The sequence below is a fragment of the Rattus norvegicus genome, chromosome 1 (assembly GCF_021556685.1).
Source record: "Rattus norvegicus strain SHRSP/BbbUtx chromosome 1, alternate assembly SHRSP_T2T, whole genome shotgun sequence".
Taxonomy (NCBI): Eukaryota; Metazoa; Chordata; class Mammalia; order Rodentia; family Muridae; genus Rattus; species Rattus norvegicus.
In genome coordinates, this window is record NC_141534.1 from 265,474,134 (window position 1) to 265,728,425 (window position 254,292).

General features: G+C 44.8%; 2 protein-coding genes and 1 long non-coding RNA gene across 23 annotated transcripts; 1 reads left to right on the top strand and 2 right to left on the bottom strand.

Annotated features, from left to right (window-relative positions):
- Positions 1–8,990: 8,990 nt before the first annotated feature.
- On the bottom strand, positions 8,991–97,803 carry LOC108349045 (uncharacterized). 3 transcript variants are annotated; one of them, XR_015653552.1, is made up of 6 exons: positions 97,665–97,803; positions 94,263–94,463; positions 60,436–60,548; positions 59,471–59,639; positions 58,133–58,242; positions 55,921–57,138 (listed from the first exon to the last, which is right to left on the bottom strand). XR_015653552.1 is itself a non-coding variant. In XM_087609865.1 (5 exons), the coding sequence occupies exons 2-5, from the start codon at positions 94,302–94,304 to the stop codon at positions 9,115–9,117; spliced, it is 330 nt and encodes a 109-aa protein (XP_087465991.1). In that variant the 5' UTR covers positions 94,305–94,463; positions 97,665–97,803; the 3' UTR covers positions 8,991–9,114. The 3 variants fall into 3 exon arrangements, 2 of the variants coding, with proteins under 2 accessions (XP_087465991.1, XP_087465990.1); XM_087609865.1 differs by lacking the exons at positions 55,921–57,138; positions 58,133–58,242 and adding an exon at positions 8,991–9,120; XM_087609864.1 differs by lacking the exons at positions 55,921–57,138; positions 58,133–58,242 and adding an exon at positions 30,264–30,693.
- Add3 (adducin 3) lies at positions 96,048–203,653 on the top strand. Of its 19 annotated transcripts, none has more exons than XM_087627843.1 (16): positions 96,089–96,246; positions 102,254–102,294; positions 172,709–172,920; positions 182,474–182,612; positions 186,174–186,325; positions 187,174–187,254; positions 188,068–188,217; positions 188,695–188,838; positions 188,945–189,043; positions 190,089–190,271; positions 192,730–192,987; positions 194,309–194,428; positions 195,390–195,476; positions 198,962–199,085; positions 200,771–200,866; positions 201,521–203,635. In XM_087627843.1, exons 3-16 carry the CDS (start codon positions 172,726–172,728, stop codon positions 201,808–201,810), a joined length of 2,118 nt encoding a protein of 705 aa, XP_087483969.1. In that variant the 5' UTR covers positions 96,089–96,246; positions 102,254–102,294; positions 172,709–172,725; the 3' UTR covers positions 201,811–203,635.
- Positions 203,654–235,220: 31,567 nt separating this feature from the next.
- On the bottom strand, positions 235,221–244,227 carry LOC148007927 (uncharacterized). The gene is made up of 4 exons (XR_015653572.1): positions 244,128–244,227; positions 243,937–244,006; positions 243,594–243,769; positions 235,221–236,511 (listed from the first exon to the last, which is right to left on the bottom strand). It is a non-coding gene; the product is annotated as an uncharacterized LOC148007927 (long non-coding RNA).
- Positions 244,228–254,292: the final 10,065 nt, after the last annotated feature.

Genomic DNA, 254,292 nt, shown 5'->3' on the forward strand with positions numbered 1-254,292 from the left:
TTGGTCCGCAGTTCTCTTCCCACCCTGCATTTAAGGAGGAGGACCGGAGTTTTGCCAACTAAGGAAGCTGCATGCTTCTCTGGTTTGTTCCAGCTTTTAGGTCAGCTAAGACGGGAAAGTCGTGGTCAGCTCTGCAAGATCCTATTTTAGGGTCCTGGAGACATTGACTGGATCAGGATACAACTTGCTGAGACCTTAGAGGTGTCCCCCAAATGACTTTTCCAAACAGCTTCAAAACCGGCTACTCACTTCACTTGGGCAACTACCAGGCGTTAAAGCGTTCAAACCTAGCTCCTTAAAAAAACAATCTTCACATGGGGCTTTTTCATCTCAATCGGTGGCTATTCCATGTTTTAAGGGCAAAAATCTTGAAGCAATCTCTGCCTTCTTCCCAGTCCATGCCCCATCTGCCCAAGTTGCGCTTGGCCCTGTCTTCAAAGTAGCCCCACCCAGTTCCGTCATCTCCACCGTCACCGGACTAGGGTACGTCACTTCCACCTCACCTTTGTGACGCTTGCACCGTAGCCAGACCAAACTTAACCGAGGTGTCCTGTGGTGTTTACTGCTCTCAATTTGACCACTCTAGAGTCGCCTGAGAGAACAGCCTATGGGCCTATCTGAAGGATGTCTTGTGTTATTTTATACGGGCAGAACCACTCCCTAGGCAGAGGATCCTAGGCCGTCTAAATCGGTGGGAATGAGTAGAGGACTAACATGAATACATTATTCTCTCCTCTTGACTACCGATGTAAGGACTGGTTCCCTGCCTCGGTGAACTATAACCTGGAACTGTAAGCCAACGAAACCCTTTACCCCTCAAATTCCTTTTGTCAGAATGTTGTATCACAACAATGGGAAAAGAAACTAAGACAGCCCCCATTTCATGCAGGGTGAGACTTCTTAATCACAGCTCAAGGGTCACTTCACTCCACCTAAGCTGGCCTTCACTATCTTTGACACTCACAGTCCTGTCAAGTGTCACCTCCTCAATGAAACCTTCCTTAAAAGCTGTAAACCCCTCGGACACACCCGGGCCCCCTGAGCCTGCTCTTTTTCCCACAGCTTCTACCGTTGTTCACATGAGTTTATCTTCTGAGGACAGTCTGCCCACTTTATCTCTACCCTACACACATACTACAGTGCTGTCAGTGCAGGAGTTGTTTCTGTTGCTTAAAAATGGGCAGTAGCTGACAGCCATCCTCACGTGTTTGCTGCAGAAATAAATGTCCCCAGATTGCACACTTCTCCGGCACAGTGGCTCTCTTGTTCATTGTTATGTCCCTAGTCCTTAGAACAACACCTGGCACTAAATGAAAATGAGCACCCTGTTCTAAAGGCCGGTCTGTGTCCCACCCCACATTGACCTTGGTGAAGTCCTAGTACACTTGTGTCAAATGTGTCCTGGAGGACTGAAAGTCCCAGTTAGTATTAGGCTAGCACCTAGACCAGCCAGAAAAGAATGTGTGTGATAGATACAACCTGTCTGTTCATTTCCTCAAGCTTATGGAGTCAGAGGGAGACTGTAAACAAAGGGACTGGCTCCTGCCCACGCCCAAAAGAATAACAAGAGGAAAATCTGGCATTACCGGCAGAGTTATAAGTGAGATCAAAGGCAGTAAGCAATTCATGGTCGTAATTGCCAAGGAGAAAAGAGCTGCCTCAGAATTTGAGTCATTGCTTTTAGAGGAAAGAGAAAGAAGCACTGAGTAGTCCCCGGAACTAGGCAGCAAAGCAACCTTCATGGTCTTCGAGTTCTTTTGGGAAGTCCCAGGAAGGAGACTCCAAAAACATTGCAGAGGTGAGAACAGGAAGGGTTAAGTACGATTTTTCAGGCTCCGTATAGACACACTGACACAGACTGAACCCAGTCTGTCTAACCCATGACAACCCAATGGACCAAGCAACTATTTGTGTCATTTTACTGGTTGCAAAGATTGGGCTTTTCAGCAGTCAAGTTCATTGCCCGTGGGGTTCGGAGCCATGGGACTGGAGGGGGTCTTGTCCTGAGATTCTGAGATTGACAATTGCTCCCCTCCTGCCCCAAGACACACAGGCCCAGGGTAGTCCCAAGCCCTACATTTGATTCCCCCACTTCCCCATCCCCCACCCCAAGGTCAGGTAGCCTGGTAGCCATGTTAAGCTTCCTCTCTCTCCTGATAACACCATGCCCCGCATCACCAGGAATTCCAGCTTATGCACAGTGATTTCCATCGTGGATGAGGTGGATGACTTTAGGCAACTGCCTTCCTGGCTCCGCTTCCGGAGCGTACGATTAATTAAAATGGCATCATATCAGAACAGAAAGGTTCCTACTCTGATATGACTAACGTCCTTATTTAAAAAAAAAAAAAATAAGGATCTGGACACATGGTACAAACAGGGAGAATGCCATGTGATGATGAAAGGAGAAATCAGAGCCACTCACCTGCAAGCCAAGCACAACCGTTGCCAGCAAGTCACAGATCCAAGAGAAAAGTATGAAGATTACCCCTCAAGGAAAAAATAAAAATTTGACCTTGTAGATACTTTGATCTTGTAAGTCCAGACTCCAAAACTTTAGGACAGTAACTTTTGGGGTTTTTAGCCTCCAGTTTATGACCGTTTGCTAGGAAAGTTCTAGGAAACAAACCATGAAGCATGTTCTAAAAGTGCATGCTTTGTTGCCTGTGGTTTTGGACACCCACCATTTATTTATTCTGAAAGCCAAGCTATCCTTGGAGCTCAATGTCACTCCTGCCCCACCCCTCCCCACCCCCCGACCCTACCCCCACCCCTGCTCCTCCATTTTCAGTCTGTGTGGTCCAGGTGATATTTGAATCCCAAGGAGTACTGTGTGGCCCAGACACAAAGCCACAATAATGGTTCAGAGATTGCTAAGGGACCGACACAGCACAGTAAGGTCCCCATGATAAGGCTGGAATGGGACCTTGCTCTCGTCTGCCAGGCAACAGCAATGCTCCTGAGCTGCTGGCTCTGTGCGCAACCTTCCAGTGGTACCACGGCAGCAGAGGGAAGCAAGGGCAAAAGGAAGAAACAGAGCTCTTGACAGCACCTGAGCCCTGGGCCTGCTGGGCCTTGGACCACATCTCCCATTACACTTCAGATATCAGCCAAAATTTTCCTTTGGTTCTTAAGTCATTTTGACATGGGTTTTCCGTCACTTGCAATCAAAAGTGCTCCTTCTGAATCATTTAAGTACTCACCTGCACAGTTGAATTTTATGCATGAGTCATTACAGCTTTATTAGTAAGGTTTGAAGGAATAAATGAAAAAAAAATATAAAACAACATAAAGTCCCATTTTCACAATAACATGGACATAGATTTAGATACAAACTGTTACAGTGTAAATGCTTTTTCAGCATAAAAGCAAAATGATCTCTACAGTGTCTCGGAATGTGTATGTTGGACTGGCAGAAACGAAACAGTTTCATTTTCCCTCTTTATTTTCTTTTTTGTTTCTTTTCTTTTTGTTGTTGTCTCGCTGCTGTTTCTCATTTCCTCATTTTTTTTTTCTTATGTGGGGGTTTAAGGAAATAAAACCCAAGGAAAAAATCAAGCACTGGTGGTGCACGCCTTTAATCCCACCACTCAGAAGGCAGAGGCAGGCAGATCTCTGAGTTCAAGGCCAGCCTGGTCTACAGAGTGAGTTCCATTCCAGTACAGTTGGGGACACACAGAAATTCTGTCTTGAAAACCCAACTAAAAAAACAAACAACAAAAAATGATAGCTAGACAGACAGACAGAGGTCTGGCTAGAGAGAGAGTTCTCAAAGACGTATCCCTCAAAGACAACCTGAGTTTGACCGCAGGGACCAGCTTGATGGAAGGAGAAAATGAACCTTTCTAAGTTGTTCTCTTGACCTCCACACACACCCATTGACATATGCACGTGCACACACACATACATAAACTGTTTTTATAAGCAAAGGGCTGGAAATTTAGCTGGGTGGTAGAGTATTTGCCTTCCACGCACAAGGCCCTGAGCTCAATCTCCATTGGTGCCCACCCCCACCCCCCAAAAATGTAAGCACCCCTTCCTCTGCTTTTCTCTTTGGGAGGCAGAATGAGGGAATTTTGCATCTCCCCAATCTCAGCATTCTCAGCATAATTAGTGATTCTTCAGGATCCAAGTTGATAACAGGTTAGTATCCTGTCCATGTACTGAGATGGGGGCTATGACAAATAAACTCCCACGTGAAGAGATTTTGAAAATGAAATGTCTGCAGTAGGCCAAATTAAAATACAGCTTCCGGGGATTTCTTTAAAGTTTTCCAAAGGTTTCTAAGTTTTCTAATAAAATTGATGGTTATAGGAGCAACGATGGGTGAGGGCCTCACAAATTAATATAATATGATCTTTTTTTTTTTTTTTTTGTAAACGTAACTAAAAGATAGGCTTATGGTTACACCCGAGAGAGGAATTGGGGAAGAAAGCCAACTTTCAGGATTGTAGAGTCTGCCAAAACAATGTACTGTAAATTAAGGGTGGGAGAAACTGAGCGCTTGGCTCAGTTCACGATCTGCTCACCCTTTGTCTTCAGTGAAAACTGAACTCAGACCGTTGGATATCTGAGTTCCATTTGCTCTTGGCAAAGTTCAGCCCTCTGGTTCGAATAATAAAAAAATTTTTTAAACCTTATGAGGCTCCCAGGGTTTCTTGGACATCAGATGTTTGAGTAAACAGCATATCGGTGAGGTAAGTGTGAGCGAATCCCAAACACACAGATGAAGTGTGTTCTGGGGAAACAAACCCTCCAGAGCTGCTGGGGGCGGTGAGTGTATTTTCTCTTCCTCTGGGGAGCATCTTTCTCTCTCCTCTTCTCAAGAAGCCTGGCGTGGGGGAGGGAGGACCTTGGCCAAACATGAGGGAGGGAAGAGAACACATCCAGCTGTTCGCAGTCCCTTCCTGGTGACATTTGAACACATGGCTATGGACAGAGGTAACAAGAGATCAAGAGACAATCTCTAGCCCTTGTTCGGCCACTAAATGGAAAGCTTACTTTAGAGCTGTCAACAGAGCTTCTCTTCCGCGATAGCCTAAGGGTCTGCTCCTTGAACCCTTCCAGACCTTTGGTGCCGCTGTTAAGACGGATTCGGAGAATCCGAAGTTGGAGCTATGCTGTGTGCCGTCCTCACTGGATTCTTTCATAACAGCGTTATTGAGGAAATAGTCACATACCACACAATCGCCCCATTTACATTGTGCAGCCCGGTGGGTTTGCGACATTCACAGCCATCCCCGCAGTCGAATTCAGGCAATTTTCTTCATAATCCGTACCCTTTGCATTTATTTCCCACCCCCCCCCCCCGTCCCCATCTTCCGCACTAACGTAACTACTAATCCTTCTGTATAAGTTTGCCTCATCCGTGCATCAGACATAAATGATATTGGATAATGTGAGAGTTTTTCAACTGGCCCTTTTCATTTAGTATGTAATTTTAAATTTTTGGTTTGTTTCTCATTACTTGTACTGTGAGTGTCTGTGTTGGGGTGTGTATCCGTGAGTGGAAATTCTTTTAAAGGCCAGAAGAGGGCGTTTTACCCATGTTGCAGCACATACCAGTTTTTATTTTCAAATGTGATAAATAATAGCCCATAGAATGGGGGATGATCTTTCACCAGTGGGCGAACGTTTTTTTGAAGTCCCCAGTTTGGGGTATATAAATGTAAAGGTACCCATGTCTGAATGATCTGGAATCCAATAGTTTGGTTAGGTTTAAGAGGTATGGCCATGACGGGGAAAGGCTTTAAGCTTCACACCATTCCCAGTGCCCAAGCTCTGATTCCTGCTGGCAGATGTGAGCTCTCAGCTTACTGCCATTCGGGCCTCGATGCCTACCTCGTCCCTGCCATGACGGGCTCTGATCCATCTGATACCCTCAGCCTAAAGAAGCCCTTCCTTCTCTTCACTCATTGCTTGGTCATGGCACTCTGTCAGAGCAATAGAAAAGTTAACACCGCTAGTATTAAACTTCATTTATGGCATTTTATTTGCACACATATTTTAATCGTCTTAAGTAGATAGCTGGGAGGTAAAGTATTAATCACGTGGCCCTGCCATTTAACTCTTTGAGGAAACGTTACTCTGTTTTCAAGGATGGCTAGATCACTTCACATCTCCAGCACCACCATGAGAGCTCCAGTCTCCACCCATCCTCTCCAACACTCATTATTGTCTTTCTTTCTAGCCATCCCCGTGGCTATGAAGTAGTATCTCACTGTGCTTCTGACTTCTGTTTTCGTGATGCTAATGATATGTAGCATTTCTTCATAAGCTTATTGATCACATGTGTATCTCCACAGGAAGACGCATCTGACCCAACTCTATTCCAGCTTCAAATTCAGGTTGCTCACCATGGTCGCTGTCTTGTGATTGTCAGAACTCTTGAATTATAAGCATTCTTTGTATATTCTAGATGCAAATCTATCAAGTACAAAACTTGCAAATAGTGTGTTCCCATATATTGCTGTAGGCCATTGCATTTCAAATTCTAAAGGGGCTGGAGATGACTCGGTGGTTAAGAGCACTTGCTACTCTTGCAGAGAACCTGGCTTTGGTTCCTAGCACCCACTTGAAATGGCTCACATTGTGAGAACCCTGTCAGAAATAGCAGGCCACCACCCTGCCTGGGGTGGGGGTGGGGTGGGGAGGACAGATAAGGAAATGGCCTAAACAGGGAACTACCCTGCCTAAGGTGAGGACGGAGAGGGAAGTGACTCGGAGAAAAGATGAATACCACAAATTCCACAAGATGGGCAGGACAGGGCCAAAGGAAGGAGACAACCTTCCCATTCGAGTCGGCCAATAATTTTAAACGTTGCTCAGGGTAACCAATCGCAGTCGTCCAACTCAGGCGACCACTGAATTTCCTGCCAAAATGTTTATAAAAAGTGTGTGCTTTGTGAACTCAGGGTCTCCTCTTGCCTTCGTGCTGGGGGAACCCCAACGAACGTTGGAACAATAAACCTCTTGGGGATTGCAGCAATTCTGGTCTCTGTGGTCTTATTGAGTGGGGGGTCTTCCAACAAACTCTTACAACATCTACCTGTGACTCCAGTTCCATGGGTTCTAACCTTCTGGCTTCCACAGACACCAACATGCACATGAAACACACACACACACACACACACACACACACACACAAAATAAAATTAATCAACAAATCTTTAAATTCTGATCAAACAGCAACACTTTAAAAGGATGTTTTCAGTGTCTTAAACCGATTGTGTTTGGCTTCCTTTGAAATCTCAGGTTGGTCGGGTGACACTGCCCTTCCTCTGTTCAGTAACAGGCAGCACAGAGGGAGCAGCCCCTCCCCCACAGATGAGGCAGCCCGCCCTCAGGCTGCTAAGTGGGCTGCTATTCTTTACCTGCCCAAGCTTTGCCCAACATCTGATTTGTGACCCCCCCCCCCCCCCCCCGAGAATCTAACAAAACATGCCCTGGGTTTCAACTCTGCTGAAACTGTCCTTGCAGTTGAATTAAACAACTTCTTCAGAATGCTGTCACCATTGGCTCTTGAACAAACTCCCTCCCAACTTAACACCAACTAGCAAGTCCCCCATTCTTCTTATTTTGCAACTTAGGGTTTTCAAGTGCTGGGGCAAGTCACTGAGACTTGGCAGAACTTTGGCAGAACTGTTAGGTCTGATGTCATGGGTGTCCCTTGCCATATGCAATCTCATTACTAACTCAAACCAGCCAAACAAACAAACGGAGCCGAAAAACAGACCAACGGGCTGCTTGAGCCTCAAAACACCGCGTTAAAATACTCAGAGAAAAATAAAACAGCTTAGTGCTTAGGCCCACATCCAAGAGTGAAAAAAATCACCATTTCTCATTGTTAACTATCACTTGCCCTCCTCAATTTCCCTGGTAAAATAAACTGGGTGCCCCTAAAATATATATTAATATTAATGACATAGTCACGAGAGTGTGTGGTGTGTGAGCACGTGGGAGAGGTCATGGGGGAGAAGGATAAGCACTTGGGGGGAGGGGTACACACACATACACATGGAAGCCAGAGAAGGATGTTGGGTGTCCTGTTCTACCTCTCTCCACCTTAGTCCCTTGAGACAGAGTCTCACTGAACCCAGAGCTAACCAGGCTGGCTAGCAGACCCAGATGATCCTGCTGTCTCTGTTCCTCACACTGCTGCCTCCTTATGTGGGCCCTGGGGATTTGAACTTCGAGCTCATTCCTGACCCGTGTGCCCGCTCCTTATGTGTAACACTCGTTCCTCTTCCTCACTAGCCTTTTTCTTTTAATGTCTCTCTTGCTTCTCTTAGATATTCTCTTTCATCCTTGCGTTTCTTTTTATTGGGATACAGTGCAGTCACTGTATGAGGGGTTTGTGTGTTTGCAGAGTTGCACAATCATCACCACAGTCCACTTCAGAGATTTTTTTTTTTTTTTTTTTTTTTTTTTTTTACCGAGGAACAGTGCTATTTGGCCATAACGCATTCTAAAAACAATGTTTCACTAGGGAGGGAATTGCTGGATCGTGTCATGATCCTGTGCTTAATATTTTGAGAAACCGACACAATGTTCTGAAGTGATTGTGAGAGTTTGCATTCGTAGCAGTCGATGACAAGCTGGGTCTTGTCATTCTTTGCTGATATGAATCTCACCCTTCCATCCACTCTCCCCGGATCGCAGATGAAATTCCTGGCGGTACTTGCCACTGGGAATCACAGTGGCATTTTATTTTAGGGTGACCCTTGTTTAGCCTCTCCTTCTAGGAAACGTACTGGGGGGAAAGCAGCCTTCAGAGATTTCCTTACAGTTTACAAACCATTAAGTTTCCACAGGATGGAGTAAGCCTGCAATCTGAGTGCCCAGTCCGGATAAGTCAAATGCAAACAAAATAGAGCTAAATTTAAGCCATAAACGTGGAATTTTGGAAGTAGAAGTCCTAAGGATTCATTCTCCATCGGCTTCCTTTCATAGATTTTTTTTTTTAAATCAGAACAAGACTGAGACCTGACCTGATCTGTTCACACTGAAGTCCCAGACAGCTCTGCTCAGAAAACACAGAAGCAGCAACCACTTCCAGAGCAAGGACGACATACATGCACGAGAAGATTCCGAAACGTTCAGGTGTAATGCATTCTAAAACTGAAACAGAAAGCTGGTAGCTGATTCTAGACAATTTTCAAAAGTGTGTTACTTTTATATAAAAAAAAAACTTAGATTTTGCCTAAGGAATAGAAAGCTGGTTGAACTTTTAGTAGCACTTAACCATTCTTGTAGAGGACCTGAGTTCAATTTCCAACAACCATGTGTCTGCAAACCAGTCTATAACATCAGCTCCTGGGGAAACATCGCCCTCTTCTGGCCTCCTCAGGTACTGCACTCACACACACATACAGAAAACTCACGTGCACATAATTTAAAAGTCAATCTTTAAAAGAACTTTGCTTAGATAGTTGTTGCTATGGTTTGGGGTACGATTTGTTCCCCTAGAGGTTTATAAATACTAAGAAATTGTGTGTCCTTTAAGAAGGAGAACCTAATAGCAATTCAGTAAATTATTTGGTACATCGATGTTGGTGAGGATTAAGGGTTCTGAGACCCGGGAAGTTCTTGTAAGAACCAGTCGCTACGAAAGAGAACCTGACTCCCCCTACTTTCTTGCTTCCTGTCTCACCACACGATTCTGACTTGCACACTGTCCTGCTGATGTGAGATGTCTACCTACAGGCCTTCAAGACAGGCCAGCAAAGGTCGGCATGTACTGAGCGTCCGTAAGTAAAAGGAAAATAAAAAAATCTTCAACACACAACACAGTCTCTTGTAGTTTCTTATAAAAATGGAAATTTGACTAATACGGCTTGCCAATTCATAAAACAAAGAGATTTGACGAACCTCATGTAAAATGGATATCCAAAATATCCACCGATACCAGGCCTAGTGTGGTGGTGCATTTCTGTACTCGTATCCCTCGGAGGATGGAGGCAGGAGGTTCAAGACTTCAAGGTCATCCTCAGCTACACAGTGAATCTGAGGCTAATCTGGGCTATGCGAGACTCTGTTTCAAAACACCCATGTGCGAACGCACATGCACATGAACACACACACACACACACACACACACACACACTTTTAAAATTACAATAAAATCATCTAGAGTAGAGTGACACAGTCCAATGTTGGCCCAGTAGGCTTGTGTGTTGTCCTACATGCCTCCCTATTCCCTGGAAGGATCTAAATTTAGGACATCTCCCCAGATAACAGGACTGATGTGAGGTGAGACATCCACTGACTTCAGAATTCTCATCATACAGAGATCTAGGAGAGAAGGAGAGAGAGAGAGAGAGAGAGAGAGAGAGAGAGAGAGAGAGAGAGAGAGAGAGAGAGAGGAGATACCAGACAAATGAACACCACAGCCAACAAATCTTTGCCTGTTTGCAGGCCTGTCAGAGAAACAGCAGCTTAAGGGCGGGCTCTGTGGGGCCTCCCTTTGGCCTACATTTACAAAATGAGCAGCAGATCCAGCAAGACTTCTGCAGAGAAAGAAAGACAGCATGGTGCCCAAGTTCCCTCATGGGAAGGTCTGGGAACAGTGTGCATTCTTTGACCCGAAACCCTTCACCTTCTCTCCTGCGAGAAGCTGGCTGTGTTTCCAGAAAGTGCTCTACAGTGCCGCACATCAGCCCTCGTCACCATCACTAACGGAGGGACGCCCAGGCCTGGCAGCCCCACAACTCCAGTGTACTCCAAACCCTGCCCCAGTGCGGCTTCTCTCAAAGCAAAGACTGCTGCCGCCTGCCCGTCCCGCACAGTCATGTAGGGGGTGTGAAAGGACACTGCCCATCCTCAGCTTCCTTTTGATCCTCGGAAGTGGCCAGAACTCTGCCTTCTGTAGGGTCATAGGAGCTGAGAGGAGTTCTGAATGCCGGATGCCTGGTTGATTCTTACTGGCTGTGGATGCTTTGGTAACGCGTTTCCTCAGTGGCGCGAGGGAAGGAATGACCAAAACTCCGAAGACCAAAGAAAAGAAACAAGAAAAGCACGTTTTACTCTCTGGTGTACAGAAAGAACTCTGTTCCCACGAGGCATTTTAAAAGACCTCAAGTCTCTACATCTAGGTAAATCATACGCTGTCACAGCAGGCGTCATCTTTGGAGGCCATCTATTTGACTGAACTTATGAGACAAGCAGTTTGCTCTCCCCGCGACATGAGGTGATTGCCCCGACCAGCATGCGGTCCCATCCGTCTAAGGTTCCGTCAATGCCCTCATTGTAGGAAGCAAGGCTCGCACACCTGCACATGCCAGAGTCCATTCGCCCCTCACCCCAGGGGCGGGAGGCCTTGCTGTTATGCTAAACAGTCACCTTTCCCGGATTCTTGGCTCGCTTTTCAAACCAGCTTCAGAGGCCCCTGGGTGAGGTTGGGAGGCACTTGAGCTCAGAAAACGCGTGGGAGAGGAAGATCTACACTCGATACTCCCTCTCTTGGCCTGCAAGCTGAGTGTACCCGGAGTGGGATGGACAGCTCAGGGGTTAGAGCGCGGCGCAGCTGTGAAAACAACCTGTCCCAGCTCCGTCACAAAGAGGCTCCAGCAGCTTTGCGACAGGGAGGAGGTCCCAGCCTAAACGGAGGAGCCAAACAAAAATCTGCTCTTGTGTGACCTCAGCACAAGGAGGTCACCGTCCTTCCTTTGAAGTTCAATGTGGGAGAGGGATCATGTGGGTGTAAATTCATGGAGGAAAGTAACGATTAAAAAAAAAAAAAAAAAACAGGGTTGGGGATTTAGCTCAGTGGTAGAGCGCTTGCCTAGCAAGCGCAAGGCCCTGGGTTCGGTCCCCAGCTCCGAAAAAAAGAAAAGAAAAAAAAAAAAAAAACAAGAAAAGACTCTAAAGATTTTTCTTGGGGTGGGTAGATGGCTCAGTGGATAAAGCTTTTGCTGAGAAAGCCTGAAGACCAAATTCAGATTCCCCAGGACCCACATAACAGCCAGGTAGGCATGGTGACACACTTACAATTGCCGTGCTCTAGAGAGTGACAAGGGGTCCCTGTCACTAGTTAGTTAGCCAGACCATCCTACAGATGCGTTCCGGGTCCAAATGAGAGCCTCGGACTCAGTAAGATCAGAGTGACCGTGGAAGACTCTGCGTTAGCACCCTCCTCCACACAAGAGGAGCATCCGTGGGTGACCAGGCACGTGTCCATGCACGCATACACATGGGGAAAAAATATGTCCTCATATACTTGGCAGGTGAAAATGGGCTTAACCTTTAGAACTAAGCTAAGGACATACTGGCAAATGGCAAGATAAAATAAAATAAATTGTGGCACTATGTACAAATAACAGTATAATGTCATTTTAGTCTTCTTTTTTTAATTTTTAAAAATTATGTATTTATTTATCTTATATATGTGAGTACGCTGTCGCTGTCTTCAGACACACCAGAAGAAGGCATCGGATCCCATTACAGATGGCTGTGAGCCACCATGTGGTTGCTTGGAATTCAACTCAGGACCTCTGGAAGAGCAGTCAGTGCTCTTATCCACTGAGCCATCTCTCCAGCCCCCAGCCCATGCACTCTTATTCCTGCTCTGTCCCTATAGCCAAAGAAGAAGTAAAAACCCACCCAACTGCCCCCACAAGGTATTTGCACAGTATCCAAAATGCCCGGTGAAGATGACTCTGATGGAGAAGGATTTGTTTCAGCTGGCGGTTTTGGAAGACTCCATTCATGAACACTTGTGAAGCCCAGCTGCGTGGCAGTGGAATCAGATGGCCAAGAAGCAGCTTCACATTGTGGTAGAGCAGGACATAGAGAAGCGGGACAGGATACACCCAAGAATACACCCCAGTGACCCACTTCTTCTACCCAGCCTAGCTTGCTCCTCGAGTTTACAGAGTGTCCCAAAATGGTACCACAAACCAGAGAGCTAGGCTTCAACCCACGGGCTCGAGGCAAACATTTCCTGTTCAAACTTTGACTATAGAATGAATGAGTGCACTGCTGTGGGTCCACAGGGCTAAGAAACGGAAACCCTTAAGAATGAAAAAAACACACTCCCACATCCTCACTCCTGGACACGGTGAAAGAGTCTGAGAGATAGGCCCTGGGACTAAAGAGAGCCTGGGCCCCTGAAGCATTCCCTCCCTCCTCCTCCTCCTCCTCTCTCTCTCTCTCTCTCTCTCTCTCTCTCTCTCTCTCTCTCTCTCAAATATTTTTTCACACAATATATTCTAATTATGTTCCCCTCCCTGGCTCCTCCAGTTCTTCTCCCATTCCTACCAAGATATTATAAATAAAAACAAATCAGAATATGACAAAAACAAACCAAAAAAGAGCCAAAGAAAAAGCACAAGAAACACATATAGACATAGACATGCATTTGCACACAGAGATGCAGAAATAACAAAAAACAAAAACAAAAACAAAAACAAAAGCCATAATATACATGCAAAGGATCTGTAGTGTGTGTGTGTGTGTGTGTGTGTGTGTGTGTGTGTGTGGTGTGTGTGTGTGTGTGTGTGTGTGTGTGTGTGTGTGTATACTTTTTTAATGTCCTAATTCAACAGCCAAAGATGTTGACTTTCATTTGTTTTGGCCATCCACTGCTGGGCATGAGGACTGCCCTTAAGAGTGGTTTGTGTCCCCAGTGAAACTCTCTTTGGAGAAAGCTAACTTTTCCTTTGCAATGGCTATGAACTGGTGATAGCATCTAGGTTAGAGACTGGGGTTGTCCCCACCTCTCCTTTCAGCTCCAGGATCTCACCGGGCACGGACTCATGAAGGTCCTGTGCATGCCGCCTCATTCTCTCTGAGTTCGGATACACACCAGTCCTATTGTGTCTAGAAGGCCTTGATTACTTAGTGTCCTCCATGCCCTATAGCTCTTAGACTTTCTGCCTTCTCACGTACAGAGTTCTCTGAGCCCTGAGGAGAGGGATTTGGTGGAGACATCCCTTTCAGGGCCGAGTCTCCCAAGTTCTCTTGTTTTGCATCATGTCTGGAGTGGATCTCTGTACTCCTTCCCCTCTGCGGCAGGAGGAGGTTTCTCGGATGATGGATGAACAAAGCACACATCTGTGAGTGTAGCAGAATGCTGTTAGAAGTCATTTTATTGCTATGTTCCTTTAGAAGAACAGTAGTACTGGGGTTTACCCTATGCCCCTGGCCTATCTAGTCTCAGGTCTGTGCCCCTCAAGCAGTGCCGAATATGGGTTTCATATCGTGGAGTAGACTTTAACTCAAATCAGACATTGGTTGGTTCCTTCCAAAAGCCTTGTGTCATAGCTGCACCAGCGTATCCTGCAAGCAGGTCACTCTTGTAAACCAAAGGATTTTTAGCTAAATTGGTGGCTACTTTCTTTCCTTTGGTAGCATGCAGAGCCCTTCCCAGGATCAAGAGCACTGGCAGGGGTGTAGGGTCCACCTTGACGACTCTGCATTCAATGAATTGTGTCGTGTGCTCTTCATCAACGGAGGCCCACCATCAGCTTATACGGAGCAACCAGTAGTCATGGCGAGAGCCTGGGCTGTTTGGGGTTCCCATGGGACCCCTTTGACCAACAACTCAATTATATGTAACCCATTCCCAGGACTGGAAGCTTCATTTGGCAGCAAGAGTACCAATTGGGGTTCTGCCTCTGTTATTTGGCATTTCATTCAGATCCCTTTGAGATTATATATATGTATGTATGTATATGCAACATCTATTGCACAAGATTTCCAAACAACACCTCAAATGGCCCTTAGTTTTAGCTGTCCACCCTCCTGTATTCTCTCCTCACTCCTCTCTTCACTTTTCCTCACTTGATCCTCCCATCCCAGTCCCCAGTCCCTCATCCATCCATAATTACCTATCCTCCCTTCTTAGGGAGCTCCATCCCCTGGCCACCTCTATCTCTTACTGTCAGCCTAACCTCGATGGTTATACAGATTGTAGCTTGCTTATCAATGACCTAACAGCTGACATCCACGTACAGGATAATACATTGCACATTTGTCATTCTGAGTCTAGGCTACCTCTCCAGGATGCTGTTTTCCAGTTCCATCCAGTTCGTAATACCCCACTGTGTAAATGGATCACTTTTTAAATCCATCCGTCCATGAATGGACATCTAGGTTGTTCCCAGTTCTGGCTATTATGAATAGAGCAGCATTGAACCTGACTGACCCAGTGTCTTTGCAGTAAGATGAAGCCTCCTTGGGGCATATGCTCAAGAGTAGCTGGAACTTGAGATAGATAGATAGATAGATAGATAGATAGATAGATAGATAGATAGATAGATAGATTCTCATCTTCCTGGGGAACCACAACATCGATTTCCACACAGGCTGTATAACTTTGCACTCCCACCAACGATGGATGTGTCCCCTTACTCCACAGCCTTGCCAGGAAGAGCTGTCATTCGCCTAATGGATCTTGGCCATTCTGATCTAAGTAAGATGAAGTCTCAAAGTAGTTTTGATTGGAATTTCCCAGACGATGAAGGACGTTGTGCATTTCCTTAGGTGTGCCTCAGACATTTGAGATTTCCTCTGCTGTGAACCTTCTGTTCACATCGATGCCCCATTTTTAACCCGGATTATTTGTTTTCTTGATTTCCAGTGTTTTAAAAGTATATTTTGGATATTAGCTCACTATCAGATGTAGAATAGGTTTTAAAAAAAATGTCTGTTCTGCGGGCTGGTGATTGTCCCACTGGCAGGTCCTTCCTTAGCTGCAAAAGCTCCTCATGTTCACGAGGTCCCGTTTGTTAACTGTTGATCCAAATGCCTGTTATCAGTGTTCTGTTCAGAAGGCCTTCTCCTGCCAGTGAGTTCAAGGCTGCTTCCCCCACTTTCTCTTCTTTCAGGGCCAGTGTATCTGCTTTTATGTTGAGAGCTTTGACCCACTTACATTGAGTTTTGCGCAGGACGGTAAGGATGAATCTATTTGCATTCTTCTACATACAGTCATCTAATTTGACCACCGCCATTTGCTAAAGATGTTGTCTTTTTTTTTCTAATGCATATTACTAACTTCTTTACCAAAATCCAGGTGCCCATAGGTGTGTGGATTTATGTCTGGGTCTTCAATTTGATTCCATCAATCTGCTTTTGTGACAGTACCATGCTGGTCTCACTACTACAGCTCTGTAGCACAATTTGAGATCAAAGATATCTCTAGACGTTCTTTTCTCATTCGGGAATGTGTTGCTACACAAAGCTAAACATTGTCCTTTCAATTTCTGTGAAGAGCTGCGTTGGGATTTTGATGAGGACTGTATTGAGTCTGTAGATTGCAGACGTGGTGGGGTAGCCCTTTTTACTATATTAAGCCTCCCAATCCATAAGGGTTCCTGACTTCTAATGACATTCTTTCTTGAACGAGTCTTGTTTCACAGATATATTAATTAGGTAAAAACTCATAGCCCATGCACTTTTCTGTAGATATATTTCAAGGGACAAGTGCTTTAAGATGCTTTTAGAAGAAAACACGGGATCCTACAGACTGACTTTCTTTCTTTCTCTCCCTCCTCCCCCTTTTCATTTTTGTTTTTCCTTTTAGGGAATGCTGGGGATTAAGTGAACATTGCATCTTGCATACACTAAGCACGAGTTCTACCACTGAGCTACATCCAATGATTTCATTTTTCATTTTTATTTTTGACACAGGGTAGCCCTACATTGCCCAGGATGCCTTGAATTGGGAATTCTCCCCCCTCCCCTTAATCTCCTAACTTGATGGGATTACAGCCTCCACCACTGGGCCCACTTTAAAATAGTGTTGGATCTGGGCCCGAGATATAGCTCAGTTGGAAGAAGCATGTTTGGCAAGCATAAGGCACTAGGTTTGATTTTCAGTACCAATAAGCCAAGGGTGGTAACACATGTCCGTAATCTTAACACTTGAGGGGTAAGAAAAAAAAAAAGATCGGTTGGGGATTTAGCTCAGTGGTAGAATGCTTGCCTAGGAAGCGCAAGGCCCTGGGTTCGGTCCCCTGCTCCAAAAAAAAAGAACCCCCCCCAAAAAAAAGAAAAGAAAAAAATATCTTTTTAATTTCTTATATTAGATCCATAAAGTGTGTGTGTGTGTGTGTGTGTGTGTGTGTGTGTGTGTGTGTGTGTGTGTGTGTGTGGTTTTTGAGACAGGGTTTCTCTGTGTAACAACCTTGGCTGTCCTAGAACTCACTAGACCGGGCTGACCTGGAACTCACAGAGATCCATCTGCCTCTGCCTACTTAGTGCTGGGGATTAAAAGCAAGCACCACCATGCCCAGCCAAAATATATATTCTTTTTTTTAAAAGATATTCATTTATCATATATAAGTACACTGTAGCTGTCTTCAGATACACCAGAAGAGAGCATCAGATCTCTTTACAGATGGTTGTGAGCCACCATGTGGTTGCTGGGAATTGAACTCAGGACCTCTGGAAGAGTAGTCGGGTGCTCTTAACCGCTGAGCCATCTCTCCAGCCCCAAAATATATATTCTTTAAAAAAAAAGTTTGATGAATTCAATTGCACAAAAAATATCTTAAATTAAGGAATCAGAAACAGCGACAGCGAAAATGCTGTAAACAGTATATAAGAAATTGCATCATAAAGTCGGAGTGTTCATTTTGCCAGGATCTGAGACATTCCTTTGCAAGTGGTATTCCTTGGATCCTTGTAACCGCCTCTCAAGGACAATGCTGTGATCATCCCTATTCGAAACTAATATTTGAAGACACTCAGGCACTTCCCTACAGTCATTTTACTGCAGGAAGTAAGAGTCAAGTTTAAGAAGCAGTTGAACTCAGGAGGGTCTGGCATGTAGGCGTGTAGGCGTTTGTCAACCAGGTATACGGAAGGTTAGGGGTCTGAATTGAGGGCTAAGATTGGGGTCCAACTTCCTATCTCCACAGCGTTTTCAGATAGAGTGAGTAACTACGGTTATGGTGCCCAGTAAGCTTAGACCAATGGTGTCACAGCATTGGTCTTGCACTCTGCATCCTGGTCTCTGGAAGGCAGCCCAACCCCTGAGCACAGCTCCTCCCACCTAAGGATCTACCTTTCTCTTTAATTAGGTCCAAGGTGGATCATACCTCCGAAGACAGTGTGTCTTCCCTAGGCTGTCCTGCGAAACTTTCCCCAGAGTGACTGTTCATTTTGCCCTGTCCAGCGTGGCGACCACTGAGTCATAGATGACTCTTCTACACCTGCAGTGAGAGGCGTGACTAAAAGCTTCTGCCTGTGGCTAGCAGCTACCACACGGGACAGTACAACCTTAGGCTTCACTGACGTTGTTTTGATTAGATTTCTTCCAGAGCTGAGTACAGCGGTTGATTGGTTTTCTGTGAATCCTGTCTTTGGATGTGATCCATTAGCATAAGAAAAGAATTAAAAACAAGGAAAGTCTACTTGTGTGGCCCAAGGATCAGTGCCGAGCCCCAGAAGAGAATCATCACAATGAATTCCTATTAACAACAGTTTCTGGCTCAAAATAACAGAAGGAGAAAACACAGCCCCGGGCACTTGGATACTAAGCAGCAGATGTTCCCGTTTCAAGGTCCAGGTAGAACTCGGATTCCAGGAAGGAGCTAATAGCTTTATTGCGGTACAAGTCCTCACTTAGGGCCCAGCTGAGGGCAGACATAAGTCCTGGCCAAGTATTCAGAGCCCTCTGAGGCCTCTCTGTCATTCCCTATAATCCTCCTGCAGCTCAGCCTGCCGCTCAACGTTCCACAGTGCAGGTCCCAACCGGAATCTGGAGAGGTGACGTGTTCCTCCAGTCAGGGGGAGGGGAGATGCCTGGGGAGCTAACTAAAGGCACTGAGGAGGACATTCCTGAAGGCCTTGAGCTCTGCTTTCCCTTAGGTAGGCCCTTAACACCGTTGCTGAGACTTCCTCTGAACAGATCGCAGACTAGCAGAAGGTGAGAGAGCAGGAGCTGAGCGGAGACACCTCTGACACCGGTGCAATCACCAAAGCTTGTCCCTTAGGGCCTGTAGAGAAGTTTCTGTGAGACAGCGTTCGGAATAGGGCAGTGCCAACTGGGGCACGATCACCATTAGACAAAGGAAGCTCTAGGGGCCCTTGACAAGAAGCAGGAAAGGGCTAAGAGGACTATTAAAGAAAGGTTTCCTCTCATATCCCGGATCTAATGGTGACGTTTAGACAGATGACAGTGATGTTTCAAAACAAAGACAGGAGTGACCTAGAGACTGAGGGGTGCAGGCACCATGCCTCCGTGGTCTGTCTGCACATTAGGTAGTCCAGGAAGTATTCTGTAGGGTATGGAGAGGCACTGGCCCATTTCTTTAGGTTAAGGTGAAAGGTAAAAGATAAGGAGAGAGCGAGCCTTTATCACACAGGATGCCCCAGCTGCCCCCTGAAGATGTCCCTAGGCTGGATCCTAGGGAACAGCAAAAGCAGGAACTTAGCGGATGACTGAGCACATTACAGAAGACACCTTGATGTGCTGTCAGTCCTTCCTGCTCCAGGAAGAGGAAGTGGATGGGGTTCTTATGCTGCATCCAGCCTGTGAAGTAGATCCCATGTCTGCCTCCCCCAACACGCACGCACACCTAGCCAAAGACAGGAGGTAAAAGGTTCTGATTTTTTTTTTTTTTAGATTTATTCATTTATTATATATAAGTGCACTGTAGCTGTCTTCAGACGCACCAGAAGAGGGCATCAGATCCCATTACAGATGGTTGTGAGCCACCATGTGGTTGCTGGGAATTGAACTCAGGATCTCTGGAAGAGCAGTCGGGTGCTCTTAACCACTGAGCCATCTCTCCAGCCCAAATGTTCTGATTTTTAAAAAAGGCACTTGCCATCTCTCTGTGAAGCTCTTTTCAGGAGACAACAGGACGTACCCTCCTTCCTCCTGCCCTCTTTCTCCTTCACCTCCAGGCTCTGCCTCAGCAGTGGTCCCCACTGGTCCCCACTGACTCCTCTCCTTCATCAATTACTCTACAGATGCTAGCGACCTGTTGACACTGAATGGCACAGAACCAGCTAAGGCTCCATCTCTGTGATGTCCTTCTCTCTTTCAGGGACTTCTTTTCTCATGAAGCTTTCCTGGGACACTTTCAGACAATTCCGAGTCGCCGCTTCTCCCTCCCGTCCTTGTAGGGATCAGGCTCCCTTCTCACTCAGCACGTGCATACACTACCCCGGGCTCTCATCATGTTCCCACTCACCTCCCCCATTCTCAACTTCCACATTGGTATCTCCAACCCAAATCCAATTTTCTGAGTCCTGGTTCCTGAAACCTGAACGGCGTGGCCCAAACACTCAGCAGGCTTTACGAACACAATAGACACAAAACACAGATTGTCTTCCCTCCCCCTGAAATGCCATTTTCTTCCCGTGCTTTCAGATGTTAGGTATCAGTCTACTCATTAACAAAACACAACCCCTAAGCAAAAGCACATCTCTCTGTCTGTCTGTCTGTCTGCCTGTCTCTGTCTCTGTCTCTCTCTGTCTCTCTCTCTTTCTCTCTCTCTCTCTACACACACACACACCCCATGTACCTCTCTCTGATACCAGGCATGGCTATCAACACACCGCCTCCCTTGGCCAAGAAGTTTGTTTTACGGTAGGTAGACATTCATCCTCCCACCATCCCTGACATAGCCCGTGAGAGGCGATACTCACTGAGAAAGAACCGCTTCACTTGTATAAACCCCTGGGAAGCTACATCATCACCCTCTGTGTGAACAGGATGAGAAAATTCTGGACACCATTGAACAACGAGAAGCCATTCTATGATCAATGGGCAGCAGATAAGACAAGACAAAGCAGGGACCCTGGAAATCCAAGAACAAGAGAAAAGCTGTCTCTGGTAGCACTGGTTGAACTACTCCATCAAGCCTTGCCTGGCAGACATGACCACTGGGGTTGTTAATAAATTCTTTGGAGGGGAGGTCTGAGGTGTAATTTAGTGGTAGACCACTTGCTTGGGTTGAATCCCTAGTGACACTAAATAAATATATAACTATGTAAATAAAAAATGAATAAGGGGCTGGAGAGATGGCTCAGTGGTTAAGAGCACCAACTGCTCTTCCAGAGGTCCTGAGTTCAATTCCCAGCAACCACATGGTGGCTCACAACCATCTGTAATGGGATCCGATGCTCTCTTCTGGTGCGTCTGAAGACAGTGACAGTGTATGCATATACATAAAATCAATAAATGAGTCTTTAAAAAAATGAATACACCCCTTTCGGTTTTAATAAGGTAGGAATTGAAGCTAGTACTTGCGACCAAAGTCTCCCTTATTAGATCCTTCGTAACCGTTGAAGTGAACTCAGCCCTGAAAGGTCATGAGCTCTGCATTCGCTTCTGAATAACAAAGCTCCGTGGTGTAGCTAAACTGTGTTTCCTCATGAAGTTCCCCAGTGTCGTAGCTACACGTCTTAGAGGCCTGCAGGAATCAATCGCGGGCCTCGTGAAGCGTCTGAAATCGATAGGACTTAGCTGAGTCCTTATTTCAGTTTCCCTGTCTCTACATCCAGGTGATAAAACATGCTCCCTTCTCCCAGCCCTGTGATCACTAGTCATAAAGAGCATTCAACTTTGTGTGGGTTTGTTTTCCACCATCAAGAAGCACAGGCTGTGAGCCTCTGCAAAGCCTCCTCACCTGCTGAGGGGCAGCATCTCATGAGACACTTGGGAGAAGCCTCTGTGTCGGTAACATTGAGATGATCTCTACTGAGGTGTCAAAATCAGAGGTCAAACTCCCACTCTTCACTCCCAAAACGAACTCATGAGGCAACAGTAATGCCTTGGAAATGAGAGTGTGGAATTGGATCGAGAACTTTTAGCCACGTGGTTCTAACATTGGCAAAATGCGGCCCACTGGGAAGTGTGTCATGTGTGTCTCACTCACCATCCACACACCCGGTTTACTGAAATGGCTTACTCTGTCTGTTTTGTCTCCTTAGATTCCATAATAGACCTAGAAAACGACCCACTTGGTTTCTGCCCCATATGTGATCATTTAGTCACCAGATAAAAAACACATATAACCTTATATTTACGAAAAGCCTTAAACAGTACAAGAGCTGTACGTAGCCTCTATGCTATTAGAATCTACTTTCCTATCAATAATCCCGAATTATTGAATTATTACTTATTGCTTACGATATGTTGGAGATGGATTCTAATGCCTTGATTCAATCGGGAATCTGCATATCCAAACATTGAAGGTTCTTGTCCCCAGTTGGTTTTTTGATCAATCAATAAAGATGCCAGCAGCTAACGGCTAGACAAAGGAGATGCGGGACCATTAGAGTTGCGTGGACTAGGGCACAGGGTGGAGGAGACAGAGATCACCATGATGTGATCGGAGAAGGAAGAGATTTAGAGCTGCAGAGGAAAGATCATCTGAAATGTAGGTGAGAAGAGAAAATGGCCCCAGAACAGCTGCCCCTGGGCAGCAAAGACCACTGGGCCCCACAAAAGGTAACGGGCAGCAGAGTTAAAGGTCGATTTAGAAGGTGTTGAGCCAGGAGTACCAGAGGGAAAAGTATGTTAGCAGAGGGAGGATTAGCACTGCCCAGCCTTTGAGTAGCCAAGACATTTCAAAAATAAGCTTGTGTGTGTGTGTGTGTGTGTGTGTGTGTGTGTGTGTGTGTGTGTGTGTGTTTCATTAAAGAATTGAGAGTTCCTAGGGAGGTAGCTGGAAGTGGGCAACCCGAGGCAGCACAGAGTGGTGTAGCATAAAATTCACTGACACAACTTTGGTCTTAAGTCCAATTGGCCAGCCCTTAGGGCCACATTCTTCCTGAGGCACCTAACCCATGACCCATGGTGACTTCTCCTTCCTCCTCCTGTACCTTCTTCCCAAGTTCATGTAACTAACCCCCCTATGCCTCTTCTACCCAGCTATTGGCTGTTGGCATCTTTATTTACCAATCAGAAATAACTTGGGGGCAGGGTCATTCAGCATCTTACCTTTGGACTCTCCTGTCTCTGGGCAACCAGTGGAGGCGGGGCAATCAGCATTAGAATACAAGCACCTACAGGCCAACCCACTACACAGAGCACTTAGCATGGCTGCTGTTCCTCAGACCTGAGCTTGGTTGCCAGCACCAATGTCAGGAGCCTCACAATCGCCTGTAACCGCCTGTACCTCGGCTCCAGGCAGTCTAACAGCTCCGCAGGCACCCACACACCCCGGCCTAGTCCAGCCACCCCTACCTACACCTCAACCTACCTCTAGGATCCTGCCAAGCCCCCCTCTGCCTAACCGCCAGCCCACTGACCCCTACCATGCCACATCCAACCTCTCCACCCAGAAAAATCTCACCTACACTCCAGGCTTGTACAAGGACGCACATCCTGTACACCAGACCAGGCCACCAGATTTCACTGTACCTAAGCCATTTCTGACTTCTAGTCTCAACTCTCTCTCTTCCCCCCCCCCCCCTCTCTCTCTCTTTCTTTCTCTCCCCCCCCCCTCTCAGACTCAGAACTAACAAAAGAGGTCTACATGCCTAGATCTTATGGGAAACACACATACGATCAAACCAGGATGTCTCCTCCAACCCAGTCCTGTAGAAATGTCTGCCAATGAGAATTACCTGGATGGACCCCAGGGAATAGAATTTAAAGCAACAACCATAGACGTCATCGAAGAACTGCAGGAGTTTGAGGATGACATGAGGAAACAGCTCAAAGCAATGAAGGAGAAAGGACTTAAGGAGGATGACTGCTCCAGTGATGCTAAAAAAAAACCCCACAAACCAGGCTGATGGAAACGAAAATAACAATCCAAGGCTTAAAAATGGAATTTAACAAAGAGAAGGAAACACCGAAGGGGCCTCAAGCTGAATGAAGACGAAATTGAAACCCTCCCCCCCCCAAAAAAAAACACTACTAGAAAACTCAAAGAAAAGCTTCACAGGTAGAAAGAGTCAAGCAGAAGAGAGGACAGGTCTCAAAGATAAGGAAGATGATGTAGACCAAATAAGCAAGGAGTATGAAAATTAAAGAAAGATTAAGGGCTGGAGAGATGGCTCAGTGGTTAAGAGCACTGACTGCTCTTCCAGAGGTCCTGAGTTCAATTCCAGCAACCACATGGTGGCTCACAGCCATCTGTAATGGGATCTGATGCCTTCTTCTGGTGTGTCTGAAGACAGTGACAGTGTACTCATCTAAATAAAATAAATAAATCTTTAAAAAAAAAAGAAAGATTAAATCTTCAATTCCATTCTTAACCACTGAGCCATCTCTCCAGCCTCCCTATTTTCTCACAACAATCTTCCCATTCTCCTTTAGAGACTATCCACACCTACCCTCTGTCCATGTGGCTCAAATGAGCCTGAACCTACTTCAAACCCTAATCCCTGTCTTAGAGAAAGTAATAGAGAAAAGGTTCAGCCCTGGTTAATCCAAAATCCTTTGCCTGGAAACAGTGTCCCTCCAGCAGGGATTCCAAATTCAGTCCAAGGAGTCTTGGTCCTGGGACTTATGTTGAAGTCATTAAGGAAAGAAAACTGTTTTCACGGAAGGTGCTAAGATTTGAAAGCTCAAGCCTACGGCTGCCAGGCGCCATTTATCACTCACCGAGAGACTCAACTTGTCAATGTCAATACGAGAAAAGAACAGATGTTAGGGATGGATGGAGTCTAAGTCCTGACGAATCCATCTGACAGAAGCCTGCACTCCTGCCTACCCGTTAATTCCACAAATCAATGTCACCCTCAAGGCAGTTTCGGTCAGCATTTTGTTACATATGTGAACAAATACAAATTCAAAGTCTGAATTAGCACAAAATAAGTTGGAAACGAAATTGCTCTCACTATAACACATCTCTCCCTTGCGTGCGATCTACGTTTGTGAGTGAAAGTGGAGAGTAAGCCAACACCAGCAATGGCTCGGTCTCCACATCTCTAGAAGTGGGGAACTAACATCTGAGCCTGCTAATGTGTCTTGTCCATACACGAGTCATCTGTCTTCACAGAGTAAAGATTGATTAAAAAGATTTTTTTTTCTTCTGAGACAGGGTCTCCTGTAGGCCAGGTTTGCCTCAAACTCTCCATGTAGCAGAAAGTGAGCCTGAACTTCTGATCCTTCTTCAGAGTTGGGGATTGCAGGCGTGAACCACCACACCCGGTCGATACGATCACCTCTTTACTGGGCACCTCTATGTTCCTTCCATCTCTGCAACGTCTAGGGTGTGTAAACGTCTGTTACCATTGCAGCCTGTTCCTTTCACAACCTCTCTGTTTCCCAAAGCACCCTGCCCTGTTTACATCCATACAACCCTGAACAGCCAGAGATGAATACAGCACTGTTTTACAAAACCTGAAAGTCCGCCCTGAACCAGATCAGGGAAACCAGCTCCCTACCCTCCTCTTGGGAGGGCAAAATGGGATCAGAAACAGGAAAGTCCTTGGGAAGGGAAGAAAGTCTATTGATGCCAGATGTATTATTACAAAGCCAAACCTAAGCACACAGTGACCTTGCTATCACCCCCAGAGATGAGATACTTAAACATCAGTCCTGCTCCATCTCTCTGCCCGGAGGAAAGTATGTGGGGGCTTTTCCAGCAAGGTTAAGCCTTGCATGTGTCTGACATCACATCACCTTTTCCAGAAGGGACCCATCAGGAACAGAAGAATGACATCTCCTTTATTCTTTAAGAACAGCACCCTCCGATTACATTCAACCCAGGCCAATCCAAACGTCAGAGGATAATTGTAGAGCTGTCAGAATTCAAAATTTATAGGCCGTGTGGACATATGTGATGGTTTGCTGAGGGAAATGGATTCATCGTGTGTGCAATCTATGGCAGCAGATAAAACATCCTGACAATATTACACACTTGGGGGTGCAGGGGCTGAGCGTACAATTTTGAAGGCATGCTGTTATGACATTTTGGAAATTCCAGAATCTGTACTGAGCAGAAGCAGAGGTTACAGCAGGGCTCCTCCGTTCTGCAGCTGTGCAGGACCACAGAGAACCCATCCGTTCCACAACACGCACTGCATGTTCTCTTTTCTCTCTGTCAAGTCATGGAGTTCGTTAAAGGGGTGTTTCATAAAAATTCGATTGTGGTTTAAGACAAGTTCGTGTGACAATAATAGTGATCCTTTCCGAGGTTCTTAAAACAATGCAAATAACTCTATTTAGTTTTAAATTCCAAAACTGTGGAAATTGTAAGCCGAAAGCCAAACAAAAGGTCTGCTTACTTCTCTCCAGCTGCCAGTATAAATGCCTGCTCTGTGTGTGTGTGTGTGTGTGTGTGTGTGTGTGTGCACATGCGTGTATGTGCATGTGTGCACGCAAGTGTGTGTGTGCACGTGTGTGTTCTCACTTGAGACTTCTGTACATTCATGCATGCATGGATGTGTGCATGTATGCATATGTGTGTGTGTAGAAACCACAAGAGGAGAACATCTGGTGCTCTTTACATCCATGTCTTTCCTTCTGTCTTACTCTCTTGAAACAGTTCCTCACTCTCTGCATTCTGCAGCATGTAATTTTTTATTTTTATGCTTTTGTTAGTCTGGTGACCCACAACCCCCAGCAGTCCACCCCCGCACTAGAGTTACCGTCGAGTGTGGCCACATCTGATTTTATTTTTTAAATGTGAGTGGCCCTGGGGATCTGAACTCAGGTCCTCGTGATTATACAACAAGTGCTGTTACCCGCCGAGCTATTTCCCCGGCCCCTAATGTCTGGCCTTTCTGTCAGGAAGAACCTTGTATTCTAACATGCATTTGATTTCTAGTTGGAAGAGGTTAGCGCGTGAAACTCTCACAGAAAGTGCAGCTTCCTCCTCCTCAATGCACTTCAGATCTCTGAGGGCTTCTTCTGTAGAGACTTTCACACATCTGCTATTTTAAACCTCACAACAGCTCAAACAGAGGATTAACCATCACACCCTCATTTACAGAAGAGAAAACGGAGGCCTTGAAATGCTTGCCCGGTTTCCAAGCAGGTGGTTTTGGCGTTTGAATTCAGAGGTTTCCACCAACACCACAGGCATCCAACCTGACATAGGCAGGGGGCACTTAACGCATTATTCACTGGTCTCCGAGCATGTACTAGTCCCTGTGCCCAGCACTAGTTTGATGTCATGGCCGGTATTTTTTCAAAGGTAGGTAGTGGCACATGACACAGGCCCAAAGCTCCAAGTTGGGATCAGAATGTGTTGGCATTTGAAGTTTTTTTTTTTTGGTTCTTTTTTTCGGAGCTGGGGACCGAACCCAGGGCCTTGCGCTTCCTAGGTAAGCACTCTAACCACTGAGCTAAATCCCCAGCCCCAGCATTTGAAGTTTTGCTTCATGCTAAAATATGGATGTGAGGAAAACTCCCTTCCCTCATGGGGATTGACCAGAACAAGCAGACGGGGAGGTCTGTCTTTCTCAGTGAGGTTAACTTGATCCCAGAAATGGTGGTGGTTCACTCTAAGCACAGAAACAGAAAGAAGGAAGGTCAGCCAAGGAGGCAGATCTCTCTATGAACCAAGGAAAAGCAAAAACAACCAGAATGGTCCAGCTGGGTTTTAAAGAGCTTGGGTCTTGGTGTGGGAATGGGACTGCTGTGTGTGGATCATTTCCAGGGGCGGGCTAGCTCTGGACTCTCGTAACTAGGGCTCACAGGTCTCTGGTGTCTGGCCATTGCCAGGGCTTAGCAACCTCCCCGCCTACCCATAATGCCCCTGTTGCCACTAAGCGGCCCTCACTACCTTCTCCTCACCAAAGCTACTTTTCAGGTCCTCTGCTGAACCACGAGCTCACCTTTCTGTCTCTTGCTCTCTATGTGTCTTTTGGCTTCTATTCTACTGACTAATTCTCTCACATGATGAGTTCGGACTTTTGAGACAAAACATCTGGTTGGCTGCTCTCATCACGGTTGGCTTTTCATGTAGAACTTTTGCACCGGACTCCCTGATAGGCTGTGAGCTGACCTGCGTACTAGCTGTCCTGCCTGCTCAAAGGCTCGTCCGAGTGCTCATTGGCTATAACTCTGGAGCTGGAGCTGGAGATAGGTACGGTCCTATGGAGCAGAGCAAGACCACACCTACCTGTGCGTAAAGAAGAGCCAAACAGGCTGCGGCCTTAGCTCTGTGGCAGAGTGCTTTCCCTTACAGGAGGCCTTGTGTTCTATCCTCAGTGATGCAAAACTGACTAATAAAGATTTAAAACCTTAAGTCCGAGCCTGTCTCCGCCTCTCCTCCCCAAGATTGGGTTTTTCTGCGTAACGTTGGCTGGCTTAAAACTCTACACGGACCAGACTGACCTCAAACTCGTGAACATATTCTTGCCTCTGCCTCCAAGGGTTATAAATATAATGAAGATATAAATGAAATGTATATGAAATATATAAATTGTTTATAAGTGAAATAAATGTATAAATATAAACGTGCTGGGATTATTAATATAATAAATACATATGAAATATATAAATCATTTACAAAGGAAATAAATATGTAAACATATAAATAAATATATAACTACTAATGTGCCAGGATTATAAATATATATACCACCCAGCCGGGACCTTAAGTCTATTATTCCATCAAAGAACAAGAGGGTTTTCAGATAAATTTCAAGATCCTCGGTTAAATCTGAATTTACTTTTCAAAATTTTACTTTATTTTATGTGCATTAGTGTTTTGCTTGCATGTGTATCTGTGCATGGGTATCAGATCCCTCTGGAACTGGAGTTTCAGTTGTGAGATGCTATGTAGGTGCTGGGAATTGAACCCTGGCTCTTTGGAAGAGTAGTTAGTGTTCTTAACCACTGAACCATCTCGCCGACACTTAAATCTGAATTCTGATAAAATGTTCTAACAGCGGTGCATGCCAAAACAGTGCATGGGGCATGCAAACATTATTTACTGCTTATCTAGGTTTATGGCGTACCCCGCATTGACCTGTTAAATACAGACATGCTCTATGAGGGGGCCAGGAGGGTTCTTAGGATGACAGCCCAGGCATTGGAATTTAGAAAAACATAGCTCAACAAATGCCAGGGCTTGGCAAGTAACTCAGCTGGGAAAAGCACTTGCCATGTGATCCGAGCTGGAGCCAAAGAACCTAAAAACAGCCAGATGTAGTGAAACACATCTGTAATCCCAGCATTCCCACGGCCAGAAGGGACGCAGAGACAGGGGCATCCAACTAGCTAGGAGTGCACAGAGCGGCAGAAACAGAGAGAGCCTGCCTTCCCAAGAGGAAGAAGAGAACAGCCTCCTGAAAGTCATCCTCTGACCTCTGGAGAACTGCTGTGGCACAGGTGTGCTGTAACACATATGTGCGCATGCGCGCTCGCGCACACACACACACACACACACACACACACACACACACACACACCCCACAAGTATAACAGCAATACAATAAATAAACTTTTATATAAAATAAAAAAAATTTAAAATTGATGTAATCCCTCACCTGAAACATAAAAGGGACTGTTAAGATGTGGCACGTTAGTGGCAGCTGGCCATCATGACGTGGACCCTCCAAATAACTTCCATGATCTTTGCCATAGAAATTGTCAAGGAATTTATGAGGGGGACTTCAGCCTGGCCTGATTAAACTGACCCGGTTGGAGAGACTGAGAGTCCTTGTTGTGACACCAGCATAGCACCCATTTCAAACTTGACAGCCTGCTGTGGGTCCATAGCCTGGTTCCGGGTCAGCAGCAGCGTCTCTGGCATTAGCACTGACTGGACTTTGACTCCTTGTCTTAGGTATATGGCCTCTCTCCTGTTTTCTAAATCTCTGCTAGCAAATATGACTATTGAGAGGATGGTGAATGGTCTGGGTACTGCAGATGCTATGGATTAAGATAAGCATGAAGGGCTGGGTGGTGGCTTCATCGATTAAGTGCCTGCCACGTGAGCACAAGGACTGAGTTCAGGTGCTCAGCACCCACGCAAGGAACTCCGTGAGCAATGCTTTGCATCTACAACCTTAGCATGTGGGGAGGGGAAGGCAGATGCAGGACTTTACTGGGTAGCCAGTCTAGCCACTCAGGGAGCTAGGGAGCTAGCTAGAGTGTGCGCATGCACACACACACACACACACACACACACACACACACACACTCACACCTCAAAGGGAAAATGATAAAAATGGAATGAGGAATGTGTGTTGCAGCCACCAAGTGAAATTGTGATGAAATGGATGTAGCTTATGGCTCTACTGATGCGTAACAGATTCTGATCGTGGAAAGACTCAAACACGTTGGTCTCTGCCAATGGCTTGCTTATGACTCTAACTGCCTTTAGAGTTCAGGGTGCTGTGTGTCCAAAGAAGATAGAATGGATCTTTAGCAAACGGAGTCCTTAGTAAACAGTTGCAGGTTTATTACACTCTTCTGGACACGAATAGCCCACCACCCCCCTTCCCTCTGTTAGAAGGCTACCACATCCGTTCTGTCTCTCAGAAGACAGTCTGCAGTGCTCCCTCCCAGTTCTCACGTCTCGCTCAACGTCCAGGACGCCAGGCCACGAGGATGCAAGCGCTTACTCAGTTTTACATGTAGCTCCTCCTGGCTCAGCACTATATTGTCTAAAAATCCAGTTAAAATTACTTTAGTTGATACTTTATCACTGTCATTTTTGTTACTGTTATCAACCGTAATGTAAATATCCATGTTTTGCGGTGGCCTTGGGTCTTAGGTTGGTTGACCCACAAGGCTTGGGGACCCACAGGATGAGAACTTCTGCTCTAACATCTCCACTGCCCAAGGGTGGAAGAAAAACTTGATAATAGCCATTAAGACATCTGTTATACAAAGAAAAAACAAACAGGAAATGCATAGTTTTTACGTTAACAGTGAGCACTGTATATAAAGATTCTCTCTGGCAGGCTAAGCCCCTTGCTATCTATCTGTCCCTTGTCTTACTCTCCGGTGGGGCTTCCTTGTCTAGTTTTCCTTAGTGTCTCCTACTGTACTCTCTTAGTGATCCCTCCTCACTCATTATAGGTGGGACGTTGTCAATGGGTCACTTCTGGAGTGACCCTCAGGAAGACCGTCCAGCCTCCAGAACCTACTTCCTGCTCAGAGGAATTTAGAACAGGAGGTAAAGGTTTGACTAACCAGAGATTATTCATCTGAGTTGGGATCTCTGTAACACAATCCCCTCAATAACAATAACCTTCCCATTTCTTTGCTTCCAGTAAATTCCAGACTCCAGGGACCACACCCAAAGTCTTTTCCTAGCGCGAGCTCTGAAGTCTAAGTTATTTGCTTTCTTGTCTCAGTAGCTTTCTTTGGACCTAGCAGCAGCTACCTTTAGAACCATCAGAACAATCAGGTTGGGTGGAAAGGCTCTGACCTTAACTTGAACTTTGCTGTAGGGGTGAGCTGCAATATTTAATTCTTAATGGTCTTTCTCCTCTCGTGTGTGTGTGTGTGTGTGTGTGTGTGTGTGTGTGTGTGTGTGTGTGTGTGTGTGTTTTCCCGTTTTAATCCCCATTTGGGATCCAGAATCAACAAGCTTTTCTAAATCTTGGGACTCTTTTTATCTTCTATTTTTCTTCTTTTACAGTTTATACTGGTAACTTCTTGCCAAAGATAATCATTTTTTTAAAGTAATAATTTGTCACAAGCAGCAAGGAGTTGAACTCAAGCACTTGAAAATTCTGAGATCCTGTCTCTTTATAAGGGCTTCCTCTAGAAATGTAGATACCTGACACACCTGGTTAGATTGACGTGTGATGGCGGATAGCCCGGTTAAGACAGACTGCCCCTGCCACCGCACACTGCGTGCGGAACCCTGTTTTTTTTCAGCCTACGAATTTTTTTCCATCTCCCGTTTTGTCACCACCTGTTTTGGGCTTTTCACATATTTTTTTTTTATCTTCACACATTTTCATTCCTGTCGAGAGACCAGTTTCTGTACTGCTCCGATAGCTAATCGGATGTTAGAAAGAGATCCACACTATATAATGATTTAGAGACAATAGAAATCTGTTTCCTATTTGCATAACGGGCAGTTAAGTTATGCTTGCTCTACATAGTAATTCAGGCATAAGACTCCTTTTCCTGTCTCTCTGGAACCAAGTGCCCCATAGAACCGTTAAACCCTGTTTGGAGAAGTGTGTGTGTGTGGGGGGGGGGGGGGTAATTAGAATGAGTTTTAGATAACCCACCCAAGGCCTGGCTCGCACAAAGGAGAGGAAAGGAACGAGGGCTGACACATTCCATCTATTCAGAGAACACCCAAAATAGTCACATAAACAAAAGACTAGACAACAGGTACAGGATGCCAGAGACCATGAGCCCAGGACTCCGAAGAAGCCACACAGAGAAGGAAGACCTATGGGTGCAGAAAGCTGTTTCCTAAGCTAGGTTTTAAGTGATCTCCATGGAAACAGGGGAGCCTGAGGGAGGGAACCCTGGAAGTCAAGCCTGCATGTCTTCATTATTAGACACTCAAGGCACTTAACCAAAGTCTGACAACAGAGAAGGGGAGGTAGAGGATGGTGTCTAGAACAAAAGCCTTTACGATTTAGGTAGGTACTGGACTCCTGCAAAGATCACAGAACAGACACCTTACTTAAATAGCAGCCCACGTGCTCAGTCTTCCTGAGAACTGCTCTCTGCTTCCCTCTCCCCAACGGGCTCCCCAAGGAAAGTCACAGTGTGGATCCCTGTGTCTATAATAAGATGTCTCCAACTCAAGCATATCTGATTGGACAGGAGTGGAAAACTGACCCCAAGCAGATGACCAAATGTTTTCCCCCAGGAACGTGGAATTGGGGCAGTGAGAGGCAGTTAGTGAGATGGTGGGAAAAGCCTAGAAAGGCCTAGAACATATGTTCATGTAGGTTGGGGACTATAGAACTTTTGTGGATTTCCAGATACATAGCCTGTAATGTAAATGTGACTTCTAGAGTCACATAACATACAATTTAGACAACTGAATTTGACAACCCTGCCGGAGCTGTAAGTCTAAAATAGCCACATTTGATTATGTACTTGTAAATATATAAATATAGATATAAATATAGATATATATCATACACATTTTATAAAGTTATGCTATTAACAGCTCGAAACAGGATGCATGTGAGGGATGGAGTTTGCTTTCTATGGAAAAGTACCTTGATGATCTATTCAGAGTTTTTCAGAAGCAAATGTGTATTGGTCCCATGACATCAGAAGTGGGGAAGTCACTCCGCTTGAGGCAAAGGAAAAACATCCAAGATTTCTAATTTTCTCCTGAAACAGGGAGAAAACTATTTGAACAACACTGTTTTAGATGAAAGCTGAAAGTCCTCTCCCTGGAATATCAGTCTTAACACAGGAGTGGAAGCTATTGGGGGTAACAGAAAATGTCACTGGAAATGTGAAGGAAATGGAAAATGTTGACTTTCCAAAACAACTCAGACAAAGAGATAGATATTTGTAGGGAATCCTTCAATAAGCCTCACTGTGGGCAGATAAGCCCCATGGGACGTGAATGCATAAAAACAGAGTTGCTTTTGAATTAACAGCTTCAGCAGACTCTCCTCAACCAATGGAAGAACTCAAGCCTAGAAGTGAACACATCTAGGGCCAACTGCTTTTCAACAAAGTATTAAAAGTTAGAAAACCTGCACACTCTTCAATACATGATGCTGTGGATTGGACACACACACACACACACACACACACACACACACACACACACACACACGAAAGCAGATCCAATACCTCTCCAGTTCCAAGAAATCAACACCAGTTCTCTTAAAACTGTGTGAGTGGGTACAGGTGTGGGAATGGGTGTAGGTTTGTGCACGTGAGTGCAGTGTCTGTGGAGGCCAGAAGAGGGTGCTAGATCCCCTGGAACAGGAGTTACAGGTTGTAGTGGGCTGCCTTATGTGGGTGCTTGGAACAAACCTAGGTCCTTTGGGAGAGCAGTATTTGGTAAGTTGCTGAGCCATCTCTCTATCCCAGATTGGAGATTTAAATATAAAACCTAACAAGGAAAAGTGAGGCTGACATACAGACCAGCCGGCAGTGTGGTTGTGCTAAGTAGACCCTGCCATGTCAACAAGTATACAAAATGTTACAATTGCTCAAAACTAAGAGCTCATGAGGTGGTGGGTGACTACAAAATGACAGTGCTTTCCAGACACATCAGGGTAGCTTCACATAGAACTCACTGTGAGGACAACATGCACAAGACCTATGCAAGCTCAGGCAGGACAAGTTCTACCTCCAGCCAAGGAGCTATTAAAAATCAATGGCTATTGGAAGAGGGGGAGTCAGAGTTCTTTAAGGGTGCAACCTCTGGTAGGGTGTAACCAGGTGCCTGTGTAATACAAATTGGACTTGATAGTCTTAAAAGGAGATCAGGTAATGGGTGGAGAGATGGCTCAGCAGTTAAGAGCACTGACTGTTCTTCCAGAGGACCTGAGTTCAATTCCCAGCATCCACATGGTGGCTCACAACCATCTGTAACTCCAGTTCTAGGGGATCCAATGGGTGCTTCCTCTGGCCCCCAAGGGCACTAGGCACACAAGTGGTACACAGACATAAATGCAGACAAAACACCCATACACATATAATGCATTTTAAAATGATTTTTTTAAACAAGAGAAGACATAAAATTGGATGAGTAGGGAAGTGGGGGTGGATTGGTGAGAAGTCAGAGGAGGAAGGGTGAATGGGATGGAAATATATTGTGTTAAATTCTTAAAGAATAAGTTTTAAAAAGAGCATAAAAGTGGGGGGGGAGGTTATGTTTTACTTACACAGCAGTCAAAAGATAATCTTCCTCTGAGTAATGACTCAGAGCCCAGGGACTGCATGCTGGGGCTGCACTGTCCCCTAGGACCCAGAGTGTGATCTTTATTAATACTCAACCAGCAGAAGACTTAGATCAAGGTGGAACACATCAGCTTCTTGGCCTGAAAATGACTTCCACCATAGTCACTTGGATGTTCTCGGCTAAAGTTCACACATATAGCAGGGTCTAAGTGAAGAATAAGGCAAACTGTTCATCCTGAGGTACGCCATTTTATAGAGAGAGCAACAATGTGTTACTCAGCGCTACAGAGTAGCAGTTTGCTGAGGTGCTCTATTTTGAACACAAGTGCTAAACAGAATCATTTGGCCTTGTCTGTCTAAGTAAATAACAGACTTTGATACACACAAATATGGAGAAGAACCACTCTCTGAATGGAACAGTTACAGGGCACAGAATGATGAATAATACCATGCTAATAAAACATGACCTGTGAACTTGTTGAATTAAACCAGAGTTTCATAGCTGTAGGAACTTACCGGACCATATCAGAGAGACGGAGCACATGACACTAGTACAGGGTCCTGTAGAGGTGGCTGCGCTGGTAACATGCTTGCTACACAAGAACGTGACTTCAATTCCACAGAAAAACAATTTAAAAGCCAAGCACCAGGGAGGCAGACACGGACACATGCCCACAGAGATACCATGTCACCATGTCCCCCTGAGGAGTGACCCCTGGAGGTTGTCCTCTGGTTTCCACACAATGTGTACACACACTTGCACCTGCACACACATTTGAAGCAACAACAGTGCAGTGCTGCTGGTCTTCCTCTAGAAGCAGAAGGAAGGAGGAGCGTGTTATCCCGTGGATCAGTTCTGGAGGGGTGCTCATGAACACTGTCCAGCCTGCGTAGATCATTTCCTGCTCAGAGGAGTTTAAGACGAGAGGAAAAGGCTAGACCGATCAGAGAGCACTCATCTGAGCTTGGGAATCTCTGTAATACAATCCCCTTGGTAACAATAACCTTCCCATTTCTTTGCTTCCAGTAAGTCCCAAATGCCAGTGACCACACCTAAAGTCCTTTCCTAGAGCTAGTTCTGATGTCTCAAGTATCTGCTTTTCTTGTCTCAGTATCCAGTGACAGCCACCATTAGACCATTGGAACAATTGGTTTGCGTAGGACTCCACCCTTAATGTGATCTTCGCAGAGCAGAGTTAGTAAACCATCTTCTCTCTGAGAGAGAGAGAGAGAGAGAGAGAGAGAGAGAGAGTGTGTGTGTGTGTGTTTCTGTGTGTGTTTCAGTCTTATTCCCAAGTGGAGATCCAGAATCCACAAGATTTTTCCAACTGGGAGACTGTCTCCTTTAATCTTTGCCGTTTATTACTAAGGATCATGTTTCTCTTGTCTACAATAAGCAGGGAGGGACTCAACTCAAACACACACACACACACACACACACACACACAGAGAGAGAGAGAGAGAGAGAGAGAGAGAGAGAGAGAGAGAGAGAGAGAGAGAGATTTCTTTTAAAAGGCTTTTCCTAGAGCTATAGTCCCAGTAAATGTTTGGCTGTACTTTCAGATTTTGGTAGTCAACAATCTTAAGAACTATTTTGCACCATTTTTACGCCTACTCTGGGGTTGTTTCTTCTCTCGTTGTACAAGTACTGAGTGCCCTTCGGGGGGTGTCTTATACACTCTGACTCCCTTTCACACACATGTTTTTACATTACTTAAGGTAGAAAAGCTGTGCAGTGACTCAGACACAACACAGATCTATTTGCCAGTTGCCCAACAGTGTGCTGCAAATGCTTCGGTCATTTGGCAGCTCAACTCCAAGCAGTAAAGACTCCCGTCCTGGGGAAAGTTTGTTGTCGTTTTATCCACCTTCAGGAGGTAAAGAGACTGTAAAGAAGTAAGTGTATTTGTCCACTGCAACTTCTGGCCCCCAAAACGTCCACATAACTTCCACTAGTGTCCCACTGGCATTATCTCAGTCACGTGACCTCTCCCGATTATGAGAGAAGCCAAGAAAATTAGTCCCTGACTGAGTAGACTTTTTCCAACAACAATTCTGTAGTTCCAGAGGTCAGGCGGTATCTGGCCCGCTGCCTGTTTTTTGTAAATAAAAATGTCTTGAGACATAGCCATGCTCGTTCATTTACGCATGATCTATGGTTGCTTTTACGCTATTACAGTGGAACTAAGAAGTTGCAACAGAAGCCGTATGATCCTCAAATCCTAAACTATTTCCTATTTGGCACCTTAACGCAAAACAAACATTGTCCACCTCTTGGCTGTAGTTTGGATCTTGACTGTCCTCCAAAGGCCTGTATGTTACAGGAACCAGTCTCTGGTACTCTTGGGAGGTAGTGACGCTCTTAAGAGATGGAGCCTAGTATAACGAAGCTACGCTGGGAGGCTCGAAGGAGATATTGAGAGCCTTACCTTCCCCTTCACTTCCTAGCAGGGGTGAAATAGGCAGCTCTTCCATCATGAGTCCCCGCCCAGCATGAGTCCCCACCCAGCATGAGTCCCCGCCCAGCATGAGTCCCCACCCATCATGAGTCTCCACCCATCATGAGTCCCCACCCATCATGAGTCCCCGCCCAGCATGAGTCCCCACCCATCATGAGTCCCCGCCCATCATGAGTCCCCACCCATCACGAGTTCCCGCCCATCATGAGTCCCCACCGCACGTACTTGTGCTACATCGGTCCCCCGTGGAGGCCAAGAGACCAGGAATTGAAATCGCTATAGCCATGAGCCAAAAGCGCCCTTTCCTCTTCAAAATTGACTTGTCACAAGTTGCCCTCACAGAAAGCTGCCCACCATACGTTCTTTTCCCTATGAAGTCTGAAACTTCTGTGACAGTCCCATACCATGCTAGGGCCCACCACCTGGACACCAAAAATAAAGCCAACCTCACAGAAGGCAAAGAGAAAAAATGAAGAGAAGCCTGGTGACCTCATTTGAACCTGAAGCCAGCTAGCCTCAAGCTTCTCATTTAGTTGATACAATATGTCTTTTTTCTCCATTTAAACTGGGGTTTCCTGTCTTGTCACAAAGGGCTCTCTACATGATAACCCCTCTCTCTAGCAACAGCAGGGGATGTAAGAAACAGAGTCTCCTTATGATTAAGACATAGAGATGAAACCAGCCCGATTTAATACTGAAATGGGTCTGGCATGAACCATGGCCAAGTCTACAGAGACAGGCGACCAACACGTGACACCTGCCTGGGTTAACCCTGCAAGCTTTTCGAGACATGGATGGCAGAGAGCCACCTCTAAATATTTCACGTCTCTGTCTGAGTCAATCAGATTTCCCAAAGCAGGTGAGGCGAGAGTAAAAGATACAGGTTCAGAGAGGCAGCTGCTTGGTGATCCCGGAGCCCCAGGAGAAAACTTGGCCAGGAAACAAAGGAGGAGAATTTTAGTCCAGCCTGTCCTGGAAAGGCTCTGTCACCTCACGCAATGAAACCTAATAAGCAGTCTCTCTTCTAGGCCAAGCCCTGGGAGCTCTCTGCAGGTGTACTGGCAGGGTATGGCGGGCTGGCAGAGGCCAGATGGCTTTGTTCCCCTGGTGCCTCCTCCTTAGAAGTTGCTCATTACTGCAGGAGCTGGTGGTATTATATAACAGAAGCTCAGCCTGATTCCACTAGAGTGAACAAGAGAGAGGAAAATACCCAAATAGCTTAAACATACCACAGACTGGGAGACCATATATAGAACCCTTTAGATTTCAACAGACAGCGCATTGAAGTCCTTGTGTGCTCTAGGCACTCTATGAGGTACTCCTTAGAAAGGCAAACACTCTTCCATGATAAGATCCTTTTAGAGTAGGGCCAACAATAGTGATGTCTGCGTTTCTAATAATTCCTGGCATTAGCCAAGTAACTTCCTTTCATGAATCTCTAAGAGCTTAGCAAACATTTTCTGTGAAAAAACTTCACCCCTACCCTGTCCACACACACACACACACACACACACACACACACACACACACACACCCTCATAGAGAGAGAGAGACAGAGACAGAGATGGAGAGAGACAGAGAGACAGAGACAGAGACAGACAGAGACAGAGAGACAGACAGACAGACACACACACACACACACACAGAGAGAGAGAGAGAGAGAGAGAGAGAGAGAGAGTCTGTGCTTATATTTAAAGATTTAAAGATTGCCCCCTGAATAAGCAAAGGGAGATCACACACACTCCCTTTTAATTAACAAACATATCCACCTGTAATTAAATGTCCCCTGAGGCATGAATAAGAGATTCAAAACCCAGGAGATAGCTATGAATTCAGCTGGTTTTTAACCCTTTGTAAAAGCATGAGAACACTGTGGGAAGAATGTAGTTTCTGCACTAAGGTATGTAGGGCAAGAATGCTCTAAGAGATTGAAGCCCAGAAGCGCAGAGGCTCGAGTGAGTGGATGTCTGTGTCGACGCTTGCAGGAAACTCATCAGACCCATCAAAGCCCCTCTGGGTCAACACATGGGGCCTCAGGTTAGAGGCACAACAGAGGAAGTTTTATTTGGGAAAATAAATAGCATCTAGAGGCAAAGAGAAAACTTAAATTATAATCCTCTATGACTAAACACAAGGCTGAATTGAGCTGAGGGGTGAGGCAAGTTTAGGAAAACAAGTCAAACACCGAGAAGGTCAGGCAGGCGGAATGTTCAAGTACAGGGTAAATGAAGCAAATGCTTCTGGGACAGAGTCATTCTTCTTGTTTGTAGCTATAGGCCTGGCAGATCTGGAATACTCAAGGCAGGCCAGCAAGCTGCGAACTTCTAAGTAAGTAAGAGTAAAAAAGCAAGAGCTGGTGTTTCTGGCTTCGGTATGAAACTGGTGGAGTTAACTAGCCAATCAGATTTTTAACTCCGGCAGTTTCTCAAGTGGTAAAACAGAATTTCTTCCTTTCCAGGAAATCTTAGTCCTTTGCTCTAAAGGACTTCAGCTAACTGGGTGAAAATAATAATAATAATAATAATAATAATAATAATAATAATAATAATAGATCAAATTAAATTAAAATTTAAAAGATCACCAATAAAAGCAAACTGCTTTATTTAAAGTCAATGAATCTAAATTTAAAGTCAATGAACCAGGGCTGGGGATTTAGCTCAGTGGTAGAGCACTTACCTAGGAAGCGCAAGGCCCTGGGTTCGGTCCCCAGCTCCGAAAAAAAGAACCAAAAAAAAAAAATAAATAAATAAATAAAGTCAATGAACCGTATCTACAAAGCGCCTTTGACAGCAGGATTTAAACAAGTATGACCACAACTCAGCCCAGTCCAGATGACTGACGGGAAAACTAAGTATCTGCTGGGTGGCATTTAAATGATTACTAAGTTACTGATTTACAAAGACTTGGAGCTAGAAGGTACTCTGTAGATGGGAAATTTAACACTGAACAATGGCAAGAAGTAACAGTAGGTCCAGAGACAGAGCTCCAATTGCCAACTCCCAGGAGGTTTCTCCGCCTGCCTTTCAAGGAGTACCAGTTAGATGACATTCTCATCATTCCGATATTTATTTCTTCAATAGCCTCATGAGAACATTAGGGATAGCAGAGGGCTAAACGCAACAACAAAACTCAAAGGCTTCCAGCCGACTGGGAAGCAGATGTGGATCCAGAGCCTTGCCCGTTGTGTTATTTCGGAACCAGCTACATCCACCCAGCAATTGCTTTGGGAATTCTCATTTGTGTTTCTGTCCATCTATTCTAAAAACTAGGTGGCACCAAGACAGAGCTGTGTATCAAGACGGGGATGGTCACTCTTCCATTCCTTGGGCCCCAAATCGTGGACTCAGCTTATTTCCGATTTTCTGTGAATGAAATAACAGTGTTTGCCCTGCAGAGCCATCTGGCCGTGCACAGCATTCATTGTTTGTCTCCACCCCACCCCCAACTCCCAGCATCCCTCTGAAGTCAGAATTCCCCTGTGGCTGGGGTGGTTCCAGGATACGCTTAGAGGAACACAAAACTTGGCAAAATAATAATAATGATAATTACTATTATTATTATTAATAATAATTCATAAGAGCATCATCAATGCAAACACTCTTTCCACAAGAGGACAACTGCCAGTCTAGTGCCTTTCAGTGGAAGCCAGGGTGTAGTTGAAGAGATCACCAGAGACTAAGGTGCAAAGAGACAATGGATGCTGTCCCCCAGCCCCCACTTTGCTTACTGCTCTAAAAACCACGCTTTGCCGTGTGTAGTTGTTACTGCACGGTTCTCACCACGGACAGAACAACAACCAGGGAAACCTCTACCCTCAGTTGAGCAGGCGTCTGTGGAGTTGACTGGGGTGCAGTGAGTAGCTGACTGAATACTTATGTGCTGCGTGCAGAACGTTTAGGGTGTTTTGCATGAATGAACTCACTGAATCATCACGACGGCTCTACGATTATTACCAGTTTTTAAATGGAGGATGAAGGGAGGTTAAGCCAGAAATTCAGTTCCCTACGCAAATGCCATAGTCTATACAAGTGAAGACGAATCTTTACCTTCCGGTCTTGACATCTTTTTGCTGTCGTTGTTTTTCGAGACAGGGTTTCTCTGTGTATCCCTGGCTGTCCTGGAACTCAATTTGTAGATCAGGCTGGCCTTGATCTCAGAGATCTGCCTGCCTCTGCTGAAACTAAAGGCTAGGGCCACTGTGCCCAGCAGATTTTAATGTCTTTGAAATTGGGAGATGCCCTACAGTTGATGGTATACTACCATTATGTCATCCTTAACCATGAATCTTTATGTCTTCCTTATTGATGCACCTTATAGCCAATGGTCTCTTATGCTTGACACCTGATGTATGATAAGGAGGGGACCAGAAATTCTGGCTCTGAGCTTTGTATTCTCAGGCGCCTGCAAGGGAATTCCCACCTGCCCTGGTGAGAAATGTTGGGAATAGAGGCTTTGATTTTAGAGATTAGAGAGCACACCACATAGGACTTTTAAGACGTCCTCACAACTTCCCTCTCTCTACAATTAATCATTATTAAGCCTAATAGACAGCTCAGGGGATATGGGCATTTGACAAACAAGCATAAGGACCTAAGTTCAAATCCCCAGAACCCACATAAAAAGCCAGGTGTGGCTATGTGATCACCTGTAACCCCAGCACGGTGGCAGACAGAGGCAGGAGGATTACTGGAGTTTTCTGGGCCAGCCTAGCTTCAGGTTGCAGACTCTGATCAAGAGACTGAGGCAGCACTGAGGATACTGGCCATCCTCCTCTGGCTTGGCACGTGCATGCTCGAATCCCAAAGTCCAATAAGGTAAAAACAAACACTGTGTTCAGCCAGTGCGGAAACTCAGTAGAGCCAAGACAGCCTAAGGCAGTTTCTGAGCCTTTTACTCTTTAACCCTAACTGCTTTGCGTAAACGAAGATTTCATGCTAGTTCCAGGTCCACTACTTATATGTGCTACCCTACTTATCCCTACTCAGGAGAAGACTATCAGCCCAAAACTGCCCCAAATTTTCCTACACTGTGTACAGCTAGGAAAGGGGCTTCCTTACTTATTTATTTTGTTTGTTTATTGCTGACCAGTCTTGCAATATAGGTCAGGCTGGCCTTGAACTCACCTCAGTGTCCAGAATGACCTCCATCCTTTTGCTTCAGCCTTCTGAGCACTAGAATAGGTGTGTGTGTGTGTGTGTGTGTGTGTGTGTGTATGTGTGTATGTGTATGTATGTGTGTATGTGTGTGTATATGTGCGTCTGTGTGTCTGTATGTGTGTATATGTGTGTGCATGTGTTATGTGTGTATATGTATGTGTGTATGTATGTGTATATGTGTGTATGTGTGTCTGTATGTGTGTGTATATGTGTGTGCATGTGTGTGTATGTGTGTATATGTGTGTCTGTGTGTGTATGTATGTGTGTATGTGTATATGTGTGTATGTGTATATGTGTATATGTGTATATGCATGTGTATGTATGTATGTGTATATATATGTGTGTATGTATGAGTGTATATGTGTGTATGTGTGTCTGTATGTGTATGTATGTGTATATGTGTGTATGTGTGTATGTGTGTCTGTGTGTGTGTATATGTGTGTATGTGTATGTGTGTGTATGTGTGTATGCATGTGTGTGTATGTGTGTGTATATGTGTGTATGTGTGTGTATATGTGTGTATGTGTGTATGTGTGTCTGTGTGTGTATATGTGTGTGCATGTGTGTATGTGTGTGTATATGTGTGTATGTGTGTATGTGTATGTGTGTGTATGTGTGTGTATGTCTGTGTGTGTGCATGTGTGTATGTATATGTGTGTGTGCATGTGTGTGTTTGTGTGTGTGTATGTGTGTGCATGTGTGTGTGTGTGTGTATGTGTGTGTATGTCACACCCACCCCCCAGGGATGACTCACCCTTCTCTAATCTTCTCAAGAGTAACAATGTTTACACAGCAGTAAATGTAAAGCCAGGGCAAGTCAGAGGCCGGAGAAGGAGAATCAGTTTTAATGTGTGTGTTGTTTAGAATTGTTTTGTTTCATATTGGGGTTGGTAAGGAACTCTACTTTGAAAAAAAAAGAGAAAATGTGCAATTTTAGCCAATTTCTTATTCCTGGTTTTTCTATCAACAGCACATTGATTTTGTTGCCCGGGAAACTGATGGGAGTTTCTGGAGAACTAATCACTTCCTTCCAAACCAAGCGGTCACTGCACTCTGTGTTTTCAACTCTATTTTTATGGGCAACAAAGGCCATTCCTTGTAGCTCACCTGAGTCTCCCTGGAGTCTGAAACCTGAACCCCTACTCATTCCGGGATTTCGCGCTTCCTGCCGCAAACCATATGTGAGCCATGAGGGGAAAACCCTGTAGTTGATGCTGGGAGGGGAGAGGGAGGAGAATGAGGTCACAAATCCCTGCAGGACGCAATCGCAGCTCCATCCCAAGGCTGCTGGAAAAACACAGTCCAATAAATTAAATGGCTTGTTTTTCCAGCCCTTTGACTTCACTCTTTAGCTCTTGGTGGTTGAGTCCCCTCTTCCCACTCCTTCCAGCTTCTGCAGATGCTAGGGGCCCCGCAGTGTAGCTCATCTGGATTTTGTTCTCTGCACCTGGAAAGTTCTTTTAATTATATGCATTTTTCTCTATCACACACACACACCCTTCTTTGATAGAGACACCAGTTGCCGGGGAGAGATGGATCCTCAAAAGCCACTAGCCCAGACCCAACAGAGCAGAGCATGTTAGAGACTTGTGTGGTGGTCCTATAAGGTTTTTGAAGGAAAGATACTTGGAGAGTGGGGGAGGGGTGCCTTCCCAAGGACCTTAGAGTGGTGTGGGGAAATATAAATGCTCAACGGCATGTCCCAGCACGCCCCTCCCCCCTCCCGCCCCTACTGGAATGAAGGCTGGAAATCCACTAGTAGAGAGAGCCGGTGATCATCACTAGCTCTCGAACAGATGATGACAAATCTCCTTTTAAAAAAATGCCAGCTAGCAGAACCAGGCATGCTGTCACATGTCTTTAATCCCAGCACTGGGAAGGCAGAGGCAGGAGAATTCACTGTAAGCTTGAGGACTGCCTGGTCTACATACAGAGTCTCTGGTTAGTCAGAGCTCTATGGAAACTCTGTTTCAAAATCTAAACAAAACATGGCGGGCAGAGCAGAAGAGAGATGGAGTGAGACTTGAAATCTCACAGACCTGGATCCGATTCCCGGCCTCCAGCTTGCCAGCCGGGCAACCTACTGTGAGTGACCAAAGTAGACGCCGTTTTCTCTTAGATGACTAGAATCGCCATGCAAAAATACGAACACTGTGAGAATTAAGACACGGCAGGTACACTCGGTGCTTAAAACCTAGAGGCACGGAGAGATGCCCTGCTCGGTGCCAGGACAGTGGCAGAGCAGAGTGGAAAAGCAGCGCCCTCGTCCTGAGGCAGCCTCTCTCGAGACCCGCTATAGACTTGTTTTCTTCCCTACAACAAACACTCAAACATTTCTAATTGCTCTGCGCACCTCAGCAGCACAGCTTGTCCACTTCTCTGGAAGTTACAGCTGCTTGTATTCTATGTGGAGACAGAGAGTACAGAATCCTTTCAGGAATTGGGCTACTTAAGCCAATGCAGGCTAACGCTAGGAACCGTTCACACGGTTTTCCTATCCTTCTGCAACAGACTTAAAGAGGTTTCATTCCTTTGTCTCAGCTCTGTCTTGTGACATTGTTTCTACTCTAAGGACCCCGTAGACTTCATTGGCTCTGTCTCTGCTCCCATCAGTCCTTGCAGGTGCCGAGACACCTTTAGAAGGACCACTCATCCTTGTACATCTGTGCCAGAGCTGTCTCCTAGCCTCTTTGAAACTCTGATTGCCCAGTTCCCTATGTCCTCCCTGCTCAGAACTGCGGCTATGCTGACAATGGCCACCCTAAGGCTTCACAGGGGACTTAGCTGCCCTTGCTCTCCTGTTTGCTAAGTCTCTACTTAGACTAAGGCTATGGATAGAGCACAGGGTGACCTGTCAAATTGGAATCTCGGACAAACAACCAAAAACCTGTGTCTCAAGAGTCACATCTCATGTTGATTTTGATTCATCTGCAGCACGAAGGCCAGACTCCCACCCAGGCTTCTGCACCTGAGATACACAGCACGCAGGTGAAGTCAGTTCTGGACGATACCATCCATGAAATCTGACCACAGCAACAGCAATAACGGCTGAGATGCCCAAAGCAGCTACCAGGATAAACACTTCACACCAATTAGGTCAAAGTTAAAGCAGGTAAAGGTATCACAACCATGCCTCAGGCAACGCAAGACAGGACAAGTCGCTTTTTAAAGATTTGTTTTATTTTTTTATCTGTGTGTATGTGTGTTTCTCTATGTGAGTATATCTTAAAAGTATGCAGGTGCCCGGGGAGGCCAGAAGAGGGTGCTGGGTCCCTGGAAATAGAGTTATAGGTGGTTTTGATCCAGCCGTTGTGGGTGCTAGGAACAGAACTGGAGTCCTCTGAAGAGCAAGTGTTCCTAACCCCTGGGAAATCTCTCCAAGACCAGAATACAGTTCTTTTATTTTTTCGAAGTAATACAGTTTAAGGTCAGAGTGTGGCGCTTTGTGGCATGCGGTCCAGCAATGTCACTGACTATCCCTATGACCGTGGGGTTTTTGTTCGGCTGGTATTTTGATTTGGTGGGGGAGGGTTGTTGGTTGGTTGGTTTTGGCTCCATGTCTGTTTGTAGCTATGTACACGTGAGTGTAAGCAGAGGCATTGGATTCCCATGGAACTGGAGTTACAGACAACTGTGAGACATCTGATATGGGTATTAGGAAGTGAACTCAGACCCTCCGAAAGGTAGCATATACTCTTAACCACTGAGCCATCTCTCCAGCCCGGACATTGGGTTTCACATGATCTCTCCTAATTTATAAAATGACGGCCATAATAGCTCTTTCCTCCTGGAATGATGGCTAAAGATTAAATGTGGGAGCGTATTCAGGGCCTGTCGTGGTGTTCAGCACACACTAAGTCCTCGGGCAATGGTAGTGATGGTGGTGTTAACAGTACAGAGGACAATGCCCTTATGAGAACCGAGACAGCCTCTTTGGCTGAGTAGTTAGTACAGCCGTCAAAGGCTGACAAGCTTGTCAGTCAGGGGATGTCTTAGCTAATTCTCTGGTTGCTATGACCAAACACCTGATAAGAAGTAATACCAGGAAGGAAACGTTAATTTTGTCTTACACTTTGCAGGATACAGTCCGTCACAGCAGGGGAGGTGTGGCGGCAGATTCAAGGCAGCTGGTGAGATTGTCTCCACCGTCAATCGGCAAGCAGAGAGTAGACAGGAAACACAGCCAGGCCATAAAACCTTCATGCCTTCCATGGTTACCCTCTTTCTCCAGAGGAGCTCTACTTCCTAAAGGCTACACAAGCTTCCAGAAGAGTGCCACCAGTGGGGCAGGCACCAGTTGTTCAAACATGAGCCTGCGGGGGACATTGAACGTCCAAGCACACGGGAGATTGCTAGGAAGAAGAAAGCAGCGTGTGTTCTGCAGGTATGGTGAATACACTGTAGTTTGTGGCTTCTATCTGCACTGGATTAACTCAAAGTCTTCACCATCAAAATTCAAATAAAACCTTCAGTTCTCAGAGATTCCTTTTGGGGTGTTTGTTTGTTTGTTTGCTCGATTTTGTTGTTGCAATCTTGACTAAAGCAATTTCAGGTCTCAAGATACAAACTGAAATTTCAGCGATCGAGTTGACAGACAAAAAGAAGGAACAAAAGGGAGATACTGGATATAGTCTGGCATTTGTTATCTGTGGCTGTGGGTTAATTTCAAACTCACCACAAGATGCATTTACCAGGACACTGAGATACTGAGAATCGGTCTATCCATCAAATAAAATGTTGGTATTAAAACCTCGAGGAACCTCTCCAAAAGTCCCTCCCACTTCCTCCCCGCCCCCACCTGCCCCCCCAAGGACAAGGGCACTGAACCAGGGACATGGTCCTTGGGGGCTTTTAGCCGCATCTGAGTTTCTGCTGAGGTTTCTGCCCAGAGCTATGACTGTGGGAATGAAACCAGAGAGGGTGCCAGATGGCAGGGTGTGGGAAGCCCCAGGCTGGAATAGGATGGCCAAGATAAACAATCGACTGGAGGTCTGACAAACGCATGGGTAAACACCCAGACCAAAGTCAACAGAGATGGCGGAGCCAACCCATCTCCAAAACCAGGAGGTTTTGACACATGAGTTCAGCCCCAAGCGCTTGAAAGGACTTGTGCGGATCTGGTTCTGAGCCCCCTCCGCCCCCCACCTTTGAAGGAAGCTCAGGAGGGAAGAGGGGTGCACGGCTCGTGTAACACCACAGAGAAGGTTGGGTTTTGCCGTCAGAGCCCTCTGTAAGATTAAAATTCCACAAATGGCTGCAAGCCGGCTTACGCTGAAAAAGTAATTTTAACTGTACGTGCGATAGTAGTCAGGTGTTTATGGTTTTTAAAACCCACTTGTGTTAGAGCTGTGAGGTGAGGGTGTGGGGGTATCAGATCCTCTGGGAGTGGAGCTACAGGCTCTTCTAAGCCACCTGACATGTGTGCTGGGATCCAGGCTCGGGTCCTCTAGGAGAGTAGCCGATACGCCTAATTGCTCTGACCCATATCTTGGCTCCTAGAATGGAATCTACATAGATAAATCTAAGCCTCACGTTAGTGAGCAGGGTGTGCGGATGGTTAGTAATTATGATGCCCATTCCCGGTGATCTAAGCTTTACCAGTATGTCAGAAATAGGTGGCTGAAATCCCAGAGTACTGCCAGCTACGCAGGGGCACCCCTTTATCCTGGCTAAGGAGGCAGGGGCAGTTGGATCTCTATTAGCTTGAGGACAGTCAGGTCTACATAGCAAACATTGTATAGTTAGACCCTGTCTCAAAAATACTAAAACAGAAACAAAATCCAAAGTCTCTCCAAAACACCCGAGGTCTCAACTGTAGTTTCTTGTAAAAATCAAACAAACAAACAAACAAACAAAAAAAAAAAACCAACAAGTTAAATACTTTCTTACTCCATTAAGCTCTGAAAACTCAATGGCTTTCCCAGTCCAAAGTTCTTCCATCATTCTCCCCAAACATGCCACAGTCCTCCCCAAACATGCCACGGTCCTCCCTAAACATGCCACAGTCTTCCCTAAATATGCAACTGTCCTCCCCAAACATGCCACGGTCTTCCCTAAACACAGTGGGTCTGTCACAGCTACACCCCAACTTCTGGTACCAATTTCTGTTGGATTTTCTATTGCTGTGATAAAACACTATGACCATAAGAACTGGGAGAAGAAAGACTTTCTCTTATGCTTCCACAACACAGTCCATCTTCCAGGGGAGCCAGAGCAAGAACTCCAGCAGGGCAGGAGCCTGGAGGCAGGATGATGAGAGACTGTTGCTTACTGGTATGTTCCTCTTGGCTTGCTCAGCCTAGTTTCTTATTCCATCCAGGATCACCTACTCAGAGGTGTCACCATCCACTGTGGGATGGACCCATCCACATCCGTGTCAATCAAGAAAATGCACCATGAACTGGGCATGGTGGCACACACCTTTAATCCCAGCTCTTGGGAGGCACAGGCATGTGGATCCTACGAGTTCAGTGCAGCTAGGTCTTCACAGTGAGTTCTAATCTAGCCAAGACTACATTACAAGACTCTCTCTCCCCTGTCTCAGAAGTTTGCTCACAGGACATTTTCTCAACTGAGAAACGGCCCTAGCTTGGGTCAGGCTGATACAAAGCTAGCTAGCACACAGGAACTGAACAGCGGCCTTGTCCGGCAGCTCCATTTCTACCCACTGAGTCATCTCACGAACCCCTCAGTTATTTTTTAAGGCGTGAGAGATACCAGTTCCGGGTCTGCCAAGAACACCAAGACAGAAAACACACGCAAGACAAAACCAGTTGGAGCCAAGCAATAACTTATTCCACAGCTGAGTATTTCGTGACAAGACATCAGTGTTTTCCTGGAAACTCAAAAGCGATTGATGTGGGTGACCCAGCTGGTTCGGTACTCTCGCTGCTCTGGATAGCGAGATTGTGAGGACTGCGCTCAGCAAACGTTAGGTTCGGGAGAAGAGCTGATGGTGTGAGGCTAAAAGCTGTTTCAGCAAACCAGTTCGTGCGGGTTGGCTGATGACCCCCCTTGCTAGTCAGCGCGGCGTCGACTCAGCCAACGCAACAGTAGTAAAGCGTCCAGCACGCTGTCCCAGAAGCCTCTCTGCAGCCAGTCCTCACTGGCTTCATCTACTTCCTCTCCGCTTTCTCGGAAGATTGGGGTTTTCTTGTTTATTTGGTTTGTCTTCTCGATCCCTGATAAATTTGAATTAAAGCCGCTCTATGGTGTGTGCAAAGTGTTTAAAAATCCTTGTTTAAACTAGAATAAGTGATTCAACTTTGAAAGTAATACACAGTCAACATTTTCTGACCGGCAAAAGACCCCAGAGCCCGTGTGACCAAAGCCAGTGTTTATATAACAACAACAAAAAGCCTGGTGTGTATTTGCTCTCGTTGGGGGCTGGGTAGAAATGCCCGACCATCCCTCTACTGTGCAGTTGTCACGATCCGATCACCACTGCACAACCTCCCTTAGGTTAGCATGTGTGATGTCGCGTTGTTTTTAAAGCCTGAAGAGTCCGATGATGCCGTACAGCTTGCTCAGAGCGGGGAGGCGGGGTGTGGGCCCGGCTGCTCTGCTTTCTGGGCCCAAATCAATTATGCTCTAATCAGGACTGTTTCCGGAACTCGGCTGACTGAGGTTCAGAATGAAAAGGAAAAATTGCTATTTCTCCCCCAGATCTTGTTTGCATTAGCAGACTCCATCGGAGACACATCCTGTTTGACCCCTGGTGTGTCCGGGGAGGGGACTGCTCTGTTTGACTTGACTGTCACTGATCTGAGGCCCTTTTTCTTCTTTTTCAGGAAAGGCTCACAAGATCCTTAAAACTTAGTCATCATCCTCATTCTGGAAGAGCATGCTGGGCAAGCTATTCATGTTTCTCAAAGAGTAGTTCCTGGTGCAGCAGAACCCCCGGGACATTTGTTCAAGACTCCGATTTTGGCACAGTCCTCAAAAGATGCTAGCCTGATGAACTACCCAGATAATTCTGAACTGCAGCCAAGCCAGAGAGCATCCATCAGGGTGAGGACTGCCCAGCCCCAGGTCTTCCTTTTTCTACCAGTCCCAGGCAGGCCAGGCTTCCCTGTTTGTGGTCTACTGCTGCAGAAATGTTTTTTCTTTTTCTTTTTCTTTTTCTTTTTCTTTTTCTTTTTCTTTTTCTTCTTTTTCTCTTTCTTCCTTCCTTCTTCCTTCATTCCGTCCTTCCTCCCTCCCTCCCCCCTCTCTTTCTTTCCTTCTTCTTCTCCCCCGCACCCCTGGTTTTCAAGACAGGGTTTCTCTGTGTAACCCAGGCTGCCCTTGAACCCACTCTGTAGACCAGGCTGTCCTCCAACTGTCAGCCTGCCTCTACCTCCCAAGAGCTGGGATTAAAGTCACATTTGGCACCGTTACATCTTTTTTTTTTTTTTTTTTTTTTTGGTTCTTTTTTTCGGAGCTGGGGACCGAACCCAGGGCCTTGCGCTTCCTAGGCAAGCGCTCTACCACTGAGCTAAATCCCCAACCCCACATCTTTTTTTTTTTTTTACTTATTTATTTTTTATAAGTACACTGTTATGGTCTTCAGGCACACCAGAAGAGGGAATCAGATCTCATTATAGATGGTTGTGAGCCACCATGTGGTTGCTGGGATTTGAACTCAGGACCTCTGGAGGAGCAGTCAGTGCTCTTAACCACTGAGCCATCTCTCCAGCCCCAGTTACATCTTTCTAAAGGTATCATGTGCTGTTTGTTAGAGAGTTATTGCTCAATGTATTTACTTTAGAATTTTAATATGTAATATTCCCTGTACAAAATTCAAGACATACATTAACTCCTTCATCGACCATGGGGAAAGTCTCTCCCACCTAACTAACAGTTCTTTTCCCCATGTTCTGTTACTGATATCTAAGTCTTTAATCAAACCTCTAGGAGTGTACAGGCAGATAAATTAAAAAAAAATCCACTCTTTATGTAGGAGGTAGCATTTCACTTTAGAACATTTTATTTTTGCCTGTTTGGCTAGAAGGTGTGTGTGATGGGCCAATTCACATTACAAACAGTACAATCTTTATCAGCCAACGTCTCTGTTCATAGCTCTTACAGCTTTGCTCAGGAATACCCTTATGGCACCTGCTTGGGTCTCTGAGGCCTGACTGCAGTATTCATTCATTCATTCATTCATTCATTCATTCAGGAAGAGACCAAAAGAAGCACTACACTGCAAGATCCCTACCTGAACTCCCTGTGTAGATCAGGCTGGCCTGGAATTCACAGATATTCTCCTGCTTCTACCCTCAGAATGCAGACATTAAAGATGTGTGCCACCAAGCAGGGTTTACTTGAGACAGAATCAAAGAGCAGTAAGGAAGGGAGGATCTATTGGCTTGTGTGATGGTTTGCATTTGCTCAGTCAAGGGAGTAGGTGTGGCCTTGTTGGGGAAATGTGTCACTGAGGGGATGGGCTTAGAGACCCTCCTCCAAGCTGCCTGAGGACGCCCAGTCTGTTCCTGGCTTCCTTCAGATGAAGATGTAGAACTCTCAGCTCCTCCTGCACCATGCCTGCCTGGATGCTGCCATGCTCCCGCCTACTGGACTGAACCTCTGAACCTGTAAGCCAGCCCTAGTTAAACGTTGTCCTTTATAAGAGTTGCCTTGGAAAAGGGGAGGGGAATGGAATAGGGGCCTTATGGATGGGAAACCAGGGAAGTGAATAACATTTGAAATGTAAATAAAAAATGTCCAATAAAATAAAAGAGTTGCCTTGGTCATGGTGTCTGTTCACTGCAATCAAACCCTAACAAAGACAGCTTTAAGAAAGAGTGTTTTGAAGATACTGGAGGAGGAACTTCAGTGAGAATCACAGGAGCAGCATCTCAAGCATAGAATAAGTTTTAAATTGCCGTTCAGAAGATTAGGGCAGAGTCTTAAGCGACGCCGCTCTGTCTTCCCCTGCCCAGGAAGGGAACCACTCATTTGTCCAGCATGATCCATATTGCATGGTGTGTTCATATCATGGAGAGAGGGAAAGAGAGTATGTGAGAGAGCGATCACACAATTACAGTACAACCCATCTGCTATTGTTAGTTGTTTTTTTTTTTTTTTTTCCCTTCGGAGCTGGGGACCGAACCCAGGGCCTTGTGCTTGCTAGGCAAGCGCTCTACCACTGAGCTAAATCCCCAACCCTGCTATTGTTAGTTTTATTGAAACTCTCTTGTGCATTCTAAATGATGGCAACATTACCATTGGTTTGCATGTGTGGGGAAACAATGTCTACAGGGCCCAGTAGCTCCCTTTCCTTCAGACATCTACTACAAGTCTTGGACTACTACTGTTTATGAGAAAGAAATAGGGCTTAAGAGAATATAGCTGAGCTCTTTATGTATAGTGTTCAGAAATTACACAGAAAGGATTCAAAAGAATCTTTCACACAACTTTCGTTTGGGGCATTCACCAGAGAAGACTTCTTGAGCATGGGTTTAAGCCAATCGAAAGTCTTTATTAGCCAGCCAGCAACTGCCCTGAGTGTTTGGTATCCTGGTGTAACACTGACCCTTTCTAGGGTGAGCTTTTAAGCAGAAAAACCATTGTTATGAAACATAGTGTGGCCAGGACGGTGTCCTTAGTGGGGCCAGGACGAGATATGCAACTGAGGAATTATACCATGCAACAGATCTGGTGTGATATTGGGGTTATTAGGGGGAGGGAGAGGAGTGAGGACCTGGGGAGGGATAGATGCAAACAAGTGGGCATGTAGTCGGACAGACAGACAGATGGGAGCAGAGGCATGAGGGGATGAGGGGAGCAGAAAGAAAGAGGAGTGCAGGGGCAGTGAGGACAACAGGAAGGGTTGGGCAGGGGAGAGAGAGAGAGAGAGAGAGAGAGAGAGAGAGAGAGAGAGAGAGAGAGAGAGAGAACGCTGCTGAGTGACAGGCAGGTCCTTTTATATGCAGTACTCACGGGTCATGTCTTAAGCAATTGCTAGGTCCTTGAGGGCAAGCCAGTTGAATGCCTGTATACTGCCCCTGATTTGACAGAATTCAGTTAACAAGAACAGTTAGCCAGAAGCAGAACTGCAGAAGCCAATAGGCAAGGTTAGTACATTCAGAGACTTTCCCGTAACTATGGGCCTTGATGGATTAGGCCTTTGTTTTAGTTTTGACAGGCTGTGCTGTCGAGTGCTGAGTTTTACAGCCTGAATGATGCTTCCACCTTTTAAGACTTTTTTGTAAAGGAAGGATGATGAGAAGGAGAAGATTTACTTTTCTTTTGTGGGTGTTTTGCCTGCATGTATGCATGTGTAGCCCTGTGTTGGTCAGAAGAGGGTGTCAGGTTCCCTGAAACTGGAGTTACAGGTGGTTGTGAGCTGAGCTGCCATGTGGGTGTTAGGAATTGAACTCGGGTCCTTGCAAGAGCAGCCAATGCTCTTAACAGCTGAGCCATTGCTTTAGCTCCAGAAGATCTCTTCCTCCTCCTCCACTTCTTCCTCCTTCACTTCCTCCTCCTTCACTTCCTCCTCCTCCTCTTCCTCCTCCTCCTCCTTTGCTTGCCCAACAGGTTTTGTCACTAAGAATCTCTGCTCGCTTTGGTATTGGAGCACACAGTACCTAGTTTCAAGAAAGCTTCAAGGTCTGTATGTAGGTGGGTGACTAGAGTTTTGTTTAACATGCGTGAGGCCCTGCTTTTGTTGTGGGGTCCCTCCAGGGTTCACCACCAGCAGAGAACAAACCACAAAGGGGTGAGAATGAAAACTGGACACAGCCTGACTCGGTCGGTCAGACTGGATCAAAACCTCTAGAGAGTCTGAGCCGTGGTTTATCCTTCTTACACATTTAAGCACTGTAAAGCTTTGGGAAACCTTTTCCACTTGATAATCCTCACAACCAAGGTTTGCGGGTAGCCACATGGAAACTTCCAAGCAAGGACGCAAAGCACCTGTGACCTTTGCGATGAGAATGAATTCTTTTTTTTTTTTTTTTTTGGTTCTTTTTTTCGGAGCTGGGGACCGAACCCAGGGCCTTGCGCTTCCTAGGTAAGCGCTCTACCACTGAGCTAAATCCCCAGCCCCGAGAATGAATTCTATTGGCTGATAAACAGAGCTGAGATCTAGAGAAAGGATTTGTCATAAGCAGTGGATAGATTCTATTACTGGAGGATGAAAGTACACGGGGCCTTTTTTTTTTTTTAAATAGGGATGAGTTCTGTTCAGTGAGAGGCAAAGCCCAGGATTAGGTCTAAACAATTCTCCAGATTTGGGGGGCATTCAGGTGGAGGCTGGCTCCTAATAGAACAGCACGAGATCACCGGGTGTTTTACCTTGACCTTCCAGGTGCCCAGACATCATTTCTTTCATGAAGGCCTGTGTGCTTATCAGTCCTGGTTTCTTCATTTGACTCTCCAGCATGACATAAACCAAGCATGGCGGCATGTGCCCGTAATCACAATATTTTGGAGGTAGGGGCAGGAGGATTATAAGTCCAAGACTGTATTTGGCTACAAGAAAAAAGTTCGAGGCCATCCTAACCTTTGCAGGACTGTAATGGCCAGTTTTATGTCAATCTGACAAAAGCTAGAGTTATCTAAAAGGCAAAAACCTCAACTGGCATTTTCTTTCTTTCTTTCTTTTTAATTGCATATTTTTTATTTACATTTCAAATGATATTCCCTTTCCCAGTTTCCCAGACATAAGCCCCCTAGCCCATCCCGCTCCCCTTCTTCTGTAAGGATGTATCCCCTCCCTGACCACACCCCTTCTCACCTCCCTCCCCAGACATTCCCCTACACTGGGGGTCCAGCATTGGCAGGACCAAGGATTTCTCCTCCCATTGGTGCCCAACAAGGCCATCCTCGGCTACACATGCAGCTGGAGCCCTGGGTCTGCTCATGTGTACTCTTTGGGTAGTGGTTTAGTCCCTGGGAGCTCTGGTTGGTTGGCATTGTTGTCCTTATGGGGTTACAGCTGGTTGTGAACCATCTGATGAAGATGCTGGAAACTAAACCCATATCTTAGAAGAGCAGCAAGTTCTTTTTTTTTTCCAAGACAGGGCTTACTCTACAGCCATGGCTATTTTGTCACTATGTAGACAGACTGGACTGCTCTTGGACTTACAGAGATCCTCCTACCTCCCCAGTGCCACAGCGCTCAGCTCCAGTAAGTGCCACTACTCAGTGAGGAACCTCTCTAACTCCTCCTCTTCTTTTAACTTTTTTTTTCTTTTCTTTCTTTCTTTCTTTCTTTTTTTTTCTTTTTTTTTTTTTTGAGATAGTGTCACTGTCCCAGTTAGGGTTTCTACTGCTGTGATGAAACGCCATGACCAAACAGCACATTGGAGAGGAAAGGGTTTATTTGGCTTACACTTCTATGTCACTGTTCATCACTGAAGGAAATCAGGATGGGAGCTCAAACAGGGCAGAAAACTCGGACACAGGAGCTGAAGCAGACGTCATGGAGGGATGCTGCTTACTGGTTTGCTCCCCTCAGCTTGGTCAGCCTGCTTTCTTATAGAAACCAGGATCGCCTGGCTGGGATAGCACCACCCACAGTGGACTGGGTTCTCTCACTTCAATCACTAATTAAGAAAATGCCAGAATCAACAAATGGCATCTCATAACACTGCAAAGCTTCTGTAAGGCAAAGGACACTGTCATTAGGACAAAATGGCAACCAACAGAGTGGGAAAAGATCTTTATCAATCCTACACCTGATAGAGGGCTAATATCCAATATATACAAAGACTCTAGAGAGCCAAATAACCCTATTAAAAATGGGGTACAGAGCTAAACAAAGAATTCTCAGCTGAGGAATGCTTAATGGCTGAGAAGCACCTAAAGACATGTTCAACATCCTTAGTCATCAGAGAAGTGCAAATTAAAACAACCCTGAGATTCCACCTCACATCAGTCAGAATGGCTAAGATCAAACACTCAGGTGACAGCAGATGCTGGCGAGGATGTGGAGACATGTATTATTCAGATTTCATAGACTGGAAAAAATTAAATCCCTTTCAGGGTTCTGGTTTGCAGCTACCCAATATGTGTGTATTTGTGTGATCGTGTGATTGTGTGTGTGTGTGTCCACACTCTTCAGGTTATTAGAAATTATCTAAATATTATCACTATCACTTAGTGTGTCTTCAAATCCCCAAGTGCCCTGATACAGAAGTCCCATAACTGCCGTATAATTCCATCTGCAGATGGAGGTGACTTTCTGGACTCTGAGCCAATGTCCCATGCTTGCCCCATGATGCAGTGCGCTACTCGTAACGAGTAAGCTCTTGAGGGGAGAGCCCACTGGGTGGTGCTGAGCAAGATTGGTCATCAGACCTAACACCCAAGCTGAGCAGTTAGCACACGATGGGTGAAGAGGACAGGAGCCCAGGAGAATGGCCTGTGGCTGAGAGCTTGAAGTGCGCCACTCTCTTCGGAAGGAGAGCTCTCTCTGTCCTTCTGTCTCTTTCTCCTCTTCCTCTTCAAGGTTCATCTTTAGTTTGAGTTATGTATTATGTTGGACATGTACACATGAGTTCAGGAGCCTATGGAGGCAAGACGTCAGATCCTCTGGTGCTGGAGTTAAGACACAAGCGCTGGGAATCCAACTCAGGTCTCTACAAGAGCAGCCAGTGCTCCCAACCACTGAGCCCTCTCTCTAGCTCACGCAAACAGTCCAGTTCTCACGGCTCATCGATTCCGCTGAAAGTCGGGTGTCGATCTGAGCGAGCGAAGCTCCCCACCAAAAGAAATGAAGGCTCAGAGAGGCAAGGCAGACAGTGACTGGGGGAGCCCTGAGCGCCCAGGCTCTGAGGTGAGACAGTCCCTGTCAGGTCTGCCTCTGGCAGCTCGCATCAGTGCATCTGTGGACGAGTCGCTTAGTCGCACGGAGCCACGGTGAGAACTGCGAAGATAATGGTTATGAAGATAATAGCCATGCCTACTTTCTATCCTATTGTGACACACGTGTAGGGCAATTGTGCCAACAGGAGTCTCAGGCAATAAACAGCTTCAATTGTCACTCGGGGTTCTGAGAGAACTTGACCTTAGAAAGGTGTGAGAATTATTTCAATAAGCCTTTTTTATTGTCATTTTAGAATGATTTTAATCTACAGAAAGTTACAAAGGGGGTTGGGGATTTAGCTCAGTGGTAGAGCGATTGCCTAGGAAGCGCAAGGCCCTGGGTTCAGTCCACAGCTCCGAAAAAAAAGAACCAAAAAAAAAAAAAGTTACAAAGGTAACAGAGTTCCCCATATGACCTTTTTTTTAAATGTTGACATGTTAACACTAACATGGTTTATCTGTCATGACAAAAAGTCAACCTTGGTACTATCATTGACTAAACTCATTTTATTCAGGATGCAATCTAAATTATCACATTTCATATGAAAGAATTTTTTGAGTTAACCCAACAAACAGCGTCATTAATCCATTAGTGTTCTTGTTGATAAGATCCTCATATACCTTTCAGAAGCACTTGAGGGTTCCTGAAAACCATTTATTCTCTCAAGAAGCTTTTAAAAAATTACACACACACATGCACACACACACACATACACACACATTTACATACACACACATGCACACACATACACATACACACACATACACACATGCACACACACACTTACATACACACACATGCACACACACACTTACATACACACACATGCACACACACATACACACATACACACACATGCACACACACATACACACACATGCACACACACATATACACACATACACACACACTTACATACACACACATACACACACTTAAATACACACACACACTTACATACACACACGCATACACACACACTTACATACACACACACATGCACACACACACACACACACACACACACACACACAGGGCTAGAGAGATGGCTCACCAATTAGAGCTCCTGCTGCTCTTACAGTTCCCAATGTCCACATGGTGAGTCACGACCATCCTTAACTCAAGTTCCAGGGAATCTTATGCCCTCTTCTGACCTCCATGGGCCTCAAAAATAAAAAATTAAATGAAAGAAAAAAGTGTTGGTCTCTTAATTGGCACAACAAATCCTTCTTTCACAGCTAATGAAATTGATACCAGTCACCATCTGCTTGAATTATCACGGCATTAATTTAGTCAGATTTGGCCCAGCAAAAATGCCTTAGCAGGTTAAAGCACTTGCTCCCACTCTGGAGTGCTATCCCCAAGTCCCACAGGGTGGAGGGAGAGAAGCAACTCCCAGAAGTCTTCCTCTGAGTGCTACACACAAGTACACACACACACACGCATGCACACACACGCACGCACACACACTAGATGATAGATAGATAGATAGATAGATAGATAGATAGATAGATAGATAGATAATGGATAGATAGATGGATGGATAGATAGATAATAGATGGATAGATGGATGGATGAATAGATAGATAGATAGATAGATAATGGATAGATGGATGGATGGATAGATAGATGATAGATGGATAGATGGATGGATGGATGGATAGATAGATAGATGATGGATAGATGGATGGATGGATAGATAGGTGATAGATGGATGATAGATAGATAGATGATAGATGGATAGATAGATGGATAGATGGATAGATGTAATTGTGGCAGTTTGAATGATAAATGCTCTCCCATTGGCTTATATATTTGATCACTTGGCCTCCGACCGGTGCTCTTTGGGAAGGTAATGGAACCTTTAAGATGTGAGCCTTGCTGGAGGAATTGTAGCACTGAGGTCAGGCTTAGAACTGTATAATCGCACCCCACCTCCTGCTTCCTGTGCTCTCTCTCTCTCTCTCTCTCTCCCTCTCTCTCTCTCTCTCTCTCTTTCTCTCTCTCCCCTCTTCCCCCCTCCCTCCCTCCTTCCTGCTCCTGCTACCATGCCATGCCCTCCCCACCATGAAAATTCTCTCCCTCTGGAGCCATAAGCTAAAATGAAGCTTTTCTTTCTTCAGCTGCTTTTGCTCGTGATATTTTATCCCAGCAACAGAAGAGTAAAAAATACGGCAATTTAAAAAATGAAGGTAATGCGGTTTGACTTTGCATAATCTTCTCCTCCAAGGTGGCACAGTGTCTGACACAGAGTAGATACGTGCAAAGTGTGCATTGCACAGCCGAGCGTGCTAGTGCATTTGTGTCCCCTCCTGGCTTGATCTGCTCACGCGCAGCGGCCGTTCCCACGGAGTCGGCCTTGTTTTGAAAACGACCTCTCTTTAGAGCTTACCTTTGCCTCCACACATAGAGCCTGTTTGTACAAGACTAGACGGAATCCGAGCAAATAAGATTTCCCGTTCGGCAAGCCACTCATCTCACCGCTGTCTTTCATGCAGCAAGGCTCATCCCCGAGAGGGAGATTGATTGCGATGTTGAAAATAAATGTTTTACTCTCCTCTCTGAAGAAAAAAGAAATATCCGTGTGCACAAATTCAGTTTCTGGGGAGCTACAGCAGTTCTTGTTTTTAATAAAAAAAAAAAAACGTATTAAACACAGATGCTGAGAGTCACCAGGGCCACTGTGCCCACCAGAAAGAGACTGGTAGGAAGTTCTAGCTTACCAAGAGCTTCCTGGCGTGACCATGTAGATCTCCATCAGCCCTGATGGGCCTCGGGGCTAACTTATCATAGCACAGATATGGCCTTCTCTTCCTGTACTGAACTCGGCACCACAGTAAGTCATTAGGTAACCATTTATTCTCCTCAGAGCACATATTACATTACAGCCATAAACTATCTACTAGACCACTGTTGCTGAAAGCGCTCCCGTGGAAAACTTAGCTTATTAGGACTAAAGAACTGGGGGTGGGGGGAGGCAGAGACCATAGCTCAGTTGGTAAAATGCTTGCCTAGAGTGCACAAAGCCCTGGGTTCAATGCCCAGTGTCGTATAAAACCAGATGTGGTGATGCACACCTGTGGGAACGGGAGGATCAGAAGTCCAACATCATCCTTGCCTACATAGTGAACTAGAATCCAGTCTGGGGTCCAGGAGACTGCCTTAGAGACACACGCATGCGCGCGCGCGCACACACACACACACACACACACACACACACACACACACACCACACACACACACACACACACACACACACACACCACAGAAATCATTACAGACAGTCTCTAATCCGTCAGTCCTAGTGCCTGCTGCCTCTTCCTCAGAGAAACTGAGATAATAAAAATAGCGACTTGCCTCCAGTAGTTGCTGAGGTACTCAAGTGTTTCTGATGGCCGCTGACCGGTTGGTTGTACGTCACTAGCCCTCTTATACTGGTTGCTAAAAACACGTCTCAGTGGCCGAGGATTCTGAAGGGCAGAGCGTCAGACACAATATAAGCTGAAATCAGTTGCTATAGAAGAAGCGACATAAGCAAACCCTTGAGTAACCCATAAGGACACAGATACCAAGTACATCTGAGAGCTCCAAGTCTTGGTTCCTCTTGCTCCCGGATCCCATGCAATCCCTGTTTGAATGTCACTGAGGTCAAGAGAGTCTCTAAGACGGTGAATCGCTTACACAGCTTTCTGATGATGAAGGAAATGAAATGTAAATTTGAACATAGGAGTGCCTTTAAAAACTTGAAGTCGGTTGCATATTCAAAACTGCTAAAGGTTTTCTAAATATGCAGAGGAACCCAGCGACTCCAGGATCAAGCCCTCGACACAGCTGTGCCAACAGACGTCGTGCTCATAGAGCTGAGGGCAAAGGTCACCTTTAAAATGTTTGTTTGGTTACGAGTTGGCCCAGATTTCCAAAATTTCAGGCTCATTTTGTTGCTGAGTCTTATTTTATTGATTTTAATTTAAATTTTTTTTTTTTTACTTTTTGATGAACTTTTGACCCAAATTGCTTTCGCAATGTTCCATCATTTAGTGCAAGGCCATTAACAACTGGTTGAAAATGCACACGTGTGCACATACACTCCATATATTACATTTCCAAGCCAATTGAATTACAGAAGGAACCAATTTGGAAAGTTATTAAATTAAAACCCTAGAAGAGAGAGATGGGTTTTCATTGCTAATGGTTGGCATGACAACTTGGTGTGCTGGTGAGTGAGATGTGCTGAGGCCTCCTGGTTGGAGACTTTGACAAGCTCAAGGCCAGGGCTCTGCCTCTAAATCTTGTTGCCAAGGTAATACAGCATAGGCCTGGATCCGCTGAAAGGGATGCCTCAGCCATCTCGTGCCAGCAGGAGCTATCTGATTAGAAGAGAGCTTTCAAAAGGAAGAGAAACAGTACTTTTGCAGAACCCAGAGGAGAATGCAAAGGTGAGATATTGGGGACATGACCAGCAGGGAATCTGAAAGGGAAGCAGCCAGTGGTGCCACTCAGCTGCTTCATGAGCAGAAGGCCGGTGGTGTGTGAGGGCCCTCGGGCAAGAATTCCAGCCTGCCAGGCCTTTGTGACTGTGACAGGACACTGTCCTAATTTGACTCCATGGCTCAGGTTCAACAGAATAATCTCGAGAGCCCTAGGCACTGTCCCACCCCATCTGTCCATGGTGGACTTTAATTCGACAGGTCTTCTTCTCCGATAATACACTCAGGAAAATGGGTCCTAAGGGACTTTATAGGTTACACATATTTTAGGATTCAAACCCACAGGTGATCTGAATGCCTTAGAGCATCTAAGCGGCCTTCGGACATTCATCTTACTCACGCCTTGGTGCTTTGTGTTACAGGATAGTAGCCATTGATTCGTGGTCCAATGGGAGCCTCAATTCCCCAGTTGCATATGCCAGTTTATCTTGATGTTACTCACGATGAAACTATGGTCCTTAAAGGTTCTTTTGCTCTCAGAATGAGTGACAAGTCTTCAAATACATGACCCCACAGGGGTCTGATCCGGGCTCCGGAAGAAACCCCCTATAATTCCCAGGACTTGATAGCAATACTCAGTCAGGAGCGATGCATGGACCGAAGGATAGCGGGTAGACTCTGAGAGGAGTTCAGAATCCCCAACCAGTAGTTCCGATCTAACGCTCCTTGCTATTTAGCCACACTATTATTTCATAAACAATACGGAGGAAGAAATCCACAATATTTATCTTGGCCTGTACAAATAATTTGCACTCTATAAACTGTAATGGAAAGACTATTACCCTTGTAGTCACAGCTGTCCCTGGCTATCGGCAAGGGATGCCCTCCGGTTCCAAGGTCCACAGGTACGCAAGCCCTGTGCAGATGATTGTGTAATATTTGCATATGAACTACACACATCTTCCATTCATTTTACATCATTTTTGGATCGGCCATCATAGCTAATACAATACAATCAATTGAGTATACTGCATCCTTTAAGGAATGGTGACAAGAAATCTGCCTGTGTTCTGTGCAATTTGGTTGTTTTGGGGTTTTTTTTGGGGGGGGTTGTTTTGTTCTTCTAAGTGTACCAAGTCAAATTCCAACTCCTTCCTCTGCAAGTGATTTGCTAAATGAATTTGGCCAAGTTATTTGACATGATTGGTCCCTGATTCTTAAGAGTTTTGTGTGTGGTGGTGGTGGTGGTTAGGGTTGTTTGTTTTGAAGACACGGTTTCCGTGTTTCACAGGCTGGCCTCAAAACTACTTACTGCACTACACTAACTTTTCTGCCTCAGCCCCCTAAATAGCTGGGACTACAAACACGCACTGTGCCCAACTGATTTTACACATCTTTGGAACAGGTCAGCGATAGTAGCTTTTATCTGAAGGGGCCACTTCTCTTCCTACAGTGTACAGCCAAAGCACGAAGGGAACTTCAAACAGATCCTCTGGCCTCCCTAATCTCTTACCAAGCCAGCGGTGTGCTTTCCAAAGGCTGTACATGTGATTCCGGTTTGCAGTTTTGTTTAAGAATCACCGGAGAGTAAGGATAACTTATAAAGATGATCTGGCTTATATATGTGAGTTGTCATTGGCTCACTAATCAATCAAAATGGGGTACAGTTAAGCCCATTATATATAATTTCTTCAGTTTTATCTTCACATGTGAATAGGACAAAGCTCCTTGGAATGTAGAGAGAGGCTGGCGTTGCACAAAGCAGTTACATTTCCCCCATCACCATTTCACATCTTTAGAGATATCCGAGCTTTAAATGAAAAGCTCTTTGAAGTTCGTGGTTTGCAATATTCCCTTCAGTCTTTATTGATCCGAACAGAAGGATAATGACATTTATCTAATGCTCACGGGCACTTACTGTAAGAGCTCTATAAGGGTTAGTTCATTTGATCTTACTTCCTGGAATAAATGCACTGTGGAGCGGTTACATGAACTGTCTAAGACTCCAGGAGAAGAGGTGGAGGTGAGCTTTGAACCTGCGAGCTCCACTCTTAGTCACTCAACCGCTTGGTGAATTGGGTGCTCCCAGTGAATAGACAGGCAATCTCTTGTCCTTAGTTTGTTTATTCTATTCATGATTTGTATACACACTCGTGGGGGCCAGAGTTTGATGCCGGGGTCTTCCTCAACCATTTTTTCTGTCTTATTGTCTGAGACAGGATGTCTCACTGGACTTCACTAATTCTGCTGGAATGGCTGGCCAGCAAGTCCCCAGAGTCCTAGCTCCATCTCCCCAAACCAGGATTCCAGGGGCTGATGCTGTACTCGGTGTCTGTTTGCTTAAGACAGACAGGGGCTCACTGGAACTTACTATGTGGACCAGGTTGGCCACGAACTCACAGAGATCCTCCTGCCTCTGCCTCTCCCTCCAAATGGTGATACGTCTACACTCCATGATATCTCTTTTTAAAAATAATTTCTTCCGTTTTTGAGACTATAATTACATTATTTTCTCCTTCCCTTTACTCCCTCCAATCCAAACCCTCGCATATAACCCTCTTTGCTCTCTCAAACTCATAGCGTCTTTATTCATTGATTGGTGGCAGTGCTGTGTGTGTGTGTGTGTGTGTGTGTGTGTGTGTGTGTGTCCCTATATTTTCCTAACTACATATGTACATATGTACAACCTGCTCTGACTACCTAAACATGAGCTGAACAACACCAGCAGACATGCTAACTGCGATGCGGGCAGCTCTGGAAGACTCATCTACGCAAAGAACTGCAGGCCCCCGAGAAGTGCTGAGTAGAGAAATAGTCTTCCAGAGATCACACCAATGGCTTATCCAATACTACGTGCTCATTCCAGATAATATATACATACCGCTGGCTTCTTACGTTGGTGCTAGGAATCCGAACTCCAGTCTCTATGTTTGCGTGACAAGAAATTCACTAAGTTACCTTCCTAGTCCATGTCATCATTTCTTAACATGTATGCCTGGAGTGTACCCAGACCACTCCCACTAGAATCCCAAGGAACAAGTGGGCACCAGGGAAAGACGTTTAGAAATACACTCATCAGGTGACTTGGGTTTAAGAACCACTGGCCTGGATCGTTGTTTGTAGGTCACTAGCACTGAGAGTTCTGATGGTGTTAAGAGCTGTGGGAGTTAAAGTTGTTTGCCAGAATCCATCCTCAGGTACAGGCCCAGGGGCAGAGAATCAGCCCATAAGTCCCTAACTGGGCCAGCTGTACAAAGTACAGGCTCTACTCAGGAGGGCTACTCTCTCGCACACAGACAGCATGACTTTGCAGGGTCCAGATCCCATTGCCCAACTCGAGGGCAGAGCTCATGCTGACAAGAGGAAGGGCTAGTACTGGCCTGGAACTTTGATGCTGTTCTTTTTCACCATCCAAATACCACAGAGGCTCTGTGTCCCTGTCCCAGAAGGGCAGAGGCAGAGCAGGCTGTTTGGAATGCAGTTGGCTACCCCAACCTCCCACCCCCACCTCCCCATCCCCCACCCCACCCCCCCCCACCCCTACCTTCCTACCCCCCTTCCCCTGAGGCCTTGTACTGAGCTGATCTTGCAGACTCTCCCAGAGTTCACCGGGTGTCTGTTTCAGATGGGAGTTGAAAAAGAGGCCAAGAAGGTAACCTGGAAGGGTTATGTCTTCAGGAGTTTGAAAATGTCTTACAAAGCTTATGGGGATGTAGGTTGGTTTATACAGCAAGCCTCACTTTTTAAAAATATACAATTCCATAATTTTTAAATGATTTGTTTCTATTATATGCGTATGAATATTTTGCTTGTATGCGTGTCTTGTATCACATGTACTCCTGGTGTTCAGGGAGGGCTATAAGAGGGGGTTGGGTCCAATAAACTAGAGTCATGGACCGTTGTCAACTGTCAGGTAGGAACAAAACCCTGTCCTCAGCAAAAGCAGCCAATACTCGTAGCTACTGAGCTGCCTCTCTAGCCCCTCCGTGAGTTTCCGAAGGCGGTTTTACTTATTGTCATACTGATTTTATGAGTTCTGAGTACTATGCATAGTCAGGTGCTGGGCATTGGGTAAGATACAGAACTCTTGCAGGCCCTTGGAAAACTTCCAATGTAGTCAGTCCTGTTCCCTTTGGCCCTGAGCCCTTGGCCGGCAATGATCTGTTTATTAATTCATTGATTGGTAGCTGGCATTTGAGCTATTTCCAATTTGGGCAAGACGCTGAAATTTCAGTAAGCGGGCATTCATTGAGCCTGCCTACCAAGAGACTCTAGAAGATGAGAAAATAGTTTATGTTTTCAGCTTCTTATAAAATATGATCGCTCCTGGAATTCAAACTAATAGCCAACAAAGGAAGATGGTACTTGGGCTGACGAGATGGTTCAGAGAGAGAAGGCATTTGTGGCCAAGCCTGAAGTTCAGTCCCTGGGACCCATACGATGGAACGAGAGAACCAACTCCTACAAGTTTATTCTGACGACTCCACGGGTACACATACTTATACATACACTATAAAGATAGATGATAGATAGATAGATAGATAGATAGATAGATAGATAGATAGATAGATAGATAGATAATTTTTTTAAATAAAAGAGCTTCGTGTATGCTTCTAAAATCAAACGTGAACGAGATGGAGCAGGCTCCCGGATAGTATTGGATTGCCATCCAGAAAAAGGAAGTGATCTTTGCTGGTGGACTCCTGATGTGAAGGTGTTGAAACACATGGGGGCGCTCTAACCAACCAGCGCTACAAGCCCACCCCACCTCCACCCCATTTTTAATTCCTGTTCTTACACAGGTTGTTTGTTTTTTGTTTTTTGGTTTTTGTTTTTCTTAGTCTATTGAAATGCTTCTATGAAAATCCTGATGAATTCTCACAACTCTTACCCTTGGTCTCTTTGGCCACTCCTGGATGTCTGGAAACAGTTTGGCGTCAGTGACCGACCCTGTGTTTAACTAGATGTCAGGGGAGGGGGTGGGGAGAGGAGGTTGGGGGGAGGGGGTAGTGGACCCAACCAGGGTTTTACGCAGGCTCCAGTCGGTTTCCTTGCTTAATTCACATGGAGAGGTCCCCAAAGCGTCTCATAAATTACAAAGAGAACTGGGATTGTCCCTAAAGTTCCTCTGTCATTACTTCTCAAGTCTTCCCAGAATGTCTTCAAAAATAATTGCTGGGCAGTGTTTCAGGAAGACTGGTAACTGCCTTGCTGGTGGGTCGGCACCTTGGCTGTTTCAGCAGCTCAGGCCCTTCGAAGGAACCACAGGGATCTTAGCAGAGAAAGGTTAAGTAAGAGCTTAGCTCTCACTGGCTTTTTGGCTTTTGAGTGGCTGTTCAAAGCAAATAACAAAAAGAAAAGAAAAATGTTCTGGATGCGTTTAAATTTTTTTTTGAGAATCGATGACTCATTTAGTAACAAAGCACAAAATAAAAGACACTTCATAAAAATTGCACTGGCACAGAGCAGCGGAGCTCAGAGTGAACTCTGTGGTGAGGGTGCATGATTTTGGAGCAAGACCAGGTGGGGCTAGGGGTCCCCCCTATCTTTGGAAAAGCATTTGATCCATTACAAGCAAGGGAGTCTTTGCACTAACAGAAGAAACTGCTCACTTGAGAGAAGACTTTTACTCTGCCAAAAGGACCCAATCTAAAATATGACTAATTGTTTTAAACAGAAATTTATCTCTGGCTGTTATATGCAAATTGTGCAATATCACTGTCTTAAAATTAGGGAGATCGTGAGGAGATGCCAAGGACAGGGTGTGACCATCATATGACTTTTTAGGCCATTTTACTCCTATCTCCTATGCTGGGCTTTGCCCATAGGGACCATCCTAGTATGTTCTCTTTTCCTTGTTTGCTTGGCTTAAGATCTGAACCATTACAAGAGTTGGGAGGGACCTTCACTCTCCACACTCCTTCAAACGCATTTTTCCCACTGAGCCTTCTTCAGAGGGCTCAGAGTACAATGATGTTGTGTTAAAAGCATAGGCCGTAGTTAGGAATGTAGCTCAGCGGTAGACGGTTGCCTTTCATACCTAAGACCCCAAGTTCAATTCCCAGCATAACAAAAGATTAATTAATCACATATAACGAATCATTGCTGCTTATGTATATACAAGTAAGTTCCTTAACGTCTCAGTCTCAATTCCCCTTCAGTGTAAACCGCCAATGAAAAATCTTGATTAAGTTATTATCTATAGTTATAGATTATTGTAATCCATTGATGGAAACTGTCCAAATGTCAATGATAACATAGAAACAGTATCATAATACTACGCATCTGAAGTTGTTGAGATTAAATAAGATAACACATATAAAATAATTAAGGCTCTAACACGTGGATAAGCCCTCAGTGCAGACCAACATTATTTTTATATGTACATGCACATGCTTCGGTATGGTGTATGTGTGGGGCATATGTCAATGTATGTATGTGGGGTGTGAGCTTCTGCATGGAGGCCACAGGAACACATCAGGTGTCCTGTCTTATCATTCTCCACTCTATTCCCTTGGGATAGAGTTTCTCACTAAATCTAGACCGAGGCTAGCAGACAGCAAGCTCCAGAGATTCTGGTTATAGGTGCACAACCACACCTGGCTTTTAATGTAGGCCCTGGGGATTTGAACTCACAGCCTCATGCTTGCACAGCAATTACACAGTTGAGTCGTCTTCCCACCCAACTGACATTCTTCGCATTATTAGCATTAGCGTATTCACAGAAAATACACAGTCAGCACTAAGGACAATGTCTCCCCCTTCCCATTAGAGCTGTGCTGAGACACCAGGAGCAACAGTCGTTAGCCAGCTGTCGATTCCTATGGATTTTCCTTAACCCAGGCCCACACTATTGCGTTCTGAATCCCTGCACGAGTCGTCCATCCAGGGCAGAAATGAGATGTCAGGAGCGCGCTCTGTCCATTGACAGCCTTCTGCCGGTAAACGGGAGGGAAAGAACAAATGTGAACAGAAAGGTGCCCTGTCTGTTTAATATCATCTTAACGATGTCACCGAGTCGAGGCAAAAGCTGACAATTACAGTTCTGTTTGGCAGGAGAAGTGTAGCAGAGGACAGGAAAACCCCAAAATCCCGGTTTTTCAAAATTGATTCAAGTCCTGCAAAGGATAAACAGACGAAGGGAAGTGCCTCAGAACTAGATGTGTTAACATTTCTTTGGATAATAAAGGGAGGTGCTTTATAGATAATCAGATCTTACAGACAGGTTGTATCTTTAAAAACTTTCTTTTTGCAATATCAGGGATCAAACCCAGGACCCTTCTCATGCTAAGCAAACTACACACCACACACACACACACACACACACACACACACACACACACACACACACACACACACTATTGAGTTCTAGCTAATACAGGAGTGGTCTGTCTGCATGTATACCTACATGCCAGAAGAGGACATCAGATCCCTTTATAGATGGATGTGAGCCACCAAGTGGTTGCTGGGAATTGAACTCAGAACCTCTGGAAGAGCAGCCAGTGCTCTTGCCCATTGAGCCTGTTAACCCTCTCCTTACTTTTTGTTTTGAGACAATGCCTCACTAAGTTTCCCAGGCCAACATGGAACTTGCGATCCTCCTGCCTCAACCCCCTGAACATTGAGGATTGCCGGTCAGTGTGACCAAGGCCACACGGATAAATTTTCTTATCGTGGGTTTCCTGCTTCAGCGTGTGGATTCTGTCCGTAATTGGGTTTCTAAGCCTAGTTTGCCTGTGTGTCAAATGGAGATTCAACATTATCCCACTCGTTGGGTTTTCATTAGAATAAAATCAGGCGGATTGTTTGTATCAACAAGTGGAACCAGTGGAAATGGGACTGGGGGGAGGGGCAAAGGAAGAAAAAAATGAAGTAAAACTAAACAGAGAGAGACATCAATCTGGCAATGACAGACAGATGCTCAGACAAAGAGTGGGGTTGGCCCACTGCCTTGCCTTCCTTGTAAGTCTAAGCTAAGCAGTGGAGGAGGCTCCGAGGGCCCATAACCTTGCTAATGTGTTTGCCCGTTGGCATCTTTTGGTCCGTTCTCCACTGGGTCCTATTTGGTGAGCTTGCTGGATCGCCAAGTTTCAGAGAAAACGAACACTAAACAAAAAGTGGCCAAAATAATCACAGAAAAGTCATCTGCAAATGAAGAAGGCTTGGGGACTCTGAGTCGCCTCTGGGCCCGAAGGGGTTAAGTGCCTCTTCAGTCACACAGCTAGGAAGGCAGCCAGCCAAGCAAGAGTGGACTCTAAAGGCAGTGTGGGGTCCTCCCTGGTACATGAGGCTTCTTAGGGAGGAGGGCAGATATAATAACAATGCTGTTTTATTTCATATCTGATGCCCAAGACAAAAATGAAAGCAGAGTACTTCTAGAAGAATCTTTTAAAGTTCCACTCACAATAGGCCTCACACTTTAAAAATGGGTCACTCCCCATCACCATGGCGATTCTCCCAAGATCTCCTGGAGCCAGCAGCCGCTCTCAAACGAGGACACTCCCCACAACTGGCAACTCTAAACAGATAAATATTTCCCAGTAGAAAATACTTAGTTCCTTCGTAGGTAGCGTAGTCAGTAATCTGTTCAGGAAAGCCGCCTGAGGCCCGCTCCTTGCATTTGCTTTCCTTAAGTTCGTTAAGCCCCTTGATTACACCCACAGCAAGGTTACTACTTCCTTGGGGTGTGTGAGATTTACGTACTGGATATCAGCCACCTTCTTGCCTTCCATTTTTCTAACTGAACATAATAGCATGATTGAGAGGCCCTGGAAGAGTTCAGTGGCACTTCCAAAGGTCGAAACCATACAAAAACTACCCTGTGATTCAGCAGTTCACCTTCTGGGGACTCACCTCGATGGGTGGGAAGCAGGATTGCGCATGCTCATTAACAGAACTATTTGCAACAGCCAAGAGGTAGAAGAAACCTAATACTGTTTAATTGAATGAATATGTTGATAAAAATATAGCAGATGGGGTCTAGAGAGATGACCTAGCACCCGAGAACACTTGCAGAGAACCTGACTTCCAGCACCACATGTCAGCTCTCAGTCCTCAGTAACTCCGGCTCCCGGGAACCGGACACCATCGTCTGGCATCTGCCGGCACTAGGCACGCAGGTGGTGCATATCCATGCGCACGCAGGCATACACTCGTGCATGTCAAAGGAAAGCAACGAATGTTAACGTAGCAAATACAGAAAGAAAAATATAGAGAATGAGGCATACATTCTCCGATAGAATGAACCTTGAGGACGTTAAGCTAAGTAAACCACGTCTCGAACAAAAAGACAGATGCTGGGTAACTCCACTTAATGAGAGAACCCAGGCAGTCGCATTCACAGAAACAGAAGAAGGCAGAATGAATGTCAGCAAGGGGTGGGAGACGTGGAGCTGGGGGGTTGTTTTAAAATGTGTAAAGTTTGGGTTTCATGAGAAGAGAAGCATGAATATAACTGATAACACCTAGAAAGATCTAGGGGATAGATTTTGTACTGTGTATATATGACCATAGGTAACTTTTAGAAAAGATTTATTTCATTTATGTGTGCGTGCCCGTCTCTCTGTGTGTGCATGTGTATGTGTGTGTTCGCATGTGCCTGTGTGCACACAGAGGCCAGTAAAGGGTGTCAGATCTGTCATGGCTGGAGTAACAGGCACTTGAGAAGGCCCAACTTGTCGTGTGGTGCCTGGGACTCGAATCATCATCGTCGTTGTCAAGACAGCATCTCGCCATTAGCACCGACTGTCCTGTCTCACTCACTATATAAACCAGGTTAACCTCAGGCTCACGGAGATCTGCCTGCCTCTACCTCCCAAGTGCTGAGATTAAAGGTATGTGCCACTATGCCCAGTGGTGATTATTATTCAATTTTTAAGAAATAAACACTAAAGATGGAGACATAGAGATACATAGACACTAAGTCCTATATGGTTTTTACAAGCATATGTGCGAGTAAGTAATTTATTAGTTTTGTGGTATTAAGAATTTAACCCAGGGCCTCATACCTGCCAGGCAAACACTCTACCACAGAACTATGGCCCAGCCTGTACGGCTCTTCTAAGTAATTTATATGTAATCTAAGAAGACACTGTTCTGCATTTTGCTTTCCTTCGATTAGCATGTCCTCTTAGTCTCATTACTAGCCATAGTCGCAAAGTTTCACCGTAGACACCTCTGGGCGTGAAGTCTGCTGTAAGCGTGAGCTTAAAGTCACATAAGTAAGCCAGTCAGTGTCTGAGGTGGCAGAGGCAGCGGCAGCAGCAGTGGTGGTGACAAGCCCAGCACTTGGTAGGGAGAGACAGGTGGATCTCTGTGAGTTCGGGGCCAACCTGGTCTACAGAGTGAGTTCCAGGACAACGGAGATACACAGAAAAACCCTGTCTCAACAAAACAAGCAAACAAAAGGTAAAAACAACAATTAAAAAATAAACAATGACAGTGAATGAAAGAACAGCCAAGCCCAGCTCCTCCGGTTTCTTCTGGGGCCACATTGACCTCTGCCATCAGATAAAGAGAGCTGTTCTAGAAGCTCTAGAGTAACAGCATGTGCTGTTCTTCCAGAGGACCCAGGTCTGATTCTGACAACCATCTGTAAGTCCAGTCCCAGGGAATCTGACACATGGGACATAGACATGTGTGGGCAAAACACCCATACACATAAAATAAAGGGAAAAATTTAAAGGATGGCTGTATGAGTCCTTTAAATATTATTAGTTTTATATAAACATTACATATTTATATAATTTATATAAGTATTTTAAAATATCACTAGAATTCCTTTTTTTATATAAGTTATGAGTTTAACCAAGGCCCAGAAATTAGTCTAGTGAATTTACAATTTTTTTTAATTGTCTAAAAAAGAACCAAACAAAATTCTTGGGACATAGTTCACAAAACAAAATTAATGAGATTATTTATATGAGATTTCTATGTAGAAATTCTGACCCCCATTTTAGAATGTAACCTCTTGGAAACAGGAGATGTTGCCCAAATATAATTAATTAAAAGGAGGTCAGATGGTAACAGTCTCCCATTCAGTCTGACTCATGTCCTTATAAAAGGTGGTGTTTGGATTTAACTACATAAGAAGGATATCTTGTGACACGAAGTCAGAGATCTACAGAGCAAGGAACACAAGCTCTCAGCAGTCGGTGGGGGAAGAACAGAACATACTCTTCTCACCTCCTGGAGAAGAAAACCAGGCCTGCTGACATCTTGGAATCGAAGTCGTCAGAATCACAAGACCAGTACATTTCTATTGTTCCAGCCCCAAAGCAAAGCCCAAGGTTTTCGTTCATATCACAGTTCATGCTTCTCTTGGTCCTCTCGCCTCTTGCCCTAGCTTGAGTATGTGTGGTGGAGAAACATGGAACTGAGGATGGACTTGAACTTCTGACCCTCCTGCCTCCACCACCTAAGTGCTGAGACTACAGGCAGGACACCACAATGACTGGCTCTTGCTCTCCCCACCCCACTCACCCCATTTCTTTGCTTCAAACTTTCCCTGTCCCTTGCGGCTCTCATCAAGTGTACCATAACGTATCATGATACACCTGGACTTTATTTTATGTAATTAAATCAATTATGTTTGCTTTTGTTACAAAGTAATAAGTATCTATTATTTTAAAATGTATTTTGGTGGGGGACTGTGGAGGTGGCTCGGTAGGAGAAGCACTTTCTGTACAAGCACGAGTACCTGAGGTCGGCTGCCCAGAACCTGTGCAGAGAGGTTGGACTTTGTGAAGTCCACCTGTAGCCGGGACCTTCAGAAGCAGAGACAGGAGCGTCTCAGGGACTCTCAAATCAGCCAGTCTAGCCAATCAGTGAGAGACCGTGTGTGTGTGTGTGTGTGTGTGTGTGTCTGTGTGAGAGAGAGAGGGGGGGGGGAAGAAAAGGGAGAGAGAGGGAGGGAGGGGGAGAGGGAACGGAAGGGGGAGGGAGAGGGAGAGGAGGAGGGGAAGGGGAGAGCACCTGACCTACAATCATGTGAAAAATGAACCCCATAGACTCTTGTATTTGAATGTTTAGTCACAGGGAAGAAACACTGTCTGAAAGGATTAGAAGGATTTAGGAGAAATGGCCTTGTTGGAAGAAATGTATGAGGAAGTGGGCTTTGAGGTTTCAAAAGCCTATGCCAAGCCTAGAGTCTCTTTTTCAACCTAGAGATTAGGATGTAGCTCTCGGCTACTGAATCAGAGACTGCATTCACGGCACCATAATTTCCACCATGATGATAATGGGCAGAACCTCTGAAGCTCTAAGCAAGCCCCTATCCTCAGATATTCTCCATGGACCTTCGTGGCTCACGAGGATGGCGCTGCAACTGTACTCTGACAATTACTAGCCGTGTTGCTTCAAAAAAAGTTATCTGGAGGTCAGGCATGATGCCCAGGCACGATCCTAGCACTCAGGAGGCAGAGGTAGACTGGTCTCTGAGTTTGAAACCAGCCTGGTCTAGTTCCAGGCCAAGAAGGGCTTCAGAGTGAAACTCTGAAACTCTTCTGGTGAGAGTCTAGCATACCCACACACAAAAGTGACAACCTCAGTTTCCTCAGCTATAAAATGGGTATAATCTAGTTTGTCTCAGAGTTGTCCATAGATCAACAAAACAACAGTTCACACACATTTGTCCCTTTTTTTTTTAATCATTCATATCCGGTTCCCTAACTTCTATTTTAGATTTTGCAACGATTTGGCAGAGATACTGTTCCATGTCAACGAATATTTATAGAGCTCTAGTCTGCAGGGTTTAACAGTAGCTGAAGGGACTCTGTTTCTTTGTTTTGTTTTGTTTTCTGAAGGTGCACATTTTCTGTTTCGGAGTTTTCAGTATGGAACAGGAGAGGACTCTCTGGATTCTAGTCTAAGATCGTCCCAAGGATGTGGTGTTGAGACAGTAGCAGCACGAAGTCTCAAAAGAGCAGCAAGGTGGTCCAGCAGTGTGGGAGTGAGGGAGAGAGAATTCATTACACGGTGCCTCTCCTTTCCCCTAGTGGAAGGGAGACACTGGAGCAGAAGACCAAAGCGTGTGGCTGGAAATGAGCTGAAGTCTTGTGTTTGCTCTTGACGCTTCTCACACAGTTGGCATTCTACTCCCGCCCAAATCGATAGCTTTCAGATAAACGGCATCTCTTTCCCTGTTCCCAGGGGCACACAGATGTCCCCAGGTGCACCATGTTTAGTCCCAAGGCTGTCCTTTCTTCTGGAGCAGTTTCAGAGATGTTAATATTGTCATCTGAGAAATGAGATTAAACTTGATTCTGGTGAACTCTCACTTCTGCTTTCATCTGGGCGTGTTACACACCCAGCTCACTTCCTCCTCCTTCCTTTCTGCTAAAATTCTTCCTAACCCCTACTGTCTTCTCCATCCCAGTTTTGTCTTAGCTACCCTAAATTTCATACTGAAACTCTACTACTCAAGACATTCTTAGAGAAAATAACTGCAAAACCCTTCCAATAACATTTAAGGCCGCCACAGTCCCAGAGGGAAAACTTTTTTTTTGTCCACATTGTACTGGCTTCTTGGCCTGTTTCATTTCCACTGTCTACGACAATAAACTCTTGGAGGTTTGTAACTTTGTTTCGTTTAAATCTTGAAAAGCGCTCAAACTAACGCTCTGGTCAATCACGCAGCCTAGAGTCTAGGAATTCACACAGCTCTTTGTGTTAGAAAGAGGTTGAAGACCGAACATATGTTTTGAGTTGCTTCTCTAGAGCTGACTTGTCCACTTCTTACGTATCCAGGCCCTCGTGTTCTTCCACGCAGATGATTTCCCTACCTCCCTTCATAAGTCTCTCTTTCCACTCTGCACTCCTTAAAGCTGAGATTGGCTTTTCTAACAAGCAGTTTGGACATGCCCCTCACCCTCTTCTGACTTAAACGGCAACAACCCATAAGTAAACACAACAAATCATGCTCTGCTTGCTTACACAAGTGAGAGAAGATGCCTACCAAAAATAAGTAAATTAATTTAAAAAGAATAGATATTAAATGAAACACAAACCCTGCAAAATCAAACAATTGTATAACACAGTGCCTAATCTTTGCAGAGAACCTGGCCCACATGGCAGCTCATAACCTCTCTAGTTCCAGTTCTAGGGGACCTGAACCCCTCTTCGGACCTCTCCAGGCACTAGGCACATACGTGGCACACTCTCATACATTCAGGCAAAAACATTCTTCCTAAAATTAAATAAATCTGTTTTGAAAAATAAAGCACCTTGGTTTCTAACCCCAGAAACTTATTTTTAAAGGTTTGCTCTTAAACTTGTTATCAGTTGGATTCTGTAGTGTGTTCCCTTGTGTCTAGTTTCTTTGTTCAACCTTACGGTTGAGATTCACCCATGTTTCTGAATGTAACGATTGTCTATTCAGTCTCATCTCTGAGCGAGGTCTCATTGTATCAACCCAGCTCTGCTGATCTCTTCATTCTCCTTGTTTTCTGCGTCTGCTCTGTTGAATAGGGCTGTTATGAACATCCACATGCATGTAGCACATGTCCAAACATATTCCAGAGGATTTCTGGATGTCTAAAATAATATAAGTGTATCACCAAAGTCTCAAATTTAGTCTTCAAAATAAAAGGCAAGATTTGAGATATAGCTGTGTCTGAGCTTCTCTATTAATCAAATTCCTAGATATAGTGGTGGGTCTAAAAATAAATATGTATTTCAAAATAATAATGTGCATAAGTGAAATTTCAAAATTCCAGTCAAGCTACAACTTGCTATGAAAGTATGATTTCAATTAGTTATGGAGTCATATACACTAGAACACTTTTGTGATGATTGAATACAAACATAATTGATGGAAGGTTACATTGTAATTACAGAGGATTTTATCTTGTTGCTTTCTTTGTTCGCTTCATTGTGGTTTTGGTAATTCTGGTTTTTGAGACAGGCCTTCTTCACTATGTAGCTAGGAATTGCCTCAAACTCACCAAGGTCAAGAGACCTTCCTTGGTCTTCTTGAGGGCTAGGATTACATTCAGAGGCCCCACCCCACCTCCCTTTTTGTTTAGGCTCTTGCTATATAACACAGGTGGCCTCAGCTCATTCTTCTCCTTCCTTAGTCTTCAGAGTGCTAGGTTTCTAGGCATATTCCTCCCTAGACAGAGGCTACTGAAAAATAATCATTTCCTCCCTCCTTCATCCAAGTTCAAGAAGTCCCATAATTCTATTACATTGAGAAATTTGATCTACATTTAAGCTCCTTAAAAGCAGAGAATCTAGTCTAAACAATTTATCTTACCTATTTTTCTGTTGCTATGATAAAATGTTATGACCGGGGCAACTCATAAAAGAAAAACTGCTTAATTTAGCTTACCGTTTCAGATGGTTAGAGTCCATGACACAAGAGTGAAAGAACAGCTGAGAGCTGTTGATCCACAACCATGCGGCAAGAGGAAGGGCTGGGAATCACAGGAGTCTTTTGATATTACCCCCTCCAACAGGCCACGCCTTCTAATCCTTCCCAAATGGTTCCACCAACTGGGGACCAAGTTTTCAAGTATGGGAGCATATGAGGGCCATTTTTTTTCTTCTCTTTTTTTCGGAGCTGGGGACCAAACCCAGGGCCTTGCGCTTCCTAGGCAAGTGCTCTACCACTGAGCTAAATCCCCAACCCCATGAGGGCCATTTTTTTTCTTCTTCTTCTTCTTTCTTTTTTTTCGGAGCTGGGGACCGAACCCAGGGCCTTGTGCTTGCTAGGCAAATGCTCTACCACTGAGCTAAATCCCCAACCCCATGAGGGCCATTCTTTTTTTTTTTTTTTTTTTTTTTTTGGTCTTTTTTTTTTTCGGAGCTGGGGACCGAACCCAGGGCCTTGTGCTTCCTAGGCAAGCGCTCTACCACTGAGCTAAATCCCCAGCCCCCATGAGGGCCATTCTTATTCGAACCATCATAATACTACAATTCAGAATTCGACATAAAATTTGATATACCATCCCCAACTTTGTGCAACAATTCATATGCATATGCTCAAAAAACTTTGTGTGTGTTCATTCAGGCACACTGATCCCTGTGTACACAGATGCACATGTGCATAAATATGCACACACATGGAGTCCAAAACACAGACTTCCATGTTCTTCCAGGGGTGCCATCCAGCCTTTACAGGCTGGCCTCAGGAATCCTCCTGTCTGGGCATCTAGCCCTGAGTTACAAGCTTGCATTGGTACCATGCCTGGCGTTTTTACTTGCTCGAACCCAGGTCCCCGTGCAGCAAGTGCTTCAGTGACTGAACCTCACTCACTAAATAAATATTTTTGAATGATAAACTCATTAAGTGGCAATAGTTTTATTGAGCTTGTCATATGTGCCAAGTACCGTGCTGTTTTAAAATTTTTGCTTTTTTTTTCTCTTGGATTTTTATTGCTTGTTTGTTTGTTGGTTGGTTTTATGACAGGATCTATGTGGTTCTGGCTTTCCTGGAACTCTCTATGTAAACCAAGCTGACATGGAACTCAGATTTCTCTTGCCTCCACCTCCCAAGTGCTGAGTTAAAGGCAAGCAAGTTTGTTTGCTTGCTTGCTTGTTGGTTTTAGACAGGATCTCACTGCCTCTGGATGGCCTTGAACTCATAAATAAATGTCTGCCTGCCTCTATTTCCCAAGAGCTAGGAAAAAGTAACCTAACTACTTTAAATAGCGAGTGTCAATGTCTTAAAATCTTCTTTGCAAATTGTTTATCACTGTCAGCAGTTTATTGGTGAGGAATCAGAGACTTGGGTAGGTTATATAACTTGTCGAGATCTTGGAGACAGTAAATGTTTGGGTAGAAATTCAAACACACACATTTCTGATTCCTTAACCTTTCACAGACGACTAACTTCCATGCCTTATGGCTGGCAGTTGAATGAAATGGTTAATGTAGACATGAAGGAAAGAATGAGTGAGTTTAACAAACTGTATTCTACCACTAACAAAACAAATTTCAAGACATAGTTGACTGGAGTTCGTGACCCAGGGTGGTCACTGAAGGATGTTTCTTCATATAAGGCAGTTTCCCCCTTTGAAAAAGGCTACACCCAGGTACTCATTATCTACTGCTCTTTAATCAGCTGACCAAGTATCTAGCATATGATAGATGGCGTGCGTCCACGGTGCCAGGATGAAATGGGTGACTCCTGGGCCACAGAGGAGGCAGTGCTTAGCCTCAGGTGCGTACAGGCTGTTTGTGGGGAACTATCTGCTGCCCAATCTTACCTCCCTCAAGGACAACACTCATAGGAGTCATACTCCAGTCCTGACATTTTATTTTATTCGTGATGCAGAGGAAGCAGTGCAAAGGTAGGGAGGAGCCTCGGGGCTCAGGAATTCCAGATAAATCTCTTCTCCTGCAGGCTTGGATAGCGGTTTGTTTTTACAGAGGGCTAAACCAGACTGTTTTTCAGATCTGAGATTCTTCTTATTCAAAGGAAATAGACTAAGTCTGCTCCCTTTAAAAAGGTTTTCTCAGGCCAGCAAGATGGCTCAGCGGGGATGGGGATGAGCCATTGCCTTTGTGAAGCTAGGTGACTTGAGTTCGTCTCTGGAATCTGAGGTGGAGAGAGAGTCCCAACTCTCCCAAGTTGTTCTCTGAACTCCACAGGGCTCAGGTTGCAGCACGAGAACGCACCCCTCAGTTAATTAATCAAATAAATGTGGGGGGGAGAAATTAAGCTAAGAGAGGATGAAACAACCAAACGTTTCAACGTATTTCTGAATTTAGCTATTCTCATCTCATCATTTAAAAAATATGCAAAGACTATTCACATTTATTTAAATATATCAGTATTTAAAGTAGGGCTGGAAAAGGGAAGCTAGGCATGGTGGCACTTGCTTTCAATCCCAGCACTTGGGAAACAGAGGCAGGTGGATTTCTGTGAGTTTGAGGCCAACCTGGTCTCCACAGCAAGCTCCAGGACAACCAGGATTAGGTAGAAAGATCCTGTCAAACAAAACCAACAAAAACAAAACAAACAAACAAACAAAAAAAAACAAAACAAAAAAATTAAAAAGGGAAGAAAATTACCATTACCGTCACATCACTCTCCAGATTTTTTTAGTTTCCAAAGCTTTTGTGAATCCATCCACCATATAACTGAATCCATTTGTGCATGTAAGCCCATAGAAGCAGAGTCAGTCAGACAGGCAGGTGCAGGATCTTCCCAAACCGTTTCCGTTTTTCCTTGTGAGTATGTCATGGATACCACACTGATCTGTACCATATAGTCTACGGAGTTCCCTCTGGGGAGTCCATTCTGGTCGCTTTCCACTATTCTCTGACTAAAAGCTTCATCCGGTTTCATTAGTTTGCTCTTGGACACCACTAGGCAGCAAACAGCCTGGTGACTGTCTTGTGAAAATGGTCATCGTGGGTGGTTTGAATAGGTCTGGCCCCCATAGACTCGAGTGCCTGAACGCTTGGCCCACGGGGAGTGGCACTATTAGGTATGGCTTTGTGGGAGCGGCTGTGGCCTTGTTGGAGGAAGTGTGTCACTGGGCGGCCGGGCTTGAGGTCTCCTATGCTCAAGCTATGCCCAGTGTGGCACAGTCTCCTTCTGATGCCTTCGGATCAAGACGTAGAACTCTCAGCTCCTTCAGTGCTTTGTCTGTCTACACCCTGATGCCAAGCTTCCTGTCCTGACAATAACGGACTGAACCTCAGAAACTGTAAGCCAGACCCAAATTAAATGTTTTCTTTTTTAAGAGTTGCCGTGGTCATGGTGTCTCTTCACAGCGACGGAAACCTGGACTAAGACGCGCATGTTTGGATCTCTGTATCATAGCTCCTTTTACATGGATTTACTAGGTCAAAAAGCCATGTTTAGATGGTCAGGAGTTATGGACAGATTCCAGAGCAGCCATTTTGAAGCTTTTTTCCTGAGGAAATTTCGGCTGAGATTCATAGTTCTGAATTATCACACTCCCCACACTCACAAAATCCCTCTCCAGAAAATTTGACACCTTTCTCCTTCAGGGGATATTTTAGCTTCTGCTCAAACCATCCCTTATTTCAGAAGGGTGTTATTTATTTGCAGGAAAACTTGAAAATCCACTAATGCCCTCCTAGTAAAAAATAAGCCAGCACCTCCACTGCACATGTTTTGTCCTTGGCCAAGGCACACACGCACATAACTTCACTGAGCTCAAGTCCAAGTTGCCGTCAGACCGTTCTCAACTGTACAAACAAAAGTGGCCTGTGGATTGAAAGGGAAGGGAACACTAGGAAATGTATAGGAAGTGATTATTTGTTTAAGACTGGTACAAGGGAAGAGTTGCTGAATTGCAGAAGAAACAGCTGAAGCAAGAACCTGAAACATCCGTGTGGTGGTGCAAACCTTAAATCCCAGCTCTGTAGAAGCAGAGACAGGCAAATCTCTAGAGTTCGAGGCCAGCCTGGTCTATATAATCGTGAGTTCCAGGACAGCCAGAGCTACACAGTGAGACCCTGTCTTAATAAAGCAAAACAAAACAAACAAAATATCTGAGACCATGCCATCCATTTCAACTTTCACAAACATTGATTTTGTGGAATGCTAAGAAAAAGAATCTTCTTCATAAGTTTATCAAGCACCCTTATGTCAAGACATTTTTGTAGAAATTACTTCTAACAAAATTTCTAGATAGTTTGCAATACCTCTATTGGACAGACAAGCAGATAGGCTCAGAAAAGTCATGCAATTCACTCAAGGTTTTGCAGCCAACGAAGGGCTTGAGTTGATTCAAGATCACCTGATTTCCTTTCCTGTAACTGAATTGTCTGTTTTACCACCCAAATAATTGACTGAGACCTTCGTGCAAATGGTCGTGCTGAGAGACAGACGTGCTGAGAGACAGACGTGCTGAGAGATGCAGAGTTTGCCTCAGTCACAGGGAGGTACTGAGATAAGTGATTTTTTTTCCTGTGGGAAAGTGGTTAACAGGTCACCTGTCAAAGCACATTGTAAACGATGTGCTAAGGACGTAGCACGGTTGGTAGACCCCTTGCCTGGCATGCAGAAAGGCCTGGGTTCTATTCCCAGCACGTCATAAAACTAGATATGGTGGTACATGTAATCCCAGAGCTTGGGAAGTGGATCAGAAGTTCAGGGTCATCCCCAACTAACTTGGGGTTCAACACCAAGCTGGCTTTCATGAGATTTTTATGGGGGGGGAGCCAAAAACAAACTATCAAAGAACTAAAAGCAGGGCAAGTTAAAAAAATGAATATTATAGGTGAAATTCTGCAGCTGACCCTGGATCAACAAACTTTCACTTTCAGACCCTCTTCCTTCTGTTCCATTTTTTTTCTTTTTTTTTTTTTCGGAGCTGGGGACCGAACCCAGGGCCTTGCGCTTGCTAGGCAAGCGCTCTACCACTGAGCTAAATCCCCCAACCCCCTGTTCCATTTTATACAGAAAGAAAGAAACATATAAATTAATGAAGAGATTTTTTTCAAGCCCGCAGCTGACTGGCACAGAACTGTGGTGACTCTCGGACTTACCTATCTACTAGCAAACCCAGGCCTCCAAATTTATAGGCACAGTTTTTAATACACACACACACACACACACACACACACACACACACACACACACGCAAAACCACCCATATATATATATATACATACATATATTTATATATAACTATAAAAATGCTGGTTCTTTCATTCGTTTATTTGTAACTGGCTGTCCTGGGCTGCATACGTTTCTTCTGCTTCTGTCTTTCACAGAAATAAGAGCACAAGAAAGGATCTAAGACAAGACCATCTTGTATCGTCCTACTTTTTCAGTGTTCTGGATTTCACTCCATCACAGTAGCACAAGTCTTGATACGCTTAAGGCTGCAGCATAGGGAATGAGGAGAGCTGGAGAATTTCCAGGAAATACAAAAGCCAACCCCAACCAACGCACACCCTGTAAGAATTCTGCTGGTCTCCTGAGAAGCACTCTTGGACGGAACAATTGCACGAGTCCCTTGGAGAAGGAGACAAGACTAAGAAAGGTCTTTAAGAAAACCTGACGCTCTGGTTAGACGGCTGGGGGCAGAATGAACAGGGTCAGCCTATGCCTTTAATCCCAGCACTCAGGAGACAGAGGCAGGCAGATCTCTGAGTTCAAGGCCAGCCTGGTCTACAGAACGAGTTCTAGAGCAGCCAGCGCTACACAAAGAAACCCTGTCTTGAAATACCAGAAAAGGAGAGAGAGAGAGAGAGAGAGAGAGAGAAAGTAAAGAAAGTAAAGAAATCACCATGGGGTTGCAGCATGTTATGCCATGGGCAGACTTCTAGGAAACTGGCCCAGAAGAGCCATCCTTCCCCTGAAGTGGCCCTGTGTGTTCGAAAGTAGGCTGCTTACTGTGGGCACCACCCTTTATTCCTTCCCAGAAACGCTCCGTTATGAGGGGCCCCTCTGGTCTCAGAATTACCTTCCTGAAAGAGAAATTAAACCACCCCTCAGGAAAAAAAAAGAACCCACCATTTGGGGGGAAAAATGCACCCATCTCCTTATCCCAAAATCCTTGTAACAAGAGATAAATTGAATTTGGAAACTGAGGGCCCTGTTCTTGAGTCTGGAGCCTTGACTTAGATCAGACACTTACATTCTCACTATGTAACTTAGTGTGAAACCCGGGCGAGCACGTAGCTATAAAGGCTGTGGTTAAAGCCCTGCAGTTCAGTTAACCATTAACATCCAAGCACTCCGAACCCCAGAAAGTCCACTTAGTCGACTACCTAGTTCAGGGAGGTTTTTTTTTTTTTTTTTTTTTTTTTAATGTAGCTTTAAATAGTCAGAGAGAACCTCGAGGATAGGTACATGGGAAGGCTAGGTTCTGACTCACTCAACTGCCAAGCTGTGTTAAAAGGTGGAATAAAAAGGGGTTGAGGTTCAGGGTTCTGGGGCCACTGCGTTGCAGGGATTCAAAATCCAACATCTGCTACTCCCTGGCTCTTTGATCTCAGGCGAACTGCTCATTCCCACCCTCACCCCCATCCCCCATCCCGGCCCGTTGTTTCCAAGTAGGTATAACAGGGTAATGTCTGATGGAGAGGTAAGGGTTAAATGAGTAATAAAATAAGAAGCTCACAATAGCCCCCATGCAAAGCAAGTCCTCCGCAAAGGTTAGTGACAGCCTCCACGTTTTCATGGTGATCACCTCCCTCTGCCCGCCTCTGAAATGAGACAACAGGCCCTACAGGATCCGTTTTATATCGAGTTTCATATCTGGGTGTTATTGTTGTGTTTGGTCTTCACAAACAGCGACCACTCCTAAAAAAAAAAAAAGCATAAAATAAAAAGTTCATTAGAGTGGCTTTAACAGCCGATCTCTGCAAACAGGGGGGTGCAAGCGATCTGGGAGTGATTAGCCCTCGGTTTTATTACTCCTGTTAAACTGTAACATGCTTGTTATCTCTCCCTGGGTGTGGTTTACACTCACAATGCTGCTGGCTTTGCTCCGCATCCCATTTCAGTCAGCACGGTGAGTGAGACGGTGAGAAAGTTGCCTCGTTCTCCTGTTACCCACTCCTTAACAGTTATTAATTTCTTAGAGTCTCCAAGTTACAGGTCCTTAAAAGATATGGGGAGGAGGTCATCGAACGACGAGGCTTTAACCAAATGATTAAAGGGGCAGGATGTTCTATTTTCCCTTGGGGGCCACTGAAGGAAACGAGAACTAAATTTGACGTTATGAGTTCTCATGCTCACAAGTTGATGTCTTAGGTTACGCCCTGCTTTGGATGAACCTGTAACATGTAACCTTGAACATATAACCCAAAGGTAGAGACTCTGGAGTTCAGACAGCCGCATAGAAACTGTAAGTGTTGAGAGTGTCCAGGGAGGTTTCTGTCTGATGTGTAAACACAGGGCAATTGTGAAATGGGATCCAGGGACTAAACCACAGCCCTTCTTTTCCTTCCTCCTTTAGCCGTGTGACTGTTGTCAGCCCATAGAGCTACGGGTTGTCAGTCCACAGGGCTGTCAGTCTCTGCCTGACTCTCGAACCTTTACACTTGGGTGAAACTTGAGGTGTGTCAGCTCCCAGGAAGGACTTGTGAAATCTCTGTCTCTAACTGCAAATTGCAAGATTTACATCACTAAGTCAGAGCTTAGAGGACAAGCAAGTGAGACCACTTTAACATAAGTAGGGCCAGAGTTTACTGCAAGAGTAAGACTGGCTGCCTATCCTGAGGAAAACACTGTATAATCTGGCCTGGGAAGGACAGGGTGCCAAGTGAGTTCTGGGAGATCTTTGAAGTCTTATCTAATCCCATTCTCTACAGGGACCTCCCTTGAGCAGGGCTCTGATCTTAAATCTTCTTATCACTCTCCTCCAGTTTCACATGCTGCAGAAGGAACATCTGGTTGGTCCAGCTCAGGAGCCATGACAGAAAAGGACAGGATGCCAGCCCCATAGCAATGGGGTACAAAGGGGTTCCTTGAAGGATCTCGGGGCACTCTTCCCAGAACAGGAATGGATGCTGTGCAAACAAAAATACACTGGCTGCAACTACCAAGGGAATTTCACAGGCCCGTATATACAAAGTCATTTTAGATGCTCCAGCAGCTAGGCAACCGTACTTCACGTGGCAGCCCCTTCGAAATGACCCTATTCTTGTCTCCAAGGTCTCATATAAGTCAAGTGAAATAGAACAGACTTCAGGATTCTTTCACCGTTTTTTTTTTCCTTCTCAAGAGCTTTAATCAATATAACTGCGCGTGCACACACACACACACACACACACACACACACACACACACAATTAGGTTGGTCTTGAACTCATGATCTTTCCACCTAAGGGGCCTTCAGAATTTGGGTTCCAGGTATCACCAAGAATTCAAGTATTTTTGGGATGCCACTGAAATGTGGTTTCTGAAGTGAACATTTTGCGAAACATCAAAATAGCTCAACTCCTGGGTTAGCTTGCAGTTCACAGTCACATAAAGCGCTGGTCCTACAATTTACTAAGTGCAGCCCCAGACTCATAAAAGCAGAGTTTTGTAGGGATGGGTTAAGGTAAGGGCTGTTTTGAAGTATTAAGTAAGCTGACCAGATTTTGATGTCCCTTAGCTTTGAGAACTACTGACCCAGATTAAAAAGGAATTTCCAAGTGTTTACTGAGCTCGCTTCAGTGGGTGCGGACTCAAAGGCCACAACAAGACACAAGATAAACTAAGCGCCTTCTCTGACTTAAGGGGAGGAAGTGACTTATAAATAGTGTTTTAAAAGCAATGAGATAATTATAGGATGGAGTAAGGTTCTCAGGAAGAGAGAAAAGGGAAATCTCACTCCTAAGAGAGTGTTCACTTTGGCTTGTCAAACCGTTACCTCGCAAGTATTCTCCGTATCAGATATTGGTGCCACCATATCTTGAAGGTACTCAGGCCAAAGTCCTCCATAGAGCCTCAATCTCTCATCCCTCTTCCTTCTCTCATCCCACTCCCCACTCCCGTACATGACATCAGCAAGTCACGTGAGCACAGCAATGCCGGGCCTGTCTACCTCTGCTCTTAATCACAGCTATCCGTACCACCAGACCCCAGTTCGTCTTGTGCTTGTGACTTTAATAGCTTCCTGACTGGCTTTACAATGTCCAGCCACATCTATGCAGCCTTCATTCTCTGTACAGCAGCCAGATTGAGATTTCGAGTAGAAACGAGACTCTTCCTTGGCCTGAAGCCTTCTGGGGTCAAACATGTCTCTCATGGGATCTATCCAGTTTACGCGATCCAGCCCCTGAGCAGCCTCATGGCAGCCGCCTCCCCCACAGCACTCAGGAACCCCACCCTCCCTCCCTTCTTCCTCCAGCTCACCAAGCTGATCCAGCTTGATGAACTCTGAACTAACTTGTCCCTCCAGCTTCCTGACCACAGACCATTTGGGTCTCATCTCGCACTAACAAGAGTAGAGCCCGCCCAGCCTATTCACCATCCAGAAGTGCATCTCATCCCATCCGGTCTGTATCCGTAGGGCTCCTCCCTTTTAGCGTTACTGCCACTCTAACGTCTGTGCTTTCTGAACACCGCACGAATGGTACAGCCAGTGAAGAGACCGTTATCTTGTTCACTGCTCTGTCCCTAGGACCAGAAAAGGAGTTGGCATGTCACAGCAGGTCAACCGATACGGTCACCTTGGGGAGTAGAGATACTGAGATAGATTGACAGAACATACAGGAGATGGGCAGCTTAGGCTGTCAGCAAAGGAAGCCTCTTTGGGATTCCATGGTTAATGCTTCTGGGCCTTTTGGCTAAGATCAAGGGCAGGGTTATGGGTTATAGGATATGTAAATTCCCACTTCACTCTGCACTAAGTCTACACTCCAGACAGATGCCTTGCTGTTCTACAAACCTACCTCCTTCCTCTCTCTTCCCCCGGGAGCAAGGACCTGATTCGTGCGTTCCCCATGCATACATTCCTGGGCATAATTCTGGGGGGACCTGACCTACAGAGTACATGCACCCCTGTGATCTATTTTCTCCACCATGGAAAGACCATTACTGAAACAGACGTTTACATCTTAGTGAAAATTTAGGTCAGGGTGTTACTGCTCCCAGGAAGGACTTGTTTCGAAAACGTTCTCTCTTACTGTAGACTGCAGATGTTCACATCACCCTGGCTACTCTTCCTACACAGAGACCCCTTCCTGTTTTCCCTAGCACAATTGATAGTTCCTCTCTGCAGACCCTTGGGGGTTGACCTTAGGGCCTGTGAATGCAAGCAAATACTCGACTGCTGGATTATTTTATTTACCCCCTGGAAGGTGTTTTATCTGGGGACAGAATCTCACAATGTTGTGCAGGACAGCCTTGAACTCACACTCTACCTCAGGATGGCCTTGAACTTGTCGACCTCTTGCCTCGGTTTTCTCATGCAAACAAGAGGATTCATGATACAGACTTAGCAGAATTGCTGTCATGACTAGACATACACAGAACTCCCAGCCCAATGTTCATCTCAGATTCACTCATTATGTGGTAGCAACAGAAGTTATTGCTTTTCCTGTTGTTAATAAAACTATAGCTGGATCGTAGCAATTATTAATAGGAAATATTTCCCGTAACTTGACAGCGCTTTACCTCATGTTTATCACTTGCTAGAAGGTTCACTTTTATTATCTCAGAGGGGGTGATTTTGCAATCTAGTTACTTCATACATTCGTGTTGTGTTTCCCAACCAGACAGGCTGTGTGTGCCAGACGAATATATTGCTCATAACAAGGACGCACGAACTATTTGTAATTATGTGTAAAGGCTCTGAGATTTAGAGATTTGAATTATGTCAGAGCACAAGCTGATTTGAAAAAAAAAAAAACAGACCACTTGGTCTGCAAGTTTCGTTTAAAAGCATGGGTTTGGTTATACTTGATGCCAAGGTAGTGTGCTGGTTCAAGCCCGGCCTTCCACTCATTCAAAACACGCACGTGTGTTAAGCTGTGCTACAGGTAACTAGTGTGATCTTCAAACGTTAGGAAATGCAAGGGTCCGAAGGCAAAGCCCAGTGGTAAAACATGTGCCTAGCGTGCGTGAGGCCCAGGGTACAGTTTTCTGCCTTCCCCTCTCAAATCAGACGAATAAAGAAGGGAATTATGGCATTAAGTTGTCAGCATTTCTGGCATGTTTATAAACAATACTTTTGCTGTTTCCTTCTCCCAGGAGATGGGCTTCTTTGTTGGACTCTAAGTGCTTAAAGGGCACACAGAACATGCAGCTCAATGGACAGTAGGTCCTGGAGTCAGAAAACCTAGGTCTGAATCCCAGCTCTGTTAACTATTTACTTTGAGGCCCAGGGATCGTTGCAGAGGTCACACCGAGGCTCTTACCTCAGTTTCTTCAGCTACAAACAAAACCACTAGTACCGAGCTTTAATGCTTATTTGGAGCATGAAATTGAGCATAGAAAACACTCGGTACTGGCACGCTTTATTTTGTTAAGAGAGGGAGACTGAACCTCGGGGTCTGGTGCATGCTAAGCAGCTGCCCTAGCTGGGATTGGCATGGTTTGAAAACTCAAAAATACAAGCTAGAGAGACGGTTTGACTACTAAGAGCATCTCCAGAGAACCAGGTTTGGTGCCCAGCTTTCGCATGGCTGCTAACAACTGTCTGGCTCCAGTTCCAAGAGGACCTGATACCCTCTTCTGGCTTCTGCAGGCACCAGGCACGCATGTGGTTCACAGGCATACATGCAGCCCAGATACACGTATACATAAAATAAATCTTTTTTTTTTCTTTTTTTCGGAGCTGGGGACCGAACCCAGGGCCTTGCGCTTTGCTAGGCAAGCGCTCTACCACTGAGCTAAATCCCCAACCCCACATAAAATAAATCTTAAAAAGAAGCTCAAAATGTCAGTTATCCTTCCATTGCCAGCTTATGTTTACAACGTACAAACAACAGGGCAGGGAACAAAGAGACTGCAAACACAACACTCTTCCTCTGGGCATGGAGGAAGAAAACAGACACACGCCCCAGTTACAGTGTGTCAGACATCGGAATAGAGGCTCTCCATAAGTTGAATCATTAAATTCAACTAATGAATAGAGTTAATTCAATTCACCTGCCAATCGGGTAGCATCTTAAGGCCGAAGGTACCAAAGCTCAGAGAGGGGCAGAATGTTGGACAAGTTAATATAATATTAATAATAATAATTAATAATATTATTATAAAGGCTATCTGGATCCTTTTCACCTAACGGAGAAAGAGCTGGGCAGCCTCGTGGGTGTGAGTTTTAACCTAATCATGTCTCTGAGACACCATACACACAGCATAGATTCCACAGGGGCTGCCGTGCTCAAACTGGGGTCCGATAAGTGGGAAACTCCTTTGGGGTGATTCGATCTACAGCACAAAGGTTAAAAATTCTAATTCAGCATATTTTCGGTAGAGCCTAGGGACCAGGGACTGGTGGTGTGTGATCCCATCCTACACAAACAGTCATGGGCTGTCGAGTGATCTCAGATGATAAAGGTCCCATTTGATGAGCTTGGGGACCCCAGGTCAGTCAGAGAAGATGCACCTAACCCTCAAGAGACTGGAGGCCCCAGGGAGTTTAGAGGTCTGGTGGGGTGGGTGTGGTGGGGACATCCTTGTGGAGACAGGGGGGAGGGGAGGTGGTATAGGATGTGGAACTGTGGCTGGGTGGCGTGCCGGGAGGGGAATAAAATCTGGAGTGTAAAAATTAATTAATTAGTTAGTTTAAAAAAGGAGAGAAGCCACTCCTGAAAATTGTCCCCTGACATCCACATGCATAAGGGGACAAGTGTGCACTCATACCCAAAAACCAGCCAAAGACAACGAAGGACAGGGCTGTCAAGACGGCTCACTTTCACAGATGTGCTGAAGATTGACAGCTGACGCGCTAAGACCGTACGTATGATGGGACGTCTGCCCAACGGATGGACTTTAGGTTTTACACAACGGCCGCCTCCCTTGCATTCACTCACCAGCTTCTCTGAACATGAGCTGGTGGCTTTTTCATTCTTCCTTTCTTTTTCTTAAATGGAAGTGAGGTCTTCACATGTTTCCTAAATAATAAAAATAAAATGGCAGAGTAGGTTGTTCCAAGGACTCGGGCAGATACCAAATCTAAATCCTCATCTGATTCCTCTGTCTTTTCCTTGGCTTCAACCTTAGCAGGGACTGCAGCAGTAGCAGCAAAGACAGCAGTGATGCCACTTGCTACAGTGGTGGCTGTTGCAAATGCCGATGGACATCTTTGAGCTTTTCAGTACATGGGAAGGTAGACTCAGACTCCACAGGCAAAGCCAGGACCCACCTGTACCCTTTGATGATGCGGTCTGGAATGTGACATTTAGACAAACGTCTGTAGGTAAAACATGAGTAACATTGTGGTTGCACACACACACACACACACACACACACACACACACACACACACCAAAGGAACTGCAGTTTTCCCTATGATGTCAAGCCCTCTGTTGTCAAACACCTGAGGAATGATCACCCCAAAAAAAGCAGGGGGCACGCCGTTCCACGTCTTTCATGGTGACGTTGTGCTGATCCCCTCTATCCACAGTCCTCTGCACACCATCAGAATGTTGGACACTCCTCTGAGGAGTTCAGTGGCGAGGCTCAAAGCCTGGAAGAAGGAGGTCTTCTTGGGCTCCAGTCCAGTGTACGGGGTTGGCACAGTGACGTCATGAGAGGCAATAGCCTTAACCCCAGATGCACCTGATCGGCCAGCAGCGAGCTTTTGATCTCAGCGAAGTCCTCCTTGGTGAAGACCACATGCCCTGCATATGTGGCAATGGCTTCTCCAGAGTCAGCTTGCATCCCAGATGCCTTGGAATGGCCTTGAATGTCACTGTGTTCTTGCCCGTCAACACCACAGCCTCCCTTCCAGGGGACACGCAGTTCTGTTGTATTTACTTGGGGGCCTACATTGTCTGAACTCACAAGGAAATGTTTTTGGAGAATCCTCAGAAGATTGATGATCATGTGGAAGTCCTGGGGTTTCCAAGTCACCCCATCTTCCCCGGGCATCACAGTGGTGAGTGTACCAGGGATTGTCACACAAGATTTAAAGATGATGCCACTCTCATGAGAATGTCTGATGTCTCTTTCTTTTTAAACCTATGGTTCTCAATCTTCCTAACACTATGACCCTTTAATAGAGCTCATGTTGCAGTGACCCCATAACCATAAAATTATTTTGTTGCTATTCCCTAACTATAATTTTCCTTCTGTAATGAATCATAATGCAAATATCTGATATTTGATATGGGACCCCCCCCCCCGCAAAAGTGTCGTTTGACCCATAGGTCTGACTCATAGGCTGAGATACTGTTTAAAACATGATGTTCTTTATTCAAAATGTTTACTGCAAGGTATATATATGTGTGTGTGTGTGTGTGTGTGTGTGTGTGTGTGTGTGTGTAAACATGAAAATGAAAAGCATCAGTTTATGAACAGGGAAGCTGGCATGTAAACGCAGATATAATAATTATTTTAAATACATGTATTTAAGACCATTAACAGCACTAACCTGGGCACCTTCAATCGAATCACGTCCCCCTCATGTTTCCTTCACACCCCCTTCCCCTTGACCACCAGAGGACTTTAAGAGCCCGTGGGTGGCCAGAGCAGTCCCCACCCAGAACTTCCCACCTTTCTGGCATTTTCCAGGGAAGAGGAGAGGTCTCAGCCAGGCACAGGGCTGGACTGGATGACTCTTAAATTGAGTTCATGTGAATTTGTGTGTGCTACCCATGAGTGGGCTTCTCAGTAGAGGACTCTTATTTTTACCGGTTGCTTGCTTCCTTGGTTGACAGAGATGCTTTTAACCCACCGAATAGTAAATATAAATACTTTAAAAAGAAGAGGAGGACCTTGAGAGTGTGAGCTAAACCTCAGAGATTTAATCAAGCCCGATTACTTAGACTGCTGTCTGTCAGATATTAGCTAAGGTAGATCATTGGAAATCAACCATATAGGTCACACGGCGCTAATGAAATGTTCCGAGGGATCTTTGAGTGCCCTGATTACCTCTCCTAGGGGATGGAAAACTCATTAGCATGAACTCCTTGCCAGTCCTTGGTCCTCAATTGCTCTCCAGACGGGTTTGGCATAAAGGGGTGATCGGAATGTACACAGAATGATCAAGTTGCAAGCGAATGGCTCTTTCACCCCTCCGATTGCACACACGACATCACATAGTACGGGAAGGTTGCTATGCTTCTTCAAGTTTACCTTTCTGTTTGAGTACTTTAAAAAAAATTAAATTTGGACGGCTGGGCTATGGAGAGAGCTCTCGATGCATGTTTAGCACTTCATAGTCAACTGCAGATCATATTTCCCAACCCAGGGGAACATTGTCAAAGCTGAGAAATTGTTAAATTGGAAACAGCAGGGGTATGTGCGTGCGTGCGTGCGTGCGTGCGTGTGTGTGTAGGTGCATACGTGTGTGTACGTTCCTGTGTGAGTATGTGCATATGTATATGTGCATGCATGTTCATGTGTGCATGTGTGTGTTCGTGCGTGCATGTGTTGGCATATGTGTCTGCACGTGTGTGTGTTTGAGGGTGCTATTTTCTTTCTGAAGCAGTAAGTATCAGAACAGATCATTTAGGGAAAGTCTCTTGAACTAGATAGTTGATGCAAAACGCACCCTCCTATAATAACCCCTTACATTTTTATAGTGCTTTGGGAAGTTCAAAGCATTTCCACATTTATATATTTCATTTGAACTTGCCTATAAAGCAGTCAGTGTGAGCGCTTCAAGCCACCTCCACCACTTGGCTCACCCGTGAGGCCCGGGGTATCAAGAAACTTGCTTGAGGTCGTATAACCAGTTGGTGTCACAAAACCAGAACACCAAGGTTTGGAAACGAAGGCCTATGTTGTCTTGGCAGAGAGCGTCTCTGTCACAGCTTGATCTGCCCAGAGCTCGTGTGGAGGTTTGCAGCTACCATTTAATTGGAGAATACAAATCAGGCATCTTAAAGCACTCTGCAGAAAGAAAGCTGCATCTCTTAGATCGCGACTGTGTCAGGAAAGGGGAACAGAGAACAGACTCAGTTCTTTCGGACAATGCAAATTAAAACACAAACAAAACACTCTGTGATCAGTTCCAGGGCATTTGAGGGGCGATTCATTCACTAAATTGTGCACTCATTTTTGTTTGTTTGTTTTGTTTGTTTTTTTAAAAGAATCTATTAAGTACCTTTCTATAAGATACTGTGCTCAGCATTCTGGGGAGATACAAAGAGAAAGTATTTAATTTGGGGTTTTGTGTATGCTTTGAATTATGCAGATAACTGCTGTTGTATTCATTGCTCACTACCAACTCATAGATGAAAAGACTTCCAGGCAGAAAATAAGTATAAACCAAAACAGATGATGGGAGAGACTGGGAAAATGAATTTCCTTCGATTCTGTTCTGGTAAGAGAATGTTGTTGTTGTTGTTGTTGTTGTATCAATGTGATCGAAACTCTTTTCCTAGGGACACAGAGGGCCAAAGTCTCCGTGTCATCTAACAAAGTATATTACATCACTAACGCTTCCTTGAAACATAGGGGCCTGGGCTTAGATGGGTGTCAGATTCTCCACCGGGAATACTGGTTCAAGATTGGAGAAAATATACTAGTCTTCTGCCCAAGGCCTTCAGTATTCCTAAAGCTTCTCCAAAAACCAGAAAAACATTTATATAAGGCTTTCATTTCCATGGCTCCTAAAAAAAAAAAAAAATCTTTCCCTTGTGGCAGGCATGTTTGAGGATGCAAACCAAAGCCAAGGCACCAGTGCGCCCAAGGAAACGATGGCTACTGGAAGGTTCTATAAGATAAATAAGAGTTTGCTAATGGGAGGTTGGGGTGTCCCCCCTTGTTGACTTTTTTACTTTTTTATTTTTTAACACTTCTCTTGACAACTTTTTTCTCTTTCTGGTGTAAACATGTTCAAACCTGAAGGTCAAATTTGTGTTGATACTATGTTATATAAATGCTGGTTCGTATATTTCTTTAGGGTACCCTAGGTGCGCACAGACGGTGATTTTGAATGTAGCTACTTTGTTTTTGTTGACAAGCCTTGTTAAGCCCCCAAGGTGGATATACAAAACTCGACCAATTTCAGGTGTATCCCTTACCCCCCTTGCTTGCGGGTGAAGAATGGGCATGTGGCATTTACTCCAGCTCTGTCCATAATGGATTTCCACGCTTCCCATCTCTGAAATCCACAGGTGCGCTCTACAATCTGTTCTAACTCACCAGATGATGCGCCAGCCTTTAAATAAAAGCCAGGTCCAGAGAGCATGACTGCAGAGTGAAGTGGTACTCACCTCTAAGCCCAGCTCCCAGCGATGCTGAGGCAGGAGGACCATCTAGCAAGACTCCGGGTTTAGTAGTGCTTTCAGCGAGAGCATGCTCCCCTAAAGTCAGTGCTCAGCACACGGAAGAAGTTATTCATAGTGATTGAGATCACATAGGAGCACCAAGAAGAACCAGCTGTAACATGTGTGACAGTGCGCCATCATCAGGACCTGTAACAGAAGGGCTGGGCTTCAGGACAACTGATCGTCAGTGGGCAATTGGTCATGGGTGGGCTATTGGTTGTCGGTGGGCAATTGGTCGTCTGGGCATACAATTCTAATTCATTTGCACTTGCTTATTCACTTTACAGAGCAATTACGTGACTAGCAAAAATAATTTCGGGTTAGCAAATCAATTCCGATCGCATTGAAAATGAAAACTTACCACCCCTCCTTCCCGGCCTGGGGATCGAGCCCAGGATTTTGTGCTCGTTATTCCAGCACTCTACCAGCCCCTCTCAAGCTTTAGCTCAACTCACACTTGAAGGAACTCAGTGCGCCAGACGACAGAAACACAGGAATGCCACAAAGCCATCTTTACTCGGCCGGAATTGGAAATGGCACTTTTAGTGTTCATTCTCTTCGTGGAAATTTCAGCCCAGATCCCACATTTTACAAAATGGAGGCCTAAGGGCCAAATGTAGCTGGCTACTTGCTCAATACCGTATAGGTCATCCACTAAAGCCATGGGAAGAAAAACCAATGGCAGAATATTTTCTGTGTTTTTATCTACTCTTATTTGGAGACCATGCCTCCACACTCTGTATAATGGAAAAGGTAATCGAAGCTCAGTGCTTAAATGAAGGAACATTACAAACAGAATATGAGGCTATCATGCAGACTTCTGATGGGCAGAGCACATTTTAATGATCTTAATAGTAGATTTAGAAACACTGAAACAAAGCCACTTGAATTTCCTGTTTTCTAATTTGTGAATTTTCACTCAATAGACTAGTATACCCTGTTATAATTTTCTAAAATTAATTTAGATACATTTTAATCTGGATATAATAGATTTTATTGAAATCTATCAATAATATATTTTCTGATTCTAAATGCCAACGTCAAAAAATATATTAGAACCGGTACAGCGGTACACACCTGTACTAATAGAAGTTGGGAAGCAGAGGCAGGCAGAGTTCTCTGCGTTCGAGGCCAGCCTGCGCCACATAACTATTTCTAGGCCAGCCGAGGCTACATGGCAAGACCCTGTCTCAAAAAATACATACCTCCCAGATTATATATAATTAATGTAACATATTACAGATATAATATGCAATATAAATATGTGTATAAATAGACGAATGTAAATATAGACATATTAGAAGTTTCAGCTATATTTATAGGCGTTAGCACTCACATGAGGTTTATATAATTATTCCTTTCATACTTCCTTTAGTAAATACTAAATAGCCTCTCTTTCTATGGTTATTTAATACAGTGGTTGGAAATTAAAGATTAGCACACGTTGTTGATCCGTTTCGAGGCACACAGTTTTACTTTGGCAATTAACCCCAATATTAGTAGAGAGGGCTCTTTAAAATTAGTGCTTCGAGCATTTCTCATTGACTCGCTCCCTTCACCCAGTTAATTTTAACCTTGACCTCCCACAGCTGAACTGCTTTGCTCAGTCTAAAAAAAATTTCCTGATTCCACCCCCCCACCCCCCCCCGCCCGCCCCTTTACATCTGATGAAGCAACAGTGGAGAGGAAAAACCAAACCCATTCCTTTAAGAAAGATTCCGCCTCCTCTCTTCCAAGCCAGCGCCTCACGGCAACCGTGGAGTCTCTAAGTCACACACTTTACAACTCAGCATTGGGAGAAGCAGCCGCCGCTGCCGCTGCTCCGCGGCTGCAGTGGGTTTCAGTGCAGCATTGCAGAATCCACACCTAGCCGGGAAGACGGACACGCGTCGGCTCCCCTGCACGCAAAGCAGCTTTGGATCGCCTGCAGGTAAGCACAGCTCTTCCCCATTTTGTTCAGAACGCGTGGGAAAGGCAATGCTCTCGGAATGCACTCCTCATCAGCCATGCTTAAAACGTTATGTGAATCTGTCGTCCTTTGGAGATGGCTTGGGGTCTACAGTTCTGTCTGGCACACACACACGTCCTGGGTAGGAGAGACAATTATATGATACGTGCTCCTAGCGTACTTTTTTTTTTTTTTTTTGCTATGCGTAAAAAGGCTAACCTTGATGCATGCGAAGCATTTTTTTTCTTTTTAAATGCAGAAAACACAGCCACTCCCAATCTCGCTCTCAAACACTGCAGATATTTTTAAATGGCAAATAAAATGACGGACTGAGCGCTTCCTAGATATCGTTTTCTCCTTAAGGCGTAGCAAGACTTCCCCCACGATCCTTGAGGAGTGTTTAAAAATAAGAAGGCATGGTCTTTTATTTTTTTTGAGCAAATGGGTGATAGTGGTAGACTAAAATTTCTGTAGCTTTAGTCCAGTGGAGAGAGGAGGATAAATGAATTGCACTGTGTGCCAAGAACGCTATTCATTTGCCACACTTCATATGTGGGAAGAGGAAACTACATTTTAATTAGCACGTTTTTAGGGAAAGGGGGATGAAGATGAGAGGGCTGGCGCGAAGTATTTGAGGGGGAAGAGAGCCTGCAGATGAGGAAGGAAATGAAGTGGCCTGTCGCCAGTGCCTTGGAAAGGACGGGAGATAAGGGTGGGGAATGAAGTTTGCTGTGTGTGTTAGGGTGGGGTTAACCCCAGGGACCATGAATCACTAGAATGGCGCTGGGAGGAGTGTGCTTGAGGGTGAATTCGTGCAGTGGAGAGGGCATGTGTGCCGGAGCGGTGTGCAAGCCGTGGGTGGCGGAGGAGAGCAGCGTGCGCCTGGAGGTCTATTTCGAGAATAGGTTGGGGTGAGAAACACGTCTGGGAGGCGGGGGTGGGCAGCCCAGTGTCACCTGTGGAGGGATCCCCGACTCTGCAAATGAGTGCTGCAAAGTTTGCCTGGCCTTAGACTGATTTTGAAGGCTGCTGGCGGAGCCTAGACTTTTCATCTCCCAAGAGGTCAGCTCTCAGAAGGTTTAAGAGGCAATTAGCCAAAGTAGGAGTGCAGAGTTTGGGCTGGTCCAAATGTATATAAAGGCCCTTGCCTCGTCCCTCTGTGGTAGCGAGTGAAGGCGGGAGGCTCCCCCAAACGCAAATGAGCTGGGAAGAAAATCGAGGCCCCTCCTGTGGGGGCCGTGCCGAAGTCCAACTGTTGTGGCCTCTCCCCCCAAAAGCCCAGCAGCCTCAGTGGGCCGCAGAAGCTCGATCCGAAAGCAGCGGTTCAGCTCAGATTCACTGGGTGGGGGAAGACCGTTGGGACTGGGGAGGCAGATGTTTCCGTGGCGTCAACCTCCCACCTTCAGTCGGGTTTCTCTCAGGGTCGTTTCCTTCTCCCGCAGCGGATCGGAGCTGCACCGAGGGAGGAAGACCTTGCAGAGGCGCCAGGCAGGCGGCCTGCAACAGGCCCTCCGCCTGCGGAGCACGTAGGCCCCCACTGCCGCAGCTGCACAGATACTGAGCTTGCAGCTCCAAGGGGGCCTCGAGGGGCGGGGCTAGAGATCTTAAGGGGCAGCAGAGGCGGGGCCTGGACTGTGAGAGCCTGTTGGGGGCGTGGCCTATTGGGACGAGCAAGAACGCTGGCCCCGCGAAGGGCGGAGCCAGGGGCACGCTCTTGAGCTACGAGGGCCCGGCCCGTACTGGGCGGAGTGAAGGGCGCAGGAGCGTGGCCTGTAAGAGGCGGGGCCAGAGCTCTCGGGCCATGTGGGGCGGAGCACTGAAGCTGGGGTGCTGGAAGGGTCAAGCCTGCAGGGGGCGGAGTCAAGGCGTGGGCTATGGTGGGAGGAGCTAAGGCTCTCCCGCCTGTGGGGCGGGGCCTTCGGGGTATTAAAAGGGACTAAGCTTGTAGGGGCGGAGTCATGGGCCCTGTGGAGGCGGGGCCCAAGGGGGCGGGGTAGAGGACGTTCGTGGGTAGTTCGGCTGGTCCCGCCAGAGCGCGAGGCGCCCGCCGGTAACGGTCGTCGGGGCGCGGGGCTGCAGCGAGAGGAAAGGGCTTTAAATGATGTTTTGAGGCAGCGAGAGCTAGACGCGTCGCAGACTAGGTGTCGCCGCTTCCTGCTGCCGCGGTCTCGGCGTCCAGGTCCCTCGTCTCCACGCCCCCTCCCTTCCCGGCCCTCTCCCCCCCGGAGCCGAGAGACGTTAAGAGGCGGCTGCGGCGGACCGGGCGGCCGCTGCAGCCCGGCGGTGGCGAGGAGGGGGGCACAAAGCTGGCTGCGCTGCGAGGTAATCCTGCGGGAGCGGAGGGCCGGGGGGTCCCGCCGCGCTTCCCACGCGAGGGGACTTCTGACTGGCTGGCCGCGCGGCCTCAGGTGAACCGTGCCTGGGGCGGGAACGCGAGCCCCACGGGGCGGAGGAGAGCAGACCTGGGGGCGAGGAGTCCGGGTGCGGCGGCGCGAGGTCGGGTCTCGGGCGCCGCAGAGTGGGCCGCGACTCACCGGGGTGTCCCCGCTCCCCCCGCGAGGGAGTGGGGTTGCAAAATCCTGTTCTGCCCGGAGCCTTGCTGACCCCAAAGGTGCGCGCCGGGACGGTAGGAGGTTCCCGCGCTTGGAGAAGGTGGAAGAAGACCGTCTTGATTTGTTGTTGTTCCCCCCTCCCCCCGCGTCCCCCTTCGTGGCTTAAGAAACTTCAGTCACAAGTTGAAATTGTTCACTTTATCTAATCGGTGTGACCCTCCCCAGCACACACACTAAAAGCGCACACACACACACACACACACACACACACACACACACACACACACACACTATACCCCTTCAAGCATTCCTGCTACTTTATTCTTCTTTGCGGGGTGACAGCCCAGTTGGCAGCAGGTTTGGTTTGCTGGTGTTTGGGACACTTCCAACCTCTTTGGAGGTATGTAATAGCTGAGGCAAGGCCACTATTAAGCCAGGCCTCTATTAAAATGACAAGAATGGCCTCAGGTGAACTTTTTTGTTGCAGAGATTTAATTGTAAGTAGATGCCCGTTTAAAGTGGGAGTGTAAGGAAAACCACTAAATATCCTTGGCACATGTGCTCTTGGAATTGACTTTGCTAGAGTGGTGTGGGATTTAGCTCAGCCCAGAGGCTTTGAGTGAGGATTAGGAGCAAGGCTCAGGAAGGAATTGATAAGACTCTGGGGCTGGGGATGAGCTACATAAACATGTGTGAGTTCTTCACTGTGAATTATTACAAAATTATAGAAATTTTAGAGTTAGCAATATGAAATGATTGCCTTTCTTAGAATGGACTCCATCCTTAGTGTGCTGAACATGTATGTACTGCTTGGGTTTTAGCAAATCTCTAGTAAGAGTATAGTGTAATGTGTCCTTTTAAAATGAAGTTACCTGGCCAATAGAATGACTCGTATATTTAAAGTACAAGGCTGACTCAGTGATAGAATTGTTTCTTTTTGAGCACCTCTGGAAGATGTTATAGCTAAATCCCCTTCCCCTCGTATTAACTTGCAGGGTAACTTTTCTTTTTTACTAAAATTGATCTGATTAACTTTAGTGATGAATAGTGGTGGGACACTTTTCTACAGTTTTCCCACCTCGTTAAAGATAGAATTTAATCTTTGCTAACTTAAAATTAATTGACCCAGGAGTGTCAGCATGTTGGTAATACTTGCTTTAAAGGAAAAACACCCCAGCAATTTATTACCTAATGCTAACCATAGTTTAAGGAGCTCTTCAGGTAGTTGGTTAAGAGACGTTAATAAAACAATGAAGCATTTCTGCATATGGGATATCAGGAAGTGTGTGATAGTTTGGGCATATGACAGATGATCACATGACCCCTGAGAATATTCTGCCTGACGTTCAGAATATAATATGTAGTCAGTGGTTAAGAAGTGGCCGAGAAGTTATGCTGTACACCTTACTCTTGCTTACCTTGTTACCAGTTATGTTTTTCTGGACTGAATGTTTTTGTTCAGTGATGTGCAGTGCTTCACCAGTATGGTTGATAACAAGTTACGTGATAGCAAAAAGTCGTTATAAATTAGGAGCTCCTCAAAGCTGTGCTTCTGAGTGTCATAGATAGCCGGGTGCCCCTTTCTGACAACTGAGTGTGGCGTAGTTAGGGAGAAATGCTAAAACAGATACATCAAGTCAAGGAAGAGGTCTGTCTGGAAGACATGTACTAGTTGCTATTTCTTACCTTAAACATTTTTGCTATAATTAATATTTAGTGCTAGCTAGTTCACGTTCCTTTGGAAAAGTTAGCCATGTAGAATAAAATAGGAAAACTTAGCATGTCTAATGGACAGTGCTATCTTTCCCTTTAAGCATAAGCTTATGTGAAATTGTTCAAGTCCAGTTTGACAGTTGCTGAACAATCACAGATCAAGCCAGGTAACTGAGATTCAAAGTTAACGCTTCAGTGCTTTATTTCATATCTCTCGTGTTAATGTGCTCTCCTCTGAACTTGGGGTCCATGCCAAATCTTTATAGCTGCAATTGTTAGGAGATATTTGGGGTTTTGTCATTGGTTTGATTCCCTTGGCTGAAAGCCAAGACAGTTTCAGATTTATTGTAATGGCTGCCTGTGTTGAATCATCTCTGAAGAACACAAGTTAGAATACTCTGTCTGTGCTGTGGCAGGAGAAAGCTGTTTCCTACTGGATGCATAGAGAATAGTCCTCAGTTATTTGCACTCCTGCTTTGCAGAATTTTAGTGGCTGTTGGTCAGATACAGTTAAGAAAATTAAATGGAAAAATCCCAGAAATAAGCAATTCATGAGTTTTAAGTAAGTTTATACCGGTATATTATATGTTTTCTCAGTCATTGTATTCCTGCTGTGCCTAATTTATAAAGTATTATCAAAACATAACCACAGAATACATATACAGTGATTTCAGACTTTTACTGGAGTCTTGAAATGTATCCCTCTAGACTAGGAAAGATCCTAGTAATTATTTCTTTTAGAGATGGCGAATTATAGGGGTGTGTGTGTTCATATGTGTATGTTATGTTTGTATGGGGTTCTTTTATTTTCAGGTAAAATTAATGTATTTGCCTGGTTTTCATTCATTAAATGTTTACTGAGTCCAAAAAATTTAAAAGTACTAAGCAAAAAGGGTTTATTTTGTTTACTTCATGTGTGAGACTGGGAGTCTTGTCTCCTTCAGCTGTTTTGATTGAAGATCTCAGTGAGAAAGCCCTTTCATCCTTCTAGGACATCTCTTACCACACTTATAGAGGAACACCCTACAAGTCTTGAAGAATGATTCTGGCTTTCAGAGTGGTCTGAGAATTCCAAACAACCATAATCAATAACAAGTATAAAATGGACAAAATTTAATCTTTTTGAGACACAGTCTCATGAAGCCCTGGCTTGCCTTAAATCCACTATGTAGCTGAGGGTGACGTTCTTGAACATAAGATTCTCCTGCCTCCACCTCTGGAGTGCTGGGATCAGAGGTGCACACCACCACACCCAGTTTTGTGGTGCTGGTTTTCATACCCAAGGGCTGTGATTATTAGGCAAGCGCTCCCCAAGTGCGGAACATGGCTAGCCCTAATCTTTTACTTTAAAAAGTGTTTGAAAGTTTGTATCTTAAAAAGGTAACATAGATTAGTCTTAGCTGTGCTAAAATAAAAATGACTGGGCTCAGCATATAGCCTCAGATAGAGGCTAGGTTTAGATCGAGCCATTCAAAAGGACCCACACCATTACCTTATACTTTTGCACCTTCTTCAAGGTCGGCTTTGGTTAAAGCTTAGCTGGAAGTGTGAAGACTTACTGATAGAAGATGGACTTTGAATTCTGGGTTTCAGATTCTCTGAACTGGTAGTGAGGATACTGGTGTAGGAAACACATCAGCTAACATTTAAGAGGGATACTTCCTCCTGCAAGGAAAAGGCTTGAATATCAGGTTATAAAGCTCTTTTTTTTTTTTTTTTTGAAGGGACAGTGGACATACCTGATATTTCCCGTAACCAGCTGAAGGTAAAAATATAGTTGAGAAATGTAAGGCAGTAACGTAATGTCATTAAAACCAGTGTCTCAAGTGTGCGCATGTATATGTGTGTGTTGACAACTTATTTTACTTTTGTGTGCATGTGTGTTTTGAGTGTGCACACATGCTCTGAATCAGGGTTTGGGTGCACATACATGTGTGTGGAGATCAGAGGGCAACCTTGGATGTCATTTCTCAGGAGCTATCCACCTTGTTTTGTTTGTTTTTTCTTTCTTTCTTGAGTGTTTGTTTTGAGCCAAGCCTCAGTGTGTAGCCCTGGCTAGAACTTCCTAAGTTGATTAGGCTGATCAGAGATTGGACAGTCCTTTGCCTCTTAAGTGCTGAATGTAAAGGTATGTGCTGCCATACCTGGCCTCATCTTGTTCTGTGACCATCTCTGACTGAGACTTGAGGCTGCTCGCCTTTAGTTAAGCTGGCTGGCCACCAGCCTAGGTCACAATCTTTCACCACCATGCCAGCACTGTGATTCCAGGCACATGGCTTCATTCTTGGCTTTTTCTTTTTCAATTTACTTTTTAAAATCACACATATTTGCTTGTATGCACTGGTGCAGTCATGCACATTGTGTCATGGAGTATGATGTGGAAATCAGAGGGCAGCTCGAGGTTGTTAGCCTTCTCTTTCCACCGCATGGGTCCCCACCAGGGATCAATCTCCCGTTGCCAGGCTTGGAGGCAGGTGCCCTTACCCACTGAGTCCTCTTGCTGGCTTCTTACGCAGTGCTAAGGATCAAACTCAGGTTCTTATGCTTGATGGCAGACACTTTACTCAGTGATCTCCTTAGCCCCTACATAATAATTATAATTATTACATTATGCATTAAGGCAGGTAGCTATCAAGCATTGAATCACAAACAGAACTTACTTCTGCGTAATATGCATAAACTCATTTTATTATTTTAGCCATCCCTTTGAGATTTAGTTTGTGATATTTTATTATATGTCTCTCACTAAGAACTGTCCTTAGGTGAAAGTGGAAAGGGACCCAGAGATCTGAGTCAGCCCTTTGAGCTCAACTTTCAAGGCTCGCACTTAGAGTGACTGGTCACCTGCTATTAAGCTTTCCAGCTGACATAAGCTTTAAACTGATGTTTCTGAGATCTTGGGGATTTGGTTATGTCTTTTATTTGTCATTGTCCCCAGTATTAGTGTGGCATTCTCCCACAGTAGGTCCACTCATTCTGTGCAAGGATAGCATTTCTTTCTTTCTCTCCCACACAGCACTCTCATCTTTTGTTCTGTTGGAATGACGGGGGATATAGTTACTTGATATGCCATAGAACTCCCCACACTATAGAACGTTGAAAACACTACTTACAATTCTCTGGAAATGAGCCCACCAACTGTTAGCTGCACAACTTTTCTGCTTTCACTTTCTATGTGGAAAAGGACACTAGGGTCAGTCTTGTAAGAGCTGAGGAGGTACCTGGAAGACATTAGTGGAGTTGTGATTGGGCATTAGACCTTGATACCTGGGACTTCACTGCTGCTTATGGGTCTGGGATAGATGCTGGTAGAAAGGGAAGGAGCTGGCCATGATGTCAGCACACTGCTTTTCTGCCACAGTCTCTTTCCTTTTCTTAAGCATGGACTAGTGTGTTGCCCCATCTTGCCATTTGCTTCTAACTTTTATTGTCAGGATAACATTCATTCTCTCTCCTGGGAAAGCTGGCTCTTTTCTCAGGTTGATTCCTGTGTCACTGCTGAAAATTCACTTTTTGGAAGAGAAGATACTGGAAGGAGTTTCTCCCATTTCCACAGTTGACTTGCTTTTTAAGATCTCTGAAGACAGAAGTGGGAAAACCACACACCCACATGTGTGTACACAGCACGTTCACATACCTGTGGGCCCCAGGGATCTTCTCCTCTCCATCTTCTGGGGCTGGGGGTGTAAGTTTGCACCCCCAGGGTACCTTTCCTCTGCATACTGGGGATTGAGCTCAGACCCTCTGCTCTGTAGCAGCTTTGCCTATTGCACCATCCTAGCCCAGGGGTCATTCTTTTGTTTTAATGGTCCTTACTATTTTATGTATACGAGTGACACATCTGTGCACCACATCTGGCACCCTAGGAAGTGGTAAGCCCTCATGTGGGTGCTGGGAATTAAACCACTGAGCCAACTCTCCGGCCCCAGCCATTCTTGAGTAGAGTAACATACATATCAGCAGTGAATGAGAAGTCCTCATTGCTTTAAACACATTATTTTTATAAAGCTAGATCTGCCATGGTTTTGTGTCAGAGTGTTTGATCTATTTAAGTAGATACTGAAACTTGTTTTCTTTCTTTTAAAAAGATGATTTATTTCTTTTCTGTGCATTGGTGTTTTGCTGGCATGTGTATCTGTGGGAGGATGTTGGATCCCCTGGGAGTGCAGTTACAGACAGTTGTGAGTTGCCATGTGGGTGCTGAATTGAATCCAGGTCCCCTGGAAGAGCAGCCAGTGCTCTTAGGAGTCATCTTTCTCCAGTCCTCACAGCCCCTCCAGCTTATTTCCAATTAGTGCTGAAACTAGTGTATGTGTCCTGATGAAAGGTGATGAGGATGGCATCATAGTTCTCCAAACACTCTGCAACCATTAGTTGTTTCCCTAATGAAAAATGCATCCCAGACAAGGACATAGTCAGCAGCATGTGAATATTGTCATGGTTATCACGAAATGCCATGAGGGGGCATTTTATGCCTGAATAAGAAACTTATTCTTGCTTGCCAGGGTAAAGGCTCTGAGAAACTGGTTACTTGGCAGTCAGTTGAGTTACTGGTTACATGGCGGTCAGTGAGTTACTGGTTACATGTTGCATTTGATGTATGTAATAATCTCAGCTTCTCTGGGCTTTTTCACAGGCAAGGACCCAAACACCAGGCTTTTCAGAGGGTAGGAAGTACCCGTGGGCTATTTTAAGGTTTCTGGTTTGAGCCATCTGCTTTGATGAAAGCATTCCTGGAGGAATTTGATTATCAGTTGAGTACTTTGAAGGAGTCCCTGCTCTGCGTCTGTCACACCTGACTGTCACAACAGGACTTCCTAGAGCCCCAAAGAGAAGAGTGCCATCTACTGAATGGCCAGCATCAGGTTGAGCAGTGTCTAAGTTTTCCTCCAGACTCAGGCAGTTTCTGAGGAACCAGGCCTTGACTCATTGGGAGGATCTGAAAGGCTCTTAGAGTGGAGCTGTTGCCTGCCCAACTTTAATTACAATTCCCAGCAGGAGGCCGGACTGACTGCCCTGAAGAGCCAGTTCAGCACCGGTCGGAGTGCCTGGCAAAGGAGAAACCTTAAGAAGTTGTTGGATTGATATTAAAAACAGTCAGGCCATGATGAAATTAATAAACTAGGTGGTAAACAAAATTGTTTTGAGGTATTTTTATCCCTAGGTCTGGTTATTGATGGCCCCAGCAAACAGGAATGAACTTTCCCCTCCTTGTGCTTTTTCTCTTGTCTCACTGAGTGGACACTGATTCATAGTGGGCTTGCTTTTGTTTTTGATGTATCCTAGCTATCTTCTAGGTTTTGGTTTTGTTTTCCTGTCTTCCTAAAACTGTAGAAGCAGGAGTAGATACAGCTGGAGTTAGTAAAAACTGTTAGAGGTCAGTAGAGGCCACTGGAACAAACCTGTCATAGCCAGATGAGAAGAAACTTCGGCAGGAAGAACTGAAAAGAGAAATTGTTACTCTAAGGCTCCCCTTGGCGGTTCCACATTCGTTATATAACTAATTGTTACTGTGCGAATGCCCTTGATTGTTGTACGTTCGTTACATAACTAATTAGGTAGCCATTCTTATTAGCCCTTAGTAAGAATGCCAGAGTCATGTTAAAGTATTGCATTTGTCTGCTTTAGTGAGACTTTCAGATGAGCACACAGTCAGGAGTTTATTCTAATGATTCAAAGTTATTTCTAAGTACCGTGCTGGGATGTTCACAGGTTTATGCATTTCCTTGTTGATGACTGCACAGAAGGTTTGAACCAAGATTAGAATATTTTTATCTTCGTTGTAAATTATTTTCTTTTAGATGGGTGAGCAGATGGGTAAATAGGATTGAAATTTCACTAGACTAAAGAAATATTCATGACAGATTTTTTAAGTATTCAATATTTGCTTTTTCTGTATTGTTTGTTTGTTCCTTTTGTTTTCTATTAGTTCAAGCCAGCATGAGGAGTTTATGTACCATAAAGTAAGTTATTTCCCATGCTGTAGCCATTGTTCCTAAAATATATGGCTTCCTGGGTAGGTGGGTGAGTTAACCTTACAGGTCTCTCCTGGCTCAGTTATGGTGGGGAACAGAGAGATGTTTGTTAGTTGTTTTTATTTTTATGTATCATTCATTCTAGTTGTTAGGGTGTGTGTGTGTGTGTGTGTGTGTGTGTGTGTGTGTGTGTGCATCTGTCCATCCATCTGTGTGATATGGTGGTTGCCGATGGGAGCACTGGAAGTTGCATTGGGGTCCTCTGTAACAACAGCGTTGTCCTCTTAGATGCTGAGCTGTCTCTCCAGCTCCGTGTTTTACCTAAATAGTTTTAAATGGTAGGACTTGCTGTGTGGGGCCCTGATAGCCCATACGATAGCCCACGTCCATAGCACAACAGAATCCAACCACGTACCCCTCAGATCCTGAGGGAAACCTCAACGTCATGTGCACACCAAGTGTGCTCTATACTCCACGAAGCATGATGTATCGTGCACATCTATAGCAGTACTTTATTGAATTCATGGAGCCATTCAATTAAGAGATTTATAATTGTGTGTGTGGTGCCTCACACCTGGAACACCAGCACTTGGGTAGTTGAGATTTTGAAAGAGGAGAATTGTGACCAGTTCAAGAATACCCTGGTCTACGTCTATAGTTACTGGCTACAACATAGGCTCCTGTTTCAAAACAAAACAAAACAAAACAAATGGACAAATGACTTGCTTACTCTTGTGTACTGTTCTTATTTACGTTATATAATTTACCCTTAATAGATGTCCTTATTAGAAAGCTAAAGGTCATTGTTTTGATATAACTAAAAGCTTCCTTTTTTAAAAAAAAATTCTATTTATGTGTTTGTGTGTGGATTTGTGCATGTCCATGTAGTACCTACAGATGCCAGATCCTATGGATGTCAGATCCTCTGGAGCTGAAATTATAGGCAGTTTTGAGCTGTCTTATGTGGGCTCTGGGAACTGAACCCAGGTCCTCTGCAAGATCAGTACATACTTTGAACCACTGAGCTGTTTGTCCAGCTCCTAATGGAAAGTTTCTGACCCGTAGTTCAGCAACAGCCAGCAAACATTTGTTTTCATAGTAAGGAGATGACACTCATCCAGTCCCTACGAATCCCATAGATTATGAAGAGCATAGTTCCTCAGGGTCTCACTCTGCCTTTAGAGCTAGGAAAGGTCAGCAGTACAAAGACATTAATTGCCAGTATGTGTTGAATGTCAGATGACAGGCTCAGAATACAGATTCCGTAGAAAAAAATACTGCATGGAGTATTTAGACAGAGGGAAAAGAGTAGGTCTAAAGGGAAGGTAGGATTTTACTAGTTTGAAAGGACAGAAAGAATGTGTGGGGGCTGGAGGGATGGCTCAGCAGTTAAGGGCACTGACTGCTCTTCCAGAGGTTCTGAGTTCAATTCCCAGCAACCACATGGTGGCTCACAGCCATCTGTAATGGTATCTGATGCCCTCTTCTGGTGTGTCTGAAGACAGCGACAGTTACTCACATACACAAAATAAATAAACAAAACCTTAAATATATATAAAAAAAAAAAGAATGTGCGGAAGAGATTTCTGTCCGTGATGTGGTTTTTCTATAGCATGATGGAGGTTATTTTGGGGAGTGGCTCACAGGCTCTTCTTTTCATTATTTGTTCTAGAATGTTTCAGTTGTGAATTCGGACTTGGTCATGCTTACAGTTTACTCCTTGTAAAAGAATATGACTGACGAAGGAACATTTGGTGTCCTTGTGTGTTAAAATATGAAGAGTTGTGGTACATCCTCTTAAGAGGCTCGAGATGCTTGTCAGTGCAAAGAACACGAACCTCTCTGATTAGTGGTTTGGGTTACAAAGTAGCTAAGACACCTCTGGTGGTATGGTGTGGAGATCCCGGGAATGGGTTTCATAGAAGGCACATGCCATGCACGTCCTTGTCCGTGAATGTCTGTGTCAGCTCAGAGGGTAGATCGCATCACTCTAGGGGCGTGTTACCTCTGGAGTTTGAATTCTTCTGAAGCCGGGGCCTTTGGCAGCAGCAGGTCCTTTCCAATAAGCAGGGCACCTTTCCTAAAGCACACTGTACAAACATTGTCGGGTGTTTTTCCAGAAATGGCGAGTTCAGCTCTCATCCTGATCGTATTGTGCTTAGGACTGCTGTTTCCTCGTACGTGTTTCTATGGCCTCCGTTTAGATTTCCTCCTTTTGAGCAGCTTGATGCTTCTTCCTTCCCTTTGTTCCTTTATTCATTCAGCAAACATTTATTATGCAGTTAGTGGTGCACTGGCTCTGTTGTAACTACGGAGGAGTTAATAAGCAGAACACACACTCTTCTGATCAATGGAGTTGGTGTTTGAGAGAATAGATATAAATAAATGAATATATTACATGCCATGTCATGCAGAAATATAGAACAGGAGAGAAAATAAACAGAACTTTGGGGGTTAGATATCAGTTTAAATAGAATGACTGAGCAGGTGGCATGTGAACAGAGAGGCGAGACAGGGAAGGGTTCTGTGTGAATATATGAGGAAAACATTGCAGGCACAGGAAACAAGCCCAGAGCCCTCCATGCTCACATAGCTGATGGAGCAGAATGGGGGAAGAGGAAACAGGAAGCCCAGGGTGGTTTGGACAAAGATATGGCAGTCTGACATGTATTCCTTTCCTTTCTGTTAATTCTTCTTTCATATATATTTCATTTGGATTGCAGTTTCCCCTCTCTCTCTCTCCCTCCCCTTCCCTTCCAGTCTCTTCTCTCACCATTTCCCCTCTTCCCCTGGATCCACCCCCCCACCCAGAAAAGAACAGGCCTTCCAGGGTCTTCAACCAAGTACATTAAATGACAGTAAGACCAGGCCCATATTCTTACACCAAGCCTGGGTGAGGCAACTCAGTAGGAGGAACAGGGTCCCAAAGGCAGGCAAAAGAGTCACATCGACCTCTGCTCCCACAGTTAGGAATTCCATAAGAACACGAGCCGCACAACCGTAGCATACGCTAACGTGTATTTCTTAAGGATGCTTTGGGCTGTGTTTTGAGAGTAGCACATAGCAGGCAAATGTGCCTAAGAGGGTCATTCAGTGACCTAGATGAGGAATAATAAATACATCAGCTCAAGAGGTGAGTCTGGGTTGAATGCTGGGCCAACAGGATTTTATAACTGGTTTGTGGGACATAACTGAGAGAACTAAGCTTGATCTAAACGTTCAGTCCCAAGGAGAAGTCTGCACAAGTTCAGAGAAAGGGAGATGACTAATCTGAGGCTCATTCGGTTGGTTGGAAGCTGCTGTGAGAGGGGTGAGGGCTTAGGATAAGCCTGAGGGTTGTCATCTCCCATCTCTGTTTGAAGGAAGGCATACTCAATCCCTTTAATGACCAGAAGAGAACTTGTGCTGTAAGGGCCTGAAATGGTAGCGTGCATCCCTAATGGTTTCAAGGCTTTTCGTTTATTTTACTCAAACCAGACATTTATTTTAAGTTCCAGTGACACTTAGTACCCAAAGAAATCCTTTTTGTAGAATAATTTACTTTTAACTAAAATGTAAAAACAGACATGAGCGTTATTGTCATTTAAGAATGCAGGAGACTGTAAATGGAGTAGCCTGGCTGTTTCTTAGTTCACATGGTTAAAGATAGTAGCTAGCAGTTATCATCGTCCCGAGGGCTCTGCCAGCTGTGTGTTCAAGAGAACACAGGCATGCCTCCACAGAGACGCTGTCCCGCATGCCTCCACAGAGACGCTGTCCGGCAGTCTTCAGAGATGCCGTGTGCATCATAGCCCAAAAGTGGCAGCTGAGTATGTCTTAAGGTGGAATGAAGTGCTCAGACAGACAGACAGACAGACCTGTGCAACTGAAGAAGCGGGTGTGGAAGGATTCATGCCACCCTTTCACTCACAGGGTGATTTAGCAGACAGGTGTGGAGAGATGGGAGCGATGAGCAGGGCTGCAAGCGGCTGCAGAGGAAGGTTTCCTTTCAGAGCGAAGAGGAGGTTTGGGAAGTATGGAGTGGTGGGGACTATTTACAAGGCCACTGAAATAGTTTGAAAGAATAAACTTAATGCAACAGGGGTCATACCTTAGTTTATAAGAAGGCACCAGGGAAATATGTCTTGTGTGCATTTATCTATCCATAAGAAGCAGCTATGGAAGAGGGTAGGATGCTTAGCTCCTACAGACAGTAACCCAGAGGTGGTGTTGGGAAGTCCTGAGTGAGTCTCTTGAACACCTGAAGAACTTCCTCCAGGATGGCCTAGATGAGCAAAAGAAGGCTCTGTATGGTTATCAGGGAGCAGAGCCAGCTTGTAAATAAGTTTGTGAGGTCTTAAGTCAATAAAGGTGAGCCTATAAGTAAAGAGTCTGCAGCACTCAGTTCACAGTTCTTTTGGCAAGGCCAAGATGATAGTTACCTACTGAAGTGTATTACCGTTGCAGCTTACCTGCTCAGGAAGTGCATGGAAGGTGCTTTAGTTGAGTTGTCACGGACTGTCACCTTAGCAGTAGTAATACTATTACTACCGCAACGACTACTACTATTTCTGGTTCTTTTAGCATGTCACAGAGTTGACACAGGTTGGCCCCCAACTTATTATTTAGTTGAATTTCTTATCCCCCCTCTAGATTAAAGGGGTGCACTGCCACACACAGTTCTATGTGGTGCTGGGGACTGAACCTGGGGATTCAGTGTTAATGGAGTTACAATCTCAGTGCTCCCCCGCCCCATTATTATGAGTACAGATGTGTGCCATCTAACATTCTTTATTTTTTTGCCAAGATATAATTTATGTAGCATAAAATTAACTCCCTAAATTTATTTTAGAAAAAAATCTTTATTAGAATGAGCTTTTCTAGAAAAGAGGGATAATTGATTTGATGGCTGTGACTCCAAGTCCACACCAAGTGTGAAGAAAGTGCATCCTAGCACGATGGCTTACGCCTGTCATTCCAGTACTTGGGATGCTGAGGCAGGGGGACTGCTACAAGTTACAGGCTATCTGGCTATGTAGTGAGTTCCAGGCCAGCCTGAGTTACAGTGTCATATCCAAGTAAAGGAAAGAAGGCAGGGGGTGGCAGGAGAGGGGATGTTTATCCTGGTCAGTCAGGGAGGATGTGGTACTTGATTTGGACCTAGTCGTTCCATTAGGTTTTAGCTACTAAGGAGGAAGGTGAATTTTCAGCCACGGTAATGGAATCCCAAAGCCATTGGGGAGGGTGTGGTAGGAGAGGAGAAGTATGAACAGTAAGGGCGAGGGCACTTTTGTGTGACCCTGGGTGGTATTTCAAGACGTTCACATTTTATTCTGTGGTACCTGTTTTAGTTGATGAAAGCCATAATCGGATGTGTCAGAGACTTGGCATTAAAATACCATGGTAGAGAAGGGCATGAGTGCTGGCAGGGTCAGGGTTGAGGCTTTTAGAGATAAGTGAGTGAACCTAAGACCTGGCTTTGGGACAGGAAAGGGAGGGCTAAGTTGTCTGGCTTCCCCCAATCATATTGACAGTATCTTAAATATGGTATTGTTTTGATGGGCTTTTGGGTGAGGTCCACAAGAGTGGGTTACTACTACCTTACAAACGGGACCTAAGGGAACTCCCTTACCGCTCCTACATGGGATGTAGCAGTTAATCAGATATGAACAAAACATCTGACCCTTACCAAACACCAAATCTTTCAACTTCTGGATATAGATTTCTCAAAGTCTCCAGAAGTATGAGAAATAAAAGTGTATAAACATCTTGCTGAAGATCCCTGTGGATGGAAAGTTAATGACTGTATTCTACTACTATCGCGCGATCCCAGCTCTCCTCTTGGAAATTCAGAAGACTTAGCAAGTCTTCACAATGGTCTTCCCTCCAAGACATACTTCAGAAACGTGACTACTCATTAATCTACTTGACTACTTCTCAGCTATTCTCACTGACAGTCTTTGAGACTGTTTTCATTTGGGTGTTTAGAAACAAGTGAGTAGTCAGAATTTTGGCCAAGGACGAATCTTTTTTTCCCCCAAGGGAAATTGCATCTCCACATTATGCTTTTGTACTACTATTTAAACTTTTGTGAAGTGAAATAACAAGAAGGAAATCATTGAGGGCATAGGGTGTTGCAATACCATGTCTGTCATGTCTGAGCTGTACGAAGTCATGATGTCATTTGTAAGATTCTCTTTGACTACAGTTAGTGGTTCCTCTTGGAAGCTTCAGAGTAGCCAAGTGTGGGTTACTTGAGAAGCTAAGTAAGAGATTGTGTAAGAGGCTAAGTAGGGACATCAATAATCACCTGCCGGGTCACTCTTGTTTTGTAAATTGAGTGGAGGCTCCAATCCAGCAAACCTCACAATCTGTGAAGTGACACAGTTAGCATAGGCTATGTCTCTGATGTTCCTGATAATTCTGTTAAAGGTGTGATTGGGCATTGGTATGCATGTTTATGATAAGACGTGTAGAAAACATGTATCATAGGACACTGATTTTACAACTCTTAAAAACCTACCGAATTCACAAAATTAACTTGTACATTATTTTTAAAGCTTGCTTTAGTGTTTGAAAGTATTTGGTTTCTCAAGATATGGTTTCTCTGTGGGTAGCCCTGGCTGTCCTGGAACTTGCTCTGTAGACCAGGCTGGCCTAGAACTCACAGAGATCTGCCTGCCTTTGCTGGGATTAAAGGTGTGAACCACAAGCCCAGCTAAAAGTTAAATATTAAATAATGTTCGGGAAGGGGGTGCTCAACAGATGGTTCAATGGAAGAGCACTTGCAGGAGGCCTGAGTTCAATTCCTGTCACCCACATGTCCCTCAAATCATGTTTGTTACTCCAGTTCCAAGGGATCTGATGCCTTCTTCTGGCCTCCATAGGCACATGTGGTACATAAATTTACTTGCAGGCAAAATACTCACATATATAAAATAAATCTAAAAAAATAACTTGTTTATCTAAAAAACATTCTTCATAAAATATAAGATGTTTTATGAGCATAAAATATAATGAAAATAAGCCAGAAGTATAAAAGGTACCCCGAGTATTTCAAAACTAAGATTTATTTAAGTTTATATTAGACTTAGTATCTTAACCAAATTTTTGTAAAATATCACTTTGAAATATTTAAGATTGTTTTTGAGTAAGAAATAGGACAAAGTCTATAAGGCACAGAGTTTAACATGGAAAATTATTTCATCATTCAATGGCTCAAATATCCCTTGTACATTTTTCTACAATGTGTTTATTTTAGGGTTTCTGAAACAAGACTTTTCCTGCCTACACCTGTCCACTATATTGCTACATAAGAAGTAAAGCTAAATTTAGTTGAGAACAGCCTGGGGCGGTCTCAGTGTGGTGCCCCAGCCCTCCTGTCTCTGTTGGCATTCTCTGTCCCTCCTGCCTTACCTTCCTCTCAAGGCAGAGGTGAGGTTTGCACTCACTCTAAATACTAACCCACATTCATTGATTCCAAGAAATGTGTTTTTAAGAGTAAGGTCTATGTTTTGCAACAATAATTAGGTTTAAATCTTCAAGCTTCTGGAGTTAAGACAGGGTCACAGACCTCTGGCCATTATTTTAAAGTGAGGAATCATGACTTCAGAATTGGAGGGGGCCCTGCTCCCAAGTTGGCAGATGCTTTGGTAGGGACAAGGAGTCTTTAGAGGTGCTGGCCGGTTGATGTCTGCCTCCAGGGTCTTTCTGGGTGGCCGGTGTTTTACCTTTTACTTGGGTTTTATAGTGACAGGAGCAGGAATTGAAACTTTCAAAGTTGGAGAAGAAAAGGAGAGTCTAGAGTCCTCTGTTTCTGACAGAGGCCCAGATTCTGAAGGGACACTTGAGGCCGTGTGCCTGTTGCAGTGCTAGCTCACTGCTGGAATCCAGCACTCTGCTCTACCTCAGGGAGTCCCTCAGTGCAGTTGTGTGCAGGAGAATTCATCTAGAACTCCACTCAACCTTCCCTCTCTAGAGCAGGCTTTGCACGGGTGCCAGGCCTCAGGTGCTTGGGATTCGTCTTCTCTCTCTCTCTCTCTCTCTCTCTCTCTCTCTCTCTCTCTCTCTTTCTCTCTCTGGAAATAGTGCTTAGCGTTCTTTTCATTTTTTAAATCTTTCATTGAATTGGAGACTTTTTTAAACAAATGTGGACCATGTCATGAACTTTGTTGTTTTAGCAGAAAGCCGTGCTGATCTTCTGTGTATTGTTTCAATTTAGTGTGTTCACCACTGAACCGAGTCATGGATGTATATGGTAAACGTTTCTGACATGTTTAGGAACATTATATTGAAAATTCAAACTGGATGATTTGGCTGCCTTGACTCTTTTTTTTCATATTTAGCATATTTAAATGAGAAACACTTGCACTTTTCCAAAGCACAGGAAAGGTTTAGAACATTTGTTTGAGTGAAATAGATTACAGAACTTTAGACCCCAATTTTCCATTATTTTCTGCTAAGTGAGCTATTACATAAGGCATAGTAAAGAAAGAAATCTGTCGCATTAGAAATGTTAGCATTTTGGGGCTGGGGATTTAGCTCAGTGGTAGAGCGCTTACCTAGGAAGCGCAAGGCCCTGGGTTCGGTCCCCAGCTCCGAAAAAAAGAACCAAAAAAAAAAAAAAAAAGAAATGTTAGCATTTTAAAATCTAGTTCTGTAGTTAAGCTTATTTATCAGAAAGAATTTTAGTTATTAAAATCTATTTTGAGACTAGGAGATGGCTCAGTCTGTGAAGTGCTTTCCCTGTAGGCATGGTCACCTAGGAGTAGACGCTGGCACCCGTGCTTTCAGACAGGGCCCACTGTGCAGCTCAGGCAGGCAGGGGGCCTCCTTGAGCTTCCTGGGTGCTGGGATGCAGGTGTGAGCTGTCACGTCTGGCTAAAGGACAGCTGTTGACACTAGATCTAACGTCATTGCTGCTGGCCTTTGGTAAGATACCTGTGAGCCTTCCCATCATCTTCAGATGGAGAACTGGGATAAAGAAAATGTCTCACCTTGCTTTGAAGGGGACATAACATGACATTAATAACGTATGTCATAAGTAGAGTTTCAGTACATAGTTGATTAATAAATATGCATTGACTAAATGTTTCCTGCCTGCTATGTACAATCCCTGGTGAGAAAGGAAGGAGGAGGCAGCAAGTGTGAAATGAGGGTAGGGTATTTATATTTACCAAGATTGACCCATTCCCAAACTGATTGGGTATCAGTGACCAGAAGAAGAAAGTAAGCCTTGTGGTTAACTGAGGTGACTTTGTTTGTTTGATAGATACAGGGTCTCAAAGAGTAGCTCTGGCTCCCTGGAATTTACTATATGAACTCACAGAGCTTTGCCTGCCACTGTCTCCAGTGTTGGGTTTAAAGGTGTGTACACCACACCTGGCTCACTTATAGTCAGAACTATAAAAGGGCAGTTTACAAAGAAGTTACGTGAAATTGTTCATACTCTGCTTTGCATATAGTAAGAAACTGATTTTAACTTAATTTCAGTGCATTTATCCCGTAAAGCAATAACATCTGTTTGTTCCTAAATTTGTTCCAAGTGTTGACAGCAAAAATATCAGTTTCCAAACTTTTCATTTTTTTCTTAGCTAGGATACAGGTGCATTGCGTTCTTCAAAAGAGTTCAGAGAGTACTAGATTGTTGTGATGATTTAAATCCGTGCAGTAATTTGAACAGAGGAGAGCTTCTCTAAGAGGAGGAGAAGCTCCACTTGATAACTTTAGTCAACCTAGATGCAGTGTTTGGTCTTCATCAACTTTAACATCAGCGCATCCCTAGGTCGCTGGCTTTTATGACCGTAGCTGTGTGATGTGTTCTGGGTCTGTGAGGAGGGCGTCTTCGACTGCTTGTACTTGTGATTTGCTGTGTGCTTTGGGAAATTTACTTAAAAATCCAAAATAGTGAAATGTGGGTAAGTTTGGAGAGTTCCACATAGATGATTGTTGAATTAACTGTGAACTCTTCAAAACTTCCCTCATCTCTGGTATTGTTCCTGGTGATCAGTCATGTTTGAAAATCCAGCTGTTTGCCAACACCATCTGGTTATACTTTACATACTTTGAACATATTCTTTAAGAAAAGCAAGCCATATGGACAGAGTTTTCTTTACTGATGCAAAGCTGTTCAGTGTTCTTTTAGATTTGTAGAATTTAGGGTAAACACGAATGGAATGGGTTCCACTGGTGGAATCAAGAAGAGGGTTGATTGATGTGATTGGTCAACATCTCTTCATTTTTTAGGCTCCAGCAACTGTTGTCAATGCTCTGGCTCTCTCTCTCTTTCTTTCTCTCTCTCTTTCTCCCCGTGTGTGTGTGTGTGTGTGTGTGTGTGTGTGTGGTATTGCTGACTGTGTCGCTTTTTGATATACTGTTGTTCCATTATCGTACTAAAGGTAATAGAGTCTTTTCGTAACATAAAGAGGGCTATGAAATGATTATAAATTCCTAGAAGCTGGTCTAACCAGAACTTACTAGGTAGGAGAAATTTCTTGGAGTAGGCCCAGGCTTGCTGCCAAATCCCAGCACCCCACTGTTCAGAATGCATCCTCTAGTCACATACATGAGACCATTGCCACCTGAAATGTTTAAGTGTACAAAAGATTTTAAAGACTACAGAAAAACGATGTAAAAATCCTCAATTTTTAATATTGGTTATATGTTGAAGTGAACTTTTCAGTGTTTCCTTAAACAAAATATATTAAAATTAGGTTGTGAGCTTGAAATCCCAGTCCTGGGGAGGGAGAGCAATGGTAGAGACAGACAGACAGTTCCCAGAGTCTCATCCAGCCAGTCGAAGCAAAGCAGTGAGTTCTGGGTTCAGTGAGAGCCTCCAAAAATAATTACATAAGTAAGGTGGAGAAGCCACTGAGGAAGGACATCCTCATATTAACCTCTGGCCCCTACATGCCTCACTGTGCAGGCACATACCTCACATATTGCACCCCAAACCTCATGTAAACTAAGCAATTGCTTTTGCTTTTTTAAAAATCTATATATCACAGATTAGCCTTGAACTTATGTTACTCCTACCTCCCAAGTGCCAGGGTTATAAGCACACATCACTTTGCACCGCAGGTCTTCCTGTTCACTTTTGATATTCCTACTGGAAAACTTAGAAGTGTATATATGCCTCTGTGACTCACATCATATTTCTGTTGAACAATGCTACCATAAAGGAAAGTGTTCATGCTGTGCTTCTTACAGGTGGGGAAGGAAAGCTTCCTCAGTTGCAAGGACTCTAGCCTTCGTACGTGTTTACTGACTTGTGTAACAAGTGTTGTTTCTGTTTGGAGGAGTTTGACTTGCTGCTACTGCCACTGTTCCGTAGCCTTCCCAGGGTAAAGTTAGACAGGAAGTGGTTGTTCTATTCTAATGGGTGCTTGCTGACTCTTGACCAGCCTTCTCGAAGACAGGTAGCAAAAATAATTTTTTTCCTACTGTCTTAGTTCCTATTGCTACAACAAACACCATCACCAAAAAACAAGTTGAGGAGGAAAGGGTTTCTTTGGTTCACATGTCCATATCCCTGTTCATCATCAAAGGAAGTCAGGACAGGAACTCAAGCAGGGCAGGAACCTGGAGGCTGGAGCTGACGCAGAGGCCACGGAGGGGTGCTGCTTACTGGCTTGCTCCCCATGGTTTGCTCAGGTTGCTTTCTTACAGAGCCCAGGACCACCAGCCAGGGATGGCACTACCCAACATGGGCTGGGTCCTCTGCCATCAGTCGCTAGTTAGGAAATGCCCTGCAGCCAGACATTATGGAGTCATTTTCTTTTGAGGTTCCCTCCTTTCAGATAACTCTAGCTCGTGTTGAGTTGACGAAAGACTGCCCAGCACAGCTAATGTTCTCTGGGCACCTGTCATGTGCAGACATTGCATAAAACCTTCCACCTAGTGTTGGCTGAGCTAGTATTGTATTGTACACACTATGTTTTAATATTCTATGTGCTTTAGCATGAAGCGCAGTGCAGTACGTAAAGGAGTCTCTTGCTCAAAGATCCTGACCGATTGCCACTTTGGATCCTTGTATTGTTTTCCTCCAGGCTACCCTCTACCCCACGGGTACTGGTGAGTAGCTCAAACATCAGTGAAGTTTTCTTTTAAAAATTTAATGGAAGAAACTTATGTTACCATTACAGCATATTCTAAAATAGTATTGCAGAGCGGCTAAATTAGCTATTTACATGTGACTTGCCAAGTTGACACACCTTTTTCAAAATTATTCTTTATTTTTATTTTATTTCTTGAGATGGAGTCTCACTATATAGCCCTGGCTGACCTGGAACTAGCTCTGTAGACCAGGCTGGCCTCGAACTCCTCGATCCTTTTGCCTCTGTCTCCCAAGTGCTGGGACTAAAGGCGTGTGCCACCACCACCACCCAGCTGTATGCTTACTTTTTGTGGTAAGAACACTACAGTCTACTTCCTCAGATGTTTTCAAGAGACTTCAGGTTACTGACATCCTTTTGAGCAGTGTGGAACATCAGAAGCTCGTGAAAGAATGGCCTTCTCATGTTGGAACTCATCACCAAAATTTCCAGAAGCTCTCAGGAAAAGTTGCTGGAAGAGTCTCTTCTAAATGCCAGGAATCTCAAATCCTAAGCTTCAGAGACCACGCATATAAGAAAGAGCCTTTTTACAGACAGAATGTTGAAGTAAAACAAAGGGATAAAATAAGTGTACTGAGCTGGATCAGCCTTGCGTAATCCTAGGCCATGTCTTAATGGCTGTGTCCTTGACACTGCTGCACTGAGAATGAGCAAGCAGAAATGTGCTGGCTGCTGAGTGTTAGCTGCTGACTTAGCCTGGCTGTGACTAGGGTCTGAGTGCTGTGCAGGGCTGGATGCCACCTTTGCTCACCCACTGCTACCTTCTCTCAGGTTCAAGTATCTGTTACTGACTTTGGAAAGACAAAGGAAGAATAGAAATATTTAAAAAAGCAAAACTGGAGAGGGAGAGCAATGATGATATCGGAGCGCTTTTGAAGAACAGAGAGCACAGCCAGGCAGACTGCTGGACATCTACAGTCTCAGCACATAGCAGCTGAGGCAGGAGGATTTAGGATTCATGGCCTGTGTGGGTTTCAGATTGAGTTTGAAGAGAGAGATGGGGCGGGAAGCCCAAACTGGAGCAAGTACAAAGCATGAAAGTGCATGTCTGACAGGATAGTGAGAACTCCGTTTCCTACCTGGGACAGGCTCGCGCCTGTGCAGCCTAGGGGTGGGGTTGTAGCATCTGAGATGCTCAGTTCCACAGTTGTCCTCCCCACTCTGCCTTCCCTTCATGACTCAGATCACGGCAGGTTAAATGCATGTTGTGCATGCTCACACGCTACATGTGTTGTTGTTTTTATATTGTTCATTATTTATCCAAAGTACCATCTACCTGAAATTCCATCCAGAGGAAAGGAATATGCACCAAAGAACATGCTTATTGTGATTGAGAGACCTGAGAGTTAAACTGGACGGACAAATTAACTAGGACTAATTTGGCTCGCATCCCTAGGCTTTACAAGAGACAGTGGCTGCCTTGTGGGTGAGGGAGTTTGAGCCTAATGACTTACCTAATTCAATCACTCATCCCCTTAACCCCTGTAAAATTGATTTGTTTTCGTAGGTCAATTATATAATGTTTGAGTGCATGGCATGGTGTTATTCCGAGTGAAAAGCTCTGTTGAATGACTATTTTGGAAGAAAAGATTTGGGTATATTCATAGTAAAAATCTCGGTTTGCATTTCTGGGTGACTCCTGATCTTTAGCTTCTCACTAAGTTACTGAAGGGTTGCTATAACTACCAGACGGCAGGCTTCCTAACCAGTGCTAGATGCCAACAGGCTAATAACAGAATGGATATCTGCAGAGTTAAGGTGCAGTGCACAGGATTGGAGTACCATTTCCAGCTTGGACTGCACACTGAGAGGTGGTGCAAATGCAGTTCTGTGGGACGCAGTTGTTTAGTAGGCAGGACAGTCTTGGCATGCATTTGCAATGTGTGTTCCGTGCAAAGTGCTGTGTGTCTAAGGGGTATCTTGCCAAGTGCTGGATCCATCCAGCTGGCTGGTCAGATGTGCTCGGTTCTGGAGAATGGGATTCATAGTGGAAGCAGTGTTCATGCAGTATAATTACTTTAAAATTAGTTGGTTTATAATTTTAAAAATTCTCAAATGCTATATTAAAAGATACACAGTACAGACATTAAATATCTAGCAGAACTATTTCATGCTCATGCTGTATTCTCACTGTTAGAAGCTTACAGAAAAGCACAGGGGATAAATCATGAGCTACCCTTAGTTGATTTTAATGTCTGCTTTGAGGTCCTAGGATAACCACTGGCTTCTGTGAATCTCTATGAACAAGACAAGTGCTGCAGTGCAGACACTTAAACCTAGAACGTAGTACAAGGAGTGCTTTCCTGTGTAGAGAAAGTCGTAGTCGTGTTCTTTAAGGGAAGCAGGTAGTTACGCACCTGATGTCCCTTGGTACAGGTGAAACTGATCTCCGATGAAGACTGGAACGTCACTGCTGTGGGCTTCTACACCGTGAGGTGAGCCCTGCAGAGGTCCAGGAGTACACTGCCACTTTTCTGTTTTAAGCCCAGAGGATCATTTCCTACCGAATGTTCTGCACCTCAGCAGTTTAAAGACTTCTCAGCAGACTAGTTCCAAGCCTGTTAGGAAAACTACTTTCTTGCCCTTTCTTTGAAAGCTCACAGTGTACCTTAGCGTAGTATGGGCTGAGAAGCGAGCTTGTGGTGGCCGTCTGTCGAAAGGCAGTGCCTTCTTCAGTGACTACAGCATAAAAATCAAAGTCTCCAAAAAAATCAGTCTCTATAGGGAGCTCTTATTTTTGGAACATGTGTTGGGGAAGCAGGCTGTTCGACTTCCAGGTTTCCAGGTTTCAGGATTTGTTTTTGTGATTACTCTTCCTTGGAAATTCATATAAAAGATATAGCTGTTATATCAGTATTTCTAAGGCCATTTTACATACAAATATTAATTTATTTTCTGTAGATTCTACAGAGAATGCCTTTGAATTACTATATATATTATACATATAATTGTATGTAATGTATATCCTTATTTGAGTGTATTTTGATGCTTTTTATAATTATAGTTTTCCTTTTGCTTAAGAATAACATTTACTTCTGATCATGTAATTTTCTTAACAAACTATTTCACAAAATTATGTATATCATAGGATAAAATATAGCTATTTGAAATTTAACAATTACATTAAGGCATGGTAATGCTTTTTAAACTAGACTGTTTTTGTTTTTTTTTTTCTTCTTTTTTTCGGAGCTGGGGACTGAACCCAGGGCCTTGCGCTTGCTAGGCAAGTGCTCTACCACTGAGCTAAATCCCCAACCCCAACTGTTTTATTTTTTATTGGTTATTTTATTTATTTACATTTCAAATGTCATCCCCTTTCCAGGTTTCCCCTCTGTGTTGATTGTTTTATTTTGAATTGAAAAGGAAAAGTAAAGACTTCAGTGTTCCAAACACTGTTTTACAATCAATTATACTAATGGGGGTTTTGAGGTTCTTTCTGGACAATGGACTCTAAAGGATGTTTGAATTGCATATACATACCAAAGCTTTTGATTTGGAGTCTCTAACCTGAGTATATACATCAAAGATTTTAAGCATTCTGGTTTCCATGAATTTCCATGAATTAAGAGTGATATATGAAGGTTTTTTGTTGGTCGGTTGGTTTTAATTTAACAGCTAAATTTGGATCCTGAATCATTTCAGGGTTGAAACTTGTGTCATTTTGTGAGTAATAGAAAATCCGAAGTATAGATAAACTAAGTGTAAGCTAGTGCATAAAGTAAGCAGGTTAAACAGAAAGACCGTCAGCTTTTGAGACGTGTGGTTTATAACTGACTTCCTACCAGAAAAGATTATTCACCACACAAACACTGAGACGATGAGGTCTTATATTCATTGTACTTAGGAAAGTGTGTGTTTGGCTTTGGCTTACACTTCTGACTAACTAACAACGGTGTTTACTACAAGGCAGCACGGAGGGCTAAGCCCTCAGACACTGAGTGGAGTGTTGAGGACAGGGACCTTTCTTACGGAGATGTTAGGTCTCTCTGTGGTTATTGTGGTCATTGTCCACACTGTCTCACTTCACTCCACACTTCATTAAGACCGACTCCCATCTGAGTCTCTTACCCGTGTGTGTGTGTGTGTGTGTGTGTGTGTGTGTGTGTGTGTGAGTGTGTGTGTGTGTGTGTGTGTGTCTTGAGAATTGTCTCTTTAGGTCTGGTACACACCCCCTCCCTTTAATGCTAAATTATTTGTCTTTATGGATTCTGCCTATTCAAGTCCTATCACATTACAAGTTTCTCACCCCCTCACCCCCATGCTGGGAAATGACTGCTTTTTGTGCCAGAGCTTTTAGTGTGCTTATTTTTGCTTTGCTCCTGGGTTTTTGGGTCTTCCCCTTCTCCTTCTGTTTACCACAAAGAAAAAATAGTGTTTTTTTTTTTTTTATGTTTTCTTATAGTAGTTTTATAGTTTTCGTTCTTAGAGTCTTTAATCCATTTTTAGTTGATTGTTTTGTTTTTAAGTCGTTAAAGCAAAGTCCGGGTTTCATTCCTTCTGCGCTCAAAGAGTCATTAAGACGCAGCTTCTGTCTTTTCTTGGAGCAACTGGAGGGATGCAGAAAGAATGGGATCCATGGGGATTTCTCTACTAACCCGTACTGCACACTTCAACCATGTGCTGTCCTTGATGGGGATGTGTGAAAAGACTACACAGACCATGACTAGAGAGAGTGGAACACTGGGGCCACCTTAGAACTTCCTGACTTCAAACCCTGATGGCTGTCACTGGTGTTAATCTTCACTGTCAATCAGATGGGGCTCAGAATCACCATAGAGACATACTTGAGTGTGTCTATGAAGGTGTTTCTAGGAGGGGATCCCATGCTGGTCAGCATCATCTTAGGGACACGGTCTCAGACTAAGAAACATAGGAAAGTGATCTGAACACCATGTTATCTTCACTGCTCCATCACTGTGGACAGGAGGGACCGGCTGGCTCATGCTCTGTTGCCACCCTTTTCCCACACGCCACATCTCCAGCTGATCCCAGAGGCGCCTTTCACCCTGCAGTCACTTTGCTGAGTCACAAAAGCGAGGAACATGATCGTATACTGCCTTTCAGTAAATCAGTAGGGAAGTTAATTTTCTCTACAGATAGCCACATTCTGTCACATTAAGAAAAGCTTGTTAGACATGGCTACCCTGAGTGAGGTGGGTGAGAACACAGAGAGTATTCAGTGGGAAGTGTGAAGTTTTCTTCCCAACCTAGTGACGACATTGTATAAACTTGTTTGTTTGTCTGTCTGTCTTAGCATGCATCTCTGACTGGCTTGGAGCTTGCTGTGTAGACCAGGCTAGCCTAGAAGTCACACAAATCTGTTTGTCTTTGCTTCCTGAGTTACTGGGATTAAAGAGGTGCACCTCCACTTCCAGCTCGATGTTGTAAAACTTGTCAAAAAGAAAAAAAGTCGGGGGCTGGAGAGATGCTCAGAGGTTAAGAGCACTGACTGCTCTTCCAGAGGTCCTGAGTTCAAGTCCCAGCAACCACATGGTGGCTCACAACCATCTGTAATAAAGTCTTAAAAAAATTAAAAAAAAAATGGAAAAAAAAAGGTCATTTACTGGGTTAGTTTCTTTGAAGCATCAGTGAACAAATGGATGGTGTCAGGATCACACAGCATCCATCTAGTAGAATCTGTTAATTTATGTGTAATTGAACAGCAAATTTTTATGATTGTCACCTACTATATAAGGACTACTTAATTCCATATTTAACTATGCACTGTCCTATTATAATATAAAACAGATAATAGATTTATAGCAAAGATTATGTCAGTGAAACATTTATATGCTGTGTTCTTTGGACTATATTCTATGTGAAATGGGAAGGCATTGAAAGATTTATAGGAAGTGGGGTAATGTGGTCAGGTTTGTGTTTTTAATATCTTATTTTGGCAGTGGTATTGAGAGTAGCTGGAGAGGTTTAAGGGAAAATGTAAAAAGATCACTGTAGTATTCCAGAGAGAAAGAATTAAGGCATGAAATAAATTGAGCACGGGTAAGAAAAACTAGCTTAAGAGGGAAAATGGTAAAGTCAGAAGAATGTGGAAGGGGAAGGGCAGTTAAAGAGGTTCAGGCATGGAGAAAGACTACTGGGGCAGACATTCAGACGTGTCCTTCTCTCTCCCATCCTCATCCCGCTTCCCTCCCTGTCTGCCCTCCCACCTCCACTCCATGGACAACTAACTGTACCAGTTTGGCTGTTTAGCATGAAGGTCAAGACACTGGGGCAGGCATAGGAACTAAACCAGGCAGCTAGAGGTGCAGGTGTGTCAGACCTTGGCAGGAGAAACGGTAGTAGAGGTTGTGGCTGACAAATATGGCTGTCCAGGTGAGTGCAGAGCGACATCAAGAATGGAGCTCTGACACCTAACGCTGTATAGAATCATCCTTTCTTAATAGCCACAGCCCAGACTAAGCCCGACTGAGTTGTAGAAATGAGGTCTGTCCCTAGGCTCATCTTTCTTGTCTATAGCATGCAGGGAGGGAGTTAAAGCTACTGGTTCTGATGCATTTTCTGCTGGAGTAATTTAGTATAAGATATTCATGGTGCATGGCACATATCCACAGGTGCCTTCATTAAGTGTGGGCAGTTCCTGCAGTTGTGGCATCTGTCATTTAAGATCATTAGCAAATAAGGGTGTTGTTCTCAAAGATAACCCTGCAGCTGTTTTTTGTTGTTTTGTTTTTTTGTTTTTTTTTCCCGGAGCTGGGGACCGAACCCGGGGCCTTGCTCTTGCTCGGCAAGCTCTCTACCACTGAGCTAAATCCCCAAACCCAAGCAGCTGTTTTACATACTTCAAAAAGCAGGTACTCACAAATAAGTACTCAGGTCACCAGCAAGTTCCTTAGCCCTGATCCTGCCCATCTGGAAGGCCCAGACTAGTGAGATTGTTAGGTGAGCATTTAAAAGTTCTTTCGCAGTTGGACATGATGGTGCACACCTTTGATCCCAGCACTCCAGAGGCAGGGACAAGAGGCAGTTGAGGCCAACCTGGTCTACAAAGTGAGCCCAGGACAGCCAGGACTCTGTTATACAGAGAAACCCAATCTTGACACCCCTGCCCCAACAAAGTTCTTTAAGAGTTTTATGCCTGTATGTATAATGTATTTAGTAATTAGGTGCACTCCATGCACCTCTCCCAGCCATCCCTCCAAATAAAACCTTTCCTCCCAAGTCTCCCTCCTTTTATGTCTTCTTTTTATGTGTGACCCACTGAGTCTACTTAGAATTGTTTGCACAAGGGTAGGGAGGGGGAATACTAGAACAGGGACAACTAATCAGTGCCTACGCCAGGAAGAAAATGACACCTCTCCCTTTAGCAACTATTAACTGCAAATTAATGTAGTCCTTTGGGGAAGAGTGGGTCCTAGAGGGTCCCTCCCCTATTCATGCTATTCAGTCTTAGCATGTTACCACACGGTGAGTTCATGAGTACAACAGCTATTTCGTGTCTGCTGGAAGACTCTTCTTGCTACACATCTCCCATCCTGTGGTCTTTAAATTCTTTCTGCCCCCTCTTCAACATTATTCCCTGGCTGTGTAGTAGTTGTATACATGTCTGTCAGGACCCAGCACACCATCCAACTCTGCTCAGTCCCTCCAGCTGACTTCTTGAACTCTTGGGATCACAGATGGCCTTTGAGAATTGATGAAAGCTATGGATACTCCCCAGAAAAATTCATGGATAATTTCCAACCTCTCTTTGAGAGAATTCAAATTGAATTTTCTGAAGTCTATCCATGGAATTTTGGGGCTCCCGTGGATGCTATATGAAGAAATTCCTTATTCCCATCAGTAGTTGCAAACATCTTTACTTGAAGCCCTTGGGAGGCTAAAACAGAAAGATCGTGAGTTCAAAGATGCCCTGGGCAATACAGCAAGACCTTGTCTCAAAAAATTGAAAGCACAGCCCTGGAGATGAGGATCAGAACTCTGGCTGCTTTCCAGCATGCATACGGTGGCTCACAGCCACTTGTGACTCTAGGTCCAGGGCTTCTAGTCCCTGTTCTAGCCTCTGAGGAGAGCAGACACACATGTAGAACAAACTCATACGTACATACGGGTAAATTATGCACACACATAAAATAATAGTAAAATCTTTTTTAAAAATGGAAAACAAAATCTTAAATATAGATAAGCCCACTTCTTTTAAAACTTTGTGACTTTATTTGTTGTAAAAGAAGTTTTGAAATAGACTTTGTGACTTGATTATTAAAAATGTATAATAAGTATATACCAGATGGCTGAGAGTGTTTAGATCATAGCAGAAGAAGGAAAAGTAACCCTAGCAATTTACCATAGTGATTATTCTACACTCTTTACATTTCTTTTTTTTTTTTTTTTTTTTTTTTTTTCCGGAGCTGAGGACCGAACCCAGGGCCTTGAGCTTGCTAGGCATGCGCTCTACCACTGAGCTAAATCCCCAACCCCTACTCTTTACATTTCAATAATAAAAAGAATGGTCTTGATATACTTTCTGGTTTCTGCTTGTTTACAGAATACATACATTCCTTTTTGTGACAGATGGTAATGAAGTAGCTTTGCACTTTTTAGCATGCAGTTATTACTATTAGACTTGTCTATCTGGATTCTACAAGGTCATTTAGGTGTTAAGTAAATTTTATATTTGTATTTCTAGACACACTCTAGTAGACTATACATGCTCTCATACCCTACTGTTTTTATGTATAAGGTTAAAATAGTAAAATTGGTATTATACTGTTGCCCTGGTCAGTGTCCCATTGTTGTGGAAAGACACGATGACCATAACAAATCTGATAAAGCTTTAATTGGGGCTAGCTATAGTTTCAGAGGTTTAGTCCATTGTCATTATGGCAAGGGAGCACTGGGACAGCAGGCAGGCAGGCAGCAGGCAGGCATGGTGCTGGACAAGTAGCTGAGAGTTCTATATCTGGATCCTCAGGCAGCAGGAAGAGAGAGAGAGAGAGCCTAGCTTGGCTTTCAAGACCTCAAATACCACCCCCCAGTGACACACATTCCTCGACAGGGCCACACCTATTCCAACAAGGTTACACCTCCTAATTCTTCTCAAGTAGGGCCACTCCCTGATGACTAACTATTCATATATATGAGCCTATAGGAGCTGTTCCTATTCAATTGTTTTAATCAATGTGCCCAAAATAAGAACAAGTGAAATAACCCAGAACAGATGTTAAAATGAAGCTTTAATTCTAATGTATGTGTTTTTACAAATTTGACTGTCACATAAGGCAGTTTGTCAGTATTTATCAGTTAGTTAAATACTCCTAACACCTGCTTCATCAATTGCATTTATAGGAATTTGCTTTACATTTTATATATATTAAAAACAAGCTGGCCAAGTTGTCTGTACAGAGACGTGTGTTAGAGCCGAGTTGGTAACGCCGTCATTAGCCATGTGCTGTAAGCACTGAAGAAGGAGCTCACTTTGCACACACTGACTTAGAAAATGTCCACTGTATATGACTAATTTTGAAATTTAAGTTGTAGACTGCACAATGTACTACATGGTGCTTTTGGCTTTTTTTCTCATTTTGGGGGTGAGGGTGGAGGATGGGGGGTGGGGCAGGGTATTCTTTTTGAAATGTGAATAAGAATGTTTCTGTTTGTGTTTACTAAAAGAGTACCAGACAAATGATTAAAGCTTACTTTGGGGTGATGGTTGTAAGTAGTAAGTATTAAAGCTTACTTTGGGGTGATGGTTGTAAGTAGTAAGTATTAAAGCTTACTTTGGGGTGATGGTTGTAAGTAGTAAGTATTAAAGCTTACTTTGGGGTGATGGTTGTAAGTAGTAAGTATTGTGTTTGTGATTCACTAACGCTTTCAGGAGTCAAAAGCATCGCATAGAGCTTGGATCCTTAATCACGTGTCGGAATGGAATTAGGTGGAGTCGCTGTTGTGTGTGTGGTAGGTGGAGCACGCAGCTGAGTTAGAGCTGCATGCACAGTGTGGGACTGTTGCTTAGCTGGCTTGAGGGAAAGCCAGCGCTCTGGAGAAATTCACTAGAGTGCTTTCACAGGTCTTAGCATCTAGTAGGTGCCTGACAGCATTAGCTGTTATTGTGCTTCTGAAATCTTTTGGCTGACATGACGTCAAACTGGAAACTATTTCAGCATGAAAAATAGGAATAAGACATCCAGGCAGATGTTTTCACAATGCTTGATTGAATTATTGAACTTTCTGCCCAGGGGTTCTGAATTATGCTATGTACACATAGAATATAGTGGTAAACTAAGGCCTTCCATTATCTTAATCTCAGAAATGCTGTATATTTTCCAAATATTAGTCAGCTTCAAAATACATATATTTGGACTAAGTATACAGTTCTGTACTTGGCAGAGTTGATAGAAAGATGAACTGCCAAATTCTACAGACTAAGTTGCTAGAGAGGTAGTAGTTTCTAAGGTTGAAAACCATTGATGACCTTGACAGTTTAGTGACTTGTCTTTTCCTTGAGTCTTCATATTTATAATGTAGAAATCCATAGATAATCTTAGTCCCTGAATGTGCTGTTCATAGGTGAAATAAAAGATACAAAAGACACTGAGGCTCCGTGCAGATTGGATGAGCCATGTAACCTTTGCCTTTAGACTTTCTCTGCATCGTAGGTTTTCTCTCGTTGGAAGACACAGACACCCGTTATATCAATTTCTTAAAGGGAAGAGACAGTAATGGTAACAATGAAATTTTTTGTAAATCTATTCTAGCCACTGTATAGTATTTTGGCTTAGCTAAGGAAGCATACTGATATATAATGTTTGTGCTAACATACATATGAGTTTATAACCAAAAGGCTATTCAATTGCAGCCTGATCCCAGCCTGCCTTGTTTAGTGAGAAGGGGTCTGTCTATGTAGACTAGGCTGGGCTCAAACTCAAGAAATGCACAAATATTGGGATTGAAGGTGTTGCAGGCCACCAAAGACATCAGTGCAAAATCACCTCACAGTCGCCAGTGTCATTACTACTGAGATGATGGCTGCTTCACTGCAGCGTCCTCCTCAGGTCCAAAGTGCAGGGAATCCTTATACTCCTGCCAGCACAGTCCACAAAGGTTTTAACATCCACAGCACGCACGTCTTTATTTCTGCGAGTGCATTGCATATGGGTTGCTCACTTCAGTCTGTATGTGCAAACATTTTTGTCTCTGCATTGAATAGTGTGTCTTCCTGCAAAGCTTTGGGATCAACTTGACTAGGAGAATGGAGACTGAAGAAACAAAACACACACACACACACACACACACACACACACACACACACACACACGGGGTGGGGGGAGAGAGGGAGGAGAGGGATGGTGGGGATGGGGTCAAGGACAATGTGTTAGCTAATCTCAGTAGGCTCTCTCTAGGGGCAGCCCAGACGAATTTCCAGTGCAGAGGCTGTGGCTGGTCCTCTGTACATGTGTAATCACCATCTGTACTAGGACCACGGAAAGGCCTATGGGCTGAGGTAGTGGGGCCCTTGACATGGCTGTGCTTATGACAGCAATATACATGACCTGAACTTCATCCACTCCCACAGAATGGCCTGTTTCCTAATAAGTTGATTTCTTGTTTGAACATTTTTGGATGCGACCACTAATACTTAGAAAAATAAGTGAAGTGTGAGAACCAGCAAGGATGGAAAATTGACAGTGCTGTGGAATAGTATTAGACATTCTCGCTGCAGCAGTAAGAGGTAAGATAGGATATTAGCGCCACAGTACTGAAGGGCAAAGGTAGGACATGAACACTACAGTATTAGAGAGTAATATAGCCATTAGTAGTATGTAGAGATGACTGCCCAGCTATGTCCCAGGCGACAGTGGATATACAGTTTAGAAGCAAATGAATATCTTTACTTATGCTTGAGGATGAAATTGATTTTTTTGCAAAATGGTCAAAGAATTTGGAATGGAATGTAAAGTTAGTCAGGAAACATATACTTCAGGTACTTTGGAACAACACTAGTAAATTTTGAGACTGTGGAGTTTGAAACCATTTACAGGATTTTACACTCAAGATCCAAAGGCCAGCCTCTGTTAAGACAAGACAGTGTTCTTTGTAGCTGGTCTTCCTCAGTGTCTTCGCCATGTTACCCAGAGTTGGAAGGGAACTTGGGCTCTTTTTTCAAGGCGTATTTAAACAATGATCATTCTGGTGCAGAGATGGCATTCTAGCAATCTGATTCTTTCCAGACTTGTGGTTTTACGACAGTTATTGGGTTCCAGTGGTCAGTGGTGTAAGAAAACACTAGGCTACTACTTTCCCCAAGAGTTCTTAGGTCGAGTACATCTTCTGATACCTTTGTGATGGAGGTGGAGTGATACGTAGTGATTGTTTCCTCTGCTTATGACGTGCACTCCTTCTGAGTCTCAGTATTCCCCTCAGCCCATTCTATAGCCCACAGCACACTCTGCTAGTTGGATATTCTGTAGCAGGTAACCTGTATGCACACGCAATACATTATACTGTTGGAATAATTGCTAGTGATTTCCTCAATATTTGCTCTAGAAAATTTTCTTTTTAAAACAATGGGAGAAAGTAATTTTACTACTGAAGAGGTACTTTTGTTTTTCCTACCAGATTTTCTATCCCTGGGTTCATAGGTTAGATAAATATATTCATCAAACTTAAAACAAGTGTCTTTGTAAATGAGTTGAATATATATATATATACATACGTATATGTATATATATTATTAAGACTTGAAGCATATTGTTTGGTTAGCAGTATACTCTAATGAAGACTCTCAGGTATCTTAGAATTGGAGATTTTGTAGGTTATTTTTACATATAATGTTAACCTTTCTTTTAAACGGTTGGTTTTTCTTAAATTAAAAAAAAATGCATCTATGTGTTCTGTATCTGCATCAGTCCCCCCTCCCTTCAACTCATTGGTCCTGCTCCCCCACTCCCTCCTAAATTCACGGCTTTATTTTATTACATGTATATGAATAAATACATCCTACTGAGCCCATTTAGTGTCTCTCCTTAGGTTGTTTTCTACAATTTCATTTTTTTAATTGGATGTTTTTTATTTACATTTAAAATGTTATCCCCTTTTCTGGTTTCTCATCCATAAACCCCTATCCCATCCCCCCCTCCGCCTGCTTCTATGAGAGTGTGCCCCTACCTACCCACCTACCCCTTCCCACCTCCCCACCCTGACATTCCCCTACCCTGGGGCATCAATCCTTGGCAGGATCAAGGGCCTCTCCTCATACTGATGCCCAACAAGGCCAGTCTCTGCTACATATGCGGCTAGAGCCACTGGTCAGTCCATGTATAGTCTTGGGATAGTAGTTTAGTTCCTGGGAGCTCTGGTTGGTTGGTATTGTTGTTCTTACCGGGTTGCAAGCCCCTTCATCTCCTTCAACCCTTTCTCTAACTCCTCCAATGGGGACCCCGTTCTCAGTTCATTGGTTGGCTATGAGCATTCTCCTCTGTATTTGTCTCTGGCAGAGCCTCTCAGGAGACAGCTATATCAGGCTCCTGTCAGCATGCACTTCTTGGCATCCAAAATATTGTCTGGGTTTGGTGGCTATACGTGTATGGGCTAGATCCCTAAGTGGAGCACTTTCTGAATGACCTTTCCTTCAGTCTCTGCTCCAAATTGTCTCTGTATTTCCTTCTATGAATATTTTTGTTCCCTCTTTTAAGAAGGACTGAAGCATCCACACTTTGGTCGTCCTTCTTCTCATTGAGTTTCATGTGATCTATGGATTGTATCTTGGGTAATCTGAGCTTTTGGGCGAATATCCACTGATCAGTGAGTGTATACCATGTGTGTTCTTTTGTGACTGACTGGTTACCTCACTCAGGATGATATTTTCTAGCTCCATCCATTTGCCAATGAATTTCATGAAATCATTGTTTTTAATAGCTGAGTATTACTCCATTGTGTAAGTGTACCACATTTTCTGTATCTTTTTTAAATTTATTCATTTATTTTATGTATATGAGTACACTGTAGGTGTCTTCAGACACACCAGAAGAGGGTATCAGATGTATTACAGGTGGTTGTGAGCCACCATGTGGTTGCTTGGAGTTGAACTCAGGATCTCTGGAAGAGCGGTCGGTGCTCTTAACCTCTGAGCCATCTCTCTGCCCCACCAGTTAGATTCTTTAGACATGTACATGAGGGATAAAGTATTTTGGCTATTCTCTAACAAACAATGCATACTGGAAACAGTCTGATGACTATTAGCATGCATGGTGTAAGTGTTTGTCATCGCTCTGAGGTAGAGCGTGGTGACACTAGCAGGGCTGGCAGTGACCTCTCACGGGCGCAGCCTAAGCACAGGCTCCATGAGCCATCGAGGGGCTGGCTCCCTAGGAGACTCATTGGACTTCAGGTTTGTCTGACACAGCAGCCTCTAGAGTTGTGTGAATTAGCTTTATTTAAATGAGATACTCTTGACTTGGCAGTTAAGAGCCCTGGCTGCTCTTTGAAAGGACCAGGGTTCATTTCCCAGCACCCACATGGTAGCTCACAACTGTCTATAACTCCAATTCAGGCGATCTGAACCTCTTTTTTTTGGCTTCCTTTTAAATCAGGTGTGTATGTGGTGCACAGACATACATGTAGGCAAAACAACCACACAAATAAAATAATAATAAATTTAAATTGCATTTTAAACATCTATGGAAATAGAGAATTTAAGAGGATAATTTTGCCTTATGAAATACTTTTTTTTGGTTTCGTACCCTTCAATTTTAATATCATTACTACCGTCTACTTCACTGAAAGGTTCCTAATGACTTAGAAAGACATTAGCAGTGTGGTTATGTTTGCATTGCATGTGCCATGGACTGACATAGGCACCTGCTTACCACAGTGCCTGTGTGGACCACAACTTGAGGTCTCTCCACCCTTCGGGCCCTGGGGAGTAGACAGAAGTCTTTGGGTTGCTAACCCCTATTCTTGCCTGCATTCTTCCCACTACAACAAAACAGTTGATTTGTGTTTGATTTTTTTATTCCTACCTGAGGCTAAAAATGGTGCAGGTTATTTGCTCACACTGTGAGTCCTGAGACTGTGTTCTATATGGAAAAAACCTGCTTCTTGTAGCATGGCTCAGCCTTAGCACACACCTTTAATCTCTCTGGCTGGAATATAGAGACACCTCAGTGCACACCTTTAATCCCAAACAATAAAGGTAAAGTTAGTTTGTAGAAGGAAGCAGCCATGTTTGAAAGTGATGTCTAATTGAGGGGCAGACAAAGTGAAGAGTCAGAGACAGATCTGTGAGAAGCCCAACTCTCACAGGAGAGGAAAGGGAAGCTACTTAAGAGAGTAGTGCCCAGAGAGAGAGGACATAGGAGGCAATTCTTCTGGGAGAGTTACAAAGACAGGCTGGAGAGAGAACACACTGGACACAGGTGAACGGGCCAGAGAATAAGGAACCAGACAATTAGAACAGATTGCCAGAGTTCTTTGAGGACAAACAGCAAAAAGGTCAGCGGCTGAGGGAGAAGCGGATTGAGCCAGTGAACTTGGAGAGGAGGCCGAGCCGTAACAGTGAGTTGAAGCAGTCAGCCCGAGCTCAGAAAGAGCTAGGAAGGGTGGGGTTACTCAGCAGCAGGTCTCAGAGGCTGAGCATGGCAGGTCTAGGTGCCATGGTACAGAGTCAGACGCTTCCAGGATGAAGCCTAGGTTAGCAGACAGGCAGTAAGCGTCGGGGGCAATTTCATATGGGCAGATACAAGTTACTTTTACGTACAATGTAGTTTTAATGAGCAGGATTTTAAAACTTGTTATGTCCTAATGTCTACATTACGAAGTACCCTTATATACTTCATGTGTGCCAACCTATCCCAAATGAGTATTCCGTCCTCCCTTTGAGTGCACCAGACGCTGCAGGCAGAATGCAGAAAGGGGAAGCTTCCTGGCCCTCCACAGAGGATGTGCTTGAGCCACAGCAGGGGAAGAAGGTTGCTGTTGTGACTAGCAGGTGACTCACCAACACTCAGAACACTGTCCTGTATCAATGAACCTCTTTCCTTTTGTTTGTGAGATCAGGGGAATGGAGAGGATGTTTTAATTATGTTTCCTGAAATTGGACACTGTGCTCTGGGGCTCAGCATGAGTTCTGTGGCATATCCAGAAGCTTAAAACACTGACACATGCATTTAGTCCCAGCACTTGGAAGGCAGAGGCAGATGGATCTATGAGTTTGAGGCCAGCCTGGTCTACAGAGTGAGTTCCAGGACAGCTGGGGCTACAGAGAAACCTTTATCTTGAAAAACCAAAAATAAAAATAAGTAAAAACTGAGACTGCAATCTGTGTACACCCCAAGACTTTATTTGAATGGTGGCTACAGCAGTGGAATTTTTGTTTTTATCGTTGGGGATTTAGCTCAGTGGTAGAGCACTTGCCTAGCAAGCGCGCAAGGCCCTGGGTTCGGTCCCCAGCTCCGAAAAAAAAAAAAAAAAAAAAAGGTGTATGCCGCCAACACCTAGCTACAAAAAAATGTTATCTGCATTTTCATCAAAGTTTGGAAGCTGCTCTGAGGAGTCAAACAAAGTGGTGACGTGAAGGAGAACAGACTCATGTCTAAGCTCTGAAGGCAGAGGACTTGGTCCCCAGTAGGCCTCTAGCACAAAATGGGATTACTGGCATTCAAAAGAAAATTGACAGGGTAAACATACTTGCTAAAATGAATAATTTAAATTGTTTTTAAAATCTGAACTAAGGCTAAAGTAGTGATGAAATGTATGTATGCATGTGTAGAAAATTTGACCTATATAATCATTTTCAAAAGGTATAGATTTGGGCTGGAAAGACACCTCATCTAAGAGCACGTTGGCCTCATCTTCAAGATCTGGGCTCAATTTCCAGCACCTACACAGCAGCAAACAGCTACTTGTAGAATCCTAGCTTCCTGGGCACCAGGCACACATGGGACACAGCCATACACAAAGTTAAAGCACCCATACAGATTAAGTAGAATGTAAAAAATAGAGTTTCATGTTTCAGGAAAGAGATGGAGTAGGGGGGAGCTAAGAGGACTGTAGGGATTGTGTGTGATTAAAAGAACATCATGGACATTGTCTCGGTCAGGGTTCCTAGTCCTGCACAAGCATCACGACCACGAAGCAAGCTGGGGAGGAAAGGGTTTACTCAGCTTGCACTCCCACATTGCTGCTCATCACCAAAGGAAGTCAGGACTGGAACTCAAGCAGGTCAGGAGGCAGGAGCTGATGCAGAGGCCATGGAGGGATGTTACTCACTGGTTTGCTTCCCCTGGCTTGCTCAGCTTGCTCTCTTATAGAACCCAAGACCACCAGCCCAGGGACAGCACCACCCACAATGGGCTGGGCCCTCCCACTTGATCATTGAGAAAATGCCTTACAGCTGGGTCTCATGGAGGCATTTCCTCAAGGGAGGCTCCTTTCTCTGAGATAACTCCAGCTTGTGTCAGGTTAACATACAAAACCAGCCAATACATACATGTATGAAATGATCAAAGACTTTTAAAAATACATAAAGGTCCTTGCATGAGTATAAAGTGGAATTAATGGTATCGTTCCCTTTAAGTGTATTTGTACTTGAGATAGAGAGCCCACTGAGATGAAATGATCTTCCCACTCAGACAAGCTCAGTTAACTCTGTTACCTCCTGAAGAGACTTCCTGCTTGTTTGGTGTGTGTGTGTGTGTGTGTGTGTGTGTGTGTGTGTGTGTGTGCGTGTGTGTGCGTGTGTGATGTTTTGTTTAAAGTCTGTGCTGTCTCCTTCAGGAAACTGTATTTTATACAATGTCTTTTTTTCTTTTGTCATTTCCACTTTGATATGAATTACGAAGTTATCACTTTTCTATGAAAAGTAAATTTCCCAGCAGTCCTGGCACTTGCTGTGAGAGGGGAACTTGGAGCAGTTCCTTCTCCCTGCCATATATCCCATGCTCCTTCATGCATGAGTGTTGTCTGGGTCGGCAGCTTCCTGCTCAGAGCCAGCTGTTTGTGTATCAGACTCATGCTGGCGCTTCCTGTGAGGACTCACGCAATACTGGTCTGCTGCCCTCCGAGATAAAAAGGGAGTTGGGGAGAACACATTGAAAGAAGAAAAAAAGTACTAATTTAAAAGTAATTCTATGGCATTTTGTTTAAAAATGTCTGCAATTCTGTCTTGTAAGCATGCCCATTTGAGCATATAGCTGTCTCCATTGTTGGGAGTTTGTCTTGTTTGTTTATGTTTAATCACATGCTCATGCGTGCACCTTGGGTCTTTACGCATCCAGGCAGACTGTTTCCAATATTCTAAATTCACTCCTAAGTGGGGTTGGGGGAGTACCCTCCCATATTACTGTTAGTTATCTTAGTCCGAAGTCGCCGCTTTTTGTGCGTGTTGCTCTGGTGCCTAGAACATTGTGTCAGTGTTTCTTTGCTTGACTGACTTCTCTTTTTAATTATCAGTTTTAAGGACATGTGAGTTACAAAGCATTTTAATTCCATATACTCTCTTTTGGCTTCCATTGCCTGGGACCTGGATTAAGTCCTTGTCTGTGAGTTACATCATGTTCTGTGAAGGGCAAAAGGAAAATTCGGATTTCTAAGTTATACTTGTTGCCATGGAAACAGCTTTCAGAAGAGGCAGGCTATGCAGTGTGTGTAGAGGCTCGCATTCAGGAGGTAAGGCTGGTTGGCCGCGCTTGCTTCAGCCTGTTTATTCTAACAGTGCAGCAGACCCTTGGGGTTCTGTATTTTGGAACATGGTAACTAAAGGCTACCTATGGACTCCCCAAAATATTGTCATTCATAGACTTGCTGACACTTCCTCAGCGAGGCTTGCATGGGTCTCTGCACAGGCCCAGGTCAGAGGTGAGTGTGCGCTGGGAGTAGGAAGTGAGGACAGTGGAGCTGGAACTGGGGACATTTGTGTTTTCTGATTGCTGCTTCCTGTTCAGCTGAGGAGAAAGTCCTGTAACCTCGCTGTTAGCCAGAGAGGCCTGCAAGCTTGACAGACCACAGCTGTATCCTGTGCTTGGTGTGAAAAGGCGTTTGCTTCCCCCTGTTCATTTAGTTTTTCTGATTTCCTAATACATTAAAGCTTACTCCAGTATTTGATGAAGCAAGAGGCTGATATGTGCCGAGAGAGATGCCAGTGTGAACACCAGCTAAACACTAGAGTGTAGGCACGCAGCGAATTAAATGGAGTGTGTGTGTGCGTGTGTGTGTGTGTGCGTGTGTGTGTGTGTGTGTGTGTGTGGTGTTGGTTTTAGTTTTCTCTGTGTAGTCCTCACTGTCCTGAAACTTAATATGTAGACCAAGCTGACCTGGATCTCAGAAATCCACCTGCTTCTGCTTCCTGAGTACTGGAATTAAAGATTAGTTCCATGGCTAGTCTGAAAAAATTAATTTACATATCATATTTCTAAGCGTGTGCGTGTTTTTCCTGTGTGTATAGCTGAGCACCACATGGATGATGTTCCAGTGGAGACCGGAGAGGGCATTAGAGTTTCTGCACCTGGAGTTGTAGATGGTTGTGAGTGGATGCTGTGAACTAAATCTGGGTCCTCTGTCAGAGCAGCCAGTGCTCTTAACTTCTGAGCCATCTCTACTGAGTTTCCCTTTTTCTTTTTCAAGAAAAGGTTTCTCTGTGTAGCCCTGGCTATCTTGGAACTTGCTCTGTAGACCAGGTTAGCCTCAAATTCGGAGATCTAGGTAGATCTGCTTCTGAGGTATGAATGCCCCCACCTCAATACAGGGTCTCACTATGTAGATCAGGCTAGCCTTGAACTCAGAGACCTGCCTATCTCTGTCTCCTAAGTAAAGGGATTAAAGGTATGAGCCACCACTTCAGTCTTAGAATAAAGTTTTAAAACTAAGTCTGACATAGATGCTTTAGGTCAGGCTACTACACACATGGACCCCCATGCCTACATCATTTCTCTTTTACGTCGTTTTGTTTTGCATGCTTGTGTGTTTTGCCCGCATTGTATATCTGTATCACATTTGTGCCTGGTACCCAGAGAGGACAAAAGAGGGTCTTAGATTCCCTGGAACCGAAGTTACAAACAGTTGTGAGCTGCCATGTGTGTGCTGGGAAATGAACGCAGGTCCTCTGTCAGAGCGGCCAGTGGCCTTAACTGCTGAGCCGTCATCTCTCCAGACCTTTCATGACTGCGTATTTAACACTTTATTTGCTCATGATCTCAGCTCTCTTCCTCACTGTTACTTCTTCTCCATTCACCAGATTGTTATGTGGATATAGTTCTAAACTGACAATTCTCACAGAAATTGGCAGTTTTTGTTATACGTCTAGTCTTATTTTGAAGTCTGCTACAAGTGTACCAGTCAGTTGTAGGTGAGATGTGCCTCCCAGCTTCTAATTTGTTCCCAGCCACCTTTTCCTTGAATCTGGCTTCTCTCTTATCCCTTCTGTTAGTTTTTTTTGGAGTTAACACTCTCTATTTCATATTCTGTTTAGTTCTTCCCTTGTTTGTAGTTCTTGGAGAGGAGGGCAATGTTTTGCTGTTTCTCCTGAGTTTTGTTTATTCATCCTTGTGTGCTTTGTCGTTCTGAGTTCTGAAGTTGACAGGGTTCTAGCTATGGGAATTCTTAAGCCATCAATCTATTTGTTATTAATTATCAATTTTCATTACTGAAGAAGGAACCCAAGGCCACCCATCTGCTAAGCAAATGGTCTGCCCCTGATCCAGTTTGGACCAGCTGATTTGAGCACAGCACTCTTCTAGAAAGGAGACTGCTTCCCCTTTCGCAGAGTGTGTTAGTTTGCCATGGGCTACCTGAGACATTGTATCCTTCTCTCAGCCTAGACTTTCCGACTGTCTGGTCTGTAAATTCCAGATAGAAAGCTGAAAAAGTCCTTGTGAGAGAAAGAGACCTTTTCAAGGGTCATAGAAAGATTCTCCATTTTCCACTTACCATTCTGGGGAAAACAGAAAGCAGAACACTTTAAACACTCAAACTTCATTTGGGTTTGAGTGTTTAAAGTGTTCTAAGTTTTACCAGTCTAACCCTGATGTCTTTTGCCTCAGCCATGCCCCATCCACAGAGCTACCAAGCCTGCCTCTGTTTCTCGTGTTTGCTGTTTTGACATTTCCTTTTTCCCTGTGTTAGTAGACACACAACATTGTTGTCTAAGTTTGTCAGACATGGTCTCACTTTGTAAATCAGGCCTACCTGGGACTTGAGACGCTCCTGCCTCAGCTTTCTTGGGCCTTTGTTCGTTGTTAACTAGTGATGTAACTCTTCATAATTCCGACTTCATGTCATCCTTTTCAACCCTTAATTATTAGTGAATTTTAAAAATTGTTTTTAGTTAACATAAAAAATGATCTGAAACGAACATGGAGAAGGAGGGATTTCTGCATCCTCTCCTCCATTGTCAGTTGGAAGGATAAGGCTTCCAGTTCCTGACAGCGCCTGAGCCGTTCTCCTTTTCTACGTGGTAGGCAGGTTGTGTTGGGATGCAGTTAAATGTCCAGGATTTCTGGAAATGACTCTCTGGTCAGACGTGTTTTCGGAGCTGGGCTGTGTTGAGTAGTGGAGCACTTGCCTGGGTTCCATTTCCAGCACTGCTCACCAAGTCAAACCAAACCAAACGACTTGACCTGACACAGAAAAGGTGAGCGTGTGGTTTACAGCATTAGCTACCCTCTTCGTTTCTACTCTGAGCAGAATGTTAGTGCAAGAGCCGCTTCTGTTGTACGTTAAGAAGGTTAGTCTAGGTGCATAACTGCATTCTGCTTATCACGTACATCTTGACTTCTGTGTCACAGGAAAAGCAAACCCTGTTGAATGGATGGATGGTGCCCTTTCTCCATTCTGTAGAGGAGTAAAATTAATGCTTACAAGAGTGAGTAGTTGATTAACGTAGTAAATCATCCACAAGAAATGCCTCCCTAAAGCTTGAAGTACCTCCTCATTGGAAAGGGTTATGCAACCTTTCAGAGACTCGGCGGAGCCCAAGGTGTCCACTTTCATTAACTTTCCTTTCCGAGGGTGTAGCAAAGGGAGTACCTACTAAAGTTGAAACTGAAAAGAAAGTAATTTGCTTCCTAGAGAAGTCCTTTCTAAAGTCCATCTTGTGGCTTCTAGCCACACAGTTGAAAAAAGTGTAGTAATAATTGCTTTCCATTATTTACAGGTTGGTTGGGGATGGTGTGTGTGTGTGTGTGTGTGTGTGTGTGTGTGTGTGTGTTTTCATTCCTCTTCTCAAGCATATGGCCTCAGACATACTAAGCAGAACTGTTTAACATCTAGCTTCAAGTTTAAAACCAACTCCAAAGGTAGGTTGGGCCTTCTCTACCCGCCGTGGCTCCATTTCGTCAGGTGCAGCTTTGGGAATCAGTTTAAAGGATCAGGTGCAGCTTTGGGAATCAGTTTAAAGGAGTCAAGAGTTGGCTCAGATTAACGACTTGGCGGCTTGGAGCCCAGCAGAGCCAAGTCCTGCTTATCTTGAACTACGTTTTAAGTGCCTAGCATTGAGACTTGTTGTGTCTATCAGCTGCCAAATTTAAAATCAGAATAGCAAAAAGTGGTGCTTATCTAGGCACCCCAAATTATTGTCAGTATTACTTATTTAGGCCTTGTTATTTCAAGAATAAGTAGTTCCTGGGATTAAAAGGTTTTATCGTCATGAAATAATGATGTCCTGAATTAACATGGACTCTTCCTCTGAGTTCTCCGTCTTTCCTTTTCCTCTGTGAGACATGCATACTGCCTTTCTGACATGCTAAAAATGCCGTTGCATCTGCTTAGACTCCCTTTATCCCAGTGCTATGACTTACTCACCTTTAACATACTTTTAAAGAGATAGCTGTTTATACATCTTAATGTGTTCTATGTTAAAAACTCCCCTTCTTTTTCTCCCTTCTACTGTAGGATTGTGCAACCTTTCAGCTAAACAAAACCAAAATTGTTCACTTGCTCAATGTTCCACTCCTTGAAGTCAGCCGCACAGCTCCTGGGGTGTGGCCCGCCACACTTGATCTTCTTATCTCCTGCCACCACCCTGCTGCCCACAGCCCTCTTCAGCTTTCCTCACACCACCCAGTCTGTGGACCGCCCCAGGAGCAGTTGTTTTTGTGGCCTGTTTTTCCTTCTTCTGTATATTCTGAGGAAGTTACTTATATGATGTCTGAAAGAGACATGTGTCATTGAGAAATCCCTGCCCTAGGATTAAACTTTTCTGTGTGAACATTTCAAAAGGCAAAACAGCTTTTCCAATTGTTAGAGTTTACATATTACAGTTGCAAACTCACAAGTGTAAGTCTTTACAAATGGCTTTTGCTTATGTGAACTGTTTGTTCCCCAGAGTTGGATGTACCCAATATAATGTGATTAAATGCAAGAGAGGATATACTTAAAAGAACCTGGCAGAGACTCTAAAGAATTCATATAATATCAATAACTCTACCTTAATGTAGAGTGATTAATTATCTTTTGTAGAGACATTAGTTATTTTTTAAATCATTTTTCTCATGATGGTGTGTTGCAAATGATCGTTATGTCCTTTAAATTCATTAAAATGAGGAGCATGTGTGAACATAAATGAAGTTTTATATCAAAAGTAACTTGATCAAAATATTTAGTCATCAGCAATTTGACATAATTCCTTACACCTTTACAAAGAGTCCCGTTCATCTTTGTAGCCTTCACCCCTTTTGTTTCCAGAGCTAGTGTCAAATGAAGGCTAGGAAAGGCTGTGCCTGTCACTCAGCTGCATTCCCAGCCCTCTCCAGATGTTCTGTCTCCCAGTGCACAGAGGTTAATTGCTTAGGTGTTTGGTTAAACAACTCTGTCAATCAGCATCTTTTCCCTTCTTCTCAGCCCTTCCAAAAAAATGTAGCCCCTTATGCTTGACACCTGTGAGGTAGGTCTTCAGCCCGTTGACTGTGTCTGCTTCCCTGCATTGAGTGAGCCTTGGTCTCCTGACCTTGGGATCAGCCTGGAGCCTTCCTGTGCCTCTTTCTGAAGTGATGGCAATGTGGTAGACTACAGTTCGACCAGCTTAATTAATTAACTAATAATAAGTAATTTCATTGGCTCAATTGTTTGTATGACATTGTTTAGCTCAAGGTAAAAACATGGATTATTCCCAGAAAGTGTGCATGAAGGTCAGAGGTTAAAGTGACAGTACAAGCATTGACACAGAATTGTGTAGTTGCCTAATAGAGCACGGGCTCCTTGTAAGTGAAATCATACAAACCACTACACACTGTTAACCAGTGACCATTTCTTAAGCATCCATTTCAGTAGTTCATATTTTAAGGTAAAGTAATGCTGTATATAAAATACAACTTTGCATGTCTTTTCCCTCCCCCTCTCATAGCACATATGTTTTTGAAATCAAGTTCCAATGTAGGTAGGATCCCTGAAACCTTTCCCATTGGGTCTTTCCTCTGAATCTCTGGTACATGACTGGTACCAAAACAATACACTATTACTACTGTTTTAGAAGTTATCTCCTCATATACAGTAAGTTGATAATATTTTAGGGTTGGGGCACTCTCATTTTGCTTTTTGTAGTCTCTGGCATGAGACTGGTACATAGTAGGTATGCAATAAATTGTTGTTAGTAGAATAAATTAATTCAAGCAAAATGTAGAAAAAAATTTTATTGGTGAATTGATTCACTAAGTTGGCCTTTAAACATAAGCTTTAAACATCTAAAGTCAGAGTGACCGCTTGGTAAGTACACTGTAGATTTACCATAGAGCAAGTTGATACTTTAGTAATACCTGGGGACAACATTCACATCAGAGCTGTATTTATGAGCCACTTTTGGTTTGGTTTGGTTTCCTTTCATGCTGCCAGTTTGCCACGTAGCTGACGAACCTACCAGCTATAGAATGGGAAAACACCTCAGGATACTTTAGCTGAAAGCAGAATTATGCATGGGCTACAGAATGAGGGTGGAGATGGGAGAAAAGTATCTAAACCTGTTTGTGGTCCTCACGGGAAGAGCATATGATAGCAGCTGATATGATATGGAGACAGCATCGGAAGGAGGGCACTTCCTTATTGTGTTGTCAGCCTTTGACCTTAAACAGTGTGCCTCAGAGAGGGGCACGGAACAGTGCGGGTCTCCTATTTACAGCTGTGTGCGTCTGTTTCTATGGTTTGTTTCATCTGGTGTCTCACACCTGGGAGACTTAAACAGAAGGAGAAAGAATTCGTTGCTAGCCTGGGTTCTATAGAGCCTTGGACATCAGCCAGGACCACAGCGTGAGACCCCATCTCAAAAGTAGAGTTTTGTTCTTTGTTGTGTTGCTTCATGGTGCTGGGACTCCCACAGCCTGGGAGAGCCTGGGAGAGCCTGGGAGAGCCTGGGCAGTGCTCGCTCATCCCAGGCTCCTCCCTTTATCATTGCCTTATTCATAAACTCCCGTATTCTGTGGCTGTAGGAACGAGTGCAGGATGCTGTACATGCCGAGCTAGTCTCTTAGTACAAAGCTGTGCTCTAACACTTCTTACACTTTCTAAAGTTTGAGACTGGGTCATTAAGTTGCCTAGGCTGGCTTTGAACTCACTCTAGCATTTCTAACTCAGCCTCCCAATAAATAAGCCGCTAGATCCATAATCCTGGGGTATTTTTAATTGTACATAATTTATTTGCTCTTCTCTCTTATTTTTTGTCTCTATAAATTTGCGGGTGTATGGATGTGTGCGTCTGTGGGTGCATGCAGAGACCAGAGGAGGGCATTGGATTCTCTGGAGATGGAGTTCTAGGTACTTGTGGCGTGGGTATGGGGAGCTGAACTCGAGGCTGCTCTGCTGTCCAGCCCCACCCCTCTTCTCTGTGGTCTTCGCATCTTCTGAGACACCGGTGGCTAGTGAGGCGTACTGGCCTCAAAGAGCCAGAGCCTGCTTTGTTGTTGTCCCTCAGGTGTGCTGACCTTGGTGATGGAGTACAATCTTGCTAGTTTAACTTTTGTCTGAAAACGGGCATCACAGCTAATCTCTACAATTAATAATTGGCAAAATAGCACTGTCTATCTTGGTAGGCTTTTCTGTTATGGTCCAGGGGAAAAAGGCCTATTTTATACATTGATCATCTTTTATTCATCTTACCTTCCTTTTTGAGAGTTGCTACCTTTTAAAGCCTGAGTGGTCTGTGTGTGTTTTGTATTGAGTCAGGATTTCACTGTGCAGCTCTGATTGTCCTAATGTGTGCTCCATAGAACAGGCTGTTGAACTCACAGAATCCATCTGCCCCTGCCTCCTAAGTGCCGGATTAAAGGTGTTCGTCACCATTATTTCCAGCCTACTTTTGAATCCTGATTCTCTTTTAACAATTAGCAGTCTACCAAAGCTTTAAGAGGCAGGGACAGCATTAGCATCCCTAACGTCTGTGCTAAGCAGCCCTGCCTTTAAGTTGCTCAGCGTCAGATAGACCAGTGAATGGAGAGGAGTGAATAGATGTAAGGAGCGCCGTGCTGGACGGGAGCAGAGGCTGAGACCTGTAGAGTGGCTGCTTTCCTTTGCAACCCATCTTCACAGGACAAGTAAGTAAAATTTCATCTTCCCCAGATGAGAAATGAGAGGACTTGGGAGAGGTTGTCAGACAGGAATTGTAATTCACAAGCCCAGAGGTATCTTGTCTTCCTAGGTTACGGGGGTTGCCTTGTGGTAACACCCTTCCTGAGAAACAGAAACCCCAGAAAAAGAAAAGCTTCTCCTGAGCCCTCCCACATTCAGAAGCATCTCTGGCTGGAGCTGTTGAACAGCAGACTGCTCTGTGAAGCTGCTCCCTTCCTGAAGCACACTGCTATCAGCCATTAGCTTTGGTTACCTTTGGAATTTGACTTCCTCAGCTAAATCTCTTGTACAATTTGCTTGCACTCCAAACTGAGCTTTCTTTAATCAAGAGTCTCCACACTAAATATAAAATCAGCCTTTTGTAAAAATTGCCTTTGATTAAGAAGATACTTCAAGAGTTGTTGTTGTTGTTGTTGCTGCTGTTGTTGTTGTTGTTGTTATAGGTTTGATGTGTGTCAGGGGGCGGGGTTCCAAAGACCAGATGATAACTTGTAGAAGTTGGTTCTCTCCTTCTGCGCTGGAGTCCTAGGGATCAAACTCAAGACATGGCTGGACAGCAAGCCCTCTACCCACAGACACTTCTCCTACCCGCATCCTTCTTTTTTTAATCTCAATCCCACTGGTTGCACAACCTTACTTGCTCACCCTCTCTGGTTTCAATCTCATCTGTAGGGTTGTATGTAAAGCAGTGGGCAGTCTCCTTTGTTTCAGTGACACTCCTCTGATAATGTCCTATGTGATATATATTCTATGTGATAATATTTCTGTGCCAGGCCTGTCACTACCCTGCTATCTTCTTATTTCTCATCTTCTGGCATTTGGCCTTCTCGCCCAGTGTTCCAGCTTAGTTAGTTTTTACAATGAAATCATAAAGGTATAATTAAAATATTAGGGACTAGAGGGATGGTTCAACAGTTAAGAGCATATCCTGCTCTTCCAGAAGACCTGAGTTTGGTTCCCAGCAACCAGATTGGGCTGCTCCAGTCTGGTTACAACAACCATCTGTAACTCCAGCTCCAGGAGACTTAGAGACCTGTCCTCCACAGGCACCTGCCAACATGTGTACACACATACAAACACATACACATAAAATTAAAATTATAATAAGCTAAGTACTGGAAACTCATTTTTAAACTTCCTATCAAAGGTCTTCATGAAGTCTTGTTAGTGCTACCCCAGCCTATAGACTGTCATTAGTTTAGTCTGATAAACAGCTTGCACAGAACCACCTTTCCTTAGCAATCGTGTAGGTGGGGAAGTTCCTTCCCCTGGGTATTTTAAGCTAGACTGAGTGTCCCTCAGAGCTGGATCTTGCCAGACAAAGGTTTAGTCACTAATGGTTATACCATACTTCTAGGGGTAATAGCACATGAGCAGAGAATTCTTTCTCCCCTGTATGTTATCAACTAGATAACATTTACTGGGAAGGAAAAAGGCCCATTTTTGGTAGTGTTTTCTATTTCAGTCTACCACATATTTAAAGTGCATTTATTTAACAAATGAAGCTCCAGGCCTCAGAACTTAAGTTGAGGCAATTTCCTTATTATGCTGGATTGAGTTCTGGTTCCAGACCCTGGTGGGGGTGAAGGGGCAAAATGAATGTCCCATCTGCATTATTTTTGAGAAGGTACCTGAACTCTTCTGCAGCTAACCTTGACTGGTGAACAAAACAGAAAGGCGAGTGCCCTTAGGATTAACAATTCAGCCATAGAGGTAGCCAGTTCTCATCTCATTAAAAACAAGTAAAAAGCAAAACAACCATAAAACTAAAATAGTTTAGTTTTTATGCTCTTTTTCTTTCATAATACCTAGTCATAGCCATTTTATCTACTGAAAATGAATTTACTCGATACAAAATATAGAATAACAATGGTATTTTACAAGATTTAAATGACAAACATTTAAGATAAAATGTGAGTTGATGGGCAAAGAGAAGGCATAGGCTCCTTTTCTCTTTTTACCTTTGGTTTCTATGTGCATTGATGATTTGCCTGCACGTATGGCTGTGTGAGAGCGTCAGGTCTTGGAGTTCCAGACAGTTGTGAGTTTCCATGTAGTGCTGGGAATGGAACCCAGGTCCTCTGAGAGACCAGACCAGAGACCATCTCTCCAACCAGGAGGTAGGCTCACTTTTGAGTTACTGATCCCACACTGGTTGTTAAGCCCTCGGGCATTCAAGGTGCTTTCACTTAAAATCCACGAAGCTGATGGTCGGAAGGAAAGACAGTCTCACTCCTGACCATTACCCTAGAAGACTGGATCTGGAATATGTTAATCTTTGACACATGTGTATGTCAACTAATGTCTGAACTAACTAGAAAAGCTCGCTTTACTGCATGACTGTGGTAAAGTACCACTTCCTGAGAGCTTTTACATTGAAGGTGTGGGGTGTGTGTGTGTGTTTTCAAATAAGTATCAGCCTTATTTAACATACTAGAGCCATGTGGGTTCCTCAGAATGTCACATCTTTTCTCTGCCAATAAATCAGTGTCTATTCTTGTCACTAAATCTGATGTCATTGGCAGATTTTCTACTCTGTTAGATGGTAACACTTAGAAATGAGAATTTTTAAAATGTATTTCTTGTCTCTGTGATTGGGGAGTTTTTGAGTTTTTAGAACGATGAAATAATAGTGACAAGCCCCAAGGAAACAGTCTGGATTTCATTTTGTCTCCTGACGGTGTGATCTTAGGCACATTCCTGACATGTCACAGGCAGCACATGTCTCTGGATGTGCAGTGTCAGTTTTCAGTAGTTGAAAGCCCCAAAAGGAAACAGACTGATTTTCCACGCACAAACAGCTGGGCAGCTGTGGATGGAATCAATTGCAGATCTATATTGGCCATGTTTTTCTTCTCCTGTCATTTCCTTTGCAGCTGTGAAAGTGAATTTTGGCTCGAAAACACATTTCCAGCAACGTGAATCCAAAAAGTATTAAGAGAAGATTCTTCTAATAAGTAATAAAAGCAGGCCCCTTTGGGCTGTTGAGTCCTGGGTGATGATGAGGGACAGAGGTTGTAGCAGGTGACTCGTGCTTCCACAGCTGGTGGGAAGTACTAAGCAGGCACCTGCACGTGAGAGGAGGTTTGGAATGGTTACTCTTTCTTTTCAGGGTGACCACACCCCTAGGAAGGCTGGATTAGTGAGTATCCCCTTCATAAGGTCCTAAAAGAGGGTGTTCCAGGCAACCTCTCAGAACGGTGAGATGCCCAGTATTCCATGGTGAATGCCATTATTCCACTATTCCCTTATTCTCTCAGTATGAGGGTAATACAGCATTTATTATTAAACATTTTCCTGGGTTTCTCTCAAAACCTTTTCTGTTGTTTGTTTTACTAAATTATATGTAAAAATTTGTGACAATGTAAAAAAACATGTTTGGATATTTTAATCAGAGAAACCTTTTGTATGATTATAGAATGGAAACTTAACTTGCACCTCTGACTATACATGTGCAAAACATGGTATTTGTTCAAAATCAATGTAAGTAATTATTGTTTAATAATAAATTTAATACTGAAAATTTTTTAAAAGATTTTTATATTGTAGTATTTGTATTCTGTAGAATATCTTATTTGGAAAAAAGTCATACAATAAAATTTTAAACTAAAATTCTTATAAAATTTGTTAGTAGATTATTGTGAAAATTTTTGAAGTATAATTTATTTTAGTGATCTCCAACAAAATTATTTTCTTTAATGCACACATTTATTGACACATCAAAGAAAGTCCATAAATCACATTCTTTTTCATATATATAGTGTGTGTATCTGTGTCTGTCTGTGTGTGTCTGTCTGTGTGTGTTGGCATACATGGACTCATGTGGAGGTCTGATGACAACTTGTAGAAGTCAGTTAACCTCTCTCTACCACATGTGTTCTGGGAATTAAACGAAGGCCATCAGACTTTTTAGCAACAAGTGGCCCTGTCCGGGGAGCCATCTACTAGGCCTGACATCCTTGTTTTAAAGAGGACTCTTGCTATTGGAAATGTGATGCTTTTTTTGTTTTGATGTTGTTGAAAGTAGAGGATTGGTGAGGAAGAACACACAGAGAGTTTGTGTTATGTTCAGGTCCCCTAAAGTAATATTCTAGAGCAAGCAGTGTTTCTGACACCTTGAGATATGTAAAAACTGCTGTTGTTAAACTTAGAAGCTGGCATGGTTGGACTTCCTTAACAGTAGTCCACTTCCACCTACCCATGTGTGGGCTGGGCTGCATGGGCTGCCTAATGAGTCTATCTCTTCTCAAAGAGAAAGGAGCCTGCAGTTTATGCCGTGGCAGGCAGGCTGATCTACAAACATGGACTTTTCCTGTCTCTTCCAGAAGAACTAACCAATGAGTTTTGACTCTGGGGCCCTGGAAAATGCTGTGGCAATATTAATGTGCAGTTTGCTCTGACCGAAATCTGTCTGGGTGTGTTGTTTCCCCTAGAGTGGGCTCCACCCTTGCACTAACCACACTGTGTGGATCTCTTGCTGCTTAAAACAAAGATCATTTTTAGGGCAGCATTGCATCAGAATTGCCACACGAAAACAAGTTTAAGAAATGTGCAGAGGCTTCGGGGGTTTTGTAAGTAGTGGCTTGTGTATTCTATTACCAATAGCTACTAGCTTAGGTGGGGACACAGCCGAGAAGGAAGGTTGGCTAGTCCTGTGCCAGTCACTAGCAGCATGAGTACTTGTCTTTGGAAGTAAGCTGTGGCTTCTCACTGCACGGATTATTGTAGGTCGTTTGTCTGCTGCTTCTTTTTTATGCTATTTATCTACTTGTTCTTGTTTTTGACTGTGGTTATCATTGACTGTTTAAAGGAAGGAAAACAGTAGCAGTCTACCAAGTGTGCAAATCTTCTAACGTTAAAGTGTTTAAAGAAGGGTTTTGTACTGAATTTATTAGTCACTTTTACAGCATAATTGGGCAATACTGCATTTCGAGACATCGTGGCATGAACTTTGTGTGTAAGAGTGGGTTCATTGAATTAAAAACAGGCAGCCTCTAAAGGGCCTTTATTTCTGTCATAATGATGCTTTGTCCTATCGCTGTTGGGTATTTGTTGGAAGAGTTGGGGCAGGCTGCAGCCCAGAGTTCTGTTCCATGCCTGGGCAGTTCTGTCGGTTCCGTTGTCTCTGTGTTCTCTCTAGAATTTGTGACGTGAATGGTAAGTTGAACTGTAGGAGAATTATTGTTCAGTGGGGTCTGTGTTGAGCAATTTTTTCTCAACCTCTCCTCTCAGAAGTCTGGGTTTTGTTTGTAGCTGGGTTTTAAATGCCTATAAAGTGTTCGATTGTGTACTGACCAAAGTGGGCATGTTGAGAGAGGCGGAGATTCGTGATTTGTTCTCTGTGTTACTTGTTCATTATGTACTCTGTCAGGGGTGGGCACACCCATTCAGTGCAAGCAAGTTTAACAGCCTGCCCCAGTCGAAATCATAGTCAAATGTTGAAACTGGCAGATTTCTGTAGAGCTTTTGGGGTGATGTTGTGTCATCTCTTTTGTTCTTAAACTTCCTGCCAGCACCTTGCTTCAGCTTCCTTTGTCACTTGTTTGTAAGTTAGTTGTCTTCTAACTTGGCTAGGAGGGAAGAATAAAGTAAGTCTGCTGTCACTGGAGAAGGCAGTCAAGAGATGAGCTTACTTTGGACATTATGTTCTTCACCTATGAAGTTAGGAACCCAGGCTGGCCCTCGTTGATACATACGTTCCAGGGTAGAGGGCTGTAAATGTCTTTGTAATGGAGTACACTTATCCAGAGTCACCAATAGAGAATGCATTAGAACTGAGCAGATTATGCAGCTCACTTTTCAGGTTCAGTCTTATGAATGCCAAGCCCTGCACTAGATGCAGCTGCCAGGAATTGAAGACATCTGTGTTCCAGTATCTGGGATGCTCTATATATCAGCTCATCCAGAAGATGGGTTCCCAGGGGGGATGCGGCCAGCTTGCGTGGCGTAGCTGTTACCGTCCTTGACTCCTTCTGGACTCTGCCTGCGGCTGTTGTCTGTACAGACTTGACTAAGTAGCTTTTAAACTTCCCTCCAATGGATTTTGCATCAAGACCCAACCCCCATATGTATCACTTTAGCTTGGTAATAAGCCTCTCATGTAATACAGAAGCAATCTACTGTTTTCTGTTTCATTTTGAAAAACGTTGACTTTAGTCTACTGAACCACTCTGCTGTTCCTTTACCTGTAGGGGAGAACAGTTGTCCCAAAGCAAAGCTTGGCAGCCAGTTTGCTGTTAATTATGAAATTAGATTATTTTAAAATTTGTTTTCATTTGGAACTTTTCTTTAAAACTCAATAGTTAAAATGTCTACCAATTCTCTTATTTTTCCTAGTAAAATTACACAATATAAAGAAAGAATAGAGTGACTTTTTGCCAGGCCCTGTATACCTGTCCCCAGACTTTTCTGCTGTAGGAATGCTGAACACATTTCCCCTCATTCATGCCAGACCTGGTTCAGGAGAACCGACGCGCACACCGTGACATGGGAAGGTTGGAAGGTCTTCTCTGGAGAAGTGGCTGTGATGGACTGGGCGAATCCCTTCCTCTTCCTCCCCGGAAGTCGCTGCGCAGGGCATTATAGCTCCCTCTGCTGCAGTGCTCCCTGTTGTTGCTGCTGCTGCTCTGTTCTGTTGTCGCTGCACACCTTGGATTTGTTTATACTGATGAAACTTGTAAAAAGATGAAGGGATATAAAAGCATATTTGACCATCTCTTTGTTACCGTAATCCCCTAAACTTTACTCCCTGAAGAGTAATTTCTTCTCTATTTCTCCAGAAATTTCCAATGACTGTGAATATGAATATGTCTGTATATGCTCAATACTTAGATGACTTTTTAAATCCCATGTAAAGTGAGCTATACACACATATTTGCATTTGGCTCCTACTTGGTGAGAGGCTGTCTAGTAAGTACCGGGTTATTCAGCGTGTGCTCAGTGGTTCCTGTTTTGATGTATCTGGACCAGTCTAGATTGCTTCCCACAGATTCCCTCTGTTGGATGTGCTTTTGCTTCACTGCCTCTGTTTTGAGACAGAGCCCGTGCACTGTGGTAAAGAATGACAGTGCTTCGTGAGAGCAGAGATTCCTCGCCCACCTTCCTCATCTGATTAGACAGCCAAAAGAAGGCCTCACCCGTCCCCAGCCACACATGGCAGGATGAGAACTGCTCCATGGGAATAGTTTTGAGCACAGTAGTGAGAGAGCCTGGTAACTCGAATGTGAGATTATGGGATTGGAGGCACCAGGTCTCTTCTTTTTATCTTTTATCATTTGTAAATTGAATGAGTTTTTTTTAAAGATTTATTTATTTATCTTATGTATATGAATACACTGTAGCTGTCTTCAGACACACCAGAAGAGGGCATCATATTCCATTACAGATGGCTGTGAGCCACCATGTGGTTGCTGGGAATTGAACTCAGGACCTCTGGAAGAGCAGTCAGTGCTCTTAACCGCTGAGCCATCTCTCCAGCCCCAATTGAATGAGTTTTAATCCTCCTTCTAACTTTAATATTTATGCAGTCTTTTGTTGTAATATTGATTTAACTTATAAGACCCAAGTTATATGATTTCTGTTATTGAAATTATATATAAACATGTATATATATATACATATATATATAATTTAATATAATCAATCATATGGTCTGTACTTTATCTGAATATGGCCTAGGCTGTCTGGAAGGGTCAGACTGTAAGAGAGAGCAGTGGGATATTATTCTGTATGTCACAGAAGCATCTTTTTCTGATGGTTTTCTTTCCTTTCAGTAATGTAAAGCCCATTCCAGAGGTAATACCCCATCTTTTAGTCAAATGTTGAGAGAGAAAAAATTATGAAATAATATTTGCTTTTAAGTGGATCTTGATAATTTCAGTGAGCCCAACCTTTAAGAGATAATCCTGGGGCTTTTTAAAAAAAAGTGGCTCCAAGGGTCGGTAAGGTGGCTAAGGCAGCAGCAAAACATGGCCTGAGTTCAATTTCCAGGACCACATATGGGAGAGAAAACCATGTCCCACAAGGTCCCCCTGACCCCTTCACTTGCACAGCAGTGTGTTCCCACTCACAGATGAACAAATGGGACTTGTGACTTCACAAGTTGGTTTCAGGCATTTTGTTTAAAATCCTTTTACATTTTAGCCCTCTCATTCTCCCCTTGTCTCTTAAATGCTGAAATTGGCACTACTTGACACGATCGGTTTTCTACTTTAGTGCTGAGGAAGCAGGCTGGGAAGTGACCTGTACAAGGTCATCCTGCCACTGAAGTTAAAAGGTAACAAGGTCTGGGAGTTCTGCTGCATCACCCATGAGCTGGTCAGCATTGCCGGCTTCAGTTCTGGTCTCATGCGTGAGTTAGACGGTCGCTGTTCTAGAAGCAAACAGCCACAAGAACTGCATTTGTAGTCACAGCTGCGTGTAAGACATCTCTGAAGGCCTGGTAGTTGGGAGTCTGTATGTGTGTGCTTGGCAGAAGGCCTGGTACACCTTAGATAGGTGGACTTCAAAGTCTGCGTCTGCTGTTCATCCAAGTAATGGTAAGTAGCTACTGCGCTTTCTACAGTGTGCAAGTGCAGGTCTAGTACTGTCCTGCATGGAGCTGGTAACCGAGATGGCCCCACTGCAATCTCCTGCCTCTTCCTCTTCCTCTTCCTCTTCCTTCTTCTTTGAGACTGGGCCTCACTGTATAGACCAGGCCTGCCTGAAATTCATAATCCTCCTGTTTCGGGTCACAGATGCCTGGATCGTAGATGTGTGGCACCACGCCTGACTCCTATTTCTCCATTGGTTTCTATTGTCAACTGGCTTGTGGACATTAACAAAATTACTTGTTAAAATTTGAATTTGTGAACATAAATGAAAACAGTTCATTTTTAATGGTTTAAAAGAAGGCTGTTAGAGTAGTGTCAGTTACCATCAGTGCTCTTCTGTCTGTGGATCTAGGGGCTGTGTTTTATTAATCCAACTGTAAGTGACTTAGACGGTGTCAGAGTCCTTGGACAAATAAGCTAAAGCCTTGTTTTCCCTATGGACGTTTGTGAGACAGGGAGGCTGTCGTCATCACTGTGCTTCATACAGAGTTTCTTCTTTAAACAACTGCTTCCATGAGATTAAGGCTTGGAAATGATGCTGCTGTGTTTTGAGGACACACTCTGATAGCTTCTTTGTCAATTCCTCTAGTGTGGCATTTTCAATGGAGGAAGTTCTTCATGGTTGGGAATATACAGGATGCTGCTGGCTACAGGATGTTGAACAAACTTTGCTTAAACATTTGAAGCCGTGTTAGGAAAACAATTCACTGACAGCAAAACGGACAAATAGATAACAGTTGGAGCTGAAGCAGAAATCTATTCTAAAGGAGAGGGACAAAGAAGAGGAGGAGGAAGGAAAGGAGAGAGGGGCTTGGGGGGACTGAAACAGACGCATTACTGCTTAGGTCTGACGCCGTCCTCCCTGGGAGCCTAGTGTCTGCCTGGAGTCCTGTGACACACAGTGGGAATTCACTTCCTATCAGGAAATGCTGATTTTCAATGTATTATCTTGTTGAGACAACCACAGTGAACAATAGGCTATTAACATTTAGAACAACAAGTATCATAACTAAGCCAATATTTGCTTTGTTTTGAGTACTCTTCTAAAAAAAAAGCGTTGGCTGAGCTTCAGGCTCATCCGACCAGCAGTAACTGCCGAGCATAGGAAAGTCATGACCGATACCAAGAGCCAAGCGGAGAAGGAGCAGACGCATCAGGAGCACCTGTGTGGAGTAGCAAGCGTACATGGCTTCCAGTCCATCTTTGTGGTGTGAAAACTTCCAAAGCCTGTTTTGAGTTTTCACACACATCAGGAAAGAAAGCTGGGGAAGCCTCAGATTCAGATCTCTCTTGACCCACATCAGTGCTGTTGCTGTCAGTTTCACAATTTACCATGAAACTGTATGTGCATGTGTGCGTGAGTGTGCGTGTGTGTGCGTGTGTGTGTGTGTGTGTGTGTGTGTGTGTGTGTGCGCGTGCCTGGTGCTCACAGAATCCTCACAAGGTGTCGGATTCCCTGAAACCAGTAGCTATGAGCTGCCCGATGTGGATCCTGTGCAGAACCACTGAACCATCCAGCTCTCCACCCTGAAGAAGGCTTATTTATTACTTTTGAGTTAGAAGCAACCTTGTTCATTTGAGTGGTCAGTTCATGCCTAGTCTGTACCATACTTATGTGGAACAGTGAAACTATGGAGCTAGAAAGGGTGTAGAGGTCATCGGGTCAGCCCTCTTCGGTTTGTGTGTGAGGTTTGGATCTTTACCCTTCAGATCTTCTGTCTTACCCCTGAACTCCTCAGCAGTCTCCAGCTACTAAGTATCTAGAGCACCTTTTCATTTGCCAACTGATAAGCTGGTGTTTACTCTGACTTCTTACAGACAGCTTTTATGCTCTCCATGCTTACACTAGGAAGTCCTGGGCTGGCATGGAGGCTTAGTGCATGCAGGTGCTTTCCGTGCTAACCCGTGCTCCTTCCCCAGAAGGCATGGGAAGGTGGAAGGAGAGGACTGACTCCTCAGAGCCATCCTAAGAGCCCCCCCCACACACACACACATGCCACAGCACGCCCTTCCCCATGTGCACACCCTTCCCCATGTGCACACACAATAATAAGTTTTAAACTAGAAAATTCTTTAAAGAAGGGACTAGACTGCTACCTATATTTCTTTATGCCCTTTCCCTTATACTTGAATTGGGAAGTAATTGTTTATGAATTAATGTTTACTCTTTGGATCAGTAGTGTTGTCAGAATTGGGTTTTTGTTGTTATTCTGCTGTGTGTGTGTGTGTCTGTCCACATCTACGTCTGTGTGTGTGTGTGTGTCTGTGTGTCTGTGTGCATGCGCGCGCGCATGCGCACACGTGCGCATGGATATAGGCTACAGTCCAGCATCAAGAATCTTTTCATGGGGCTGGAGAGATGGCTCAGTGGTTGAGAGCCCCAACTGCTCTTCCAGAGGTCCTGAGTTCAAATCCCAGCAACCACATGGTGGCTCACAACCATCTGTAATGGGATCCGATGCCCTCTTGTGGTGTGTCTGAAGACACTACAGTGTACTCATATATAGTAAATGAATAAATCTTAAAAAAAAAGAATCTTTTCATGTCACTGCCCGCCTTAGTTTTGAGCAGGGTCTCACACTGAACCTGGAGCTCACTGACAGGGAGACTGGCTGACCGTGAACACAGTGACCGACCTGTCCATTCCCCACTGCAGTGTTCGCTACAGGTGTGTGTCTAATAGCTAATGTGGGTGCTGTTGGTCCAAACTCGGGGCCTTGTGCTTGTACTAGATACTTTACCCAGCTTTCTTTTTAAAGGGTGATATTTTTATAGTATTGTTTCTGGCCTCAGTGTATGTAATAAGTATAGCTTTTTAAAATTAAAATTAAAAATTGCTCTTTTTATAACCTCACACTTTTCTTTAATGACTTTGTAGTCATTAATACATTTCAAATGCGAGTGGCAGTATTTATTAATTACCTCAACCACATGGTCAATTTATATCTGTCTTGGTTTATTCTTAGGTAGGTAGAGTGCAATGTTAGGGGTCAGTGGTCCTATTGAGTAACTTTTAAGCACATAATAAAAAGTTGTTGGTCCAATTTCTAGACAGACGAGACAAAGTAATTTAGATGCAGTGGAGTGGAGTGGAGGAAGGCTATGTTTTGACAGGGAGGAATGAGCTGACTTTGAATAGGATCTCAAGATAGAGACTGAACCCAGATAATAGAGATATGAGGGGAGAACAGTCTAAATGTGTAAGAAATGTGGCAAGCCTTTGGGAGAAAATTCACTTCCCATCAACCTAAGAGTGGCAGGCCTTTGAAGTCTTTTTCAGAACCTGTGTGGTATTTTAGATCGCATAAGCACTGCTACCAGGATTCCTCATGTTTTGTGTGTTCGTTTTGTTTTGCTTCGTTTTGTTTTGTTTTGAGACAGTTTCATGTAGCCTGGGCTGCACAATGCCAAAAATGGCCTCAGACTTCTGATTCTATCTCTGTCTCTCAAGTGCTGGGCTTACAGACACATGTGCCACCCTACCTGGTTCTTATGCTGAGGACTGAGACCTGGGGTGGGGTGGGAGGTGCACCAGGCTTGTGCTTTGTGACTGAGCTGTATCCCTAGCTTCTAAGTGTGTTGTTTTGTTTTACAGATGGGACTGCAAGATGCTTTTCTACCTTAATGGGAGGGGCTAGGGAAATAGTATTCTGGAGAAAAATTGTAACAAGTGGCTTGTGCTTCTCAGTAGCAGCCAAGAACCATGAGAGCTGATATTTAAAATAAAACTTTGTAGCCTTTTCACAAGAGTATAACTCTATTCCTTGATGTTATTCCTTGAAATCTAAAGTAGACACACCATGTTGGCCAAACTGTGGAGAACTACTTAAATTACTAAGCCATGAAGATGGCTTTTTCTTTGACAATAGCGTACTTGATGTGGACTGTAAGTCCAGCTAAATAGACACTCTAGAACTATGCTGTGAGTCCAGTCTTTGTGAGCCACAGAAAGACAAGAGTGCTGCTTCGGGCCTGAATTTAAAGATAGCTAGCAATAGAAGTGAATCCTTCAGACGTGTGAGTGGCACAAAACCAATACTTAAAGTTTACTCTCTACTGAATTACCATGAAAACAGGCTCAGTTTCAAAAATATTATAAGTTGCTTTAAATTTTTATGAAAACAAAACCTCCAATTTTTCCTGTTTTTTTTTTTTTTTTTTTCCGGAGCTGGGGACCGAACCCAGGGCCTTGAGCTTGCTAGGCAAGTGCTCTACCACTGAGCTAAATCCCCAACCCAATTTTTCCTGTTTTTAACACTGAATGCATGCTTATTAATTTCTTTGAAGTGGAATGTAAGGTATTACATGACTTTTTCAAAGACTATTTATTGCCCACTAGTTTCAAAAATTAGTATCTTAAGCCTTAGTATCTTAAAACCTTTATGGAATTTAAAAAAAGTATTATTCATATTTCATAACTTTCTTATATCAGTGGAATATATATGCATGTGATCTGTAATCCACATTCTGTGTATCTTCACAATGTAAAAATAGAGTAAGATTAAGTAGAGGGATTTGGGTAAGGTAGGCTCTCTCTCTCCAGACTTGTTTATTAAGAGAAATGATAGGTTAAAACAAAACAGGAACACCTCATACTCTTTTAAACTTTGACACTCACTCTAACTAGGGAGTAATCGGAAAGACAGCATTTCTTATAGGAATTACTATTATTCATATGTTAGTGTTTGTTTCTCAATGTCTTTATAGATTCTTCATTTTCTAAAGTCAACATTTCTGTTGCTGTTTTTTAAACAGACTTCCATGAATTAAATGATGAAGTTGGTTTAATGATATCTCTTCCCTATGAGTTTGATATTGGACTTCTAAAATCCTCTTTGATTTTCCTATTTTTATTAAAAATAAACAGCTTGGAAATTTGGGCTGCCTCTGTCCTCACTGTTTCTTCCCTATCTGTGTGTGCCAGGACAGACAGTCATCTGGAAGGTGAATGGCACAGGTCAGAAAGCACCAAGACACACCCACGCGCGCACGCGCGCGCACACACACACACACACACACACACACACGCATGCACAGACGCGCTCATGTTTCCCACTCTTATCAGCTACTCTGCTTTCCAAACTAAGTTCCATTTCTGTGTCAGACAGAACCAGCAGATCTATACAGCAGCTCATGTCTTACACCGTCCTAGGTAAAATAATGGAGCATGTGTAATCTAGGTACCAAGATCTAGAAAAGTCCTTTTTAAAGTTAAATATTATAATTCTTGCCTAGATTCCACTTTGTGGATTGTTGGATTTTGCAAATAACCAGGAATGTTTGTTTGTTACTGATCTGATAAGAATTCCCAAGTGACAAACTGTTCGTTTCACTCTTCTGGTGTCCAGATAAAGATTTTGAAGATAACCAGTCCATGAAAATATATATCTTACTAAAGAGTTCACATTTAAGATGGGAACCTTGATTTGAGTCTAGCATAGCAGAGAGGTTGAAAAGTTTTGCCAAAAGATCTTAACAACTTTAACTTTAAGTCTATCTAAAATGACTCAAACTTTGGAAATATGAGGTGAAGAGAATTCTAGTTCTAGAGCCAAAAACAAGAGTGTGTGTGGCCTTGGATAAGTAATGTTTTGTCTCCACTCGTTTCCTGTTGGTAGTTTGAATGAGAATGGCCCCTGGAGACTCATAAATCTGAACGTTTAGTCGTCATAGTCCCTGTCTGTCCCATGTCCCACTGCCCCACAACCATTGGTAGGACTGTTTGAGAAGATTACGAGATGTAACCTCATTGGAGGAGGTGTGTCACCAGGGCGGGCTTTGAGGTTTAATAAGCCATCGCTATTCCAGTTGCCCAACTCTCTGCCTGATACTTGACAGATCAGAGCTCCTGCTCCAGCACCGCCCTGCTCACCTGCTGCCATGCCCCCCCACCCCCAGCTGCTCACGTCCTCGTTTCTTCACACGGCAGTAAGACACTTCCTTTTCAATAAACTGAGGTAACAATACTACATCTCAGGGGTATTATCTAATTCAATGGTTAAAACTTGCTCCATCCTTAAATAGTCATAGCACAGGAGTTCAAGAAATGTTGAATATTTTGAAAACATTCCCCTCTTGCCACATTTTTATTCCAGTGTGATTTGGTGAAAACACAAGAATAAAATAATGCAAAGTGGCTGAACAAAGAATGAATTCAGGTAAACAAACCCTTAAGAAGAGGGCAGGTTCTCAACAAAAGGCGATTAGAAAGAGCCCAGTTCTGTGACCAATGAATATGAGGGACTTACCACACCTGCCATAGGCAGAACACAGGACAAGGTACTTTTCGCAAAGGGTAGTAATGGGTAGAAGTCCTCAGAGAGAAGCAATGGGAGGGTTCTGCATTTGAGTATTTGAAATTGCCCAGTAGAAAAATAAAGGGATTTAGATCACCCAGGAATGACTAGAGGACTTCAAAATTAGTAACTCAGCAAGGCTTTTGTCTGTTTCTTAATTAAGTAAAGTCAGGGGCTTGGGGATTTAGCTCAGTGGTAAAGAGCTTGCCTAGCAAGCTCAAGGCCCTGGATTCGGTCCTCAACTCCGGAAAAAAAAAAAAAAAAAAGTCAGATATCAGGGTGGAATCCAGTAGCTACATGGACTTGACACTCAGCAGCACTAAGCCAGCTTCTTCCAGGATCTCATACCCTGAAGGGACCAATCCCAGCAATGCCAGCATGCTGCTAAACCTGGAGATCTGGTGTACATAGTTTCTCTTGTAGAGAAAAGGGCAAAAATGCACGCATACAGAGCAAGAATGTCAACTAACTGTGGCCACTGAAGTCCACCCTTGCTTAAGTGAAAAGGGCATTTCATCAAAGTACTATTTTATGATTTGCTAGCTGCCTAACATGTCCGCTGTGCAAGAAGTGAGCCCCGCTGCAGCTCGTGTTTGTGATTGGAATTCTTGCTGAATCATCCTTCTGGGGTTTTACAAAGACCATTTCTGTTCACAGTCCAACATGATAACATTTCTTGCTTCATATTTCCTCAGAAACTTTTCAGTCTTCCATACTTAGCAAAGGTTACAGCATTGTGAAAAACACACTGTCTTGTCCTTGTGTCAGATGTTTTGTTTGAATTACTACTCTGTTTTTCATTGGTTCTGCAAAGCTTAACTCTGCAGAAGTGTGTTTTCCGCACTGTTATGATAGTAAAATGTTTCCTAAATAGGTATTAGTTAGCATGGAAACTCCATCGGAATAGTTTGCTCATGCTGCCATACCCAGCATAGCGAGATATCAGGAAGCAGCAGCATTTTATTATATCCTGAGAGTTCTGGGGCTAGAAACTCAAGATATTGCCAACGGTTCCTCCCAGAGGTTCTGGAGAGAATGTGGCCAGGTCTCCTTTCTGGCTTGACACAGCAGGCTTGTGGCGGTGTATAATCCAGCAGCTCAGTGTAGATCCGTAACTTGTGATGGGTAGGATTGCTTCCTGTAAACCTTTCATTTCATAAGCCTAACCTAACAAACGCTATGCAGTATAGCACAGTGTTCATAGTACGTAGTATAATAGAGTGTACTTAGAGCAGCTGAGTGCACTGACTGTGTGCGCTCAAGTGGCTGACTGAATGCAGTCCCTTACTGCTTGCCCAGAAGCAAGAGAAAATGCCCCCGGACAGAGAGAGGGGGCTCAGTGCTTAAGAGCACTTACTGCTCTTGCCTCCAGCACCTACCTGGTAACTTAAAACTGTTTATGATCTCGGTCTCAGGGGACCTGCTGCCCTCTGCTGGCTCAGGCATGGCTGTACACAGCTGGTGCACAGACATACATGCAAGCACCTACACACATGAAAAATAAAGGAGGAAATTTTTTAAGAAGAGAGAGAAGGGGTTGGGGATTTGGCTCAGTGGTAGAGCACTTGCCTAGCAAGTGCAAGGCCCTGGGTTCGGTCCTCAGCTCCGGGAAAAAGAAAAAGAAAAGAAAAGAAGAGAAATACCCCATATGGTGAGCAAAGTGCCATTACTATATGTTTACAGAATGTTGTTTTACTTAATAAAAACTTGAGAAAAAACAGATCATCCCACTCACTATTAGGCCTATAAAAAAGATCAAAATTCAAAGTATCATTTCTGCTGACTATATATTGTTCTCACAATGTCATGAAGTTAAAAAAAAAAAATTGTGAGTCAAACCATCCTAAGCTGGGAATTCTCTATTTCCTTTTGAAATACTCAACTTTAGCTGTAGGGCTGGCAAGACGCTCAGCAAGGAAAAGCACTTGGTAAAGAGCCCTGTGGACCTGAGTCTGATCCTAGACCCGCCCCGCCATCCGCCATAGAGGAGAGCACTCCTGAGGTGGTCCTCTGCCCTACAGGAGCGCCTAGGCACACACATTATACACACGTGCACATACAAATAAATCATAAAGGAAAGAAAAACTTGAAATCTAAAGGATTATAATTTTGGCAAATAAAGATTTTGAAAAAATACTTTTGTGAAACAAATTTCTGGGGCTAATGAAGAATCTTCGTTTTATGAACTTCCCTTAAAATCCATCATCAGGTTTCTATCCTCGCAGGTTCTAACCAAAGACACTTGGAAGTAATTTCTAGGCTCTGTTCTCTGGATTTAATGCTACACATCTTTGCCTACACTACATTTCCAAGAAGAGAGCAGATCATGTTCTGATTCTGTGGGCTTCCTCACCAGCCCAATTATAAAGGCTGGACGATCTTGTTTAAATGAGACCCCTTTGTGGTACAAATCTGTTTACTTACAGTTATATTTTATCAGCTATGGTAAAGGAAGCCAAAGTCTACAGCTGAAATCCTTGAAATAGTTCAAAGTCTGTTAAATGTTCTTGTGTATTTTACTTCACTTTTATTTTTTAGTTGTGTGTACATGCGTGCATGTGCACATGTGAGGGACGTGCCTGCAGAGGCCAGAGGCTCCCTGGAGCTGCAATAACAGTGGGTGCTGGGGCTGGACCTCAGGGCATCTGCAAGAGCAGGGTGCGCTCATAACTGCTGAGCCATCTCTCCAGCCCCTTCCTCCCTCCTCCCCTTCTTGAAGTCAGGCCCTTTGTCTTATTGCCCCGCCTGCAGGCCTCTCCTATCCCACTGAACACAGGACTGCCCCAGGGAGAAATTCAGACGTGTGCTGTATGGTAACACCTCAGTTTGCTAGACTTTGAGGTAAAAGTTTCCTTTATATGCCCAACTCACTTTTAATAGTGTGCTTTGTAGGATGGATTTCTTCAGATTGAGGAGAGTTTGAATTTTTTTTTATATCTATAATACAAGAATTTGGGAGATGGAGGCAGGAAGACTGAAAGTTCATGGCCAAAAAAACCAAAAACCAAACCAAAAGACCAAAAAAATCACACACTCACACACAAAACAAGTAACCAAAATTTTTTTAGCTTAAGAAATAGATGTAAAATGGGAGTTTGGGGATGTTTTCTATATCACTTGTATTTTTAATATTCATTTAAATTTTTTTTCTGAGGAGTATGGGTAGTGTGCTGTAATATTTAAGAATAATTGACTTCGGGGTTGGGGATTTAGCTCAGCGATAGAGCGCTTGCCTAGCAAGCGCAAGGCCTTGGGTTCGGTCCCCAGCTCCGAAAAAAAAGAAAAGAAAAAAAAAGAATAATTGACTTCAAACACAACTGAAGAAAATGTCAAAGCAAGGAGTTTTGATGTTTTGAAACTCAGTCCTGTACAGACAGTTAAGTGACTGAAATTCGTGGAGTATGTGGGAGCTGGTCCTTACCCAGGAGGAGTAAAATGGTATCGAGTCAACTCTGAGGAGTCGCTAGAAACTAAACTGTGAGCCTGGAATCTCCAGTGGTCCCCCACCCCCACCACACACCTAAACCCTCGTCTGTCATGTTACCTTCTGGATTATTTCCTGGATCTCATGCAGTAACAAACTAACCTGCGGGAGGCACTCTCGTGTCACCCGTCCTCTGGTCTCCCCTTACTTATCTCATTTCATTTCCAAATATTCCATGTTGACAATAAATTATGACTGTAAACATATAGAGAGTGTGTATGAGAAAAGGTGAGATTATCTGTGTAGAGCACAACATCTGGTTATGAGAAAATGAATTACTGATTAGAGTTTCGTCATGTCGGAGTGTACATGCTTCTGTCTTGTACCCATGTTCCTGGACTGTCAGAGGACAACTCTAGGGAGTCTGTTCTCTCCTGACACCTTATGGGGTCCCAGGTTATAATCAGGTTGTTGGGCCTATGGGCAAGCACTTCTACCTTTTGACCCATGTAATCTCTCCGCTGACTTTCCTTATTCAACATAGTCAGGCACTGTAGGTCAGGCTTATGTGGAATGTATTGTGACCTAAGCTGGCCTCGAACTCATGTGCTGGAGTCACAGGCCTGAGCCGCCACACTAGACTCCACGATTATAATGATAAGCCAGTTTCCCTCCATTTCTTCTCTTTTTTTCTTTCTCTTTACTTTTGTTTGTTTAATTGGTTGGTTGTTGTTGTTCTTGAGTCCCAGTCTTGCTGTGTTAACCAGGCTGGCTTTCCCTCCACACACCCCTTCCTCTGTCTCGTGAGCACTAGGAATGTCTGTCTGTCACATCCTTGTGCATTTGATGTATTGTACCTAACCCTTTAGATCTTTTCCAAGCTTGTTTCATAGTAAAGCCTTCAAGCTTTCAAACTAATGCTTACTTAGTTTTAGAGGTAAAATGAAAATGTTCACATTTGGCTGATAGCCTATAGCTGATACATTAGCAGCTATCTATGCAGTTAACACCTACAGCTCCCATAATACTAAGCAGGCCTGTGTGGTCTTCTGAACCTTCCGGAAAGGCCCCTCGCCCTGAGTACTTTTTCTCCTTGCTTAACTTCAGAATTATATGGATACACTGCAGTACTTTACGGCCTCATCCATAGCTGCTGGCACTTCCTCCCTCAGTCTGCTCATCTCCTACTAGTGTCTGTCCGTACATGCTTACTCACATGTTTTATTCAAGAGTAACAGAGAAAAACAGCAAGTTTATAAGGCGTATGGTCATGAGGAAGTGTAGGGTGTTGTGGGAGCGCCTGCTCCAGGAGGACTGAGGTTTGTAGGTAGAAGCACAGCTCGTTATTAATACCTCTGCATTTGTTATGCAATCTGGAAAACAAATTTGGGCTAATTCTCTAGTCGACTTCTGCTTCTAACCTTTTAAAGACATTAAGTGAAATGGCATAATGATAAAATGTTAATGGATGCTTCCATGTGTCTAATAACTCAGCACTTAAGGAAACTTGTCTTTTCGGTGTTTGGATCAAACCATTCTGTAATTACCTCGTTTACATGTTTGTGCATACTAAGTTGATAGACCAGGAAGGCCACTCATGGACTACTGAGCTGTAGCTCTTCCCTTCAGCACTAGTCTTGTGCCAGTAGCGTTATCAATTATAAAGAATGTTGTGATAGCCCTGTTCATTTATCTTTCATTGAAGAAGTAAATTTAGACCGTGGAATAAAATGAAAGTAACGTGTAACACTCATACATGTCATTACTATGATTTTGTACCAATGTATGATGCCTTGAGCATTGTACTGCTCAAATCCCACACAGTCCAAGAGAACTGGCAAGGTATCAACAGCCACTGCGGCGACAGTGTGCAGTGTGGTGTCAGGAGTTAAAGCGTTCCTCTTTGGGGGATGTAGAAAGTGCCCTCTGCGCTGTTTGATGGCAGGTTTCCTTGTTTCCATTTTTCTTAACTACACGTTCTGATCATTTCTCAACTGTACTGACTGCTGTATCAATGCACATGAAGCTGTGACCAACAGATGAGAGCAACTGAAACTGAGAACCCCTGCTTAAGGCTGTGCTTTGATGCTGCTTGGGCAGGGTCTCAGTTGTTTCCTAGAACTTAAGATATGCTCACTGTTCCATGTCGGAAGAGCTGACACAATAAACAGCGCTTGTTTCTTAACCAAGTGCTGCTTTTGAACTCTGACGAGTGTGATTATTATTCCAAGTGTGGGGCAGTCGGCTGAGACTTGAATGCACAGCGTCTCTCCTTATTGGAAAACACTTAAAACTACCGAGAATTTGAAATTTGGAAAGACGTTTTTGTAAGCAGTCACTTTGTTTAAACCACTGTGGTGCAGGTTGCTGTGAGCAGGTTACTTAGGAGTCGTAGCTGCAGCCAGCACCTGCCGTGGTGGGGATCTACCACAGGTTCCACTCCAGATGTGCAAGGTGGTCAGGAACTTGCTAGTGAAACTTTTAAGGTGATAATTTTATAGGGATATAAATTGCACATCATATCCTTTTCCTATTCAAAGTGTATAACTTGGTGGGCTTCGTTGTTTTGAAGCAGACTCTCAGGAAACGCAGCCTAACCTGGAACTTGCTAGGTAGCCAAGGATAGCTTTGAACTTTTGGTCCTCCTGCCTTCACCTCCCAAGTCCTAGGATTATAGGCTTGTTCCACCACACTTGGTTTATATGATGCGGGATATAAACCGGGGTTTCATGAATTCTAAGCAGATACTGCCAGTTGAGCTATTCCCCAGCGCATTTTTTCATGTCGTTAGAATTATATGGTTATCACCATAATTATAACATTTCATCATTCTTTATAAGAAATCTCACTAGAAGCCACTCCTTATTTTCTCCCAACCTTAAACAATCAATAATCCAGATTCTGCTCTGCAGGCCTGCCTGTTCTAAATATTTCATGTAAATGTGGTCTGTGATAACTGGCTTCTTTTACTTTTCATAGTGTTTCAAGAGTTCACATGTTGTGGAATGTCCACACTTTTTGTTTATGTTGTGGCTGGGGACTGTATGTGTGACATCTGTGGAGCTGTGTACATGGATACATGCACCTGTGTTCATGCAGAAGCTGGAGAAGGATAGGGAGTGGCCTGTTCTTTCACTGTCTTACTCTCTTAAGGCAGGGTCTCTGACTGAAGCTGGGGCTAGGCTGGCAGCCAGCAAGCCCAGTGAGCCAACCACAGAATGCATCTCATGTCAACCTCTGGCCTCTAGGTACACACATGTATATGCAACAGCACACACGCGTGCACACGTGGACCTAACCATACACATGCATATACACAGGAAAAATGGAAGTTGCATCTCTCTCTTCTACTTACACACCCCTCGGTTTTCTGTGCATCCACACACACATGCTGTATAGATCTCTCTGTTTGGTTTCTCAACTGACTAACTTAGAATTTCTAGAGCAGCACATTGAAACCTATGGCACAACCCAGGACTAGATCAGTCATCAGTGCCATCAGTATTTCTTTAAAAGGTGGGGAGAAAGACCTTAACATGGAAAATATCAGGATAACCACCGGAGTATCAGGTCATTAACTTACTTCATTATATATCCTGTTTTTATGTAAATACAGCAGAAAATGGTTTTCTTATTGTGGAATGCTATTTTTTCAAAGGGTCTGAAAGCCACCGTTCTAGGATAGCACTTCTGTGTCATATCCTACCCGTTGACACCATGCTGCGTTGGTACCACGTGGACACTGGGCATGAGACTTTTAAAGTCGAGTTTTATTTATTCTCAATGTCCTCTTCCCAGCCCCAGCCCCAGCCTCAGCCCCAGCCCCAGGGCTGAGGATCAACTCCAGCACCATTGCTGCTAGGCAGGTGCTCCACCGCTGAGCTACAACCCCACCCCTAACAATGCCTCTTCAGGTCTCTTATCACACTCATGTCTGTGTGCATGTATGCAAGTCAGAGGTCAAATGTCAGCAAGGTCAAGATCAGGTGTCTGCCCATGGAGTCATTCATTGGCCACACTCTGTCTCTATTTCTAATCTGAACAGCCAAAGAGTGTACCAGAGGGAAACCCACAAGGCTGACAAGTTTATAGTGTTAACTGCCAGAAGTCTTTACATTTTATGTTAAAAATTATACTTTTTCAGCTGGCAGAGCACTGTTCAAAGATATGATACTAGTTTGCACTGGTTTTCACTAGTTTATACTATTTTAAAGTTCAGGTGTGCATTACTGGTAGGTACTAAAAACATGCCTAGATAGATGTGTATGGTATTTTTAAAAGGTGTGGTCAGTTTTAAAATGAAGGGTCCATGGAGCTAAAATTTATCAGTTATCATCTGGATACAGAAGTATTTATGCTTTGAGTGAATCGTTTGGGCAAAGAGTAGAGAATCCGCCACTAAGGTGTTCCTTCCCTGGGGGACAGAGATGACCGATGCACAGGTTCCTTTCATCCTAGGACAGTGTCTCAGGGATTTATTGCTGTGACACCATGACCAAGGAAACCAACTCATAAAAGAAAACATTTACTTACAGGTTCAGAGGTTCAGTCCATTATCACTAAGGCAGGAAGCATGGCAGCGTCCAGGCAGGCCTGGTACTGGAAGGGCTAGGGTTCTGGATCTTGATCCAAAGGCAGCAGCAGAAGGCTGTCTTCTGCAGGCAGCCAGGAGGAGGTCTCTTCTGCACAGGTAGAGCCTCAGAGCACATCCCCACAGTGACATACTTCCGCTAATAAGGCCATACCTCTTCCAGTAATGCCATACCTCCTAAAAGTGCCACTTTCCATGGGCCAAGTATTCAAAGTACCACAGGCCATGTTTAGTTGGTTGGCTGGCTGGCTGGCTGGTTTTGGATGGAGGATCAAAGCTTTCCAACATTGATAGTGAACTGACATTGGAAAAGAACCTGCTGGCTGCCCACTTCATTGATTAGGATCATGGGCTACTGGCTTCAACAGACCTAGCCAGAAGTCTCCATCAATCACTTGGTAGCTTTTTACTTCACTTCCTCTTCTGTAATGTGAACATGATGTCTGCAGTTAAGATTTCAGTAAGTAAACAAGCCAGTCTATGTGCCTCCCTCAGCCCTGTGGCTGGCACATAGTCCAACACTCTGTGGTAGGTAGGCTACTTTTTGATTAGAAAGAACGAATAGAAGGTTTCAGAGTTTTTTAGGCTAATAATTAGCTGAAATTTCTAGACCATTTCTTTCCATGACATTTAGCTTTGTGAAAGGTCTCATGGACTACAGTCATATTTAAACTGCTCTGACTACAGAGTAAGTTCCTCTCAAGATCACACTTGAAATTAGTATTTCCCCAATACTGCATTCCATCCTGTGTCCCAGAGGGCTTTGGTTAGCTTAGGAAAACTGCTATTATAACCACATTTTACATCCCACAACTCGTTGAATCATCATGAGAAGTCTCTGTGGTACTGAATTCCAGGTGTTACGGTCCATGCATTTTTATTCAGATGCAATTTAGTTATACTGGTTAAACTGTTTCAAAATGCTTTCTGGTACTGAAAATGTCTAAAGGTAGGGGTAATATAAACTTTACCCTCTGCAGAGCTGATCATAAACTTACATCACTGGAAATGGAGACTGCTAATTTTTTTCTACTCTTACAGAATATTAATGTTATTAAGATTAAACTTTAAAATTAAAAGTTTAGACAATTATAGCTGCACATGCAATTATAAGAACCAACAGGGAAGCTGTGTACCCTTCATATATTTCCCCCCATTAGTAACATCTTACAAAACTTAAATGGAAGAGGGGTGGGAAGACAAGGTGAAAGTCTAGGGAGAGATATCACTAAAGACCTTTGAAAAGAGCATGTGGCACAAGGTACAGCTAGTGTTGTAGAAGCGTCCTAAAAGCATCCACATCTACATGTGTAATTAACTTAGACTAGGAGGCACCGTAGAGTAGTGGATGGGAGGAAGTGCCTCTCCAGGCACCTTAGGCTAATTTTTAGCCCAGTGCTAGGAATGGGTTACATCTCTTTGAGTTGTTGGTCCAGTAGACTCTAAAACACTAGAGGCTGTTGCCATTGCCTTGGTTACCCTACAGAACTTGATGGTAAGACCCTATTGCTGAAAACAACGTGTTTGAGTCATAGAACTTGGAGAAATGAGACTGGTACCAACTTGGCAGTGTCATACCTACTGGCTACCTTTCTTAGTGCTAGAAGATGCTATCCATGCTGTCCGGGGAGGAAAGGCATCATCAGTCGTACCCAGATGTGAGCCCTAAGAGCTACAGCAATGTCTTGCCTATCAACACATCTATTCTGGGAATGCTGGCCACTTTCTGAATGCATTTAAAGCCCCCCTCTCATGATCTCATGCCTGGCACCACAGACAGCATCAAGAAACCGTGGCTGGGTTGGTCATATGTACTAAAGGAGAACTTATTGCTATTTTTTTCTGTCAAATGGATGTAGAAATAAACTTCCTTCTACATTCGTATCTTTATTCCCATGGATAGTGCATCCCACAGCCCTCATCAGAGAAGCTCATTTCTAGCTTCTCTAGCACATACCTCTCCCAGGGGTGAGGGCGCCAGGAAGAATCTAAGAGCCAAGCAGAGGATGAGTAGTGAAGCAGTGTTTTCTGGACACAACAGAAAAGTTGCACACATGAGCTCGCGTGGGTAAGATCAAGCCACTTACATTCCTACCATGGGTGGAACAGGGAGTCGCTAAGTCTCAGCCCTAACTACTGAGAGGAAGAGAGTCAGTTTTCTACAGGGATGTGGCCTGTGAGAGAGTCTCCTTGCTCCAGTAGATGGCCCTAAACACATGCAAACACTGGTCACCAGTGCTTTAAAAAAATGAAATTGGGAGGAAATGATGGAGGGGAAGGAGTGATAGGGAGGAACTGGAAGGGAGAGAACGGAGCGGGCGTGGTGGGAGAATATCATATGCACTTAGGACATTCTCATTAAGACACTTACCTAAAGCTGGGTTGCAGTACCCACTCAGTAGCAGGGCTGACACTGACCCTCTTCAGGTTTTCTTGTTTTGCTCATGGTCACTTAATGCATATATTGAATCTTAACTCCACCCTGAGCATACTGTCCTCTCTCACAGGTCAGCCTCTGCTCTGTTCTCCATTTCAACAGTGTTGCCATTTGAGGAATTTATGTAAATGAATCCAGCACCAGATAACCACTGCAATTAGCTTTTTTTAAAGGGTATATACTCTTTGATATTATACACAAACCACAGTAAGTGCCTTTCAGTGATAAAAGGCGACAGCATCCTTGACATGGGGATTCTAATTCAGTCAGCTTTGTGAAGAATAGACAATTGCTTCTTGATGGTTAGCCATTGCCCATAACGAGCCAGCAGGCACAAGCTGAGACAACAGTGAGGCTTGTTGTTTCTGAGACGGCGATCGATTGTTCCTAGTGTTCAAACACAGTCACATGCCCAGTTAAGTGGTATCCTCAGATGAGGGAGTCAGTTGTTCATAGAACTTCTGAGGCATCTCCTTGACTAATGTGGAGATGAAGTGCCTTCTGCCTGAGTGATGTAGTCAGTGTGGCAACTGTCACAGTTCTGACATCTCTTGGGAAGTTAGTGAATTATTCTGAGGAACCTAGTCCTGTGTGTATCATACATCAGGAAATCATACCTGCTAAGGAACAGAAAGGATCTTGAGGGGGGCAAAAGCTGGGCCTGACACAAAGCCAGCATGGGGAGGTCCGCCCACGCGCCTCACTGGCAGTGTGCAGCGCGTTACTCTGGGGTGTTTTGAGCATCATTCCGTTGAAAAACTCAGTTTGACCAAGAAAACAAGCACAACAGCAACAAGAGCAGGAGGAAGCTGAAGAGGAAGGGCAGGCCAATCTGTTATCCCCTAAGTAGCTAAATATTGGTTAGCTCGGAAGGTTCCACAGTCGACACAGGACAGATGGCATCATTCCCCATGGTTGGTCCTGTACTGAGCAGAGATGTGGGTGATGATGTCCCTGCTCTCTACCCTGCCTAGAGTAGGATGCTTAGCTGTTTCCTCTTCCTGACATGAAGACCTGTCAACTCTGCTGCTCCTGGCCTCCAGCTTCCCTGGGAAACAGTAGAGCAAATTAAGATGCACATATACGGGTTTAAAGTCAAAGCAGGAGAAAGAGGATGTCTCAACCACATGACACTGGCTTTTTTTTTTTTTGCCTGAATTTTACCAAAGTCTAAAAAATTTATGTTTTCTTCCTCAAATCCAAATGAGTTGGCTTTAGCGTGTATTCTAAGTTAAATTAGTTTTATTTTTACATATTTATTTTGTTTTTAATTTTGTGTATTTGTGTGTGTGTGTGTGTGTGTGTGTGTGTGTGTGTGTGTGTGTGTGTGTACATGGATGGGCCAGTGCTTGTGTTTTGTGGGGCTTTGGATCCCCTGGAGCTTTTGTTAGAGGTATTTGTGGGCTGTTTGATGTGGGCACTGGGAACCAAAACTGGGTCCTCTGCAAGAGCAATGCCTACTCTTTTTTTTTTTTTTCTTTTTCTTTTTGTCTTTTTTTTCCGGAGCTGGGTACCGAACCCAGGGCCTTGCGCTTCCTAGGCAAGCGCTCTACCACTGAGCTAAATCCCCAACCCCCACAATGCCTACTCTTAATCACTGAGCTATTTCTCCAGTCCCTTAAATTAATTTAAAATGTCACATCATATATTTTTTTAAAAATTCAGTATTTAGACATGAATTTTTATTAGCTCTGAAAATAGTAATTTCTAACTTAGCATTATAATTTAAGATATGTTTTGTTTTCTTTTGTTGTTGTTGTTAAGAAGTGTTTTCTACATAAAACCTTTTGTCGTGTCCTTGGAGAAGCTGTCTTATGTTTTAAGGCGCTTGGGATCCAGCCATGAGTGCACTAAGAACAACTCTCTCACCGCTGGGCATCCATCAAGCAACCTTCTCCATGAGCCCACTTTTTAATTTCTTCTCTTTTTAGATTTTACTTTAATGGTGTGTGTGTGTGTGTGTGTGTGTGTGTGTGTGTATTTTGCTCATATGTATGCACCACATATGTGCCTGATGCAGAGGCCAGAAAAGGGTGTTGGATCCTCTGGGATTGAAGTAACAGACAGTTGTTAGCCTCCGTGTGGGTGTTAGGAACTGAACCAGCTTCTCTGGAAGAGCAGCCAGTGTTGTTCTTAACCACTGAACCATCTCTCCAGTCCCTGAAGGTTCTTTTAAAAGAAAATTTGTTTCCAAAAGTTTAAAAGTTGTACTTGGCTCCTGTCGAGTGGATTTACCAAGGTGCTGTAGTAAGTGTCTGTGTGTTTACTCTGTAGGGAAGAAGACTGGAAGCATGAGTTCAGACAGCAGCCAAGCGGTGATCACCACCCCTCCTCCTCCCAGCATGCCTCACAAAGAGAGGTATTTTGACCGAATCAATGAAAGTGATCCAGAATACCTTCGAGAGAGGAACATGTCTCCTGATCTACGGCAGGACTTCAATATGATGGAGCAGAGGAAGCGAGTCACTCAGATCCTGCAGAGTCCTGTGAGCTGACGCAACCCTAAGCCTTCCTTCCTCTTTGGAGCCCTTGCTAGGATGTAATGAAATAGTGGAAACTCCTCAGTAAAGAAGGGCTGGGAAAACGGTGAACTTCTGCTTAAAGACTGAGCGGACTCACGGATAAGAGCTAAGGGAAACTTTAACAGTAGTGAGGTCATTCAATAATGTAGATTCTCTGTGTGTGCTTTCTGGGTGTGATTCCACCTAAAGACAGACAGTGGCTCTACTGAGAGCTGGAGGATAGCCAATTAAGACATCCGAGCCGAGAAGCAAGTGCACCACAGTCATGACTGGAGAACAAGCTAGCTACATTCATGTGCACATTTTGTGTCCCTTTGGGTACTCTAACTTCAACATTCATAACAGTATAGAAAGACTTGAGGATTTGAGGAGCTCTGCGCTTTAGTAAGCTATTGTTAAATTAACTCATGTAGGCACATATATATGTATTCTACAATAACTAGACTAAAGTGTATTATAAATTTAGTGTAAGCTGAAAATTTTGTCAACGCAGTAGTTGACTTAAATCATATTGGAGTAATTTGTTAAGTTTCTTCCAGTGGTTTAATGCAGTGGTTCCCAATCTTCCTTAATGCTGTGGCCCTGTAATACAGTTCTTTATGTTGTGCTGACCCCCAACCATAAAATTAACTTTGTTGCTACTTCATAACTAATTTTTCTACTATTATGAATCATAATGTAAATATCTGTGTTTTCCAGTAATCTTAGCCAACCCTGTGAACCCAAAGAGGTCACGACCTACAAAGAAACACTGCTTTAGTGGAATTCCACAGGTCCCATAAAATGATGGGAAGTGAGAGAGTCGCTGGATTTGAGAGGCAGAATGAATTTCTAAGTTTATGCGTAGTGAAGATTGCAGGACTCCTCAGGCCGAGGTGGCTCACTTAGGCTCCTGGGATCTAGGTTAGGGGTCTGCTGCTAAAATAAGCACAGGCCGTGCAGGCTGCATTTCTGGTGGCCTGGTAAATCATTTGGTTCTGTGGCCCTGTGAAGGTAATCACACAAGTTGAGTCCAAAGCCAAAGGGGAATTCCATCCTGAGTAATTTTCCCTCAGCAGTGGCCTTAATGAAAGCACGGAAAGACAAGGGATAAAGCAGTGCAAGCTTTGAAGGATTTCCTAAGTGTAGTGCCTGTTTAAAAGACGCCTTTCAAAGAAAGCAGAGACGAGCCAGAGAGAAAATGGCAGAGTTCGTGCGCTGTACCTTGCCACAGATAGGAGCTAACTTACTACCAAACGGTTATCGTAACCTGCACTGTAAAGCATTGGAACAATGAAATCCAGACCACGTTTTGTTCAGGATTGTAAAATATTGACTTTTTTTGTAGGATAAATGTCCCAGAGAACCGGTCAGTAAAAATGGGAAAAGTGCTAACTACATTTATATGCCAGATTTTTCTGTTTTCCAGTATTCTTCTATTAAAGACATCATAGCTTTGAGAATATTTTATTTTTATTTTTATTTATTTATTTATTTATTTTGAGACAAGGTTTCTTTGTATAGCCCTGGCTGTCCTGGAAGTCGCTCTGTAGAATAGGCTGGCTTTGAAATCAGAGAAATCCACCTGCCCCTACCTCTTAAGGATTAAAGGTGTACACCACCACTGCTGGGCATACATTTCCATTTTTAACAAATTAAAAGTATCGACTTTATTAATGGAAAAGAACAGGTATTTATCTGCTCAAAAGAACAGTCAGTTTTTACTCAGAAAAAAATGAAGAGGCTAAAATTTAATTAATTAATTAATTAAAAGATATAATTTTTCCCCTTAGAGCTTTGCCTAATGAATGTTAAATTTTGTTCATGAAATTTTGGAAAAGCGTGTGACAGTGGTGTTCACCTTTCCTTTGAAGTAGCATTTCTCAACCTATGGTCGTGACCTATTTGGTTGTCACATATCAGATATCCTATGTATAAATATTAACATTATGATTCATATAAGTAGCAAAGTCACAGTTAATGAAGCAGCAGAACTAACTTTATGAGTGGGAGTCACCAGGAGGTGGGGGCTGTAGTGAAGGGCAGCAGCACTGGGAAGGCTGAGAAGCACTGCTTTAAAGGGTCAGACTTCCCTCTACAGGAAGCGGCACTGTGGCCTCTAATAGTTCCCTCTTCCAGGTAGCAAACCATTCCAACCAGCTCACACAGTTAGCATTCTTGTTACCTCATGTTTCTGAAAGGCAGCCGCTGAGAAGCAGTTTAGCTGAGTAGTCAGGGCTCGCCTCAGCTTTCCTATAAACCTGCAGCCCAGACACCTGCCCAGGCTGCTGTCATCTGCGTCTCTTCTGGAGCTCCTTGCAGAAGACTAGAGTTCCCGTCACATGCACCTTTCTTTAAGGCTGCTCGGAATGGGGTGTGTTCTTCCCTCCAGCTTCCACCCCCAAGTGCCAGCACTAACTACCCTGGTTCCTTTAAGTACAAGTTTGCAATGTTTCTGCCTCTATAATTCTTTTAAATTTTCATTGGTCACCTACAAATATATTGAAGTCTACTTATTAGACAAATTTATAATCAATAAAAACCTAAAGCAAAGACATTACTAATTTATGTTTATAAATTTTAAATTTTAAATAAATTTTTAAAATAATGTCATTTGAGAAGAAAGCAAATGAGAGAAACTAACAGAAGCAAAATGCTCTCTTAGTTAAACTTATACTGTGCACCGGGTACCTGCTACAAATGTATAGCGGGCTGTGATCTCCAAACAACTCCAACTCAACACATGAACAGATTGAAACCGGAAGCCATCACAGAACTGGCTGAATGGTTTTGGCTTGGTTAAATGGCGGCCTTGGAATTTTAACCCAGGTGTGGTTCTGTTAGGCTGTAATTACCAAAGCAGGGGCAGGTCCTGCTCACAAGACCTCTCTGGCTTCACTTTTGTGGCTTAAGCTAATCAGCCCAACCCTGGGAGCCTTTCTAGAGTAAGACACTATGGGTCTATACAAATGTGAATATTTGATTTTTGCATATGCAAATATGGAAATATGCAAAAATAGCACTTTACTCTTTCGCCAAAAATGAAAGAACAAAGAATTTGTCTAAATGTTGTGGGTATAAGGAAAAAAAGAATTGTCTTGTTTTAACTTTGAAGAAAAATATTCTCTTTCTAGGAATTTCACGGTGTTTTTCACGTTTGAAGCAGAGGTAGTGTAGCTCAGACACCCAACACAAATAGTGTTTAAATAACAGACATCCCCGTGCCAGAGCTTATTTCAAACACAGAAGAAACTGGCGTGCCCTTAGGAGAGCAATTGGTTAGAGTCACCACCTTCTTTCTGGTCACTTAGGAAAGTTAAGACACAAATATTCTTTATAAACTTTATTTGTATGCCAATTTGAAGGAAAGTTATTCCAACCCTGACCGTCATATAAAGTCAGTGCAGGAGGAAGACCATCCAGAAGAAAGTTTGGTTAATTTGTTTTTTTCTCCTCAGTAAAACCAGTGGAGATCTAGTTCTAGGTTAATGCATTTCTTAGTGGAGAAACTCTAAGGAAGTCAGTGTGCTCCGTCCTATCGTGCTTTAGCAGAAATCTAATCACATAATTGTACGCTACCATAGAAGCAAGTCTGTGATCCCCCACCCCACACACACACACACACACACACACACACACACACACACACACACACTTCCTCTCTACTAATTACTATGCAGTGTACTATCCAGAAGTGGATAGAGCTCATCTGATGTCTTTAGCATGAATCAGTATTCTGTTCCCTAAGTCTCCTAAGGTAGACATTACTAGTAAATCTGCCTGTGTGTTTGTTTCATTGTTTGTTTATAGCATTAACTAAAATGATTCCATCCGGTCAGATTCTTTTCAAATTGTTCTTTTATCCATGTTTGTGTGTTCAGGTGCCCTTGTGTATGTGAGTTCATGTGCACAGGTGCATAGAAGCCAAAGACAGTGCTCCCTCCCCACTTGTTTTTGGCAGGCAGGTTGTGTGTGTGGGTGACCTAAATCGGTCAAGTAGGCTAATCTGGCTAGCTAGCTACCCCTAGACATCCTCCTGTCTCTGCTTCCCTGCGGTAGGATTACAAGCATATGCCTCCACCTGTTTCTGTTGTTGTTTTAATATTTTATTAATCCTTTGAGAATTTTACACATACCCACAAAATATCTTTATTATATTTAGCCTATACACCTCAGCCTAACTCTTCTTACTCCTTGATTTTATACCTTCTCTCTCTCTCTCTTCTCTCTCTTCTCTCTCTCCATATATATATATATGTATATGTATATATGTATATATGTATATATGTATATATGTATATGTATGTGTGTGTTTGTGTGTGTATATATATATATGATACACATATATCCCATCAAGTCCAATTTGTGCTGACCATAATGTACACATCAGTGTATGGTCAGTCTGCCAAGGGCCACACTCCAAAGAAAGGAGCCTCTTCCCTCCTCTTGGACCCATCGCTGCTCCTTAGCTAGAGATGGTGGCTTGTAGGCTGCTGTCCCCTCCATGCTAGAGTATTCAAGGGTTGATCTTGTGCAGGCACCCACAGCTGCTGTGTGTCCAGAAGACACTGCTGTACCCCAGCCCTCTCCAACCTCTGGCTCTTAATCTTCCTCCTCCTCTTCCTCGAGTTCTCTGAGTCTTAGGGAAAGAGCTGTGATGAAGATGCCCAACTCGTGGCTGAGCACTCACCGCCATTTTACCTTCTGCCCCTGACCACCCCTGACCAGTTGTGAATTTCTGCACTAACACCATCTACTGCCCGTAGGAATTTCTCTGATAAGGGCTGAAAACTCTATTAATCTGTAGGTAGAGAGATACATATTTAAGGCACAGATTGATATTACATTCATTTAGCACATTGTAGTAGTAGGTTCATCCCTGGGACCTATGAGTTCCTAGTCATGGAATCATGGTCAGATTTATAATACCAGGCATGAGTTTCCTTCTGTGGAGCAGGCCTCACATGCAAATTGACAGCCTGTGTGGTCACCCCCCTAGCAATTCATGTTACTACGGCACCCATGGCATTTGCTAAGCTTCTTTCTATGTAAGTTATGGGATTGAACCACGTCTTCCTGCTTGCATGGCAGACACTTTATAAAGAGGGCATCAGATCACAGTACAGATAGATGGTAACACCATGTGGGTTCCGGGAATTGAACTCAGGACCTCTGGAAGAACAGCCAGTGCTCTTAACCTCTGAGCCATCTCTCCAGCCCCCTATGAAACTCAGTTTTATAGTCTTACTCAACAATAAAAGAAAATAAAAGGATGCAAGATTCAGATAAGCGCAACTCTTTCAGCATTTTTTACCTAAGCATGATATACTCCATTATTTTAGACTTGTATTTGATAAGGGAGCTGTTTAAACTGTCAGTTTTGGAGACAAACTAAGTTTTCAGGTAGGATTTTAAGTTGCAACATTGAATTACTTCTTTAAAATGTGTAACATGCAAAGAAGTTGATAGACAGATTTTATGCAATTACTACACAGAAGAAATCAATCCTCCATTTAAATAACACTGACAAGACTATTTTCTAAATAATAACCCAGCTAATGGATTTTGCCATCCTTTAGGAAAATGGAAAGTTGGTATTATGGTAGCTGAGATAAAGTAGACATAGAAAAGGAAAGGCACATGGTTCTTGTCTCCTGGTGTGGCTGCATTGGAAGGACAGGTAGCAGTGCAGCCGGAAGACGGGCGCCCTGAACAGACGGGAGGAAGTCTAGAGTTCAGACTGGACACAGAAGAGAGGGAACGCTGGGACTTCCCCAGCGAGGCCATTCAGGAGGGGACTCCGAGAAGAAGGGTACATAAGACACAGTGATATAAAGGAAGGAATTCTATCTGACACAGCGGAATGAGCAAGCAGGCAAACATGTGCACTGTAATGAAAGGATGCTGAAGGTTAGACCTGAGCGTTAGGATCTGAGGGCAGGCAGATAAAACAAGAAAACTCGTGAAGTCCCACAGAGCCAACAGGTTTGTTCATTACTTCTTTTTAAATCTTTTCCTTAATGTATTGCATAATGTATTGGCGTGCAATGCTTGGGTTTTTTTTTTAAGATTTATTTATTTATTATGTACAAGAACACTGCAGCTGTCTTCACACACCCCAGAAGAGGGCATCAGATCCCATTACAGATGGTTGTGAGCCACCATGTGGGTGCTGGGAACTGAACTCAGGACCTCTGGAAGAGCAGTCTGTGCTCTTACCCTCTGAGCCATCTCTCCAGCCCGCTTGTTTTCTATTGGTGTTCAAGACTTACCTCACCCATCGTTTAGTACGAAGCTCACTTACCTTGTACTTCTGTTTCCTCACTGGTAAACAAGGAACCTGCTTTACACATCTGCTGTGAAAATACACGGGCGCAACAGACATGTGGGGCACACTGCCAGCACACACATTGATAAACTAAAACACAGGAGACTTTTGGGTCAATACTTTGAAGATTATAGTCATAATTTCTTGGATTATACTCTGGTCTTTGAAGGCTTTAAAGACTGTCACCCTGACAGCATTCTGGCTTAATTGTACTGTTTCTAGACTGTCACATCACCAGTCCCTCCTTTGTTGTGCTCATGTGTAAAGATGACTTTGTGCTGTGGGTTTGTATGTTGTTACTGGAGACTTAACATGCTTTCCCCTCTGGAAGCCAGGGTGTGGTGGAAGCTGGCTGCCTGCCTACAGGCTAGTGTCTGGCTGTGTCTGATGCACCTTGCTGCATGGGGCAGACATATGGCCTAGCACTCCAGGTCACCACAGTCCACTAATAACCTTAGTGCTGCATCGCCATCCAACCAAAGGCTCCTGTGCCAGGGCTCATTCAACATCTCTGGCCCAGCACACCTCTGCCTGATACTTGGTTTCAGAAGTACAGCCCAGCTCTGATAAAGTTAGGAAAAGATCCTCTGCCCAAGTCAAAGTTCTACCTGTAGATGTTTATTCCCTTTAGTTATTAGCTGCGCAGGCTTGAGCAAGTCATTGCATATTTTAGGAATCTTTCATGTGTTTATGTCAGTCAACTACAAAGAATTACTTTTTGACATTTGATATAAGAATGTAATTAATGACTCATCTTAAACAAAGTGCTTTTAATATTTTGTTGATTGGTTTATTGGTTTCTGTATTAGAAACCAATGTATTATCGGTTATAACTATAATGTTATATATTATATATAAATTGTATATATTATATAATTAATATAGCATACATTATATGATAGTATAAATATGCAATAATTATTTATTATATATTAGAGTCTTGCTATGTTACCCTGGATGGCTTACCTGGAATTTAATACATAGCCCAGGCTGTTCTCAAGATCAACATCCACCTGCCTCAACCTTTTAAGTATTGGGATTATAGGTCTATATCACCATGCCTAGCCCTTTTAATATTTGAAAGTTGAGAACATTTACTGACAACTTCCTAGAATGAACTGGAACCATTTATATCATAGTAATTGTTATACTTGCTTCTGTTTTATGACATAAGTAGTTATCTGAATAACCTTCCAAAAACATGGGACAAAAATTGACATATGTGACAAAAAATTAAATGTTTAGCTTTAAGAGAATTATCATCTTTTGATGTTTTGTCAGTTGTATGAACAGGCTAGGGGTGTGGTTATTTACATTAAAAATAGCTTTCTTTGTGACCTACAGAAGTCATTTAGACTTAAAGGGACAGTCATCCCTGATGTCTCCCATGACATCATACATAAGCCAAAGCTTTCGGGTGGTACGTGCCGTATTGTGGGTTATATGGAAGTGAGAACATGTTTACCAACAAAAGAACCGGTGTCTGTGTCCTTACCCCTGTGATCTATTACCTGTGTGACTTTGAATACCTTGTGAATATACATCGTCTTATTTAGCAGAAATTTCTGATCACCTTAACAAATGCTTATAGCTCTCTTAAGCAACAAGTTGCTCTTTAATCTTGAAGCCATTAAATCAGACTCCGAGCAGGTTTCCTGGCCCTGGGAGATTAGATAAACTTTAACCTGTTTCTAGCAAGTATGTACAAGGTGTACACTTAATACCTTAACCTCATTCCTGGTTATTACTTCCTCCTTGGGTTTATTTTTCACATTAGCTTGACTTTCCTTGCCTATGTTTATATTATTTTATTTTTGTTAGGAACTATTTTCAAATCTTCTTGGAAGACACTGAGTAACAGACCATGTCCCCCTCTTGGAGCTGATGTAATGAGTGATATATATATAGATATAGATATAGATATAGATATAGATATAGATATAGATATAGATATATCATAGTCAGTGTAGTTTTTTAACTGAATCAAAGAATGTTAATTATAGCTGCTTTCAACTGAGCATTTAAAATGGTTTTGGGGGTTGGGGATTTAGCTCAGTGGTAGAGTGCTTACCTAGCAAGCGCAAGGCCCTGGGTTCGGTCTCCAGCTCCGAAAAAAAAATGGTTTTGTTTTAAAGGGAAGATCAGGTTTTATAAGAAGAGATTGACTGGTTACCATCTATCCATGCTTTTTCTATAATTACATAAAAATTCACCGAGGATATCTGGAGATTGTTTTCTTTTCAGCCTTTAGCATGGGAAATAAAATGTGGTGCCTGTCTCTGTAGACACTGTATCTTCATTTCGTTTGATTAAGAGCACCTAATGTTCCTCTCCCTAAGAGCTTCTTGCTGCCTATTTCATGTTTCATATTTTATTGTCAGTGGCATAGTTAGAAGCCTCAGAAGAGGTTTGGGAGAGAGAGTTCACACAGGGTAGAGGTTTGGGAGAGAGAGTTCACACAGGGCAGAGGTTTGGGAGGGAGAGAGAGTTCACACAGGGTAGAGGTTTGGGAGAGAGAGTGTGTTCACACAGGGCAGAGGTTTGGGAGAGAGAGTGTGTTCACACAGGGCAGAGGTTTGGGAGAGAGAGTATTCACACAGGGCAGAGGTTTGGGAGAGAGAGTTCACACAGGGCAGAGGTTTGGGAGAGAGAGAGTTCACACAGGGCAGAGGTTTGGGAGAGGGAGTGTGTTCACACAGGGCAGAGGTTTGGGAGAGAGAGTATTCACACAGGGCAGAGGTTTGGGAGAGAGAGTTCACACAGGGCAGAGGTTTGGGAGAGAGAGAGTTCACACAGGGCAGAGGTTTGGGAGAGAGAGAGTTCACACAGGGCAGAGGTTTGGGAGGGAGAGAGAGTTCACACAAGACAGAGGTTTGGGAGAGAGAGAGAGTTCACACAGGGCAGAGGTTTGGGAGAGGGAGTGTGTTCACACAGGGCAGAGGTTTGGGAGGGAGAGAGAGTTCACACAAGACAGAGGTTTGGGAGAGAGAGAGAGTTCACACAGGGCAGAGGTTTGGGAGAGGGAGTGTGTTCACACAGGGCAGAGGTTTGGGAGGGAGAGAGAGTTCACACAGGGCAGAGGTTTGGGAGGGAGAGAGAGTTCACACAGGGCAGAGGTTTGGGAGGGAGAGAGAGTTCACACAGGGCAGGTTTGTAGCATTGTGCTCCGTGCGAGGTGTCTGTGCTCAGCTGGTTATGTGTGTGTTGCAGGCCTTTCGGGAAGACCTAGAGTGCCTCATCCAAGAACAGATGAAGAAAGGCCACGACCCGACCGGATTGCTAGCGTTACAGCAGATCGCCGACTACATCATGGCCAACTCCTTCACCGGTTTTTCTTCACCTCCCCTGAGTATGTGCCTTGCGATTCTTCATTCCCTCCACTGAGGAACACTGCATTTCCTTAGCTCCCTGTTCAGCTATATAACATACAGCTAGGTCTGGTGGCACAGCCTACAGGACCAGTACCAACTGCTCAGTGGAGAAAGAAAAGGGTCATAAAACCAAGGCCAGCCTGGGAAACTTAATGAAGACCCTCAGAAGTAAGCAAGAGGTGTAGAGATTACTCAGTGGCTGGTACTGTGCATAGGGCCACAGGTTTAATCCCCAGTGCATTTTAGAAGCTAATAACGTCTGATCCTTAGAGTAGTTTATCAGCCAGCCACTTAGTAGACTTTGACAGCCTTACTAAAATATCATAAGACACTACATGGTCACTATCCCAGATGGGAGCATCTTAATTAATCTGGAAAACCAACATAGTAATTTGTGCTTTCTTTTGGCTCACAGTTTCTGAGTGATTTCAGCCCATCCCAGCAGGAAAGGCAAAAGAGCTCTGACTGTGAGAGGAGAGCCTAAGACAGAGCAGCTTCTCACAGCACAGGAAGCAGACCGAGAGGGCCTGTGCCTGCTGGTCTACTTCTCAGCAGCTACCCCACTCCCAAAGGTTGTACAGCCTTCACCGTAGGGCGCAAACTGCAGACCAAGCATTCAACATATAATGCTTTAGTGAACATTTCAGAATCAAGCCACAACAATGCCTGTAGAAGAAACTGCTTAAAAGCCATTCACAAGAATGTGTGTGTCCCCCTTCCTGTGTCCTCCTGCTGAGAGCTGGAGTTGACTATAGCATGGAGGAGACTGAGGGAAGCTGAAAGAGGAGGACAGAGTCAGATTTGGAGGGTATTCCAGAGAGACTGGGGCATTATCGCTTAGCTCACTGCTAAGAGCAGCTGTTTGTGTCTCTGACCTCCCTGTGAGTGCTAGACCCACTGCTGGAAGCCCTAGGGCATGGGCTGTGACTGTATTCAGAATCTGCAGTGGCAGGCAGGTGCCAGCCACACATGGCTGGCAGACATCCCTCGAGGAAGACACAGGAGAGATAGGGCTTTTCTTTCTTTTATGTCCCCTTCTGCCTCTTTCTTTTGTTGATAGAGATTTCTAAATCAGATTTTCTTGAATTCAAGTCTTTTCCAAACACTTGAGACCCAGTAGTAGGAGAGTGCAAGGCGGGGTATTTGTAGAACTCCAAGGGCACCATTGCCTTGGGCCTGAGGGTCCTGGGATAGCAATCTAGGGAAAGGAAGTGGGTCAGACTGAAAGGCTTCACTATTAGACCCAAGAAGCTGCCAGCATAGAAACTGAAAGCCCGAGTGAAGAGAGGATTGGTGGCTGATGATCTGAGTGAGTGCCAGGAAGGAAAGGAAACAAAGTCAGATCATTGAAAGAATCTCAGGGAGCAGTCCATGCCTGCACTAGCTGTGTGGTTGTGGGTATCTGAGAGAGGAGAACACCATCAAGAACCCTAGGGAGCTTAGTGGCAGGCTTGACATGCTGGGGATGGGCGGGCATGTGAGTCACCTAGCTTCCAGAAAAGCCGTCTACCAGAAGAAACAAGAAATCAAAGCTTGGGCTATTTTTAAGCACTCTAACAGTGGGCATTTGTACCAAGCACTGGTTTAGAGACAAGGACTACACAGGCAGATTCATTTTCTCTTGGCGTTAGGAAATACACTAAGTAAAGCAGATGATCAGACGATAGGCATTGCCAGGCCAAGAATTCCAGTATGGCGATGTGCTGGAAGTGTCTGGGAAGTGCATACACAAGGTCAGCACAGATGACCTCTCTGGGGAGGGCCTGTATCACCTGATGCTTGAAAAGCAGGGTGTGCCGCCTTAAGATGGAGAGAAAATGTCAAGTCCAGGAACCTGGTAAAGGTACCAAGTAGGAAAAAAGTGGGGATGCAATTGTGCTCTTCAGGGAGCAGAAATAAAGATAACAGCCTGCTTGCTATCGGAGGGGACAACGAGGACAGAAGTAGATGAGAGCACAGGCAGGGCACGTGATATTTAAATGCGATGGTGATGGTTTGGAAGTTGGATCTTGTTCCTACCTTTGTGGGAAGACATTTTTAAACTGGAATGATTTTTAAAGCCACACAAGATTTTCTGTGCAAGAATGGACTTGAAGATTTCATACGTTTAATAAGAAGACTAGGAAGAACCAGGGTTCAGGATATAATTTGGGTTGGGAAATGAAAGAAACCTGTGACATGTTTGCCTTAAGTTGTTGAAATGCAGTCATTATACACGAGGTTGAGCACACAGGAGAGTGCCTGGGCGGGCAGATGTAGAGAAATGCTACCCAGGCGCCTGCGCCACGTGGGGGAGAGAACTAATGCAGATCCTGCCCTCTGAGCATCCGAGTTTCCATATCAGGAACATGTTTGTACTTATAGGTGGCAAAGCAAGGCAGCAGGAAAGCCATATCCCATCGCCCAGTAGTAACTGGAAGTCAGGAAGTGCAAATGAACCCATTTGGAAGATTTTTTTTTGTGGTGATGTAAAAAAAAGAGAAATTATGTAGGGAGTAGAAAAAGTAAAGAATAAAATAATGGTGACTATAAAAGTTTATTAAAAATTAAAGTATTTTAGCTGGGTGTGATGGCTCAAGCCTTTAATCTTGGCACTTGGGAGGCAGAGGCAGGTAAATCTTTGAGTTTGAGGCCAGCCTGGTCTACAGAGTAAGTTCCAGAATGGCCAGGGCAACACAAAGAAACACTGTCTCAGAAAAAAAAAAATGTTTAAGTGTTTTGTTTGGCCTATATATGATTGAAACTATTTCTTTGGGGTAGTTTGTAATATTTCAAATTTTGATGATCTCAAGCTTTCAACCTACCATTTATTTTATTTTTGAGACAAGATCTTATGTAGTGTAAGCTGGCCTTGAACTCATTATGTAGTCAAAGATGACCTTGAACTTGTGATCTTGCTTTCTCTACCTCCCAAGTGCACAGGTTATAGGAATGTACCACCACACACACCCAGTTGGGTTGGGAGGAGGGAGAAGAGGTGAAAAGGGAGGAACATTCCGAGTCCAGCAGCAGGGCGAGCACTGAGAGGTGAGCAGTGAGCGTGAGCAGAAGCTGTATGCTTACTCAGTAACAGGTAGACTTGGTAGCAGGAGACAGAACCCAGACAACTATTTGCATGCATTTTTTCCCATTTTAGATGCTTTTACATTTGACTATGTCAAAATATTAGGAAGATATTAGAAAGTTATCTTTCAATTGATTTTCTTATTATTATAAGAAACAGCTGTGTTTCTTAGTGGCATTTTTACCTTTGGGGTCATCTGACCATTTTTTCCAAGTGAGGTAACTTGCAGTCACTCTCTCACAGGTCTAAGGTGAAAAACCTCTCACCAAGCCATTAGTGAAGACAGCAACCCTTATTTTTATTCTCATCGCATTTCTCTGAAAAGACATTGAATTAATAAGCTATAGTATGTGCTGATAATTTCAGGAGGTTGTTCACAAAGCTGGAGTTCACCAGACATGGGCTACTTGCCAGCATCTCATTGTTAGGGTAAAGGATTACTTGAGTCAGATCTCTTGTGTTTTTCCCCATTTAGGTCTTGGCATGGTCACTCCTATTAATGACCTTCCTGGTGCAGACACATCCTCGTATGTGAAGGGAGAGAAGCTCACTCGTTGCAAACTCGCCAGCCTGTACAGACTCGCAGATCTGTTTGGGTGGGCACATCTGGCAAATACATACATCTCGGTGAGTCCTTTTCCTTTGGTTCCCTTTTCTGAAACTCTAACTAGATGACAACAGTGATCTTTACTAGAAAGTCCAATTTTCAGATTTAATGATAAATTAAACCTCATCTCCAAGGGAAAGACTAATTCCCCAGCTTTCCTCTTCCCTCTCTCTTGTCTGTGATGTTCCTTCAAAGACCAGCTGTAGAACTTCCCAGAAAGAAATCATGAGTGACCCCCTTCCTGTGATCCATAGCCGAGCAGCCTCAGTTACACTGAAAGGCATTGGGACAGCAAGAGCAGAGCACACAGGGTTCCTCCTGTGTTTGTGTCATTATGAGCACTTTTCCTCATTTGCTTACAGACAAGCACTGAAAGTTAGGAAGTGCAGAGGAGAGAGCATCAGGGTCTCATGTGACTGAGGCCAAGTCCTCACTGGCGCAGAAGAGAGGCTACTGAAAGCGAGGGGCAGAAGGGAGGCAGAGAGGCTGGGGAAGGAAGACAAGAGAAGAAAGAGAACAAAACCAATTTCGAGTGAAAAATACCACAATGCTTTGTCAACTAATAAATCCATAAATAATAAATACACCTCATCTGTTCACTGTTATCTGTTTTCACCCTGCCACACTTAGAAGGATGCCGCTGTTTGGAATAAAAGCCATCGAGACCCTGAGTGGGAATGGTATGGACAGTGCGGCAGGTCCCCACAGCAGCCATTCCTCAGTGTCCCCACCTCACCAATATTTGATTCCCTCACAGATGGTTTTTTCCTCCAGACCCCTGTCCATTGGAAACATAAACCTAGCCACATTTATGCTGTAAATGCAAGTGACTTCTTGTTCTAAGCCCTTGTTTTGTTGTTTGTTTCAGGTACGAGTAAGTAAGGAGCAGGACCACATCATAATCATCCCCAGAGGCCTCTCTTTCTCTGAAGCCACAGCCTCTGCTCTGGTACTGTTCCCATCCCTGTGTTACTCTTCTGGGTACTCTGTGTTTAAGAAAAACTTTAGAGTTTAAGAAAAATAGGGTGACTGATGATGACCATAAGTGACTTGGAGATATCTGATACTTTTTTCCTTTCTTGAGACAGAGGTCTCACCAGACAATCCTAACTGGCCTCAGACTCACAGAATCCTACCTGCCTCTGCCTACCAAGTGTGGGATTAAAAGTGTGCACCACCACACCTGGCCCCGCCTAGATTTTAAAGAAAAACTTTTGACCTTGTCCAACTTGTATACTTAGAAATTGTTTTTCCAAACAAGGTTAAACTATAGTCCAGAGTTGCATGTAAACTGTCTAGTTGCTGTGAGAATGGCCCCTGCCTTGTGTCTTCTTTTCTCCATGACCCCATGCCCAGCGGCTGTCATGGGTGTGGGATTCAGTTGGACCCACAGGCGCCCTGGGTGCCAGTGTCAGCAAGTGGCACATCTCCAGCCAGTGGCAGCAAGTGCTGGCCTTGGCTCACACCTCTGATGAAGAGCTTGAGTCAGTCAGTCCCCTGGGAGCTGGGTTGCTTAGTAAGTGCTAACTTTTGTCTCACATAGTACTTGTTTCAGAACTACAGGAACAAAACCGTACCTTTTCCTTTACAAATTGTTTCTGGTTGCCTGTGTTCTGTGTGATGAGTTCAGTTGTTGCAACAGAGGACCATAACATCCAAAACACTATCTGGGCAGATTTGCCAGTCCCTGAGTTGGCTTTTAGGGTATAGAAGAAATGTGGTACATATATGCCAATGAAATCTATCTTTCTAATTTTTCCAGGTGAAGGTCAACATAATAGGAGAAGTGGTGGACCAGGGGAGTACTAATTTGAAAATTGACCACTCAGGATTCAGTCCCCATGCTGCAATCTATTCAACCCGTCCCGATGTGAAGTGTGTGATACACATCCACACCCTCGCTACAGCAGCTGTAAGTCAGCCATGTGCCAAACACATGACCACACAAAGTCCTGTTTTCATGCTTCCCAACACGGTGCTCCACGGTACACCCTGCTAACCCCTCTGCATACCCAGAAAACAAAAGGTTCTTGGAGTCAAAGGCTGCCACTCTAGGGAGCACCTGCAGATAAAACTGAGCACTTGAATGACTGGGCCAGTCAGGGTCAGAGACTACATCCTAATGTACTGGATGTGCATTTGAGCTGTGTGTATCTCCTTAAACGGCCCTCAGTCAGGGTCGGAGACTACGTCCTAATGTACTGGATGTGCATTTGAGCTGTGTGTATCTCTTTAAATGCTCCCTTCTTTCCAGGAGGGTAAGTGGAGTGGGAGGTGGGCTGCAGTGACAAGCCCTGTGTATCGCCAGTCCTTTCTGGGCTGCCTGGAGAGTCGGGTTCTGATGACTGTGTGCAAAAACTAAATGTGGAATCTTGGGCCCGATCAATAGGTGTCTTCCATGAAGTGTGGGATCCTTCCAATTTCCCAAGAGTCTCTCATCCTGGGAGATGTAGCCTATTATGACTACCAGGGGTCGCTTGATGAGGAGGAGGAAAGAATCGAACTTCAGAAAGTTCTGGGTCCAAGCTGTAAGGTATGTAGTGGTCTGTGTCTACAGGGCTTTCTTTGTTGCTGCTGCTTTTGGGAAAGCCTTGTGAGCTGTGTGCTCATTTAACAGCTCACCTGGGCCTCTATTCTAGGTGCTGGTCCTCAGGAACCATGGCGTGGTAGCTCTTGGAGAAACACTTGAGGAGGCTTTCCACTACATCTTCAATGTACAGATGGCCTGTGAGATTCAGGTAGGAGCCAGACATGCCTGCTTTCTCCTCCTCTACATTCGCCAGTAGTTGGGTTTGTTTGTTTTCATGGTCCTGTTGACCAACGGCTTATTGTTCCAATAGAAATTCTACTCTATTTCATTGACAAAGCTGTGAGCTCAGTCATCCCCGAAGTGAAGAAAAGGAGATGAAAATGAAGTCCACAGGCCCAGGAGCTGAGGAGCATGACTTTGCCCACAGTCTTACTTCGTTACTTCGCTTTCTCTCTAGTTACGGCACTGTCTGAGAGAAACAGGGGCTCCTACACTTCAAGAGCTGGGTGTGTTGTGTAAAGAGCTAAGACCAGGGGTTGGGGATTTAGCTCAGTAGTAGAGTGCTTGCCTATCAAATGCAAGGCCCTGGGTTCGGTCCCCAGCTCCGAAAAATAGAAAAAAAAAAAAAAAAAGAGCTAAGACCAAGACTGGAAGTTTTATGAGCTCGTGCAGTTAGCATTCCTACTCTTCGTTATAACACATTGGACACCTTTTCCTCAGAGATGCTAAATATATGGAAAGGCTCTAATATCCATCCTAAAATCAAGCAGATCTACATGAAGTAAATGATAATAATTTTATTTCAAGGCCAGAAAAAGAAGGAAGAGAAAACTGTTTCTAACATGAGCAGACAGTCTCTCTGTGTAGCCAATGCTGGCCCCAGACTTGGCATCCTCCTGCTGTAGCCATAGTTAGAATCTCAGGAATGTGCTACCAGGCTGTCTCTGTCTGCTGACTTCTCTTGACCAAATCTCTTTTGCAGTTAAGGTCCTTTTCTAGTGGGGCAGTGAGAAGCTTAACAAAGACAAAGAGCATCTATCTCCTCCCTAAATGTCCTTAAATGTGAACACATCTCCATATTCCTTCTACAGACCACCTTTCACCAGCAGTATTAACTAGATAGCCATGGAGGTCCAGCAGCGGCCGGGGGAGTCCTGTGAACTGTTGCCAGATTAAAACTATGGCTTTTGGACAGTAAGATCTTTGTTACTGTCCTTACAGACTGCTTATTTGTCTTCTCCCACTGGTTCCAGGTGCAGGCTGTAGCAGGGGCAGGGGGAGTGGACAATCTTCTCATACTGGATCTTCAGAAATACAAAGCTTTCACCCACGGTGTTGCCATGACTGGAGGAGGCGGTGTGAATATGGGTTCCCATCAGAAGTGGAAAGTTGGCGAGATTGAGTTTGAAGGGCTCATGAGAACCCTGGACAACTTGGTATGTGAAATTTCAACCTAGACTTGAGTTTCATGTCTGTGATTCATGAACAGTAAGTCTCATCTCCCTTTGGTTTTAAAACACATTTCTAACTCCTGGGACTTGAATTTGAGCCCACAATGGCACTATAGTGTAACTACAGTGTAAGCACAGTGTAACTACAGTGTGGGTACAGTGTAACTACAGTGTAAGAACAGTGTAACTACAGTGTGGGTACAGTGTAACTACAGTGTAAGCACAATATGACTACAGTGTGGGTACAGTGTAACTACAGTGTAACTACAGTGTAAGCACAATATAACTACAGTGTGGGTACAGTGTAACTACAGTGTAAGCACAGTATAACTACAGTGTGGGTACAGTATAACTATAGTGCAATCACAGTGTAACTACAGTGTGGGTACAGTGTAACTACAGTGTAAGCACAGTGTAACTACAGTGTGGGTACAGTGTAACTACAGTGTAAGCACAGTGTAACTACAGTGTGGGTACAGTGTAACTACAGTGTGGGTACAGTGTAACTACAGTGTAAGCACAGTATAGCTACAGTGTGGGTACAGTATAACTACAGTGTGGGTACAGTGTAACTACAGTGTAACTACAGTGTAAGCACAATATAACTACAGTGTGGGTACAGTGTAACTACAGTGTAAGCACAGTATAACTACAGTGTGGGTACAGTATAACTATAGTGCAATCACAGTGTAACTACAGTGTGGGTACAGTGTAACTACAGTGTAAGCACAGTGTAACTACAGTGTGGGTACAGTGTGACTACAATGTGAGTACAGTGTAACTACAGTGTGAGTACAGTGTAACTACAGTGTGGGTACAGTGCAACTACAGTGTAAGCACAGTATAGCTACAGTGTGGGTACAGTATAACTACAGTGTGGGTACAGTGTAACTACAGTGTAAGCACAGTGTAACTGCAGTGTGACCACAGTGTAGGCACAGTGTAATTACAGTATAATTTGTCACAGTTTTAGGAGTCAGGCAGTATGTACCCAATTGTTTTCCTTCCCACCATGAATACTGATTAAATATAGTTACTATACTATATTATATTCTTTTTTTACAAATTCTTTATGTGTATGGACATTTTGCCTACATGCATGATGTGTGCCCTTGGTGCCTGTGGAAGCCAGAAGACAGCATTAGATACCTTGGTTTTGGAGTTAAAGTTGCAGGCTGCCATGTGGGTGCTGAGAATTGAACCCATGTCCTCTGGAAGAGCAGCCAGTGCTCTTAACCACTGAGCCATCTCTCCAGCTCCTATGGTGTATTCTTGAGTTGTATCCCCCTATATACTTGAAGGCTATATTCTTGGACCAATTTCTTCCTATCTCTAGTAACCACCACTTAATCGTATCTGCGAATTCAACTTTAGGTTACACATGTAGGTATGCCTGGGTGGTATTTGGTGTTTGATGCCTGACTTTCTTCAGTTACCATAATGTCCTCCAAGTTCACCCAGATTGCCACTAATGCCAGAAGCTGTTTAGTATTCCATTATGGATATGCCACATTTTCCTTACTTTTCTTCTACATTGTTGTGGGTTTTATTGAGTCATAATGCACAAAGCTCAAATGTTTTTGTCTGTACAACAGAAAAATCTTTTTCCAAAGCTTACCACATGTTCATTATCCATCCCTCTGTTGATAGACAGGTAGGTTGATGCTTTGTCTTAGTTACTGTGACTAATTCTGCAGTAAAAGTGGAGCTGTGAATATCTCTCAGTATGAGTTTACTTCCTTCAGATTGGTATCCAGTAAACAGTGAGATTACTAGACTATGTAGTAGTTCTGTTCAGTCTATTTTAATAGGATGAGGAACCTTTTGATTATGGGTGTATTAATCCATAATCCCACCGAACAATACACAGGAGCATTTGTCTCTCTTTCCCCTTTTCCCTGAGACTCAGCTCTGATGTGCCTGATAATGGACACCCTGACAGATGCAGTTTCATTTGCATTTTTCATGGGTCTGTGCATTTGACTGTGGTCTTTTGCAGAACACCCAGGTCCTTGGTTTGTGTTTCTTTAATAGGTAGTTTTTGCTTGTCATTTTTATTTCGCTTCTTCTGTATAGGACATTGACCACTTAGACACATAACATGGGAGCTGTCCTCTTAGATTGTTTACCATCTTCATTGGAGGGTCAGGAGACAGGTTCTCTTTAGACCTAGGAAGAAAGACTCCCAGCTCCATTTTCCCAAAACCAATCCCATGTGTAGAAGTCAGTTCCATTGGGAGTCGGGTAGAAGCTGGACTGCCAGCTGCCATCACTTCCAATCACGTCTTGAAACTGGCTTAATTTCTACTGCAGTGCCCTATGGAGGCTGTGTGCGGGTTATTTCCCCTCTTGTTTTTCACTACGGGCCTCTCTGTGAACCATGTGTCTAACAATGCAGCACCGAGTGCTTGGTTGGCACAGGCTTGGTTGCTTCCTCCCACAGGGCTACAGAACAGGCTACGCATACAGGCATCCTCTAGTTCGAGAGAAGCCTCGGCACAAGAGTGACGTGGAGATCCCAGCAACTGTGACTGCATTCTCCTTTGAAGATGATAGTGTGCCACTCTCTCCCCTCAAGTACATGGCACAGAGACAGCAGCGTGAAAAAACAAGATGGCTGAATTCTCCAAATACATACATGAAAGTGAATGTGCCGGAGGAGTCCCGGAACGGGGAAACTAGTCCCAGGACCAAAATAACGGTACGCCTCCCTTCTGCATAGCATTGGCTTCCAAAGTGCTTCACCTACTTACTGGTGAGTCGACTGGTCGACGCCTGAGTTATCAGGAAAGAGGGAAGTGCTGTCAAAATGGTGCCACTGTCTTTATCAGGTATTGGCTTTCAGGCTCTATTCTAAGCCTCATCCCTGGATAATCTGTTTCTTCTCTTAATACAAAGTGGATACTTTTTTTCCTCCCTTCTTACATAGGAAAATCAAGAGGCTGGCTCGCTGGTGAAGTCAGTCTGAACGGCAGCACTAACTTGAACCTTCTTGATACCCACTGCATTACACCGCTGTGCAGCTTTTCTAGCTCAGCACTCAATGAAAGCACGGCTGCTTGCTTCCAACACCAAACCGGGCCTTAGTAGCATAAGTTAGTATAGGATATATAGTTGTTTTTACCCTGTAGGTAGAGACTGGGTTACTTTATCTGTTTTACATTTTTGGGTTCCCATTTGTTTTGTTTTGGAGTGTATCCCACCAAACTTCCTTAGGGGTTGGGAGAAGGGAGGAGGGCTCACTGTGTAGCCCTGGCCGTCCTGCCCGTCTTTGCCTTCCGAGTGCTGGTATTAAAGGCTTGTTCCCTAACAGCTCCACCAAACATTCCTTAGCTATTTAAAATTAGTTCAAACTGTCATATAAGTACATAAATTCAATATGGAAATGTTTTAAACATTTACTTTATAATATTTCTTCAGGAAAAGATACATAATTAAATTCCTAAGTTTCCTAGAATTTATTTAATAATTAGAGATTGCCAGTCACCCACCATTGTTCTTACATTAGCCTCTCTAAGGGTGAGAGTGGGAAGTGAGAGGAATTCTAGGAGGTCCTCAAACCCTGTAGTTCATTAGACCGCATGCCGCAAGCCCTGTCCTAATGTCAACCAAAACTAAAAAAAATGTGCACCTTAAAGACACATCTGTGACTTCTTGGCTGTTGTTACCCTATGAGATTCAACACAAGAGACAGAACTCCAAATGCCAGTCAATGCAGTCGTGTGTATGTCTGTCTGAAGTCATTTCCACATCGTGCTTTCAGCTGCCCAGAGGAGCGAGCTTTAATCAGAAGTGTAATTAATTAATTACTCGTATGCACTGTGATTATCTTTGCTCCATCTTAAGGGACTTTCTGTGAGGCCTCTCTAGCATGAGATCTGAACTAAACAACAAGAAACTCTTAGTAAAATCTGACTGGCAGCAGTACTATGCCCCCATGAGTCACTACACAGCTTCTTAATGCCTAATATTTCTGCAGTGCAAAGCTTCACTCTAGAAATGATTTTATTTTTGTTCTTTAGTGGATGAAAGCAGAGGACCCCTCTAAAGTTAGTAGTGGAACACCTATCAAAATTGAAGATCCCAATCAGTTTGTTCCTCTAAACACGAACCCGACTGAGGTGCTGGAGAAGAGAAATAAGGTGAGGCCCAGCCCTGTGAGGGATGCAGGATGTGGGGGGCACAGGAGATGCTTCCTGTAGCTTGGGCTCCTGTATCGGGTTCCATTAGCTACCACCCTTCCACTCCTTTTTCCACCCCAATCCCTTCCAAGACCCCAACATTAGGTAGGAGAGAAAGAAGGTTAGAGGGGAAGGGGCGTAGACCTCTTTAGACTACTTCCTGCTGATCAGGGGCATCAAGGACCTTGGGGCACATCCAGTCTCCATTGTCAGGACATCTTCTACAAGCAACCCATCAAAAGCAAACGCAGCAGCAGCAGCCAGCGGCAGGGGAGGGCGGAGGCTGCTACAGTAGCCTCCCCAGACCCTCTCGGGGCTCTCGCATTTATACCCTCTCAAGAGTCCCTAGAATTCTAAACTCTCTGCAAATGGCAAAAGTCATGCCCCTCCTAGAGCACGGGACAATCATAGTCAGTGGCTGTGGACAACTGGAAACAGCCCTATATCCCACACCTGGTATTAAAACAAAATCACAGTCACATAATGTAACTGGGCTTTTTAAGAAACCAAAATTTTCACTAGTTTTTACCCTGTTCAGTGATTAAATCACCAGGGGTGACATCTGGTCACATGCTTAGAAATTTGAGTGCCTAAGAGTTAACTGCATTATTTTAGCTTGATTAGATCCCTCCAGCTCTGGCTAGTCATTAGTGAACCGGTCTGTGAGAAGAACATATTCAACACCTTCGTGCTTTAAAGGCCTTGTATTGGTGGGAGTGGAATTCTCTCACAGGTCAGACAGTAGGAGACTGGATGCCAAGGGGGTGGGCATCAGTGCCAGCATTCAGATGGTGGGAAGGCTTCATGAGCATGAAAATGAAAGACTCTTACTTGAGAGTGTAAAAAAAAGCAAGCTTTTAGGAGAAGAGCAGGCAGAGGCCATCTGCATGGGTCACCCCAAGAACTTGTTATTTCCATTCAGATTCGGGAACAGAATCGCTATGACCTGAAGACAGCAGGGCCACAGTCTCAGCTGCTGGCGGGGATCGTTGTGGACAAACCGCCTTCTGTAAGTCTGAAGCTCTACGTCTCGGGTCCCATGCTCCACGGGAATGCCTCGCTTTGTAATTTTCTTCTTCTTTTTTCTTACTGAAGTTGCTATAAGTAAAAGTTTAAAAAAAAATCCATGAAACTTAAATGCTACATTTCATCCCCAACTTTCAGAGGCAAAGATGAACTGTTTGTCCTCTAGAGGACAAGGAGGGAGAACTGCAGGTTCGAGGACAGCCCAGGCAGCATAGCATGACACCCATCTAAAAACATGTTATCTGCTTTCTCTTGGTTTATTAGTTTAAACCCTGATTCACTTATCAGCTGTCAAGTAGTATTTGTTTCTCACTTAAAGAGGAAAGGCACTGCCACTTCTACTGAGAGAAGCCTATAAATTATGATTCCTGATTTCAGTGATTGTAAAATATGGAGTAAAGTTCACCTTAAAAATAAGAGAGCGACACCTTTATAGATGAACATTCGTTCAGCCTGTCACACTTCCTGTTCACACTTCCAGTCCTCCCCAGCCCTCTCGGAAGGGTTTGGCTGGCTTGTTGATAATCAGCTCTCAGGACTCCGTTATTGTGTTTACTATTGAGCCGGGATGGTCTCCTATGGTTATATTGCTTCCTTCCTTACACAAACCCCGCTTGAGTTAGCATTAGCATAGTGTTTAGGGGTCTGTCACCAGAGCTCTCCCCAGACCTTTAGTGTGATCCTCAGAACCACACACAAAAGAGATTGCAAATAAATAACCTTAGTGACTTACCTGACGATAAGAAGCTCCAGCTGCAGTAAGGAGAGTAAAGGTCAGCGTGGGCACTGTACATATACACAGACAGCTACATCTGTAGAGACTGACAGGACGTCGGCCATTCTAGGCAGACGAGAAAGGAGACTGAAGTCATACAGTTAGAGCTGAAAGGTCTGATACTGAAATTCAGAAAACCACTAGGGTGTACTCTGAAAATGTATAATCTAATAAGTTAGAAAATCTAGAAGAAATTGATGAATTTGTACATTCATATGGCTTATCATTATTGGGCCAAGTAGTTTAAAAACAAACTAACAAAAACAACTTAACAGATCACTAACAAGAGTCAAGACCAAAGCAGTAACACTCTCCCAAAAGAGAAACCCTTGGCCTGGAGCATCACTGTCGACGTCTATCAGACCTTGTAGGAGACCATTGGTCCTCAGACTACTCTCATAAAATAGCAGAGGAGCCCCTCACTGGCTCTGCATGGGCAGTAAGTAATGCCTCAGTCACACCCCAGATAAAAATATAGTGGGGAAACTAGAGGCCAGTTTTCTTGGTGAACATAGATGCATAAGTGTTCAATACAATATTCGCAGATGAAATTTAAGACATTGAAGGATCACACAGTGTGATCTAGTTGCTTTCATTGTAGGAATGTAAAGCTGGCTGGACATCTGCAAGTCAGTAAACATCTATCACACAAGCAGACATGCCGCACACAAGCAGACATGCAGCACACAGGCGGACATGCAGCACACAAGCGGACATGCTGCACACAAGCAGACATGCAGCACACAGGCGGACATGCAGCACACAGGCGGACATGCAGCACACAGGCGGACATGCAGCACACAGGCGGACATGCAGCACACAGGCCGACATGCAGCACACAGGCCGACATGCAGCACATCAATATACATCACATAAACATAAAAACTGAAAAACACGTTGATCTCAGTAGATACAAAAAAAATCCTTTAATAAAATTCAACATACCTTCATGATAAAGTCGTGAGGAAGCCAAACCTTCAATCCTAGCCCTGGGGAGGCTGAGGCAGGAGGATCTCTGAGTTTGAGGCCAGCCTGGTCTACAGAGTGAGTTCCAGGACAGCCAGGTCAACACTGAAACCCTGAATAAAAATCCTGAAAAGTTTAGGAATAGAGACACTCTGTACCTCAGCGTACTGAAGACAGTGTATATACATTAGAGCTGTAGCCAACATTAGTCAGTGGGCAGAGGCTGCAGACAGGGCTAAGATGTTCTTAGCAATGAGCAAAAGAAAGAAAGGACAGAGGAAAGGAAGGAATTCGATTATCCTTAGTAAGAAAATAGCTATAGTACTGAAAGCAATCTACAGATTCAGTGTAGTCTCACACACATACACATATACACTCACATACACACATACACACACATACTCACACACACATACACACTCACACACACATACACACTCACACACACTCACACACACTCACACACACATACTCACACATACTCACACACACTCACACACACATACACACACATACACACTCACACACACATACACACACTCACACACATTCACACACACATACACACACTCACACACACATTCACACACACATACACACACTCACACACACATTCACACACACATACACATACTCACACACACTCACACACACATACACACTCACACACACTCACACACACATACACACTCACACACACATACACACACATACATACACACACACTCACACACACACACACACACACACACAAGACAGAGAAAAGGAGGAAAGAAAGATTAGAAGTACTACAATACCTGACTCCAAATTGCAGAGCTGAGGTAACAAAACCTGGCACAAAGCCTCCGTGTGAGTCAGTGGGCACCACAGAGAGCCCAGAATATGCCCTCACACCAATATCCAAGGGACTTGTGACAAAGTACCAAAGGTGTCTATCAAGAAAAGGCAGGGAACTGCTTACCCACTGGTGGAGGGCTAAAACTACTTCTTCACCCTGCACAGAAGTCAATTCAAAATATACCAAAGACCTCACTTAGGACTTGGCGTTCTGACACTGCTGTGAAAAATGGCTGGAGAGCTGGCTCAGCGGTTAGGAGCTCTGACTGCCCTTCTCAAGGCAGTTCAATCCCAGCACCCACATGGGGGCTCACAGCCATCTGTCATGGGATCCGATGCCCTCTGCTGGTGTGTCTGAAGACAGCCACAGTGTACTCACATACATGAAATAAATCTTTAAAAAAATTAAACAAAATGAAAACAAGACAAAGATCCACCTGGAAGCACAAAGGACCCCAAATGACCTGAGTGTGTGTGCGGCTGAGTGACACTCGCTCACGTGGCTGCACACTCTCTGCCACACTCATCTTCTTGACACTCGCTCACGTGGCTGCACACTCTCTGCCACACTCATCTTCTTCCATGGAGCCTGGTGCTCTACTGACTTGGACTGCTTGAGTGGGTGTGCCCAGGAGTTACACTGGGGTCACAGGGTAGCTCTGCTTATAATCTGATAAGAGTATTTAAAAAGCATGTGCTGCAGGTCCGTTTATGTCCAGTTGCTATGAAGTATGTAATCACAAACAAATGAGCGGGTAATGTGTGTGTGTGTGTGTGTGTGTGTGTGTGTGTGTGTGTGCATGCACACGTGTGTAAATAGGCAACAGGTAAGTAAAGATATGGAAAGCACTTGGTAATGAATCTGACCTGTTGGATTTTTCCTTTGTAAGACCATGCGGTTTGAAGACGATGATCAGGGCCCACCAGCCCCTCCTAACCCATTCAGTCATCTCATGGAAGGAGAACTTGAAGAATATACGAAGACAATCGAGAGAAAGCAGCAAGGCCTGGACGGTCAGTTCATGCTTAGTTAGGTCTGGGGTCAGCGTTCTGACAACACAGAGTACCCGAGCTGGAGGACAGACAGAAGGCCAGGCTCTTGCACTCTGTCCCAGCTCCCCTGCTCTAGACCTTTCTGAGTACAGAGAGCCCCTCTGCAGGTCAGAGGGACCTGCTCTGCTCAGAACATAATTAGAACATGGTGGTGTTATCATACAGTTTATAACACCAAGGCCCATAGGAACAAGAATTTCCAGACACAGTAAATACAGGTCTTGCTTTGAACATTGCATGCTATGTGGATTTTTAGTCACAGATCCTCCAGTACACGATTTTAATAGTTTGTGAAATCTCTGTTCCTAGTGTCCCAAGTTGCCAATATAGTCATTTCAAAACCAACATTTAATGTAAAGTGCTAGGAATTTGAAAGGACTTTCCTGGACACATGGGTGCTCTGATGCAGTGGAGTTTCTCTGACTTTGCAAGTCTTTGTAAGTTTATGATAGGATAGTTAAGAACTGATGAAGAGCCAACCATAGAGGTGCATGCCATGACCCCAGCACCTCCTGGCTGAGCCTCGAGGACTTTTTGAAGAGTAGCCTAGGCTAAGTGGGAGATATTGTCAATAATAATAATAATAATAATAATAATAATAATAATAATAATAATAATAATAAGTTGTTAATAAGAAGTGCTAGTGCTTGAGTCCTAGCTCTGCCTTGCTCCAAAACTAAGGATTAACCTTAGCAGGGCACTGGGTTGGGGCGCTGGGGCTGGGGCATTAAGCTACCTGGAACACAGTGAACTGTATATAAAAATGTCTGGGCAAGAAGGATTCAAGGAGGAGGATGAGAAGTCTCTGATCCAGAAAGAGCCTCTCTGTGTGTTGTCACATCAGCATTTAGCTGCGGCTAGCGTCTCTGCCCAAGGAAAACAGTCAGTAGCAAGAGAGTTGTTGTCTGTGCTACACACCGTGGCCTCACCTGAGGGCTAATGCCAGTGACACCTGGGCCGTCCACGAAGCCATTTGTATTAGTATACCTGTGCCCTACGCACAAAGGCAGGTTGGGCGACTCTCAATGTCCTCACAGGAAGGATGTCTAAGTGGCGTACTGACCTTGTTTGTTCTAACATAAGATGGAAGGAGGCCTCTTTTATACTTTACGTAAAATGTCCTTATTTAATCTCTTACCTTTGAAAGCCCCCGAATGATGCCAGGTAACAAATGCCATGCTCTGGATGTCACCTTTTACATAGACTTTTGTAATTAGTTCCTTTTACATTCCTGCATAAGCTCACTAATACTCTAACCAGAACCACTAACAAGAAATTGCTAGGAACATGGAGTCTCTGCCTGTTGATGTAGCAAGCCTGCTGAGGCTCCATCAGTCTTTTCACTGACGGTGTGTTCTGGTTTTCTGTACTAGCAAAAGCTAAAGCATACACAGTCTTCCTCCGGCCTGCCAATACCCATGCTTCTTTTAACTCATATGCAAATTGCTGTACAGCCAGAAGTTTTAACACATCAACCTCCTCAGAATCCTAGTGACTGACACGTGGGATGGCAGTCAGCATGCTCAGTCCGTAGCTGCTGCGCTTGCCGTCTCTGCGAGCAGGCATTGGATGTGCGCACTAACTTCTCTGAAACCGTAAGCTTTGTTTTGTTTGCATGGCTTTTAACTGAACATCTTATTCAACAGACGCTGAGCAGGAGTCACTGTCAGATGATGCTGCATCTGTTTCACAAATTCAGTCTCAAACTCAGTCACCGCAAAGTGTCCCTGAGAGATTAGAAGGTATTCAATGTAACTCCCCACAGCCGTCACCTCGTAAGTCTTGTCATGTCCCATGTCCCATGGAAGGGATGGGACACAGCAGCTCTGTCGTGTCCCACACGTAGGAGACAGCTGCTACCTTTACTCACTGTTGTGTGCACTGCCCGCTGTCACCTGGTTCCGCCCACCCATAGTTCTGTGAGTTTGTGGAATTGCAGTTGCCTTGCCATGCCATGCGCCTTCTAACCAACAGCACGAAGTCCTTGCAGTCTTAAGTGTCAAGCAGCCCTCAAACTAAAGAAAAATGTATGTCGCCATCTTCACCTACAGTGAGTTGATTACAGTGGAGAGGCAGGCCATCAAGCGACAGTGTTTAAGGCTGTTTAATACTTGTCTTCTCTTCCCCTTTGTATCACTTAAGAAAGTTAGCTTCGGGGCTGGGGATTTAGCTCAGTGGTAGAGCGCTTACCTAGGAAGCGCAAAGCCCTGGGTTCGGTCCCCAACTCAAAAAAAAAAAAAAAAAAAAAAAGAAAGTTAGCTTCATGCTAGTAGATACGTATGTTATCAAAACAGTAATCTATCCTCAATAAATGGCTCTCAGAACGTTCTAAAACTTCTCAGTGCTGACTGAGTCAATAATTAATCCCCACCCCACCCGAACCCCTCCTTTTGTAGAAAACCACGAGCTGTTTTCCAAGAGCTTCACCTCTGTGGATGTGCCTGTCATTGTGAATGGCAAGGACGAGATGCACGATGTTGAAGACGAGCTCGCTCAGCGCGTCAGCAGGCTCACGACGAGCACCACCATAGAGAACATCGAGATCACCATCAAGTCCCCAGACAGAACTGAAGAGGTCCTGTCACCCGATGGCTCGCCTTCAAAGTCACCATCCAAGAAAAAGAAGAAATTCCGCACACCTTCTTTTCTCAAAAAGAACAAAAAAAAGGAGAAAGTTGAGGCCTAAGTAGTCTTTCTGTAATTTGTACATTACATTGTGGCATTGCACAGTTAAATACCATATTTTAGTTAATCGTTAATATACGGTGGTAGAGCATATTGGGGGTATATAGCAAACTGGACTTTAAAACTGGAAAGAGGTTTTACTAAAAGGAAAAATATTATTGAAAACTTTCAAATTCATCTCTTTTTATATGTCCAAAAGTGACTGACCTTTTCAGCAGCTGCTGGTTTTACTTAGCCCTCCCCTCTTAGAGCACGGTTACCACTGCTCTTTAACAGATGCTGCCTGGTAATCAGGCTCTCCAGCATAGCGTTGGAGAGGAACTGCCAGTGAGTGAGAGAGTTTACTTCTCTACAGCTGCTTCACTTGCTGACCAGATACACTGTTACCATGGTTATGGACTGTACTTTGGGGTCCCCATTGTTTCCAGGGGCATTAATGAAATGCTTTAAAAGCTACAACAAGAATCTAGAACATTAGTATACATTGGCACATCATTTTTTTTAATGTTTTATGAAAAGATTTGTTTGGAATTTTACTCATAGTATGAAATTCCCTTACCTGGAGTAACTGTTTGCCAAAAAAGTCATTTTAATAAACTATGATTTTTGAAGAACTTCCTTTTTTATTAGTTTAGAAAGCCCCTTATTTTTCATAGAGGGGATTTTGTACACATAATATGAGTTATTTAGTTTAACTCTTGCAAAAAACAATTTTTGTATGTTAAAATGTTTGTATACCTTCAGTATAAGGTGTCATGTGCATTTTAGCCAATCAGTTAGGAGTAAAGCATGCCTGAGGCTTCTCCTGAGCATAATTCACGAGTCCAGGGACACAGCATCCAAAGGGAAGGCATATGAGGTCTGAAGTCGCGTGTGAACCGTGTAACGTATTGCGCTTAGTATCGCTGATGGCTGAAGAGCATCTCATAAGGAGGCGACAAGATGAAGAGGCTGAAGTGGGAGGGAGAGTGAGGGAGAGGACGGGAGTGGAGAGCGACCTGACAGTAATGGAGTCCACAGCAGAATGTGGAGATCGACTTACGGAAAATAAGGCCCAAATTTCTAAAATCTACTTCCTGCCAAAATCAATGTCTTGGTTGACATTTGAGTTTTAAAAGAGGTTTAAAGTGTACGTCCTTTTAGAAGGCGGCACTAGAATAAACCAGCCAGTCCAATCCCACCAGCGAGAAAACTACCACATCTTGATTTTTGCAGACTTAAATTTTCTTTTAACTTCCTTTCTACTGTAAATACAAATTTAAATCTAGATTTAATATAGTTTTCTCCATTTTCCCAAGTAATGTCACAGATCACTGTAAATGAATGATCCCAATACTCAGTGAGTGGAAGCAAAACGCCTGGCGGGTAAGTTGGCATGCAGACGTGACGTGACCGCAGTGCTCCCTGGGCTGGTTCTGTCTGAGCGTGTGATGCCGCAGACGTCGCCGTAGACCTCACTAACTACTGGAACCTGTTAGTCTCCTAGTGGGAACGTTGAGTCGGGAACTGTGTGAGGGTTTTATGTTCTGCATCACTTTCGTTGTATTACACATGTGTAGACACAGTAACCTGTGAATTGTCCTCTTCCATAACTTTTAAAGAAAATATATATATATATCTAAATGAATGCAGTGTGCATAAATATTTTTTAAACACAGCAGTAAACTATTGCACCTTTTTGCTAATGCTTCTCTTTACTTGCTTTGACATAATGAATGAGCCGTGAACTCAGTATCCTGTGGAAAAATGTGTAAAAGTTATCTGATATTGCTCTTAGATGTTATGCTAATTAATGTTAAATCACAATAAACAGTATTTTAAATATATGCATTTGGTATAATGAGGCTTCTGTTCAGGAGTGGTTTCTTCGTTTAGACTTTGATCTGCCAAATTTGATGTGAAACAGTGAAGTGATAAAATTGTCCTCTGAGGTAAGGCAGCTGGATAAGCTCATTTTCAATGTAGTTAAAAGTCCATACATTTATCTGGGCTTGGTGACACATGACTTTAATCCCAGGACCCAGGAGGCAGATGGATCTCTGTGAGTTCCAGAAGAGCCAAGGCTACAATAGTAAACCGTGTCTTAAAATATTTTTATAGACATACGTGCACCACGTACCACACATATTTGCGTGCCTTGGTTAGGTATGGGGGCCTAAGGATGCTGTGTACTAAGCTCAAGCATTGAAATCGTATGGATAACAGTAGGGGGAAAAGAGCAGAAAAGAGAACGCCCGTTCTTCTGTTAAAGTTCAATCTTTTCCTTCCCCTCTAGTTCTTGCCCAGTTACATTTCAACCATCAGAACATGAAACTCATTTGTGTCCTGGTTTTTTTCTACTTAAAACAACCCACCCTAGAGACTTAGGGATGCAGGCATGGAGGCTTAGGAGCTCAGGCCTCAGCTCTGTGAGGTCCTATCTTCAAAAGAGAGAGAGAACCACACCCTCAGAGGTTTTCAACCAAATCCCCCATGAATAATTTATTTTGAATTTTTTTTCTACTTTGTCCTAGAAATGGAGTGTAAGAGGAAGACATAATAACTGGAGGTTCTAGTCAAGCTTTTTCAATAATTACCTATTACAAAAACAGAGGACTTCAGAGAACAGATTGACAATCTGGGGCATAATAACTTGTTTCCTCAGCTGGTAAATAGCCCAGTGGTGAAAAACAGTGTTTCAGACCAAAAGCCTGCTTTCGTGAAGCAGCACTGACCGCTGCCTGTGCTCTCACCTGAGGGTAGCTCAGCGGAACTATTTTTTAAACTCACACTGTGCTTACATGCAAATGATCTTGGCCAGCCTGGCATTTTAAAAAGAAGTTTTCTTTGTGGCCACTAGGGGGTGGGACTAACCTAACAATCTGGTTTCCAGTTCTTGCAAGCTACTTTTTTCTCAGACTGTAGATACCATGTTCCTTGTGAGGAACTTGGATCTTTCGTTCGTTGCTTTTCTCACGAGAATGTTCCTCCGCTCAGTTGTCTTAGCAGTTCCTAGTTCACCAGGACACGTATTGCCCACAGCAGTTGTGATGCCTGTAGACATCAGTTGCCTAGACAGAACCAGGAGATGCCCACAGGTTCATGCTGGTGACCATGTAGCACTTCCTTCTTTTTACAAAGGAAGTGCTTGCTAAGGCCTGTCCCTGTTATGTCTCTTTACACCAAAGACCGTGGTGTACATAATCTTTGTATCCCAATAAAGCAGACAGTAGTGCCCCGTTCTGTCGATGACGACTTGGGTTTGGAGAACATAGACCGCAAGTCCTGGGTTTTGACCTTAGATTTGGATCCCCAGAATTTGCAGTTCCAGCTCTGGCTTCTTCCCACGCGGCTCGACTTAGTTGTCTTGTTTTGTTTTTAGAAAAGAGCCAAGTCCAGCACGGCAAACTAACAGCCAAGTATACTTAGATAAAACACTGACTTTTGATTTGAGAGAAATGGTCTTCCTCACAGTCACCTCAGAATGACGCGCTGTGGTGGGTCTGCCTGGAGCGTCAACTCTTGGGTCTTCGTGGGAACAGAGCAAGGTGCCTATATCTGCTTCAGGGGAGCACTTGGCCCTGGGGCACCCAGGTCCTTCTACCCAGGAATCCGAGGTGACCGACATTCACAGGCAGCTTTAAAACCTGCAGAGATCGCTTGGTCTAGACATAAATGCAGATCCACAGTGACGGGAGGGAGTTACTGAGGGGAGAGTGTCTGTCACGTGCTGGAGTGGGGAGAGATTGTTTGGAGGGGCTGGTCGTAGAAGAAAGTGGCAAACTTGGTTTTCAAAGGGGTTCATTGCCAGGAAATGGCTGTGAGGCGGCAATCCCGGGTCCACACTTAGTGGAGGGAGCTGCCTTTAGTTGTTACCTTGGTTTCTGACTTGGAGCTGGGCGAGTGTGCATCAGTAGTGCAGCCTGAAGTTCGGGGAAGCCTCTAGGATCAGATTGTGTCTGTGGTACTCAGAGGCCGTGCACTTCCCCCACACACCACGAAGGGCACAGAGGCAGAGTTGAAGCATGGGTCTCCACATCTGAGCCTCTCGCTTTCCAACCATGATATGGGTTAGGGTTAGGCTTAGGCTTAGGCTTAGGGTTAGGGTTAGGGTTAGGGTGGCTCTGTTGGAACCAAAGGCACCTAGCTCAGGATCGGGTAAATGCTAACGTTTCTGCAAACATTGGAAATAGGAATGGTGGGTAAAGGACATGAATGGTAAGACCAAGCCTGAGTGCATTACCACTCACTGTTCTCTTAACGTTTAAACTTAGTAGGGGATCTGCGGTTTGGAGCACCAGAGACCTGGGTCCTGTGGCTTCCATCTACAGCTCCAGGAGATCCAACGCCCTCTATGACCTCCAAGGCACCAGGCACATGTGGGGCACAGACATACATTCAGGCAAAACATTCATACACATAAAAATAAAAATTTTAAATCTAACAAAAAAGCTAACTTTAACATGTTTTTAAGCTATTAAATTCTCCCTGAATTGTTTAAATATTCAGTATTCTCTCCAGTTAATCATAATGCTGTTTTCTTTCCATGTGGAACTTAAAAGTCACTTCTGATTTAAATTACAAATGAACATTTTGATATTCCTAGTGCCTAGTAGGAAGAGACAGAAACAGAGAGGAGAGAGACAGACAGACAGACAGACTGACTGACTGACTGACTGACTGATTGAGACCACTATTGTTTTGAGACCTGTAGAATTTCTGCCGGGAAGGCTTGACACAGAGCCAAGGCTATTGAAATAAGCCAATTTTTACTTCTGTTTTATTGTTATATACTTTAAGGTTTTGCCCTTCTCTACAGCCAGCCTTGAACTTGATTCTGAGGGCGTGGAAATCCCTTATTTTCAGTCTCGGATAACGCCCGCCCGTCATTAGGCAAGGCTCCTGCTGAGTGTCTCGCCTTAAAAATACAGCATTGGTTTTGCTCATTTCGCTGCTCACGTGCAGCAAAGAAGGTTTCTGAGAAATGATTAGATTTTTTTAGTATGATTTTGAAATGGTAACTAAGGACCACGAGTCTGTCAGACAAGTGTCATCAAATAAGAGGACTACGGACACCACTTTGCTTGATTATTAGACTCTGCTCCTCAAAAGCCGGTGTGAGAGCCCAGCTTGCTGTGCCCATCTGTAATCATTTCCATGCTCAGAAGACTGAGGCAAAAGGGTCTGAAACTTAAGTCCAGTCTGAGTTATATAGTGAGACCCACTCCCTACGAGAGAGAGAGAGAGAGAGAGAGAGAGAGAGAGAGAGAGAGAGAGAGAGAGAGAGAGAGAGAGAGCGCACTGGGAATACAGCTCAATGATAAGATCTGTACCTAAAATGTGCACAGCCCTAGGTTGGATCCCCAACTGCAGGGGAGTTCCTACATGAGAGGAAACAGGTTAGGGTGGGAGCCCGAGACCACTTCCCCTTGTTGATACTGTGATCCCATCTTGCTTTCACCTGTGCAGGCATTGCACACTGCCTCAGTCTCTGTCAGTCTGTCTATGCATCAATCCTGTTGGTTTGGACATTTTGGTTTTATTGGTCTCTCTTGCTTGTTGTTTTGAATTCTGGTTTTCTTGAAGGAGGTGGCATAGATGTGTTTCTTTTTGCTTGGTTTTGTTTTGTTTCATTTTTAAGAGAGGACAAAGTTGGGTTGGTAAGAAAGTCAGGAGGGTCCTGGAGAAATCGGAAGAGAAGAAAAACAATCTAAATGTATTGTGTGACAAAAATGATTTTCACTTAAAAAAGAAAAGGTTTGCAGCCCAGCCCTATGGCCAGGGCAGTGCTAGGGCCTCTCCAGTGATTGCTGGCCAGGCTGTCGCCCTTGGAGGGAGGGGCTTTGCTTCACAGACAGGATCCAAACAAGCCGCCTCCTTCGAGCTGAGCTGTCGCCTGCGAAGGTCCCCACCAAACTAGGGCTCTGTGCTGCCATTGGGCTGTTCCTGTTGGGTAATGCAGGGTGGAGTGCAGCGCTGACAAACATGACTCCAGAGTGGACGGCCCCAGCTTTATGGCAGAACATGTAGATACAGCTAACTCGTTGAAGCACACGCAAAACTTCCAAAGTTTACGAGACTAACAAGTCAGACATCACTTTCTACCTGCTTGCTACTGGGAATGCCAGCTTTAGTTGTTTGAACTGACAGAAAGGTCATTTGAGGAAAAGAAACCCAAGAATGTATCCCAAATATAATTCACCAATCCACAGAGGTAGGGATGGGTAAAGCTCTTTTCCTTCTGAATTTCTCAGGTTTGCAGGCTTCTCTACTTATATACATTGTGAGATCACATCCCATTTTTTGAAATTAAAACAAACATATTCTCTCTCTCGTGCGCGCGCACACACACACACACACAAACACACACACACATACACATACATACACATATATAAAGAATGATAGAGGCTTTGTTGAAAATATTCCTTAAATAGCTTTAAGTCAGGATTGTGTGTATAAAGTGTTTTGGCTCCGTCTGACCTTTAGGTTAATATTGAGCAAGAGTGAGTGCACATACACTTGCCAAAGAGCGAGTGTGGCTCAGTTAACTGCAGAGCGGGGCAGACGGGGCAGACGGGGCAGACGGGGGCAGACGGGCTGGGGCAATTCTGGAATGGTTCCCACTCACTGAGCAGGTCAGGTTTGAGGCCAGCGTGAGGTGAAAGAGCCACTCACCAAGTTCAGGCCGACAAGTGAGACCCAGAACCTCAGAGGGGCACCCACGGTGGCAGCTGGTAAAGTGCTCTCTCTGTGCTGGGGATGCTCCAGTCCTGTCAGTGTCTTAGTAAGAGCACAGGGCTGCGGCAGGAGACCCAGCCAGAGGAAGCTGCAAGAACAGCACTGCCTTGCTTTTCTGCGGGCTAAGGTGAGAACCAAGGCCGGACCTCAGGTCTAAGGGACCTCAGGTCTAAGGGACAGGGTGCACAGGGACGGCTGTTACAACAGGGACTCAGACTTACGGAAATTGCCTATGAAGATCTGGTTACCACTGAGGAACCAGAGACCAGGCCAAGTCGGCCCTGGCTGCTGGGTGCTAACGACTTTATGTAAGTGCTGTAAAGAGAAGCGAGGTGCCTGCCTCAGTTTCTCCATCAGCATGTGCTAGTCCTGAAGACCAGAGCCAGGTGAACATGTAGATGGTACTTCGGAGGCAGGAAAGGCCTGGTTGGGTTTTCACAGGAAGTGGCCTATGTGATAACGAGGTGCTGGACTACAGAACGGTGTTACACCAGAGGAAAGACTAATTGAGCAAAGGCCAAGTGCTACCCAGAGCTGTGGGGATGCTCTTCTGCTCTCTCCTAACTAGTTTTGAGTGTCCGGAAGTCATTTCCCATAGAGCACTGGAAATGCACCTCAGGAGCACTGCTGAGCAGAAGAGGGTCAGCGTGGTCAGGGCTTCCAGTTTGCTATGAAGGAGCCTGGGTTCTTCTGGCTCACCCTTCCCTTCATAACCATCTGTGCTCACAGCTTCGGCCACGAGTCAGAAACCTCCGACCTGTGTTGCCACAGCTGCCCAAGTAATAACATCTCAGTCCCTCCCCCAGCCCGATGTTGGAGGCTACCCTGCAAGAGCAGATCTGCATCTGCAGGCGTGTGTCCACACAGTGGCCGAGCCACCAGGGTTACCACACAGGCTCGCACCCCTCACCCCCTAACCCCCCACCCCCACCTTCTAGCTGCCTTCTCCACTTGGCCCCACTGGAGGAAGATATTTGCAGTCACCATAGTAACCTCTCCCTGCTCAGTGCATTCTGAGTGCTATCATTGGCTAGCACTCAGACACACTGAATCAAGAGGATCTCAAGTTCAAGTCCAGCCTGGGCAAGTGAAACCTTGGCTCAAGAGCAAAAGCATAAGTCAAGTCTAACAGATAGAAGCTCACTGGTGTATATAAACTTTGGGTCTGATTAGTTTCACTGTGTGATGATTTTTATTTGTATGTTCTTTATAATAAAGTTGTGATAATACAATAGCCACCCCCCAAAAAAATATAACAATTTAAAATAAGACTTTGCTGAACTTGAGCAGTACCTGAGTTACCAGCCTGTCCTCAGTCAGCGCCATCCATTCAGCTCCAGACAAACAGGGACTCAACCGTGCTGGGCCAAAAATAGACTGTCTTTTTTATTACTCGAGATTGGTAACATGATTCACCTTGGTTATATGTTAATGACATGTACATAAGCCAAAGACATTTTCACAATTATAATTAAAATCACATTTCTTTAAAAGAGGGCTTATGAGCAGGCTGGCATGAGTCTGCTTGGTCTCCATCTTGGAGATGCTCTGGTGACTGCTAATGCAGACCGCTAACAGTCTGGAGAAGGGTCAGAAAGAGGTCCACATCAGTGCTGGGCTGATTGCTGATAGGGCTACCTCTTCCTCCTCTTCTTCCTCGTCTTCTTCCTCCCCCCTCCCTCCCCTCCCCTCCTCCACCCCCTCTCCCTCCCCTCCCTATCCTCCCCCTCCCCCTCCCCTCCCTCTCCCCATCCTCCTCCTTCCCCTCCCCCTCCCCCTCCCCATCCTCCTCCTATTTTGGTTTTGGTTTTGAGTGTGGTAGAGCCCAGACTAGCCTAAGATGCACAGTTGAGAACAACCGTGAACCCCAGATCTTCCTCCATTTCCAAAGTGGTGTGATCACAGGCCTGTGTTAGCAGGCAGCTAAGTATGCCGCTGCCCTTGTTTTAGTTTTGTTTTCTTTTATTGGGTTTTGTTGGGGGAAGGGTTGGGTTTGGTCTCTTTGCTTTTCTGTTTTTGACAGTCTCTCTGTAGACCAGCTGTCTTGAGGCTCACTATATAGACCACTCTGGCCTCAAACTCACAAGTCTGCCTGCCTCTGCCTCCGGTGTACTAGGATTAAAAGTGTGTACACTATGCCAAGCCACAACACCTATGTATATATCATAGTCTAATGGTTGTGTATAGAATGGGGAAATTTTTGAAAAAGTCTTTCCTACCGTCTGGTACCAAATTTGCCTTGAAATTTAATATATTACACACATTTGTATGTATAAGAAAAAACAAACAAGAAAAAAAAAAAACACCCAAACAGTATGTCTTTAACATGTGCTGCCACTCCTTTAATCCCAGCACTCACAGGTGGATCACTGTGAGCTTGAGGCCATCCGGGCCTACAGAGTAAGTTCCAGGACAGCCAGGACTATAGGAAGATCCTGTCTCAATACCCCCCTCGCAATCCCCAAAAAGGTGCTTTCTTGGCGGTAGAATGTGACTTAATCCTCGACTCTTCAACCAGCATGAGGACACACTTGTACCCTCAGCACTCGGGATCCTGAAACCAGAGGAAAACTACCAGTTCGGAGCCAAGATGGCCTGCAGGGTACCAGACAGGGCTACAGAGCAAAGGGCTGCAGAGCAACAACACACTGTCTCAATGAGAACCTTTGATGAGGGAAGACTTTAAAGATCACAACTTGTGCCAACTGAAAGATACTGAGTTACACCAATGCCAAATGGTAGACTTCGGAGTGCAGAAAAGCCACTATCTGTAATGAACGGAGACAGTTTATATCATGTTTGCATGTGCATGAACATTCCAGAAACGGTAGACACCACAGGGGCGTTCAGTAAGAAGCAGAATAAGCCTTCACAATGAACCCTTGTTTGTTCTTACTGTGTTTTCTGTCTGCTACCTATGTCTAAAGTGATGTCTTCACGACGCAGTACCTTTTTTTATAATGCCTAGTGTCCCTGAAATCGGTCAGGAAACGTTCACTATGGAAGTGAGCCATCGGCACGGCTGTGTTTGCCATCTCCGAGATGCTCAGTGTGACCTGAGCAGGTAGGCAGTTTTGAGGTATTAGCCATTCTACTGTGCAGTCAGTCCTATTTATCCAGAGGCCTTGTGTCGAGTTGCTGTCCTTGTGAAGAGAGCAACCTTCTTGTCCCGGCTTCCAGGAGCTTACAGCTGTGTTTCATCTTCATTTTCTGGTACAGCCGACCCACAACCACCATCCAGTTCTATATTTATGATGCTCCTGTCTCCACCTCTTGGGGGGTTCTAGGGGATACACCTGGGCTGGCCCACCGTTTATGACGTCATCCTTCACCATTTATGACACCAGTCATCTTCAGATCCACCCACCCCCCACCCCCATTTCCATCCTGTTTTACTTTTACCTATTCAATTTCAAAACCTCTTTGGAAGGCAGTGGGTATCTAATGCTAGGTAATAAATCTCTCCGAAATGCAGATGTTTAAACAATGCGCCCTGAAGGGGGCTGGAGAGAGAGCTCTGCAGTTAAGAGTACCTGCCACTCTTTGAGAAGATTTAAGTTGTTACACTGCCACACTTGGTGTACACGTAAGGTCAGACTGCACATTTGCTGCTGTATCTCGATTTCGATGAGGTTGAAGTCAGAAGACGTTGCAGCTAGGATGTCAGCCAGAGCCATCTGAGAACCTGGCCAGGCTTGAGCATTGTTGGTATTGATGGTGGACAGTAGATGTTCCCTGTGTGGATTTCTCCTGATTTTCTCTAGTGTCCTTCTGACAAGGTTGTTCCCAGAGTAAAGAACAAAATGGAAACCGTAGCACCTGGGCAGCAGTCATGTGCCTTCAATTCAGGCAGGTTTTATCCATCAAAAATGAGCCACTAAGTAGTGCATACCTGTAATCCCAGCATTCGAGAGGCTAGCCTTGGCTAGCACGACAAGGCCATGAGAGACACTGGGCCTGGTGACATACTTCCTGACCCTTTTAATCCTTTTAAATAGAACCACTAAGTCATGACTAAGGACTCCCATCTATGAGCCTGTGAGGCCATTCTCATTCAGACCACCAATCAGTGACATTAGGTGACAGCAGAGCGGAGGGAAGGTACTCTAAGCCGGATCTCTTCTGTGTCATGGGTGTTTGTGTGTACTTGGTTTCCATGGTGGGGCTGGATTCATAGGATGAGGAAAGTGGAGCTCTGGAGAGGAGGAAGAGCTTGCTCAAGGTCGGGGCCAGTGACAGAGGAGCATATCATCCACATCAACCCAAGACCCCTCCCATGCTCAGTGGAAAACAGAGTCTCCGAGAACTTACTGCTTTGACTGTCTAAGCCAAGGCCATTCTGCCACCAGAGAGAAATGAGATTAGCATATGAAGATGTTCTGACAGCTGTTGGATGTGCTTGTAACACACAGACCACACGGGCGTGGAACCTCCTCCAGCTGTACCCCTGTGTCTCCCTTTACCCATATTTGCCTCCTTTAACCCCCGGCTTGGAGAAGCATCGAGCTCCTCATCATGGCTGCTGGCACCGTGGAAGCCCATAGGGTCAACAGAGCAGTCTGCTGCGGAGCCCAGAGGTGAGAGGGCAAGGCCCTCCTCCCTCGTATGGGGACAGAGCCAAGTCCAGCACGGAGGAGATAGGACATCCCATCGGCCCTGGTGCCTTGCTGTCCTGTGGGCACCTGATAAGGCCAGGGAACCACCCACTCAACTTGTGTGTGCTTCCAAATATAGATTTCTCCCCACTCTGGCCATAGCCATTACAATGTTTCTTCTAAAGGCCTGTCTTCTCAGCTGGGAGATGGAGCTGGTCCAGGAGAGGGCTAGCTCGCATTGGTGTGAGCTTAGCGTCGGGACTTGGGGGACAGGAAGCAAGGCTGACTTCCCACTTCCACTTCCTCTCAGCAGTGGCAGTCCCGTCCCCCCGGAAACAAACGTTTCTGTCGGATATTCTTTTCATTTTACCAGGGCTCATGCCTGGAGCATTCTCCACCGGTACTCGTCGCAGGCACAAGTGTCTGCACAGAGAATTTCCCCTATGTTAAAAGCTGAAAGGCCAGGACTCTTACTGTGGGCCTGAAGCCCAGGTAAGAAGCTTGCCTACTGACCTATTAATCTGGATCCAGAGGCAGGCAGGCATAATGAAGAAGGTCAATTTACCAAAGCGGCCCGGCAGGAAAAAACTGCCGGTAGGGAGACGAGCAGTGTGACCCGATACCTAGGGGAGACTTAAGACTTCTGACACCCATTGGTTGCCAACAATGATCTGGCTCCCAGACAGCGCTGTCTCTGGGTGTGGCTCAGGCCCCTCCCTGGGCGGTGGGAGAGCAAAGGGAGCTATCAGCAGAGGCTCCAGGCTTTACTCCCGTAGAGCAATTGGGTCTTGGTTGGCCTGGATATGAGGTGTAAGTGTTTGGGCAAGTTGCCCTATCCCAGCAGGCACTTCACGGGATGGGCCAGAGCCACCCTTCATGGAGTAGAGGGACCCTGGGAGTCACCAAGTCTGTAAACCTACCACTGGCCGACTATATCAGACCTTCATCCTGGCCTTAAAGCCAGCAATTTAGAACTGACCTTAGCTTGCCTCATAGCTGGGTTGGCCCCTTCCTTGGAAGCTCCAGGATATATGACATTCATGAGTAGGTCAGGGTGAGTCTATATCTTGCCTGCTGACCAGGCCTGAGTCAGTGTCAGTCTGTCCTGTGAGCCCCTGAACCAACCTCTGTACAATGGCCTGTTACCAAGTCACCCTGAGCCCCTGAAAGCATCAGGCGTGGGCTCTGGAGAGGTGGCCTAGTGGTAGGGTGGACGGAAATGACAGCCAGCCCCAGGCTGCTGTGCGTTGCACCTGGCTTGGCAAATGCCATCTGGACCATCACACTCCTCGGACTATGAAGGTGTCAGGCTATGGCCGCCTACCCTGTTCACGAGTAAAGACCTGCAGGCCCACGGAGATTGAACACTGTGCCCAAGCCATGATTAAGTGGGGTGGGAATTCCAACTCTGCTGTCTCTGACTCCCGAGTCCCACGAGCCACTGCCTCTCTGAGAAGAGCCATGGCTTTTGTGCCCATCGTCCCCACGTTTTGCCCTTCTGCATCTCTGCCTTGCCTCCTCCCATCCCCCATCCAGAACACAGGGGCAGTGCAGCGCCCTCCTGCCCTAGAAGCTGCTCAGGTAGCCCATGTGATTCCCTGAAGCAAGACAGGCTTTTCTAGAACAAATCGGGCGTGTGTCCTTTAGGAAGCAGAGCCCAGCCTAGTAAAAGGGTGCTGGGTGCCAGGTGCCCTGGGCTGTGATTAGGCCGGACAGACTCTGCCCCAGAGGATAGCAAGGCAGAGGCTGTGGCTTCGAAGTAGGTGAACTTTGGAGCCACACACCCTGCCCTGACACAGCCTCGTGACCTCAGTTTTCTGGGCCATGAAGTAGGGATGAGCTACCTTCTTCATGGTCTCCACACTGGGACAGAAGGCAAATGCGAGCTAAACTCCTGGCACTCTGTTGTCCCAACCCCAGGCATCCCGATGTCAGTTAAAGGCGCCCTGTGAGGCGAGACCCTTCCTGGAGTCTACCTGCTGTCCCCATCCCCCCCACCCCCACCCACGCGTCTTCCTGTCTCCTTCCTCTTCCACTTTCTTTGTAGGTGGCTGGAAGTCTCCCACAGGCCAAAGAGTGAGCCCTGCCCTCACTCAGGTAGAACCACTGACACACCTGTAACACTTTGCCCAGAAAGGTAACTAAGCCAGGTCCTGAGTCACCCAATGAACTGTGCTCCTGACAGCCAAGCCTGTGCCCATGGTCTCAGCAACACCCCTCACCACAGGCTTCTACCCCACTCCAGTCCTCTCATTCTCACCCCGACCTCCACCTGAGGGCTCCAGCTTGGGCTGGAGAATGAGCTGAGATGGCTACAGAGACCATGGCCATGGTCATTTTAGCTGGAGACGACACTGCAGGTTCCTGTTCTTCCTCCTTCCCTCTCCCCCACACGCAGAGGAAAGAGACACAGGGAAGGGTGGGGACTACCACGCCTGGATGGCTAGCTTTCTGTGTGCAGGGTACTGGGGCTGCCTAATCAACAGAGAGCAAACAGGGTAGACTCTGGGTCTGAGATGAAGGGGAGGGAGTTCACTGGGACAAGGTATTGGGAGGGGTCTCGGGAGAAGACCAGATGGCTCCTACCATGTCCCCATCTGGGTCTCTGCTAACTTTAAGCCAAGTGAGCAGGGCCAGGCAGACAAAGGCACTTGAAGGAGGTGTGGCCTGAGTGGAATGGTGGAGGAAAGCTTGACTTTCTCCTTCCCTACCCCCCCAGTTTGGTACTCCACTCTGGATGTCGCCATCCCCAGGTGCCAAGAGAGAAGTCCCAAGCTCCTATCTCGGATGAATTTTATATCCTGTCCACTCGAATGGACAGCCCCTCCTATGAGGGAAGCCCTGGGTAGCACCAGGGAGTCTCTTATTTTGACCAAGGGCCTGAGGTCCCTGCGGTCCTGCTGATGTCAGAGACTAAAAGAGCTCAGGGCTGCTTGGAAGTGTCTAGCCTTAACCACTGTCTTGGGACCCATACTCCTGAGTCTGGCCCCCAGCAGAATGGAGCTTGGAGTGAGGAGAAAACAACTGCCTGCTCTAGGCCTGGGACTATGTACCACGTCCCCTCCTGTACTGGGATACACAGCTTTTTACCAAACTTAGTAGCCTGAGGAAGAGACAGGATCAGAGACACGTCCATTCTCTCTGGAAAAATTGTTCCTCCGTTGCTTCTCCTGGGATCTCTGGGGAGTCCCTTCCTGCCTCCTCCTGGCCCACAGAAGCCTACACCTTCTCAGCTACCTAAAATCTCTCCTCTCTCTCCAGGCCCATCCCAGGCAGCATGCAGCTAAGTCCTCCTCAGAGAGAGCTGATTCCTTTCAGCACGGTTTCCCTCATCTGTAACTGGGAGAGTGAAGTATGTATGGAGGTAGACCTGCCATCCCTCCCCCTGATCTCGGCAGGTGCCCTGGAATGTAACTCAGAGGTCATAAGGCCACTGAACCCCAGAACAATATCTCTGAAATCTCCCTTTTGGCACCTTTTTCCTGGCCATTGTTGAGGCCTAGTCTACACACCTGTTGCCCACCTGAATCATTTAAACAATGAATTCATTGGCGCCCCTCCTCCTGCCCGCTCAGACTCCCACCCCTTTCCCCTTACTGCTCCCAGTCTGGGCCCTGCCACCCAGCCTCAGCTTTCAAGAAAGAGCTCTTGAAAGCACAACTCACAGTCCTCTCACTGTAGCCTCACGGCCCTGTAACTTAGCTTAGAAATGAAATCTAACCTCCTTTCCATGCAAGGTAGTTGTCGTCAGTGATTTGGTCCCGCCTGCCTCTTGGCTTTACTTCCACATTGCCACCCACCGCAGCTCCTTGCTCTGTCGCCTAGGCCTTCACATGGGCTCTTTTCTTGCCACGACTTCACCTAGCTCGTGTGGGCAGAAGGGCGTCTGCCACGTGCAGGGTATATGCCAAGCACTTGCACGTGCTATGAGCATCCCCTCTTGATAGGATCAGGGCTAAGCAGTTACCATTCAGATCCCAAGACCTCCTCTTTCTGCTATCATCTGTTCCAGTGTCCCTTTCTCTCCACAGCCTTCCATGGCTCCAGGTGTGGCGGCTGGATCCGGTTCCATGTTTTGTAGGGGACTGGGTGTTGTGTGATGGTGAAACTCTTCTGTAAAGGTCCATGTGGGAATACTCATGGGATCACTAGCTCCTGTGTCCAGGGACTAGTCTGTGTGTGGTTCAAAACTGGCTGGGGAGCAACCTGAGTGACCATGTATGATTTACAGCTCAAGAAAGTGGTTTCAAAAGAGAGATAACCTAAGTGCCCATGACAGGAGAGAAGACAACAGGAGTTACCAGTGGTACAAAAGGTTGGTGTGAAAACATTTTAAAAATGATGAATAGTGGGCTGGAGAGATGGCTCAGTGGTTAAGTGCACTGTCTGCTCTTCCAGAGGTCCTGAGTTCAACTCCCAGCCACATGGTGGCTCACAGACATCTGTAATGAGATCTGATGCCCTCTTCTGGTGTCTGAAGACAGGTATAATATGCTCATATATATAACATAAATAGATAATTTTTTTAGAAAAAATTGATGTATAGCAACAAAGAAGTTATGGAACTCAAAACAGAGCATTTGATCCCATGCTAGGGCTATGTGTGTGCATGCATGTATGTGCATGTGTGTGTGTGTGTGTGCGTGTGCACATTCATGCATGTGTATGCGTGTGTGTGCTTGAGCATGTGCATGTGTTCATGTGCAAGTGCAGGTGTGAGCATGTGTGCACATGTGCTTATGTGTGCTTATGTGGGGAGGGGGATTGCCAGATATAAGGTCTTTTCTGGGGCAACATAGATACATTTATCCTTTCGTGGGCCAGGTTAGGAGGCTCTATCTGAACATTCTAAAGTCTTCAGACAGTAAATAAATATCAGATGTGTGGTTTCTAAGCCAAGAGAATAGGAAATCATCCTGTCTGCTTCCCGCCTGGTTTACAGTATAGCCAAGAACCCACAAACTAGCATGGGGAAGCTGAGAGAGTGGGACAGGGTAGTGTCCATCTCAGGGAGGGGCTGCAGGGACATCGGAATTTCCTTTATTCTTGTCCAGTCTCTGTCTGAGCGTTGAGGCTGAGATCCACCACTCCCTCTTCAAGACCTATAAAATGACTTCCCTTTGGAATGCTCAACAACCAAAGCTCTGAGGTCAAAGTTAATAAGGACTAACGGGGCTTAGAGAACAGCCAGCCAACCTCTGTGTGTTAATAGCTATTATCAACATGATTAGATTCAGAACCAGCGCAGAAACATATCTGTGAGGATGTTTCTAGAAAATCTTGAGGCAAGTGGGAAGCCCCGCCCTGAACGTGAGCAGGACCATCGGTGAGGTTGGGTCCCAAACTGACTAAAGAGAGCTGAACACCAGCGTTCACTTCTCCTTCCTGACTGTGGCTTTGATGTGACTACCTCAGTTCCGCTGCCGTGCCTTTCCCACCAGGATGGAAAGCACCCTCAAACTGTGAGCCAAGATGAACCCCATCTCCCTTAGGCTGCCACTCACCAGACATTTGATCTCAAGAAACAGCAACACACTTCTTAAGGTCACCCAAGACCTAGAGGATGGGGATACTCCTAAGAGGACCTACAGCCCCAGGAAGTCACCTCTCCTTTTGACCAGAAAGGTCACAGAGACCCCGGAGGCTGCACATTGTGCAAAGGAGGGAGTCAGGAGAGGAAATGTTCCCTGTGCTTCTGAGGGACACTACAAAGTCCACCCGACCCTGAGCAGCCCCAGCAGATGCTGCAGTGGGGAATGGAAAAGTTAAGCCCAGGGCTCTGCTGAGTCCCTGGGGAGCCTGGCCTGACCTTGACAGGAGAAGGGAGAGCGATCACTTTTGACAAGCTATGTTTCGAAACACTCAGCCCACCAACCAAGAACCTCAGCTTCGTCCAGTTCTGCCAGGGGGCCTGGTAGGATTAAAAACTTCCAAAGGTACCGGGTGTGGTGGCACACCCCTTTAATTCCAACACTTGTGGAGAAGAAGCAGGAGAATCTCTGAGGTGGGGCCAGCCTGGTCTATGTAGCAAGTTCTAGCCCACTAAAACAACATAATGAGACCTTGTCTCAGAAGCAAACAAGCAAATCAACAACAAAACACAATGACAACAAAAGTCTTCCAAACACCTCCAGATGACCAGCTTCTGTGAAGTTTAAAGGGTCTTTTCCAGGTGTTAGTAACTATTCCAACAGCAATTAATCTCCCGGGAATTAACTGCTGACTAGGGTACTTTCCAGAAAGTGAAATGCAAAAGAACCCAGTTGGAACTGTACGACAATCACTCAAAGCGGGCCAGCTTCTGAAAGGTAAGTCTGCGGATCACACCCTGCAGCTCAAGTATGTGGATCCTGGGGACCGGATAGCGCTCGCTGGCTCGCACAGCAAGCACTTTGCCCACACATCCATCTCATCCGAGTTTAAGGTGTTCTATTCCCTATCAAAACTAGTCTGTCTCGGTTCCGAGTAAATAGAAATCTATTAAAACAACAAAAAGGGGGGTTGGGGATTTAGCTCAGTGGTAGAGCGCTTACCTAGGAAGCGCAAGGCCCTGGGTTCGGTCCCCAGCTCCGAAAAAAAGAACCAAAAAAAAAAAAAAACCAAAAAACAAACAAACAAACAAACAAACAAAAAACAACAACAAAAAGGGCATTCCTGCTCTATCTCCCCAGAGTTCCGGTCCTGTGGACTGTTCTCCCGCAGAGGTGGTACACCCCCTACAACCCGCAGCGGGAAAGCGTGCGCGCTCGTCCAGAGCCTTGCCAGGCTGGCAGTCTGGACCACAGCTCCGTGAGGCAGCCGCACTGGTGGGCAAAAGGGGATGGGGAGAGAACAAAGGCAGGGTCGACCTCTGTACCCTGCTGCTTCCCACCTTCACCTTCACTTTGCCTTCTTTCTTAGATGCTATTTCCTCCTAAGCTGGGGAAGTACCCAGTGGGCTATGAACAGAACTTAAGACGCCGTGAAATGAAAACAATCTTCAGGATCAACAGGAAGCCCAGACACAAATCAGGAGAAGAGCGTGCAGGGATGGGGTGGGGTGGGAGTGAGGGAATGGGGGGGAGGGGGTAGCGTGTGCTGAACTTGCTCTTATTTTAAGTGGTCACGGTGGTGGTGGCGGTGGCGGTGGGGAACTGAGGCCAGACACAGGAAGCTGGGTTTCCCAGCCTCAGCTTTTGATGGTTTCCTGGTCCCCTTGGGCCTATTGAAAAGAGGCCCACTGAGGTGATAAACCAACCCTTTCAAGTTGTTGCCTTTGTCTCTGAAAGATCTATTATGATCATGCAGAGCTGCCCCGAGAGAGGTTCCTCAGGAGTAAGACCCGGATGTGTTAACCAGGGGCTTGGCATTGCTGTAAATAGTGGAGTGGGCTTGGGGCAGACACTCCGGACAAGGATGGTCAGCTTTCATCAGGCGCTCTCCCGGGTCAACTACCTGACTTCGGTTGTTAATCATGAGCAGGAAAGGTACTGAGCTAGCGCCTTGGTCTGCTCCGGGCACTATGACTAACGCTCCGAGCTGAGTGGCTTATAAACAGAAGCCTCTTTTCTAAAGTACACGGCTCTGTAATTATTTGTTTTTGAGGTGCTGGGAAATGAACCCAGGGTCCCACAAGTTATGTACAGCATATACTTCTCCTCTGAGCCACATCCTCAACCCCAGAAACTTCTTTCTCACAGTAGTAGAGGCAGAAGACTCACTCAGAGAAGCTTTTCATCCAGTCTTCTGTGGTAGCGCTGTCTCTCCCTCCCTCCCCCCCCTCCTCCCTTCCTCCTCCCTCCCTCTCCTCCCTCCCCCTCCTCCCTCTCCTCCCTCTCCCTCCTCCCTCTCTCTCCCTCTCCCTCTCCCACTATCCCTCTCCCCTCTCCCTCTCCCTCCCCCTTCTCCCCCTCTCCCTCTCCCTCTCCCTCTTCCTCTCCCTCTCCTCTCCCTCTCCCTTTCCCTCCTCTTCTCCCCCTTCTCCCCCTTTCCCTCTCCCTCTCCCTCTCCCTCTCCCTCTGTTCTACCAGGCACCAATCCCAGCCTGAGAGTTCTGCTCTCATGGCCCTATCACATTCAAAAGTCTTCACCTTCTAACCCCATCACAGTGGGCGTTAGATATCAACAGAATGAGTTTTAAGAAAAATAGAAACGAAACTCGAATCTCAGTCTTGTAAATTGTTTGCTGTGTGATTTGGGGCAAGCTATCTGATGTCTCAGTTTCATCACTGAAACGTTAGCTCAATGAGGTGCTGCATGCAAAATCGATTCCTTTCGATTTGAAAGAGCGGTTGCTGATCTGACTCCCCTGGGAGCATGGGAGAGCATCTTGGGGGCTGTAAATAAAGGAGTGTGGTCCTCAGCAGGGTCAGGGTGGAGCTTAGGGGCTGTTCAAAGGCTTGGCCACAGTGACCCCTACCCCCAATTTGACTGTTCTCCCAGCATGCCCGTCCCTGAGTCCACCAACTCCACACACCTACCAAGTGTCTGTCTTACTCCTTTCTTGTTTGTCCTCCCAGCAGCACGACTTACAGGAGAGCTCCAAGGCTGGAAGGGATAGGAGGGCGGGGAACAGAGCCTAACGTGGCTTGCAGCCTGCCGGGAGCTTCAAGACCCCATACAACCTTCTCCCTGCAGACTCTGTTTACCCAACTGTAAAGAAGGACTAATTAAGAGAACCTTTCTCTCGTCTGGGCATGATGGTGCATGCCTGTAATCCCAGCACCCTGGAGGATTGTGAGTTCAAGGCCAGGCCAGCCACCCTGTCTACAAACAACAAACAACAAATACCTTCCTCCAGGTCGGTGTTTTGTAGAGCAAGTGAAGTGTAGGATTACACAAAATACAGTCTGTTCGCACCGAGTCTTGCTTGCTTATTTATTTATTTATTTATTTATTTATTTATTTATTTATTTATTGCTGGCATGTGACATTTAGTCCCCAGCGGGGCTGTGGCTCCTCAATCAGGTCTTATTGCCATTGACAAGCTCGCCTCCTTGGAAGGCACTGGCTGTGTGACAAAGCAAACACAGACTCCTAGGCTGTGTGTGGTGGTGCATGCCCTCATTCCCAGCACTAGGGAGTGGGAACAGAGTTCAAGGCCAGCCTAGCCTACACAGGTTCCAGGCCGACCAGGGCTGTACAGTGAGACCCTATCAAATAAATAAACTACATATAGGTTCTTAGAGCTCATGTCGCCTGCATAGTCAAGCTCTAGGAAGGGAACCCCGGCATCTACACTGGATCCTCAGGTGCCTAAGGCAGCCAGGAGGCCACAGCCCTCGGGGAAGCACGGTCGCACTGGTGCTCCTTGTCACCTGCTGAGGCTGCTTTGGCTCATTACCCAGACTGTCCACTGGCCATGAGGTGATGAGCTGGCTGTTTCCTTCATTCAGCAATATGCAATAAGGACTCAGTAAAGGAGGTAAGTACATGCTCTGTGAAAGCAGCAGGACCTGAGTTCAAATCCCCAGGACCCATATAAAAGCTGGGCTGTGCCTGCAACCCTAGTGTTGGAGTGGGGAGGCAGGCAGCTCCTCTGAGCTTAGTGAGAAATCCTGCATCAAAAAGAAGGTAGAGAGTTTTCTGCACTCTCACGAGACCAGAGAGAGCAGGCACTGCCTCAACCTGCTGAACCATGCCAGCAAGTTTGTGGACCTGTACGTGCCTCAGAAATGTTCCTAGAGCAACTGCATCATTGGTGCCAAGGACCACGAGTCCATCCAGATGAATGTGGCCAAGGGTGACAGGCTCAGAGGCTGGTTTAATGGCCAGTTTAAAACCTATGCCATCTATGGGGCCATTCACAGAATGGGCAAGTTAGATGATTCTGTTCTCCGTGCAGCTAAGGCTGATAGAATTGTCTCAAAGACCCTTTGATCAGAAGAAATCAGGAATATTTGTCATAAATAAAAGTGGGAAAGTAAAATCAATCAATCAATCAAATAAGGTGGAGAGAGACACCTGACATCATCCCCTGGCCTCCCTATATGTTTGTATGAGTACGCTTGTCTGTCTGCCACCCTAACACACACACACACACACACACACACACGCACGCACACACACACACACACACACACACACACACACACACACACACACACACACACACACTATCCACTCAGTGTTTCTTGCAATCCGACCACCTGGGAGAATGAGGCAATAGGACTGAGTTCCAAGACAGCCTGGGCTATGCAGTGACACCATGTCTCAAAAAAAAAAAAAAAAAAAAAGCAAAACAAAATGCCCAAATAAAAATCCTTTTAGAAATGAAAACAGAAAGAAAAAAAAAGAAAAAAAAAGAAATGAAAACAGGAGAAATGGCTCAGTCGCTAAAAGCGAATGTTCTCCCAGATGATACGAGTTCGGTTCCCAGCCCCACGTTAGGAAACTCGGTCTCCTATAACTGCAGCTCCATGGGATCCCACCCCCTCTTCTGGCCTTCATAGCCACGTGTGCACACATGGAGCACAGATACACACATAAATAAAAATAAAACAAACCTTATTTTAAGAGGAAAATAGAGCAATGTGTATCACAGGCTGACTGAACAAACCAAGGGTAGACCCCGCAGGATGGGGCCACCAGCAGGGATGGGGCCTGGATGCATGTCACGCACAGGTGAACCTTGGAAACATCTAAGTGAAGGACGCCGGTCCCGAGGGACCTCCGCCCAGCTTCACCTCCACTCAGCACACTCAGCCACACACAGAAACAGGAAGGAGGTAGGTGCTTCTGCAGGGCCGGGAAATAGGATGAGCGCCCACGCCCAGACATGATGAAACCTCCTACGGTTGAGTAGTGCAACACTAAAAGCTGGCCCAGTGCGTACTTCAGATGGGTGAAACTGTGGCATGCAAACTAGACCTCAATAACTCTGCTATTAAAAACAAAGAGTTAATTGTGTCATATATCACCCAGGCGTGGTGGCCCACACCGTTGGCCCCGGAGGGAGGCAGAGGCAGAATGATCTCTGAGTTCAAGGCCAGCCTCTTCTACAGACCGAGTTCCAGGACACTGAGAAACTCTGACTTGGAAAAGAAAAGAAATTATATATATCAAATATCAAAAGAGTGAAGATTGTGACAAGGAGTCTGATTTTTTTTTTGTTTTCCTTAGTAGGTTTTAAGCTTTGCAGTTTTTAAAATTCATTTAATTCTGTATTCTTTGACAGTTTCTTCCACGTTTATAATGAATTTTCATCCTTCTCCATCCCTGTTCGGTCTCATTCCCACTCCCTCTCCTGCTGAAACCCTCTGAATTTCCTGTATGTGAGTGTGTCTGAGTGTATAAATATGTAGGTATAAACGTGTGTGTGAATGTGTAAGTGTGAATGTGTGGGTGTGCGTGATTATGTAAGTGTGAGTGTGTGAGCATGTATAAATGTGTGAGCATGTGTGTGAGTGGTTGTGTGTAAGTGTATGTGTGAACGACTGTGTAAATGTGTGAGTGAGTGTGTATATGAGTATATATAAGTGTGTGTGTGTGTGTGTGTGTGTGTGTGTGTGTGTGTGTGTGTCCCACTGAGCTTAGTTAGGGAAGTTACTGGAGTAAGGACAACCTGTCAGTGGTTATGCTGAAGAACGTGACCTCCCCTCTCTCTGCCATCATTAAGTCTCACCAGACCCTCAGAAGAGAATGGGGCTTCACGAGCCCAGCCCTCTTCTGTGATGAGATGTAACAGTCTGTCGGATGTGCGCTGGCTAATCAGTTACTATAACCAGACGAGCATTTTACAGAACTTATTCCCTCCTCAATAAAATCTTAAAACGAAGATGGGAGGAAGGCAGGGAAGGAGGGAGGGAGGAAGAGAAAGGAAAGAATTAACAATGCAGGAGAAGATAGAGACATTTTCCACATCATTAATTTATCTCTTAAGAACTTTTATTTTTAATCAGAGAACCAGAATAATCTACTTAAAGTTTATTTAATAAACCCTATAATGAAATCCTTCTGTTTATCTGTTTTGAAACGGGTCTCACTGTGTGGCTCTGCAGCTGTCCTGGAACTGGCTCTGAAGACCGGGCTGACCTGGAACTCACAGAGATCTGCCTGCCTCTGCCTCCTGAGTGCTGGGGCTAAAGGCGTGCGCCACCGTGTCTGACTGAAATTCTTGAAAAACAAAATAGTGTTCTAGCTCTGAAGTCTGGCTTCCCAGGTTGGAATCCCAGTTGTACTTGTCCCTAGCCAGATGATTTGGGCAAAATTGTTACTCTTGGTGCTTCGTCTCCTTCTATGGTCACCAATGAAACTGCATAAATAAAGTCTTAGTACCTGGGCCGTGTTAACTGTAAACACTGGCTGTCACCGTGGTGAGCCAGGCAGAGTCTAAGCCTGTGCTATCTGACGTGGAAGGAGCCAGCACTTGGAGTGGAGACTCTGAACGAAGTTATGATGAGAGTCTAACCCATGACCTTGTTTCAAAGACTTGGTGAGCAAACGACGTAGTGACTTTTAATACTGGTGACACAGGAATGATATCCTGGCTTAAATGAACTGTAGTGACATCATCTGTTGATCTTTGCCTTTTTTAAACACGGTTCCTAGGAAATTTACAACAACACAGTACACAACCAAAGTCACAAATAATGGCAGAAGTATGCAAAGCTTACCCCGCTTAGCTCAGGAGCGAGTGCCTGCCGTCGGCTGGTGCCACCTTGATTGAGCATTGCACCAGAGCGTCAAGGCAGGGGAGCTAAGAGACCATAGGAAGTGAGAGGCATTCAGCCTGTAAAAGAAAGAATGGAAGTATTTCTACTTATGTCTGTCTGTCTGTCCACATAGACAAGTGATCTTTCACACTGAAAGTTCTAAGACGTCTCCATCACTCAACCCCACTGTCCCGAGAAAGAGCTGGAAGATACTAATAGCTTGTTGTTATAACTTATGAGTTCAATACAAAAATCCCCACCTGACTTCTATGCAGTCATCCATAGGCTGGTCCTGAAATTAATGTGAAATCTGAGGAACGCAGATTAGCCAAACAAACAAACAAACAAACAAACAAACAGCAAAACATAGGAGAAGAAGCGGAGAGGACACGCAGTTCCCAAATGTAAAACTTACCAGAAGCGATGGTCCTCGGCGGCACCGTGCGAACCGACCTGAGGATGGGCACACAGAGCCACAGACCAGCAGGATTGGGCTGGGCTGCCAGAACTCCGCCCGGTTGAGGCAATTGATTCTCAACAGGATGCCAGGGCTGCTCGACAGGGAAAGAAGGAGATCTTTCAGCTAACGACCTGGGGCAAACAGAGCCGTATGCTGAAGACCGAAACCGGATCCGCCTCCGTACCGTATGAAAAATTAACACAGGTGATCGAGGCTTAGGAGCTGCCTCAAGAAAACCCTGGACGGAAACACGGGATAAGCGTCTGTCGCCAGGCGCGAACGTGTGCTGCCATGTGTGCCGTCCCGTGCTTGCGGGGTGGAGGAGGGAATGGCGGCCATTTGAGGCTACTCTGGACTGTATAGCAGGCCCTGCTTCAAAAAGAAAAAACAAACCAAACAACGAAAAAAAGGTTTAAGATTTTAAGCATCTGGAGAGGTGGCTCAGCGGTTAAGAGCACTGACTGCTCTTCCAGAGGTCCTGAGTTCAATTCCCAGCAACCACATGGTGGCTCACAACCATCTGTAATGAGATCCGATGCCCTCTTCTGGTGTGTCTGAAGACAGCGGCAGTGTACTCATATAAATAAAAATTTTTTAAAAGATTATGAGTATCAATGGTGTATTGTGCATCATGATTAACGCAAGTATGATTAGAGTACACAGGGGCAGGGGTGTGTGTAGGTAAATGCAGGTTCAGCCCATTTTACACGAGAGACTTCATTATCTGACGGTTTGGACAAGCGTCTATAGGGTCCTGGCATGGTCCTCCCACCCCTGCATCCACGGGCAATGTCTGGACTGGGCAGATCCAGAACTACAGGAAGATGTGTGGCTACCACGGCAAGGAGAGCGCAGGGGTAGGGAGACTGATGACGGGTGTGGGATTTCACTGGAGTGACAGGAACGGTTTCGGACCAGGTGGCAGCTGTGCAGCCTTCTGAGTTTACTAAAATCCACCGAAAGGTCTCCTCTTTAAGAAGTGAGTTACATACAATTTGAGTTATATCTAACTTGGTGGTCGATGAATTACATATATATGTCTCACATTTATTAAAGCCCTTATTAAAGGCCCTATTAAAAATTAGTTACAAACATTTTTTAATTACTTCTGGTTTTTTTTTTTTTTTGCTTTTTTTGTTTTTGTTTTTGTTTTTGAGACAAGATACTGTCATGTAGCCCAGGTGACCCGGAGCTCACCATGTAGACCCAGGGTGGCCTTGAATTTGCTATGATCCTCCTACCTCTCCCCAGACCATTGGTGTGCAGCACCACACCCAGCCCAAGGTCCATGAAACTGAGCGAAGGCACCAAGATTTCCCACAAGGCTCCTGCACACCTTGCCACTGTCAATGTCCCAACCGGAGCGGCCCCTTCCTTATACTTGATGGGACTACGTGGACACACCATCACCCTCCAAAGTCTGAGGGCTACATTGGGGCTCATGGTTGGTTTTACAAAGTCTTTGGGCTTTGGTGGTGGTCAGGTGCCCGCCATTGGAACATCAGACAGGACAGTTTCACAGCCCGAAAAATTCCCTGTGCCTCATATATCCCTCTGCCCCCCCAATCCCTGGCAACCACACTGAGTCTTCTAATAATCCCAGAACAGTGCCTTTCCCAGAAGGCCGCAGGGCTGGCGTCACTGTCCAGAACCTTTTTCAGATTGACATCTTCCACCCAGCACTGTGAATTCATGTTTCTTCCATGTCTTTTCATGGCCAAACAGCTTGTTTCCTTCAGAGCTGAATACTATTCCACTCTCTGGATACATGACAGGTTTTTCTTCAGCTCATTTACAGACACTCGGTTTTCTTCCAGGTTTGTACAACAAGGACTAAAGCTGCCATAAACCCGGATGCACATACTCCAGTGTGGACATAAACTTTCGGTTCATTTGTGAAAACGCCAATGGATGTGATTGCTGGTCTTGGGACAAAAGAATACATCATTAATTTTGCAAGAAAGTGCCAAGTCCGGTGTGGTGGCTGAGTGGGTGTGGTGTTACATACCTGTTATACCTGCCACTTCAGCACTAGGGAGGCTGAGGCAGGAGGACCACACCGACCTGGACTGCATAGAGAGTCTTCGTCTCTAAAGAATATAGCAATGCTCACAGAAGCCCCGACTCACCTCTGAGAAAGCCAATGACACATCTGAACTGTGGGGCTCAGAAGCTCCAATTTACAAAGAGGAGTGGAAGGACTTGACTTGGGCACACAAATTAGCTGAGTCAAACAGTTGCTGGGGTAAAGATTTACTTGCATTTGACGGTTTTTTCCCCTTGAGAGCTTCATAGATAAACACTGCGTGTATATCGATCCTGGCCTCTCCCTCTCCTCCTGCCAACTCCTCCCATGCCCTGTCTAAGTTTATAACCTTTTCTTTTTTGACTGTACACACACACACACACACACACACACACACTTATGCACACATACACAAACACACACACATATATAGAACCTGATAAACCCATTTATACATTGCTGGCAAGCAAATGTGTCTGGTGCTGACCACTTGGGACTGGACAATTATGGGGGAGCCTGTCCCTGGAAGAAACCATGTCTGTCAGCAGCCACTGATGACGTCAAACAGCTGTTTGAAGACAGACCAGTGGTGCACTCCATGCTTCCTGAGTTCTGGGCCAATGTGTATAGTCGGTTGGGATTAAACATCAAACAAGATCTCTTCTTGAGATCCCAGCTGGACCTCAGAGGGTCACCAGACAGTGCCCTTCAAGCCCTAAGGAAGTGCTGGGCTTCGAGGGAGCATCTCCACTTGTGAGGATTTATGTTGCATGCCCGCTCACATGTTCAGTCACTTAGATGCATGGTTACTCACTGCAGCCTCATTTCTGGCAGAACTCCTGGAAACAGCCCATGTCATCACTAGATGGCTACCCACGTGTAATGACACATTCATGACACACACAGAGAGACCGCAGGAGCAAGGAAGCTCTTTGTGTACAAACAGGAAATGACGTCTAGGAGCCATCATCTAGTGAGAAAGTAAGACGCGGCCAGGCCTGCTGACGAGGCTACTTGGGAAATCGAGGCCCGAGAAATTGTAAATTTAAGACCTGACTGCACTCTGGACCAAATTAAAAACCAGTTCCGCCAATTTGGTGAGACCCTGACTCAAACGAAAAAGGGCGAGGTGGAGCTGAGGATGTAACTTGGTGGTGAGCCTGCCTGGAATGCGAGAGGCCTTCCCTGGGTTCAATTACCCGTCCCAAAGACTCCAGGACTCTCTCTGGGACTTGATATGGGAAGTAGGAACAGGGTCACTGTGCATGTGTTCCGGCGGCCCTCCCTCCCAATTTCACAAGGACCTTCCTGGACTCGCAGGAGCAGGGGTGGGCAGGACAGTGGAGGAAGTGAAACAGAAGGGCCCTGACTGGTGGTTTTTCTCATACATCAGGGTTCCCTGAGGAAGGGAGCAGGGGCTCGCCCAAATGTAAAGTGGTTCTGTGGCTAAAATGTGTAAAGAAAATCAACTCCATCAACGCAGACCTCAAACGCTAACAAGGCCGAGTACACTGTGACATGTCACATACCATGTGTACTATCGTTTCCCAAATGTACTTGCCCACAGAACTGCTGTGGAGAGCAATCCGGGTGGAACGGTGATGGTCGTACATGGAGTGTACTTTGAGAAACGCTGCGTTTCAAATGTAAGTGAGCATAAGGAAATTCAAAAGTGGGCTGTACCACGAATCTGCCACTCAACTAAAGTGGGCTGTACCACGAATCTACCACTCAACTAAAGTGGGCTGTACCACGAATCTGCCACTCAGCTAAAGTGGGCTGTACCACGAATCTGCCACTCAACTAAAGTGGGCTGTACCACGAATCTGCCACTCAACTAAAGTGGGCTGTACCACGAATCTGCCACTCAACTAAAGTGGGCTGTACCACGGATCTGCCACTCAACTAAAGTGGCTGTACCACGAATCTGCCACTCAACTAAAGTGGGCTGTACCACGAATCTGCCACTCAACTAAAGTGGGCTGTACCACGAATCTGCCACTCAACTAAAGTGGGCTGTACCACTCAGTTTTTGTTGTTAATTTGTGTGGGGGATGGGGGGAGAGGTTGGTTTTTGTTTGTTTGTTTTAACACGAAGCATAAGCTATTATGGAGCTGGTGGGTTACAACCAGCTCTAAAACAAAGGATTTAGATAAAACAGAAAGTAACAGGACACACTATTTTTACAACACACATGTGTACACACATGCATGCCAGGCTGTGACAGCAACCGTGCTTCCTGTGAGCGCAGTACTCCAGGCCTGTAATCTCAGCACGCACGAGGACAATCTCTGACTTCGAGGCCAGCTTGAGCTATGTAGTGAAGTCACAGCCAAGCCACAAAGCCTGGCTTTGTTCTTTTGGATGTTATTGTTGTTTAAAGTAGGAGTAGCTCAGTCCATCAAGTGATTTGCAGTTGTGCGGACCCGACTTGATACCCCAAACTGATAAAAGAGAAAACTAACCATGTAGCATGTGCTTATAAACCCAGTGCTAGGGACATAGACACTGCACGTTCACAAGCTGTGGTACCCACAAGTGATCATCCCCAAGCCCAAACTGGTTCCCCCTTTCCCTGTGTAGAGTCCAAGTGTCCCTTGGAGAGTATACCCAGCCTGTGGCCAATGAACTCAACCTGCCTGTCCCTTCTCCATCTTAGACAATACACCCATCTATCTGAGAGAATCAAGCTCCTTAGTCCCACACTTCCCAGGTTTCCCTGCAGGAACCTTCATATCACACACACACACACACACACACACACACACACATGCACACACACACATATATATATACACACATACATATACATACACATATACATCATACAACATATCCACATACATCCACACATGCACACATACATATATACAAATTCATATATATGCACACATGCACACATACATATACATATTCATATATATGCACACATACATATACATACACATATACATACATACAACATATCCACATACATCCACACATGCACACATACATATACATACACATATTCATATATATGCACACATACATATACATACACATATACATACATACAACATATCCACATACATCCACACATGCACACATACATATACATACACATATTCATATATATGCACAATGCACACATACATATACATGCATATACACATATACACATACATATACATACACATATACACACACATACACACATGCACACATACACATACACACATGGTTTCCATCCCTAACAGTGCTTAGTCGTCCTCATTCCCTGGTTTCAAATACCTCAGGCTCAGTGACATTTCTCTCCTAACTGTCCATCTTCTGAACTAGGCTCCAGGTCCCTTGCAGCTATGGACTGTGCCTTGTTATGACATATCTGGTCTGGTCTCCCTGCATAGCACACAGGTCAAAGCTCAGCAGAGGCCAGTGAGCAGACCCAGAACAGGGAGGAAGTTTCAGCTGACTGAACACTAGGAACTTCTCAGGATCAGGGGGGCCACAGCCAGCAAGCTGCTCCAAGCACTGTCTCCATAAGTACTCACTGACTAGGTCCACACCCCTGGGGAGTCTACCCTCACACGGTGTCCCAAACATGAGGGATTACCAAGAGGCTTTTTTACTCTAACCATGAGCAGGGAGGTCTGTAGTCTTTGTCAGTGGGTCATGCCATGAAGAACCCTGGTGACCTTTTTAAGAACAGTACCGGGTTGCCTCTCTACGACTTTCAGAGTGAGGCCCAGGAATCTGCTTTTGAACAGGTGGCTGATGTAAAAAAAGTTCAGAACTTAATGACCTGGTGATAAAACTGCAGGTTCTTTCCCTGGACTCAAACTCAGGGTCACGGGCTCACAGTTTAGCAAAAGGGCAAATGTCGAACCATAGATGACAAGACAAGGGATCGTGCATTAACAACAGGATGCGTTAGAAAGCATGAACAGGCATACCTGACCCTCACCTCAGCCTGTCCGGCTGGAATCTGGAACTTGGAAATGGCAAGCCAAGTCTTTGGTGTTGTGACATACACAAACAACAATCTAAGCCTTGAGTGTTGTTCACCAGGAACTGGACCTCAAAAAAGGGCCTGAACAAAACCCATGTCTATTGAAATAGAGTACATACACACACACACACACACACACACACACACACACACACACATGCACATACACACATACACATACATGCATATACACACACATGCACACACATACATACACACATGCACACACACATACACACATGCACACATATACACACACATACACACATGCACACATACATGCACATACACACACATGCACACATACACATGCACATACACACACACGCACATACACACACATGCACACATACATGCACATATACACACATGCACACATACACACACACACACACACACACACACACACATACCTCTATGCTCTGTTTGAGTCAAGATGACCCCTATGTACAGAAAGATTGCAATTTAAAACCACGGCAGCCTTCGTCACTTAGCCAGCCTCCCCAAGGTTGCTATCTCAGTTATAGGCTGACCTAATAATCATACATACCTTGTGTGGTTGTCGATAGGATTAACCCAATCAGTACATGCACAGGACCTCATTTCTTGTATTTTGGCCATGGCAAATATCTGTAATGAGTAGCTAGTAACAGCTTTAAGCATTAAAAAAAAGCAGATGACCTGGAACTTGGTACCCACCTGTGCACCCCGTTCATGAGGCCGATGGAGGAGGATCGTTGAGTTCAAACCAGCTTGGTCTTCATGGTGAAACAAAACAACACTCCCCTTCTCCTCCCCACCCCCAACACACGCAAAACTCTTAGTGATCCAAATGGAGGTTATGAAATGACATTTTCTGCGGCTCTGAGGGACTGCAAGGTGGTTTGTTACGTCTAACCTCCTTATCATGGTCTGATGCCTCGGTCAGTTATGTCAGTATGGTGCTGAGGGCGGGGAATTTCCCCTCTCCAGGCCTGTTAGCTCATCTGTAAAATGAGCGAAAGAAATCGTGCCGCTTACTTTAGGAAACTTACATGAGGATTAATGGAGAACCTGTAGTGAGGGTGTGGTCTCCTTGTTGGCACAGCAAGCCTCAGTGAGAGCCTGGAAACTGCCACTGTCAACGGGGCACTTGAGAGGAGTTCGAACCGCGGGCACTTCAGAGGGGACAGGACCTCTTTCCCCAAAACCATTACCAAAGTAACTGGGGAATCAGCCCTCTTTTCACCCACGTGCTTCACTAAGGGCAAAGGAGGTTACAAGCGAGCAAGCATGGGCTCCCTCGGTACTGTGGGCCTCAGGGTGTCAGAATCTCTGAGTCCTCAGCAGTAGAACCAGAAACTAAAGCACACGTGGTCGTCCTCCCCCACCCTTACGTGGCTCCTCCCAGCCCTGCTCCAGGTATCTCTGGGGCATCGGGGCGGCTCCTAAGACAGCCCAGGTGCCTTGGAGCCTGTCAGAAGGTGCCAGAAAGTCTGACACAGTGTCTCAGGAAGGACTTGCCTAAAAATAGAATCTCAAAATCTCAGGCCACCCAGGAGTTAGGAACCCTGATAGGGCATCGGGCACAGCGTCTCTCAGGCTTCTCAGACTCGCGGTACTAGGTAACCGCAGACACAGAGGGCCTCCCTGGAGGCTCGGCTCCCGCTCAGAAGGGAGGGCCTGGGGACCAGAGCGCTAAGGAGCATCTCAGGTAATTCTTACAGGCAGGCAAGTTACAGCATCTCTTGACTGCCCGGGAGAACGGGACATCATCATTGTTTCTTGAGGGAAGATGGAGTTAACCGTTAAGAAGGCAGACTTTGGAGCCAGATGTGGGCAGGGGCCTTGGCGCTCCCAGCTGCTCGCTCTCTCAGCCGCATTCATCCAGTAACTTAATGGTTTCTCCTCTGTGATGTGGGGACAGTAATTAATTGCAGGCATCTACTTCCCAGATGGTCAGTAGGTTTAGTGATGGCAGCGTAGATAAGAGTGCAGTGTGGGGCTCGACGCTGTCCTCAATAAAGGCCTTGTGTCAGAAGGGGAGAGTTGTTCCACGTTCTTTCTCGGGTTGACTGACGTGGGCAGCCCCTGGATGTGTATATCTCAGGGGCACTGCTGCATCACAGCTTCTCTCTCTCTCTCTCTCTCTCTCTCTCTCTCTGTGTGTGTGTGTGTGTGCGTGTGCGTGTGCGTGTGCGTGTGCGTGTGCGTGTGTGTGTGTGTGTGTGTGTTGGTCCTACAGGCATCCGGAGGCAGACATGACATACCACCATCCAACACACACATCACGCAGTTCAAAAGATCGGATGTTCCCCAACCCTTAGACAACCATGGTCCCAAATTCACAACCTCTTATGTCGAAAATGCCACAAGGCCCCAGGAACAGTGTATCGAGCAAAGGACCGGGAGCAGGTGAGCTGGTGGCCCTCAGTAACTCACTAGCATGAAATAGCTGTGAGAATGTGAGAGGAGAGCGAGCTGCTGAGTCACTCCACCAGACCTACGTGCCGCCTGAATCAGCAGTTAGGAGGCCTTCTGCTGCTGGCCGGCATCCAAGTCAAGGTCTTCTGGTGACCAACCGCAGCCCCTCTCTTTCCATCCATGGAACACATGCCCCACAAACGCTGGAATGGCTGCTCCCTGTTTGCTGCAGAGGAAAAGGACCCCCCCAGACCCCGAAAGTGTCCTGTTGGCCAGCTGTGGTCAAACGGAGGGTGATAGAATGCTGTCTTGAGGTACCTTCCCTCCCTGTAGCTACTGAGGGCTCAAAACCTTAGAGGAGGCTGTCTTGGTGTTCTTCCGGCCTCTCGGGTGGACTCTCTCCAAGCCCCTGTTTGTTATCTGTGAAAAGAGAAGAAACTTTAGTATCCATTTCCCAGAGTTTCTGTGGTGCAGCTATTGTGAGAGCCCAAGGCTAAGTTTATCTGTGTGAGCTGAGTAGAATGGGCCACCCCCTCTTTTTTCTTTTCTTTTCTTTCTTTCTTTTTTTTTTTTTTTGTCTTTTACTTTGTTCCCAGTGGGGACACTAGCCACAGGCCAGGAGCCTGTTTCCACAGCTGTGAAATATTTAGTCTAAAGTCTGGGAGTCAGAGCATTCCAGAAGGGCCCCATAGAGCCTACAGGCCTGCGGAGAAGACAGGAGTAGTCACAGAGAGGAGGAAATTGTTCAGTTCCAAGGGTTGGGGAACTGCCACCAATGTCCTCAACCCTGAGCAGTTGATTCTGTGACAGCAGAGAGGTGGTGAACCTGAGGCTTTCTTAGAGATGCCCTTGGCACCTTTGTGGTCCTGGACTCACTGTTGTCCCAGGAGGGGAGGAAGGGCAGTACTCATGTCCCATTTTCTGGACTTGGCATAGACACTTTCCTAAGGACAAAAGTGGGTGTGTCATTGCCATATAAAAAGTTGTCTAGTGTCCCAGAATCTGAAAGGAAATCCTTCCTCTTCCTGATAGACGGTGTCAGGGATAAGAAATAGGCCAGAGTTGGTTTTCTGGGATGTGGCCCTCCCAGGCTTTCCCAAGAGATTCCCCCACCTTTGCTTTCTTTCTGGATTATTCCTTGTGCAGCAACACCAGGGCCATCAGGGATCAAAAGCATTTTTATTACACTTTATTTGTGTGTGTGCGAACGTGCACACTGTCACACGCACAGCATGTGGAGGTCAGAGGGCACCTTGCAGTAGCTGGTTCTCTCTTTCCATCACCTGGGTGTTGGGTATTGAACCTGGGTCATTGGCCTTGGTGGCAGGTGTCCTCATTCACTAAGCCATCTCCTCAGCCCCCCTAGAGCATTGTTTTAAGCAGTTAACAAAGGACACTTTTTTATTATTATTCCATGGTCCATTTAGCAACTGTAAGCTTTCTGACAGACATAAGAGATAAGGAGCCCAAAAACAAAACCAGGAAGACAGATCTCAGGCTGTTTTAAGCATTGGGTTTGTTCCAACTCTCACAAAGGCTTAGATCTTGTCCACAAATGGCTATTCTTTGTAAGGCCCCTGCTCTTCTTAGAGAGTAAGACACAGTGACTCACCAGTGATTTCTGGGTATTTAAGAATCTTTAAGCTCTGCGGAGCCTCCGGGTGTCAAGTCGGGAGCCCAGCCCTGCTTCCACAGACAAGGAACATGAAGGGAAGTGACTCACCCAGAGGGCACCTGGGAGAGTCTTACCCTCCTGAGCAAAGGAGGGGAAACCCTGCCCCATCCATGCATGGTTCAGAGTCAGCCAGACCCACATGAAGTCATCATTACGTGATGCTGTGCTCCGTAGCTGAAGCTTCTGGCGGCACATTCATCTGCGGAAAATAATACCTCTCACAGGGTTTTGTGAGGATGTAATTATTGCCTGGACACTGCCTGGTAGGTCATCATCTACTTATCCCAGAGCTTGTCCCTCCTCCTCCTCCTGCTCCTCCTGCTCCTCCTCCTGCTCCTGCTCCTCCTCCTGCTCTTGCTCCTCCTCCTCCTGCTCCCCCTCCTCCTCCTCCTGCTCCTCCTGCTCCTCGACACCCTCCTCCTCCTCCATACTCCCTAATTCTCTTCTGCCTTAACTTCCACAGTATTTACATGGCTGCCTTGGAGCATCTCTCATTGTTTTACCGTATTCATCGACTAAAGCCTGCAGTTTTCTCGCCGTGAGCCCTTTGAGAGAGATGGAGCATCAGAAAGGGCTCACGTTTACGTCCCTGTCCTCCCCTGTGACTGTTGGTCTGAGCCAGTCCACACAGAACAAGGGGTCACATATTCCCAGGATGGCATCATAAAGTCAGTACAAAGTCCTAGGGAAAGAACTCTGTTGATATTTCCCCAGTGGCCCGAGGCCTAATACACTCCCTCTTGCCTTCAATCACCCTTTTAAAACACAGGAACGACCCATGTAGCTTCAAGAGGCACATAGGCAAAGAGCCAGGCTAAGATTTAAACTTCAAAATAAATTAAAGCCATTTTGCTTAGTGTTTCTTGAAGTATAGGGCCCAGGGATCTGCATACTACACATTTCAGGCTAAAGAAAGGTTTGAGGAGAGACCCGTTACATTTCTGAATGTGTAATTTAAGGTACTAGATAAAGAAAGGAGCTTAAGGGGTTGGGGATTTAGCTCAGTGGTAGAGCACTTGCCTAGTGAGCACAAGGCCCTGGGTTCGGTCCCCAGCTCTGGAAAAAAAAAAAAGAAGAAGAAAAAAAGAAAGAAAGGAGCTTAAGAGGGAGAGAGAAGGGGTTGGGGATTTAGCTCAGTGGTAGAGCGCTTGCCTAGGAAGTGCAAGGCCCTGGGTTCGGTCCCCAGCTCCGGAAAAAAAAAAAAAAAAAAAAGAGGGAGAGAGATACCAGTCTCCTTTACACACACACACACACACACACACACACACACTCACACTCACACACTCTCTCTCTCTCTCACACACACACACAATTAAACACAGGAACTCACTATATATATATATATATATATATATATATATATATATATATATATTTTAAACAGGTCCTGGAGAGACAGTTCACTTGCAAGTGTGACTACCTGAGTTTGGAACCCCAGAAACCCTCATCAAAAGCTGAATGTGGGGGTTCATATTTGTATTCCCAGTGACGTCTAGATAGGGGGATCTCAAGGTTGTCCTCTGACCCCCAGAAACCCTCATCAAAAGCTGAATGTGGGGGTTCATATTTGTATTCCCAGTGACGTCTAGATAGGGGGATCTCAAGGTTGTCCTCTGACCCCCACACCCACATACACCCATCAGTATGTGTACACTGACATGTGCATGTACCTCTCCCACACACACACACACACACACACACACACACACACACACACACACACACACAGTTGGACGCCCTGTCTTTCTGGTGATTAATGAGTGCCTGACTTGCTGGTGTAGTTGAAGGGTGTGAGAAGCCCTGTTTGCCCCCTAACCTCCTCCAGTGTGCTGGCTTGCTCTGTTCTAGGCGTAAAGTTCTGTCGTAGATGCTGCTGAACGTCTTGGATTGGGTTTTTACATCTGGGGTCCTTAGAAGCGTCCCCCACATTGCCAGCTCAGCATTGGTTCATCTTTAAACTGCTGAAAGTCCAGGTCTTCTCTTGTAGTCCTGCTTGCTGGACCCGAACCCTGTGCTCCCCACTGGGCTGTATTCCCAGGCCTTGGCGTTCAGTACTGAAATAACCACAGTTCCCCTCCTCACTGGTGCACGCTCCTGTTCTTTTCAGTGATGAGGTTTTGGACCCTGGGCGGCACAAGTCTCTCTCACTGTCTTTCAGATTTCTATCAGGCGTGATTAAAAACAATAACAATGCTCATTACCTTAAAAAAAAATAAAACTGCTACCTTTATTTTAAAAGGCTTTCCCGTAGCTTTTAATCCTGGCATATAAGATTTTACCCAGATATGATCAAGGCTCAGAAACTGCTTTGCATATTCATTTACCTGGAACTGTTTCACATGCACTTTACCATAGAGCCACTTACACTTCGCCGTTAACGTAATATCAGGTGCCATAGCGGTACAGCAGCTTGGTAGAGCACGGCGTATTCAGCCGACCCCTTCTGCCGAGTGGTGGGACAACTCCCAAGCCTAGTGTGCAGCACCATACAGTTAAATCTCTGAACAGCTCTTAAACCCTTGACCAACTTCTCAGTGATGGCTTTCTGAGAAAGCCATTTCTAGGGATCTGTACCCTTTGAATTTCGATGTCTTAGAAGGAAAGGGTCATAGTTACTGTTTCGTTCACACTTCATAACCCTCCCCCCCAGGCCTCCTCTCAGCCCATGCTCCCACACAGCCCACCTTGAGAGCTCTAGGCAATGCCAGGAAGTAGTATTGGTTCTCTTGTGGTCTTCCTAGAAAAGGGCTGATGATCTTACCAGAAAATACCACGGTTCTTGAAAGACTTGGCTGCCAAAACACACCGTGCAAGGGTTGTCGGGCAGGACCGTGTTAGCTTGTATAGAGGAAGAACCCTAGTATTCGGGCTGACTTCAGTGCTTCTGGGACACATGGGGCATGAATGATGCTCCTTGAGACTAGGTGATGAAGACAAAGAGAGGTTCTCCCCACAAATTTCCAAACCCCCCAGGAAAAAGATCCTTTGATCGGAAGAGCCCAAGACCTCCATGCTGTGTGCAGGTCAGAGCTGGTTTGTTACCAAGGGGCCGAGAGAATTGCATTTTAAGCTCTATCCATTCTATTACCTGAACAGTAGAAGATACTGCCTGTCTGATACTTGGGGCTCCTAATGGGTTGTACAGTAAGCACTGATAGACTGGGGAGCAGCATGGGCTTTGGGGGCTCCAGAGAGCCTTTCATCCTCACCAGGTTCCTCAGGTTTGGATAGGGGGGATAATGCTGGATAGGGGGATAATGCTGATACTTAGAGAGCCTTTAAAGCCACAGTAAAATCTAATGATGCGATATATATGCAAACATGGTAAATACCAACAAGAACACAAGATTTCTGAACTTGCCATTCGGCTGTCATCGGCTAACAGAAGAATGCTTCCTCTGTGCTTCTGAATAGGGGCCATAATGAGTGTCTCCTCTTCAGTGTCAGGTGACCAAGCTTAGCAGTGTGTACATACACACACGCGCGCGCACACACACACACACACACACACACACACACACACACACGCACGCACAGAGAGAGAGAGAATCTCAATCATCGTGCAAAAGGAAAGGGAAGAGTTTTGTCGGTATCAAACTTTTCCCCATCACCTATTTTATTCAATACTTTATAAGAGATTATTATTATTATTATTATTATTATTATTATTATTATTCCCATGGAAGAGAAATAACTTATTAAAAATTAAATAATTTGACGTGTGCTAGAGCTGAGATTCAAACTCATCTGTCTGTCTTTCTGTCTGTCTTCTGACTCTAGGACCTGTGTTCTTGCTCTGATAACTTACTGTGTCTTTATTTGACATGGTCAATATGTCAGGAGGTTAGGCAGCAGACAGAATTTGGAACTACATTGCTAGCCTCTTACATATATCTTACATGTATATGCTGCTGCTGCGTAACAAGTCAGCTCAAAATGTAATGCCTTAAATAATCCACGCGCGCTCAGCTCTCCCGTCTGCCCTTTGATCTGGAGCTTCCTCTGGGCCAGAATAGCACCCCGAGTGCATGCTCTTGTGGTCATCCATGGATTAGCTGTGGGGTAATTTGTTGATCTTGGCCAGTCTTTCTTACCTGTCTGGGGCCTCAGCTGAGACAATAAGGCTGACTGACTCACGGGCTCTCTTATCATCCAGCAGGCTAGCCTGGGCTTGTGCTCACAGTTCAGTACAGGAGTGGGTAAGACCTTTGAGAGCCTTAGCTCAGACTCAGCTTTTGCTACCCAGAGAACGAAGCAATACGACTGTTACACATGCTTACCCTGAACTAGAGCTTTTAACCCCTTTAACACTGCCATGGACAGAAACAACTAGAAGCCCCATTTCACAGACAGAATTGGAGTTACAAAGGTATTAGGTAAATTAACCCAAAGGGACAGGACTGCTCCCTTTGTGTCGGGGCGTGATTAGAACCGGAACCCACTCCCTTAACTACAGCTCCTTTACAGTGAGGTATTTGTGATACAGTGCTCCCCTGGGGAAGGACAGAAAAGGGAGCTGGGCTCCGTTACCCAGCGCTGCGTGCCTGCCTGCACAACAGTGGCAGGTAGCCAAGCTAACCAACTTCTGTGACCTCCTTCTCCAAGACGATCCCAAGAGAAGGGACAGGAAGGGTCCTGAAGGTGCAGCCTGGGACACTGGCCCCTCCCCACTGGAAGTGTTTGCTTGTTTACATCAACATTTTCTAAGAGAGGTCTCAAGCTGGGACTTCCCATGTCTGACTCAGTGTGACAAGAGCTGTTTGGGGAGATCTGGGAAGCCCTTAGACCTCAGAAGACCAAACTGCTTCGTCAGCATTGCACAAAAATAGCCCTGGTCAAGGCAGGTACTCCCTCCCCGGTTTCCCCTCCAGCCCTGCCTGGCCTCCAAAGAAACTGACACAGAGCTGACTGCACTCAGGACAGGGACGTGGCTGGGAAGAGGCCTTTACGGGGACTCACCAGCGACAAAGGAAGGAAATGAATATGCAGTATTGGTAATTATACTGTACACGTCCCAATTTATACTTCAATATGTCATTTCCATAGTAAAACTGGTGAAGCACTTAATGACACGGACTCACGCCAGGATGTCGCAGGAGGAGAGGGTGGACCCTCCCCACCCCAATCGCAAAATTGCCTTCAGTGAGGAATTCCTTCGTGGCAGGCCAACTGTTTAAAGGCAGGCATATGCCGGGGGTGAAGATGCATCCCGAGGCTTTTAGGGAAAAAGGAGTCAGGGATGACTGGCCAACTGCTATAGTGCCTGTGATCGATGGCTGTGCCCAGTCTGCTCCAGGGTGGAGGTGCAGCCTGCAGGACCCCCAGTCCAGATTAGAACAGAGATGTGCTCATCTTACGATAAGGTGTAAGTTACTAACAGTCTCATGCACGCGGCTGTCCTCTACAAAGCTCACAAACCCATTGCCTTTGCGCAGACTTTTCCTGCCCTCTCACCTTTGTTAATTTGCATGTTTAACCTTCAAATCTCATCACATTCCAGGAACTAACCCTGACCATACCTACCAGCAACACACGCTCTATGTTGGGGGATTCTGCTCTCCACAGGCCCTGGTTTGGTTCCTGCAACCCACAACCACACCACAAGGTCGCTCCCCTTATCCCCCCCCTTATCCCCCAACCCTTTACCACAGTGACCTAAGAATCCCCTCGAAATAAGCAGAGGTCCTTCAGGGCCCTTCTGAGGAAGATAGAGGAGCCACTAGGAAAACTTTCTCCACTTTCTCGGCCCCAGGACCTGGTCCAACTCATCTATCACCCCCTTCTAGCTAAAGGAGAATGGGCCCTCTGAAAAAAATAACAGAATCAGAGTCTGGGCATGAAAACAATAATAACAGTGGCCCCATAATTGTATGGTGCTCTACCAATTATGCGGCTCTTTGTGGACACTGTGTCCTGGTTCTCTCCTGGCAGCGCGGTGAGGTGAGCGTGCAGGTATTATAATGGGTCTCACTTCACCGAGGAAGCCAAGGCCCCAAGAGTAAGTGACCTGCCCACGCTGAGCTCTGTGTCAGTGTGTTTGGAGCTGAGACTTGAACCCTGCTCTCTAGTTCCAGCTCCAGGGCTCACTCAGAACCTGTCGGGGCAGCTTGGTGAACCAGATCCGCAGCGGCCAGGATGTCACTGTCGCCGGGGCCGGAGGACTTGAGTTACTTTTGGCTCAATTTTTTTTTCACTTTTGGAAAGCCAACAGAAAAAAATATTTAAAACATTACAGACAAAAAGAACTTGTCTTTTCTGAAATGGGTGCTGCGTGAATGGTCATTTCCAAGGAATATCTTCTAGCGAATCTTGATCTGAGAGCCACAAGTATGGGGTAGAATGAAAGAAAATTCTCTAGCAGGGACACCTGGAACACAGATATTTTCAGTTGGAGAATCATATAATATAGTTCAATCTTTTAATTTCTCAAGATCTCCTTTTTCACCCACTATTTTATCCACCTAACCAAAAGTCAATTTAAGCTTTAAAAGAGAATCAAATCCAGTTAGGGACCAAGGGACAATAATGGGGGGTAAGGAACAAAATACCATGTATTCTCTAATATGTAGAATCTTACCTTATAGACACATACATGCACACACACACACATACACTCACACAACATATACTCACACACATGTATACACATACACTCACACACATATATACATACACAAACATACACTCACACACTTATACATGTGCATACATACACACATACACCCACGTACACACACACATACACTCATACACACATATACTCACACACATACATCACACATATACACACACATACACACACACTCATACACACATACACACACACATGTGTCACACACAGGTGACATTAAAGCAATAGGGAACTATTTGCTGGAAGGCAGAAGAGAGACAAGAGTGTCCAGTGGATGGTGATTTCCATGTATAAAAATGCCACGGTGAGCTTACTGCTTTGTATGCTAACTCATAACTTAAGAAAGGGGAGCTGGTTCTGATGCAGCGCCTGCTCTACCAGATACTGATCTAAGCACTCAGCAGATACTTAGCCCATTTAATTATAAAGATAAATAGTGAGGCTTAGTGCTACGCTCTACCATTGCTTCAGTAGAAGACCGTGAGGTAACAAAACCAACCTCAGGGGGTTGGGGATTTAGCTCAGTGGTAGAGCGCTTGCCTAGCAAACGCAAGGCCCTGGGTTCGGTCCCCAGCTCCGAAAAAAAAGAAAAAGGAAAAAAAAAAAAAAACCAACCTCAGTCAACAAGCAAATAGGAAACTGTGACTCACCTCCCCCTTCTCGTTCCACTCCGTTCCAGTTTTAGAGCGTTCTCGGAATCTCTACGTCTTGGACTGGGAGACTGTTTGTTTGGTAAGGTGCTTGCCACACGCACACGGATACCAGCGTTCCATCGCCAACACCAACGAGAAAAGTCGGGTGTGGTAACATGCTTGTCATCCAAGGACTGGGAAGGCAGAGACAAGAAGATTTCCAGGCTCACTGGCCAGCCCCAGGTCCAAGGAGAGGTCCCATTTCAAAATACAATGTAGGTGACTCCTGAGGAAACAAGTTGCAGGTACACACAGGCCCTCCCTCCCTCCCTCCCCCTCCCACCCACTCAACCCTGTGCACCTGGTTTATTGTCCCCAGATAGCCACTCCTCATGGGGTGTGATCTCCTCTTCCAAAGGAGGCCTGCTGATCTGTGTCAGAATAAAAGAATAAAGGAAGGGAGAAAAGGAGGAGATGGGGGGGTATATTGAAGCCACAAATGATATTGACGAATGCACGTCGGTGCACACAAAACTCTTCTTAAGTACTCACAGGAAACTGGGGAGCTAGGTGGTGGGTGTCCAGGAGCGAGAGAGGACTTCTATGTCTCAGCACTAGGGACCTGTCAATGGCCACAGTCCTTTGCACTGTCTGGATTTCCCCGTATGCTCTTCCTGTTTCAAATTCAAAATGACCATCTTGAAAAATGAAATAAAGAGAAGAAAGACGCAGTCATACTATTGACCAGCATGTACGCGCTCACCAGAAGGGAATGGACACGCAGTTAAATCGTATAGAAGAGAAAATTCAAATCACAATGTGTGTAGGCTACATTATTTTCTCTGTGTATAGAAGTGTACATCTTCAAAAATCCATATGCCTGTGTCTGCATAAATGAATACAAACATATGAAGAAAAATCTGGAAAGATGTGTGTGTGTGTGTGTGTGTGTGTGTGTGTGTGTGTGTGTGTGTGTGTGTTTGAGAGTGTGGTAGGACACACAAGAATTGAACTTTTATTCTATTTTATATGTTTATATCATCTCAAATGATCATGTCCAAAAAGAATTAGCTTATTAGGTTTGAAAGGGGCCTGGGACCATAACTGCTCTCAAGGAGATGAGGCTCCTTGGGCCTTCAGCCCAGATTTGGAATGGGCACCCCAAATCTGGTTAAAGCCTAGAAGCTTCTTCCCTTTTGAAGGAAGTAAGCCTGCTGGCTTTAAAACTTAAGAACTCTGTACCTGAAGATAAGGCAGGGGGCCTCTGCAAGGCTGTTGTGGGTGGAGGGCAGTGGACGCTGTAACAAACCTCACTGCTGATGCTGTCGCCAGGGCCGGCTGGTGCTCCAGGAAGCAACAATGAAAAGATATTGGCAACTTTGACAGAGAGGAAATTGCTTTCTTCTGTATGAAGGAGGAGTTGCGTGTCGAGGACAAAAAGCCACTTGCCCTGACAAAATGCTTAATTAGAAGATAGGTGGTGGGGTGGGGGGTGGTGGTGGGGGTGGCATCACTTGCCGAGGATCCTAGGGGCTGTGTGCACTCACATTCTGTCTTCTGAGCTCCGTGATCAGGGCTGACCAGGGCTGTGTGAGAAAGTGGTATGGGCTGTCTTGGACCTAGAAAACCTACCAAAACTGCCAGCATCCTAACCTAGGACAGTAAGTGCCACCTCAACAAGGGTAGAGAGGACAAGGTGAGACCCCAGCGTGGGAACCCAGTCGCTGGTCCCTGCTTAGTGACCTGTGGATGAAGTGACTGTGGTGATCACGCAAGTGGTTTGTATGGTGCTGAAGACATGGGCTCCTGGGCCAAATCCCATGGTCGAGTTCCCCAGGCCCTCTGCTTCTTACTGGGGACTTGGGTAGGAGCCCCGTGCCTCGGTTTACCGTACGTAGCTCAGCAAAATGAAGATGCTGCTGCTGCCCCCATCATGTTATAGACCCCTTGCTAAGATCAACCGAGGCGACCCATTCACAGGGGCCTAGACCACAGTGATTAGCGGTCGGCACATAGTAGGGCTACTATCCATGACGATGATGAACGTAAGAAAGCATGACCCGGAAATTCCAGCTTTTAGTCTCATCGGACATTATCCATCCACTCCTGTTCCTTTAAAAATGATACAAAACGGGGCTGGGGATTTAGCTCAGTGGTAGAGCGCTTGCCTAGGAAGCGCAAGGCCCTGGGTTCGGTCCCCAGCTCCGAAAAAAAAGAACCAAAAAAAAAAAAAATGATACAAAACAGGGCGTCTCTCCCTTCTGTGCCAGGAAAGAGAAGGTAAAGAAGGAAGAGATTGTCCTTCACGTCCTGGGCTGTCCCCACTCCCCACTGCAGAGCTGAGACGTAAGACCCGCATTGTCCCAGTTTCAAGACAAACACCTTCATCTCTAAGTGGTTCTTAGACACATTGGCCGGCTAGAGATATAGGCTAAACGCTCGCTTGCTGTACAACCTTGAGTGCGCCCCGCCAGATCGAGGGCGGCAGCCATGGGGCCTCTTGAGGAGAATTTTAAAGCCAAGATATTCTGTAGTTACTGCTGGCCACATCCTAGAAGTCCAAAGTCCGAGTCTGTCCCTGTGGGCTGGCATCACTCAAACTCGGATTGAGCTGTATTTAGGAAACGCTCCTTCTCCACTAGCTCAGTGCTCCTAGACACCGGTCTGCCAGTAGCTAGGCGGCACCTAGTCACCAAGTGCGTGCAAGCAGCAAATGTTGCAGGAATGGTTCATTAAAAGAGCCACCTTGGAACTGGGGATGTGGCTCAGTTTACAGAATGCTTGCCAGTATATACCAGCTCCTGGGTTTTATCCTCAGCACTGCATGAAGCCGGGCACACTGGCACATGCACACTCTAATTTCAACACTATCAAGGAGGAAGCAAAACTATCAAAAGTTCAGTCATCCTCAGCTCCAATGCGTTTGAGGCTAACCTGGTCTATGTGAGACCAGGTCTCAAAAGGGGCTGAGGAGACCACCATCTCCATCACCTTCCTCAGACATCACAGCCAAAGTGCCAGTCTCCGTGGCAAAAGCCATGTGCCTCAGTCATCTCCTCAGTCATCAGAAAATGCTGTCAGACCTTGAACATTAGAGCAATACCACAGGATAGAGACAGAGTGTGTACTGTGGGGTACGGTGGGAAATGGACGGGTTCCTCCACAGCTGGCAGGAACAAATAAACCACAGGACAAATGAACAGTACTGCAGAAGCAGCTTTACTGTGACATTGTTTACAGCAGAATTTTTCTGTGACATTGTTTACAACAGAGATTACTGTGACATTGTTTACAACAGAGTTTACTGTGACATTGTTTACAGAAAAAAAAAAACCTACTTGGAAACAATTTAGATGTCTATCCTTGGGAGGTGGGCTGAGTGAATACGGTTGCAACAATACAATGGGATATTGTGTTGTATGGACTACTCACTGGTGTGGAAGGATGTCAGGATTGGGGTGTGTGTGTGTGTGTGTGTGTGTGTGTGTATGTGTGTGTGTGTGGTAGGAGGTTAAGTCTGTACAGTATGGTACATTTCCGTGAAAATAAAAAGTCCTTCTGCACATACACATTTTTTTAGGCAAACCACTGATAGTGGACCTGTAATGCAGGGTCTAATACACTGTTCATGCGTTATGACAATAAGAGCTTTTTAAGACTTTATTTTTGGGGTTGGGGATTTAGCTCAGTGGTAGAGCTCTTGCCTAGCAAGCGCAAGGCCCTGGGTCCGGTCCCCAGCTCCGAAAAAAAGAAAAAAAAGACTTTATTTTTATTTGTGTACATGCTTGTCTCTCTGTGAGCATGCCATGCATATGTAAGTGCCTGCTGAGACCAGGAAGGACGACTTAGAAGCCCTGGAACTCCAGTTCAGGAGGTTAAGTCACCCAGTGTGAGTGCTGGGAACTGAACTCAGGTCCTCTGAAAGAGAAACGAGAGTTCTTCCCTGTTTTTTCCCCATTCATTTATTAACTTTACATCCTGATTGCTGCCCCTACTTCACGGCCCACCCCCTTCTCCTCTGAGAGGGTGGAGCCCCGCCCCTGAGTATCCCCCCCACCCCCATCCCAGCTCGTCAAGTCTCTGCAGGGTTAGGTGCATCTTCTCCCGTTGAGGCCAGAGGTTGGAGTTTTGTGTGAAAGCTGTGTAGCCTAGGCTGCTCTGATACCTGCTTTCTTTAGCTCTGCCTTCCGGGTGCGAGGATCCAGATGTGCCACCATATCAGGCTTAGGTAATTTTCATTATTTTACTCTATTTCTTCATTTCATGGTGTTTTGACAATTCTTAAAATGGTTTCTGTTGTGGTGTTGGTAGCGGTGGTGGTTTTCTGTTTGTTTTGTTTTTGAGGACGAATAGCAAATCCAGTTGGAGGCCACAGAACTCTCAGACCTTGAGGGAAGAGGGGAGGGAGAGGGCTCCAAGCTCCAAATGTTTCAGAATTGGGCCCACAGTCTCTCAGTGCTCCAAGCCCCAGCAAAGCCCCTGAGCTTTCCAGAGGCTTCTTTGAGCCCATGCCAAATAACCACAAATTGCCAAGTCCTCTTTTTTAGGGTCATGTCTTCCTGGGGGATGGACATGTTCTACATTATGTTACTGGGCAGACCATGGCTCTGCTGCATAGCTACCTCGTTCTTTTGACAAGGCTATTAAGAAAAGAAGGAGGAAGAGAAGGGGAGGGTGGGAAAGAGGGGGGAGGAGGACAGAAGAGAAAACCAGACAGTATTGCTCCAGAGAGCTGTGGGTGGGAACCAGAGCTAGTGCTACTGAAGCAGTACACAATGTGTACATGCATCTAGACAGTTTGTAGCAAGGATTCCATTTAAATCTGTAAACTCTATCAGCGTGTAAAAGTGATACACACTCCAAAGAATCAGGCCTTCAGATTTAACATTCTTATCTTTTCCCAGGCTTGCAACGTGCAGTAAGACACTCACCATGCCAGGCTGTGGCAAGAGCCGCAGCTCACACCCAGTAGGTACTGTGTTGTAGGACAAGCTGTTGATGCTAGATGTATTAGATATGTGAACACACTTCCTTTTTTTTTTTTTTTTTTGGTTCTTTTTTTCGGAGCTGGGGACCGAACCCAGGGCCTTGCGCTTCCTAGGCAAGCACTCTACCACTGAGCTAAATCCCCAACCCCGTGAACACACTTCTAACTTACAATAATAACTTACAATGGAGATGATTAGGGCACAACCTAACTGTAACTCAGGGAAGCTGTGGGTGTAACACACACACACACACACACACACACACACACACACACACACACACACACACCTTGGCCTTCACATGGTGGAAGGAGAGAATTGACTCCTGCAAATTGTCTTCTGATGTCTACATGGGTGCTATGTAACAAACACACACACACACACACACACACACACACACACACTCACACACACACACTAAATAAGTAAATAGGTAATAAAAATGAAACAAAGATGTAGTTGTTCTAATTTATTTGCCTTTTGTGATGGCTGATCTTGGAGAAGAGGGAACCACAATTACAGAATTGCTTCCAACTGACTGATTCCAGGCATGTCTCTGGGGCACTTTCTTGGTTGCTAATTGGTAACCGTGTCATCCCTGAGCAGGTGGTCCTAAGAAAGCTGACTGAATGGGAATCCAAGCAAGAGAAAGTCAGTAAGCACCACTCCTCCGTGGCTTCTACTCAGGAACCTAGAGAACTGAAATGAACCCTTTCCTCTTCCTGGTTGCTTTTAGTCAGAGTGGGTTGTTTTCTTCTGTTTTTTGTTGTTTTGTTTCTGGTTTTCCGAGACAGGATTCTGGAATGGGGTTGATAGATGAGGCTGCCTTTGAACTCAGAGATAAAGGCCTGAACCACCACACCCAGCTCTAGTCAGACTGTTTTTCATCACAGCAGCAGAAAGCTAACGAGAACACTTTTCCATAGCTATCTTAGGAAAAAAATATTTGTTGTTATATTTAAGAACCTTGCTAGGGCCATTGCTAGAAAATGCATATCACTGTGGGAGAACTGTACTTCTACGTTCAGTCTTCCAGTCCATGATGTGGATTTATCACAACTTATTTCTTTGGTCGTGGTCCTCTTGGATTCCCCCCACCAGCATCTCACGAACACTTTACACCAGGGCTGCAGTTCCACCTCGTGTGCCTTTTATTTGAATAGCTGTAAATGGTATCGCGATTTCCTTTTGTTATTCCTGCATTCATTGCCGGTGTATGAGGCCATCATTCTTGGGCCTTCATTTCAAGTCCTGCATCACTACTGGGCTTTCTCATTCATTCTGGGTTTTGGTACTGTTATTTTCTTTTCACTTTCTGGAAGGTTCCTTGGGACTATCTATATAAACAACCACGTTGTGTAGAGATTGGCTTCATTTTATCTTGTCCTTTCTAGACACATCCCTATTGTTTCCCGCCCCCAACCCCCTTGCCTTACCGCACTAGAGAGACCATCTCCACACGGCCTCAAGTTTAGGATAAAGGCATTAGTGTGATGTCGTTCTGGTGTGGATTCTGGGAGATGCAGTTTATCAAGTGGAGGATGTTCTTGCTTTTCTTTTCTTTTTTTTTTATTAACTTGAGTATTTCTTATATACATTTCGAGTGTTATTCTCTTTCCCAGTTTCCGGGCAAACATCCCCCTCCCCCCTCCCCTTCCTTATGGGTGTTCCCCTCCCAACCCTCCCCCCATTGCCGTCCTCCCCCCAAAAGACTAGTTCACTGGGGGTTCAGTCTTAGCAGGACCCAGGGCTTCCCCTTCCACTGGTGCTCTTACTAGGATATTCATTGCTACCTATGAGGTCAGAGTCCAGGGTCAGTCCATGTATAGTCTTTAGGTAGTGGCTTAGTCCCTGGAAGCTCTGGTTGCTTGGCATTGTTGTACATATGGGGTCTCGAGCCCCTTCAAGCTCTTCCAGTTCTTTCTCTGATTCCTTCAACGGGGGTCCTATTCTCAGTTCAGTGGTTTGCTGCTGGCATACGCCTCTGTGTTTGTTGTATTCTGGCTGTGTCTCTCAGGAGCGATCTACATCCGGCTCCTGTCGGTCTGCACTTCTTTGCTTCATCCATCTTGTCTAATTGGGTGGCTGTATATGTATGGGCCACATGTGGGGCAGGCTCTGAATGGGTGTTCCTTCAGTCTCTGTTTTAATCTTTGCCTCTCTCTTCCCTGCCAAGGGTATTCTTGTTCCCCTTTTAAAGAAGGAGTGAAGCATTCACATTTTGATCATCCGTCTTGAGTTTCATTTGTTCTAGGCATCTAGGGTAATTCAAGCATTTGGGCTAATAGCCACTTATCAATGAGTGCATACCATGTATGTCTTTCTGTGTTTGGGTTAGCTCACTCAGGATGATATTTTCCAGTTCCAACCATTTGCCTACGAATTTCATAAAGTCGTTGTTTTTGATAGCTGAGTAATATTCCATTGTGTAGATGTACCACATTTTCTGTATCCATTCCTCTGTTGAAGGGCATCTGGGTTCTTTCCAACTTCTGGCTATTATAAATAAAGCTGCGATGAACATAGTGGAGCACGTGTCTTTTTTATATGTTGGGGCATCTTTTGGGTATATGCCCAAGAGAGGTATAGCTGGATCCCCAGGCAGTTCAATGTCCAATTTTCTGAGGAACCTCCAGACTGATTTCCAGAATGGTTTGACCAGTCTGCAATCCCACCAACAATGGAGGAGTGTTCCTCTTTCTCCGCATCCTCTCCAGCATCTCCTGTCACCTGAGTTTTTGATCTTAGCCATTCTCACTGGTGTGAGGTGAAATCTCAGGGTTGTTTTGATTTGCATTTCCCTTATGACTAAAGATGTTGAACATTTCTTTAGGTGTTTCTCAGCCATTCGGCATTCCTCAGCTGTGAATTCTTTGTTTAGCTCTGAACCCCATTTTTTTTTAAATTTTTTTATTTATTCATTTATTATATATAAGTACACTGTAGCTGTCTTCAGACACACCAGAAGAGGGCATCAGATCTCTTTACAGATGGTTGTGAGCCACCATGTGGTTGCTGGGAATTGAACTCATGACCTCTGGAAGAGCAGTCGGGTGCTCTTAACCGCTGAGCCATCTCTCCAGCCCGAACCCCATTTTTTAATAGGGTTATTTGTCTCCCTGCGGTCTAACTTCTTGAGTTCTTTGTATATTTTGGATATAAGGCCTCTATCTGTTGTAGGATTGGTAAAGATCTTTTCCCAATCTGTTGGTTGCCGTTTTGTCCTAACCACAGTGTCCTTTGCCTTACAGAAGCTTTGCAGTTTTATGAGATCCCATTTGTCGATTCTTGATCTTAGAGCATAAGCCATTGGTGTTTTGTTCAGGAAATTTTTTCCAGTGCCCATGTGTTCCAGATGCTTCCCTAGTTTTTCTTCTATTAGTTTGAGTGTGTCTGGTTTGATGTGGAGGTCCTTGATCCACTTGGACTTAAGCTTTGTACAGGGTGATAAGCATGGATCGATCTGCATTCTTCTACATGTTGACCTCCAGTTGAACCAGCACCATTTGCTGAAAATGCTATCTTTTTTCCATTGGATGGTTTTGGCTCCTTTGTCAAAAATCAAGTGACCATAGGTGTGTGGGTTCATTTCTGGGTCTTCAATTCTGTTCCATTGGTCTATCTGTCTGTCTCTGTACCAATACCATGCAGTTTTTATCACTATTGCACTGTAATGCTGCTTGAGTTCAGGGATAGTGATTCCCCCTGAAGTCCTTTTATTGTTGAGGATAGTTTTAGCTATCCTGGGTTTTTTGTTATTCCAGATGAATTTGCAAATTGTTCTGTCTAACTCTTTGAAGAATTAGATTGGTATTTTGATGGGGATTGCATTGAATCTGTAGATCGCTTTTGGTAAAATGGCCATTTTTACTATATTAATCCTGCCAATCCATGAGCATGGGAGATCTTTCCATCTTCTGAGGTCTTCTTCAATTTCTTTCTTCAGTGTCTTGAAGTTCTTATTGTACAGATCTTTTACTTGCTTGGTTAAAGTCACACCGAGGTACTTTATATTATTTGGGTCTATTATGAAGGGTGTCGTTTCCCTAATTTCTTTCTCGGCTTGTTTCTCTTTTGTGTAGAGGAACGCTACTGATTTATTTGAGTTAATTTTATACCCAGCCACTTTGCTGAAGTTGTTTATCAGCTTTAGTAGTTTTCTGGTGGAACTTTTGGGATCACTTAAATAAACTATCATATCATCTGCAAATAGTGATATTTTGACTTCTTCTTTTCCGATCTGTATCCACTTGACCTCCTTTTGTTGTCTGATTGCTCTGGCTAGAACTTCAAGAACTATATTGAATAAGTAGGGAGAGAGTGGGCAGCCTTGTCTAGTCCCTGATTTTAGTGGGATTGCTTCAAGTTTCTCTCCATTTAGTTTAATGTTAGCAACTGGTTTGCTGTATATGGCTTTTACTATGTTTAGGTATGGGCCTTGAATTCCTATTCTTTCCAGGACTTTTATCATGAGGGGTGTTGAATTTTGTCAAATGCTTTCTCAGCATCTAATGAAATGATCATGTGGTTTTGTTCTTTCAGTTTGTTTATATAATGGATCACGTTGATGGTTTTCCGTATATTAAACCATCCCTGCATGCCTGGGATGAAGCCTACTTGATCATGGTGGATGATTGTTTTGATGTGCTCTTGGATTCGGTTTGCCAGAATTTTATTCAGTATTTTTGCGTCGATATTCATAAGGGAAATTGGTCTGAAGTTCTCTTTCTTTGTTGGGTCTTTGTGTGGTTTAGGTATAAGAGTAATTGTGGCTTCATAGAAGGAATTCGGTAGTGATCCATCTGTTTCAATTTTGTGGAATAGTTTGGATAATATTGGTATGAGGTCTTCTATGAAGGTTTGATAGAATTCTGCAGTAAACCGGTCTGGACCTGGGCTCTTTTTGGTTGGGAGACCTTTAATGACTGCTTCTATTTCCTTAGGACTTATGGGGTTGTTTAACTGGTTTATCTGTTCCTGATTTAACTTCGGTACCTGGTATCTGTCTAGGAAATTGTCCATTTCCTGCAGATTTTCAAGTTTTGTTGAATATAGGCTTTTATAGTAAGATCTGATGATTTTTTGAATTTCCTCTGAATCTGTAGTTATGTCTCCCTTTTCATTTCTGATTTTGTTAATTTGGACACACTCTCTGTGTCCTCTCGTTAGTCTGGCTAAGGGTTTATCTATCTTGTTGATTTTCTCAAAGAACCAACTTTTGGTTCTGTTGATTCTTTCTATGGTCCTTTTTGTTTCTACTTGGTTGATTTCAGCTCTGAGTTTGATTATTTCCTGCCTTCTACTCCTCCTGAGTGTATTTGCTTCTTTTTGTTCTAGAGCTTTTAGGTGTGCTGTCAAGCTGCTGACATATGCTCTTTCCTGTTTCTTTCTGCAGGCACTCAGCGCTATGAGTTTTCCTCTTAGCACAGCTTTCATTGTGTCCCATAAGTTTGGGTATGTTGTACCTTCATTTTCATTAAATTCTAAAAAGTTTTTAATTTCTTTCTTTATTTCTTCCTTGACCAGGTTATCATTGAGTAGAACATTGTTCAATTTCCACGTATATGTGGGCATTCTTCCCTTATTATTAGTGAAGACCAGTCTTAGGCCGTGGTGGTCCGATAGCACGCATGGGATTATTTCTATCTTTCTGTACCTGTTGAGGCCCGTTTTTTGACCAATTATATGGTCAATTTTGGAGAAAGTACCATGAGGAGCTGAGAAGAAGG

Bases quoted from the DNA above. Each gene is read 5' to 3' on its own strand.
- LOC108349045 (XM_087609864.1), bottom strand. From the start codon at position 94,304: ATGGTCCTCCTGCCTCAGCATCGCTGGGAGCTGGGCTTAGAG. The intron at 60,549-94,262 runs GTGAGTACCACT...TCTGCCCTTCAG, and splicing joins GCTGGGAGCTGGGCTTAGAG to AATCCTCGGCCACTGAGACG. The intron at 59,640-60,435 runs GCAAGTCGCTAT...TTTTTTCTTCAG, and splicing joins TACCTCAGCAACTACTGGAG to AGAGGAGAGTAAAACATTTA.
- Add3 (XM_087628108.1), top strand. From the start codon at position 150,189: ATGCCTGGGCAGTTCTGTCGGTTCCGTTGTCTCTGTGTTCTCTCTAGA. The intron at 172,921-182,473 runs GTGAGCTGACGC...TGTGTGTTGCAG, and splicing joins CTCAGATCCTGCAGAGTCCT to GCCTTTCGGGAAGACCTAGA. The intron at 189,044-190,088 runs GTAGGAGCCAGA...CACTGGTTCCAG, and splicing joins AGATGGCCTGTGAGATTCAG to GTGCAGGCTGTAGCAGGGGC.